Source organism: Bos indicus x Bos taurus, chromosome 4, assembly GCF_003369695.1.
Source record: "Bos indicus x Bos taurus breed Angus x Brahman F1 hybrid chromosome 4, Bos_hybrid_MaternalHap_v2.0, whole genome shotgun sequence".
NCBI classification, from domain to species: Eukaryota; Metazoa; Chordata; class Mammalia; order Artiodactyla; family Bovidae; genus Bos; species Bos indicus x Bos taurus.
Window position 1 is genome coordinate 57,407,992 of NC_040079.1, and position 209,976 is coordinate 57,617,967.

Consider the following 209,976-nt stretch of genomic DNA (forward strand, 5'->3'; position numbering starts at 1 on the left):
GACTTTGGGTGATTATGTAATGTAAGTTCATCAGTGGTAACAAATGCACCACTCTGGTGAAAGAGGCTGATAATGGGAGAGTCTATGTATATTTGAGGGCAGGGAGTACATGGGAAATCTCTGCCTTCCCTTAATTTTGCTGTGAACCTAAAACAACTCCTAAAAAACAGCAAAATTTTAAAATATAGAATAAAGTGGAAAATTTGATATTTTAATACTTTTTATTTTTATGTTTTACAAACAAATTTTTAAAATTTGTTTCCATTTTTGAGTATGTGATACTCTTATATGTTTCAAAAATTAAACTAAATAAGCAAAAAATTAAACATATATTTACCATACAACTCAAAACTTCCACTACTAGTAATCTATTCAGGAGAGATAAAAACATTTGTTTGCAAAGACAAACACAAGGTTTATCTATGAATGTTTATAGCAGCATTATTCAAACTCACCAGAAGTGGAAATGACCCCAAAGTCAATCCTCTGGTGAATGGATAAGTAAAATTGGGAATATCCGTACAATAAAACACTTTCAGCATTAAAACAAAGAAACAGTGATGTACGCTACAATATGTATGTGCTTCAAAAGTATTATGCAGCGTGAAAAAAGCCAGACACAAAAGTCAACATATTTTATGATCCCTTTACATAAAATGTCCAGAAAAGACAAACATATATAGAGAGAAAGTTAATTAGTGGTTTCTGGGGCTGAGGTGAATAAGAGGAACAACTGCAAATTGATGTAAGAGGTTCTTTTTGGATCATGAAAATGTTCTAAAATTGGATTGTGGCGATGATGGTTCTACAACTTCATAAATTTACTCAATTGAATTATATACTTCAAGTTGGCAAATTGTACAGTGTGTAAATTATGTAATATATCATAATAAAACTATTTAGAAAGACAGAATATGGAATTAGTTTCAAAGTTCTGAGAAATGAAAGGTGAAAAAACATAACATGCATAAAGAAAGATTATTACTTAAAAAATTACTTTAAGAAATATCAAATTTAGTCATTTTTAAGAAATTTTTAAAACCCTTGGGTTATATATTTAACATTTGCTATACATCAGCTATTGTTCTATTAATAAGTGTGTTATATCATTATACCACATAAATGATCTTATGAGGTTGATATTATATCCCTTTTTTTTTTCTAATTTTATTTTATTTTTAAACTTTACATAATTGTATTAGTTTTGCCAAATATCAAAATGAATCCGCCACAGGTATACATGTGTTCCCCATCCTGAACCCTCCTCCCTCCTCCCTCCCCATACCATCCCTCCGGGCCGTCCCAGTGCACCAGCCCCAAGCATCCAGCATCGTGCATCGAATCTGGACTGGCAACTCGTTTCCTACATGATATTTTACATGTTTCATTGCCATTCTCCCAAATCTTCCCACCCTCTCCCTCTCCCACAGAGTCCATAAGACTGTTCCATACATCAGTGTCTCTTTTGCTGTCTCGTACACCGGGTTATTGTTACCATCTTTCTAAATTCCACATATATGCGTTAGTATACTGTATTTATGTTTTTCCTTCTGGCTTACTTCACTCTGCATAATAGGCTCCAGTTTCATCCACCTCATTAGAACTGATTCAAATGAATTCTTTTTAATGGCTGAGTAATACTCCATTGTGTATATGTACCACAGCTTTCTTATCCATTCATCTGCTGATGGACATCTAGTTTGCTTCCATGTCTTGGCTATTATAAACAGTGCTGCGATGAACATTGGGGTACACGTGTCTCTTTCCCTTCTGGTTTCCTCAGTGTGTATGCCCAGCAGTGGGGTTGCTGGATCATAAGGCAGTTCTATTTCCAGTTTTTTAAGGAATCTCCACACTGTTCTCCATAGCGGCTGCACTAGTTTGCATTCCCACCAACAGTGTAAGAGGGTTCCCTTTTCTCCACACCCTCTCCAGCATTTATTATTTGTAGACTTTTGGATCGCAGCCATTCTGACTGGTGTGAAATGGTACCTCATAGTGGTTTTGATTTGCATTTCTCTGATAATGAGTGATGTTGAGCATCTTTTCATGTGTTTGTTAGCCATCTGTATGTCTTCTTTGGAGAAATGTCTATTTAGTTCTTTGGCCCATTTTTTGATTGGGTCGTTTATTTTTCTGGAGTTGAGCTGTAGGAGTTGCTTGTATATTTTTGAGATTAGTTGTTTGTCGGTTGCTTCATTTGCTATTATTTTCTCCCATTCTGAAGGCTGTCTTTTCACCTTGCTAATAGTTTCCTTTGATGTGCAGAAGCTTTTAAGGTTAATTAGGTCCCATTTGTTTATTTTTGCTTTTATTTCCAATATTCTGGGAGGTGGGTCATAGAGGATCCTGCTGTGATGTATGTCGGAGAGTGTTTTGCCTATGTTCTCCTCTAGGAGTTTTATGGTTTCTGGTCTTAACGTTTAGATCTTTAATCCATTTTATATCCCTTTTCTCAGCTATCAAAACTGAGCTTAACTGGAAACAAAATATGAGATGATAGTATAAAAAGACAGAATCATATTTAAAAAGTCTGGTAGTGCTAAAGAGACAATTCAAGAAGTTCGTTAATAATGCCATCATTATAATAATTACAAGTGGTGTTCAAACAAATAAAAAAAAGAATACAGACTCAAAACTAGTTTACTCCTGATCAAAATGGGATTGAAGAAATCACAATGCAGAGGAAAAGGAGAAAGAGGTGAATGTGACCAGAAGTAGATATGGATGACACAAACTGAGAACCAAAGAAAGCGCAATAGTGTTCTGGGGACTTCAGGAGAGAATAGACATTAAAACCTTAAAGAGGACTTCCCTGGTGGTCCAGTGGTTGAGAAGCAACCTTGCAATGCAGGGAACATGGGTTCAATCCCTGGTCAGGGAACTAAGATCCCACGTACCCGCAGATCCACTGAGCCCGTGCACTGCAACTCCTGAAGCCTGTGCACCGCAACTAGAGAGTCCGTTCTCCACAACAAACGATCCCACATGATACAGCAAAGACCCTGTGTGCCACAGCTAAGACCCAATGCAGCCAAATAATTTTGTTTTAAATTAAAGATATTAGTTAAAATTTTCTTTTAATTGAAGACAGTTCTAAATATAAATTAAACTACCATTAACAAGAATAACAACACACTAGCCACTGCACTGAACCCTTCACAAACAGCAACTTGTTTGACCATTACAACAACCCTAGGAAGCACAGACTATAACTATGTGCACTTTACAGAGGGTCCTTAGAGCAAAATGATATAGTCCAACATAAGTACATGTTGTAAATTTTTCTATAACAATAATACAACACTAAACAGTACAGGTAAAAACCTACAAGAAATGCAGATGGCATTTACAGAATTTTGTTTACAATAGAAAACATAACCAAACTTTTCTGGGTCTTTGAAAAACCATTAGACAAAAATCAAAAGGTAAGGAAATAGAGGTTCTAAAGAATACAATAAAACTAATATGGGTGTCCTGACAGATATGCATACAAAAGTTTTCGTGTGTGTAATTGTCTTGTAAATAGAATTCCATGGATTATTTTTCAAAATTGACCATATGAAAATTTTTAAACATTTCAAAATGTAGATTTTTGGCTTTTTAAAACAAAATTCAAAAAATAAAAATAAGAATTTACATTGGACTGAACAAAGATAGCAACATTTAGAAGTCACTCAAGTAACTTTTTGCTATAAGAAGACATCAAAGCATCTATTACATAGATTGTAGGAAATAATAAAAATAAGACTAGGACATATCAGAATCTACACGACCTAGCTAAAAGCATAATCAGAGGAAAATTCATTGCCTTAAGCATGAATGAATGAAAATAAATGTTCATTATTTAATCCAAGGGTTCAGATTTAAAAAACAGCAAAATGGAGACAGAATAAGGAATAAAAAAAAATCAGCAATTATACTTCAAGAAAATATTTTGAGAAATTTATCAGACAAGTACTCAAAGACTTGTGTTCAGTGTACAATTTCTGAAAGTTCAAACAACTTAAACTCTCAGTTATTGTTAAGATGACTGAATAGATCATGGGAACATAACATTTGCATTACAGAGAGACACTAAAAATAACCATCATATTTATTGATTTAAAAGCCTACAATGTGTAAAGTTAAAAAGTAGAACACAAAGCCAAGTATATGGCAGGATCTCACCTGGGGACTGAGGAATACATTAGCAGTTAATATAACTTGCATTTTTGCGTGTTCAGGTATTTATTTAAAGTAGGCAAGTTTTACTATTTCATATTTCTCCCAGTGTCCTCTTTAAAGAAGAACATTGTATTCCATTTCTTTATGAGAGTGTATGTCTTAAACACTGTAACATGAGTAACTTCTTTGCCTATTACAGCAAGCAATTACCAGATGTAATACTCTGCATTTATCTTTTGTCCAGGATCCCAAGGATTTATCTCCGCCTTCAAAGCAATTTTCTCTCAGAGGACACTATTATTTCATACTAATGATTCAGCGCCCTCACAACCACATCAGAATACAATGGAAAAATTGAGGGACTAGGAAAAGTTAACCAACACGGAGTCAGTGATTGTTTCTAATTCTTTTTTACTACTTAAAAAGATCTCCTTTACCCAAATCTCTCTGTACTTTACTAGGGAACTTGTACACACTGTAAAGTAATATTCTGAGAATTAAATATGACAAAGGTAAGCCCTCAGCACAGTGATTAGGTGGAATTTCCTATTTCTTCCCCCCAAATCCTTTCCTACTCTTAGCACATAATTAAAACTCCTCTAACCAACACGTATTTACATAGATTCTACAATAGGCACTTAAAGATTAAAAGTTCCAGCGCAACAGCTGTAATGTATCTAACTTAGATCATGTATGCAACATCATGGCTACCGCCAGTATCAGCTATCAGCTCTTCCCTTTGAGAGAAAAGTCACAGATGATGCAGTGTCTATTAGCACTGTAAGCATGAGAAATTTGGCCTCTGCAGGCAGTAGAGCATTTTGGCTTCAGAGAATCAAAATCCCACCAAGAGGAAGCTAATTTCCTTTGTCTTAAACCCACCCTTATTCAACCAGTCTCCACACTGGTAAGAAAAAAAAAAAAAGTTATTTGCTTCATCCAAAGTAATTAAAAACAGCAAAACCCAAATTTAAACCTCAAAACTATGATCATAGCTTCCTTGGATGTCAAAATAATTCATTCTCTTTACTATTCACTTGGAGATGAAGCACACACTGCCTGTGTCATTTCCTGCTTTGATGTTATTTCACACTCCTTCTGTGATGTAACCTGGAGGGTCATATCTGTTCTCTCCAACAGAACCATGAACTTTCCCACATCATCTGAATTATGTATCCCTCACATAACAATTGCTTAAACATATTTATGACCAATAACAAATTCAATTCAGTACAACACGCATTTTTGAGCAGTTTGGAGCTGTCAAAGAACAATTTGGGACTTTGGTAAGAAGTGGTTTTACTTGAAAGGATTGTGGTAAGATGGGGAAAGGACCACTCGCAAATAAGAGAGTGTCCCCCTGCCCCCAGGAGATCTGCAGGTGTGTCTAGGGTTAGACAAAAAGGAGTTATTAGTCTGGAAAGAAGCGAGCATGAATAAGGGGGATGGACAGATGGGCACAATTTGATAAGAGCACCATCATCCTATTCCAGTGAAAAGCTCTTAAGGAGGGGTTGTAAGCCAACTTGGGCTGAGGGCCACCCAAGTTTAGCCTGCGAGAAGGACAGATTCTTAACAAAGTTTGTTTTCACCAGCATTTTATTCCAATTGACCAGTGGGGACTAAACAGCTTAGCTAACCATTTAGGAGACAAAGAAAGAGAATTGGAGTGTCTGTGTCTCACCTTGTTGTAGAAGTCAAGGAGGCATCTGTGAATATAATGTCAGTCACATGGGGAATGATGGTTACTTGCAATAAGCCATTTCGGGACCACAGTGAAATGAAGATCACAGGGTTCAGATGAAGGTCAGTGTTGTCAGAAGACACAAAAAGAAAAGGGGCAGCGACTGCCCTTTAGGAATTTGAACACTAAGTGGAGAGCCCCCCAAAACTTACACATGTAAAAAATAATAGTCATGATTAAGAACGTGAAGGAACAATGGAAGACAATTAACATTAAGGGATAAGCATTTTCCCATTGAATTCTGCAACACCCTCATGATGCAGGTGCTATTGTCATCCCAGTTAGCAGACAAGGAAAGAGAGCCTTGCCGGTGTGCATGGACAAAGAAAGCAGAAGAGCCAACTTAGGATCCAGATGGTGCTGACAACCCAGGTCACAGTTAATACACGAAAATGCCAAGATTTCAAATAACAAATGAGTGCTGGGAATTTCAGGAGATACGTTGGAGGCCCAGAACTCTCCGTCTCATTTACATATGACTAATTAGAAACCTTGGGCTTTCAGACTGCAATGAGGCAGAATGGCAATTCCTATTGAGTTGGACCCTAATAATCATTAAAAATACATGTATAAGAAACAAGTTTAAATATTTTGCCCATAATTTTTATTACAAAGCCTATGAACTCTTTCCATCTAGCATTTCAGGAAAACAATATATGTGTTCAAGGATAAATACTGTACCCAAGGCTCCCATAAATAAATGTATGAAACAGGAAGCTGGGGGGGATTTGTGGAACGCCGAGCATCTCTCTTCCAAACCTCTCCATTATTCTATTTGCTGAAATTGAAATTCTTGTCCTAGGGTAGAGCTTTTCATCCTGAGAAGGTTAAGACTTAAGTGCTGCTACAAGAAAACTCCAAGGGGTATGTATCTGATATGAGACTGATTTTGAGCAAAGCGGATTATAGTAGAGATGAAGAAGGAAGCCAGTAACGGGGGAAAGGTAATCTTCATCTAGAAGGGGAAGAGGCTGAGAACAGGGAGTAAAGAACACAGAAAGGCTTCAGGGAAAAAAAAAAGAAAATCTTGTCTCTTCATAATGATCAAAATATGTCAATACTATTTCAAAATAAAACTCATGTATTCCTTTTCTTCAGTCCTTGTAAAATCCCATTACTTTTAGCTCAAGGGCATCTGCCTGTCAAGCCTAAAGAGATTGCGTGACACCAGTCACTGCTTCGGAGGAAAAGGGTTACTGCAGGGGAAGTCATTTGTGAGCCAGTGGCAGAGGACTTTATGGGAACCAAGTTAGCGCCCAGCTGTCCTTTTACTGACATCTAGTAATAGTTCATAGTCAACAGTGGTGGACATGTCCCCCTAGACTGCCCATTCAGTGTCATGCTTATTGGTGCCCTGGGATTTGGGAAAACTCTCTGGTGACTCAGATGGTAAAGAATCCACCTGCAATGCAGGAGACCTGGGTTCGATCCCTGGGTTGGGAAGATCTTCTGGAGAAGTGAATGGAATACACACTCCAGTATTTTTGCCTGGAGAATCCTGTGGACAGCAGAGCCTGCCATGTTACAGTCCATGGGGTCACAAAGAGTCAGACCCGACTGAACCACTTTCAGTGACCAGGCCCAATTTCAAACCACTCTGGCAAGGGAGACCAGCTGGGAACAGAGTCAGCCTGATTTCATGTGGTCCCTGACATTGGTTACCAAGGTCATTTTTGTTTCAGCTGATATTTTTAGGTTCTCCATCAGGGCAAGAACACTGCCCGTATCTCAAGGGCTACCAGAGATTGAAGAGTAACCAAGACAGTGAGGGACAAGGAGCAGTCTCACTGCCTGCCTGGGCCACATAAAGTGCCTTCCTCCAAACTAAATATTTGACTGATAAATTGGGAAAGGGTAGGGAAGTCTGAGGAGAGGATAACAGGGCATGTACCTGGGACAAAAGTGGACAAAAAATAAAAGATGAAACTCCCCAGCTCCCCAGACACCACCTTTTCCCCAAAGTCCCACAGCCTAAATGTGGCCCAAAAGCAGGAAGAGTAAAAAAGTGTGCCCCAGAAGCACCTGGTAAAGCAGTTCCTGGTAAAGCAGTTTCTCCCTGTCCCCAACCAAGCCTTGGTGATGTCTTATTGACATGCCCTAGTCCAGGATCTGTTACATTCTTAGATATGAGAACTAACCTGAGAGACCCACTACCCTGAGAAAGGCAGAATGAATTACTGAACCACACCAAAGACAGAGAAAATCTAAGGGACAGACAACTGAGAGTGTTAGAAACTATACTCTCCCCCTGACCTGAAACATCTTCTTTCAGATTCTTGCTATTGTTGTTCACTTGCCAAGTCATGTCCAACTCTTTTCCACTCCATGGACTGCAGCAAACCAGGCTTTGCTATCCCTCACCATATCCCAGAGTTTGCCCAAGTTCATGTCCACTGAATCAGTGATGCCATCCAACCATCTCATCTTCTGTCACCCTCTTCTTCTTCTGCCTTCAATCTTTTCCAGCATCAGGGTCTTTTCCAATGAGTTGGCTCTTTGCATCAGGAACATATCTCTTTCAGGCTCTAGTTGGATATTTTTTAAGAAAGGTAATACTTAGTTCTAGAAACGTGACACAAATTATTTATCTGAGGGTCTCCAAAATGGAAGTTAACCATGACTTCTGGTGTTGAAAAAGTATAAAATTGGTGGTCCAAAGATAAAGAAAATTCCCCTCCCTCCTGTGCTCCTCTGAGATGACAGGTGTTCAGTGGCTCAAACTAGATCTTGAGAAAGCAGAGCCCAGAAATGAGATCAGGCTCACTATGGGTTCTATGAGCCCCAGGAACAGCCCACAGGGCTAAAGACCAGACAAGACCAGACAACCAGCACAGCACCCCCAGAATGAACTCTGTGGGCAGGCACCAAAAATCACAGAAATGCTACCCAGGTGGCTTGCTGTCCTTCTAGGACAGGGTTTCACATTCCTGGAAGCACATTAGACTCACCTGGGGAGACTTTAAATATCCTAATGCCCAGGTGACACCCTAGAAAATCTAATCAGAAACTTTGGGGAGGCTACCCAAGCATTAAGAGTTTCTAAAGCACTCCCAGTTATTCCAATGTGCAGCCGGGACTGAGAACTCTGCCCTGGGAAGCAGTGAGCATGTAAAATACAGGGGCTCCCAGTTTCTACAGGGAACATAGAGTTCTGAGGCTTACTTCATTGTAATCTGTCAGCACACCATTAACTATGTCTTGTGTTAGGGAGGTGGCATGATGGGGAAGGATGGGCTGTCTCTAGTGATACATTTAGTTGAGACCAGTGCTTTCAAACGGAGAAGGCAATGGCAACCCACTTCAGTACTCTTGCCTGGAAAATCCCATGGACGGAGGAGCCTGGTAGGCTATAGTCCATGGGGTCGCTAAGAGTCAGACATGACTGAGCGACTTCACTTTCACTTTTCACTTTCATGCATTGGAGAAGGAAATGGCAACCCACTCCAGTGTTCTTGCCTGGAGAATCCCAGGGACGGTAGAGCCTGGTGGGCTGCTGTCTATGGGGTCGCACAGAGTCCGACACGACTGAAGTGACTTAGGAGCAGCAGCAGTGCTCTCAAAACAGAGTTCCTGTGAGCATACCTGTCGCACTCTGCCATGAGCCAGCCCCCAGAACTACTGGATATTCAACGCAAAGATTCTCTACTGCACCATCACAATATGCTGGGTTTGTGGGTATTGTTATTAATGAATTATTAATAATAAAGTCAAAGTACTGACAGTTCCCAGTGATTTACATTTTTTTGTTAAATTAGAAAAGTTTCAAGATCATCCTTGTAACAGTACCACACTCACATGGAACCACTTGCATTCTGATGGGTTCATTCATTCAGCAAAACTATTTAATGCCTATCATACGTGTGCCAAGCGCTGTGCTAGACCCTAAAGACACAGCAGTCAATACAATAGCTATGGTACCCTCCCTGGTGGAGCTTATCATCAGAGAACAGAGATATTTAAACAAAATATTCCATTATAAGAATATATCCTACTTTGTTTACCCATTCTTTCATTGATGGACACCTGGAATCTTTGTGGTTTTTGGCTATTCTTATGTGGGTAGTTTCCAATTAGGGTCAATTTCAAACAGAGTTGTTCTATTCATCTTTACTTGTTTTGATTAAGTATTCATTTGTGTCAGGTATTTTCCTAAGTGAGGAAACTATTGGGTCAGAGAATATGTTGAACTTTAGATAACACTGCCAAGAATTTATTGAAAATGTTTGTATCAATTTAAATCACTCCAGTAGTGTATGATGGTTCTTCATCCTGCAAATCCTTACAAACACATGGTTCCCATCTTTATCATTTAAGCCTTTCTAACAGGTATCACAACTGGAGAAGGAAATGGCAACCCACTCCAGTGTTCTTGCCTTGAGAATCCCAGGGACGGAGGAGCGTGGTGGGCTGCCGTCTATGGGGTCGCACAGAGTCAGACACAACTGAAGCGACTTAGCAGCAGCAGCAGCAGGTATCACATGGTTTTACTCTAAGTTCTATAATTCATTAATTCTCTTCTTATTTTTGTGAAATCTGTAGGAATGAATGGAGAAGGAAATGGCAACCCACTCCAGTATTCTTGCCTAGAGAATCCCGTGGACAGAGGAGCCTGGTGGGCTGCTGTCCATAGGGTCGCACAGAGTCGGACGCGACTGAGGCGACTTAGCATGCATGCATGCATTGGAGAAGGAAATGGCAACTCACTCCAGTATTCTTGCCTGGAGAATCTCAGGGACAGAGGAGCCTGGTGGGCTGCTGTCTATGGGGTCGCACAGAGTGGGACACAACTGAAGCGACTTAGCAGCAGCAGCAGTAGGAATGAATTCAAATGAAGAGCCAGAGGCCTTGTCTAATACTGGGGTTGCTCCAAAGAAAACAGAAACAATGAGAGATATATCGAGGGAGAAACTGATTTACTCTAGGGAATTGGCTCCTGTGATCATAAAGGCCTTGTAGTCCTACGACCGGTAGTCAGCTAGCCAGGGGAGCTAATGCGTGTTTTCAGTCTAAAAGCTTGCAGCCTTGAGACCCATGAAGAGCTAAGGCTTCTGTTCAAATCTAAAGCCTTGAAAGAAACCAATGCCCCAGCTCAAAGCAGTCTGGCGGGAGGAGTTCCCTCTTGTTCCAGACAGGATCGGCATTGTTGTTCTATTCAGATTTTCAATAGATTGAATGAAAGCCACCAACATCAGGTAGGGCATCTGCTTTACTCAGTCTAATGAGTCAAAAGTTAATGTTATCCCAAAACATCTTCACAGACACACTGAGAATGTTTCACCAAATATCTGGGCACCAACCTCCCCAGTTGACATATAAAATTAACCATCACACCATGCTAGTTTGCCATCTTATCTGCAACCATTCCTTTCAAATGTTGTGCAGTATTCTATTGTAAAATACGTACACATGTATGTATTTGTATATTATATATATGTACACACATATATTGTCATGGTGGTGGTGGTTTAGTCACCATGTTTTTTCCAACTCTTGCAACCCCATGGACTGCAGTCTGCCAGGCTCCTCTGTCCATGGAATTTCTCACATAAGAATACTGGAGTAGGTTGCCATTTCCTTCTCCAGGGAATCTTCCCAACCCAGGGGTTGAACCTGTGTGTCGAACCCATATCTCCTGCATTGCAGGTGGATTCTTTACTGCTGAGCCATCAGGGAAGCTCATATGTAGTCATACTTCATATAAATTTAAAAATATATTATTTTGTTTAGCTTTATGTTTGTATATTTCATCTATAATTTTACATTTGCTATAGATTACTCATTCTTATTGATATAAAGTATTTCATTATATGATTACATAGAAATTTATTTATCCAGTCTACTGTTGATAGGCATGTGGGTAATTTCTGGTTTGGAGCTTCTCATTGATTTTGTCACTGTAAATATTTAGGTTACTTCTAATTTGTTTCTAAGGAGTATTGCATAGGCGTCTCTTGCATGTTTCCTTGTACACAGACATAAATATTCTCTTGGGTAGCCATAGGTCAAAAACTAATCCAGCTGGACCATGAGTGGAGAGAAAACAGCACAAACAGAAGCTTTCTCTCCACCTGTTCATGGCATCTACCATTTTCTCTCTCTTTATCCTCACCACACTACGACTTAACTGGCTTCTGTTCTTTCCTAGAAGTTTCTCACGGATATTGCTTTATAAATTCTCATTGAAGTAAAACAGACCTATGAAAAGATGCATGCATTTTATGTGTGGAGTGCACTGGATTTCCCTAAATTAAATACATGCGAGTAACCCAGATAAAGAGATGGAAAATTATAGACTGCTGAATCTTGGCTTTACTGGATACTGCCAAATAGCTCTTCAAGATGAGCATATCTGCTAATTCTCACACCGCTTCTTCTCATCGTTGTCAATACTTGGGGTAGCCAGACCCTAGTTTTGCTATGCCAACAAATAAAAATTCTGCCTTGTTTTAAGTTGCTTTTGTTTCACCAGTGGTTGAGCACTTTGTTCACGTTTATGTGCCAGTTAGAACACTCTTCGCTCATTTTACTATTTGGTTGTCATCTTGTTTTGACCTTTTCCCTAAGAGTCTACAGCTCACCCTGGGGCTTCCTTCGTGGCTCAGCTGGTATTTTCTGACAGCTTCCTCCTATTTGCTGTCCCTTCAGCATAGACAATATCTCCTCATCTCTAGCATACTGCACTCCTCTTAGGCTGGATGGATTACGCTACAACTTTCCCAGGAAATATCATGGGGGCTATAGTCTTTTAAGACATTGCTTGCAAGTTTGGCTCACTGAGCATCTTCAGTGTAAGTTATCAGGTATCACGCTTTGTTGCAATACAAGCAGCTTAGTACTGTTGTTTTATACCTGGCCTGCTCTCCTTACTCCTTTAGCTTCATATCTCAACAGGCTCCTGAGATTTGATGCAAATTATAGTATGTTACAGTAAAAGCACCACTGTCTAGGAATTTCTGAAGAACTGAGTTATCATCTCATTTCCATCACCAGCTGTGGGATCTTGGGCAAGTCGTTTCACCACCAAGCAGCAGCCTCTTCTAGTGTCAAATGAGAATATAAAGATACGTTCCCTGCCTACCTCTCAGAGTTGTTTTGGACATCAAATAAAAGAACATCAAGGAGATAAGAGTATCTACCAAACACCAGTCCCAGTCACATCATGAGAGGTGGTGGTTGACTGACAGGCACAGACCCCAGGCTTTTCTGAAGCACTGCCCTCTGAAAACCTAGAGTAGAATCAGGGGTGTGAGACTCAAACGTGCTCTTTGCTCACACTTACTGAAATAACGTGCAGGCTACTAAGTAAATGCTTGAGTGAGGATCATAAGTCAGAAGGTACCCTCAGTTGAAAAAAATGCATCATTATGATTTGATTTCAGAAAGGCAAACATGACCTGAATTAATCAAGTGGCTGTGGAATCCAAATTCCTGTCTTGTTGAAGCTGGAGCAGATGTGGGAGGCAGGGGGGTCTGTTCCAGAAGTGAGGAGAAGTGCAGCTGAGCACGAAGGACTGCCTGGGGAGCCATGTGGATTGCTGTGAGGGGCTCCTGCCAGCTTTTCAGGGCAAGCCCCCCCCCTCACCTCTGGGCAGGTACATGGGGTGTTGAGGCTGCGCCGGCTACTGGATCATAACTGCCGAGGAGTAAGCAGCACGTGGCTTGAGCAGGCAGGCAGAGCTCTTTAGTGAGGTGGGTTCCGGGAGGGCTCTGAGCCTGTGCTCAGCTGAGCTCCAGAAGAAGCTCAGGGAGGCAGAGGAGGGCAGAGCCGCAGCTGCTGCCTGGCTCTCAAGAAGAGGGCGGGACTCTCTCCATCAGCTGCAGGCTCAAGGACGGCGGGACTCCACTCCACCTGAGCCATGCCGGCCAACCTCACAGAGGGCAGCGCCAAGTCCAATGGGACTGGGCAGGCACTGAATTCTCCTGTCCTTTGTACTGAAACAGTGACTTTCACTGCAGAGGTGGAAGGAGAGGAATGGGGCTCCTTCTACTACTCCTTCAAGGTAAGTTTCCTGCCTTCCACTCTGAACACTGATTTTAAATAATAAGACAAAGTAGAATTTTAAGTTCAAAGATCACAGCCAATATCATTCAGAGTGTAGCTTATTTTATTTACTAAAAAGAGTTTAAAAAAAAACCGATGAGCTATAAAAGTAAGTTTTTCATATTGTGCTAGGATCTATTTCATCATTTCTTAAGAATATTTGTTTTGTTTTTTTTTCCCCTGCTGCTGCTACAAATGTAAGAGTCATGAGTAACATTTGTAAGTGGATGACTTTTTAATTTTCCCCTTTCCTTAGGTGAAAGTGCTTTTAGTTAATCCTATAGTAGTGCTTGAAATGTCTGTTCCTCGTAAGGGTTATTGTTGTGAGTTTTTTGTTAGGAGCATCAGAGGTTTGTAAAGCCCGCATCGCCCAGGACGCTACCTGTTGCAATGAGGGACATAGCACTGAGTAAGGAAAGAAGGACCACACTTTCTGTGTTGATCCTTTGCAGTGAACATCGGAGGGAAATAAGGTCCTTAACTGTAGTCGGTGATGTTACGGTTCACAAGTTCCCTCCTAAAAGAAATGAGGAAATCAGAGTTTAGTAAGTTTCACTTTCAAAGTATCCAAGGGCCATATTGAGGAAGAGGCCATTGTTAGGCTGATACTGTTTCCTCTTCCACAAGATTGTGGTCAGGAATAAACCGGGCTTCCAGAAAATAGTTTCCTGCTTCTTGCATGGGAATGCAGGGATGTCAAGTTATTTCACAGAATGCCTGATGGTGCATTCAGCTGTTACACTAATTCCCAGGACTCAAACTGGTTTTTCATTCTTCAAGAAAAATTCTAGCAGTTTTTTTTTTTTTAATCCTCTGGGTGTTCTTGAAATGATTTGGTTTTTACTGACGAGGTAGAATTTGCTATAATATCTACCTTGGAGCTTTGCTTCTTTTTCAACACTCAGAATAAAACTTTCAGCCAGGAGCTGCGCTGGAAGCCAGCCTCACTGGTGCTTGAGAGCCCTAGAGAAAATGTAGCAAAGCAGAGTGGAACAAGTCACTTAGGTGGATTGCATGGGACCCATCCCTAGGCACCACTTCCTAATGCATTCATGCACACACACAGCCCAGCTGCCCAGGTCTACAACAGAAAATAGAAACTGAAATTGGAGTGGGGTGCCATTTACCATTGCCTGAATAATCCCCTCTGAAATCAGCCTTCAGATCCAGAGATTCTGTCTTGGAGAGGCAGGCTTTCTGCACCCAGGAAGCCTACTGCTCCTCTCAGAGATGCTGCCTCTGCAGCCTTTTTGATATTTATAGAACATGACAGCAAACAGAATGAAGAGAGACTGGCCACTGCAGAAAGGATAATAATCAGCAATAAGACAGTTGTTCTGAGAGTCAGGCAATAATCAGCTGAAATCTCATTTGCCAATTTTTTTTTTTTTAATACAGCTCCGAAGGGGAAGTTTTGAGTGTTTGGACAAACAAACCCCTACTCACTCTCTTCTAGTGTTCGAACTCTGTCCTAGCAACATCATCTCTAGGCACTATGGAAAATCACATCATTTTCATCTCATTTCTATTAATAAGTTTGCCCTCCAGCAGTTGAACCACTAGACAAGGAGAGAAACAGAAAGAAAGAAAATATGTCTGATCAGGAACTTAGAATGTTCTGTTTCATTTTTTTAAAAATATAATCATTCATTAAAGCAGTGATTTTTAGTTACACAACAATCAGTAGTAGTGTTGGTGAGAACTAGCTTAAGTGTCTTAAGCTAGTGTGTAACTTTTTCCACCATCCCCTTTGAGCACAAGCAGTTTTGATGCAAACTCTTATTTCTTGTGATCCTTTTATCCCACACGTGTCTCAAGAGGAAAGTCAGAACTGTGTTTGTAGATTTCCTCCCAACCATGTCCTTTTAATCTCCATCACCTTTTCCAAAAGCAGTAGAAATGTCATCAAAAATGAAGTGGTAACAGCAGTAAAAGTAGAAGAAATAATAGCAATAGCAAAAGCCATACATTGCATTGGCTGTGAGCTTTCTTGGTGACATGAATCTTTCTGAAAGACTTTTGTGAAGTGTCTCATTTGATATGGTGTACCTTTCATTTCGAATGCCTTTCATCTTCATCTGAGTTTATCTAAGTTCAACCCGGTCTTTAAGGCTCCTCTTGGGTTGCTTCCTCCCTGAAGCACCCCAAACCCATCCCTCCTCTGAGTTCCGGTAGTGTCTGGAGTATACCTCCTCTCTTTGCCACTTAATCTAACTCTGTGCTCAACTATGTCAATAATGTGTCAGGTCAATGTGCAACAGTCATTAAGCTCCTCAAGTGAAAGTAATGACTAATGTTTGTTTCATGTTTTCTCCAAAACCCTGCACCATGCGTGTCCTACTCAATAAACATTTACTGCATAAATGAACTGTGGTTCTGTGTTCTGTTTCTGTCTGCCACCTACATGTTGTCAGACTGGGCATCAGAAAGTTTGCTTTCTCAGTGACAGAGGTGAGGGTCTTATTCACTGCTACTCCACAGGTCAGCCCCTGCCCTGCCAGGTCTTTATCAAATGTATTCACTGAGGTCCTCCTCTCTAGGCACATTTAGTTCATCCTTATTCCATTTCTAAGCCAATGTGATGAAGGTAAGTAATAGTTTCCTGTGGGTGGAATATAAAAGTAAGTGTATCATCATACACTGTAGCTCATATTGGTTTAGCCCTAGCGAACCCACACCCACCCATTGCTGTCTGCCCTAGTCTTAGCTGCTTTACTCAGTCTACATGCCTGGGCTTCTAACCTACTTCCTTATGTAGCCCTCATGTTCTTCTCCGAACCCAAAGCTCTCTTGGCAGAAGATAAGATATCCATGTCTAAATCTTACCAGCCCTTTCTTCACAAGCTTGGAGGCTTTTCTTTCTTCCCATCTCTATCTCCAAATTCTTGCCCCTGCCCCCCACTGTTCTAACCCACTCTGCCATCCTCTGTATATTCTTGGATACCAGCAGGAAGGGCAGAAGTGAGTTCACCACTTTCTTCTTCCATCGTGGGTTTCACATGACTAAAGCTCTGTGGTCCTGGGTTCAAGGTTCTCAGCTCAGGCCCTGGTTTTTTCCACAGTTTTCAATGTCTCATATGTTCAAGGTTCCATCTAGTTCACCTCATCCATTTCTAGTCCTCAGCATCAAGCACTTCCATGGGCTTCAAGAATCTACCATACATCTTTAAGGAAGATGGGACCTCGCTCATAAGAAAGTGAATGGAGGACCTGAAAATAAGACTGTTCAGTGGAAGACAAAGATGAAACTCTTCTTAATAGCCTTAATTTTGCTGGTAAATTCACTTGCAAAATTTCCTGAATCCCTGATTCCTAAAAATTAATTCAAAGTACTGGGAGGGAAACCTACTTGAATTAGTAAATTGCTGAAATTATAAAATAATGCAAAAGAACTCAGTTTTATTACTCTCAGGTGAGGGGAGAAACATGAACCAAGACTGCAAAACTATTACTTGACAATGATCTTTTTTTGAATCTCCTTTAGCGGGTCATTACAAATGACATGCAATTAGTCTAACCATTGTTTATATGTAAATGGTTGCTTCTAAGTGCTTGAGGGTGATTGGACACAGTTTGTTCCCTTTTTATATGTAAATGGTTGCTTCTTAGTGCTTGAGGGTGATTGGACACAGTTTGTTCCCTGTGTTTTGCTCCCTCTGCCTCCTGTCTCTTAATTTTCTTAACACATTCCTCCTCCATTAATATAACAAAAGCAAATTCCAGTTCAACCCAAGTTTCAATTATCTCACACTAGGCTTAAAGAAACGTTTAATGATATAAAGAATCTGAAGTATACCGTTCTTATTTTTACTATATTTAGACTGTCAATTCCTTTGTAAGAACACACTGTACCCACTGTGAACCAGCACTTTCACTTCCAGTGGCTGTCACTTCAGCTCTCTCTGTGCCCACTTACCTGCTTCTCTGCACACTCCTTTAGTCCCACTTAGACCCTACAAGACTTGACTGTCTCCTTTCCTGCCTTGGGCCTCAGAACAATGTCAGGGATGCCCTTCCTGGAGTCCAGGAGCCCTTGGTTCCTGTCCTTTCAAGGTGCTTCCTGAAACTTGTAACAATGGTTCTTGCATTTTATCAGCATCTTTTTGTCCTCTTCTAATCAGTTTCACTCAGTGTTCATATTGAGTTTCTAGAGCTGAATACTGTGACTGTTCATAGGGAATTGCCACTAGTTTTGCCCAGTTAAATAATTATTAAAGGTCTGGTGTCACTGCCTGTTCCTGTTGGGCACACCTAGCATGCTACTCTCCAATCCCCTGCCCTGGACCAGCGCTATACCACATCCAACTTCACCCTACGCCCCTGAGAAAGGCACACATTTCATTGGTTGGCTTTATTTACAAGACTGTCGTGCAGTTCCCAAGCTGTGTACTCTCGTGTGTGAAAAGGGAAAACTCTCTCAACCAACTTTCTCTTTGTATCACTGATCTCTTTGTATCACATCATCTGATGGCAGGTAACAATCATAGTTGATTCAGAGTAAATGCAGAGTTGCAGTTTTTCAGCCTGTGAAGGGGTTTCCCACTTTCTGACTCAGGAAAGGCATCTAAGCTCCAGGAATGATGCTTCCAGAGTGTGTGTGTCCAGATACGTGTGGCTGGAGTGAGGGAGCAAGTCTGACCTGGGGAGGAGCCTGGGCCATTTGGCACTGGCTGGGATGAAGAGTCCTGTCTGGCTTTCAGAAGACTTGGTGCTTGTTGCAGATCCTTGTCAGATCTACATCAGCCTCGGGTCAGGCTGTGCTGTCTTCTGCGGGAGCATCCGTTTGTCCCATTTCCCTTCAGGTGCACAGGTGTTCACACCTCCCTCCTCCCCTCTCTCAACCCTCTGAATTTCTGCATCCTTCCTGGGAAAGAAAAGGTTGACTGCTTGCCTCCCAGCTCTGGTCTGGTCCTCTGTCTCCCCACGAGGCCATTAACTATCCAACTGCCACCTCACTAGAGCTGGGTGAATCCCCGGGGCCTGCCATCCCCTGGTGTCTGTACAGTAAGTGGAGCTCGCCACTCTCTAATCCTGTGTTCCCAACCTTGTTCTCTTCTTCTCTTTTCCTGTGGTAGCCTTGGCGCGGGGGCGGGGGGCGGGGCTGTACAAATCCTCTCATCAGTGTCTGATCTCCTCACACTCTGCACCACCACTGTACCATCTGACACTCCTGTCTCCCACGGCCTGCTTTCACTCCTGTCTCCCACTGCCTGCTTTCTCTGTGGTGGAGAGCCTGACTAGACTGTTTGCCGCCAAATGAATTATTCCAGACTCTTTTGAGCTGAAGGCTCAAAAGACACATCCTCTTGCAAAGGAAAAAGACATGTCTATTGAAGCTGTTTATGATATCCTTCAAGAGGTATTTTGAGAGCCAGGAGCTGACTTATTTCTCTTTGTCTGCGTTGCTGGAGTAAAGACTGTACCCAGAGGGCAGACGGTGTAGAGCTCTCTGGCTGCCAAAGCTCCGAGAGGTTTTCTCAAGAAGGTGGAAAAGAGCATATCCATTAGTGCTTCAAAAAGAAAAAAAAATAAATAATATATATATATTACCCTGTCATCCTTGAAGTAATTTCCTGTTGATAGTGGGTAAGAACATTTCGAGCTATGCACTGAAGTAGACGAGAAATGTAATTTTATTTTCTGTAACTGAACTTGGCTTCTCCTGGACCTCTCAGCTCAGCTGATGGAAGAAGTAGCCTAGTCATTCCCAGGTATACTCAGGCTCTTGAATCTTCCCCGTCACTGTAGTGAGGCACAGGCTGTAAAATAGGACTGCTGACGTCAGCTCCCAGTGCTTCCACCATCTGGCTGAGAACTTGAAGAAGTTCACTCCTACCTATCCATTGGTTTATTCATCTGACAAATGGTGCTAAAACTGAATGTCCTTCAGAGGATTGTTGTGACAAGTTAAGTGATTAAATGTTGGTGGGGCCGTTAAGGACAGTGATGGCCTTAAGTACAGTGTTTGAGGACTGTTAGCCCCAGGGGTGGGTTGTTATACTCCTTTCTGAAGCTCCGGGGAGATGAGGCGCCACCATTACCTACACAGAAGAATCTTCTGAAGATTCTAAGAGAGATGTGTGTACTGGAAGATCTCCAAGACCGCTTCAGTATGCTTTAGGCCCCCAAACAGTGGTGCTGAATTGTTTCATTTCTCTCAATTAGACCATGGAAAATGTAGATGCTTGGGGCTAGTGCACTGGGACGACCCAGAGGGATGGTATGGGGAGGGAGGAGGGAGGAGGGTTCAGGATGGGGAACACATGTATACCTGTGGCGGATTCATTTTGATATTTGGCAAAACTAATACAATTATGTAAAGTTTAAAAATAAAATTAAATTAAAAAAAATAAAAAAAATAATAAGTTTTGATACAGGCTGTAAATTGGAGTTGGACTAAAATATTCAACTTCCTACTCTAAAAAAAAAAAAAAAAAAGATATCTAGAGATGATTCCACTTCCTTCTTTATCATCCAGATGCCACATCTAATTTTTACCTATGCAAGCTTAATGGCTTACTACAAGAGGGCTTTTTACAGAGATGGGAAGTTATACCCCATCCAGAAGGGGTGAGTTTCTACCATGGTAGAAAGATTTTCTGGGCCACAAGATGACAAAACCACAAAGGTCATGATGAAGTCATTAAGGGATAACCAGGGTTCTTATCTTTTTCCTTAGGCAATATTGACATCTGCCTAAAAATGGTGGGTCTCTTATACTTGGCAGCACCTTCCAGTTAACAACTTGACATCATATGATTTCATCAGACTCACCATCAGCTCTAGGAGGATTTAAAAATAGCATTCCTTTTTTCAGCCTGATGTGAACACAAGGCCTGATAGAAGTTAAGGGTGTGAACTTTCTAAAAAATAAATGAAAGAAAGCAAGAAACAAACAAAGAAAGGAAGAAAAAAAGGAAAAATAAACATGGTTCTACTGTCGATTTTAGTTGGATAGGATAGGTCTCTGTAATAGCAAAAAATTAAACCCCAGGGTTTCCCTAGAGGACTGGTGATTGGGAATCTGCACTTCCATTTTGGTAGAGGGCAGTGGGGTGTGGGGAGAGGGTTAGATTCCTGGTCAAAGAAGTAAAATCCCACAAGCTTCACACAGCTTGGCAATAATAATAATAATAATAACAAAGTCCCATTAATTTAAAAAACAAAACCGAAAAAGTCTACACCCTGAATCTCGGTGATTTAACACATTAAAAGTTTATTTTTCTCTCCCATCCCAGGTGCAAGCAGGTCAACTTGTATCTCTGCCTTCTAAAATAAGCAGTTTCCAAGGGAGATGGCAAAACTTACCCTATCTGCTTTGGCCTGAAATGATGCATGACTGACTCCAGTTCCGCTGGCAATAATTAGTTAGTTGTTGGGCATGGGAAATGTAGCTTAATTGAACGCCCCCACTGCGGGGAACATAGCATCAAGCATGGTTTGACCTTCACCTTCTGCACGATAAAACCCAAACTCTCCAAACTAGCCTTCTAGCTTTTCACAATCTGACTGCCCCTCCTCCCCCATTTCTCTCCTCTCCTGCACCATGGCTCACTGGATACTGTATTCCAGGAAACTATTATCTTTTGGCAGACGTGCCTTTCTCATAGCTTTTTCTTCTGATATCACATCTCGGCTCAGTTGCCCCGTCGTCTGTGAAGAATTCAGATTTGTTTAGTAGATCAGCACTGCCACTATTCTTATGTTTCCAAAGCACTTCAAGTCTTTGTGTGACAAGATTCTTCTCTTGACATGCATGTCCGCCTACACACACACACACACACACACACATGTGTGCACATAAACATAGACTGACACACATACAGAAACATACACACATACCTGATGTCAGTCATTTTAAGGCAGCTCGAGATCCCACTACCCCTGGGGCAGTGCCTGACAACATGGTAGACAAATCATCAAAACATGTTTTATTGAATGAAAGAGCATATTGAGAAACAATCTGTTTAACAAGTTTATTCCTAAGGTCTCAGCAAATTCACATGAAAACATTAAAGTAGATGGAGTCTTAATCCTTATTCTCCAAGCCATTGGGTTAAACTTAAAGGCACCATGATTTGGGGAAACTCCTGACACAGACGGAGAAGCGCACTAGGCTACCGTCCATGGGGTCACAAAGAGTTGGACACGACTGAATGACTTCACTTTTTTTCACTGACACGATAGCAAGCCCTATTGGTGGGGGGTGTGTGTGTATGTGTGTGTGTGTGTTTTAGTCTCTTGGTCGTGTCCAACTCTTTGTGACCCCAGGGATTTTAGCCTGCCAGGCTCTTCTGACCCTGGGATTCTCCAGGCAAGAACACTGGAGAGGGTTGCCAGTTCCTTCTCCAGGGAATCTTTCCATTCCAGGGATCAAACCCACGTCTCCCGCATTGCAGGCAGATTCTTTACCATGTGAGTCACCAGGGAAGTCCAGATCATTAGACCTAAAGCAAACAACATCCAGGTTCTGTCTGCTCCCCTTCCCTTGCTGCCAGCTCAGCTTCCATATCTGAGGCTGGAAAGCCATCCACTTCTGAGCCCTAAAACACCAGCTGGGTATTGAGAGAGTATGTTAGCGTTCACATCCCTGCTCTCTGTTTATGTGTTCTGATGCCTGATTATAGAAGTTCAGTCACAGAGATCTTCTGCAAAGTGCAGAGGGCAGAGAGTATCACCTGTGGACAACAGGAAGAATCTGCTCCAGTGGAGTGAATGGATCAGCCTTGTCTACTAGAATGTCAATCAGGTGGTCACACATGGTTCCTGTCTGCTGCCTGTGGACACTTCAAGCAGAAAAGGTATTTATCCTGTGAACACTGAGACTACAGCTGCTTTCACTGTGTAGGGCCCTATACTACACAGTGGGAGTGTCGGGTGTAGGGAGTCAAAGAGGATTTATCATTGTCCTAAGGGGCTGGGAAACTAATATTTTCATTCAACAGATATTACTAAGATTATTTAACCTTTAAAATTTTTAACACCTATAGATAAACATAAATAGTTTTTCTCAATTTAATTTAAATTTGAAAATAAATTAAATATCATACCTAAAAATAAGTCATGCATGCATACTAAATTGCTTCAATTGTGTCCAACTCTTTGTGACCCTATGGACTGTAGCCCACCAGGCTCCTTTGTCCATGGTGGTTCTCCAGGCAAGAATACTGGAGTGGGTTTTCATGCCCTCTTCCAAGGGACCTTCCTGACTCAGGGATCAAACCCATGTATCTTATGTTTCCTGCATTGGCAGATGAGTTCTTTATCACTAGGGCCACCTGGGAAACCCCCAAATCAAAATATAATTCAGAATATAATCTTTTAAACTATATTCTTTTCCTTCCCATGTCATGTACTCATTTATGAAGTTGAGAATCACAGATGGGCTTGACTGAGTATTACTTTAGGTACTGGGGTTCCAAAGATGCACAAAACAGGTACCATACTGTCAGACAATTCTGTCTAACAGGGGAAAGGTATACTCAGCCAATAGCTATGATGCAAGGGAAGAGAAGGCAGTCACTTAGAAGAAAAGACAGTGGGGGGATGACAGAAGGAGGTATAAACAAATTAAAAAGAAGGATTTCTGCATAGAAAATCAAGTTGATCTTCATTGAAGATAGGTAAATGGAAGCTTTCAGTTTAGATAAAAGAGTTAAAGAGATAAAAAAGACCCAGGTGGACCTTCAGACTAAACAATATGGATTTTTTTTTGTCCTTATAGGCCATAAGAAATCTTTAGAGTTTTATTAGTAAAAATGCTAACAGTGAAAACTGTGATGAGAGAGATTAATCAGGCTGCAGAGTACTGGGTGGGAATGTAGGGAGGGAACATTGAGGAAAGAGAGTCAATTATGATGACCCAATGAGAGGTGTCAGTGCTCAGTAAGATAAGGATTGCCTGAGAGTGGACAGGAAGAAGCAGGGGGACTTTCTGTCAGATCATATGCAGGGCTCGGGGAATCAGAGAAGATTGGCAGAGGCAAGGAATGACGATGACATAGGGGCTCAAATTGATAAGCTGATTCTAAAATGTATGTGGGAAGGCAAAGGAAATTGACTAGCCACAATAACTCTCAAAAACAATAAAGTTAGGGAACTCACACTGGCTGGTTATGACCTTCTCTAAAGCAGTAGTGTGGTACTGAGAAAAGCATACACATTCAGAAATGGAACAGGATAAACAGTCCAGAAATACACCCAGTCATATCTGGTCAATTAATTTTTGACAAAGAGATAAAGGCAACTCAATAGAGAAAATCAAAATTATTGCTGGAACAAATAGATAATTACGTGTAAAAAAGGAACTCCTGCCCAAACCTCACACCCCATAAAAATTAACATCAAATGGATCATATATCTAAGTGTAAAACCTAAAATAAAAGAAAAAGAAAACATAGAAGGCAAACTTCGTGACCTTCGATTAGGCAATGATTTCTTACATACGACACTAGTGGCACAGTCCATAAAGGAAAAATTTGATAAATTGGACTTCATTAGGAACTTCTATAATTTAAAAGATGCTATGAAGAGAATAAAACCACATGCTAGGAGAAAATATCTATAAATCACAAATAATTTTCATCCAGAAGATACAGATAATTCTTAAAGCTCAATACAAAGAAAAAGACCCCAACTTAAAACCATAGCAAAGTTTCAAACAGACATATCACCAAATGGTGACTAAACATATGAAAAAATTCTTAACCTCATTTGTCTCTGGTGAAATGCAAATTAAAACCTCAAAGAAATACCACCACACACTCATTAGAATGACTAAAATAAAAATATACTGAAGATATCAAGAACTGGCAAAGATAGGAAGCAACCAACTAGAACCATCATACATTACTGACAGCAAAGAAAATGGTAAAGACAGTTGGGAAAACTTTTTGCCATTTTCTTATAAAATTAAACATACATTTATTACTCAAGTCCAAAATCCTACTCCTGAGTATTTGTCCAAGACAAATAATGTAAAAGCCTCTATGTCAATACTTACAGTGGCTTTATCTTAAATTGCTAAAAATTGGAAGCAACTCAAATGTCCAGTGGCTAGAAAATGGATAGTTCAGTTCAGTCACTCAGTCGTGTCCGACTCTTTGCGACCCCATGAATCGCAGCACGCCAGGCCTCTCTGTCCATCATCAACTCCCGGAGTTCACTCAGACTCATGTCCATCGAGTCAGTGATGCCATCCAGCCAGCCATCTCATCCTCTGTCGTCCCCTTCTCCTCCTGCCCCCAATCCCTCCCAGCATCAGAGTCTTTTCCAATGAGTCAACTCTTTCCATGGGGTGGCCAAAGTATTGGAGTTTCAGCTTTAGCATCATTCCTTCCAAAGAAATTCCAGGGCTGATCTCTTTCAGAATGGACTGGTTGGATCTCCCTGCAGTCCAAGGGACTCTCAAGAGTCTTCTCCAACACCACAGTTCAAAATCATCAATTCTTCGGCACTCAGCTTTCTTCACAGTCCAACTCTCACATCCATACACGACCACTGGAAAAACCGTAGCCTTGACTAGATGGACCTTTGTTGGCAAAGTAATGTCTCTGCTTTTGAATACGCTATCTAGGCTGGTCATAACTTTCCTTCCAAGGATTAAGTGTCTTTTAATTTCATGGCTGCAGTCACCATCTGCAGTGATTTTGGAGCCCCAAAAAATAAAGTCTGACACTGTTTCCACTGTTTCCCCATCTATTTGCCATGAAGTGATGGGACCAGATGCCATGATCTTCGTTTTCTGAATGTTGAGCTTTAAGCCAACATTTTGACTCTCCACTTTCACTTTCATCAAGAGGCTTTTTAGTTCCTCTTCACTTTCTGCCATAAGGGTGGTGTCACCTGCATATCTGAGGTTGTTGATATTTCTCCCGGAAATCTTGATTCCAGCTTGTGCTTCTTCCAGCCCAGCGTTTCTCATGATGTACTCTGCATATAAGTTAAATAAGCAGGGTGACAATATACAGCCTTGACGTACTCCTTTTCCTATTTGAGACCAGTCTTTGTCTGTGCAATGGAGTATTACTTGGCAATAAAAAGGAATAAGCTTATAGATATACAGAACAAAATGGATGAATTTCAAATGCATTATGCTAAGTGAAAGGAGCCAGATTCAAAATGCTGTAATGATTTCATTTACATGATGTTGAGAAACCAAAACTCTAAGGACAGAAAGCAAATCAGTGGTTGCTGTGAAGAGGCTGACTACAAAATGGCACTGGAGACCCCCTTTAGATGACAGAAATACCTATATCTTGATTGCAACAATGGTTAAGTTTGTCAAAACTACAAAACTAACATTCAAAGGATGACTTTTCCTCTGTATTAAGTACTACTTAATAAAAAATTATTCTATAGAGGGTTTCTCCAATGTCAACAGCCATGCCACCTCAAAAAGACACTCAGAGAGTCTCAAAGAGTGAATGAACCCTATCACAGACTTAGCACTTTCCTTGGCATAAATATAGGCAAATAATCCAGGATATGGCTCTATGAATGTTTTCCAAGGGTCCTCCTTATTTCTGCTTTACAAGTAGACATTAACCATTAGCCATTTAGTATGAGTCTTTACTATGCAAGCTTCCCTGGTAGCTTAGTGGTTTAAAAAATCATCTGCCAATGCAGGAGATGCAGATTTGATCCCTGGTCCAGGAAGATCCCCTGGAGAAGGAAACAGCAACCCACTCCAGTATTCTTGCCTAGGAAATCCCATGGAAGAGAGAAGCCTAGCAGGCTAAGTCCACTGGATCGCAAAGAGTCAGACATGACTTAATGACCAAAAAACAACAACTTTACTATATAATATTTACTACTAGGGAGAAATATTGATGATGCTACAAAATTTTGGACCAATCAACAGCAGAGGTGAAAGGAGGAGGTCCTAAATAGGCTCCTGAAGATAGCAATGTTACTTGGTTGACCCCAAAGTTATTCTCAACCCTCTTCTCATTTTCCCAGCCACATACTCACTAGCCTAGTCTCCCTTGCAGTAAACACTAGCACAGTTTGAGAAACTTAATTGGAAGTCTATGAGATTTCTGATAAAGATTCCACTTTTCTTTGATAGAAGGAGAAAGACAGGGCTTGAATTTTCCTTCCTCCCTTGAATTCAGACACAATGCATGGCGCTTCAGCAGCCACTTTGCAACCACAAAAGAAAAGCTAAGGCAATTTCAAAGAGTTCAGGACAGCAGCTATGTATCTTCAGATTTCTTATTGTATGAAAAATATATTTGTTTAAGCCACTGTAATGTAGGCTTTCTTTTATTTTTGAGTCGTAGACTTGACCAAGTGATACAAATTCCAAGTACAAAACTATATATCCAGGTTGCTGAAGCCAAGCCCTTGGAAGTGGACCACAGAGAATCAAATAGACATTTCATTTATTCTACATTTGGGCGGGGCAGGGGCTGGCTCTGCTCACGTTTTTCATCCTACTATTATCTATTGTCTAGATTACTGTTATCTAGATTTACTGTTATCTAGATTACAAAAGGATTGAATAGAGTTTTATAAACATTGAATCAAACAGAACTGTATGTTTCCCGGTAACCAAGAAAGAGATAGTTTCTCCTCCTTCCCAAAGAAAAGAGCCCTAAATTTTTCCAAATGATTCTTCACATTTCAGATAATGACAGTGCTATTCACTTAGGTAATTTTATGGGGAAAAAAGAAATCTGAAGGCACTTTTAAAAACATTAGTTCAAAAAACTACCTAAAACATTAGCTCATTTTTTTCATGACAGCTCAATAAGAGGATTTTTATTCTCTTCCCTGATGCACAAGGAATCACATCCTTTCCTTACAGTTTAAACAAGCAAGGAAAGTGTGAGAAATGGGCTTTGGGCCTCAAATCAATTCTATATTGTGCTACCCTGAGCACATCACACGGCTTCTCTGGATCCAGGCAGCTCAGCCGTGAGAGCAAAACAATAACGATGTCCCTTCAGGATGGTGAAGAAGGGAAGGAGCCAAGTCTTAGGTGAGAAGTGACGTTTTGGGTGGGAGCCGGAGGAGGGTAATCATGGAATTCTACTCAATAATCTCCTGGGAGGGTCCTACCAACCCAGAGGGTTTCAGGGGTGAGGGTGGGCTAATGCCCTTCTCCTCAAAGACCAGCCTCACAGACCTTTTATCTCAGATTTATCCTCCCAAACTCCCCACCCACTGAGATTCTCCATCCTCCCACACTCTCCCCCCACCCAAACTATTCTCCCTTCTTAAAGATAAATAAAATAAAAACTCCCCGGGACATCTCTCCTTTTTAGTTCCATTGATAGTTCTTCTACGGAAAGAAATAGGTGGCTGTAGAGAAATAACAAGCAAGCATAACTTGGACATGATTCACAAGAACCCAGACTAAGCTTTCGCATTCTCTCACACACCATATTTCTCCCTCCCCAGCCTCCTCTGCCTGCCCTCATCCTCACCACGGCATTTAGTGTGGACTTGGCATGCATGCAGTGTGTGCTAAGTGGCTTTAGTCATGTCAGACTCTGCAGTGCTACGGGCTGTAGCCCACCAGGCTCCTCTGTCCATGGAATACTCCAGGCAAGAATACCAGAGATGGTTGCCATTCCCTTCTGCAGGGGATCTTCCCGACCCAGGGATCAAACCTGTGTCTCTTACGTTTCCATGTTGGCAGGCAGGTTCTTTATCACTACATAGAATTTGCATGCTCTGCTTTTAAAAAAATTCTTTTTCTCCGTCTTTTGCTTAGTCCGCCTGTTGTCCCCCCAATTTTTTTCCCTCAATAAATCGATTCCAAGTATTTGCATGAAAGCTGTTCTGAGTAAACAAATTCCTTCCCTCAGGTGTCTCTCCCACAGCCTTTGATCTTCCAAGGTTATTTGCATTTTTTAAAAGAACTTGCTTCTTTTAAATAAACCCCTACTCTCCTGAGCATACTGGACATGAGATAGCAAAGGTTACTTAGGATCTAGAGGATTGTTGGAACTTCTTGAAAAAGCAGCAGCAGCAGGGAATAGGATTCCCCTTGATTCCTCTTCTTCCAGCTCTTGAAGTCTCCTTGCCTTGCTCTTCTGCTGGGCAGGAGCTGTGATTCACCCCGGCCAGCGGTGTTCCAGGCTCTGCACTGGACGAACGATTTCCCCACAGCACTCAGAATTCCATTTGCATGCAGGTATTGAACCCAAGTGTTTGCTTATGAACAATTATTCACAGCTCTTAATTTAATAAAAAATGAAAGAGAACACTGTTAGTACCCAAGTGGAAGTTTCCTTTCTTTCATCTAGTATTGTGCACCACTGCCCTTGGCAATCCATACCTATAGAAGATATTCTTTTGATTAAGAATAAATTTGATTACCTTTCCAATGTGTTCAGTCCCTTTTGAGATTTTTTTTTCTTTTTTTTTTTTTGGCGCAGGTTGGGATAAAAATGCAAAAGGTATTCAAGCATACAGAAACTATTAGAAGACTTTATAAACTGGAAAGCACTAGTCAAATTTAGGACAGCAATAATTCACAGTGCTAAGCATTAGAACTTCTTGTACCACACTGCACTGTGTGTGCGTGCTCAGTCGTGTCTGACTCTTTGAGACCCCATGGCCTGTAGCCCACCAGGCTCCTCTGTCCATGGGATTTTCCAGGCAAGAGTGGGATTAAACCCTGGTCTCTTGTGTCTCCTGCATTAGCAGGTGGATTCTTGACCGCTGCACCACCAGGAAAGCCCATGCTAATCATTAGTGAGATGTAAAAAACAAAATTTGAATAAATGAAAAGGCATGTGGTGCTCCAGGACAGGAAAACTAAATTTTGTGAAGATGTTGGTTCTCCCCAATTTCTTTATAGTGTTAAAAAACTTTAATCAAATCTTTAATGTGATTGTTTGAATTTGACAAAATAACTTAAAAGCTCAATTTTAAAAAGGTAAGTAAAGCTAAGAGATTTGAACATAAATGTTAATGAGGAAGGGGGATTTTTCTCCATCAGTTACTAAAAAATATAAACCTGCATTAAGCAAAACATTTTAGAATTAGCACAGTAATGGACAGGTTCATAATAACAAATAGTTTGCTTTAAAAATAAAACCTTAGTCATATATGAACTTTAACACTACAAAGAAACTACAAAAAATAGTAAGAAGGAATGAATATTTTGGCAGTTAGAGCATTGGGTGAATGGGTGGTGAGTCTTATCTCATGTAAAGTTGTAAGATCAATTTCAATTGGATTTTGTAACTAAGTTTTTACAAAATAGACAGAAAAAAGGCATACTTATTAGACTGATTTCAGATGAGCAAGAACTTTCTAAGCCTAACAAAACATTTAAACAGAAACAAAAAACTAAGGAAAGTATTTTCAACAAAATAAATATATAACATTTATATAAATATAAATATTTATAATATTACATATTATATATTATTTAATAATTATACTAAAAATATAACATGATTAAAGGTCTTAATATATGAAAAGCTCTTAGGAAAAAGTGGTATTTATAATAGAAAAAAACAGGCAAAGAAAATAAAAAGCATTTTAGATTAAATGTAGAGTTAAAAGAATGCAAAAAAGCTTTATTTGCTAGTGGCTTGAATAATACAAAGTTAACCATGAAACATAATATGGAATATATCAAACTGGTAAAATTAAAGACAAATGTTACAAAAGCACATGACAGTCTTGTAGACTGGTGGGACAGTAAATACGAACAACTAAATAAATGCACACAACTTGCTGTGTATTTGGTAATACATAGCAAGCCTAAACACTATATTTACATATTGACTTGGTAGATTTGCTTGCAGGATTAAACCTTAAGAATAGTAAAGAAATATTCAAGAAAAGTTTTGACATGGTCTTACGTGTTAAACTATTTCATGTAGTACACATCTGACAATAGAAATTTAAAATTGTAATGCAACCATAAGATGGAATATTAAGGAATATTATGCACCTATAATAATCATTGTTCCTCATTCAATGCTAAAGATTTTTAAGCACAATAAACTGCATATATAAAATATTCCAGTTCAGTTCAGTTCAGTCGCTCAGTCGTGTCCGACTCTTTGCGACCCCATGAACCGCAGCACGCCAGGCCTCCCTGTCTATCACCAATTCCCGGAGTCCACCCAAACTCATGTCCATCGAGTCGGTGATGCCATCCAGCCATCTTATCCTCTGTCGTCCCCTTTTCTTCCTGCCCTCAATCTTTCCCAGCATCAGGTTCTTTTCCAATGAGTCGGCTCTTTGCATCAGGTGGCCAAAGTATTGGAGTTTCAGCTTCAACATCAGTCCTTCCAATGAACACCCAGGTTGTACAGATATTTCAATATTACATAACCAGAAAATATGGAAAGGAATATACCAAAAGTGGGAAAGTGAATGAGAAATTCTCTCTGGAAGGTGGGCATTTGTCTTTGTCTTTGTACTTTTAAAATATGTTACTAAGTTTTGACAGCACATATTACTTTTATTATCAGAAAAGACAAAATAATCATGTATAATACACCATGCAATGTCTCAAATATATTTTGCACATTGTATTTCCATGAAAGCAAGTGAAAGAATCAGTTTCCTCTGCAGACAAATGACAAGGGAGGCTGAAAAAGGCATCTGAAAGCAGACACCTTTGTGGTAGAGAAGCTGGCCAAAATGGGGGGAGGGGAGGTACCAGGTAATGAATTGGCTCCCAAGGATCACACATTGAAGGGACTGAGGACCTGCCAGTGTCTCCCTAGTAATGAACTGTGTGGATGCAAGTGCGATTTGCTCTTTTAATAATGAAGGTTATACACTTTCAAAGCTAAAGCAGAATTCAGGAACTTAGTGTATACATAATCACTGTATGCAGTGATTCTCCTATTTCATTTCTTTCTTCCCTCTCTCATATTGCTCCTCTTAGAATATTTTCCCACTCTGATCCCAATAGGTAGTTTAATAGTGATTTCTGGATTAAGCGTGCAACCTGTGAATTATCTATTTCTTTAAAACTCCATTTTCCAATTGTGTTGTTTTTCTACTATCATTGGGAAGGTCTGACCCATAAAGTGCACTTGGTTTCCATGTTGAGAACTGCAGGAAGGTGGATTAGACAGAAGCAGACATCAGGGTTGGAGGACCAAGCCCGCCCAGGGCACTGGCCACTGCTGGGAACTAGGGCTTCTGAGCATAGGCCCAAGGTGATGTGGCCAACTCCATCGAAATCCAAGAGGCTCAGGCGGAGTGGGAGCGATGCTTGGAGTCAGGCAGGTGCCTGCATCTGTCGACCTTGGATAGGTTCCCAGGGAGCCTATAAAGTGACTGATGAGAGGTGGCGGGACTAGTGTTCAATCCTGGGCTGGGGAGGCTTGCATGTAGGGGGCCAGATAGAACACAGGAGGCCAAAGGGCAAGGGAATGCAAGGACAACGGAAACCAAGGAGGATGACCAGCTGTCGGGGGTGTACACTAACTCATTAGCTTTTTAAACTCTGTTGACCAACCACCCAATTTAGGTGCACAGAAAATAAAAGTAGTATAGGACAATCTCCCTGGAATCGTCATTCAGAGCCCTTCTCAGGCCTCCTTCTCACTTACCATGATGTTCAGCTCCATGCATTATCCTCATATCTGCCTGTGCTCTTTCACTTGCTCACTTCCCCAGATTTCTTCTTGCTGCTTGAGTTTGAGCCTCCTGGATGGACTGGAAACTATGGAAACAACAGATTAAATGTATCACAGATTGAAGGTCTGAGCTCAGATAAACTCTCGGGGGGAAGGTTCCTCAGACACTTTTCCCTACTTAGTAGCACCTCCAAGACAGAAAATAAATTCCCACAGGCTTATTTTTTAATCTGTGAATCATGCAAAAGAATAGTTTCTTGGTATTTTTATCACACAGTAATCCTTTGGTTTCTACTACATTGTAGAGATTTGGACCTAATGTACCCAAATGTTAGTTTTCTATATTTCAAGGGTCTGGAGCTCAAATAGCAATTTAAATGTTAATCTCAGTTCTTGGTACATAGCAGACACTTCATTCGTTTGTTCAACAAATATTAATTTCTACCTGGACTTGGAGCCCAGTGGATTTTAAGATGATTTCTAGCATGTGCTGTCTGATATACTGTGAGAATTCGGATGGAATATCAGAATCTAAATGCCTCGAAGCTTCCAATACACCCTATTTGTGATTAATCTGGAGGTTCTTTTGTGATCCAAGAATGACTCACAAGAAGGAACTCACACTGAAATGAATGCGGGACATGGGCATTTCTGCTTCTGATGAAATCCAAGAATTCACTAGTAACCAGGAAACTGCATCACTCAGTCATGCAAAGGCAGTCCTGATCTGCACCAAAGCCTGATAGAAATGAGAACAATTAGGCAGTGAGCAGCTCACAGTGCTAACTAAACACAAAATATGACCCATGGCAGTAATGATCAAATACTCTAGACCAATATCTAACCCTTTCTGGTCAGAGTAGAAAGAGCTTATACAATGTGTCCTGGAAGCTAAACTAAGAAATAAATGTCAGGCAGAGAATTGCTTTTCTGTTCAGCCCAGTTTGAAGAAGCTAAAGTTGAATTCTCTCACCCATGATAGTGGTATTAAGAGATAGGGCAATGAACATAAGTGGAGAAGAGTCCAGATAGAGAGGAATCTTTTCTTTTGGTAGCGATTCTTTTAACGCAGGACAAAGACCCAGAGTGGACCTTTCTCCAATTTTGAAATAGTTTCTAGGACACAAGTCTACTATCTCCTTATAAGCCTTTCTCTGCTCTATGACCACACCTAATGTTTGTGGATGGGCCCTGTCTGTCTTCACTAACCTAAAATTTTTCAGTCTGCCTTTCCTCATACTGTTCCCAGGCAACCTACGTGTTTGCTTGATTACATCTACTCACTTTTCAGACCCAGCTCACACCTTAATTTCTCCAGGCTACACCTTTTGATCAACCATCCCAGTCCCTCCTCAGTTTCTTCCAAGATGTCCTTTACTGGGGATTGTAAAGACTTCCATTATAGTAGCTCACATTGAACATTTTTATTTACATATATGCCTCTACCATCAGACTAGGAGCTCCTTGTCCTGGCCTTCCCTCTATGGTACTACAGAACTTCTGTGGACCTGTGGTAAAGATCCCAAATTATGTTGAACTTTGCTGCTAGATTCTCAATAAATGTTTGTTGAGCTTGATTATGCAGAGTGAGAACCAATATAACCATAATCACGACAACATGATTTCAAGGACAGTTCCCCGATTCCGGCCTGAGTATCATTTGTACACCAACCGATAGGTATATCAAGGCTTTCCTCTCAGGCTAAATGCCTTGCCCCTTTATATACCACATGAGAGATCACAGGACGATTCAGAGCACCCAATTATTTGGGACCCTTTTGGCTGACAGCCCTACTGTCAACCTCAACAGACTTGGGCTGTGAAAATACCTCCCAACCCATTCACATTCTCTATTCGTCAGGCAGGAGGCCCCCTGCCAGCAGGTCCCACGAGGTGTTAGTAAGAGGATGCAATGTACATTTCTATTCGAGACCCCTGATAAAATGATATGAAAAGGCTTATAAGAACATAAGACTGGAATTAACATCCACATGTACATGTAGCTTTTTGTAAATTTTCTGATTTTTTGTAATACCAACTAGTTAAAAACTCTTGTAGCTATTTTTTTCATAATTGAGTATTACCAATGAAAGTTATCCTGGAAGTAATCCAAGACAGAATCCCCAGTGGTCTAGGTAAAACAGCTAGAAAAGGTGAGTGTAGATAGGTGGTTGTGATGACAATAATTCCACAGAGGGTGTCTCCAAGCTGGGTTACTGGCAGGATGGTGAAAATGCAGATTTTCAAAAGGGGCATCAGCAGCAAGTGGTTATGGGGAAGAAGCCAAGGTGAGCACTTGTGAGCAAGCTGGGTCCTACCCTGCGCCTCCTGGTTGACTGCCTTACTGCTTGTTGACCACTTGGCAGTACTTCCTTAGCAGCAGGTGGGGCGAGGCTTGGGGAAAAATTGGGACAAGCTCCTGAGTGACAGGTTTCCAACTGTTCAGAAATGGTCACTACCCAAGGGTCTACAGATCCTCTTAATGCGTCTCATTCCCCAAGTCTAATGAAGCAGCTTTGGGAACCAAAGCTTTGTAGTCGGGTCCTGCCTGTCTCACTTTAAACTGTGTGCTCCCTGTGTTACACAGTGATTCAGCCTCAATGCAACAGGATATTTTCAGAGCTCTGCTTTTGGTATTTCCAAGCCACCTACGCAAAATTACTGAGGCTTGGAGTAGGCTTCAGAACCTGGGTGCTATGAATGACAGGGGCACACGGGTGTCAGTGACGGGACTGTAGAGCTTATTGGTTTGCTGATTGAGAACTGAGTCTGAATCATAACCTTTCTGAGACTTCATTTCCTCTCTTGGGAAGTATGATGTATTTGCTACTTCCTGCGTTTGAGATATTCATCTTCAACATCATAGAAATAAAAAGAAGCAAAAAATGAACCATGAAAATGTAAAGGGTAGAGAAAGCCCTGTACTCCCTGGGGCAGACGATGCAGCTGCATCTTGTGAGATATTTACAGTTTCCATTGTACGGAAGCCACACGTCAGTCCAGGGTTCATCCATACAAACACATATTGAGCACTGACCTTACTCTCAGTCCTCGGGGAGGCAGTTGCAAAGCTGATTCAGCTTCAGAAACCTAGCTTCAGACAAGTTTGGGTCAGAAGGAAAATGAAGATCTGCTTCCCACCTGAAAATTGAAAATAAATGAGGCAACTTTACCGTCTCTGGCCCAAAACTCAAGCAGAAAATCACTACCAGTAAACATGGTATGGACTTTTCCGTCAAGCAAAGCCATGTTCAAGTTCCGGCTGCATTGCTTAGGAGCCAGGTACTCTAGGTAGCAACTTCTCTGAGCCCTTACTTCCTTACCTATAAGACTGAGTCATCTCATCAGTCAGGCTGTGACAATTGCACATGGCAATCACCAACAAGCATTTACTGAGTACCTATCATACATTACAAACTAAGTCAGTCATCTGCTAGATTAATGACGGGATTCACTCAAATAGTGTTAGTTCCCACTCACCCTGTGATTGTTAAAGATACCTTAGGGATGTTTTGTTGGCTTTCAGCTTCCAGGACTTCACTGGAAAAGAAGATTATCATTCTTTGGGTTTGGATAACTCATGTCTTCCTTTTCAGACAAATCTGACATATCTAGTTTCAACTAGAGTCATTTAGCTAAATGACCTGTATTTCCTGGGATAATGTTCATTCTTGTGATATTTATAAGTACCTTTGGCCTTGTCATCAACTGTATTATTAAGTTCTTTCTATAGGGAAGATAAAATGCCAGTCTGGAATGGTGACCCAGACTTAATGCCTGATCTCATGGAAATCCTTTTGACTCTGGAAGCATATCCCATGGGGTCAAATCCCAAGTATCAGCCCTGTGCCAGCACCAGCATCATCAAAAGAAGATTGCAATTCATCCCTCTTAAACCAACGTTGTAATTTTCTAATCTGCTGGGAGCTGGCATCACTTCATGGTGTCGTTAACTTTAGGTTAAAAGCAAATTAATTAATCATAAGCCCACAACTATGTAACTGAGTTGAAAACACACTATAGTCATTGAAAAATTCCAAATTCACTTACTATCTCCGTTCTGTATTAAGCATCTGGCTTGAATTTTTGCCTCACATGACCACTAGGGGGCATTTAATCCCCAACTATATTCTGAAATAGTTCACAAACTCTACGTGTGGAGGAAGGAGTGCAGATTAGGCTCGGGTGAAATTTCAGACTGGAATGGAAAGTGGGATCAAGAGGGTAAATTCAAGCATCATTCTTAAAAAGTAGTCAATTATTTATAAATCACTGCCCAAACCTAAATATAGTCCATAGGCGGGGAGAAACATCAACCCCAGATATGCAGATGACACCACCCTAATGGCAGAAAGCAAAGAAGAACTAAAAAGCCTCTTAATGGAAGTGAAAGAGGAGAGTGAAAAAGTTGGCTTAAAGCTCAACATTCAGAAAACGAAGATCATGGCATCTGGTCCCATCACTTCATGGCAAATAGATGGGGAAACAGTGGAAACAGTGTCAGACTTTGTTTTGGGGGGGCTCCAAAATCACTGTAGATGGTGATTGCAGCCATGAAATTAAAAGACACTTAATCCTTGGAGGAAAGTTATGACCAACCTAGATAGCATATTATAAAGCAGAAACATTACTTTGCCAACAAAGGTCCGTCTAGTCAAGGCTATGGTTTTTCCTGTGGTCATGTATGGATGTGAGAGTTGGACTGTGAAGAAAGCTGAGCACAGAAGGATTGATACTTTGAACTGTGGAGTTGGAGAAGACTCTTGAGAGTCCCTTGGACTGTAAGGAGATCCAACCAGTCCATCCTAAAGGAGATCGGTCCTGGGTGTTCACTGGAAGGAATGATGCTAAAGCTGAAACTCCAGTACTTTGGCCACCTCATGTGAAGAGTTGACTCATTGGAAAAGACTCTGATGCTGGGAGGGATTGGGGGCAGGAGGAGAAGGGGACGACAGAGGATGAGATGGCTGGATGGCACCACTGACTCGATGGACGTGAGTCTGAGTGAACTCCGGGAGTTGGTGATGGACAGGGAGGCCTGGCATGCTGCAATTCATGGAGTCGCAAAGAGTCGGACACGACTGAGTGACTGAACTGACCCGAACTGAACTGAACCTAAAAAGGAGATAAACCAATTTTTATGTTGTGTGTACTATGCATCAGACACTGAGCTAGAAATCTTCATTTGCATCATCATCTCTATCCATCACAAGTACCCTGAGACAGATTTCATTTATGTCCTCCTTTTATAAATGAGAAAACAGACTCAAAGAGGTTATCACTTACTGATGTGTCACACATCTAGCAATCAGTAAAGAATCTGACCCCAGATCAGGCAGGTTTGAAAACCTACTCACTTTTCTACTAAACGGCTCACTGGACTGTGATGCTCAAATGCCTCTAAAGTTGTTTCCCCAATTCCCATTGTCGTAGTTTCCCAAATCTTCATATTACCTTGGGAGGTGTGTGTATGTTTAGGTGTGTGTGCATGCATGGGTTAAGAATGCTATGAATAAAATGATCCTACAACTGTGTAATTGTTTTATACTTAATGACCTTTGGACAATTGATGACACACACAGGATTTAATTTTAACAGTATAATTTATACACTCTACGTGTTTTAGTCTGCTTTGTAGTGTCAACACTTTGTACTATACACAATTCATTGATATTGAATGAATTAATAAATAAATACACACAGCTCTTAGAAAATTACAGTAGGGAGCTTCTTCCATCTAGAAATTTCCTGAAGCCAATGAATTAAGGTGAGACTGTCTTTCAATAGAAAACTGCAAAGCAGAAGGAGTGGACTTGATTTCACAGAATTTGCTCAACCCACCCCACAGATGTCATCTAATCCCAAGGAGAGTATTATAGACTCTGGCCTGTTCACAGAGCACCCTGGGCCAGCCAACCCAAAGCATGGTTACTGCAGATTCTTCAGAAGAGGCTCAGCTGCAGAGCCAGCACTCACTGTTCCAAGCCCTCCTGAGACCTGACCTCCAGTTCACTGGTACGTCAAAATGGGATAATCTGATTTGCAGTATTTGTCACTCTCTGCTCCCAGCAGGGCAGTTCTGAGCCCCAAGCCTACTTTGAAGAGATTGGCTGCCTGGGGCAGGATCCTGAAGTACAAAGATGAAAAAAGCAGCCCTCCCATGTCCGCTGGGAGTCCGGTGGCTACTCTACTAGAGAAAAGTGATTTCTGGAAATCCGAATCTTGGCATCAGCAGCATAATCCCCAGCACGCTTGGTGAAAAGCAAATCATTTGCCCACTTCAGTGTTATTTTTCTGGAGATGTGGCACAACTGTACTTCCCATAGGCACTTAGTTATGTCAGGAAGAGGGAGTGTGAAGAGAGGTGGATTCTGGGAAAAACCTTGACTTCTAGTTCAAAATTACCCTGGGTTCACTTAATTCTCCTCTTTCTAATTCTCATCCAAAAGTTCTTCAGAGTGTAATTTTAGTTGGGAAAAATTCTGTGTCAGAAGTAGAAAATGGGGAAGGTTGATGCCTACTTGCTGGAAAGTTGGAAGTTGTCTCTGTAAGATGTGGAAGCACTAAGATGCCCGAGCAGAGGGCCACAGGCTCATTCACTCTCCCGTGAAGTAAGAGTCATCCTGTTGAATCAGGGAGGGAGGCCAGCCCCGCAGGGAATCCCACCCAGGAAGGCTCAGTCCAGAGGCCGAGGCTAGGGTGGATTTCTGTGGGGAGTTCACTGATTGCCTCAGACTCCAGGGAGGAGAATAATGGCCAGCTGCCTTCTCCTAGCTAAAGGGAGGCTGGAGCTGGGTAGGGGCTGATGAAGACAAGGGACTTGGTGAGAAAACAGCCTGTATTCACTGCCTCCTGCCACTCTGGTGTCCCCTGCAGAGTGCCGGGCCTCCTTCTTTGTCCGCTTCCAGATGTACTCTCTCCCCATTCACTGTGGAGAGCTGGATTTCTGATCTGATGAAAAAGAATCACAAGCATTCTAACATTCCTTTTCTTCTTCATCTGAGGCTGAAAGAGTTCAACAGAGACTGACTTAGTACTGGACAAGTATGGAAATAAACTACCCTCCACCTCCACCTAAATGGAGAAAATTTTCTGGATATGGTACAGTGTTTTATAATTCAAAGCAAGGAACTTTTTTAAGGCATCAAAACATTTCTCCAGGTGAAAAAGATCTCCTAAGAGAAATAGGAGAAATTCTTTGAAAAGCTCTCATTTGTGTTCTCAGCAGGGCTGGAAAGGATTTTGCAGGCCCTGCCTGCCACACCACCTGTTCTAAGGGCTCCTTGATCTTTCCTGAACCATGTACATTACCAGGATGCCATCATCTCCCCAGAGAGCAAATGACATTAGGACCATACTGGGGACATAGATGCCTAATGCATCTCCTATGTCATCTGCCAACATCATAGTGTCCACAAGATCTGCTCAGACTTCCAAGCCACCTATTTTCTTGCATTGGTCCCCAGGTTGCTCTACAGTTTTAAAAAGCAGGTCTTTTTAAAGCAAGTCCAAAAGGGACTCTGTGGGAGAGGGAGAGGAGGGGATGATTTGGGAGAATGACATTGAAACATGTATAATATCATATAAGAAACAAATCGCCAGTCCAGGTTCGATGCAGGATACAGGATGCTTGGGGCTGGTGCACTGCGATGACCCAGAGGGATGGTATGGGGAGGGAAGTGGGAAGGGGGTTCAGGATGGGGAGCACGTGTACACACGTGGCAGATTCATGTTGATGTATGGCAAAACCAATACAATATTGTAAAGTAATTAGCCTCCAATTAAAATAAATAAATTTAAATTTTAAAAAAATAAATAAAAAGCAGGTCTTCCAAGTTCAAACCACATATTTATGTTCACTACCTACACACGAGGTGCTGACTGGGGAAGGTCAGCCCGGCCCATCAAGGCTTCCCCTGCTGTATCTGTTCCTGACAGCACAGTTGTCCATGGATCTCAAAGAAGAGAACTCTCTTACAAAGACTCAGAATAACCCTTTTCATAACAATTAGTTTCCATTCCTAATGCTTTATCTGTGCCAACCAGTTTTAGGCTGGTAGAGAAATGAGTCATACAGAAAAACGTATCCCTTCTGGTCAGAAAAGGACCAGAGAAAAATCAGGAAGCCTGGTGCTGAGCAAAGACACTGTCTTCCAAATGAGAGACGATGTAAGCATGTTGGAGTGAGGGATTGTCACCTGTGCCCCTGAAAGCAGCAGAGATCGTCCACCCTCTGGTCCTCACACTCCACTTGTGCGGCCACCCTTCCCCTAGCACCACCATGAGGAACATTCCCTAACTTCTACCGTTCTGTGGCCCAGACCTCTACCAGGGCCTAGAACTCATCTGTACATGTGAGATGGAGAACGTTAATATCAGTTTGATACTTAGCATGGATGTGTGTGTGTGTGTGCACTTATGACGTATTTTTCAAAGGATAAGAAGAATATACAGTGTAATTGAAAGGATATTTACCTTCTGAGAGAGGGGACTTGATCATGATTGAAAGTGGTGGACAAATGGGATCTGAGCTTTGTCTGGTTCATTATAGTTTTTAAAGAATTGATTTGTCTGTTATTGTGTAATTTAAAATTAATATAGTATAAGAGAAAGTGCTGCTGTGATACCTCAGATTTTCAGGGAGTGTTTCAATCAGAGTTCTCCACAGAAAATAGAACCAATAGAAAGATAGATAGATTAAACAGTAGCTAGAGAGAGAGATATGTTGTTTAGTTGCTAAGTCGTGTCCGATTCTTTTGCGATCCCATGGACAGTAGCATGCCAGGCTCCTCTGTCCGTGGGATTTCCCAGGCAAGAATACTGGAGTGGGTTGCCATTTCCTCCTCCAGGGGATCTTCCTGACTCAGGGAACACACTAACATCTCCTGCAGTGCCAGGTGGATTCTTTACCACTGAACCACCAGGAAAGCCCAGATAAATATTTAATATATTATATTGAGAGAAAGAGAGAAAGGAGGAGACTTACTTTAAGAACTTTGCTCACATGATTGTGGGGACTCCAAGTCTGAAATTCTTAAAGGAGGTAACCGGCTGGAAACTCAGGGTTGATACTTATGTTCTACAAGGAATTCTTCAGGGAATCTTCCTTCTTCTCTGGGAAACCTCAGTTTTTTCTCTTAGAGCTTTCAACTTATTGGATGAAGTCCACATCCACCCATATTAGGTAGGGTGATCTGCTTTACTTAAAGTCGAGTGACTGTAGACGTTGACCTTCACAACAACCACCTTACACTAGAGTTTGACCAAACAGCTGGGTCCTCTCGCCTGGCCAGGATACAATTTTATCACATACAGTTGTATCATTATAAGGGATTTCTTCAGGCTCTTCTTTTTTTATAAGATTTTTTTTTATGTAGATCATTTTTAAAAATTTTATGGAATTTATTACAATATCGCTTCTGTTTCATGTTTTGTTTTTTTGGCCTCGAGGCATATAGGATCTTAGCCCCACTAACAGGGATCAAACCTGCACCCCACACACAGGAAGGCAAAGTCTCAACAACTCTACTGCCAGGGAAGTCCCTTCTTCAGGCTCTTCTTACTGTCTTCTCCAAATAGGAGGAACACTTTGCATCCTGGTCTTAGACATGCACATTCTTATCAGGATTCCGCCCAGACATGTAGGGCTGAAGTCTCTTCGCTTCTGATCTCTGACTTGCCTCTGGGTCCCCTTGGCTCCCTGTTCTCACCCACAGCCCAGCCCTCCCCAGTCCCTGTGTCCAGCCCATCCTGTTGCCTCTGTTTTTCTGGGCTTTGGACTTAAGATAGCTGGAAAGTTCCATTAAAGAGAGAATGGAAAGCTTTTTATAAAGAACTTGACATTTTGAATGAGTAGCATTCCTACTTTTTTTTCACTTTTACTAATTATACATTTTCTCAGTGGAATTTTAATATTCCTATATTATACAATTCGGTCAAAGGAAAAAGAGTAAGAAAACCCATAATCACACTACCCTAAAATAACCACTCTTAACATTTTAGTACACTTCAGTTCTTTTCCTACATGTATAATTTTGCAGAGTTGTAATCATACCCAATATATAATTTTATTATGTTTTCCACTTACCATTATATTATAAGCATTTTTAATGTTGCCACATAATCTTCAGGTCTGTCACTGTTAATAGCTACATAATAGTTCACTGAATTGAAGTGCTTTATTTACTTAACTATACTGTTATCTTTAAACAATTTCAAATTTCTTCTTACAATAAATAGATACATCTTTGTGATTGTAGTGCTCTTTTTAACACCTAGAATTCTCTCACATGGGCTTAAAATTGCTTAGCCAAAGAATATTGTGCCTATGTTTTTGTCTGCTGACATATATTTCTAAATAGATCCTTTTAATGGTTGCGTCAATCTACACCGCTGCCAGTGTAAATAAGGACCATTGTGTTTTTGTTCTCTTGAGAGCAGAGCTTTGACAGCCGGGGGACAGGAGACCAGGAGGAAAACATTTCAACAACAAAGCCTGAGCCTTGCTTTCTGGAAAGTCCTAGGGTTCTCACACTGGTTTTGTGTTGCTTTGTTTTTCACAGACTGAGCAGTTGATAACTCTGTGGGTCCTCTTTGTTTTCACCATTGTTGGAAACGCCATTGTGCTGTTCTCTACATGGAGGAGGAAGAGGAAGTCGAGAATGACCTTTTTTGTGACTCAGCTGGCCATCACAGGTAAGCAACTTCAGGAGAGGAATGAGCTGAGAATTCCCATGGCTCCTCACTGTCAAGTAATTTACCAACAGAACTGGTGTATTACCAGTCCAAAACGCAGCTGCAGATTTGGGAATCATTTCTGTAGGGATATAAAACTCAAATTTGAATTTTTCTTCCAACAAATTTAACATATTTAAATATTTATAAGATTCCATTATAAAAATAACTCTCTAAACAACAAAGTTGAGTATACCATTGTCAGTGCTACCAAAAGGTTCTACTTTCCCTGTACACAGCAGCCTCCATGGCTCACTAAGGTAATATTATCATATCATACCATATGATGGGCTTAAAGAATATACCCCAGAAAATGGACCAGAATTATCTTTACTCAGTAATAAATGTTAAGTCTCAAGGACTTGGCAAATTTAAATCTGTGGGCATTGCTTTTGAAATGTAAGTGACATGTAACACCACTGTTGGGCATAGTACAAGGATCATATGCTAGATTTAGATGCGTAAGGGTGGATTTAAAATGGCAACCCACTCCAGTATTCTTGCCTGGAAAATTCCATGGACGGAGGAGCCTGGTGGGCTACAGTCCATGGGGTCGCAAAGAGTCGGACACGACTGAGCGACTTCACCAGTACTGGTGAAAAGTGAATGCATCACACCTAGAAAGAGAATGATGGAATATTCTCACGTTTAAAAATGATCTATGAAAGAAAGACCCCCACATAGATGAGTAGAGTCCAAATTGGTAGGGCTCATGTTCAAAAGGAAAACATAACCGAGGGAGTTTTATGCCACAGGCCAGAGAAGAGAGTGGGCAGATGGGATTCCTGGATGGTCCAGCCTAAGACAGCTGTAGCTGTCATATGCTTTTAATTTGAATCTTACTGAGGGCAAATGCAAAAAAAAAAAAAAAAAATTTTGTAAGTGTTAAGTGCCAACAAGAAGCAATGGTAGATGACTGTTAGGAAGGGCTGTTAGGTACATTTCAACCTGTTCTGTGCTCTCAGTTGCAATAATGGCCATGAGAGTTCCTGGGAATTTGGTCTTAAACTCCAATATATGAAACATATGACACTGTAACTTACAAGAAAACCTTAGCCATACCTTGTTGATATCCTGAAATTCCCCTCTTTCTCTTTAACAAAGTATAGGAGGCCCATCTGTTTAGGTCAGGCTACAGTGACCAGGGTGAAAAACAAGGGTACTACTGAGAAATATGGAGATGGAAGAGGAGCCCCCCAAGTAACAAAAGTGGGACTTGTGATGAAAGAAACTCCTTCAATCTTTCCTATAAAGACAAGCCCCGTTTTTCACTAGGAGTAGAGTGTAGGAGGTGGCTTCCCAGGGAGCACTAGTGGTAAAGAAACTGCCTGCCAGGAGACATAAGAGATGCAGTTTCAACCCCTGGGTCAGGATTCTTGCCTGGAGAATCCCAAGGACAGAGAAGCCGGGCAGGCTACAGTCCACAGGGTTGCAAAAAGTCAGACATGACTGGAGTGACATAGCATGCATGTAAAGGATAGGTAAAGGGTAATTAGAATCATCTGTTGATAGTAAATGTAAAATTCTTAGATGAGGTTATAATAACTTACTTTCACCATATTTTTTTCAGTTACAGTGCTGTAACCAAGATTCTATGAAACCATATATTCTTTTAGAGTGTAAGAATTTAGGAGGTGTTAAGGATATCAGCTTAGAATTTAAAGTATTGTCAAAAATAATAATAAACGAACAACTAAAATCTCACTATCTATTTTCAAAAAGAAGAGCTGTGTGTTCTACTGAAATCCATCGTCTGCTGCATTAACCCGGGCTTAATTTCTCATGAGTGTTCTAGATAGTCTGTTTTTTATTTGTTAATTCCCTATGGAAAAAGTCAAGGAATCAGATCAGGAGCATTTCAAGTGAAGAATTCTTGGAGACAGCAACTTTGCCTAGGGCCTGAGAATGGGCTAACTTCTTATGTAAGATGTTAAAATTTTCTTCACTCACATTTCACCGTGATCTCAGATCCTGTAGTAAGGGATTTGAGAATACACATCAGAGTCTTCAGTAGCACATATGAGAAGGTTGCTCCAGTATCAGCTGAAGGATCTTACACTTTGTGATTCATGTAAATTTGATTTGAGTCTCCTATCCTATGTTATGTTAATGGCCTCCCCAAGATTTCTTCAAATTTCCTGGACTTTATATTTTTACTTGTCACTTCTGGTTCTCACTTGCTATCTCTGCTGAACTCTTGCTCTCTTTTATAAACATCTCACCTTCCCTAGTTAGTCTTTCTTTTTTAAAAAGCCAGACTGACCCTAACAAGGCACTCAGCTCTCTTTTCTTTTATTTTCTTTAAAAATTATCCACAGAAACTTAACTTTCTATGTTTAAAAGACTTTGCCAAATGTTTCTGGCAACAGAGAGAGACTGCATTATAACAAAGCAAATATATTAAAGCTGAATATATTTTTAAAACTTTCAGCTACTACCAGGTGTCTTTGACTCTCCAATGTTGTTCATAGGATGACCAAATTTTTTCACATAAACATATTCTTAAATCATCAGATTCAACTGACATCATCAGTGACAGACATATTTGGAAAACAAAATTCAGAGACATTTTTATACCTGGCTCTTCTAATTGAGAAAAGTAAATGCTAACAATTATTATTGGGTAAGGCAATATTATTAAATATTCAAAATTCTTAAAGAGATGGGAATACCAGACCACCTGACCTGTCTCCTGAGAAATCTGTGTGCAGGTTAAGAAGTCATAGTTAGAACTGAACATGGAACAACAGACTGGTTGCATATCAGGAAAGGAGTACATCAAGGCTGTATTTTGTCACTCTGCTTATTTAACTTACATGCAGAGTACATCATGAGAAATGCTGGGCTGGAGGAAGCACAAGCTGGAATCAAGATTGCCAGGAAAAATATCAATAACCTCAGATATGCAGATGACACCACCCTTATGGCAGAAAGAGAAGAACTAAAGAACCTCTTGATGAAAGTGAAAGGGGAGGATGGAAAAGTCAGCTTAAAACTCAACATTCAGAAAATGAAGATCATGGCATCTGGTCCCATCACTTCATGGCAAATAGATGGGGAAACAATGGAAACAGTGACAGACTTTATTTTGGGGGGCTCCAAAATCACTGCAGATGATGACTGCAGCCATGAAATTAAAAGACACTTGCTCCTTGGAAGAAAAGCTATGACCAACCTAGACAGCATATTATAAAGCAGGGACATTACTTTGCCAACAAAGGTCTGTCTAGTCAAAGCTATGGTTTTTCCTGTAGTCATGTATGGATGTGAAAGTTGGATTTTAAAGAAAGCTGAGCACCGAAGAAGTGATGCTTTTGAACTGTGGTGTTGGAGAAGACTCTTGAAGGTCCCTTGGACTGCAAGGAGATCCAACCAGTCCATCCTAAGGGAAATCAATCCTGAATATTCACTGGGGGTACTGATGCTGAAGTTGAAACTCCGATACTTTGGCCACCTGATGTGAAGAACTGACTCATTAGAAAAGACCCTGATTCTGGGAAAGATTGAAGGCAGGAGGAGAAGGGGATGACAGAGGAGGAGAAGGTTGGATGGCATCACCAACTCAATGGACATGAGTTTGAGTAGGCTCTGGGTGTTGGTGATGATCAGGGAAGCCTGGCATGCTGCAGTCCATGGTGTCACAAAGAATCGGACATGACTGAGCGACTGAACTGAAAGCAATATTAATACTCTTCATTAAATAATATTGTCCATCATGACTCTCCTGACAAAAGCCTCCTATTTACAGTGATTCTCTGAGGAACCTTTTGATTTCCACTTGGTCTCTGATTTACTTAGTTGGTGAATCAGTTGGAATTAGATTCAGCTGAATATCTATAAAATCCAGATAAAGGTGGCTTAAGTCTACAAGGATTTATTTTCATCTTATGTAAAGAATTCTGGAGGTAGGCAGTCCAGGGCTCATATTGTATTTCCTTATCACTGGAAACTCAGGCTTCTCTATATTTCTACTCTATTAAAGAATGTTCAACCTCAAGGTCAGCTCATGGTATATGGCTCATGGTCAGTTGTTGGTTCAAGATGGCTGCTAGGACTCCTGCCATCATTCCCAGATTCCAGTCAACAGAAAAGCAGAGAGCGGAAAGGACAAGAGGGGCTCATGCCCCACCACCTGTCCTCTTAGCTGGCATTCCTAGGATTCCCACCCATTAATTTATGCTTGCATTTTATTTGCCATCTCTAACTAAAGAGAAGCTAAAATATAAAGAAGTAAATGTTTTTGTTTTTTTGTTTGTTTTTAACCCATTGGCCAGAATAAAATCGTTTCTGTTCCTAAGAGAGAACAGAAGTAAGTAGCAGTCTCAGGCACAGCTTGTCTTCTGTACTTTAGTTTCCTTCAAGAAAGAGAAGTTTAGACAGTGCACCTCTGTTCGACCATCCATTTCCCTGCTTTGAAGATACTTCTACCAGATGCTATGCTTTCTTCTTCAGACCTCATATCTTGGCAGGTAGCACTTTTCATGTCCAAAAACTGCAGTGATCCACTGAATGACTGTACATTAAGTAGATACATTCCTATTGTTGTCTATTTACATGAAAGAAGTGAAAGTGTTAGTCACTCAGTCATGTCTGACACTTTGCAAACCACGGACTGTATAACCCACCAGGCTCCTTTGTCCATGAAATTCTCCAGGTAAGAATACTGGAGTGGGTTGCCATTTCTTTCTCCAGGGGATCTTCCTGATCCAGGGATCGAACCCGGGTCTCTGTAAAGAATCTTGTAGGCAGATTCTTTACCAGTGGAGTTATAAGAGATCCCTGTCCTCAATTTTTGGCTACTATCATCAATTCTGCAATGAATATTCTCACAATTAAATCTGACAAGCATTATTATTCACTTAAGAAAATTTCTAGACATGAACTTAGTGCATCAAAGGAAGACACTTTTGTCACTTTCAAATTGGCCAATGTCCTTTTAGGTCACCCAGGCTAAAAGACGATGAAAAATGGCATGTGACAAGCCTTCCAGAAGCCACCAACACCGATCCACACTGAGTCTTATTTTTAAAAGATCCTGAAAACAGAAGCCTTCAGTTCAGTTGAGTTCAGTTCAGTCACTCAGTCGTGTCTGACTCTTTGTGACCCCATGGACTGCAGCATGCCAAGCTTCCCTGCCCATCACCAACTCCCAGAACTTACTCAAACTCATGTCCATTGCGTCAGTGATGCTATGCAACGATCACATGCTCTGTCGTCCCCTTCTCCTCTGCTTACAATCTCTCCCAGCATCAGGGTCTTTTCTAATGAGTCAGTTCTTCACATCAGGTGGCCAAAGTATTGGCGTTTCAGCTTCAGCATCAATCCTTCCAGTGAATATTCAGGACTGATTTCCTTTAGGATGGACTGGTTGGATCTCCTTGCAGTCCAAGGGATTCTCAAGAGTCTTTTCTAACACCACAGTTCAAAAGCATCAATTCTTCGGTGCTCAGCTTTCTTTATAGTGCAACTCTCACATCCATACATGACTACAGGAAAATCCATAGCTTTGACTAGACAGACCTTTGTTGGCAAAGTAATGTCTCTGCTTTATAATATGCTGTCTAGGTTGGTCATAGCTTTTCTTCCAAGGAGCAAGTGTCTTTTAATTTCATGGCTGCAGTCATCATCTGCAGTGATTTTGGAGCCCCCCAAAATAAAGTCTGTCACTGTTTCCATTGTTTCCCCATCTATTTGCCTTGAAATGATGGGACCGGATGCCATGATCTTCATTTTCTGAATGTTGAGTTTTAAGCCAACTTCTTCACTCTCCTCTTTTACTTTCATCAGGAGGCTCTTTAGTTCTTCTTCTCTTTCTGCCATAAGGGTGGTGTCATCTGCATATCTGAGGTTATTGATATTTTTCCTGGCAATCTTGATTCCAGCTTGTGCTTCTTCCAGCCCGGAATTTCCCATGATGTACTCTGCATATAAGCTAAATAAGCAGGGTGACAAAATACAGCCTTGATATACTCCTTTCCCAATTTGGAACCAATCCATTGTTCCATGTCCTGTTCTAACTGTTGCTTCTTGACTTGCATACAGATTTGTCAGGAGGCAGGTCAGGTGGTCTGGTATTCCCATGTCTTTAAGAATTTTCCACAGTTTGTTGTGGTTCACACAGTCAAAGGCTTTGGCATAGTCAATAAAGCAGAAATAGATCCTTTTCTGGAACTCTCTTGCTTTTTCTATGATCCAACAGCTACTGGCAATTTGATCTCTGGCAATTTTAGGTCACCCAGGCTAAAAGCTGATGATGTCATGAGACAAACCTTCTAGAAGCCACCAGCACAGATCCACACTGAGTCTTATTTTTCAAAGATCCTGCAAACGGAAGTCTTATTTATTTGCAATAACATCAGGGCATGTTCCTTGAGGGCATGGATTCTCTCTCTGTTCATCTGTTAGCATTCAGTCCACACCTACTCAAATCTAATTTGCTTATTGTAAAAAGGAGCAGGGCTTCCCTGGTAGCTCAGTAGTGAAGAATCTGCCTGCCAATGCAGAAGACACAGGTTTGATCCCTGGTCCAGGAAGATCCCACATGCTATGGAGCAACTAAGCTCACGGCTATTGAGCCTGCGCTCTAAGGCCAGGAGCCACAACTCCTGAGCTCATGTGCCTCCACTACTCCTGAAGTCCACGTGACCCAGAGAGAACCCGTGCACTGAAGCAAGAGAAGCCACAGCAATGACAAGCCCACCGCAACTAGATAAGTCGCCCCAACTCTCCACAACTAAAGAAAAGCCCAAGTAGCAGTGAAGATCCAGCACAGCCAAAAATAAATAAATTTTAAAAATCATTTCAAAAATAAAAAGGAATATTTTCTTCCCTCCTAGCTAGCATATCAAAGAAGAAGCCACATCTACTTGTCTTTCTTTTTCCCCACAGTCCCTATAGCAGCACTCACGTATTTGTGAAAACAAAGAACACATCATTTACATTTGAATGGAAGAATTCTTTTAGTTTTACACGCATATATTTCAATTCACTTCCTTCTTCTCCACATTTCTGATCCCTTCAAAAAACACTTAATTCTCTATATCTTCCATTAGAAATTTTGATTGTAGGATTTAGCCTTGAGAATATAAGAAAACCAGAAGATCTTAAAGCTGCTATTTTGGCATATTCTGCAATTTTTAGCACATCCATTTTAACAATTTTCTGGATGAATTTAATGACTGTTTGTATTTTATAAGCCAAAGTGCCAATTAAAATTTATTATTCATTTATCATCTTTTTTATTGACGTCTGTTTTATTCAAAGGCCATAAAGAACGGGAGCTAATGAGAGTAACTCCCATTGAGTGTTCAACCAAGGAAAGATAGAAAACATATTTTTTGGCATATATTCAAATAACTTTCTTCTGATAAGACCAAATCTTCTCACATTGGTGGAAATTAGCTTTGCCTCAAAGCACTTTCTGGAGAGCAACTTACTAATAAACTAAGGAATGTACCACCCTCAAAGGCTCCCTGTTAATTATCTGACAGCAGAGAAAACCGAGAGGTTTAGCAAGGGAGGTGAGACCAGGAAAAGTGAGGTGTTCAAGGTCATACATAGAGTTCACGACCACTTACAAAGCTGATTTCACTGAGCTGCGTACTCAGTTCATTTCATTCATACTCAGTTCATGATTTGAATTCTGCTCATTCATTTACTTTTTTATACTGTTTTCAATAAGCTTAACACGTTCAAAGTAATGATATGTGATATGTATATATAACAATAAGTTCAGTTAACAACCATCACCTCACATAGTTACAATTTTGGGGGAAGAATGTCAAGAAATTTTAAAATCTACTCTCTAAGCAACTTTCAAATATACAATACAGTATTGTTAACGACAGTCACCATGTTGTATATTACATCCCCAGAACTACTTCTTCTTATAAGTAGAAGTTGGTTCCCTTTGACCATCTTCACCCATTTCCCCCAGTCCTCACCCCTGACAACCACCTATCTGTCCTCTGTTTCTTTGAGTTTATGTTTTTTTTTTCTCTTGGTTTCCACATACAGCGTTTGTCTTTCTCTGCCCTTTCACTTAGCATAATGCCTTCAAGATTTATTTGTGCATTGTCATAATGGAGGATCTCCTCTTTAGGTTTGAATAATATTTCATTGTATATATATACCATGTATTCTTCTTTATAATATTTATTTATTTTTGGCTGAGGTCTTTTGTGGTTTGATGTGAATTGTAGGAATTTTTTTCTATTTCTATGAAAAAATACCCTTGAAATATTGATACAGATTGCATTAAACCTACTGATTATTTGGGGTAGTATGGACATTTTAATAATATTAAATCTTCCAATCCATGAAAGAGGTTATCTTTCCATTCATTTGTGTCTTATTGAACTTCTTTAATCAATATCTTACAGCTTTCTGTGTGCAGATCTTTCACCTCCTTCATTAAATTTACCTATAAGCATTTTATTGTTTTGAATGCTATTGAAATGGGGTTGTTTCCTTTACATCTTTTTCAGATAATTGTTAGTGCATAGAAAAGGAATTGGCTTCTGTATGTTGATTTTATATCCTGCAACCCAAATCAGGCAAAAATAATGACTAAGCTCCCTAGCCAAATGGGGTCACCATCTGTGATCTTTGCTCTCATGCATGTGAGAAGAGAAATGTGGTCTGCCAAGACCTGAGCACTGGTTGCTCTGGGTCCACCCTCCTTTTGTTTGTTTCTGATCTACAGGAGTCAAACCCTACAGAGTTCCCCAGTGATCCTTGAGGAGTGAGACCATAGCGGGCATCCTGGGAAGCATCCTGCAACACTGGGGGGGTTGGATGCTCACTTTGGTATATTTCCTCCCCACTGGAGAAACTGTAGGCCCAGTAGGGCCCTCTCAGGTGTGGCCTTGTGCTTGCCTGTGGAGGAGCAATGCAGTCAGAGTGTAGTTCTTCCCATTACCCTTATAATAGGGTCCTTCTTGATCTCTGTGGTTCAAGGTGCTATTTCACCTCACCTCTGTGTTCAGCCATTTTCATAATCATGTCCTGTCTATGGACAGCGGCTAGTTGGTCTTCTTGTGAGGGGGACTGTAGTCAGGAATGATCCATGTTGCCATCTTGATGACATTATTTGTAATCCTTCCCTTCTGTAATGGAAATGCTTGAGACTGTGGATAATTTTTCCCAAAATTTGTACATTTCATGAATTAATTCTTACTGTTTTATTTTCCAAATATTTAGTGCTTTTTTATTTCCTCTTTCACTATGAAATAAGCATTTCATAGGTTTCAATTATTTTTATCTTCAAGTTTCAGATGAGTATTTTTCTATAACATTTTGTAATTCACAATTAATTGTATTGCCTTGCAGTCAGAGAGTATTTTTAGAAGAATTCCTGCTCTTTTGAAAAATATTTGATACATACTAAAAATTAGGACATGTCAACTTAAAAAAAGGAGTCACAACCTAAAAGTTCAGAGTTATGTTTGATTTGGTGGGAGTTTTTAGGACTTCAAGCCCAGAAACAGGATCTCAAGTAATCCTGAGAGAACTGCTCTGAGGAGGTGAAGGGGAGAGCCAGGTTATATAGAAATTTTACAACAAAGAGCAGGTAGTCTTAACATCAAAAGATTATTGTTAATTAAAGAAAATCAGATATCCCAGGTTAAGGAATTTAGCACTTTTCTATGTAGGGCAAGATGCAAGAGTCTGAGCTTGTTGAAATCATTCCTTTCATATGCATCTCAGTTATCCTGGGGTCAGTATCCTGTGTTTTTCACATTCTGAGCTCCCTTGGGGCTCACCATAGGGACTGGCTGCAATCTGATGGCTATTAGATAGCAGGCTGGAGAAGGAAATGGCAACCCATTCCAGTGTTCTTGCCTGGAAAATCCCATGGACAGAGGAGCTGTAGCCTGGCAGGCTACAGTCCATGGGTTCACAAAGAGTTGGACACAACTTAATCTGAGATACACAGATAGCAGGTATTCTTCTTCTTGAATGCCCTTAGGACTCAACAGTTCACACTGGAGCTGGAATTGCTGATGATTGTGACATCCTTGTTTATTGATATGGCAGGAAATATTTCATTTCTCAGACTTAAATTTTTCATTTCATTTCATTTAATAATAATTAAAGTTGTGGAAATTTTAAAAAATCATCTAAATGAGAAAAAGCAATGGTTGTGTATTGAGAGCTTACAATAGCAAAGGAGTCAATCATTGTCATTTATGTTGGCAGACACTCAAAGTAAGCAAAAGAGTGGGAGTGCTTTGTAATGGAAAAAAAAAAAAAGACCAGGTATGCCTTGATTGGAGGCTGTTGGCACAGGAAGTGGTAGGCAGGCTAACTAGAAGCATTACATCTATGTGATTGGTTAACATTGCATATTTGGCTTTGTTCAATTGGTTCTAAGTTGGAAGCAGAAATGGTTATTAATTAGGGAACCTGTCGGTTTTTAATCATGAGCTGGCTGTTTGGGGCAAATCACTATAGCAGTTATTGCTTGGTTTTCCAGACAGGCTGCTATAGATAGTAGGTTGGCTTCCTGAGTTGATCACTGCAGGTTGTGGGCCAAAGGTCCATTTTTATATAGTCTGGTCATTGTCCATATGTATATTTAGTTTTTCAATATATTCTTCGTACTTATCTTTCTGAATTTCCTCTGATTATCATATTCAAATTTTCTGTATCTCCCTATATGTACTTCTTGCCTATTCACTATGTCATGAGTAACTAAAAGCACTGTCAAAAACTTTCACACTTTCTCTCATTTTCTCCCAGTATCTTCTAATCAATATTTATTTTATAAATTTTAGCATTCTGTCACTTGGTTCTTAAAGTCTCTTAATATATCTTTAATACAGGTTTGAGTGCTTAATATTACATGGACAAACACAATCTTTCTACTTTCATTTATTAACTTGCTTAAATTTTATCTATGTGATACTAATATTAAATGCATCTATTTAATTTTTATTGCATTCATTTTTCACACACTGGACTAAGCATTTTAATAAAACCTCATTTAAAAATATATTTATCATAAATTCCTTTGCTTTATGACTATACTTGCAATAATTATCAACAAGTATTTCTATATTTGAATATTTCAAAGATTATCAATAGTTGGCTTCCCCATTCTTGGTTCCTTTATTTTGATAGAGCTCCCAACTTTCTGGCGTACTTTGAGCGCTTATTTTTTTCCCACTTCAGGATAGGATTCTCAAGAACCTGGCATTAGTGAAAAAGACTTTCTCTTGCCTCCCAAAAATAAAAACATAGGTGAGGAAATGTTGAATTCACAACTCATATCACCAAAGACGTTGCTCTATTGACTCCTGGCGTTTCATGTTACAGAGAAGTATGAAGGCAGTCTGGAATTTCTTCCTTTATAGCTTATCAGATGTTTTTTCTTTTGAGTATTCATACTTTTACCTGGTTATATCTATTTATTGATCTGTTGTATCACTTCTGCTTTTTGCCAAGTAAGCTCTTTTGATCTGCAGATTAAAGAGATTTCTAAGTTCATTTTATTTTTGTCTGAATATTGATTACCTTCCATTAGTTCTGATCTTATGTTCAGGAACACTATCCATATGTTAGGAACTATGGTCCTTTTCTCTCACCAATTATATATATTGGTCCTATTCTTCCATATTTGGAAGAACTAAGAAAACTTTTTCTAATGATTGATTTGATTTTGATTAGCAGTGTAAAACTCTACTTTTTAACGTTTCTAAAGTCTCTTAAAAATTGCTTCTCCTTTGAGCTGTTTCAAAACATTCATTCTTTATATTATCTAGTGCCTTTTTATTGCTGTCAACTTCTCAGTATTTTTCTTTTTACAACTTACTTAATGACTTACTACTTTCCAGGTGGCTGGTTCTAGTGGTAAAGAACCCACCTCCCAATGCAGAAAACATGAGAGACTCGGGTTTGATCTCTGGGGTGAGAAGATCCCCTGGAGGAAGGCATGGCAACCCACTCCAGTATTCTTGCCTAGTGAATCCCATGGACAGAGGAGCCTGACAGGCTACAGTCCATGGGATGGCAAAGAGTTGGACACGACTGCAGCAATTTGGCACGCAATGTCTTCTTAGGTGGCGCTAGTAGTAAAGAAGCTGCCTGCCAATGCAGGAGATGTAAAAGACACAGGTCGTAAAAGACATGGGTTCAATCCCTGGGTTGGGGAGATCCCCTGGAGGAGGAAATGGCACCCCACTCCAGCATTTTGCCTGGAGAAATCCATGGACAGAGGAGCCTGGGGGGCTACAGTCTATGGGGTCGAAAGAGTTGGACACAACTGAGCATCAGAGCACGTCTTACTACCTCATCTTTCATCTTGCCAAAATGTCAGAGTTTTTCTAAAATGTAATAAGAACACAAAACACTGCTTAAGATTTAAGCATGTTTCCTGAACTAAAGGGTTGTGTTTAAGGATTTTTTTCTGACATTTGTGTGTTCTTTTCTACTTAATGTTATAAAATTTCACTACTTTATGACTCAGTCATTCCACTAAAAGTTGTTTGATTGGCTAACATCTGAACAAGTGCGTGTCTTTCATTTAGATTATTCCTACAGTGGCTACACAATGCCATCATTGTTCCCTACTCTGAGAAGAGGTGGTCTATGTTTGTAAAGAAAACCAGTTTCTCTTGAGCAGGAAAAGAAGGTATTGCCTTATCACTCTGGGAATAATCTAACTAAAAGGAATGAACACTTATCCCAGAAAATCTTCTTCTTCTTCAGAGAAATTGGGTTTCTTTTTATTCTCTCCCTTTGCTCCTTGATCATCACACTATGTAACCTGGAAAAGGCACTTCACCTCACTAAGCCTTCTGTTTTATCAACTCTAAAATGAAGAAGCTATCCGGAGATAGCTTAAGAGATCAGAAGTGATCTGGTTCTAGCAGTCTTGTGCTTCTAATTAGAAATTTGCAGTTGTAGAAATTGAGGGGATTGTTTTACACCTTCAGATGTCTGCTGACTAAACAACTTTTGTCATAATGAGTACACGTTGCCTTTATCAATTAGCTCTGTTTCGCTTAATAATGGTACTATCTGGGTCCTCATCCATATGGAAGGAGAATTGCCAATGGAATGTAATAATACTAGTGATAATAAGATTGATTCACTCCTCTGTTGCTTGCTGCCTCACCGGGCTTCCCTGATCAACACACTACAGTTCCGTTTGTGGCTTATTCTTTCATTCCTTCCTTTAGTGTTTCAACAAATATATTAAGCACTAATTATGTCATTACAGTTAGTTGCAGATACCAAGGACACAGTGATGTATTTGGTTCAACTGTTTAAGTTACATTTGAAACAATAAAGCAAAAAAGGGGACAATTTTGCTTTCCTCATGCAAATTTCAGCAGCAGAATAAGCCTTGGGCTTGATTTTGCTTTAGCAATTCAGGAATGCCACTAAGGATGCTGTCTCTGACATTATAGAAGTCACTTCCTTCAGCCTTGTTCTTCATATTAGTTATAGGATGCTGTATTCATTTGCTTGGGCTGCCATAACAATTACCACAGACTGGGTGGCTTAACAGAATTTTTTTTCTCACAGTTCTAAATGCTACACAGGTCCTGGATGAAGATATTGGCAAGTTTAGATTCTTTTGAGGCCTCTCTCCTTGAATTGGTGGCCATCTTCTTCTTTTGTCTTTTGTTGACCTAAATCAAATGGACTACTAGTTATTTCTCCAGAAAAAAAGTGGATTTATTCAGAATCAGCAAAGAACTTCCATTCAAGATGCGCAAGTATGGCAAGCCACGTGCAAGTCCTCTCACAGGAAGGAGAGGAAAACTCTTTTAAACAGGGGAAAGAGGGACTTCCCTGAAGGTCCAGTGGTTAACACTTCATTTTCCAATGCAGGGAATGTGGGTTCAATTCCTGATCGGGGAGCTAAGAAATGTAGGAAGCCATCCTTCCCAGCAGTGCTTAGGAAACCCCTACATGCCCTTCACCAACCTAACAGTCTATATGCTCACACATGAACTAATCAGTGTGAACAAGATACGCAATTACTGATGAGCTCAGACTGAAGTCAAACACCTCACTCCTAGGGATTCAGTTTTCCCCAAAGCACGCTGCCTGGGATGTGATATTGGAACTAAAAGCTGAGTTCTTACTAAAAGAAGCAGATGTTGGAAAGATAACCTCACAACAAATGGTAGGGGGCAAAGACAGAGTCTCTAATCCTCAGGGACTTCTATTTGGAGTGGGAGATTTTTTTCTCAGGACTAGGACATTGGGTGGTTAATGCCTGGAATCACCGTAGGCAGAATATATCTCTGTCCTAGAGTTGGGAGCCTTCTGAATATCTTTGAAGATTAAAAACATTAAAACACTGCCTGGAAAAAGTAAAATGTTTGAAGTCATAAGTTAGCCTATTCCATTCAACTTAGGGGAACTTAGATCAAATGAACTGCCATTGTATTTGTTTCCCTGATATTCAAATAGAAGGGTGAGTGTGAGCATATACTTTCAGGATGTTTAAAAATATTTCTTTCAACCTTATACCAGCCTTGTGAGATAAATATTCCCATTTTCCAGATGAGGATAACAAAGCTCAGAGAGGGTAAGTGTCCTGGGAAAGTCTTTGAATGCCCTCCCCCATAGTAAATCCACAGTGTAAGGACTCAAGAACAAGAAACCTGGAGTTGCAGGTAGTCATCTTCTCCTAAAGGGGCTTGAGAGTCACCAAGCATCTGTTGAAGGGGTCATGCATTGAGGATCCCCAGAGCAGAGTGACTTAGTATACAGACAGGCACTGCAACTTTGCCCTATGCAAGCCTGTCTTTGGCTCAGATATTATTGGCTCCACTCTACGTGAACTCAGCCAAAGATTTTAACATTAAGAATTGTTGCCTGTCTCTAATTTTAATAATTGATGGAAGTTTTACAACTTTCAGTGACTTTTAACTCAACTTTCTTTGGCTCATTGTTTCTTGAGCAGTAACAGTGTGGTCACTGTTACACAAAGGCTGGACATGATCTACGATTAACTTTTTCCTCCATAATAATGTCATTGCATGCTTCTGAATTCCTTAGCTTTAGGTACAATTGGGTCATTGTCTCAAAGTTCAAGCAATCAATACTTGGATTTAAAATGTGTCCTTGTAGCATACTTTTTGGGCCAATCCAGTTCCCAGTGCTCTGACTTGTATTGCCAACCACTTACCTGACATGTCTAAAAATGCTCGTCTCCATGCACTGCTTTCCACGCCTCAATTGATGCCAGCACATCTTTGCAGTTGCTTAGAACAAATAAGAAGTCATCCTAGATGTCTTTTTCTTACACCACACATCCGATTCATCAGAAAATCATCTGCTGTGGTATATAAATGTGTGTGTGTGTGTGTGTGTGTGTGTGTACTCAGACATATCTGACTCTTTGCAACCACATGGACTGTAACCCTCCAGGCTCCTCTGTCCATGAGATTTTCCAGGCAAGAATATTGGAATGGGGTGCCATTTCCTCCTCCAGGGGATATTCCTGACCCAGGGATCAAAACAGTGTCTACTTTGTCTCCTGCATTGGCATATTCTTTACCACTGAGCCACCTGGGAAACCCTTATAATTCAACCACTTCTTGCCATCTCTATTGCTTCCACTCTGTTCTGAGCTTTCATCATCTCCTGCAGAGATTACTTCAATAGCCTCCCGACAGGTCTTCCTGTTTCTATAGCTGTCTCCACGCCAAGGGTGGCAAACTACACTTCATAAGTCAAACTCTGTCAACCATTTGTTTTTGTAAACAAAGTTTTATTACAACACAGTCCATTGGTCTACATATTGTCTATGGCTACTTATGTGGTAAAATGGTACAGAAATGAACAGATTTGACAGATTGTATGGCCCACAAAGCCTGAAGTATTTACTATCTGACCCTTTAAAGAGAAAGTTTCCTGGTCTCTGGAGTACTCTTGACTTTGCAATCTTGAAAGGTCCTTTTGAAATAAAAATCAGATCAGGCAATGCTTTTGTTCACATCCCTCCTACGACTTCCATTTTTACCAGGAGTAAAATCCAAAAGGAGAAGGCTATGGCACCCCACTCCAGTACTCTTGTCTGGAAAATCCCATGGATGGAGGAGCCTGGTGGGCTGCAGTCCATGGGGTTGCTACGAGTCGGACACGACTGAATGACTTCCCTTTCACTTTCATGCATTGGAGGAGGAAATGGCAACCCACTCCGGTATTCTTGCCTGGAGAATCCCAGGGACGGGGGAGCCTGGTGGGCTGCCGTCTATGGGGTCGCACAGAGTCGGACATGACAAGCAACTTAGCAGCAGCAACAAAATCCAAAAAGCTTTACAAAGGCCTTTAAGGTAACATTACCTCTCTGGCTTCTTCTACTGCTATCTCCCGCATTCACTCTGCCCCAGCACAAATGACCCCTTGTTATTCTTGAAAAATGCCCCACACAATCCTACCTCAGGGCCCTTGCATATGCTATATCTTCAGCTTACAAAGCTCTTTCCCCAGATGTCTGCATGGCTCACTCCCTCAAGTTCTTCAAATCTTTGCTCAAATACCAGTTTCTTGTGGGCTTCTAATTAATACAACCCATCAACCCTAGGTTGAAGGCAGAAGAAGGGAGTAACAGAGAACAAGATGGTTGGATGGCATCACCAATTCAATGACATGAACTTGGGCAAACTCTGGGAGATGGTGAGGGAAGCCTGGCATGCTGCAGTCCATGGGGTCACAAAGAGTCAGACACGACTTGGCAACTGAACAACAGCAACAAATCAGCTCTAAACACCAGAATTCCTGAGACTTCCTTTATGCTGTTCTATTTTTCCTTCTTTTGCACAGCAATTGTTATATTCTACTATACTATACTTTACTTATGTATTGAGTTTATTATTTATTGTTTATTGTATACTCCCTGAAATATAGGGCAAAGATTTATGTTTTATAAGAACTTCAGAAAAGGAACTGGACACAGAGTAGTCATCTGATCAATTTCAATTCAGTTCAATCACTCAGTCATGTCTGATTCTTTGTGACCCCATGGACTGCAGCATACCAGGCTTCCTTGTCCATCACCAACTCTCAGAGCTTGCTCAAACTCATGTCCATCGAGTCAGTGATACCATCCAACCATCTCATCTTCTGTCATCCACTTCTCCTCCTGACTTCAATCTTTCCCAACATCAGGGTCTTTTCCAATGAGTCAGTTCTTCCCATCAGGTGGCCAAAGTATTGGAGCTTCAGCTTCAGTATCAGTCATTTGATACATATTTGTTCAAGGATGAACAATGAATAAATAAAAACTGAATATAAAATATTTATAGGTCCTAACACTCTGCTAAGTACTGTGGAGAAATGCATACTCACACTCCCCAACATATGACATATTCCTTTATCTCAAGAATTTATCACATACAAAGTTGAAGGAATTCAGGAAAAGTAAATGGAATACATCAATTATTAGTACTAAAATGACTGACTAGTATAGCCAAATGTACATAGTATATTAGAATAAGAGAAAAAAGTAGGACAGAGTTGTTTAAGAAGGCTTCTTGGAACATCATGAACCTCTCCAAGAAAAGTAGAGAAAATTAAACTGAATTAAGCAGTGAGTAGCAGGAGGAACTCACAGAATTCCATACAAAGAGCACAGCATAAGCAAAGCCAGGGAAGTGGGAAAGAATACTCTTCACCATACCTGCTCCTCAGAAAATTATTAGTCAGCCTAGCTTAACAATCTAGAGTTGAAGTTTTGATCTTCTTCCATCAATCATCAACCCATGAATTAATCAATGGGATATTGAGGAGCTTGGTCTCAACTGCCTGCAGGTCAGTGCAGGGAAAGCAAGTTACAGAAGGATGGAACATGGAACTTTCTGGAAGACACCTGCCCAGGTTGTGCTGGAAGAGCGCAGGTGAGGAGCATGCCTTTAGTACAGCATCTCGGCATCTGCATGTAAGAAATCCTGATGGGCATTCACAAAGCCCCAAGCCCCAGACATGAAAGAGAGGGAAAGAAGCTTTCCTTTTAACAGTTAAATTTATGTAACCAGTCCACAATGGGAAAAGGCAGAGTCTTCTAGACCCACTGAAATAGTCACTTTGCTTTAGTTTATTCAGTGGTATGCAATCCCCTAAATATATAATATGATAATATAATATGTAATAATACATGCATATATATTATATATACATTATATTATATATTTATGTAAATATATATAATATATACATAAATTATATAATATAATTTGCATAGTAATTGTTATATTCTACTATACACAGAAATATAGTTTATAATGCATGAAGATACATTATACTATATGTTATATATACATACATATATTATACCTATTTGTCTATATATCACATATCATATCACATATATTCATATAGATATATAGATTTAAAGAGACTGACGATCTGAAATATTTTAATACAAAGACAGAAACTATGGAACTAGGAATGTACTACCGGTCAAAACAGAGACGTGCTAAATCAGGTCACTAGCATGGTGTTCTGTTCTTTGAATCAAGGATATGTCCTCAGGTGTCACCACAATTATACATCCATTCAATCGATCAAAGTTTATGGAACAGCTACCATGCACCATGCTTATGTTAAGAGCCAGAGATTGAGTGGTGAGCAAAAGAGTGCCCCAGGCACTGTGGAACAGAAGTCTAGTGTGGGTGCAGACATTAAACACACACTTGTCTAGGAGGGTTTGAAGTAGTCTCCAAGACCAGCCACTAATTCTTATTCTGATTGTATGATCATGAAACTACCTTCTAATGACTACTTAAGTCTCTCAGAGAGACTGTTATCAGAGAACTGTGAGGTCTGGGGGAGATGGGTGCAGATTGGAAGCCTAATTTGTAGACCTGCTATGCTGAGGACTAAACCATAGACCCTGGCAAATTCGCCACAACAAAGTCATTCTGTGAGCCTTGCGGGGCCAAGCACACAGAGGCACTTTCCTGCTGGCTACATACCTCTGCTTTCAAGAGAAATGTTTTCTTGATATTTCTTTTTTATCTATTTGCATTGTTTTCCCTCTAAGTCTTCCCCCAAATAAGCTTGTTTTGACATACCTTGAGTTCATTTTGCCAGATTGTCTGTTGTTAATTCCATGTCATCTCTCCCTCTCTCCAGATTTTGCTTTGCATCACAGGGGAGAAGCCTTCATTTCCCAGAATTGTTTTTCCCATTTGCTTCCAGGTCACATTCTGCCACTGAGGGGTACAGACATGAGATCTGAAAGAGAATTGAGAAAGAGAAACCGCTTTCTCCAGCAGCAGTTCTGCAAAAACATAAGACGTCAAACAGGAGATTATCAGCAGTAGCTTCTAAGCAAGTTCTTAGAAAGCACCCGATTTCCTGGTGTTTCCAAAGATTCTTGAAGTTTGCCGAATCCTGGTGAGCTCCTGCAAACTGCCTGCTTTGGTGCCAAGGGAAAGTAAAATCATCTGTACTAGCTTTGTAGCTACTCAGGTGCTTTTTGGCTTAATGAACTCAAGCCAAAACTTCCCTGAGCCCTCTTAAGTCTCATTCCCTGTATCTAAAACCTTTCCTACTTGAAATACCTTTCTAGGCTATTTTCTGACCAAACCTGAAAATTTTAGTGAGTTTGTGTAGAAAGAACTATTCCTAGTTATTTTGGCCCTCTCCTCAAGATCCTTAAACAAAATATACAATGGCCTGCCTTTAGAGAGAGCAGAGAAAACCATCGTGAATTACCTATTTCTCGATTCCACTATTAGTGACTAATGTGCCCTCTGTACTTCCTAGATTGGAGCCTCAGAGACTAACTGAAAGCTTGAAAGTAAGTCCTCTAGCCAATAAGAGAAAGATCTTTATATCTGGCCTGATGCTGGATAATTGAGAAGCTCTCCTTGGCCTGTGGGTCTCCTTAGTTGTGTTTCCAGGGTATGGCAAACAGGCTTGCTTGGCTAGGGAATAGGAGGAACTCCATAGAAGTGTGAGTAGGTTTAAAACTATATGCACTAGAATCACCTCATGGACTCCAAAACTAGTGGTTCTCAACATCCTGCAGATAATCAGCTGCAAAAGCATTTACCAAAAAAAAAAAATCATGTCCTGACTCATACCAAAGTTTTGATTTAATTGATCTGGCTTCAAACCAAGGCATTAGTAATTTTTCAAAGTTCTCAGATGATTTTAATTTGCAGTCAGGGTTGAGAAACACTGAGAAGATGTCCGTGAAATGCCCAACACAGATCCTGCTCAAGAAATGTTAGCTTTTTTCCTCTGCTGTCATTACCAGGAAATCTGAAACTTGAGCCCAGGCTTCTTGGCAGTGTTGCTTCCATTGCCCCACAGCAGCCCAGAAGTGTGGATATGACTATACAGCACAGTCTTTGTCACTGGCTGAGCATTCCAGTTAATGGGGACTTTGCAAAAGCATCGATGCCTGGTTCTATCCTGACCAGTTAAATCAGCACCTCTGGGGTGGGACCCGCACCTCAGTATTATTAATTTTTCCATAAACATTTGCCACATGATCTGATCTCTATTTCCCCATTATAATTTTTGTGTAGTTCTTTATGCCACTTCAGTTACAACTGCTTGTTTATAGTATCTAACCCACTGTACTGTGTACCCAAGGTCAAGGTGGATGATTTGTTTCATAGTTTTTATACATCCTTTTTCTCCTTTCACTCAGAACCACCGGAGTTCTAACATATTGTATAAATTTAAGTAACACTAATTTAATTAATTGACTGAGGCCAAGAATACCCATCTGAAACCCTCCAACTTCTCCAATCTACTTTTTCACTTACATTCCTTGACGTGTTTTCTTCTGTCGTCATACAATGTCTTGTTTCGCCCTGTAGCTAAAATGATCTCTTCAAAATTCAACTCCATCAGTGAAGTTGGTTGATGGGTATGATAGTACATAGATAATGATATAATTAGCATGCATGTTCATTATAATGTTGTGTATGTGAGAAGGCACCCACAATTTATAAATCTCTCCAGTGATTCAAAAATGCACCCAAGGTTAAGAATCACTGTTCTAAGAGTAGGTTGAGACCAGATTGCAGAAGCATCTGAGGCCCAAGACCAGCTCTAGACGTTGGAGTGAAATAAATTAAGGCACTGGGTCATCACTGAAGTCTTTGAGCAGAGGTACAACTGAACCGGAGATGTTTTTAAGTGTATAAGCCTGAAGACAGCATATGGATATAAGAAGGAAAATTAATTACTTCTGATTGGGTCTTTATTCATTTCTCAAAGGACTTATGTAATCATCTAAGTTCTGTTTCCATGCTTTTGAACTGTGGTATTGGAGAAGACCCTTGAGAGTCCCTTGGACTGCAAGGAGATCCAACCAGTCCATTGTAAAGGAGATCAGTCTTGGGTGTTCATTGGAAGGACTGATGCTAAAGCTGAAACTCCAATACTTTGGCCACCTCATGCAAAGAGTTGACTCATTGGAAAAGGCCCTGATGCTGGGAGGGATTGGGGGCAGGAGGAGAAGGGGACAACAGAGGATGAGATGGCTGGATGGCATCAACAACTCGATGGACACAAGTTTGAGTAAACTCTGGGAGTTGGTAATGGACAGGGAGGCCTGGCATGCTGCGATTCATGGGGTCGCAAAGAGTCAGACACAACTGAGCGACTGAACTGACTGATTGATAATTATTTTTTCTTCCTGATAGCCTTATACTCATTTGAGTATCTGTCAAAGAGCCACATTTCAGTATATTAATTATTTTACTGAATGTTACAGCTTGAAGTCCTATCTGCTAGTTTTATTAAAATATAAATGAGGGGGGAAAAAAAAACCTCTGCATTATCTAGGAGCATATCCATATGAGCAGCCTGACTCCATTAGCTGTTATCTGCAGCGGAGACGGATTATGCGTGGTCATTATCTTAAGGACACAGCTCTTCAGTGGCTGTTCAAAAGAAGACCAGACTGGGCAAGAAAGGTACCTCCCTGATCAGTAACTACCATCACTGGTCCCCACAGGAAACCGAATTTCAATTGTCAGAACCATCCTAGTGGATCAATAGAATACAACTATGAATTTAATCATCTAGAAACCAAGGATATAGTTTCACTTTTCTGAATGAATTTACATCTTTTAAAAGAGCTAGCACATTCACAGTTTTGCTAACACAGTCCTGTGATGTAGGGAGCAAATGCCCAAAAATATTCTAGAGAGAAGATAAGGAAGTGAGATTAAAACATCAGATGGAGCAACCTCTGGAATTCCTCCTTTGTAACCCACCTTTACCCCCACTCCAAATTAAAACTTATGGAAGAAAAACATGTATTTTAAAAAATTACTAACTTATCTTAGAGGCAGAAGGTGAAACTCTGAGGTGCCAGAAATAAAGGGAAAATCCTTAGACTGGAAGGCTATGGGAGCCGAAGTCCTGTAGAATGTCTGTTATTATTGTTGTTTTATAGTCGCTCAGTCATGTCTGATTCTTTTCAATGGCATGGACTATAGCCCACCATGCTCCTCTGTCCATGGGATTTCCCAGGCAAGAATACTAGAGTGGGTTGTCGTTTCCTTCTTCAGGAGATCTTCCTAACCCAGGGATCAAACCCAGATCTCCCGCATTGGCAGGGGGATTCTTTACCACTGAGCCACCTGGGAAGCACTGCAGAATACAGGGAGAACAAAGATGCAAAAGTTTAGGTGCTATGTTTTCACATCTCTGAGGAGGTCAAGGCTTCAGGACTAGAGCACAGAACTGGGCTCCCTGAATGACTCTGGGAACTGGGGAGACTGCAGCATCTGTGACTGGGAAATGAAAAGTTTCCCCACTGGCTGGGAAGCCAACCCTCTCTCCCAGGCCTTCTTCAATGTCCCTCCAGATAAGAGAGCCTCGGGAAATGGGATCTCAAACCCACTGTGCACCACACAGCAGGCACCAAACCCACTGGACACTCCAAAGGACATTACTCACATAAACAAGGGTCCTCTGTTCTGTCATTGATTCCTAGGTGGCAAATAATACCACATGATAGTGACTGAAAACATCCCTCATGTTTCTGACAGTCAAAAACTCAAGCATGACAAAACAATGTCCACAGTGTGGACTCCATAAAGTCTGGGACTCAGCTAGGAATGTCTTGATTGGCGTGACTGACATGTTGATGCAGACAGACCACTGGGAGCTTATCAAGGACTGTAAGACAGTGTCTTCACCTCCTCTTCACAAGGGTGTTTTCAGAGCTTCCTTGGAGGGTGGCAGCTGGGTTCCATGAGCACCAGGTAGAAGCTGGAAGGACTCCTATGTCCCAGGCTTTGATGTTTCACTTCTGCCACATTTCATTGCTCAGGTACGGGCCACAGAACCAGCCAGGATTCAAGACACAACCACACAAGAGCGAGAATAACATGAAACATGGTTCTTAGCAGGAGTGGATTCTTGGAGACTAGTGATGATGCTGGAATTGGACTATGTGTCAGTGCTTGGCTGCAGTTGTGGAAATCTTGGTGTAAACGCCTAATAGAAATGGATTCAATCCAATGGTGCCCTTCAGAAGTGGTCACAAAACTCCTCCCATAGAAGGACTTCTGCATATTACAGCATCCACACGACTGCCTCAGAATTCCCACAGGTGATAGATTCCCTGGAAGATGAACTCCAAGAGAAGTAGGTGATTCTTAGCTGGCACGTGAGCTCCAAAGCTGACTAAGTGAGGCTCCTCAGGGTTGTACCCCATCCAAGATCCAGTCAGCTGTTCTGACCAGCCTCAGGAGTAAAGCAGAGCTGGGGTAGGGACTAGATGGGAGGTAGGCTACCCAGTCGGAGAAGACAATGGCACCCTGCTCCAGTACTCTAGCCTGGAAAATCCCATGGACAGAGGAGCCTGGTGGGCTGCAGTCCATGGGGTCGTGAAGAGTCGGACACGACTGAGTGACTTCACTTTCACTTTTCACTTTCATGCATTGGAGAAGGAAATGGCAACCCACTCCAGTGTTCTTGCCTGGAGAATCTCAGGGAAGGGGGAACCTGGTGGGCTGCCGTCTATGGGGTCGCACAGAGTCGGACACGACTGAAGTGACTTACCAGCAGCAGGCTATCCAGTGACTGTAACCATGCATCAAGAAGTGCCACAGAGACCAGGAGCCAAATGAACGAGGACGTACCATTATTTGAAGGATGTAAGACCACTTGCGTGTTCATAGAAATTGTACAGTGCAATTCACAGCAGAGATGTGTGTGCAGATGAACACAAATGACAAGTCTTGTTGTGCTTCCTCTGTCTAGAGGAAGATTAATTGAGGAAAACTGATGGGGGAAATGAGTGAGAGGAGCCTGGTTGTCATGGTTGTGGCAAGTTCCTCTCTGCCTGGCTGATGCTTCAGAATAGAGCAGAGGTATATGTTGGCCTCATAATTCAGACTGCTTGAAAGACAGCAAAGAAAGAATACCTACTTTAGTAAAATCAAGATGCACAAGCATGTAAAGGCAATGCTGTGCCAAACCAACATTTCTCATGGGATAAGCACATGGGAATGTGAGTCCAAAAAGTCCTTCTCCCAAGAAAATCCCTCTTTTGACAGCCAATGCAGCACAAGTGGGTTATAAAGTAGCTCATACCATGAAGCATTTAAAAGAGTCAGAAAATTATTGGAGACTCTACCAAGGAGTTGTCAGTCAACCTTATAGAATATTCTGTGTGACCTTATCTTAAATGTGTAGCAGAAATAATTCTTCCCTCAGGATGGGGTCATGTATTATAATTTGCTCAATTCAATGAAATGTGAGCAGAAGTGATTGTGTCACCTCCAAGCTGAAGTCCTGAAAATGTCCCCTTAAGATTACCCTGTCTGTTTCTCCACTTTCAGTAATGAGTGTGGAGGCTGTGTTGACACGGCAGGGTCTTTAAAGCAAAGCTGCCTGAATGACTGTGTTTGGAGGTCGTCTGCTACTGCAGGTAGCCTCATTTATGCTGTTACTCCAGAGCCTTGGTGGGCTCATCTTTGTAGCCCCAGCGGTGCCCTGATGCTGGAGCAGCCATGTGGGAAGACCACTGGTAGGGACAGCACTGGGATGGGGAAGCTTGTTATTCAGCTTGGAGTGGCATTAGTGGAAGCAATCCTAGAATATACCTCCAGAGAAGAAAGTTGAGTGAAGCCACAGTCAGAATGAGGGAGAAAACCTGGAGAAGGAGGGATGGTGTGGGTGGCCTCTAGAGTTGAGGTGCTAGATGTGGGTAAATTGCATTCAGGATTGAGCTGTTCAGGTGTTAGTTTACAAATGGGTAGCACATGCTTCTGGTTTCCCTGGTAGCTCCACAATGCAGGAGATCCCAGTTCAATTCCTGGGTTGCAAAGATACCCCGGAGGAGGGCATGGCAACCCATTCCAGTGTTCTTGCCTGGAGAATCGCCATGGACAGAGGAACCTGGCAGTCTACAGTCCATGGGGTCGCAAAGAGTCGGATATGACTGAGCAACTAAGCAGAGCACAACACAACACGTGCTTCAGGCCTCATTCAGCAGAGAACGTACTTGAGATTGAAGACTATGCTCTAAATTCTATCAGTGGAGAGTGTTGTTACTTGAACCATGAGATGATTATAACAAAAGCATTGCCATTTATCCACCAGAGAGGAAACAAGTGATGGTATGGTATTTACCAACATATAAAATGATGGCAAACAGCACACCCTGTAGTGCTGGAGTCTGGCTCCAGCAGCCAGGGAATCAACCTGAAGAGATGGACGGTGTCGGCGAGAAAAATGAGGCAGCCTCTCAGTTTTCCTGGACTGCCTATTTATTTCAAGTTTAAGATTTTCTTTTATACTTTTACAAAAGCATTAGGTCAGAGCATTAGGTCAGTTCCCCCTCACCCAGATTTATTATTTCCATAAATCATTGTTGCTCTTCAAACAGAGTTCCTGCTTCAGTGATTCTCTTGGAATCAGCCTTACCATCTATTATCTACTTCCTCTAATGTGCCCTATAGTTAACTTGTGATTACATTGTAACTCATGCTACATTCCTCAGTTTACTACTTATCTTCCTAAATCCTGTTTGTCCCTAACATCCTGAGCTCACTATCTCTTAAAAAGGCTCCTAGCTATAGTGTCTCTAAAACTTCGTAACTTCTATAAGCTATAGTAAAATATGCTAACTTTACAACATTCCTTAAATCTTTTACTTTTAACTATTTTAATTATTTCTAAGCCCTAAATTCAGTAAACTCCTTTGCCATAAACATTTTCCTCACAAATAGGCTTTAGATAGAAATCCCTCCCATGGCCTCAAGCTGCGGCCTATGTGCTCATCCTGGAACACTCTTTTGTAAAAGTCCTTAAACAAATGTCAATGATTAACTTTATGAATTATTCTCTGAGCACAGCTGCAGAAGGCTTTGTGCCTTCTCATGCTCCTCTCAAGAACAATAAGCACCTTAATATTCCTTTTCAGTCAACTCAGCCTAGGAGAGGAAAAAACGAGTCAGAATTACAAGGCCTAACTCCTTCATCCCAGGTCCATGCCTGCGGAATGAGGAGAGGGGACTGGGGCCATGCCTCCATTTTGTCAGTAATGCCTAATGCGGCTCCCGACACTGTAGGCGTCTTACCTGATTATTGGAAAAGTTGATCATTGCCACAAAAACACTATCTCCCTACATTAACCCTTATCTGAGACGAGCAAATGAGCATATCTATTGACAGCAGGTTGCAGAGACAGGGTTTCTGGTTCAAATCTTGGCTCACCTGTTTTCTGTTGGGATATCTTACAAGGTGGTTACTTGACTTCTTTCTGCTCCAATATCCTCAACTGTTAAATGAAGATGAAACAAACTCCTCTGTACTGAGGTCGGCACATGAATTATACTGGATCAGGAAGAAAAGTGCTAAGTACTGTGTCTCATAGATGAGTCCTAAACAAATGTTAGATGTCATGATTTAACCAGGATCCTTTAAAAGTACTGCACAGGTATCCTTACCCACCCCCTTTCCTCCCTTTCCCACTGAAATGCTTAAGACAGTTCACTTCTCCCCTCTCCACACTTGCCACACAATTCCTGGGGACACAGAGCAGCACTGGGGTGTCTTGCTCTAGGAGGAGGGCATCACAGCTTAAGGGTCCTAATTCCCCTCTCTCCCTCTGTGTGTGTGTGCTTAGTCGCTCAGTCATGTCCAACTCTTTGCGACCCCAAGGACTCTAGCCCTCCAGACTTCTCTGTCCATGGCGATTCTCCAGGCAAGAATACGGGAATGGTTAGCCACTCCCTCTTCCAGGGGATCTTCCTAACCCAGGAATTGAACCAGGGTCTCCCACATTTCAGGCAGATTCTTTACCATCTGAGCCACCATGGAAGCCCAAGAATACTGGACTGGGTAGCCTATCCCCTCTCTAGGGGATCTTCACAACCCAGGAATTGAACCAGGGTCTCCTGCATTGCAGGCGATTCTTTATCAGCTGAGCTGCCAGGGAAGCCCTCTCTCCCTCTAACTTGACACTATTCTTGTCTGCTTCCTGCCTAGACTGGGGTGTTCAGGAGCCTGCAGCTGCTTCTCTTAGAGGGAGAGTGACCAGACAATGCCCTTCTTGGTGTGCTTTACTAGATATCAGAAAATCCCCACCACCAAGAACATTTTATCACATTCTAATGTCTAAAATCCTATAAGTCAGGGCACATTCATTTAGTTAAAATATAAAAATTCCAGGGAGAAGATATATAGCAAGACTTATCAGTCACATGGGATTCTCAGGTAGCTCAGTGGTAAAGAATCTTCCTGCCAATGCAGGAGATGCAGGAGACTAGAGTTCAGTCTCTGGGTTGGGAAGATCCCCTGGAGAAGGGAATGGCAACCCACTCCAGTATTATTGCCTGGAGAATCCCGCAGACAGACTGTAGCCTGGTAGGCTACAGGCTACAGTCCACGGGGTCACAAATGACTAACACTTTCATTTTTCATATACTTCGGTATAAATGAATTTCTCAGATTTTTTTTCTGAAAGCAGGTTAGACAACGGGGAGATATAAGAGAGTATGAAAAGCCTGAGGATTTGAGAAGCAGCTGAGGAGAAAAAGAATCCAAATAAGAGTCCTGGAAACCTCAGAGACAGTCATTGTATAGGTACCATTTGGACCAAGGCTGCTCTGAATGAGTCGTGTCCCCAAATGAGATGTATCCCCAGAGGCCCCATAGGGTTCTCAGGGTCTCATCTTAAGAAGAAATTACTTTCAAATCCTGGGATTGCAGAGTCTATAATGGTTATCTGAGCTGTTATTCATCAGGGAACAGAGAGTAATCAGAGTGCTCATCCAGAAAGTGTGGGCTTTGGAACCAAAGACATTTTTATCAGGACACATGCTGCATGGAGAGCTTGGACTTCCCATCAAACATGTCAAATGCCTGCCCTCCCACTTGGTTAAAGGATCTGGAATCCCCTGGCCTTCTAAATGTGTCACTGTGGCCTTTTAGGGGAGTATAAGCATAGGAATAAACACAATGGATGAGCAGATCTAGCTGGGAATTATTCAGGCATCACATTTTAGAGCAGAAGTTTTAAATTTTTTAGTTTTAAGCCTCCCAAAAAACTTGTGTTTACGTGAGTTAATTTATCTCTAGAAGTATTTACCATTTTAGAAAATAAAATTGAGGAATTAAAAAATATTTTTATCCATTTATTTTAAATAACAATAATAAAATATAAACAGAAATTACATGCATTATGGAAAGTAACTATTTTTTGCAAAACAAAAAAAGATTGCTTGGTTTCTTATCAGTCAGCTATACATGTGTAGTATAGTAGGAAATAGATATATTGACCTTTGTTCCACCTTGGCTCAGAGTTCCTAAACTTCCTGAAATTTCCTGAATGATAGAGGTAAGAGAAGCACTTTTTGTTATTCCTAAGAAGCCCCTTCCAACTGTACCTGTGTTTATACTAATGAGGTGACTCTTGGAGGGCCCCAGATAGCTTCAGAATGGGAGCTGGTTGCCAGAGGAACCAACCTGTGATTAGAGGGTGGGAACTTTCAGCTCCACCCCTGAGTTCTAGAGGGACTGGAGATTGAGTTCAATCAACAACAGTGATTTAATGTAATGTAATGAATGTAATGAAACATCCATCGAATCTTCTAAATGGGGTTTGAGAAGCTCCCTGGTTGGTGAACATATCAAAGTGGTGAAGGGTGTGTTCCTAAAGAGGGCATGGACGCCGTGTGTGCACACTGCACACCCCCTGTGCATCTCTTCTGTTTCCTGAGTTGTAGGCTCTGTAATAAACTGGTGGATGTAAGTAAAGGGTTATCCTGTGTTTTCTGAGTTGTTCTAATGAATTGTCAAAAGGGGCAGGGAAGGTTGTAGGAACTCCCAAATCTGTAGCCAGCCGAGCAGAAGTGTGGGTCACCCGGCACCCCATTTGTGGTATGCGTCTGAAATGGGCAGTCTTGTGGGACTGAATTCTTAATCTGTGATGTCCATACCAACTGTGGCAGTCAGTGTCAGAACTGAGTTCAATCACTGGATACCTGATTGGTGTCAGAGAATCAGAGGCAGGTATCATGTGACTTTGGAAAACACCACATGAAAGAAGAAGAGTGAGAAAGCAAATAACATTTCAGTACTGTTGTAAAAATAGTTTTGGCTTTGCAGGACCCCCCTCCCGAAAATGTTTCAAGGGACCTCAGGTGTCCCTAGACCCCACCTGAAGACCTCTGTGTTAAAGGATTGTTTTCTGGGATTGGGCTGATCTGAAATTATCCATTCCTTAGTCCCTGAATACCTCATGCAAGTCTCAGAGGTTCAGAAAAAGTTAGAAATAGCTTTTCCATAATTAAGGACACTCCTAGATCTAAGATGAAGACTTCAGGGAGTTCTGGAGTTTGTAGAATGACTATGGACTGGGATAGAATAGTGTTTGTAGGTCTCTTTGCTGAACCTCTGTGTTTGTGAATCTGGGAACCAGAGGGGAAGTAGCTGTAGCCTAATGAATACAGAGTGCAAAGTACCCAACTCTGCCACTTCACGGCCTTACAACCTTGGGAAAAGTCACTGCATCCTTCTGAGATTTCCTCTTTTGCAAAATGGAGATAATATCCAGGCACATTGCAGATGTGACCTTATTTTACTCACATGCACATTCTACACATTCTACACACATTCTCTCTATAATGCCATGAGACATGCAAAGTCAAGGGGACACAGTTACCTCTCTTTTAGCAATGGGAAGTCATGTGCTCAATGAAGTGCTCAGTAGACGCAAGGTGCTTAATTGGAATCCAGGTTTGTTTGACCTTGAATCCCATGCTTTTCCTCATCCTACTGGCTTAGAGAGAACGGGTCCAGGGTCAGCACAGAGCAGAGAATGGTGGGGGATGGGGTTTGTTCTGTAAGTTTAACCAGAGCTCATGGCATGTGGTGACAATGCCAGGAGTGAATGAGTGCTCAACACCCAATAACTGAGGAGGATGTTTGTACAATGAGTGGAAAATGGGAAAGTAATTTCGTTGGTTGTCAGAGGGCTAGAGTGAGGAGAAAGGCTCTCAGAGCAGATGTGCTGGGTAAGCAAACATCATCCCCACCCCTGCATCTCTCAGGGGAGGGGCAGGAGAGGGGATTCTCCATTTTATTTAGATGCTGATGCCTGGCAAAATTTGCTGCAAATCCATTTTCTCTCTCATGACTTAGGAGAATGGAGTCAGATGGTTAGCGTGCTAGACTGTTCATAGCTATGTTAAGCAGCAGCTGACCTAGAAAAGATTTGCCCTAAGAAAAAAGTGATAACACGTTATCCCTGGATAATGATATTTTGTCTGTATGCACTGTTAAGAAGTTTCAGAAATATTATGGGAAACAAGAAAAGGTTCTTTCATACAGCTGGCACCTTGCTAATAAATGTATATTCCATACCTGATTCTTTAATGAGGATTCTAAATGTATTCTCGTACTGCTGCCAGACAGATTTTGTCTATCTTTTCTTATGCAAAAAATCTAGATGGACTTTCAACTTGAGATTGTGCCTGGACAACAGTCTTCAATACAACCTGTCCCATTTCGCACTTTAAAAATGTGGGGAAAAAATTAAAACTCTCATTATTATTGAAAACAATCACTGACAGACAATCTAATATCAGAATCAAAGAGGAAAAGACACTACTTATGAAGCAGATGGGGCTGCATTGAGACACACCAAGCCAAAGAGCTCTCTGCTCCACATAAAACACAGACTGTCAACAAATGTGAGACAGAGGCATTGCCTGTGGCCTGAACTAAGCTCATCCTTAGATGCTGCTGGGCTGTGAGACAAACGGGGCATGGACTCTTTACCCCATTAACTACTCTCTAGAAAGAATACAAGTCCCAGGGGAAAATAAGGCAGGAGGTAGGAGAAGACTCAAGGTATAATGTCACGTGCAGTCCCATGAGTGAGGAGCTGGTTGTATGAGCAGAGAGAAGTCCCCTCATAATGGACCATGTTGGGAGTGGGTGGGAGTTGTGTGGTGTGTGTGTGTGTGTGTGTGTGTGGCATGTGAGGTGTACAGTGTATGTGTGCAGCATGTGTGAGAATGTAGTATGTCTAATGAGTGACATGTGTAATGTGTTGTATGGTATGTGTTTGATATAATGAGTGAATATGTATGTGTGATATGCAGTGTGTGTATGTGGTATATATTTGTGTGTGTGTGTGTGGTATGTATTTGGCATATGCATGTATGTGGATGTGGTATGTGTAGGGGGTGTATGTGCAGGGTGTACATACCTAACTACCATAATTGAGGCTCCTAAAGAATCAGGCAATTGAAAGAGAGGGATGACTTCCCTTGGATAAAGACCCATCAGAAATTTGGAGTTGGCCTGGAGCTATTTGTGCATGTTGACCTGGCCTGCAAATGAAATAAAGGGTGTTGATTATTGGTCTGGGCTTCCCAGGTGATGCTAGTGGTAAAGAATCTGCCTGCCAATGTAGGAGACATAAGAGATGTGGGGTCAATCCCTGGGCTGGGAAGATCCCCTGGAGGAGGGCATGGCAACTCACTCCAGTATTGTTGCCTGGAGAATCCCATGAACAGAGAAGCCTGGCAGGCTATAGTCTATAGAGTAACAAAGAGTCAGACACAACTGAAGTGACTCAGCACACATGCATTATTGGTTCATCATATGCTGAGCAGAGAGCAGGAATGAGAGTCATTCATTTACTGTATCTGCTTCTGAGCATTAAATCTGAAAAGAAATCTGGCTATTTTTTTGAGAAAAAGAAGAAATCCATCAAGCAATTTGGAACTGCAGAAGCATAATTTATACCAAGAAAAAAAACATCTGGAAGGCTCAGAAGAAAAAGATGTCTCTGAAAAAAATACTCCTCAATGAATAGAAAAAAGATATTTCAAGGAAATGTTTTAGTGTCATGCAAAGATGTAAGAAGGCATAAGCAGCATCATAAACAAAAAGGCAGGGAGAGGGAAGGAAGAAGATGTCATGAAAGGAGCCATTGTGGGGAATGGAGCTGTTAAGACAACACTTGCAGCAATGACAACCAAAAAAAGACCAATTCATGGTGCAGAAAAATCCCATCAATTACTGGAAGGGCAGGTTTGAGAAGCCGATAGAATGCCAAAAGAAAGGATAAGAAGTTAAAACAAAGTAAGAGGAAATAGGAATGAAAGACATCCAAGGGTGTTCCTGGAAGAGAAACAAGGGGGAAACAATGAGAGAAAAGCAGAATCAAACTTATAAGAAATCTTTCCTGCGCTTGCAAAGGAGGGCAAGAAAGTCTTGTGGAAGCAGGTTTCAAGAGCTTATCATTTTTAGATACAATAATTTAAAGCATACCTGGAGCATCGCCACCTCCACCATCATCTACTCAACATCCTAGCAAAGCATTTTTATTCATTCACTCAACAAATATTTATTTTATGCACCAGGCACTAAAATTGTAAAGGTCAAAGGAAAAGCCCTCAAAGATTCAGGCAGGACAAAATTGTTTACTTATAATACGCACAGTAAACCAAATATCAGATCATTAGAAGACATCCATCATCTTAAGGGGTTGTTTGGGGGCTCAGGGATTTCATAGGCTGCCAAGTTACCTTTTTTGTATGAATGACAAGTGCAGATATATAGTTATTACCAACTGAACTTGGATCCACTTGCCTACCTCACAGCCAAGCCAATTTACTGACACCACATTGGGGTGAAGCAAAGTACAGTGTTTATGGCAGGCACCAAGCAAGGAGAAAAAGCAGCTCATGCTCAAAAGACCCAAACTCTCCATAACTTTCAGCAAGGGTTTTTAAAGACATTATTAGGGGAGGGGATTATAGGTGATCAGCTCATGGACCTTCTGATTTGTTGCTGGTGAGGTAACAGGGTGGTGTTTCAGGAATCCTAACCAGCAACCTTCTGGTTCCAACCAGTCGGGGATATACCACCATCCTCCTTCTGGGTAAGAAAGTCTTTGTTCCTGCAGAACAACTTGGAGATACATATCAGATTATTATGTATATCCTTCAGGAGGAACTAGGACTCTTTCATCATTGAACTGTTGTTTCTTGACTGCTTTTCCTTCCTTTCTCTGTTTCCTCTCTTCTCTTATTAAGTAACTAGTTGACTCTGCTCTTTGGAACTCAGAGAAGGCCTAGGAGACGAAATCTTTTTTTTTTTCTACAAACAAGAAATGGGGGACATGGGGGCTTTGTACCTGGGAGAGTCCCATAGGATTCTGCTTGGTTTCACAGTGGTGTGAAGCCATATTAGTATTGAATGTTTAAAAATATATATAAAGACATTTGACAACTAATGGAGAGTTGGAGCAGAATCAAAGACCTAAAATTGAAGAAGTCATGTATGGAAGTCCTAAAATTATTAAAATATACACTTTCATAAATAATTTGTACATGTGGTTGTAAACTGAAAATATACATCACATACTATACAAGAAAAAGAATATATATAAACATACATATCCTTACCTCAACAATTCTATGAATAGAAATATTTCTGCCAAAGAATTATTTAAGGATGTGTAATGGTTTCTAAATAAGGATATAATTTACAATGTTAGTTACAAAGTGAAAAAAATAGAATAAGAATAAAACAATGGTGGCATTGGTTATATATACAATAATTTATATTTATGATGAAACAAAATAGAACAATGTAGATCAACTCCATTTATAGGGTAATAAGCTGTGGCAGAGACATTACGTTGCCAACAAAGGTCTGTCTAGTCAAGGCTATGGTTTTTCCAGTGGTCATGTATGGATGTGAGAGTTGGACTGTGAAGAAAGCTGAGCACCGAAGAATTGATGCTTTTGAACTGTGGTATTGGAGAAGACTCTTGAGAGTCCCTTGGACTGCAAAGAGATCCAACCCTGGGATTGGAGATCAGCCCTGGGATTTCTTTGGAGGGAATGATGCTGAAGCTGAAACTCCAGTACTTTGGCCACCTCATGTGAAGAGTTGACTCATTGGAAAAGACTCTGATGCTGGGAGGGATTGGGGGCAGGAGGAGAAGAGGATGACAGAGGATGAGATGGCTGGATGGCATCACCGACTGGATGGATGTGAGTTTGAGTGAACTCCGGGAGTTGGTGATGGACAGGGAGGCCTGGCGTGCTGCAATTCATGGGGTCGCAAAGAGTCGGACACGACTGAGCGACTGAACTGAACTGAACTGAACTGAAGCTGTGGCATTTTTACCCAAAAAATGGATTTGCCTGTTGGTAGGTGTCAAACCCAAAGACACAACTAAGATCAGGAGAAGGAAGGATTTATTATTACTTGCAGCAAGTAAAGAGGACACCAGGGCTATTTCCCAAAGCAGTGTCTCTTCAACAGCAAAATAGGGGAAGTTTTAAGCTAAGCATACATGCATATTCATGAAGGGGCTTAGGTGGTCCACTGAGTTCAAACTTTAGTGGATTGAGGTCACTAGGGTCAGAAAATGTTGACATCACCATCCATTAGGTTTTAGTTGATCTGGTGGTTGAGTACTTCAGGCTAATCTTTACTGCTAATCAGAACTGGGAGTCTTTAACAAATGATCAGATACTCGGGTTCAATCCCTGGGTTGAGAAAATCCTCTGGAGAAAGGAATGGCAATCCACTCCAGTATTCTTGCCTGGAGAATTCCATGGACTTCTCCTGGTGGGCTACAAACCATGGGGTATCACAGAGTCAGACACCACTGAGCAACTGAGCAGGACTAAGAGATTATTTTTGCTATTGGAAATTCTTTTGCCCAACAGTAGTTGTTTGTTCCCATAAAATGCTTAATCTTGAGAACTGTTCAAAGGCAAGCCTTGTGGCTAGGCTTAGATTGGAAAATGGTTTAAGCCAAAAATGGTTTCTCTTATGTCAAGAAAGCCATGCTTGGTTCTCTTCCTCCTGTCCTATTTGTTTACAATATGTTGCCATCTTGAAAAAAAAAAAAGCATGTATTTACAGTCTAATTCTACTTTAGAAAAAATTATATGTGTGTAAATAGAAAATAAATTCTAGTAATTTCTGCAATTAAATGTTAATAGTTGTTATATCTGTTGCAGGAAGGAGGACCCCTTCCAGGGCCCAAAACTGGGCTCTTGTCTAACACTGGGAAATGAATTGTCCGAGGAGACACATGTGCTGACAAAGCAAGAGATTTTATTGGGAAAGGGCACCCGGGTGGAGAGCAGTAGGGTAAGGGAACCCAGGAGGACTGCTCTGCCGCGTGGCTTGCAGTCTCAGGTTTTATTGCAATGGGATTAGTTTCTGGGTAGTCTTTGGCCAATCATTCTAATTCAGTCTTTCTTGGTGGCGCACGCATCACTCAGCCAAGATGGATGCTAGTGAGAGGGATTCTGGGAAGTGGACGGACATGCGGTGTCTCCTTTAGACCTTTCCCAAACTCTTCCGGTTGGTGGTGGCTTATTAGTTCCATGGTCCTTATCAGGATCTCCTGTCATAAAACAACTCATGCAAATGGTTACTATGGTGCCTGGCCAGGGTGGGCAGTTTCAATCAGTGTGCTTCCCCTAACATATCTAGATGGCAAGATTTTGCATGCTTGTAATTTTCTGTTTTATCTTAGTTTGTTGGGTTCATCTGGATGTTCCAGTTGTTTTGCAAGTTGCATGTTTGCGTGTGTGTTCCATCATGTCCAATTCTTTACAACCCCATGGACTGTAGCCTGCCGGGCTCCTCTGTCCATGGAATTTTCCAGGCAAGAATACTGGAGTGTATGCCCTTTTCTACTCCAGGGGATCTTCTGATTCAGGGATCGAAGCTGTGTCTCTTGTGTCTTCTACATTGGCCAGCAGATTCTTTACCACCGTGCCTCCTCAGAAGCCAAAGCTGTATGTAAGAGACTTAAATAAGGTTGTGATATAATTAGATTTTCAAGGGTAGAGACGGGATTGCAGGACAAGTATAAGAGACAAGGTAATTGAAACAAATCAGATGAGAGATAATGGCAGTTAGAAGCCAGACAGTGGGAATGGGCAAAAGTGGGTAGAATTGAGTGATTCCAAAGACAAGAACTGATGGGGCTGGAGATTGGTTAGATACAGGAGTGGTGCTGCAGATAATTACAGTGCAGTAAGAAATCATGCTTCCTTGGCGTCTAAAGTAAGGAAGAGTCAGCCAGATGGAAAGGAAAGGAAGGGCATTTCAGCCAGAAGTGTTTATTCCATTATTTGACCTGTCTTACAGTGGCCTTTCCCAGCCAAACTGCAAACACACCCACCAAAGTTGAATTAACATTTTCAAAGGGAGCGGAAAGCACAGTTCCCTCTGGAAACTCAGAGCACATTATGTCAAAGTGAATCCATCTGTCCTCGCTATAGCAATCTCCGGACAGGCTGCCCTAGGCTGCTTTGCAGAAAAGGGTTATTCTCTGCTGAGCGCCTCATTTACACCTGAATGGAGAACTCAAGGGAATTCTGGACAAGCCACGCACAGCACAGTTACTATTTCTAGGAAATTTTTATTTGACTCCAATGACTTACAAAAACAGAATGATGTCCCACTGCCCAGTAATAATCACTGTGACCTTCACTGGGAATGAAGGGTCGTTTCCCCAAGGACCTGATCCAAAATACCATCTAGCAGATAGGAGCTCCTGTCAGAACAGGAAGCTCCATCACACTGACAGGCTCTCCCTGAAGACTCCAAGTGCCCCAGGATTTGAACAAAGCATCCTTTTATATGCAGGGTGAAGGAGGTGCAAATTTCTAAATGGCACAAAATAAAGTGGCTTGTAATTATCTATCTTTAGCAGACATTTGAAGTAGGAATAGGTCACTGGGATTTCCATTCCAAATCTGCACTGCAGTTTCCTCAAAAAAAAAAAAAAAAAGACTTGTTTTTCACTTATTCTATTCAACATTTCTTATTAGTTATAATTTATAACAATAATAATGATAACCATAGGAAATAACATGAATAGCTCATAGTTTGCCAGATCCTAAACCTATCTTGTTTTATCTTTAGAACCACTGATGAACTAACAACTGTACAACAACATGATGAAGGTAACTTAATTTCTACAGATGTCAGAGAGAAAACTTATCTGTCTTGTCTGGTTGAACCAAAACCCATCTACCTCCCACGCTGAGGAGTTAGGCTTTTATTTTAAAGAATATGCTGTTATCAAGAAAGACCTATTGAACATTCACTTTGACCTTTGCCCTCAGAGTCATCAACACCTGAGTTACTGGCTGGTTTCTCAAAAAGAATAGTTAATGTTGACTTTCTTTTCACCCCCTTCTATAACTAGATCTGGGAAAGTGGCATAACTAGCATAAAGGAAAACCTCTAAAAAGTATAGCCATATTGCCACAGAAACAGATTCAGAAAAAACAAACCAGAGAACTCTGGGGAAAGAAAACATATTATGTAAGTTTTCCCTTAGAGTTTGGCAGCCTTTGTTCATAGTTGGATATAAACTCATTTAGTTCTACCAATAAGCCCACACAACTTTACTTCCTGACATCTGTTCTCCCCTCCCAGGATCTGGAAGGTTTCTTTCCTCTGATAAGTGTAAAACATTTGTGGGTATACGATAAGTTCAGTAAGGGGCAGAAAGTTGACTGCCGGATTCAGTAGGTCTGGGGTGGGGTGGGGCACCCAGAAAGCTGGATTTCTTTAAACCACCCCCCAAAGTTTTTCTCAGGCTTCCCTGATAGTTCAGTTGGTAAAGAATTGCCTGCAATGCAGGAGACCCCTGTTCAATTCCTGGGTTGGGAAGATCTGCTGGAGAAAGGGTAGGCTACCCACTCCAGTGTTCTTGGACTTCTTTGTGGCTCCACTGGTAAAGAATCCGCCTGCAATGCAGGAGACCTGGGTTCGATTCCTGGGTTGGGAAGATCCTCTAGAGAAGGGAAAGGCTGCTCACTCCAGTATTCTGGCCTAGAGAATTCCATGGACTGTAGTCCGTGGAGTCACAAAGAGTCAGACATGACGGAGTGACTTTCACTTTCCCTTTCTGAAGTTTTCCTTACCCAACTGGTTTTGGAGCAATGATTTGAAATCTCAACTCGGTATCTGGTGGTGGTATGCACAAAGTGGCATCACAGTGAAGTAGCTCAGGTCGTGTCCGACTCTTTGTGACCCCGTGGACTGTAGCCCACTAGGCTCCTCCATCCATGAAATTTTCTAGGCAAGAGTACTGGAGTGGGTTGCCATTTCCTTCTCCAGGGGATCTTCCCAACCCCGGGATCAAACCCGAGTATCCGCATTGCAGGCAGACGCTTTACCGTCTGAGCCACATCATAGCTGCTGCTGCTGCTGCTAAGTCGCTTCAGTCGTGTCCGACTCCGTGCAACCCCATAGACGGCAGCCCACCAGGCTCCCCCGTCCCTGGGATTCTCCAGGCAAGAACACTGGAGTGGGTTGCCATTTCCTTCTCCAATGCATGAAAGTGAAAAGTGAAAGTGAAGTCGCTCAGTTGTGTCTGACTCTTAGCAACCCCATGGACTGCAGCCTACCAGGCTCCTCCGTCCATGGGATTTTCCAGGCAAGAGTACTGGAGTGGGGTGCCATTGCCTTCTCCGGTGATACCAATATACATACATTAATGAGATAATGTACATATGCAAAGTGCTTAGCACAGTGTCAGCATTTCAGTAAGTAATCAATAAATGGAAGTAATTATTATCATTATATGAAAAGTTAGATAGTAATATAATATGCAGTGAAGTCCTTATTTTATTGGGCAGAACTAATTAAGCACAAATCACCGTATGTGTTGCCCATGGGGTTAGGTGAGAGAAATGTCTAGTGGTAACAAAGAACGTGTGTTATCAAGCTGCCCAAATTAATAATCCATTTAAATTTCACTTTAGCTCAGTTAGTCAGGCGTGTCTGACTCTTTTCGACCCTATAGACCATAGCTTGCCAGGCTCCTCTGTCCATGGAATTTTCCAGGCAAGAATACTGGAGTGGGTTACCATTCCCTTCTCCAGGGGACCTTCCTGACACAGGGATGGAACCCAAGTCTCCTGCACTGCAGGCAGATTTTTACCACCTGAGCCATAAGGGAAGCCCCTTTAAATTTCACTTTAAAAAGGAACAAAAAAAAAGAAGGGACCTCCAAAACCTTTGAACAGAGCTCTCAGAACAGTAGAATGCTGACTGCCACCAAGGTGACTGACCATTCCTGAAATCACTCATATTTTAAAAAGAAAACATATTTCTAAGAGTAAAACTTAGTAATTAAGACACTAAAGGCAAAAAAAAAGACATCACAATACATAACACCCATAATAACACTTTTGGAAAATTTTCTATGTCCCATCAACTGTGCCAAATTCCCAACTGGAATTGGCTCATTCTATCCTGACAGCCTGGAAAAATCCCATGGACAGAGGAGCCTGGCGGACTACAGTCCATGGGGTCACACAGTCCATGGGGACACAACTGAGCACAGCAAAACACGTCCCACCCTAGGACGAGTGTTGGTTTGATCTCCATTTGCTACGGAGAACAGCGAGATTAATTTATCGAGGTAGCACACCTCATGCATGAACTGTTGTTCAGTTGTATCTGACTCTTTGCGACCCCATGGACTGAGTCAGACACGACTGTAGAACCAAGTTAAACTCAGGATGCCTGTGTTAATGCTAAGTTGCTTCAGTCGTATTCAACTCTTTGCGAACCTACGGACTGTAGCCCTCCATGGGATTCTCCAGGCAAGAATACTGGAATGGGTTGCCATGCCCTCCTCCAGGGGATCTTCCCGACCCAGGGATCAAACGCGTGTCTCTTATGTTTCCTGCATTGGCAGGCAGGTTCTTTACTACTAGTGGCCACCTGGGAAGCCCAATAACACATCCCCAAACCTGTACTTGTAATCAGAACCCTCATACAGAACTGTTTATGCAGTCAAGAGAACAGTTGTCCCCGGAATGTAGGCAAAACCCAGTGAAGAGATTGTTCAGTGCGCTATGCTAGCTAATTGTTGGCACCAGCTTGTTAATAAAAAGGAAGTCAGTCAAGAGAATGGGAAGACAAGCCACAGACAGGCCACAAGATCTTATAAAAGACTGCTAACCAAAATACAAAGAACTCATAAAACTTAACAGTAAGAAAACAAACAACCTAATTTAAAAAATGGACAGAAGACCTGAATAGACACTTCACTCAGGAAGATATACAGATGGGAAAAAAAGCATGTTCCCCATTTGTCATTATGGAATTGTAAATTAAAACAACAATGAGATACTGCTACACACTTATTAGGATGGTCAAAATCCAGAACACAGACAATATCAAACGTTAGTGAGGATGCGGAATAACAGGAACTCTCATTCATTGCTGGTGGGAATGCAAAATGGTACAGCCACTTTGATGACCCTAGAGTAGTTTTTTACAAAACTAAACACACTCTTCCCACACAGTCCAGCAACTGAACTCCTTGGTATTTACCCAAGAGAGCTGAAAATTTATGTCCATACCAAAAAATAGCACCTGTATTTTTATAACAGCTTGATTCATAATTGCCAAAACTTGAAAGCAAGCAAGATGTCCCTTAGTAGGTGAATGAATAAGCAAACTGTGGAACACCTTATACAATGGCATACCACCCGGTGCTAAAAGAAATGAGCTATCAAGCTATAAAAAGACATGGAAGAAACTTAAATGTATATTACTAAGTGAAAGAAGACAATCTGAAAAGTTGCATGAATTCAACTATATGACATGTTGGAAAAGATAAAACCATTCTAAAACTATTCTATTTTAAAATTCTATTCTAAAATTAAACTAGAAAGAGTAAAAAGATCAGTGGTTGCCAGGGGTTAGGAGAGAGGGAGGGATGAACAGGCAGAGGGTAGGGGTTTTAAGGCAGTGGAACTACTCTGTATGATACTGCAATGGTAGACATCATTATATACATTCATCAAAACCCATAGAATGTACATCAAGAATGATCCTTAATGTAAACGGACTTTGGATGAGAATGGTGTGTCAATGTAGGTTCATTGATTGTAACAAATACCAAGTAAGGCAGGTGTCTTAACCCCTACCCTTTGCAAGAACCATTACCTATTTCTTCCCATTGGAGGCTCAGGTCTGAGTAAAACCCTCCGAGCACATCATCCTCTCCCCAAGAGGCTTGTCAGCCCCAGGGTTCAGACTATTCAAGTGTCTCACCTGCCCAGGAGTTGCGGCAGTGCAGGGGTTTCTGGAGACTCCCGGAAGTTGAGAGGGCTGCTGCTGCTGCTGCTAAGCCGCTTCAGTAGTGTCCGACTCTGTGTGACCCCATAGACGGCAGCCCACCAGGCTTCACCATCCCTGGGATTCTCCAGGCAAGAACACTGGAGTGGGTTGCCATTTCCTTCTCCAATGCATGAAAGTGAAAAGTGAAAGTGAAGTCGCTCAGTCACGTCCGACTCCTAGCGACCCCATGGACTGCAGCCTACCAGGCCCCTCCGTCCATGGGATTTGTCAAGCAAGAGTACTGGAGTGGGGTGCCATCGCCTTCTCCAAATTGAGAGGGCATAGAGGAGCAAAACCCATTGACTGAACTCTGTTTGCCTCTGTATGTCCTAAAATTTCCATCTCCTCGTGAATAAAAGAAACAAACTATATTGTATCCCACTGAAAAGGTATATCCCTGAACTTTACAAAATCTAAACATCTTAAAAAATATATACCAACCTTTGATAGAAAAATCAGTGAATACATACAAAGACTCTGTAATTTAAAAGGAAACCCTCTAAGGAATTTAGCTAATGCAACCCAATAAGAAGACAACAGACAACAGAATAAATGGTATAAGTGAAAAAATGCGTGAAATTATCAATTTGCAAATGATATGACTATTTTATAAGGAAACACAAGAAAATCATTGGTTTTAGTAAGAGATTTAATTAAAGTGGCTGATTATAAAATCAACAAATATAAAAAGCAATTAGCTTTTCTATATACTAGCAATAACCTATTAAAAATATAATAAAAACCTAACATTTGAATTTTCAATAGCAGTTGTAACATAAAATGCATATGAATACACTTTAAGATAAATGTAGTGACTCACATGAAGAAAATAACAGAATTTTACTTAGTGACATTTTTAAAATTTAAAATCCATTCAATGTTTCTGTGGGGTCAGAAACCCCACAATGTAAAGATTGCAATTAAAATTGCAGTTCCATGCAATTCAGATCAAGACTCCAATTGAATTTCTAATTTTAAAACTAGCAGATACTATTTTAAAGCACATCTGGAAACACACATTCTTGATATTTTCCAAGACATTCATCAGAAGGAAAACAATAAGTAACATGTAACTGCTCATCTTGGAATGAGGCTGCATTGGCTTAAGACTCAGAAGTGAAGGAACAGAAGGTGAACGTGAAGTTGCTCAGTCGTGTCCAACTCTGCGACCCCATGGACTGTAGCCTACCAGGCTCCTCTGTCCATGGGATTTTCCAGGCTATTGCCACTCCTATTGTACTGGAGTGGATTGCCGTTTCCTTCTCCAAGGGATCTCCCCAACCCAGAGATTGAACCCGGGTCTCCCGCATCGTAGACAGACGCTTTACCGTCTGAGCCACCAGGGAAGTGAAGGAATAGAATGAAAGGCCAAATCAAAGATACTTAGGACTTTAGGAAATAATAAAAATGCTTTTGAAATGAACAGGAGGAAAGAAACCTGGCTGAATAAACAGAACAGGATGTGTGTTCCAGCATATTGTCACTTACTCTGTGCTGCCTGCTGCGCTCTTGACTTACTCTGCCCTCTAACCTGAAACCTTCCCCCAAAGCTATTCCTGGTCTCTGTTTAATGCTCCCTCCGTGGTGAGCTCTTCCTTGGTCTTCCTAACTATTAATAAAATAGCACTCTGCAGAGCGTTTGAGGGATTTGAGGGCCAATCAATGAAAAAGATGTGAGCACAAGGGGCCAATGACACACAAAAGCCTTATTTAATAGATACCCCTTTGACAAGAGTGCCTCATGAGGAAGTCTTTCACAGTCATAAACTGTCCAGTGGCTATGGCACAGGGATCACTGCTCAGAAGGGGAGGAAAGTAGGGGAGAGTGGGATCAGATCGGGGTTTATGAGTCTAGACGATGTCATTCTGCAGCATAGGCAGGAGTCTGGGTCAGGGAGTTGTGAAGCTGACATCTGCTTGAGGTCTTTATAGCCTATGCCTATAGCTATGGCTGTAAAGCTAACAGATGTTGGGCACAGTCTGTCAATGGCTGTCAGTGGCTAAAAATCTGTTTCTTTGGGCTATATTTAAAATAATTGAGTGTAATAAAAACTTGAGTTTGGTGCCAGTGGGCTTTTGAGCTAATAGAGCTCATCCTGCAATGAAGAAACAAGCAACCTAAGAGCTAATATACAGTGACTCTCTTTGGCTTATTTATACGACACACCCCACTCCATTCAATATCAACACCCCTCCTAATATTTTTTATAGAACTTATCCCTCTGTGACATTGTAATCTATATTATTTGAATTTTGCATTTAGTATCTATTTTTCTTATTAGAATGTTAACTCCATGAAGATAGATAGGAACTATTTCATCTTTGTATATTGCTATTTCCTTAGCACCAAGAAATTGACTGCCTGAACAGAATGGGTGCCTGAAAGACATCTGCTAGAGGAATTAAGAGAGGAAAGGAAGAAAGGAGGAAACCATACTAAAATAAAGATTAAAATAAGTTTAAAATTCCAGTATAAACATGAAATTATTTTTAGAAAGAAGTGTCAAAAATTGGGATGGAGAAAGATTTTTCTTAAGTATGATATCAAGGTAGAAATTATTAAGAAATTAAAAAATTTAAATTTTTAAATTTAAAAATATAAAACATAAAATTTAAATTATAAATTTAAAATTAAAAAAATTATAAACCAATTTAAATATTTACAATTTAAGTAGTATTTACATAGCTGATAAAGAGTTGATATACTCACTAAATAAGGACTTCCTATAAATTATTAATAAAGAGAAATGTACTTCTTAGAAAAATAAACATAAATATGTGAATAGGAAAGGCACAAAAAGAAAATGAGGTTCACCACTACATCTACTTTAAATGTTTAATGTCATAAATTAAGTAAATGCAAAAAATAATAACAATGAGCTACTATCAGTTCAGTTCAGTTCAGTCACTCAGTCATGTCCGATTCTTGCAACCCATTGAATCGCAGCACGCCAGGCCTCCCTGTCCATCACCAACTCCCAGAGTTGACACAAACCCAAGTCCATTGAGTCGGTAATGCCATCCAACCATCTCATCTTCTGTTGTCCCCTTCTCCTCCTACCCGCACTCTTTCCCAGCATCAGGGTCTTTTCCAATGAGTTAGCTCTTTGCATCAGGTGGCCAAAGTATTGGATTTTCAGCTTTAGCATCAGTCCTTCCAAAGAATATTCAGGACTGATCTCCTTTAGGATGGACTGGTTGGATCTCCTTGCAGTCCAAGGGACTCTCAAGAGTCTTCTCCAACACCACAGTTCAAAAGCATCAATTCTCCTGCACTCAATTTCTTTATAGTCCAACTCTCACATCTATACACGACCACTGGAAAAACCATAGCCTTGACTAGACAGACCTTTGTTGACATTGTAATGTCTCTGCTTTTGAATATGCTAAGTTGATCATAACTTTCCTTCCAAGGAGTAAGCGTCTTTTAATATCATGGCTACAGTCACCATCTGCAGTGATTTTGGAGCCCAGAACTGTTTCCCCATCTATTTGCCATGAAGTGATGGGACCAGATGCCATGATCTTAGCTTTCTGAATGTTGAGCTTTAAGCCAACTTTTTCACTCTCTTCTTTCACTTTCATCAAGAGGCTCTTCAGTTCTTCTTCACTTTCTGCCATAAGGGTGGTGTCATCTGCATATCTGAGGTTATTGATATTTCTCCCGGCAATCTTGATTCTAGCTTGTGCTTCCTCCAGCCCAGCGTTTCTCATGATGTACTCTGTATATAAGTTAAATAAGCAGGGTGACAATATACAGCCTTGATGTACTTCCTTTTCCTATTTGGAAACAGTCTGTTATTCCATGTCCAGTTCTAACTGTTGCTTCCTGACCTGCATACAGGTTTCTCAAGAGGCAGATCAGGTGGTCTGGTATTCCCGTCTCTTTCAAAATTTTTCACAGTTTATTGTGATCCACACAGTCAAAGGCTTTGGCATAGTCAACAAAGCAGAAATAGATGTTTTTCTGGAACTCTCTTGCTTTTTTGATGATCCAGCAGACGTTGGCAATTTGATCTCTGGTTCCTCTGCCTTTTCTAAAACCAGCTTGAACATCTGGAAGTTCACGGTTCACGTATTGCTGAAGCCTGGCTTAGAGAATTTTGAGCATCACTTTACTAGCGTGTGAGATGAGTGCAATTGTGCGGTAGTTTGAGCATTCTTTTGCATTGCCTTTCTTGGGATTGGAATGAAAACTGACCTTTTCCAGTCCTGTGCCACTGCTGAGTTTTCCAAATTTTCTGGCATATTGAGTGTAGCACTTTCACAGCATCATCTTTTAGGATTTGAAATAGCTCAACTGGAATTCCATCACCTCCACTAGCTTTGTTCATAGTGATGCTTCCTAAGGCCCACTTGACTTCACATTCCAGAATGTCCGGCTCTAGGTGAGTGATCACACCATTGTGATTATTTGGGTCATGAAGATCTTTTTTGTACAGTTCTTCTGTGTATTCTTGCCACCTCTTCTTAATATCTTCTGCTTCTGTTAGGTCCTTACCATTTCTGTCCTTATTGAGCCCATCTTTGCATGAAATGTTCCCTTGGTATCTCTAACTTCCTTGAAGAGATCTCTAGTCTTTCCCATTCTATTGTTTTCCTCTATTTCTTTGCATTGATCACTGAGGAAAGCTTTCTTATCTCTCCTTGCTATTCTTTGGAACTCTGCATTCAAATGGGTATATCTTTCCTTTTCTCCTTTGCTTTTTGCTTCTCTTCTTTTCACAGCTATTTGTAAGGACTCCTCAGACAGCCATTTTGCTTTTTTGCATTTCTTTTTCTTGGGGATGGTCTTGATTCCTGTCTACCATGTCTGCCTATTAATAAAGTAGGTTTCAAGAAACTGATACTACATCAGGCCATCTCTATTAAAATCTGAAAAAGTACCAACAAAATGTTAGAAAGTGTTTGTCTGTGGGTCATATTTTCCTTTTTGACACTTTCAAATTTTTTAACATTGTATATTACTTATGTAATAAAAAAAAAAGTAACTGTACATAGAAACTAAATATCTGTAAATCTCTGGCTCCCAGGGTGGGTCAGTCCAATGCCCCAGTACTGAGAACTGCCTAGGTCTGTTGCTATTTTGATTACACAGAGGAATGGGTGATGATTCTCTCTACTTTATATGTAGGCCAGGGGACAAGAGTAAGTTCCACACAGACAGATCTTGAAGTCCCAGCAGAAGTTTTCCCGGTGGCCAGTGGAGGCAGGGATTGTAAGGGGAATAGAATGTGCAAGGAGTGGGTATAGGATAACATGGGGGCACCGTAGTGTCATAATAAAAACATGTAACACTTGGATTCTCAGTTTCCAGAATTCACAGTTGACACTGAAAGCCTATCACGTTATTGGGCTCAGGACAGAGTTCACCTCACTGGTTATGGGTAAAATAAAGAGTTTTTAATGTAACTTGCATAGCAAGGGTAGGAAAAAGAGCACATTTCTCTAATGTCTTACCCTAGGGAGTGCTGGGACTGGCCACAGGGTACATTCCAGGGGAGGGATCCAGCTTCCCCAGTTGCTCACCTTTCTTATTTATCAGTGGCTGACTTTATTTTTCTGGGCTCCAAAATCACTGCAGATGGTGATTGCAGCCATGAAATTAAAAGACGCTTACTCCTTGGAAGGAAAGTTATGACCAACCTAGATAGCATATTCAAAAGCAGAGACATTACTTTGCCAACAAAGGTCCGTTTAGTCAAGGCTATGGTTTTTTCAGTGGTCATGTATGGATGTGAGAATTGGACTATAAAGAAAGCTGAGCACCAAAGAACTGATGCTTTTGAACTGTGGTATTGGAGAAGATTCTTGAGAGTCCCTTGGACTGCAAGGAGATCCAACCAGTCCATCCTAAAGGAGATCAGTCCTGGGTGTTCATTGGAAGGACTGATGTTGAAGCTGAAACTCCAATACTTTGGCCACCTGATGCAAAGAGCTGACACATGTGAAAAGACCCTGATGCTGGGAAAGATTGAGGGCAGGAGGAGAAGGAGATGACAGAGGATGAGATAGTTGGATGGCATCACCAACTCAATGGACATGAGTTTGGGTGAACTCCGGCAGTTGGTGATGGACAGGGAGGCCTGGTGTGCTGGTTCATGGGGTTGCAGAGTCGGATACAACTGAGCGACTGAACTGAACTGAACTTATTTATGAAGAGATAGGCAAGTTTATCAGTTGGAGGAAGGGCATGGTCAGTGGCAGGAAAAGGACCACCTGAGTACGGGCCAGTATGGTGTAGAGGTCTGATGCTTAGGAAAGCCAGTTGCCAGGTGTAGCCCCGCCTCTTGACCTGAGGAAACGCACTGTCATCACACTGGTGCATCTCATCCAGGCAACTCAGTGAGAATTCCCAGGTGAAGCTATTCAGTTTATCCGTAACAGAATCTGAGGGTCACTTCTGGGCTATTCTGGTGTCCATACCAGAGATCCATGACATTTCATGGATTTTAATTTCACTGAGGCTGGACTGGGCTCACCCCTCCTTTAAGAGTAGTGTACAGAAACATCACTAAACCAGCGGCCTGAGGTTAGCTACAAGCCCTGCAGTCACATCTCTGTTAGATGTCTTTTTGTGTATCTGTCAGTACATACACATGCACACTTATAATACGGGGCTGTTATTTTGTGAAAAGTAGCCACAAACTACTTTTTTGTACTAACTGCCAATAAAGGTGACAATAAAGAGTGAGGAATTAACAGTTCTTGGGCAGAAAAGAGAAGTCGTAGATAAATGACAAAGAAGAGAAATATTAGCTCATGTATTTGTTAAAGTATGAATGATAATAAGTACAACATTTAGAAAGAGGTAAGATGATTCATAATACTTTTAATGATCACCCAATTTAAAAACTGCTCATCCGGTTAGAGATAAAATAAATGGAAGATATATTGCGGTTAACTTAACAGGGTTAGTAGGTGTTTGACTATACAGGAACCCACGCACAGCAAAAGTATTCTTAAGGCTTTAAACAGTATATGCTGAAAAATAGAAGTTGGTTGGAAGTTTTTAAAATATATTTTTTTATTTGAAGAATGTGAATAATAGGCCTTTGTGAGGAGAGGGCTCCTTAATCACACACCTCTGTAAAAATGTGGTTTCTATGGGAATAATTAACATCATTCATCATTCTTGGTTAGTGTTACTGTAGAGATGTAATACAATATTGTGTGGAGATTATTTTCATGACAAAATATACTATATAATTGCTATTTAAATTACCTTAGTCTTACATTTATAGAGTCATGGAAGTCACAAATTTTTCAGTTATAGAACGAAATCATCTGACATTCAAGAAAATGGAGTTTCACAACTGAGTTGAGATATTTCTCCTTTGGAGTATCAAATAGCAGTACTTTGGTACTGCTATAGAGCAAACTGGGAGGGCAAAGTCACAGGAGATGATGTTGAGGAGATGGGAGATGGGAAGCTGACCATGAGGTTGAGTTTCAAGCCATGCCTGGGGGTTAGAGACAGAAGGCTCACAACCATAGGAGCGATGAAATCTGATTGGTTCTCCTGACAACAATTTCACTGAATGATCCCTATGGAAATGGAAAGACAGATTGGTGGAGGACAGATGGAAAAGAAACCAGACTGGAAGAGTCAAAGTGACAGCTTAGGAGACTATTTTCATAGTCCTAAAACGATGATAAGGACCCCCAACCCAGTGGTCCTCAACTCTAGTTGAATCATAGTCAGCTGGAGAGCTTTGGAAACTACAGATTCCTGTTTTAATGATTGCCCCATTCAAAAACTGCTCATCTTGTTAAAGTTAAAATAAATAGATGATAAAATGCTGGTTAACTTAAGAGTGTTAGTAGGTATTTGTACAGGAACACATGCACAACAAATGTACCATTACAGCTTTAAATAGTAGATGCTGAAAATATGTTGAGAATATCTGCAGGTGGTTTCTGGGCATTATATGTTTTTAAGTTCCCCAGGTGATTCTGATGTAAGATGAGAACTGAGAATGCTGCTCTGAACTACACAGTGGCAACTGACATGGATATACTAAAAACACATTTAGGAGATAGACCTCCATGATGGCTGACAGATGAAAATGGAAGAATAGGAAATGTCTCATGGTTAGACATGGACAGCTTGGAGGATTGGGTGGCACTTGTTAAGACAGAAAATATAGAGAACTTCTTGAACACATTTCAAACTTTGAATACATTGCAACATGTAGTCTCTTCAAAACCTAACATGTCCTACAAATCCACAAACTTGGGGTGGCAATTAGCAAAAAAAGCTTATATAATTTGAAAAATAATTCTTTGGTAGTTTCAGGGAAATTATATTCTTTCCAAAAGTTACAAGAAAACCTGACTATAGGTGCCTGTTCTCAAGGGGAATCTAGGTATTGAAATAGCAACATCTCATTATGAAAATTTTGCTCCTACCTGAGATTAGATTTATCATTTCCTTTTTTTTAAGACTGAGATGGAATAGTTCACCAGAGGACACTGTTTCTCAGCAAACTGGTCTATATGGCTATGAAGTTCTTAGATTTCAGTCTTGAAAACTCAAGTCCACCTGCAAATGTCTTATCTGTCATTTCCTTTTGGTCTTATCTGTTTTTCTCTTGCTTGTTCTCTCATTTAATGGTTGTATTTTTCTCTGAGAAGGTGCTTCTCTGTATTTTTCTCTGAGATGTTTCTCCCAGCCAAGATCTCTCCACAAGGAACCCCAGAAGCATTAGGCTTGCATTATCCTCAACACTGGGCTTCCCAAGACTAAGAAACAATCACTGTGACCACCCTCTCAAGTCTCCACTCATAGTCATGTCTGGAGGCAGAGATGGCCGTGCTTCCTGGGGAGGCCCTGGAGGTTTCAGAAAAAAGATTACTCTGGAGATCAAAGCTAAAATCAACCCCAACTTGTTGCACCATTCACGGCAGGTCATCCCTCTTGTTTCTTACCCCACGACCCTGTCCCTTTCTTCTTTTTCATTGTTTTGGTAAATAAATGAATGTATATTTGGATCCCACACCTATGATCCCTATAAAACCCATGCCAACCTTCTTTCTTTCTTTTGAAAAATAAACTGAGCAACTATTAGAATTTAATAGCAGGAAATGGTAAAAAAAAAAAAAAAAAGTTGGCTTAAAACTCAATATTCAGAAAACTAAGATCATGGCATCTGGTCCCATCACTTCATGGCAAATAGATGGGGAAACAATGGAAACAGTGACAGACTTTATTTTCTTGGGCTCCAAATCTTCAGCCATAAAATTAAAAGACACTTGCTCCTTGGAAGAAAAGCTATGACCAACCTAGACAGTATATTAAAAAGCAGAGACATTACTTTGCCAACAAAGGTCATCTAGTCAAGGCTCTGGTTTTTCCCATAGTCATGTATGGATGTGAGAGTTGGACTATAAAGAAAACTAAGCACAGAAGAATTGATGCTTTTGAACTGTGGTGTTGGAGAAGACTCTTGAGAGTCCCTTGGACTGCATGGAGATCCAACCAGTCCATCCTAAAGGAGATCAGTCCTGAATATTCTTTGGAAGGACTGATGCTGAAGCTGAAGATCCAATACTTTGGCTACCTGATGTGAAGAATTGACTCATTTGAAAAGACCCTGGTGCTGGGAAAGATTGAAGGCAGGAGGAGAAAGGGACGACAGAGGATGAGATGGTTGGATGGCATCACCGACTCAATGGACATAAGTTTGTGCAAGCTCTGGGAGCTGGTGATGGACAGGGAAGCCTGGCCTTCTGCAATCCATGGGGTTGCAAAGAATCAGACATGACTGAGTGACTGAACTGAACTGAATAGCAGGAAAAGGGAAAGCTCTCAACTCCAGATCCAGAGAAAAGGGCTTGGGTCCTGTGAAAAGTAATGCTTAATGAGTTAATTTCCAAAAGCCCAAAACAGAGCTCTAAAAATATTCATTTATTTGAAATAGTGGCTAAGGTTTTCATAATCTAGCCTGAGGAAGTCATATAAAATTGCTGATAAAGCTTTTTGCAAAGAAATTTTGCAGAGCTATTTATAAAATAGAAAATTGTAAACAAATTAAATGCCCAACACTGAAAGAACAGTTAAATAACATATGTTACATTTCCTCAAAGAATATAATGTACATTAAAATACTTTTAGTAATAAATTTGTAATAACAATGAAAAATCTTCCAAGTAAATGAAAAGCAATATAGAAAATTATATAGCTACATAAATTCCAGCTATATAAAAAATTAAAGACTTACATAGAAAAATGAACATAAATAACTTGATTTTGGTGATGACTGGAAGTATGATCCTCCTTCTCTCCCAACTTTATACTTTTCTTATTTTCCATGTTTTTAGTAAGCATAACCGATGTTCATCTCTCGTTCATCTCGATTGACCTGTCAGCAGAATTTGACATAGTTAATTGCTCCCTCCTCCCAAAAAATACTTTCCAAACTTGCCTTCTAAAACACCATACTCTCCTGGTTTATCACCCACCCTTTGGTCTATCTTTCCTTGTCTCCTTTCCTCGTTCCTCATCTTTGACCTGATCTTTTAGTGTTGGGTGTCTCAGAAGTTGGTCCACAGAACTTTACTCTTCTCTGTCCACACTGACTTCCTAATGACTTCACACAGAGGCATAACTGTATATATTATCCATGTGCCAACAACTCTCCCATTTATATCTCCACATTAGACCTTGCTCCTGACCTCTAAATAAGAATATGCAACTCTACTATACATCACTGCAAAAAGATATCTCAAACAATTCATGTCCAAACTAAATCTTGATCTTCACTCCCCAAATCTATTCCATTTGGATTCTTTCCCATCTGTATCAATCAGGATTTGGTCTGGAAATCAGAGTTACTCTAATTATTATATGAATCAAGGGACTGAAGGGGCTTTCCCTGTGGCTTAGCAGTAAAGAATCTGCCTGCCAAACAGGAGATGCAGGAGACGCTGGTTTGATCCCTGGGTTGGGAAGATGCCTTGGAGGAGGAAATGGCAACCCACTCCAGCATTCTTGCCTGGAAAATCCCATGGACAGAGGATCTCTGTGGACTACAAGCCATGGGGTCGCAAAAGAGTCAGACACAAGTGAGTGACTAAACAACAACAGGGGACTGAGTAGATAAACTGGTGCTTTCCTAAGTGTGAGCAGAGTTTGAAAAGGAAAGATCAAGAAGACTGAAGCCAGAAGATCAAAGAAACATCCCCAACATTTGTGGTTCTTAAATGTTCTTTGGGGAACTGCAGCTTTTCTCAAGATCTGCGGCAAAGCTCTCAATTGCCTCAACTGCAGCAGCAAAGCAGGCTCTTTCAGAATTCTGAGAAGCTGTAAGCCTTGCGGTCGCTCATAAACCTGCCTTCTATGGCTGCTGACAGTAACGGCCTCGCTTCACTTTTCCTTTAAAATTTCTCATTGAAAAACTCTAACCTGGAACCCCATGGGGAAGGAGAATCTAGAAAATGTGGTTCCTAGATTCTTCTCTTCCATGGAGAGGAGTCCACTAGAAGTAGACAGACAGGTGAAAACACACAATCGCAGCACGTTGAGAGTAAGGCTTGTGTTACTCCCTGTGGCACTAGCAACCTGCCCCAGACGTGCGGTATCTTTGTGCCCCCTGTTGACCTGGGGGTGGAGGACGGCAAGTGAGCAAATTAAAATTTCGTAGCACTCTCTTACCACAGGGCACTGACTTTCTTCACTAGGCTTTTTCCTGGTTGTTGTAAGTTGTTGACTGAATCCCAGAGTTCTGTGCAAGTTGATCCTGACAGTTTTCTCTAGTGCATTAGCTGCTAGAATGATGGAGCACTGGAGTTCCCCACTCGGTCATTTTCAACAACGTCACCCCTAGCTTTTTTAAGTTCTTAAGATAGATTCTTAGATCATTTGTCTTCATATTTTTTTCTTTTCTATTATAGGCATTTAGGAACTATAAGTATTTGTAAAAAGTGCTTTAATCTCATCTCACAAGTTCTGATAGATATTATTTTCATTTCTATCTCATTATGATTAATTAATCTTTAATTTCTATTATGATTTCTTTCTCAACAATTTTAACAAATTGTTATTTAGAACTTTAATTTTCAAAAGTACTAGACTTGTCTTTGTATTTCCTAGCTTAATATCTTATTTTAGACTTTTTGATATTAAATGAAACCTGACATATGGTGTAATGCACAATATTTTTATAATGTGCCATGTGCCTTTAAAAACAGTGTTCTCCAGATTTGAGAAGTATTATTAATTATTTACATCAGGTCAAGGTTGTTTCCTGTGTGATTCAAATTTCCTCTATCCTTGGTGATTTTTTAAATCTACTTGATGTATAAATAATTAAAATAAGTTGCTAAAATCTGCAGTTATGGCGGGGAATTTGTCTGTCTCTCCCTGTAGTTTTATTAAATTTTTACCTTATTTATTTTAACAGGTTTAGAATTGATACATCTTACTGGTGAATTGAACTTTTTCAACCATTATTCAGTGACTCTCATTGTTTCTAGTAATGTTTTTAAGGATTTTATCTTATATTGGTTTAGCTATAGCTTCTTTCTTTTAGTTAGCATTTGTCTATATCATTTTTTATTTTAACAGTGTGTGGTTTTTATGTTTTAGATGCTTCCTTCTTCTGCCTTCCTGAGAACAAGTACTCCTATGTCTAGTGCTGTGTCCAGTTTGACCTTCTGCTCCCAAGGGGTGGGAGGGACACCTCAGGGTAAGAGGAACAAGGAAATCAGAGGATATGGGAAGAAGCTCTGATCTTTCATCTGGCATCAAAGTGAATTAAATTGCCAGGCCTTCTTCCTAGTGTTGGCCTTAGACTCAGATAAATTATCCCTATGAGTTCTTTGTGTTTGAAACTCTAGGTGTACCTGATCCACAGGGGTTGTGTTCATGATAAACATTCCATTTGGTTTGTCCATTGAAAACAACAGTCATTATCTCTGTGAAACCATTTCCTCTTCCAAAAGCTGTGACTTTGTCTGAAAACAGTATAAGATATTTAAAACTGGGACTTTCTCAGGTTTGCTGTACCTGAGACTGACATGCTTCATTAATTATATAAAGCTCCTAGGCACTATCTTTTTGAATAATGCCTCTTTTCCATTTTCTTTATCATCTCCTGGAACTCCAATGAGATTTTTATTAGACATTCTCATTCTATTCACTGTATCTCTTAAATTTGATTTCCTTCTTTGTCTCTATCTATTGCCTTCAATGTGATTTCTTCAGATCTCTATTTAAGCTTACTGATTCTCTTTTCATCTGTTTCCAAACTTCTACTTATCATGCTTATTAAGATACTAATTTTAATTCTTACAAAACTTTTTGTCATGTCTAAAAGTTTTATTTTGTTCTTCTTTTAATATACCTGGTCAATTGGAGAGTCACTTTTTTAATATCATCAAATTTATAATCCCCTGCTTTATTTCTTTTAATATATTTTTCGGTGCTACATAATATTGTTTTTCTGATGCTTTCAGTATATGAATCTCTGAACACTTGGTTTCTGTGTTTACACAGTTGTTCACGTTTGCACAGTGGAGCTTTTCAAAGGTCATAGTGCACTCATGAGAGATGAAAGGAAAAAAGGCAAAGTCTTAGTATTATTAAGAAAATAGTTTTGACCTGATAGATCGAGGGTCTCAGGAACACTTAGGCGTCCTCAGATCACTTGAAAATCACCTCCCCGTGGCATCCATTAATTTAAATGAATTCCTTCTCTCCTATGCATGGAGAATACCCTTGGGAATTGCCTTGGGCACTTTTAGGAAGGTGTCAACACTGGGAACATTGAGAAAATGAAAGCACCAGTCATTTTCTCTGGAACTTGGTCGAGAAAGACTGCAAGTTGTTGAAACTTGTATCTAATGTAACTGAATAATGTTTTTGCTTCTTAATCATTGTGTTCTTTCCACTTCCTCTTCAGAGTTTCTAGCACTCCTCCACTTAGAAGTTTTTACTGCTACAATGAAGGTTTATTAAAGGAACATGAAAACAAAATAGTCTACTTCTTGACTTTGAGTTTCAAATGATTTGGGAAAAAAAATGAAATGCCTGGTTATGTGGATCTAACAATGGCAAAGGATGAGAAGAGCATGTGTAGGAGACAGGAGCTTCAACATCAGGGCCTTGCTGGGAAGCAGACCCTGAGCCCTGAGCCACCAAAGGACAAATGTTGAGGAGGATATGGGAGGGGAGATAACAAGTTGGAGAAATTCAAGAGCAAGAAGATATGTAACTCACTCTACCCACTTTCTCAAGAGACAGTCCAGGGAATGAGTGAGGCGCTGGGTTCCTCCTCCCATGCAGCACTGACAGTGAGAAGAAATGGGTATGTGGGTACCCAGGCAGAGAGCCTGAAACAACTTTATATGGTCTCTGCACCTGAATTCTGTTGTGGGGACAGAGAACGCATTCTGAGGAACCCAGAGCAGAGAGAGTCTGTGTCTTAAAGAGGTCCTGCAGTTGGAAAAAAGGGACGGATCACTTTAATCTACTGACAACGAAATGCAAGATGGGGTTGGGGACATCATTTCAGTAGATGTCAGTGAGGATAAGGAATGATGCCGAGGACCAGACACAACACACATACATGACTTGATACTGAATAAGCTTTCTAGAACTTTAAAAGGACTACAGAGACAAGAGAAGGGTAAACACTTAATTGACTGCAATTAAATTTTGACATCCAGCAGAGTAAGAGTTCAGAGATGAAATTAATTTCAGTTTCAGAAGATGAAGAATGTTATCTTTCTTGTACAACTACAATCAGAAGTGTAACGAATGCTCAAATTCCAGAATCCCTTAGCTGGGTGACAGCTGGGAGGAGATGAAGAGGCGATAGAGGGTAGGGATCTGGGCACCCCTGCCTCGCAGTTTGCTTTCTATGGGAACTGCATCACAAATGAGGCTCATCATGGCTCCAGGAACGCTTACTGCCTGGTTCTGCTCAGCAAGGCTCTCAGTCAGAAAATATAATTGATGTACACAGAACTCTTGCCAGCTCATAGAGAAAGGGCCTCTAATTCAGAGAAAAAGGAGTTGGGCCTCTGCCAGTCATATACGTTTTATGCTTCATACGGGCATCAGTCAGACCCTGATTTCAGGCTGACAAACCAGGAAAAATAAAACTGTCAGAATGCAGGCAGGCTCTTGACGGGGACTGTTAGCTTGGTAATGGAAGGGAATGTTATTGCTCTAGGCATTTGCATAATATCTATTGATCAAGCCTCCTCAACGCTACTATTCTTCCTGTGAGGTCTGGCAGTGCGGTGGATGGTTTAGGCTCACATCACAGCCTCTGCACACTCAGGGTGGACCACAGTACCCGATATAGCTCAAGAATGGGGCAGAGAGTCCCCAGTGTCCAAACCAGAGGCAGCCTCCATCAGTATGAGACAGGAAGTCGACATAGTCGGGTTTTATTCATAGCTCTGCTGACCACCTAGTTGTGTGACCTTGGGCAAGCTGCCAGTCCATTCTGTTCCTCTCTGCATTCCACACTGCCTGGAATCCCTCCATTAGAGATCCCTCCTGGGCCAAGGTTTGACGCCCCTATTAAAATGAAAATGCTATTGAAAGAATTAAATGCCTTTAACCATTCAGTTCAGTTCAGTTCCTTCGTTCAGTGATGTCCGTCTCTCTGATACCCATGGCCTGCAGCACACCAGGCTTCCCTGTCCATCACACCAGGCTTCCCTGTCCATCACCCACTCCCAGAGCTTGCTCAAACTCATGTCCATTGAGTCGGTGATGCCATCTAACCATCTCATCCTCTGTCGTCCCCTTCTCCTCCTGCCTTCAATCTTTCCCAGCATCAGGATCTTTTCAAATGAGTCAGTTCTTTGCATCAGGTGGCCAAAGTATTGGATCTTCAGCTTCAGCATCAGTCCTTCCAATGAATATTCAGGACTGATTTCCTTTAGGATGGACTGGATCTCCTTGCAGTCCAAGGGACTCTCCAGAATCTTGTCCAGCACCCCAGTTCAAAAGCACCAATTCCTCGGCACTCACTTTTCTTTATGGTCCAACTCTCACATCCATACATGAGTACTGGAAAACCATAGCTTTGACTAGATGGACTTTTGTCAGCAAAGTTATGTCTCTGCTTTTTGATATGCTGTCTAGGATGGTCATAGCTTTTCTTCCAAGGAGTAAGCGTCTTTTAATTTTATGGCTGCAGTGACCATCTGCAGTGATTTTGCAGCTCAGGAAAACAGTTTCAGTTTCTTTAGCCACTTCAGCCATTAGCTCCCAAGAATTAGTTTGTCAGATTCATTTGTTTACAGCTGAGAGCTTTAAGTTTTGGTGGACTGACATGAGGCAGGAGCAGGTAGGAGAAGGCTAAGTGGAGTGTTGGGAATCTCTGCCTGGGAGTCAGGTGGGTGACATAGGGAAGGATCCTGGTGAGTCATTATAGGCTCAGAGATGCAAGTGCATCCATCTCCTCACAGTGCCCAAATCCCTGACTAGGAGACTGAGGATCTGGAGTAATCCCCTCCTCCTAAGCAAGCTACTTGGAAGCTCCAAGGTAATACTGAGAAAAGACCCTGAGCCCAGCCTTATACAAGCCTGAGGCCTAATGCTCCTCCCAGGTGGCAATCCTTAAGAGAAGGTGTAACAGGCACACACTGAAGTCAAGCATGTGACCCTGAATCTCCTCTTCTTCCAGATAAATAATACCCTATTCCCTCTCTGCAATCTGTACAACCCCAGCAAAACTGAGCCCCCTTGAAGCCACTCTCAGCTTGATGTTTCTGAAGAAATCTCCAACTTCGGTCTAAAAGAAACCTCTCAGAGGCAATGGTATTTATCTTTGGGTAAATCACATGAAACATGGCAAAGTATCTTAAATTTCCTCTGGGTCCATTCATTTACCTCCAAAGTCTCCAACAGCTGCTCAGAATCGCTTCTTTCTCTGCCTCCTAGGTGCTGTGCTGTCTTCTCCAAGATTTCTTCCTAAACATTCCAAGGAAAAGGGGAAGAGGGTAGAAAGGGGAAAGAGGAGGAAGGAAGGAAAATTCACATTATTGAGAGCCTACTAGTTCCAAACACTTTGACATTTAATCTTGACAAAGTAAGTATACTTACTTCAATTTTGTAAGATGTCTAAGTAAGTTGCCCAAGGTCACAGAGCAATTAAATGGCAAACGATGGATTCAGATAATGCCTGTGTCAAAGGCCAGGCCCAATTATACTCAAAATAATTCCTATCCTCCTGAGAACCTGAGAGCCAAGCCCCAGGGATCCCAGGGTGGGCACTGAACAGGGCAGAAAGTGAGGAGGATATCAGCTGCTCATCACAGTTTCAGTTGACTTCAGTCGCTCAGTCATGTCCGACTCTTTGTCACCCCATGAACTACAGCACGCCAGGCCTCCTGTCCATCACCAACTCCCAGAGTCCACCCAAACCCATGTCCATTGAGTTGGTGATGCCATCCAACCATCTCATCCTCTGTCATCCCTTTCTCCTCCTGCCCTCAATCTTTCCCGCATCAGGGTCTTTTCAAATGAGTCAGCTCTTCGCATCAGGTGGCCAAAGTATTGGAGTTTCAGCTTCAACATCAGTCCTTCCAATGAATACCCAGGACTGATCTCCTTTAGGATGGACTAGATGGATCTCCTTGCAGTCTAAGGGACTCTCAAGAGTCTTCTCAAACATCACAGTTCAAAAGCATCAATTCTTCAGTGCTCAGCTTTCTTCACAGCCCAACTCTCACATCCATACATGACCACTGAAAAAACCATAGCCTTGACTAGATGGACCTTGATGTTGACAAAGTAATGTCTCTGCTTTTGAATATGCTGTCTAGATTGGTCATAACTTTCCTTCCAAGGAGTAAGCGTCTTTTAATTTCATGGCTGCAATCACCATCTGCAGTGATTTTGGAGCCCCCCAAAATAAAGTCAGGCACTGTTTCCACTGTTTCCCCATCTATTTCCCATTTAGTGATGGGACCAGATGCCATAATCTTCGTTTTCTGAATATTGAGCTTTAAGCCAACTTTTTCACTCTGCTCTTTCACTTTCATCAAGAGGCTCTTTAGTTCCTCTTCACTTTCTGCCATAAGGGTGGTGTCATCTGCATATCTGACATTATTGATATTTCTCCCAGAATATCAAAACTGGAGAAGGGAATGGCAAACCACTTCAGTATTCTTGCCTTGAGAACCCCATGAACAGTATGAAAAGCCATCACAGTTTGGCCATGATTATAACAAGTGCTCCAATTAAAGTTCAATTTTATTACTTTAGATTTCTTTTATATTTCAAATCTGATGAGAAGTTCACATTCTAAAAATGCATATCTGTTGAATATTTAAAATTCAGGTGTTCAGTTAAATCTTTTAAGAAGACTCTTCCTGTGTTTGGCCTTCCTCTTGTGTCTATCTAATTTTAGTATCCAGAATTTTCCTAGGTATTTGAGAGAGTCGGGGATAGAGAAGCCTAAGTTATGAGTCTTATCCAGGAGTCTCTCATAGTCTGGGGGGAAAGCCTAGTAAATTAAATGACATAAACTTATTAAATGGTGAGTGACAGTATGTGCTTCATAGTTCCACACCTTCACAGGTGCTGCTCTTGCTACCTGAGTGCCCTTCTCTCACTTGGGCCTGTCTAGCAAAGCCTGGCTCATTCTTCAACGTTCAAAACTCAAGGGATACCTCTGTGAAGAATGCCTTGTCCTCCTGGTTCCTACTTTACCAGATTTGATCAATTACCACATCTTTTATACAGATACCATGCAATACTGTCTGATATTTCACATGTCTCCCTTTGACACTGGAATGTGAGGAAGTTGAGGACAGAAATAGTGTTTTCTTTCTTGAATTCCCAGCATATGGCATGGTATCTGAAGCCTAGTAAACAGAAACAGCAATTATAGACTGATGATCATTTAAATAAGTGCTAAATGAAGTTATACAAATTGAGGACCTCCAGGGAAACATGGTGGGAACATGATGGATGGGGGTTGAGTTTGCACTGTGTCTTAGATGATGAGTAATATCTGGAGTTGTTGATGCTGCAAATAGTGTAGGAGAAAGTTATCAGCTAGAAGGATAAGAGAGAATAAAAGAATATCTTCCCAGATGTTTCACAGTAGTTCTGCTTTCACGTATCCCACCCTATTGTTACATGTTGTCAGCTTCAGAATGAGGAATATTTTTCCACAGAGAAGAATGGGTGTTATTGTAAACCACATATCAAGTTGAATGTTCATCATGAACAGAAGACCTGAGGAGCAGAACTGCCCAACAGGACTCCTAGAGTTTTAAACACAAAGACATAGGATGACCTTATATGGGGCCCAATCCAACACCAAGAAGAAGGTCCAGCCATCTTGAAGCCCCTAAAGTCTCTTTGACTGTTGTCAACAAACATTTGCAGAAACCTTGCCAGCTCCTAGAGGATCACCCAGCATCAGGACCCTTTCTCATCTCCTCTTTTCTACCTGACCTCCTGAGATCTACTCTCCTCTTTGCAGCAGATGGTTGACTCATCAAAAGGCCAGCTACATCAAAACTTGCTCTCAGACAGAGGGTTTTCAGGGCAGCGAAGGATGCTATAATGATAGATACATGTTATTATACTTTTGTCCACCCTCCGGGATGTACAGCACCAGGAATGAACCCTAATGTAAACTACAAACTTTGGATGATTATAATGTATCACTGTAGTTCATACATGCGTGAATTCTTGCTCAGTTGCTTTAGTCGTGTCTGACTCTTGGCAACCCTATGGACTGTAGCATGCCAGGCTCCTTTGTCCATGGGAATTCTCCAGGAATACTGAAGTGGGTTGTCATGCTCTCCTTCAGGGTACCTTCCCAAACCAGTGATCAAACCAATGTCTCATGGATTCTTTACCCAGTGAGCCACTGGGAAATCTCACAGTAGTTCATCTCTCATAACAAATGCAACCCTCCTGTGCAGGGTGGGTAGTGAGGAAGGCTGTGGGGGCAGGGAGTATATGAGAGCTCTGTACTTTTCCTTGATTTTTCTGTAACCCTAAAACTGCCCTAAAAAATAAAGTCCTCATAAAATAGGTAAAAATTTGCTTTCAAGAAAGAATAATAATAATAATGCACACCTTATATACAGGTAGACATGTTATTATATACTCAATGACTGTATATTCTCTTTGATGGTAACAGTGGCTGCTTCTGAGGAGGCGACTAAGTGACTAGGAGTCAAAAATAGGAGAAATTGTGTTTTTATTTTTAGATTTTATTACTTTTATTGAAATATGAAATCAAATCCCATAAAGTATTTGTAAGCATCTGTTGATGTGTTTCCACAAACTGAACACACCCGAGTAACCAGCACCCAAATCAAGAAACTCAGCATTATTAGCAGCCTGCTAAGCCGCCTCCCTCGTTTCCCATCACCACCTCCACTCAGGGTGAGTCCCTGAGGCAAAGGTGAGATTTCACCTGATTCTGTACCTTATCTAGATGGAATCTAGATGTGTGCTTTTCTGTCTGGCTTCTTTTGCTTAGCATTTGTTCAAGAGATTCATCATCATTGTAGCCTGGAGTTACAGACCATTCACGCTATTGAATGGCATTTCATTGTATAAATATACCACAATCGATTTCTCTGTTTTACTGGTGATGGGCATTTAGGCAATTTCCAGTTTAGAGCTATTATGACTATTACTGCCTTGAACATTTCAGACACATTGTTTTGTGAGACAGTTATTTTTTATTATTTGTACTACTTGAATTTTGTATTATATGCTCGCATTACTTATAAAGAACACAGAAACCATATTTAAAAGCACCTTCTAGGGCATTTTAATTTGGATCAGAGATTTCTCTCCTTCCCTGCCGATAAGTAAGCAGAAAAATTAATAACAATAGCTAATATTTAATGGGACTTTCCTGATAGCTCAGTTGGTAAAGAATCTGCCTGGAGTGCAGGAGACCCTGGTTCGATTCCTGGGTCAGGAATATCTACAGGAGAAGGGGTAGGCTACCCACTCCAGTATTCTTGGGCTTCCCTTGTGGCTCAGCTGGTTAAAAATCTACCTTCAATGTGGGAGACCTGGGTTCAATCCCTGGGTTGATCCCCTGGAGAAGGGAAAGGCTACCCACTCCAGTATTATGGCCTGACGCTTACTGAATCTGTTTGCAAAACAAACAGAAAACCTTTTCATGCTCTCATTTATTCCTCCACATTACCTGAGCTATACTCTTGTTACTCTCATGTTTGACTTCCGGAAACTGAAACTGGGGAGTTTAAATAATTTGCCCAGAGTCATAGTTACCAAATGGAGTTCAAACACAGGTCCCTGACTCTAAAGCTTGTGCTTTGACCTCTGATGCACAGTTTCCATTAGACAGGGCTGGGCATCCAGGGAGCCAGTCAGAATGGAGAAGGAGGAGCTCAAATACAGCAGATCCAAATGCCTGCTCAGCCTAGCCCTACAGCATGGTTTGCTCTTTGCCCCCTTTATGTCCTAATGAATCAAATCATTTTGAACATGAAAGAGAGTGAGATTGGATTTTTGCTAAGATGAAAGAAAGGAATCTGGCCCCACCTGGTATCTTCAAAGCTCTCCAGTGTAAGCTAGCAGAAAGTACTTCAGTGCAATGAAGTGGCAATTTAATAATTCCCCAAGAATACAAAAAGATTTGGCAAAGTCACAAACAATCTGGATCCACCAGCACTTGGGCATAATGGAAAGAGCAGGTGTCTTAAGCTCTAGAGCAGAAGTCAGCCAGCTTTTTCTATTAAGAGCCAGATAATAAACATTTTAGGTTTTGAAGGCCATCCTGTCCCTGTCACAACCACCCAACTCTGCCGTTGTGGCACGAAAGCAGGCATGGAAAGTATGTAACTGAATGGGAGTGGTTGTGTTCCAACAGACTTTATCAGTAGATGCTCAAATTTGAATTTCACATTATTTTCATGTGCCACAAAAATATTTTTCTTCTCTTGATTTTTTCAAAAGTTAAAACATGTTTTTAAATATTCTTAGTCTGAGATAGGTCTCTTTATTTTTATTAGAGAATCCTTGTATGAAATTACTGAGTAGAGAAAAATGTTTTCAAAATTCTTGAACATAAAAAAGATTCTTAGTTTGACAACTGTACAAAATTAAGTAGTGGGGTCTGGAGATCTGGGTTGAATCCTGGCTCAATCATTTATTATTTACATGGCTTTAGAAACATTACTTGAATTCTCCCAGCTTCCTTTCTCTCTTGGAGAAATGAGCAGAGGAGGCTCCATGCATGCAGGTCCTCTTTTGTGACTGGCACTAAGTCTGTGCTTTACTGAAGTTAACCCTCATAATGACCACAAGGAGCAGAAAGTATACTACTGCCTCTTTTTGAACAGGTATAGTGTTGGGAAGAGATTATGCACATAATTTTGCCTGGCTTGGCCTTCCTTGTTTATTGAGGTCAATCCTTATTATATGCAGAAGTTTCTATATTGGTTCAATGGTAGTTTTCTTGCTTCTTCTAAGATTCTGTGATTTTTTTTTAGTATCTTTTGTTGTACTGCACGTTAGAGTGAATCGTTTCATCTAATTATTCTATTCAGTTAGGAGTATATAAAAGTCCAATTTATACTCCAAATATCACTGAAGCAAAGTTGAATGCACATTCTGAATGAATGGTCACTATTTCTATTTATGTGCACAGAGTCTGGTTCAGATACATTCATATAAAACACTGCATTAAACAAGAGAATATCTGCGAATTGCCTAGTACAATGCCTGGCACAAGGGTCGTCTGACGATAGTTGTCCCCATCCTGCTTAAAGACAAGGATCAGACTCAGAGAACTTTTTCTTGGAAAAATTGTCACCTGGAAAGATGAAGCCAAGATGAGACTTCCATACTCACCGTGTACTCTTCCCAGCCCCAGGCCTGGAAACAACCATCTTCAAGGAGCCACGGAGACCAGGATATATTTGAGTGAAAGGGTTATAGGAACTGCACACCAGTTTATTTTCTCAGTCTAAGCCTCAATATCCTTTCATATTTCAGTGATTCTCAAATGGAAGCAGTTTAGGGGCATTTGGAAATGGTGGGGCATTTGGAGTCATCTGAGAGTCCAGGGATGTGAAATTTCCTATAATGCACAGAGCAGACTAGACTGATAAAGAATAGCCCCACAAACAGCATCCCTGCTAACAAATAGCTATCCAATCCCTGAATCAGTCATCACAGCTTGTCTTTCTTGAGTTCTGTTTCCTCGAGTATTGGCTCGGTTGTCAGGCACTCAGTTAACTTAATCACCACCCTTTCCTTAGTAGGTGCCAAATGTATTGAATTAACTACCATGCCTTATAGTCGATAAAACAGCCAGCCTTGACTGTTGATCTGATTTAAACAGAGCCTCAACCTCTTACTTATCAGTTCTTTTCAGAAAACTATCTTCCAGAAAATTGGTTATGAACTCAGAATTTACGGGGAAGTCCCATTCATTTCTAGTCTATGCAAGTGCTCCATCTAGTCATTCAGCCCTGTCTGTTGTACCAACACCAATTAGAGGTACCCAGGGCTTACACCATGCATTTTACCAGGCACTTTACAAGCTATTTAACCTTCACAATATCCCTATAAATCATGTACTCTTATTATCATTTTTTACAAAGAATCTGATACTCAGCATGGTTAGTAACATACCCAAGATGGTGCAGCTATTATGTGGCAGAAGCAACATTCCAAACCCCTGCAGTCAGGCCCCAGGACCCATGCTGAATGCACTGCCTGTAACACGTAAGACATACCCAATAAAGTAGAAAATACAAAATAAAATACAAGAGCATGGAAAATGTTAAACTACAGGGACAACAAAATCAAGAACAAATTTAAGTTTTGAGGTACTACAAAGTTATTGTGGCTGACTATATTTCATTCTGTGTTTCTTAGCAGCCAAAACTAAGGGCAAAACTCCTCAGATATGATTCCTTCCAGCCTTGAGGGAAATGCATCTCAAGAAGTTTCTGGATCATGAACATTGATCCTGTGGAGCCTTGTATGCAGGACTTTGATAAGACTTCAGTAAAACATTCCCTACAATGTCCTTGTGTTCGTGTGTGCATGCACAGTTGCTTCAGTCGTGTCTGACTCTTCATAACCCTATGGACTGTAACCTGCCAGGTTACAGGTAACCTGTAACCAGATAGGCTCCTCTGTCCATGAGATTCTCCAGGCCAAAATACTGGAGTGAGTTGCCATGCCCTCCTTCAAGGGATCTTCCTGACCCAGGGATCAAACCCACATCTCCTGAGTTCCCTGAATTGCAAGCAGATTCTTTATTGCTGAGCCACTGGGGAAGCCCAAAAACATCCTTACAGTACGTGATTCTCATAGGTCTTCAATAGGAGACAAGAGCATGAAGACTGTTCCAGGACAGAGGGAATGAAAAGTGTCCATTGAATTGAAAAGGCATCTTAAGACCAAAAAACAAGGCAGGTAGCTTCATATACTCGATGAGTCAGTTTATCACAGGGTCACTTACTTACAGGATTGGATTAGGTTGGGGGCAGACAATGATCTGGAAGCATTCACCGCTGCACCCCACACTGGCAAGGGGCCACTGGGACAATTTTACAGTTAACCTAGGGTATGGGAGTAGGTACTAGAAAACAGGATGTATGCTCCTAACTTAAGATTTATGAATGGGTAACTTATCTCATGGGGGTCAGGAATATATCAGTGAAGGTTTTCATTGTTTGGGGATTAATAGAGCATAGAGGCTACCACGGAGAAGGCAATGGCAACCCACTCCAGTACTCTTGCCTGGAAAATCCCATGGATGGAGGAGCCTGGTAGGCTGCAGTCCATGGGGTTGCGAAGAGTCGGACACTGAGTGACTTCACTTTTACTTTTTACTTTTATGCATTGGAGAAGGAAATGGCAACACACTCCACTATTCTTGCCTGGAGAATCCCAGGGATGGCGGAGCCTGGTGGGCTGCCGTCTGTGGGGTCGCACAGAGTCGGACACGACTGAAGAGACTTAGCAGCAGCAGCAGCAGAGGCTACCTAGTCCTCTATGATTATTTGTTGTTGTTGTTGTTGTTTGGTAGCTCATATCTGACTCTTTGTGACCCCATGGACTACAGCATGCCAGGCTTCCCTGTCCTTCACCATCTCCTGGAACTTGCTCAAACTCATGTCCGTTGAGTAAGTGATGCCATCCAACCATCCCACCCTCTGCTATCCACTTTTCCTCCTGCCTTCAATCTTTCCCAGCATCAAGGTCTTTTCTAATGAGTCAGCTCTTCACATCAGATGGCCAAAGTGTTGGATATTCAGCTCCAGCATCAGTCCTTCCAATGAATATTCAGGACTGATTTCCTTTAGGATGGACTGGTTGAATCTCCTCGCAGTCCAAGGGACTCTCAAGGGTCTTCTCCAACACCACAGTTTAAAAGCATCAATTCTTTGGTGCTTAACCTTTTTGATAGTCCACTCTCACATCTGTACATGACTACTAGAAAACCTATAGCTTTGACTATTCGGTCCTTTGTTGACCAAGTAATGTTTCTGCTTTTTTTAATATGCTGTCCAGGTTTGTCATAGCTTTTCATCTAAGGACCATCTTTTAATTTCATGGCTGCAGTCACTGTCCACAGTGATTTTGGATCCCAAGAAGATAAAGTTTGTCACTGTTTACATTGTTTCCACATCTATTTGCCATGAAGTGATGAGACCGGCAAGAATACACAGAAGAACTGTACAAAAAGGATTTTCATGACCCAGTTAATCATGATGGTGTGATCACTCATCTTGAGCCGGACATTCTGGAATGTGAAGTCAAGTGGGCCTTAGGAAGCATCACTACAAACAAAGCTAGTGGAGGTGATGGAATTACAGTGGAGCTATTTCAAATGCTAAAAGATGATGCTGTGAAAGTGTTGTACTCAATGTGTCAGCAAATTTGGAAAACTCAGCAGTGGCCACAGGACTGGAAAAGGTCAGTTTTCATTCCAATCCCAAAGAAAGGCAATGCCAAAGAATGCTCAAACTACCACACAATTGCACTCATCTCACACGCTAGTAAAGTAATGCTCAAAATTCTCCAAGCCAGGCTTCAGCAATATGTGAACCATGAACTTCCAGATGTCCAAGCTGGTTTTAGAAAAGGCAGAGGAACCAGAGATCAAATTGCTAACATCCGCTGGATCATCAAAAAAGCAAGAGAGTTCCAGAAAAACATCTATTTCTACTTTATTGACTATGCCAAAGCCTTTGACTGTGTAGATCAAAATAAACTGTGGAAAATTCTGAAAGAGATGGGAATACCAGACCACCTGACCTGCCTCTTGAGAAACTTGTATGCAGGTCAGGAAGCAACAGTTAGAACTGGACATGGAACAACAGACTGGTTCTAAATAGGAAAAGGAGTACGTCAAGGCTGTATATTGTCACCCTGCTTATTTCACTTATATGCAGAGTACATCGTGAGAAACGCTGGGCTGGAGGAAGCACAAGCTGGAATCAAGATTGCCGGGAGAAATATCAATACCCTCAGATATGCAGATGATACCACCCTTATGGCAGAAAGTGAAGAAGAAATAAAGAGCCTCTTGATGAAAGTAAAAGAGCAGAGTGAAAAAGTTGGCTTAAAGCTCAACGTTCAGAAAATGAAGATCATGGCATCCGGTCCTATCACTTCATGGGAAATAGATGGGGAAACAGTGGAAACAATGTCAGACTTTATTTTTTTGGGCTCCAAAATCACTGCAAATGGTGACTGTAGCCATGATATTAAAAGACGCTTACTCCTTGGAAGGAAAGTTATGACCAACCTAGATAGCATATTCAAAAGCAGAGACATTACTTTGCCAACAAAGGTCCATCTAGTCAAGGCTATGGTTTTCCCAGTGGTCATGTATGGATGTGAGAGTTTGACTATAAAGAAAGCTGAGCACTGAAGAATTGATGCTTTTGAACTGTGTTGTTTGAGAAGACTCTTGAGAGTCCCTTGGACTGCAAGGAGATCCAACCAGTCCATCCTAAAGGAGATCAGTCCTGGGTGTTCACTGGAAGGAAGGACTGACGTTGAAGCTGAAACTCCAATACTTTGTCCACCTGATACAAAGAGCTGACTCATTTGAAAAGACCCTGATTCCTGGAAAGATTGAGGGCAGGAGGAGAAGGGGATGACAGAGGATGAGAGGGTTGGATGGCATCACCAACTAAATGGCCATGAGCTTGTATAAACTCCAGGAGTTTGTGATGGACAGGGAGGCCTGGCATGCTCTGGTTCATGGGGTCACAAAGAATTGGACACAGCTGAGCGACTGAACTGAATTGAACTGATGAGACCAGATAGGCCTGGCATTTTGCATGATGTACTCTGTATTCAAGTTAAATAAGCAGGATGAAAATATATAGCCTTGATGTACTCTTTTCCCGATTTGGAACCAGTCTATTTTTCCATGTCCAGTTCTAATCGTTGCTTCTTGACTTGCATACAGGTGTTTCAGGAGGTAGGTAAGGTAGTCTTGTAGTCCCATCTCTTTAAGAATTTTCCACAGTTTGTTATGATCCACACAGTCAAAGGCTTTAGCATAGTCAATGAAGCAGAAGTAAATGTTTTTCTGAAATTCTCTTGCCTTTTCTATGATCCAATGGATGTTGGTAATTTGATCTCTATGATTATTAAACAACATATATTAACTACAAAACCATTGATGACAAAGAGGTGCACAGTACAGTCCTGGGCAGCATCAGTGAAATAAGATAGTTATTGAGATCTTAAATTATACAAAAGGGCAGCCATAAAGACCATCCAAGACAATGATGGTCCAAATATTTCTTGATAACAATCTACCACATCCATCCCAACCTGCTACAACTCATTTGTCCTTTGGCATGAGGACAAAGGGAAAAAAAGATATTCAAAGAACTTGTCTCTTGGATAACTACAAATGATTTTCCCTACCCCTACACTTAGAGTTCTAAACATCCTATAATAAATTGACTCACTGATGTCAGTTCTTTTTAAAAGGAAAACACACTCTCATTAAAAGAGGAAATGAGTTTCCATTTCTGACCTTTATACTGAGTCAGCTTGAGTCCCATGTGGTGCGGTGACGATTGTGCATGACCCTGCCTCAAGACAGTTCCACGTAAAATGGAGGAGAAGTAGTGGCTCCGTGCCTTATTTTCCCTTATCTTAAGGAAACGTTTGCTTTGCTGAACCTGATGTTTGTATATATGAGTGTAAGAATTCTTCACCACTCAGCAATGACCAATGACCCAGGCTGACCAGTTGGCCTCATTAAATGAGATTCTTGGCTTTTGGGTACATAGAAGCAAAGGGAATACATTTTAGGAGGACATGGGTTTCTTTAATTGGACATATGATTTTTACTTGTTTGGTGGACCAATGGAGAAAGAGAGACATTAGTGGCATTTTGTGACTGTTAAGACTAATTGAAAAATCTCAGGAATGAAGCTTTCTGTGAAGAGAGTGCTCTAATGGGAATGGATGTGATGATTATTTACCTAATTGAGCAATAATGACTGAGGTGCAGGCCACTTTTTCCGGGATTAATAAAGAACCCGGGAGTTGACAGTTTAGGCCATTAAGCTCAGCTAGTACTCAATCTTGGTGAAGGGCATGGTGCCAGAATTATATTAGTATTGTAAAATGAGCCCAAAACTTAGAGACACGAGAACTTACTTTTCTGAGAAATAATTTTACTTGGCAGTTAATCATCTGACATCAGTTTGGGCAACCCAAGTTCTCTCATTAAACTAACTTTCACTTAAGGTCTTGAAATCTTATTCCATTTAGAGTGTTCTCAAGCATATGGTTGTTATAAAAGCAAAGTGGGAGAGAGTGGGATCCTTAGTAATATCAAAAATAGTTTCCTGCGCAACTGCAAGCAAACAAGCCATTATCACCTCCCTCGCTTTTAAAACAAAACAAACAACACAATGACACTGAGTTGAACTAGAGGCATCACAGACCCTGGAGATTCATGGTTGAAATTGTTACCCAGAGTGTCCCTACAGTAAAACCAAGCAACACTACTCCATAATCTCTAATTGGCACTACAAGTATCTTGCTGCTGCTGCTGCTAAGTCGCTTCAGTCGTGCCCGATTCTGTGCGACCCCATAGACGGCAGCCCACCAGGCTCCCCCGTCCCTGGGATTCTCCAGGCAAGAACACTGGAGTGGGTTGCCATTTCCTTCTCCAATGCATGAAAGTGAAAATTGAAAGTGAAGACACTCAGTCATGTCCGACTCTTAGCGACCCCATGGACTTCAGCCTAGCAGGCTCCTCCATCCATGGGATTTTCCAGGCAAGAGTACTGGAGTGGGTTGCTGTTGCCTTCTCCGAAAGGTATCTTACATTATCAGAAATCTCAATCTTATAGAAATTGTGTTTGTATTCAATAGCCCCCTATCCAGTGCAACAAATGTTCATGTACTACTCACTTGCCAAGAAAAAGAGTTACTCAGCTTTCTAGGTGTTAACTATTCCTATAGTTCTGCTCTGCATGGGAAAGTCCAAACATCAACTTAGAGCAAGTAGAAATGGTGCTTCAACTTTCTCTCTCTGCAGAGTGAATCCTACACTGGTGGCCTTGTATTTTCAAGGTATTTGCAAATCTGTTTTATAAGCCAACATTTCCTTCTTTTGCTAGCACTGAATATTTTGCAAGACAGTATAAAAAGGGATGAGAGTATAAACATGAATAAGGCACAGCCACTGTGGTACTGCAACCTAGAAGAGACCTTAGAATCAAGAGAGCTCTTTAAAAAAAAAAATTGGGGTATAGTTGCTTTACAATATTGTGTTAGTTTCTGCTGTACAACGAAGTGAATCAGCTATACATATACATATATCCCCTCTGTCTTGGACCTCCCTCCCACTACCACCCCCAACCACCCCCCCCCCAACCCAGCAATCAACATCATCACAGAGGACCAAGCTGAGTTCCCTATGCTATATAGCAGGTTCCCACTAGCTATCTATTTTACATATACACATGGAATATTACTCGGCCATTTAAAGGAGTGAAATTGGGTCATTTGTAGAGAGAGCTCTTTTGGAAACCTGTTGAGGGAGCAAAACTTCCAATCATATTCCTCCTTCCAGCATCTGGATTTCTAATCATTATCTTAATCTACACTGAAGAAGATGGTTAATGTGGCTCCATCTGCTCTGAGGCATCACCTCTCTAGCAACCTCTGCAGGAGCCTGCAGCCAGCCAATCAAGCAACAGCAGTAATAATGAAGTCATTTATTTAGTAGGAAGTTACCAAGCTTTTACCACATAATAAAATGATGTCAGGGTCCAGAGACATAAAGGTGAATTTTTAAAAAATCTCTATCTTCCCAAACTATAGTGTAATTGAAAAGAAATATTAAAAATGTTAATGTGTTACAGGTACTTCAATAGTAGTGTAGGGAGAAACCCAGAAGAGGGAATCAGCCAATCTCAGTAGTCTTCAGGAGAAACATGCATCATAAAGGAGGTAATCTTGAGCTAAACTTTAAAAAGTTAAGAGATATCCTTCAGGTAGAGGTACATAAAGAACTTGCCAAGTCAAGGGACCGACATAAAGAAAGGGGCTGGCAGAGGAAAACGCTGGGGATGGTCAAGGAACAGTAAGGTCTTCTCTCTTAACTACATCTTAAGTGCCTCACTTGATTAAGCAGCACTTCCACTCTTTCTGCAAACTAGCAGAAAATACCCTACCAGCATCTGTGGCAAGTCGGATGGACACTAATGAGCCTGTCCCCTTTCTCCTTCCACTTCTTCTATTATGTGAGTCACAGGAGTTTGTTCCCAATCAGTTTGTGCCAAATGTACTCATGACTGAAATTATATAATTAACATAAACAACACTGTGGAGTTGTTGTTTCTGTGAAAATTAAGTTGGATATTTTGAAAAAACTTGACTTTTATTTTTACTGAGTCACTAAGAGAAGTTACAATAGAAGCAAGCCCAGGAAATGGAACTATAAAAGAATAAAGGAGGATTATAAAATTCCCTACAATGAGATTCTGCCTCAAATTGCTTTGCTGATATCTCAAGTTCTCACTCTAAAGAAACCAGGACTGGAAATCATGAAAGATGCATTATGGAGGCATTTTATGCACTTAAAAAGATGATTCATAAAATCAAAGTCTTGCCCCTATGTTAAAGATAAGACAAATGTACACTCAAGTTTTATGTTAAGATATTTTAAGGTGGTTTTGTGGGTGTGCTTTCTTTCTTTAACCAATGTTTTGACCATCAAACTGGTGTCACTGTTAATGTACTGGTTGAAAGGATTTCTCTTACAGCACGAATTTAGGAGAGGATGAGAAAAGATCAAACTGAAGAAAGAGGCAGGAAGGCTCCAAAAGTCACAATAGGGCATTTGGACTTTATTCTATAGATCAGGGAGTGGCAAACTATAGCCCACAGGTCAATCTCAGCCCCAAACCCATTTTTATAAATAAAGTTTTATTGGTACATAGCCATGTCCAATCAGTTAGAGGAGTACCTATGGCTGCGTTCACCCTACAATGGCAGAGCTGAAGAGTTGTTATAGAGATGGTGTGCATGTATACAAGAAGGTTTAGGCTATGCCTACAGGAAAAGCATGAAATACTTCTTTCCTGCCAGTCACTTCTTTCAACAAAAGCCCTAGGCCACTGCAGGACCAAATGCCCTAGAGAACAAGGAAAGGCACAGAAATAAAAATCCCTCAATTCTTGGGGATGGAGCTATAAAATGGCTGGGCCAGGATATCAAACTAATACTAATTAGAAGTCTCCTACCACTAGGGAAAGACATTGAAAATCTTTCCCACACAAGACCCACCACTTTGATTTCCAGGGAGGAACTGGAACACTGAGAATGTCCCACCCTCAGGGCCCAGGTGTACAGGTCTATGTGAGACTGAGGCTTGGCCAGGAAAAAATAGAGCATTACAACTACCAGCTTAGGAAGCATTGAGCAGCAAACAGTAACAATGCTACAGGACTATAAATGCATCTGAAAGCCAAGAGTGGAGTATTAAAACCCTCCAGCACCCCAACTCCCATGCTAATAGAGCATCCAAAAGCAATCTGAAGCCTCTAGGGACTGAGGATGTCCACAGCAACAACATCATTAACCGTTAGGGAAATGCACACTGAAGTCATAATGAAAGGCCACAGTCTGGGCTTCCCCAATGGCTCAGAGGGTAAAGAATCTTCCTGCAATGCAGGAGACACAGGAGATGCAGGTTCGATCTCTGGAGGAGAAATGGCAGCCCATTCCACTATTCTTACCTGGAAAATCCCATAGACAGAGGAACCTGGTGGGCTACAGTCCAAATCGTTGCAAAGAGTTGGACATGACTGAGCAACTGAGCACAGCACCATACATTCATGGTTGAATAAATAAAACACATTGAGAATATCAAGTGGTACCAAGGATGCAGAAGTATTTCTTATACTTTATTGGTAAGGAGCACACTGGTGCAGCAACTCTGGAAAGCAGTTGAGCAGTTTCTTATGACAAGCTATACTTACCCTAGGGCCCAACAGTCTACTCCTGGGTATTTACCCTAAGAAAATGAAAACTTATGTTCACATAAAATCTTATATAGGAATGTTCATAGCAGTTTTATTTGGGACAGCTGAAACCTGGAAGCAACCCAAATAGAATGAGCTTATCCTCCTATATTTGCAGGAAGCACCATCATCTACCCATTCCAGGACCCTAATATATTGTTGACTCCTCTCTCTACCTCACTTTTAAAACACCAAAGTCCTCCTTATTGTACCTTCAAAATATATGTCACATCTGCATTTTCTTCTCTATTTTTGATATTTGACACACGCTAGGTACCAATGATCTCTTTCTTGAACTTCTGCACAGTTCCCTAACAAATATAAATGGCAATTCCAGTATTGTGTGTTAGTCACTCAGTCGTGTCTGAGTCTTTGCAATCCCATGGACTGTAGCCTTCCAGGCTTCTCTGTCCATGGAATTCTCTAGGCAAGAATACTGGAGTGGGTACCAATTCCCTCCTCCAGGAGATCTTCCTGACCCAGGGATTGAAATCTGCTGGCTCTCATTGCAGGCCAATTCTTTACCATCTGAGCTACCAGGGAAGCCCAATTTCAGTATTAGACCTACCAAATGGATCTACCCCTCCCCCAACCCATGTAAAACACATGTTTGGATACATAAACATTTAATTTTTCCCCCAGTATATGGGGGAAAAAAAAGAAAGCTCCTTTAATTGGCACATAAGACCTTAAAAATCCTTGGTTCTTGACTCTCTAGGCCCATTTCTTGCCACTTTCAAGCACCTATTTCAGGCTTCAGCAACAACAAATAAATGTTGTTTCATATGCAAAAGCAATTTAGTTTCTCGTCTCACTCTGTCTCACCTCCGTAACTTCATTCATGCTGTCACCTGTGCCAGAGTTAACATCCTTCCCTCCCTCTTCCACTGACCTGTCCAAACCTTTAGGGTTCAGTTCAGGGGTCACCTCATTTTGACTTCTCCCTACAATACCCATTCTCCTGCTCCGAGTGGGAACCCACTTCATGTTTGTAAGAATCTGTCAAAGGAGCACTAAAGACTGCTGTGAGCCTGTTTTGGCTTTTCTGAGTGTAACAGTTTCCTAGAATTGTTCACAGAAGAGATTTTAAAAAGCAAGAGTAATACATAGAAGTGATGAAGCCTTTCAAGTGTGCCCTTTGTTCCCAAGGTTCTATTAATTGCCATTTAGGGAAGGCTTATTTGCAATGTCCCCAATTACTTAGGCAACTAAATAGCATTTACAGATCAGATAGAGCAGCATTTGCTTAATAGCAAATAACAAATGCAGTGGCACAGCCCACTGATAGTCTCCTTCCAGAGATGAGCTTATTTAAGTTTGAGCTCCAGAGGGAAATTGCTTTTTTTTTTTTTACTGGAGTACATTATAATTGTTCACATAACCACTTAGATCTAGACATTGGGTTTTTTCCCCTTAATTTTTAACAAATTAAGTAATAAATAAACCAAAAGAGCATATCCAAGTAACTCCAGTGTCCATTCCACTCATTCGAGTCTATTCCTGCCAGTAAAAGCTTCATGAAATTCCTATCTGATCAAATCACAACCCCACAACTCTGAAGGCCCTGCTTTCATCTGCTCTTCTCAGCTGGAACATCTCTGACTACCCAGAATTGCTGTGAGATTTCTCTTCTCCAACTTTTTAGACAGTTTTGTGGTAGTTTCTATGTGCTTGCCAATGCTTCTAATTGTTCTTACCTATAGGGAAACAAAAAGGAAGAAACAGGCAGAACACTGATGTTCAATATAAAAATGCCAGTTGGGGACTTGGCAAGGGGCAGGCAAGACCGCACTGTGGAAGGCTTTGATGCTAAATTCAGGGCTCAGACTTTATTAATGGTGAAGATTCAGATAAAGAAGGTTTTTAGGTCCTTGACAGAATGTTATATCCCATGTCTCAAGAAAGTGGCCCTAAGTCAATGAATCTGTCTTAAGTTCTAGTCCTATCCATTGATCAGCAGAAAATCCCTGAAGCACTGATTTGAGAATGATTCTGGATCACATAATTAATGAGAAATATCTGCATAGAGGTACGGGGAGAAGGAACTTCTAGACACACAGCATATTTTGCCATAGCTCTGGACATCCATACAACTTATATAGTCTGCAATTATAGAACTGAGCAGAAAGTCTCTAACATTGGTCTCAGATTTTGGCCTCAATTCCTCAGTAGTTTAAAAAACTAAGTCATTGATCATGCACTTGACTTTGTCCAAAGAAGAAAGAAGAAAGTAGAGGAAGATGACCACAACTCACATAGGGTGGTAACAAGAAGTCCAAGTTGTAAAATGATGGGTGCAGAAAGGAAAATTTTGAAAGGCTTCATGGGAATAAATATTTGCCTTTTCTCAGTTTTGCCTTATATCGCTCCTCACACTGTCCTTGGGCAATAGCAACCCACTCCAGTACTCTTGCCTGGAAAATCCCATGGATGGAGGAGCCTGGTAGGCTGCAGTCCATGGGGTCTCTAAGAGTCAGCACAACTGAGCAGCTTCACTTTCACTTTTTCACTTTCATGCATTGGAGAAGGAAATGGCAACTCACTCCAGTGTTCTTGCCTGGAGAATTGCAGGGACAGAGGAGCCTAGTGGGCTGCCATCTATGGGGTCGCACAGAGTTGGACACAACTGAAGCAACTTAGCAGCAGCAGCAGCAAACATCTTTAAAACTCCTCTTCTGTGACTTAGAAGGTCAACTCTCTGATAATATTTCTTATCAGTCATTACAAAAATCCTTCCTAAGTGGCTGCATCTGAGTGGCAACAGACTCTAACAATAAACTGTAACTCCTACCTTGCCTTACATTTTCCTCTATTGAAAGTGAAAGTGAAAGTCACTCAGTCGTGTCTGACTCTTTGGGACACCATGGACTACAGTCTGTGGAATTCTCCAGGCCAGAATACTAGAGTGGGTAGCCTTTCCCTTCTCCAGGGTACCTTCCTGACCCAGGGATCGAACCCAGGTCTTCCCCATTACAGGCAGATTCTTTACCAACTGAGCTATCAGGGAAGCCATTTGCCACCTAATAAATCAGGAAAAACAAAAAAAAGGCTCCAGGAATTCATTTCTACTGTAGCATAGTTGCAAATTTGAAAGAGACTGAAATCAACCACTTTTATGTGTTTTTGTTAGATTCTTTCACAGGACTGGTTAACATCTTGACAGATATCATTTGGAGATTCACTGGAGACTTCATGGCACCTGACCTGGTCTGCCGCGTGGTCCGCTATTTGCAGGTATGTAGCACCTTCCAAATATGATAAGACAAACCGACACCAAAATTACCTCTTGGATTCTTCATAAGGAAAATACTGTAAAACGCTGTACTCTGATGCAACAAATTGCTCACTTCTTCATAGTTGAAAGGACAAGCAAAATTTATATTTTTCATGTTTTTTGTTTGTTAAAAACAATACATATATAAAGAAAACCCAAGTAAGCAATAATAAGAACATAAGCATTCCTAGTTCAAGCATTAGGTAAAATTTCTGGGTTATTATTCTTTTTGACATATTCTGGCTGTCTTAGTCCAAGGATGCTGATATATATAAAAATACCGTTCTGACCTGGAGAATTCCATGGACTATATAGTCAATGGGGTCACAAAGAGTCAGACACGACTGAGCAACTTTCACAGAATAGGTGGCTTTTAAACAACAATTTATTTCTCACAGTTCTGGAGGCTGGAAGTCGAAAATTAGTGTACCAGCCTGGTCAGGTTACAGCCTTTCTCCAGACTGCAGACATCTCATTATTTCCTCACACACCATGACAAAATGGGATTTATTCTGGGTATGCAAGGCTGGTTCAACATTCAAAACTCAATTGATGTAATTCATAACATAAAAAGGTAAGAAAAGATTATATGATCCTATCAGTAGATACAGAAAAAGCATTTAAGAAAATCTTATACTCACTCATGATAAAAACTCTCAGCAAACTATGTATAGAGAGAAACTTCCTCAACTTGATAACAAAAATCTACAAAAAACCTACAACTAACCTCAGACTTAATGGTGAGAAGCTAGAAGCTTTCCTCTTGAGACTGGAAATAACACAAAGATGTCTCCTCTCACTCGTATTCAGCATCATGCTGGAAGTTCCAACTAATTCAAAATGACAAGAAAAAAAATAAAAGGTTACACAGATTGGTACAGAAAGATGAAATTAAAAACACCTGTGTTTACAAATAACTTTGTCTCTATAGACAATAAAGTGAAAACCAGTAAGGTCACAGAATACAAGGTTAGGGGACGACAGAGGATGAGCTGGCTGGATGGCATCATCAACTCAATAGATATGACTTTGAGTAAGCTCCAGGAGTTGGTGATGGACAGGGAAGCCTGGCGTGCTACAGTCCATGGGGTTGCAAAGAGTAGGACATGACTAAGTGACTGAACTGAACATCCAAAAGTTCAGATGTTTTTTCATATACCAGCAATCAACAATTTGAAGTTAAAATTTACAACACAGTACCATTTATGTTAGCACCCAAAATATGAAATCTTTAGGTATAAATCTAACAAAATATGTGCAAGATCAATATGAATAAAACTGGGAAAACTCTGAAAAAAAATCAAACAATATCTTGAAATGTATAGATATTCCATGTTCATAGATAGGAAGACTCACTATTGTCAAGATGATAATTCTGCCAGTACAACTTATAAATCCAATGTAATTCCAATCAAAATCCCACCAGGTTATTCTATAGATATGGACAAGCTCTAAAGTTTAAGTAAAAAACACAGAACAGTCAATACAATATGGAAAAAGAAGAATATGGCTGGAAGATTGACCCTATCTGATTTCAAGAATTACAAAATGCTCCAAAAATCAAAACAGCATGATACTGGAAAAGAATCAACACATAGATCAATGGAGCAGAATAGACAGTGCAGAAAGAGATACACACAAAAAGTCTAATGGATCTTTAACAAAGGATCAAAGAGTTCAATGGAGAAAGGATAGTCTACTCAAGAAATGCTGCTGGAGTCACTGGATATCCATCTGCAAAAATAAATAAGTAAGAATCCAACCACAGACTTCACCCCTTTCACAGGAACTAACTCAATATGGATCACAGATTGGAATGAAATATGGAGTACTATAAAACTACTAGAAAATAACACAGGAGAAAATCAGGGGACTTTGGGTCTTTCTGTGATTTTTTTAGATATAACATCAAAAACACAATCCATGAAAGAAACAATTGAAAGTTGTGGTTTTATGAAAATTTAAAATTGATTCTCTGCAAAAGACACTGTCAAGAAACTGGAAAAATAGGGCACAGAATTGGGAAAAATATAAAAAACATATATTTGATAAAGAAACAAAAGTGAAAGAAAGAAAGTGAAGTTGCTCAGTCGTGTCCAACTCTTGGCAACCCCATGGACTGTAGCCTACCAGGTTCCTCTGTCCATGGGATTTTCCAGGCAAGAATATTGGAGTAGGTTGACATTTCCTTCTCCAGGAGATCTTCCTGACCCAGGGATTGAACCCAGGTGTCCCACATTGTAGGCAGACACTTTACCATCTGAGCCACCAGGGAAGTCAAAGAAACAAAGAAATCCTCAAATAACAATAAGAAAATAAACAACCCTCATCAAAGTGGTCAAAAGACCTGAACAGATACTTCACCAAAGAAGATCTACAGATGACAAGCAAGCATATAGAAAGAATTTCAACCTTCATTACTTAGGCATTAGGAAATTCCTAATTAAAACAATGAGATACCACTACATACTTATTAGAATGGCTAAAACAATATTTTTTAAACTGACGATATGAAACAGGACTGAGAATATGTAGCTATAGGAAGTCTCGTTCATCTTTTGTGGAAATGCAAAATGGTACACTTTAGAAGACAGTTCAGCAATTTCTTATAAACTTGAACATACTCTTACCATACCATCTAGCAATTGTGCTCCTAAGCATTTACTCAGTTGAGTTGACAACTTATATCCACATGAAAGTCTGCACAAGAATGTTTATAGCAGTTTTATTCACAATTGCAAGAAATTGAAAGCAAGATACTCCTCAGAAGCTGAATGGATAAATAAACCAAATGAGCTATCAAGCCATGAAAAGTCATGGAGGAATCTTAAAAGCACATTGCTAACTGAAAGAAGCAAGTCTAAAAAGACTATGTGTGTGTGACTATAACTACATGACATTGGAAAAGGCAAAACCATGCAGACAGTAAAAAGATCAGTGGTTGCCAGGGATTTGGAGGGATTAAATAGATAAGGCACAAGGGATTTTTAGGACAGTAATCTCTTCTGTATAACATTGTAATAAAGGATACATGGCATTATGCATTTATCAAAACCCATGGAACTGTGCAACACAAATAGTGAATCTCAATACAAGCCATGGACTTCAGTTAATCATAATGTATCAATATCAGTCTGTTAATTTTAAAAAATTGTTCACACTAATGTAAGGTTTAATAAGAAGAGAAAGTGTGTGTGGTGGGGGGGGGGGTGTGGCTAATAAGGGTACTCTTTGTCTTATCTGCTCAATTTTTTCTGTAAAACTAAAATTGTTCTAAAAGATAAAGTATATTGATTTTTTTAAAGTCAGTCCAGAGATTCTACTTTAAATGAATCCAATCTGGCATTTTTCTAAACAAAAAAATTTAAGTTTTCTGCATTTAAGTCTCACTTTTCTACAAGATTTTTTTTTTTTTTTGGTTTCATATTTCCTAGGTCATTTTTGTCAGAATTGAGGGTGGGATAGTGAGAATTTAGACATATGTCCTCAAGCTTCCATCTGTTCTCCAAATGGTATCCCATATGTTGTTGACGTGTAGAATTTTCATTGTTGACATTTATGAATTGACTATAATTGTACTTTAATTTCCTTCTTGACTCAAGTTAATTATAAGGGTGTTTAAATTTCCAAGTGGTATTTAAAAAAAAATTCATGATACTAATTTCAGCTTTCATTGCTTGTTGTTTTAAATTTGTGAATTATATAAATTCCACTTTTTGGAATATATTCAGGGTTTTTTTTTTCCTTGATAGCTTAGTTTATGATTAATTTTTGAAATACTGCTTAGATATATTATAATAATTGTATCATTCTTAGAGTTTGTTTAATTATTTCTACCTATGTATTACTGTACTTGTTCCCTCTGTAGAACTACAAACATTTTAGTTATATATATTTCAGTTCAGTTCAGTTCAGTTGCTCAGTCATGTCCGACTCTTTGCAACCCCATGAACTGCAGCACGCCAGGCCTCCCTGTCCATCACCAACTCCCAGAGTTCACTCAGACTCACGTCCATCGAGTCGGTGATGCCATCCAGCCATCTCATCCTCTGTCATCCCCTTCTCCTCCTGCCCCCAATCCCTCCCAGCATCAGCGTCTTTTCCAATGAGTCAACTCTTCGCATGAGGTGGCCAAAGTACTGGAGTTTCAGCTTTAGCATCATTCCTTCCAAAGAAATCCCAGGGCTGATCTCCTTCAGAATGGACTGGTTGGATCTCCTTGCAGTCCAAGGGACTCTCAAGAGTCTTCTCCAACACCACAGTTCAAAAGCATCAATTCTTCAGTGCTCAGCTTTCTTCACAGCCCAACTCTCACATTCATACATGACTTCTGGAAAAACCATAGCCTTGACTAGATGGACCTTTGTTGGCAAAGTAATGTCTCTGCTTTTGAATATGCTATCTAGGTTAGTCATAACTTTCCTTCCAAGGAGTAAGCGTCTTTTAATTTCATGGCTGCAATCACCATCTGCAGTGATTTTGGAGCCCCCCAAAATAGAGTCTGACACTGTTTCCACTGTTTCCCCATCTATTTCCCATGAAGTGATGGGACCAGATGCCATGATCTTCGTTTTCTGAATGTTGAGCTTTAAGCCAACTTTTTCACTCTCCTCTTTCACTTTCATCAGGAGGCTTTTTAGTTCCTTTTCACTTTCTTCCATAAGGGTGGTGTCATCTGCATATCTGAGGTTATTGATATTTCTCTCGGCAATCTTGATTCCAGCCTGTGCTTCCTCCAGCCCAGAGTTTCTCTATATTTAGTGTTATGCTATTGTTACATTTGGGCTTCCCTGGTGGCTTAGACCATAAAGACTCTGCCTACAATGTGGGAGACCTGGGTTCAATGTTACTTTTAGGTTTATTGATATTTTGTTGCCATTGTGGTATTGTATCTATTATAATATAAACGATCCCTTCAATCCATGTAGCACTAATTGCTTTGAATTTAATTTGTCTAATAATACTATTGCAATGAATGCTTTCTTTTAGCTTTCAGTTGCTCAATATACCATTGGCCATGACTCTATTTTTATTTTTTTATTTTATTTTATTTTTTTTACAGCTAACCTTATTTTTTTTTATTTTATTTTTAAACTTTACAATATTGTATTGGTTCTGCCATACATCGAAATGAATCTGCCACAGGTATACATGTGTTCCCCATCCTGAACCCTCCTCCCTCCTCCCTCCCCATACCATCCCTCTGGGTCGTCCCAGTGTACCAGCCCCAAGCATCCAGTATCGTGCATCGAACCTGGACTGGCGACTCCTTTCATATATGATATTATACATATTTCAATGCCATTCTCCCAGCTCATCCCACCCTCTCCCTCTCCCACAGAGTCCAAAAGACTGTTCTATACATCAGTGTCTCTTTTGCTATCTCGTATACAGGGTTATTGTTACCATCTTTCTAAATTCCATATATATGCGTTAGTATACTGTATTGGTGTTTTTCTTTCTGGCTTACTTCACTCTGTATAATAGGCTCCAGTTTCATCCACCTCATTAGAACTGATTCAAATGTATTCTTTTTAATAGCTGAGTAATACTCCATCGTGTATATGTACCATAGCTTTCTTATCCATTCATCTGCTGATGGACATCTAGGTTGCTTCCATGTCCTGGCTATTATAAACAGTGCTGCAATGGGGTACATGTGTCTCTTTCAATTCTGGTTTCCTCAGTGCATCACTCTATTTTTAAACTTTGATAATCTTTTGGTTTTAGAAGTTTCTCTTCTAAATAGTGTACAATTAGATTTGGGAAAGAGTTGTGTAAACAATCTTTGTTTTAGTGGAGGAGCTCAAGCCATTCATTTTTATTTTGACAAATAGTGTTTGGTACTATTTCAATCATATCATTTTAATCTTTCTGTGTTAATTTTTTATTCACTCATTTTTTTCCCTTTCTATATATTTGGTTATAATTGTGGTAGGCTGAAAAATGGCCCCCCAAACATTTCTAAATCCTAATACATGAAACCTATGTATGTTACCTTATATGGTAAAAAAGACTTTGCAGGTGTGATTAAGTTAATGATTTTGAAATGAGAAGACTATTCTGAATTATCTCAATCATTATTACTATTGAGTCCAAAGGCAAAAATACAGATCCTTGTAAGAGGGAGGCAGAGGAAGATTTGACACACAGACAGAAGAGGCCCTGTAACCATGGGCTCAAAGATGGTATTGGTGTGACCACAATTCAAAGAACTCTGGCAGCCACCTAAAGCTGGAAAAGACCAGGAAAGAATTCTCCCCAGAGCCTTGAGAGGGAGAGTGGCCCTACCAACACCTTGATTTTGACTCAGTACAACTGATTCTGACTTCTGGTCTCCAAAAATATTAAAGAATAAATTTATGTTGGTTTAAGCCACAGTGTCTGTGGCAATTTGTTATGGTGGTTATAGGACTCTAATAAATCTTTTTTCTCTATTTCTATTTTACTCTATCACAGCTCATCTTTAAAGTGCAATACATCTCTATCAAAATAAAAACAACAAAATAGATGTCTAAAATATCTAAATAGAAATTTGATGCAATTGCTTTCCTTCTACTTTCTGCCCTCATCCAACTCATCAAATTTTCTCTGAAATATTATGTAATTATATTCATAGCTATTTTAAACATTTTGTGTTTTTCTGACTCATTGCTTACTATGGCTTTCATATTCTATCCCCTTCTTCTTCTTGAGTACTCAATTTCAAAACAATTCTCAGTCAGCAGAAATGTTTCTTCAAGAAAGATTTTTTCCAAAAGTAGGTGATGTTTTCCTTCTACTTATATGTAAGAAAATTATCCTGTTCCTTGGTACAAAAATATTTACCAAATTTTTGAATCACAATTTTTCTTTCAACACTCATTAATCTTTTTGTTCCGTTTTCTGGCATTTATTTTTTTTTCCTTCTGTTTTTTTTTTTTTAACTTTACATAATTGTATTAGTTTTGCCAAATATCAAAATGAATCTGCCACAGGTATACATGTGTTCTCCATCCTCCCTCCTCTCTCCTCCCTCCCCATACCATCCCTCTGGGTCGTCCCAGTGGCATTTATTTTTGTGGAGAGGAGGCATGACAATTTGAGGTATATTTCTTTCAAATGATCTTTAACATTTTATTTTTTATTTATTGTTTTTAATTTTTTTTAAATTTTATTTTATTTTTAAACTTTACAGTATTGTGTTAGTTTTGCCAAATATTGAAATGAATCCACCACAGGTATACATGTGCTCCCCATCCTGAACCCTCCTCCCTCCTCCCTCCCCATACCATCCCTCTGGGTCGTCCCAGTGCACCAGCCCCAAGCATCCAGTATCGTGCATCGAACCTGGACTGGCGACTCGTTTCATACATGATATTATACATGCTTCAATGCCATTCTCCCAAATCTTCCCACCCTCTCCCTCTCCCACAGAGTCCACAAGACTGTTCTATACATCAGTGTCTCTTTTGCTGTCTCGTACACAGGTACAGATAATCTTTAACATTAAAAAACAAAAACAAAACAAAAACCCTGTCTAGATGTTTGAAGACTCCTGAAGTTAAATATTCTTTTTGACCATGTCTCAAAAGTAGATATCTTTTTCTTAACTCTTCCTGCTTCTCTGGCCAGTCTGTTGTGACCTGTTCTCTTGCCCTAGGTCCTGAATTTGTATGAGCCAGTCATCTCACTCAGCACAGTTGCAGATGCCACGATTCTCATGACTGTCTCATCACAACATTCTAACCCATGCAGTTCTCCCATTGAGAGTTCTCTTTCCCATCCTTCTCCTCAACTCAGTGTGGCCAGCATTAACAACTCTGAATCCATGGATCCCACAAAGAAATCCCAGTTTTCTCTAAGGATACAATCTTATTTTTGTTGCTGTTGTAAAAACTGTATGCCATTTTTCTTTCTGATCATTCATCAGCTTCTTAGCAAGATGAGAATTTCTTCTTGCATCCCTCAGGGGAGGCTTCAGTCTCTGGTCAGTTTTCAGAACACCCTCTCCATGGCACCTTCTGCAACACAGATGCTGGGATTTATATGTGGCAGTGTTACAGAAATAAAAATAATAAAGAATATCAGTGTAGCTGATTATTTTTCTGAGGCAGGGAATTAACAAAATGGTACAAATTCAGACAAAGGTTATTAACAAAGTCATGTTACCCCTATTTCATCTTAGAAGAAATTCAGACACTCACCCCTAGACTTTAGTCTTCCAGTTACTTTCTACTTACTATGAATTTGACCAAAAGTTTACAAAGTAGTGATATGGCTAGACTCCTGGTAGAAATGAGGCTCAAAGTTACTGGAAATTTTTCCATCTTGATAATCCTTTCAGATATATTTATTACCTTTTGCGTATGCTCTTCACAGAAGAGATATTAACCTCCTAAATCAAAATGTTCTCTGCAAAGTAAGCAAATACCACTGAACATAGAATAATTAAAGGACATGGATAAGCTTAATAAAAGAGGGTGGGAAGGCAGAAGAGGGGACCCAAAGGCCGACCCTAGTGGGCAGCTCTGCTGCAGAAGTGGATGAAGAAGCGAAGCTCTAAGAATGTCAGCCCAGATGGTGATAAATGATTCAAAACAGCACCCAGGCTCCTTGAAGCCAGATCCCTCCTATCATCTTTCAACAACTCACGTTGATAAAAGGCAAGTGAATGTTTGTTTCTAATTATTCTGGAATGTCAACTGTAGCAGAGAAAATTAGTTTAGCTTTAAAAGTCAATTACAAACAAATGTACCGCACGAATGTCAAGGGGGACTGATCCTTGGAGAAATGTGGAGTTTCCAAGAAGCCAAGCGAAAGAGTGAGCAAGTGAGAACTGGAGGCACTCTCACCTGTCACCGCCAGCAGTGCAAAGTCCAGCACCGAGAAGAGCCATCTTCTGCCTGCACGGGAGCCGGGCATTTCTGTCCATACTCCAAACCTCATCCAACCCTTGGTTTGGTGCCTAGGTTTCTAAATAGCACAAAATGTTCTTCTCTCCATCACGTGCATTTCCTTACCTTTATGAAACCACTCACCTCCTCTCATTTCTGTCTTCAGGTTGTGCTGCTCTATGCCTCTACCTATGTCCTGGTGTCCCTCAGCATAGACAGATACCATGCCATCGTCTACCCCATGAAGTTCCTGCAAGGAGGTGAGCAGGCTCCACCAAGTACTATCCTTGGGTGAGGGTTTTTGCTAATATTATCCTCTTAGTAATGGCTCTTTTCCTCCCCTTTTCTCCTCTTCCCCTTCCTTCCCCACTTCTTGAGTCTGATTGTCGAAAAAGACATAGAAAAGAAACTTGGCTGCCTGGGAAAATGCTGATAGCTGGCCTGGATGGCCAAGAACTGTGAGGAAGGATGCTTTGCTGAGCCCACTCTGTGACCATTTTCCTTGACACTGATGCTTCCAGCTTTTTTTTTTTTAGAGTACTGTTGAAACACATAACTATCCAAACTAAGGAACACTCCCACTTCAACTTGCTTATTTTCCAGAAAGAAGCATTTTGCCTTCCTTACCCCAAAACCATGGAAATAATTGGAAAAATGTTTCAAATTGATTTTTTTTTCAATTTTAATTAAAAAAAATTATACATGTGTTCCCCATCCTGAACCCTCCTCCCTCCTCCCTCCCCATACCATCCCTCTGGGTCGTCCCAGTGCACCAGCCCCAAGCATCCAGCATCGTGCATTGAACCTGGACTGGCATCTCGTTTCATACATGACATTTCACATGTTTCAATGCCATTCTCCCAAATCTTCCCACCCTCTCCCTCTCCCACAGAGTCCATAAGCCTGGTCTATACATCAGTGTCTCTTTTGCTGTCTCGTATACAGGGTTATCGTTACCATCTTTCTAAATTCCATATATATGCGTTAGTATACTGTATTGGTGTTTGTCCTTCTGGCTTACTTCACTCTGTATAATAGGCTCCAGTTTCATCCACCTCATTAGAACTGACTCAAATGTATTCTTTTTAATGGCTGAGTAATACTCCATTGTGTATATGTACCACAGCTTTCTTATCCATTCATCTGCTGATGGACATCTAGGTTGTTTCCATGTCCTGGCTATTATAAACAGTGCTGCGATGAACATTGGGGTACACGTGTCTCTTTCCCTTCTGGTTTCCTCAGTGTGTATGCCCAGCAGTGGAATTGCTGGATCATAAGGCAGTTCTATTTCCAGTTTTTTAAGGAATCTCCACACTGTTCTCCATAGTGGAGATAATTATAATTATAATTATACTTATAAATTATAAATTGATAATTATAATGGAAACAAGGAAAACCCTCATTGATCCAGAGATAGTGAAGAATCCCTGAAAGAAGGAAGCAGACGGGTTAGCAGGAAGGCTCAAGGCACACAACCCACAGTACACACAGATGATGCTACAGCAATGGGGCAGAGGTCTTCCTAAATAGATTGTGGAAATGCCTAGAGCAAGAGAGACTCAGGGAAATTGGCAGGGTGATTCTTAGAGTACAATGAGGACCTTTTATCACAGCACATCTCCCATCCTGCTGTCCTTCCCCTTCCCAGATGTGCAGCAAGGATGAACATCTCTGCTTCCAAGTAGTGGGGACACTAGATTTCAAGAGACAGGGTGGGGCCCTGGGGAGCAATGACACCTTGGAGGGATGGTGGATACCTAGTCACAGGGCTAATTGTCCATTGCTCTGCCCACAGGCAGAGACCACTTACATCTCTGACCTCCAAAAGCAAATAAGAGTCCAAAGTACTTCACGTTTCCAAGCAGGCTGTGAAACTGATAAAGTGAAGAACCTAACATGAAATCTTGTCTACAAAAATGAGGTGCAATCAAATATCATGAAAAAGTGTGACAAAAGCCAAACTGTACAAGATAGATAATATGTTTAAAATACCATTCTGCAGAATTTACACCTGAGGAAACAAAATTAATAGAGCAAGCAGAATTTTAGAATAAGTAGCAATAATGTCATCAGATACTATTAAATACATCAGGCAGTACTGACACAGATACTTTGGATGGCAACATATAGCAATACCTAATTAAAATGTAAAATGTGCAGCCCTTTGATATTGAAGTTCTACGTCTTGGTATCTTCTCTGGACAAATGCTGACATGTGTGCATAGATACACATGTGTTGTGTATTGTAGCATTACTCAGAATATCAGGAATTCAATGCTCACCTTGGTGTCCCTCAATGGAGGAATGGCTAGCACCCTATGCAGAAGTTTTAATAGCTTAGGTTCACTGATTGTGTACTATGTACTAGTCATGATTCTAAGTTCTTTATATATGTTAATACTTTAATCCTCACAATAGCTCTGTGATATAGGTTCTATTATTATTTGCATCTTAGTCTGGGCAATTGCAATTCAAAGAGTTAAAGAAGTTTGCCCAAATCGCAGTTAGTAGTTGCAGGGGCAGGATTTGAACCCAGATGGTCTGGGTTCAGCTCAGGTGCACTCAAGTACTATATATCCTGTCTCTCAATGAAGAGGTAGGGCAGACATGGAGAGAGATATGCATCACCATGAAAATGTCTGCATCGTATTTTGAGTAATAAAAACAATATACATGCAGTATGTATATAGTATAACATTAATACAAAGAAAAACTCAAAACAACACTAGAGAGAGAGAGAAGAGCGGGAAAGAATGCAAGAAATAGGGAGGTATCAGAATAATAAACAACTGCCCACAAAAATGCACACCAATTAGTACTTACCTTTGGGGATGGGAGTTGGAATCTCCATAGTGACCACAGGGACTTACATGCCATTAGGTAATTTTTATACCAGCAACACATGAGTGTGATGTGAAACTAATTTTAAGATAAAATTGATATCTATTTCTAAGGCTTTTTGTAGGTTGCATGTAAGTGAGTGTGTGTGAGGGGTGCAATCTGCACCAAGCTTTCTGGACACTGTTACGGTCTCATGATGATGGCAGAGAAGGAAGTAGGGGAGGAAATGGGGTAAAGGGGAGAGACATTTTATGATATGTGTATGCAGAAGTATGATACATGTACTCATCCATCTACTTATTAACACCCAGCAAGCTCTGGGGAGGATTGCAGACAAGGTACAAAAAGACATCTATACCAGAGTATTTCAAGGTGAAGAAATTGGATTAAAGAAAACATAAGTATAAGAAAATCTGTGAGGCGGTGTCCCAGGACATTTGCTAGAGGGAGAGGCTTTGGGATCCATTCCCAAGGGGGAAACATGGTGAGTTACATGTCTAACCATATTCATTAGCTAAAAAACAAATCAACTATTAGGTTATGGAAAATATGACTGGTTCTGGGACATACTGCCCAATATTATGGATTGGTCCCTAAATTACAGGAAAGACAGCAATGAATATTATAGTGTTCTTTAAAATATGGAAAGCAATTTATTTCCTCACTATAAAATTAATAGAGGCTTCATGTAGGGCACTTGGAAAATAATCATCTCTAATAACTCCAGGGAAAGATGCAAGCTTGGAAATGAAATTAGCCAATTTCCCTTCCTCCGCCCAATTCCAACTGAAGTCATGGAAGAAGCACACAGATAGGAGGACACCTGCAGCCGGGAAGGGAGCTGAGGAAAGACGCCATCCAAAGACACGAAACTTCAAGGAATTCCCAGCACGTGGGCATCAGATTAAACATAACATGGATGCCAAGCCCCCTAGGAAAGCTGCATGGCCTGGCAGGAAGAGGAAAAGATTCTCAAGGTTATAGGATGAGGCAGTCGATGGCACAGGGTGGAGGGAACTGCGTGCTAGAGCCTTCTTGGTGCTCCAGCTCGTTGGAATATAAGGGGTGAGAGGCAGGATTGAGAAGGCAGGCAGGAGACTCCCCACAGAGCAGCACAGAGAATGGGGCCAGTGGAGGCCGGCAGGGACTCTCCTGTGCCTGAGTAAGCACATGGCAATGGCAACACAACCAAAGGAAGGGCAGCAGCGATGGGGGAGTGAACACATTTTACTGATGCTTTACTGCGTTTTACTTAAGTGGTAGTTTTCCTTAGCCAGCAACTCCAGAGGAGTCATCAATTTTAAAGCTCTTTAGTAAAATTAAATGTGAGAATATTTAGGAAAGCATCAACCAGTAATGAAGAGAGATATATAGAGCCAGATATTAAAATATAAAACTCTGTTAATTATAACTGTTTACTACTTAAAGTCACTGATATCAAAGGGCTTTCCTGAGTTTTCAAGCAGGTGGGGCAGAGTCCCCACCCCTACGGGGTCTCTGGATACATGTACCTTCTTTGTAGGTGAAGATGGAGAAGCTGTGTACAGTTAGTAAAAGCAAGACCTGGAGCTGACTATGGCTCAGATCATCAGCTCCTGATAGCAAAATTCAGGCTTTAAACTAAAGAAAGTGGGGAAAACCACTAGGCAAGTCAAGTATGACTTAAATCAAACCCCCTATGAATATACAGTGGAGTTGACAAATAGATTCAAGGGATTAGATCTAGTAAACAGAGTGCCTGAAGAACTATGGTCAGAGGTTCGTAATATTGTACAGGAGGCAGCGAACAAAACCACCCCAAAGAAAAAGAAATGCAAGAGGCAAAGGGGTTATCTGAGGAGGCTTTACAAATAGCTGAGGAAAGAATAAAAGTGAAAAGCAAGGGAGAACGGAATGATGGGAAGACCTAAAAAGACTGTATTATAATTCTACCCCAAGGTTCCTGTTTGTTCACTGTGCCAGTTATATCTGTTTTCTAAATCTTTCCAATAGCTCTTTTCAGAGTGACAGTTCAACAAGAACAGAATCCCAGATATTATTTCCCAAATATTTGGGATTCAAGATTCTAATAGAGCCCCTAGTTTCTTCTAGAATTGTTCTCACTTCTTATAGTCTTCCTGATCACATACTACTCACCTCTCTACAATACCTCCTGATTCTACATTTCCCTCTCTCACCCTGAGACATGAACTGGCTTTCCAATTTGAAAGTTGGGAGGTGGAGGGAGGTGTCCTGTCCCTGGATGAAGGGGCCCACCAGGGTCAGTCAACACAGACAGCACAGCTAGAGTGGGGATGAAGATGAAGAGCTTCAACACCAGCTTAACAGAAAGCATCATAAAAACTGTTTCAAAAGAACACTCTCATGTGTATTAATTGTCTCCATCTGACCCCATCATGGTTAGATGAGCAGAAGGTATATATATTTTTTTAATTCCACTTTCAAGAACTCAATTTGAGACTGAGTGGTTTGCCCAAGGTCAAAACATCACATCCGAAAGAGCCCAAATCTAGAGTGTGGGGTAAGAGCTACCAGACTTCAGGGCTTGGTTGAAAGAACTCTGCTCTCCAGAACCAAGCCCACTGCTCTTTCTCTGCCTTACCACTCCTCCCTTGTTCCTTCAAACAAAAGAAGGCTATCGAACGTTTGCCAAACAGCTTTCAAACACTGTCACAGTGCTTCATATTGCTAGGTATGTGAGAAGAATAACAACCAGATCAAAGGCCCCATCTCTGCCTTTCAGGATGAGCAAGGCACCAAAGACAAGCATTTGCACAGCAACCTATCAAATGTACATGATACAAACTGAGCTCCATAGTACTGTAGGAATGTGTCAGCATCTCAAGTCAAACAGGTAAATCAGGGAAGAAAAAGAGAAGGAGAGATTGGGCCAAGCAATGCTCTAGCTTCTGTGATTAAATTCTCCCTTTAATCCTTGCATCAGCTCTAGATGCAGGTCCTATTACTCCCATTTTAAGCATAAGGAAACTGAGGCTCTGAGAGTTCTAGAATTCCTCTCCCACCACGATCTTTTTCCACACCAGATACCAAGTGTGCTCCCAAAGGCTGTTTCCAGATGCTCAGGCATCCCTCTCTTTTCTTTGAGCAGAAAAGCAGGCCAAGGTCCTCATCATGATTGCCTGGAGCCTCTCTTTCCTGTTCTCCATTCCTACCCTTATCATATTTGGGAAAAGGAAACTCTCCAATGGCGAAGTGCAGTGCTGGGCCCTGTGGCCCGACGACTCCTACTGGACCCCGTACATGACCATCGTGGCCTTCCTGGTGTACTTCATCCCCCTGACAATCATCAGGTGAGAGGCCAGCAGGCCAGACACACACGGGGGCTTTCCCAGTTCATCAACTGTGTTCTCTTTCCTTCTAGGGCACTCATTGCTCCTAGTGTCCTTTGGGGAACTGGCTAGGAGCCAAGATCTTATGTAAAGCTACCATATGCTAAGCTCAACTCCTCCAAAGTGGAATAAGGAGGACGGAACTAACATTTTCTGATTATGTGCTATGGGGCAGGCCTTGTGAAAAGTGGCTAACAATTATCCCATCCAACACAACTCTATGAAATAACTACTCTTATCCCCATTTTATAAATGACAAAACTCAAGCACAAATAAGTCAAGTAACTTATTCAACATAACATGGTATTTAACCCCAGGTTTGTCTGATTTCATATCCTGTTCTCTCTCCTATATCATGCAACTTTTTAAATATAAGACCTAGTACCAGTTTCAGAAACCTTATAATTGAAAAGACAGACAAACTTGAAACAAAACTGGAAAAAATGAAAACACAGTACACACAAAAATATGCTAGCATGTGTATTCAATGAAGTCAAACAATGGCAGGGAGCACTTCTTGGAAGCATCCTTTAAATGAGGGAAGTCTTCAGATAGGAGAAGGGGAAGGTAAGAACAGGTTACCTGGTGACTGGGGATAAGAGTGTATATGGTGACTGGAAAGGACAGGCAGGCAGTGCCAATGGAAGAGAAGCTGGCAATAAGCTCTTTCTGGATGGGGTGAGGCTCATTGTGAAGGGCCTTAGGAAACAAGCCATAGGATGTTCCCTTTGCCCTGCAGCCAATGGTGGACCAAAGATGGTCTTTCAGTAGAGAAGATCACAACCTCCTGGACGAGGCAGGGTCTCCCTTAGTCACACCACAGGATCCTCTCTGAAAGGCTGGCTCAGCACAGGTTGGTGGGATTGGAAACAGCAGGGAGATAACTGGCTTGTTAAGTACGAACATGGAGCTTGCTGATTCTGCACCTCTTGAGTGTTCCCAAGTCTACTATCGAGTACCACATAAGTTGTCCTGGGCAAATGAAGATCAGCCTTTGTGTTTCAATATTAATAGTATAAATAATGCTGTGATAAAAATCTTGGTACTTAAAATTATTCATGAGTCCCTGATTATTTCCTCAGAACTCATTCTAATGGAATTGCTAGATCATAGATGATGTTCATTTAAGACTTTTGATGCATATTCATAACCTGCCCTATAAAAAAAAGTGTATTCCTGCCAACAGCAAACAAGAGCTCTGATTTTTCTTCCCCTCACCCAGAGAAAGGTGATATCGTTTCTTTATTAAATCTTTGCTGATCACAAAGGTTTAAAAAAGTATCTCATTGTTTCCATATGCATTTCTTGGATTAAGTGATTGGATATTTTGAAGTGTTTTCTGATGTTATAGGAATTACTTGTTCTTGCTCTTTGTTCATCTTTGTCTCATAAGATGCTAAAGCTGGAAAAATGTTACCCATCACATAGTTCAGCCCCTAAACTTTTCACAAGTAGACCTAGAGCTAAAAGAAGTGAAATGATTTGCTTTCCATCAAAGGTATACAGGAGCAGAGTGATTCCCACGGTCAGCCGCTCAGCCTTTCTGAGATTGGATATTATCCAGTCATCTCTGCTGAATCCACAAGTTAACATCTATACTATATTTCAACTTACTGCTCTCCTCTTCACCAAGCTGAATCTGGGAGGAAGCTGGAAGGGATGATTAAAGTTATTTAGATAGTTGATCAAAACTAGGTAACAGCCAGTTAAAAGAAGCACAGAAAGAAGCCAGCTGCAATGGTAAGAAAGTATTTGGAAGGAAGCGAATCATGTCATCACAGGCAACTGACACATTGATTTCAGCAGCAGCGAATATCCCTGCTTCTCTCCTGATTGATTTCCCATCAGCTCCTGAAATCAGTTCAAACCCCTGTTCCACAGAGTGGATGCAACCCTGAAGCACAGGCTCACAACACGCTGTCTGGCCAGATCTCTCACTCAGGGCTTTCACGGTCTGAAATCTCCCCCATTCATTCAAGCTGCCTCTTCTCCAACTTGCCTACAGTTCAGCTTGTGCATTTTTGTAGTGTCCTTGGAAAATGCAAAGTCTAACTTAATGATTAAAGGGGGTGATTTCAAAAGTCCTTTTCACTCAGCCCTTGTCAGACTAAGGCATCAGTAAATCCTGCTCCTTGATGCTTGCTTCCAGCCAGGGCAGAACGATGAAAATGCAGTGACCTTGTTCTGTACTTTAGCTCCCCTGAAGCGTTTCTTACCTACTCAGTCATTACCTTCCCTCCTGCCTCCTGTGGTCAGCCTTCTGCGGGAGAGAGCTTCTCTCTGGGGGGATGCACCAGAGCAAATCATCTGTTCTTGAATGAGGACCAGGTATGAACGAAGTTTTCTGAGGCATTTGTTTTCCAACGAGTTTGAGGGATAAGTTGCTATAATTTCACCTATCTCAGAGATAAAAGCAACTCTTTTTTATTGTTTTCTTTTTTTCTTAACCATACTTTGGCACCCTGAGCTTGATTCTGTTGCTAGTGACTTTCAGATAAGTTTAAAGTCTTAATTCCAAGACTGAGTAGAAGAAAGAAACAACTCAAGTGTTCACTAGTTTTATTAACCATGTCTCATGCTTTATTGCCCCTCATGCATGATACATTTATATACAGATATATATATACACATAAACATAAATGTATATTCTTACCAAAATGATTGGCAAAAAAAATATATATATATATGTTGTTGTTTTAATTTGCATTTCTTTCATCACGAACGAGGCTGAACATATTGAATACCACTTCATTGAGTTATGCAAGCCCCTTCGCCATGACAAGGCTGTGACACATGAAGGGGAACACATTTTATATGTTCAATATTATTTTTGGTTTATTTTGCTTTTTCTTTATTCATTTATTTTTGGCTGTGTTGGGTCTTCGTTGCTGAGTGCAGGCTTTCTCTAGTTGCCATACAGCAGAAGCTACTCTAGTTGCGGTTTGTGGGCTTCTCGTTGCAGTGGCTTCTCTTGCTGTGGAGCGTGGCCTCTAGGCAAAGGACCCTAGTGCGGTTGTCGCGTGTGGGCTCAGGAGTTGTGGCTCCCGGGCCCTGGAGCACAGGCTCCTTAGTTGCAGCACATGGGCTTAGTTGCTCAGCAGCATGTGGGATCTTCCCAGGTCAGGATTGAACCCACGTCTCCTGCATTGGCAGGCAGATTCTTTACCACTGAGCTACCAGGGAAGACCTATTTCTGTTTTTTAAGTAACTTACCTATTCATATTCTTTTTCTCCATTTATCTTATTCTCTCTCTTTAGAGATATTTTTATATAAAAACTTTCCCTGTTTTCATATGATTAGGATATTTCCCTAGTTTGTCCCTAGTTTGCCTTTTCATTTTGAATATGATTTTATTTTGCTTTCAGTTAATAAGACTGACATAATCAAGAGGAGAGAAATTATTAATAACTAAAATTAGAAAGTCAAATGAATCAGTTTGAAAAAAGAATCATAGGAAAGTACTTGGCAAAAGTTTATATAAATGCATATAAAAAAATGAATGAAATGTAAATGGCTTTCTGTAATATATAAACATTTTATATTTTAGTGTATTCACATCCACACACACTTTACATTTTTTATTTCTATTCTCTCTTAGGAATGGATAAGTTCATTTCACAAACTTACCTATATGTTAACTTTTAAATGATTTATTATTTTACTTATTTGAAAATAATTTTAGTTTTGGGAGCATGTTAAGAATATCACTTTAAAATTGTATTATTTTATTGTGATGTCTAATTTTGAGATTTTACTTGATTTTTATGTAATATAAATTAAAAATCTAAGTTAAATTTATGTTTTTTTAATGCTGGGTCATTCACTCCAACATTACTTACTGAATAATTTACCTTTTCTCTATGGTATGAAATGGTAATTCTATCATATGCATATTTATATTATAAATGTTCTTAGTGTTTAGGAGCTTTCTAATCTCTTCACTTTTTTTTGGTTTTCTCTATTCTTTATCTTTAGAGAAACCATTATACAATAATTTTTTTCTTCTTTAATATGTTGTAAATATTTCCCCAGTTTTTCATTTGTTTCTTCATTTTCAATATGTTTCCTTTTTCTCATATGAAAATACACTTAATAGCATTTTTCTCATATCAAACTGGCAACATTTTTAAAAAGACTTGGGAGTGAGGGACACAGTGGGAGGCAGAGAGTGAAATTTTTTACAAACTTTATTAAAAAACAATTTAATAAAATACAATGAGAATCCTTCAAAAGTTTATACAGCAAAAGAAATCAATGGAGAGTTTCAGATTAGCAGATGCAAATTATTACACATATGGATAAACAACAAGGTCCTACTGTACAGCACAGGGAACTATAATCAATATCCTGTAATAAACTGTAATGGAAAATAATATGAAAAAGAGTATATATGTATAACTGAATTACTTTTCTGTACAGCAGAAATCAACATAACACTATTACACATTATATTTTACACTTCAACAAAGTTTTTAAAAAGTAAAAATTTTTTAAATAGAAAAGAAATCAATCAAAAATGTCCAAGCAGAAGAGGAAATTACATGGTCCTGATGAAAAAGTACTACCTTCTGAAGGTACCCCCTTCTCATCAAAAAATCTCTGGGAATATGAAATAGAATGCATGCATAATATTCCACAGCGTGGTTGAATATGCTTTCATTTTGTTTCCAGTTAGTAGAGATTGACACAATTAAGAAAAGGACAGACCACACAAATAATTAAGTTAGTGGTTTTTCTTCTACTAATATTACATTGTTTTAATGACTGTAGCTTTATATACATTTAATATCTGCTCCAGTGTTCTTGCCTGGAGAATCCCAGGGACGGCAGAGTCTGATGGGCTGCCGTCTATGAGGTCGCACAGAGTCGGACATGACTGAAGCGACTTAGCAGCAGCAGCAGCAGCAAGACAAGATCTATGCCTTTTTTAGATTCTAAGGCTATTCCTGGGGAAGCTGCTCACACACTCTCCTTGCACCCACTACTCCAGCCAGAACAAGCCATCTGAACACCCCACACTCCTCTCATCCCTGGGCCTTTGTGCACATCATTCCTTATGTCTGGGCACTCCTCCAGACTCACTCTGCCTCACTTCTGGCAAAATGATTCACATTCTTTCTGTCTTATTCCAAAGACTGACGGAGTTGTCTCTGCCAATCCTAGGCCACATCCGACCTCAACTTGTCCAAGCTGCCATTAAGGCTTCATGGGAGTGTCACTGCCTGCTTCTGCAACTGTATCTCTTGAGCATGTGACTCTTGTCTCAATCTCTAGACTCCAAACTCAGCACATAATGAACACTTTGTAAATGTTAGATTAAATAAACAATGCAGACCTGACTGCTGAACTTCGTCAATTAGACAGAAGTATTATGTCACTCCATCTCTCTCTCTCTCACTCACACACACACACACACACACACACACATCTAGTATGAAAATTTCTGGTTATTTAATGCCTAGATCAGTTTCTGGCATATGGCAGATACTCCATAAACATATGTGAAAGGAAAGAAGAGAGAGAGAGGAAGAAATGCAGAGAGGAAGGGAAAGAGGAAGGAAGGAGTCATATTGTCAGTGGCAAACTCTCCTGAGAGCTGTGTGTGGATAAAGATTTAGCTGTTCCATCACTAATTAAATCAGGCTCCCAGGACCTGAAACCACAGTGACTGACAATAAAGGCAATGCATTGTTTTTCTGGGTCACCAGAACTCCCGTTGCTTCAAAATTTATTTGACTTGTCTGACTGTTGCTGGGAAAGGTTTTTAGCCCTACTGTAATTGATTTACTCTAGCTATGGTTATCTTCTTGCTACCTAATTGATTTCTCATTCTCCTATCATTTTTACTTTAGGAGATGAAGGTAGAGGCATAAAAGATCCATAGCTGGCAACTGCAAAACAATAAGTGGAAAAATGCACATTGGTCATGGAGCACTGATTTATATTATGCAGAAAAAAATCCATTTATTTTGTTTGGGGAAAGGGGGCATGCTGTGGGGAAAGCCCCATGCAGAGGTCAGAACAGGTCTGTGGACCACAAGATCATGGTAGATATAAGGGCCCAAGGTCCTAGCCAGCGCTGTCCATGGTACGAGATGTCCAAGGCCAAAGTATATTGTCTGAGAGATGGCAAGAGGTAGGTCTTTTGAAAAAGCTGTCATTACTAGCCTGCTAGGTTATGGTAGATGCTTATATTTGAGTTCCCCATATCCATTCCACTCTAAGCTGCTCACGGCAACCCCTCCCCTTAGCATGTGAATGCTTCAGATCTACTTCTAGGCAATGAAATGTGAGGCAGTGTCTTTTGAAGAGCTTTTGGAAAGATTTCCCCATTTTAAGCAATGAAATGAAAAATAAAAATCTTTCTTCCCCTGTTTCCCTCCTCAGAAGCATCTGTGTTAAGATCTTGTTATACACCCTTCCAGGATTGTTCAGTTCACATACCAGCATATACATATGTACAGAAACAAATTAAACATACTGAAGGACATCTGATCTTTGAAAAAAAAGAAAAAGTTGATCAATCGCTTCACTTTCCTGTTTAGGGCTATTCAGTGGATTTCTATTGTTTCAGACAAAAAGTCCAAGACCTCAAACCCTGTACTCAAGGCCATGTGTGACCTGGTCCATGCCTCACTCTCCATCCTTTTCTTAGGCCACACAAGCTGCCTTACTCACCATGCTTCAACCACACTGGCCTTCTCTAAGTTCTTCAAATGGGCCTGATCCCTCCTGTCTCAGAGATTTTGCAAGTGCTAGTCCCTCTGCTTGAATGACCACCTTATTTTTTGCATTTAAAAAAACCATTTTATTCTTCAGATCTTAGCTGAAACTATACCTCTTCTGAAAGGGCTTTCCTGAAGCCTTTCAAGCCAAGTCTCTATTACATACTCTTACATCCCCTATATCTTATCTTCATGGCATTAGTGTTAGTGAAACTAATTAATGAGAAGAGAGACACTTTTGATCAGGGAGCATCCTTAAGCCACTAGTAGGAGAAGAGTGAAAAGGACCACGTGAAGCATGCCAAGTGAAGCACCAGCTCCCCCTACTCCCGCTTCTACTCCCACTCATGCTTAGCTTCTAGTTAGATCTACAGAGCACAACTGAACCTCATACTCAGGCCCCAGAATGAGGCAAAGGTGGAGACAGAGATGGAACCTGTGGCTCTAAGACTGTGATGGGCATCCATCAAGTCCCTGACCTGTGCTGAGTAGGAGTCATGAAAGGGGCACTTTTGGTCTGAGTGGAACGTTCTCCCTGTATCTTGAGGACAGAGGGAACTTTTGATTCCATTTCCTGACACTCATACACAATCTAGAAGCAAGACTCAGGATGTAGCCTCAGGCATCCTCTTCAGTACTTAATGCCACTTGAAAAGTCTTCCTACGGTTTGCACTCTCATACTCTTCCATGGCCAGGACCTGCCTTCAGAAGGCAACAGAAGAAAATGGGTCTGTGTTTGGATCGCCTTCGATAAAATCAAGAAATAAACCAGCCAGGAAAGGGATACTTTACTCAATCTTGGTGCCCCTTAGGTTTTCAGGTTTCTAAGAAGCTTGAAATAAAGCTATGCCTGCTGAGAGAATGGAGATAAATAAAAGGCATGGAAGAAGTTAACCCGAAAGGATGGAGATGCTGTTCCTCAGCTGTTTCTGAGAATGGGCCATTTCTGGATCTGCTTGATCTTTAAGATATGACTGCCATAGACAAGGGACTTCCCACGTGGCTCAGTGGTAAAGAAACACCTACCAAATATAGAGGATATAGGAGACATGGGTTCAATCTCTGGGTCAGGAAGATCCGCTGTAGCAGGAAATGGCAACCTACTCCAGTATTCTTGCCTGTAAAGTCCTATGGACAGAGGAACCTGGTGGGATACAGTCCACAGGGTCACAAAAAGTTGGACGAGAGTGACTGAGCACCCATGCACGGCATGGACAAGACTCAACATACCAAGTGTTATACCAGCCCAGAGGCCCCAAGGAAGAGGTAGCCAACTGTCACCGAGGAAGAGAAAGGTTTCATATCAACATGATACATGGAGAATGGGCTAAAAAAATGTATTTTTAAGAAGCAAAGGAGACACAGAGAAATGGAAGACATCAGACCTTATGTTCACCCAAAGCCAACTACATATTAAGCATGGGATTGGGGTTAGTTTAGTTGGCTCCTCCTGTTGCTGACATGGAAGAAGGTGTATTGAGAGACACTGGAGTAGAGGGAGGCAGGATGGTGACGATAGAGGTGAAGAAGGCAGAGATAGATTGTGGGAGGCTTTGGATGCCCTGCTCAAGAGACTAGATAGCATTGTGTAGGAAAGTGGAGGCACTGGAGGGTTTTTAAGCCAAGGAATGATTCTCTTTCCCAAAGCTCCAGTTCTGATGGCAAGTGGTATAGACATTCCAGATGGTAGCAAAGTGGAGATGTTTATAGACTATGGCAATAAATCAGGCAAGAGATGATAAGGAGTGTTTGTTCTGGCAGCACATATATTAAAATTAGAAGGATATAAAGAAAATTTGCATGGCCCCTGCATAAGGATGACACATTAATTTGTGTGTTCATGCATATTTCTGTGTTTAATGGATACAAAGTTTCAGCTGGGAAAGATGAGAAAGTTTTGGAGATGGATGATAGTGAGACGTGCACAGCAATGTCAGTGTACTTAATGCCGCCAAACTGTACACTTAAAAATGGATAAAATGGTAAATTTTATGTTATATTTATTTCATCACAATAAAGAAGGTTCTAGATATTAAACAAGAAGATACTGTAAGGGTCTGAAGTGATGCTGAAGAGCAGAAGTGGAGAGGAAGGTACAGATGATGGAGACATTTTGAAGGGACAATTCATAGAAATTGCTGATTAATTAGATGAAAAGAATCAGCAAGAAGGAAATAGATGTATTCACAGTTCTCTCTGATGTATGACTGTTACATCCTGAGAAGTGGCCACATTTGGGAAATAAAGGGGCATCCTACTTATTAGTTTTCCTGGCTAACAGTAAAGCTGCTCCTGGCTTTCTACTTGCCTGACTGATCCTAGCGGGACAAGGTGGGGGTGACTAAGGCCCAAACCCCTAACACATAAAACCTTTCTTAATTTTCCACTGTGTATACAGTTGATAATCAACAAATACTTGAATTATTATTCAATTAAGCAGCAGGGTTGCAACTGTGGTACTCAATTATACTTGATGATATTATAACCTTTCCTTGTATTTCATTTATCTGGGAAAAAGTTTTCCTGATCTCACAAATATTCAACTTAGGGAAAAGAATAGATTCACTAGCAATTTGCTTTCTCATTTTTTCTTTCATGTAGACAAACAATTTCCAGAAAAGTCCCTGGGCAGGTATAGGAGGGTCGAGGATGCTCCTCAAAGACCCTGAGCTTTCCTGGCAGACTCAGAGGAGGTTCTCTGAGCAGAGAAAAGCAATAAGGAGGGTTTTACCACAGTCATTAATTGAGTTATATTACAGAGACCATTAAAAGCAATTAGTGCTTTGTCAGCTACTGTGAACTAGAACTCTGATTTTTTTTTTACCCAAGTGATTCTCAAGAGGGATGTTAGTGCAGTTTTAAAATGAAGCAGTGCTTTGTCTCAAAGTTTTTAGTCAAGGTTCTTAGTATATTAGAAATGTCAAATAACTAATTAAAGAAGGGTATGTTTATATTTATCAAAGGGGATAAAGGATACAAACTTTGCTAATGCTTTTGAGTCATTAGTCCTTTTTTCCTGTTCGGTGCAGATTTTGCTGCTATTGTTGTTGTTTAGTCGCTCAGTCGTGTCCGACTCTTTACAAACCCATGGACTGTAGCCCACCAGGCTCCTCTGTCCATGGGATTTCCCAGGCAAGAATACCAGAGTGGGTTGCCATTTCCTCCTCCAGGGGATCTTCCTAACCCAGGGATCAAACCCACGTCTCCTTTATTGCAGGCGGATTCTTTACCACTGGGTCACCAGGGAAGCCCCTGGGTGCAGATTACATCATGCAATATTAGGTGTGATATCATGTGAAAAATGAAGAAGGAAGGGAAAGAAAATGACATTCATTGAGCCTCTGATAATTTTAAAACACTGTGTATAGCACTTTAAAGGTTGTCACATTTGATCCCTAAAAAACTCTTAAGTTTGCATTATTAACTTGATTTGATGGTCTAAACTAAGACCCAGTCTTTTAGTGGGTTCTGGCTGCTATGATAGACCACCACAACACAGAGCAGGTGACTTGCAAACAACAGAAATATATTTCTCACAGTACTGGGGCCTAGAAGTCTGAAATCAGGTTGCCAGTTCAGTTGGGTGGGGCCTCCCTGGTGGCTCAGTGGTAAAGAATCTGCTTGCGATGCAGGAGATGTGGGTTTGACCCCTAAGTTGGAAAGATCCCCTGGAGGAGGAAATGACAATCCACTCCAGTATTCTTGCCTGGGAAAGAATACTGAGGAACTTGGCGGGCTACGGTCCATGGGGTCGCAAAGGAGTAGGACATGAATTAGCAACGAGCACGAGCAGGAGCACGGTTGGGTGAGGGCTCTCTTCCAGGTTGCAGACTCCTTGTAGCCTCACACGACAAAAATGTCACGAGAATTCTGTGGGAATATCCTCTTACAAGGGCATTAATCCCACTCATGAAGATGCAACCCTCCATATGACCTAAGCACCTCCCCAAAGTCCCATATCCTTATAACACCATATTGGACAGTAGGATTTCAACATATAAATTTGGGGAGGAGGGACACAATTCTTCCTGTTTCACTCAGTGTATTAGTTATCTATTTCTGGGTAACATATTATTATTTTAAGTCACCAGGTTCATGATAATTTATCTCTTAATGGGTTCGGGTTGCTTTAACTTATTATCTCACAGCTTCTGTGGGTCAGAGTCTGGACATGGTTTAACTGGGTCCTCTGCTTAGGTGTCTGCCAGGGCTGAGGTGTTATCAGAGGCTCAAGTAAGGAAGGATTTTCCTCCAAGTTTCCCTGGACTTCTGGCAGAATTGATTTCTTGGGGCTAAAGGACTCATAAAAGCTTGCTTCTTCAAAGCTAGCAATGCACTAGAGACACTAGCAAGACAGATCCTGCACACTTATGTAATCATAGACATCCCATCACTTTCACCCCAAAGCACTGATAAGCAAGTCACAGGTCTGGCCATATCTGACATGTTCACATCTGACAGTGATGTGAACACCGGAGGCAGGAATTATGGAGTCAAGGAAAGCCTGTCAAGGCCATACAACCAGCAAATAATAGAGCTAGTTACAAATCTAAATTTTTCTGACCCCAGACCCTGTGTTTGGATTCCAGTCTCAGCTGTACCTCTGACCATCTGAATTATCTTGGAGAAATCACTTGATTTCACCCAGTCCAAGGCTCCTGACTTAAAAAAAAGCAGCGGCTGCCATCTACTGTGACTCTGTAATCAGGAAGGATAGGGGGGCAGACCATGGTTGAAAGACCCTTGCCTCCACATCTCACACCTGGGGGACTGGAGTGTCCTCAGAGTGAGGACCCACCAGCCACTTTAATACTGTCTTTGGTCCTTTCCACAGTGTCATCTATGCCATTGTGATCAGAACTATTTGGGTCAAAAGCAAAGCCTATGAGACAGTGATTTCCAACTGCTCAGGTAAGTCTTTCATCTGCATTACCAAATCTTTAGCTAATTTTGCTTCTGCAGAGGTTTTTCTCTAGCAAACATGAGCTGGGGTTTTACAGTTATAACAAGCCTGTTGTTATATCAGAGACCAGCTGGCACATCAGACCCCCCAAAAGCTGTTTCAGGCAGGCTTTGCCTTCTCCACATGGCTCTCCCAAAATGTGAGGAAGGAGGACTTTGGGTCTGGCTAAGCTGTGCCAGCAGAGCCCCTTGAAACAGCTCTAAGCCAGGGTCTGAGGGTAACCCTATCCTGGTGGGTTTGCAGAGAGGCACCCAAGAGGACTCTGGTATGAAAAGAGAGGACCGTGTAGGGAGGAGGCCACACATTCAGCAAAACATGAGGACAGACATTTCTGCTTGGCTTAAATTTACAGAAAAACTGTCATCTAACCACAAAACAGTCCTGGGCCCTAGGACAGTCAAGGCAGAATACATGCCCTCCCCATGGTTTGAGCATACCCCACACAGCAGAACAAGCCCAAGACTGCCTGCTACAGCCCTTCCCCAAATCCCATTTCAGCAACCTTACTGCTGAGCACCACCTGCACAATAGGTGCTGAGACTTGGAGGCCCATCTGCTTCCCAGGCAGACACCGCTGGGCCTCTGACAACAACCTGAAGAGAACACAGCACACAAACATGCCCGAGAGAGAAGAGAACGTCTCCTGGGTGTCTAGTTACTATAAAATGGCTAGTTCTGAAAAAGGAGACCATGGAGTTTCCATGGACCAAGACCACACATATATATTCATTTTGCAAAAATTATCATCCATCTTTTACAAATGGAAATCATATTAATTTTAAATTATACATACCTATATAGATATATCATTGCATTGTCTGGGTAGGTTTTTGATTGAGTTGTCACTTAACAGAGTTCATGATCCTAGTTTGACAGCTCAAGTGAGGTAGGACCAGAGGGTTTTGGAAAGCCCAGAGCTCTAGGTTGGAGGGGAAACACAGGGAAAAGGAGGGTATTTTAGTGTGCTCAAGCTGCCATAACAATATACCACAGCAAGTGGCTTAAACAATAAATTTATTTTATCACAGTTCTAGAGACTGGAAACCCAAGATCGAGGTACCAGTCAATTCTGTTCCCGGTAAGAGCTCTCTTCTTGGATTGCAGATGGGCTTGCTGGCTTCTTGCTATCTACTCACAAAGCAGAGAGGAGAGACAGAAATCTTTCTACTGTCTCTTCTTATAAGGGCACTAATTCCATCATAAGATTCCTGTTCTCATCTAACTCTATTTCCCAAAGGCCCCATCTGCAAAAATTAATACCATCACATTGGGGGGTTAAGTCTTCAACTTATGAATTTTGTGATGACACAAATACACAGGGCTTAACAGGGGAAGAGTCAGGGGAAAAAGTGAGAAGAGAGAGAGACACTGGAAATAAACACACACCAACCAAATGAGAATAGACAAAGGCTATTTAGTCAAAGCTTGCTATAGCAAGGGAATCAGCCACCATCACTTGTCTTTTGACAGAAACACAAAAGCAGTCAGAGGAGTGGTAAAGCCTCAGATGTGCCCTGATTGGGGGCTGTTGTCATGGGGAAGCTGTAAGTGTGCTGATCAAAAGCACAGCATCCTGTGTGATGGGTTAGGCATGCATATTTGGCTTTCTCTGGTTGATTTTAAGTTGACAATAGGGGCAAAAATTGAAGAGCTATCAGTCAGTAGTCAAGTCTTGGGTATTTGTGGTAGACTGTTCCAGGAGGTATTATTCAGTTTATGGACTCTGAGTTAGAAACAGTGGTCTGACTTTCTATGAGTCTGACTTGCATAGAGTAGGTTGGTTTCCTTGACTGGTTACTGTAGATAATGGGTTGGTTTCCTGGGTTGGTTGCTGCAGAGTGTGGGTCAAAGTTCCATCTTAAATATGATCTGGCTACTGTCCATTTGTTTGCTTAGTCTGTCAACACAGACTGACAAGACAGACAGTGCATCTACCGTCAGTTGTCAGTAATGCCTAACGCGGCTCCTGACCCCTCTCCTCATTCCGCAGGCACGGTCCCGGGATGAAGGAGTTAGGCCTTGTAATTCTGACTTGTCTTTTCCTCTCCTCAGCCAAGTTGACTGAAAAGGAATATTAAGGTGGTTATTGTTCTTGAGAGGCGCATGAGAAGGCACAAAGCCTTCTGCAGCTGTGCTCAGTCAGCCACTTCTGGGTCCTTTCCATACTTTACCTCCCTGAATCCTTACACAGCTCTGTAAGGTGGTATCATCATCTCTCTCTTACAAATGGAAGACAGGCTCAAAGGTTAAGCAATTTGCTTGTTTTCATAGGTAGCTCATGATATATCAGCCTATGTTTTCTCTTCCACATCAGGCTGCCTCTCAGAAGAAAGAACATTATAGAAAGGAAGGTGGTGAATGACTGAAAAAAGCTCAATTTAAAAATTTTTTTTTAATTATAAAACTCAAACTCAGGATTGTTGGCATGGCTGTCACCCGCCAGCCTCTCTGCTGAGCTCTGCCTTCAGAGCACTCTTCCAGAATCATCTCCCGAAGTGTTTTGATGTATTTAAAAATCTAAAAGGTGACCTAATTTTGCTTAAGTAGGCTGAGGTCTTCCTGTACTTTCAGATTTAAATCAGATTGGTTTAAACCCTTGTCTGTGATTTCTGCCAGTTCCAGGAGACTGGTGTGTCCTCTTTCACTGTCCCTCTGAGCTCTCACCCCACGGTCTCACCTCCAACAGCTCATCTGTTCCCTCTGCTCTTGATCCAATGAATCATGGAATCCATCTCGTTTCCTTAGGCTTGAAGTGATGAAGAGTTTCCACATTCTGTCAGCTACCCACCACTTGCGGGATCTCCCACTTTTATCTCAGCAGGCCTTTCACATCTGTGATTACCCTGTCTCTCTCCAGAGTCCCCCAAATCTCCCTGCTACTCAATTTTCTAGTTCCTGCACTCTTAGATTCCCCCATCCTCCAGTCCCTGAGATTTTATAAAGCTGCCAAGAGATCCATTTTCCACTGAAATACAGTATGCCTCTCCTCTCCAAAGGTGGAAATGGCTACAATCAGTTTTTATTCTCTAGTACAAGTTTATATGTCCATGATATCAATTTTTTATTTGTCTATATCTTTGTATCAGCATCACTGACCCTTTTCTGGAATGAGGAGCAGAGAGTAGTTCCAAAAATCCTGTGTACTTTCTGTATCTTATTCATAAGCAGCTCGATTGTCAATCTCATTAGAGCCAAGTAACTCCAGAGTTGGCTAGGAAAAAGGTTTCCACTGGTTTTAGTATTCCAGGATTACTGCCCATCAACAAGGGGAAATAAGCAATGATTAGTGTGAACAGAAGCTAACTTTGTAAACAAGGCTGCACAATTCAAGTTTCAGAATCATTCTTCTTCCTGGCAAGTATGTCTATTTTCTCTCCCTCAAGTCTGACAGAAAGGAAAAGAAATAACTATTTAATAAATGATCTACAGACTTTCCCCAAAACAAGTGCTTGGCAGGCGAGAGGTAGAGGTTTCCAATCCTGTAGGTTATCCTTTATAAATGAGCTTGCTTTGGATGCCCAGGGATGTTTACTCTTATAAAACAGAACATTTACTGCCTGTGGGCAGGAGATGGAAGAGGTGCACCCATGAAATGGACAAAGTGTAACATATCTGGATATAACTGCATCTGGCCAATATGACTTGGAAGATATGATGTGACCCATGCTATAGCCAAAGTACATGTTTCCAGTTAAATGGGGCAGAACAAGCTGAAGAAAAAAGTTTCTGATTAGGAGCAATTGGGTTAAAGTCCTGATCACTTCCAGCTAAATAAACTTAAAATAAGCGCTTTAAGTACTTTTCTTTATCAGTACGTGAGAGTGAAATGGCTTTTCTGCAAACAACTACCTTCAACAAAAGGCAAAAAAAAAAAAGTTGTTTAGCCACTAAGTCAGGTCTGACTCTTGCAACTCCTATGTATATACTAGAGCCTGCAAGGCTCCTCTGTCCATGGGATTTCCCAAGCAAGAATAATGGAGTGGGTTGCCATTTCCTTTTCCATGTGGAAAAAAAAAAAAAAAATATATATATATATATATATAATAAATGAAACATATATATATAGCATGTTTGTGGATAGCAAGATTCAGTTCTATAAAGATGTCTATTCTCCTCAAATGATTCACAGATTGATATAGTCAAAATCAAAATTCAAATGGGATGTTTTCTTAAGCTTGATAAGCCAATTTAAAAACATACATGGAAATTTCAAGAGTCAAGAAAAGCCAGGAAGACAGTTCAGGAGAATTACAACAAGGTAGTAAAAGTGTTAGTAGCTCAGTCGTGCCTGACTCTTTGCGACTCTCAGCCCACCAAGCTCCTCTGTCCATTAGATTTTCCAGGCAAGGACACTGCAGTGGGGTTGCCATTTCCTTCTCCAGGGGATCTTCCCAACCCAAGGATCAAACCCAGGTCTCCTGCACTGCAGGCAGATTCTTTACTGACTGAGCTACAAGGGAAGCCCAAGGTAGTAAAGGTTTAATGTATAAACACTGATTTATCATAAAGTTAGAGTGACTAATAGAGTATGGTATAGACACAATTCAATAGGAAAAAAAAAAAAAAGCTCCCAAAGAGACCCACACATATAATATAAGCACTTGATACACGACAGAAGATCATAGGGTAATCAATTAATTGGATCTTCACCTCAATTCATCAATTCAGTTCAGTTCAGTTCAGTCGCTCAGTTGTGTCCGACTCTTTGTGACCCCATGAATCGCAGCACGCCAGGCCTCCCTGTCCATCACCAACTCCCGGAGTTCACCCAGACTCACGTCCATCGAGTCAGTGATGCCATCCAGCCATCTCATCCTCTGTCGTCCCCTTCTCCTCCTGCCCCCAATCCCTCCCAGCATCAGAGTCTTTTCCAATGAGTCAACTCTTCACAGGAGGTGGCCAAAGTACTGGAGTTTCAGCTTTAGCATCATTCCCTCCAAAGAAATCCAGGGCTGATCTCCTTCAGAATGGACTGGTTGGATCTCCTTGTAGTCCAAGGGACTCTCAAGAGTCTTCTCCAACACCACAGTTTAAAAGCATCAATTCTTCGGTGCTCAGCCTTCTTCACAGTCCAACTCTCACATCCATACATGACCACAGGAAAAACCATAGCCTTGATTAGACGAACCTGTGTTGGCAAAGTAATGTCTCTGCTTTTGAATATGCTATCTAGGTTGGTCATAACTTTCATTCCAAGGAGTAAGCGTCTTTTAATTTCATGGCTGCAGTCACCATCTGCAGTGATTTTGGAGCCCCCCAAAAATAAAGTCTGACACTGTTTCCACTGTTTCCCCATCTATTTCCCATGAAGTGATGGGACCGGATGCCATGATCTTCATTTTCTGAATGTTGAGCTTTAAGCCACATTTTTCACTCTCCACTTTCACTTTCATCAAGAGGCTCTTTAGTTCCTCTTCACTTTATGCCATAAGGGTGGTGTCATCTGCATATCTGAGGTTATTGATATTTCTCCCAGCAATCTTGATTCCAGCTTGTGTTTCTTCCAGTCCAGCATTTCTCATGATGTATTCTGCATATAAGTTAAATAAGCAGGGTGACAATATACAGCCTTGACATACTCCTTTTCCTATTTGGAACCAATCTGTTGTTCCATGTCCAGTTCTAACTATTGCTTCCTGACCTGCATACAAATTTCTTAAGAGGCAGATCAGGTGGTCTGGTATTCCCATCTGTTTCAGAATTTTCCACAGTTTATTGTGATCCACACAGTCAAGGGCTTTGGCATAGTCAATAAAGCAGAAATAGATCTTTTTCTGGAACTCTCTTGCTTTTTTGATGATCCAGTGGATGTTGGCAATTTGATCTCTGGTTCCTCTGCCCTTTCTAAAACCAGCTTGAACATCAGGAAGTTCACGGTTCACATATTGCTGAAGCCTGGCTTGGAGAATTTTGAGCATTACTTTACTAGGGTGTGAGATGAGTGCAATTGTGTGGTAGTTTGAGCATTCTTTGGCATTGCCTTTCTTTGGGATTGGAATGAAAACTGACCTTTTCCAGTCCTGTGGCCACTGCTGAGTTTTCCAAATTTGCTGGCATATTGAGGGCAGCACTTTCACAGCATCATCTTTCAGGATTTGGAATAGCTCAACTGGAATTCCATCACCTCCACTAGCTTTGTTCGTAGTGATGCTTTCTAAGGCCCACTTGACTTCACATTCCAGGATGTCTGGCTCTAGGTCAGTGATCACACCATCATGATTATCTGGGTCATGAAGATCTTTTTTGTACAGTTCTTCTGTGTATTCTTGCCACCTCTTCTTAATATCTTCTGCTTCTGTTAGGTCCATACCATTTCTGTCCTTTATCAAGCCCATCTTTGCATGAAATGTTCCCTTGGTATCTCTAATTTTCTTGAAGAGATCTCTAGTCTTTCCCATTCTGTTGTTTTCCTCTATTTCTTTGCATTGATTGCTGAGGAAGGCTTTCTTATCTCTACTTGCTATTCTTTGGAACTCTGCATTCAGATGCTTATATCTTTCCTTTTCTCCTTTGCTTTTTGCTTCTCTTCTTTTCACAGCTATTTGTAAGGGCTTCCCAGACAGCCATTTTGCTTTTTTGCATTTCTTTTCCATGGGGATGGTCTTGATCCCTGTCTCCTGTACAGTGTCACGAACCTCAGTCCACAGTTCATCAGGCACTCTACTTATCAGATCTAGGCCCTTAAATCTATTTCTCACTTCCACTGTATAATCATAAGGGATTTGATTTAGGTCATACCTGAATGGTCTAGTGGTTTTCCCTACTTTCTTCAATTTAAGTCTGAATTTGGCAATAAGGAGTTCATGGTCTGAGCCACAGTCAGCTCCTGGTCTTGTTTTTGCTGAATGTATAGAGCTTCTCCATCTTTGGCTGCAAAGAATATAATTAAATACCAGGGAAATTTGAAACTTAGATGTGAAATGTAAGACTTTAAAATTTCTTTAAAGACAATGAAGGATGTTATCTTTATGACACTGGAATAAGAAAGGATTTCTTAAACAAGAGACAAGATGCATTAAACCAAAAAAGTGATAAATAAATTTGACTCTATTTATATTTAAAAGTCAAGCCAAAAAGTAGGAGAAGCTATTTGCAATACATTATCTAGGAAAAGATTAGTATCTAGAATGTATGAATAATTCTTAAGATTCAATAAAAATATTTTTTAAAATGATAAATAGAAGAAAAATGAGGAAGACACAAATACATTTCGTAAGAGGGAAAAGAGAAATAGCCAAAAACAAGGTTCTCAACCTCACTGATACATGAGGAAAGTATACATTTAAACTTCAACTAGGTATAATTTGTCAGTCACAGGACTGGTAAAGTTTTAAAATCTGGTATTTCTAAGTATTAACAAAGATATAAACCTCATGGTTTATCTAGCAATATCATTCCTAAAAATCTTAGTAGACTTCTGACTTATTTGCTTCCAGTCAGCTTCACCAGCAACCATATCCACACAATCTTTCTGAAAATAATTCTCAGGTCTGACTAGTTTCTTTGCTTCCTCATTCAGTCCCCTAGAATAGAAGCTAGCTTGAGGTCATCTGAAACAGTAGGTGGGAGGCCACATCCTCAGTCTGCCTTTCCTCTCAGGAATGATCCTGAATGGGTCGTTGCTGGTGTAAACTTCTCTTACAACTGAATTTGGATACTGGCTTCATTGGCATAAGATGTGCACAGTCAAAAGGTATACACGTTTGCTTTAGCAGTCCGTTTGCATTTTCAATTTGCATTGGGCCATACAAAGTATGTACTTGGTGCTATGAAGACAAGAAACAATCAGATTCCAAATTTTAAGGGGCTTCCTGTGGTAAAGAATCCATGAAATGGGTTTGATCTCTGGTCCAGGAAGATCCTACATGCCATGTGGCAGCTAACCCTGTGTGCCACAACTATTGAGCCCATGCTCTAAAGTGCAGAGGTCACAACTATTGAGCCCACGTGCTGCAACTACTGAAGCCCAGTGCCCTAGAGACCATGCTCTGCTATTAGAGAAGCGACTGCAATGCGAAGCCCAGGCACCACAACCACAGAGTATCCTCTACTCCCCGCCACTAGAAAAAGCCCAAGTCCAGCAGTGAAGACCCAGCATAGCGAAAAAATAAATAAAATTTTTTTTAAAGTTTCCAAATTTTAGGACTTTCCCTAACTTCCTTCATTTTTGTTCATACTCCAACCAACTCTTGTCTGAGTTCATCTCTTTTTTCCTAATACTTTGCTAAACACAGCCGGTGGCAATCAACACACACTATTAACATTCTGTTTACCAACTGAGATAGTTAATTTTCTGTGTCAACTTGATTGTGCTAGCAAGATAGCTGGTAAAACGTTATTTCTAAGTGTGTCTAGAGGGCATTCCTGGAAGCATGTGAATCTGCACACTAAGTAAAGAAGGCAGGCCTCACCAATGACAGTGAGAATCATCCAACCCACTGAGGGCCAGAATAGAACTAAAAGCAAAGGAAGGGCAAATTTGCTCGAACTGGGACATCCATCTTGTCCTACTCTCTTCCTGGGACCTAAGACTAGGACAAAGATTTAAACTGTTGGGTGCCTGATTCTCCAGCATTTTGACTTAGATGTACATCATCGTCTCTCCTGGTTTTCATGTTCTTGGATTTGGGCTGAATTAGACCATCAGACCTCTTGGTTCTGCAGACAGCAGATTATGGAATTTAGCCTTCATAACTGCATGAGTCAATTTCTATAATAAATTTCCACATATACATGGATATAGCTACCGATAGAGACATACATGGTCTCTTTCTCTGGAAAATCCTAACTCTATACCACCTTTGTACTCTCCCTGGGGGTCCAGTCTCAGTAAGCACACAACCTGCCTTCCCTTTATAACACTTCTAGCCAGTGCATCTCTACCGTCCCAGCTTTCCCTATCGGTCTCCTCACTACCTGCTCCCTGCCTAGAGGCCAATGCTGCATGCTGTAGGTTTGCATTATGACAGCACTGCATGTGAAGCTTCAATCTCTGCTTTAGTTAAGGAAGCACTAGCAGCTATATTAGAGAAAGCCTCAAATATAGTAACCTTAACAAAAGAGAAATTTGTTTCTTCTTCAGTTAAAGTCAGTTAAAGTCGAATTGACAGTAAAGGTCAACGGGAAAGACACACAGTCATTCAGAAACTCAAAATGACAATACTGCTACTCTCTAACAAATGGCTACTAAGGTATGGCTTAGCATCAGCATCCAGCAGATTGGGGATGAGGGAAGACAGCATGAAGGATTACTCAGGGAGTTTATCGGAGCCAGGCCTGAGTTCTCTCCATGTTCCTTATAGGCAGAACTTAATCATGTGACTACCCCCAGCTGAAAGGAAAACTAAGATCATGGCATCTGGTCCCATCACTTCATGGCAAATAGATGGGGAAACAATGGAAACAGTAATAGATTTTATTTTCTTGGGCTCCAAAATCACTGTGGATGGCGACTGCAGCCATGATATTAAAAGACGCTTGCTCCTTGGAAGAAAAGCTATGACCAACCTAGACAGCCTATTAAAAAGCAGAGACATTACTTTGCCAACAAAGGTCCATCTAGTCAAAACCATAGTTTTTCCAGTGGTCATGTATGGATGTGAGAGTTGGATCATAAATAAAACTGAGCACCAAGGAATTGATGCTTTTGAACTGTGGTGTTGGAGAAGACTCTTGAGAGTCCCTTGGACTGCAAGGAGATCAAACCAGTTAATCCTAAAGGAAATCAGTCCTGAAGATTCATTGGAAAGACTGATGCTGAGCTGAAGCTCCAATACTTGGGCCACCTGATGCGAAGAGCTGACTCATTAGAAAAGACCCTGATGCTGGGAAAGACTGAAGGCAGGAGGAGAAGGGGACCACAGAGGATGAGATGGTTGGATGGCATCACCGACTTGATGGACATGAGTTTGATGAACATGCAGTCCATGCGGTTACAAAGAGTCAGACACGACTGAGTGAGTGAACTGAAATGAACAACCCCTGCTGAAAAGGAGGCTGGGAAATGTCATCTCTCTGTAGGCCTTGGGGGCAAAGGAAAGAATTTGATGGATAGCTAACCTGTCTGCCACAATTATTTTGGGTCTGCCAGGGTTCCTGGTTCCACCTGAACTGAGGCTGAGGAATAGACAAGGCTGTGAGTTAGGTGAGTTAGGTCATACTTCCTTGTATCTATGACCTTCTGTTTTAAAAAAAGAAAACACACACAAGGAAAGGAAGTGGAGGTGGCCAAAGTTCTGAGCTAAGTAGATGAGACATAATGTGCTAAAAATAGTTCACATTAAGTTTATGTTCATAAGGAGGTCATCAATGATCAGAAATTAAAAATAAATTATAAGTTCAAAATTTTTGGAAATCAGACATAATTGTTAAAATGTTCAATTTTTAAATTAATCTGAAATACATGAAGTTACCAACATATGAAAAAATAATGACTTTAAAATATTATCAGGTAGACTTTCTTATTAACAAACAAATCACCTGGACTCTTGCAGGTCTACTTATGCCTACCCTCAGCCCCAACCAGACAGGAATAAATTCTGCTTCATTTAAAATCTCAGAAAAATAAAATAAAAAATAAAATCTCAGGACATCAGTGTCCCCCCTTCAGAGGCTCAGCCCACAAAAAAAAAAGGGGGAGGGGGGTTCCCAGGGGCTCTGCAAGTGGCATGAAGCATGGGAAAGGAAAGGAACAGCGACAGGCCACTTCGGATTCATCCTTAAACTAAGACAGCCCAAGGCAGCATCCTGCTTCCAGTCCAAAATCTAATCCACCCACTGCCTCTAGGCTACCCCCTATTAATGCACAGTGACAGCTGAATTTAACTGCTTTTCACTCCTGCTCAGCCCCAAGGCCTGAGGGGAAATAATCCTTTTATCTCCCAATAAAGGAGAATTACTGGGATTTTGCAGCTCATCTCACTTTGAAGAGCCATCTCCAGGAGCTATAGGTTTTGCATTTCCTAGAGTGGTCAGATTAAAGACGCTTTTCACTGATCTCATTGGGAGATGGAATGGTAGGAGTTGATTATATTGTCACCCAGTTGCCCTGTGGAAAGTACTGCAAGTTTCCATTTTAAACAGATTTCAGAGCACAAATGTCATTCTCAAAAAGTTTTCTGAAAAACTAAGTTTTCAGAGCCATGCTGTTTAGGAGCCAGCTGTTACACCAGCAAATGGAGATACTTTGAATAGATATGATTTGATCTGCTGTCTTTTTTACTTGCCCCCATGGCTATAATCCCATCCTGATAATTATCTGATGTATATAAATTCTATATACAGATAATATTCAATAGTAGCCTATCTAAATATAGTAATGAGTATTCCCAGGTGATTCAGAGGTAAAGAATCCGCCTATCAAGCAGGAGGCTTGGGAAAATCCCCCCGGAGAAGAAGTTGGCAACCCTCTCCAGTATTCTTGCCTGGAGAATCCCATGGACAGAGGAGACTGGTGGGCTACAATCCATGGGGTCACAGAAGAGTTGGATATAACAGAGTGACTAGACAACAACAACAAATGTAGTAATATTTTCTGTTCACTTCCATAAAGGCAGCTCATTCCTCCTGAAATACTGTTAAAATCTCATTCATCCCAACTAATAAGGAAATTGACATTCTCGCTATGGGGCTTGGCACCTTGAATACATTATTTTATTTTAATCTTCAAGACAACTCTGTGAATTAGGTGTTTTATGCTTCATTTTTGAAAGTGGGAAACTGACGCTGGGAACAGTAGGCAATTTGCATGACACCACTAGTAAGCTGTGCAGCTGGAGTGTGTATTCAGGTTTGATCTTGAAGTCTGTATCCTTCCCAAGATACTACTTTGGAAATCAGGGCTTCAACCTTGGCACTGTCAGTATTTTGAACTAGATAATTCTTCTTTTGTGGGGGACTGTCCTGTGCATTGAAGGATACTTAGCAGCATTCCTGGTCTCTGCCCACTAGATGCCTGGAACACCCACCCCAACCATTGTGACAATCAAAAATGTGTCCAATCATAACCCCAGAGGTAATATTTCCCCACCTAAAAACCACTGCTATAAACACTCCTGAAGTATTTTCTCCCTTATACCACTGAAATTTTGTGCTTCTGTGAAATGCACGGAACAATCTGAAGGCCCTAATAGTGCCTAAGAGTGGCCTCCCAGGGTAGACATCAAGAAATAAAAATCAGTTATATAATTAAATATAGCATTTCAGTTCACTGCACAGAAAAACCCCTTATTCCTATTATTCCTGCTAACAGCTTGTCTTCTCCAATGAGTAAGCGTTCAAACTGTGAAAACAGACAGAAGCTTCGATGACTTGCAGCTGCCTCAGAAACTCAGCCCAAACTCCTCAGGGAGACATTCAAGGTCTTCCTACTTTGGCCTCAGTCCTTCTCCCCACCCTCAAACCAGCGTCCTTTCAGGCTCCAGCCAAGAGAGATGACTCACCAAGATTCTAACACTTCCTACATGTTCTCATTTCCCCGTCTTGGCTGAGGACTTCCCCTCTGCTTCAGGCATCTTTCCCAATCCTACGCCCCCACCCCCAGCTTGGCCTTGGGGATTTCCGCCTCTGCCTTGTGGCCACCTCTGCATTACAGTGGGGGAATGGCTTCTTTCTTCGTTCATACTTGGTTTTTGGTTTTAGTCTCTCTCATCTCACCCAGCCTCATGCTGAGTGATCTTTCCTGCTGGATTGAAAGTTCCCAGAGAAGAGGAACTCTATTTTAGCCTGTTTTGTTCAGTTCTTATCGCTTGGTGGGTTGGGCTGGATTGGATTGCAGACAGGGTAGAATAAATAGTGCAAAGGTAAATTTCACACCAGTTTCCATGAGGATTTAAATACATTTCAAACGTGATATCTGAAGGTGTAGTGAGGACCAGTGAGCATGGTAGCCGGGCTCTAGGGTAGTCCTATCTCGTATGACTTAGGTGTGCCTGGGTGGGCCTCTGATCTCGGCCACCACTAGGCTTGTGTCCCTTGAGCCTTAATCAGTGGCACTCACCTGAGGGTGTGTGGGGCTGGCCTTCTGTCCATGCCTGTCCCTCACTGAGGGTCTGCTTATGTCCAGAGGGAGGGCATCTTTTCCCAACTTTCACAAAGGTACCAAGAGGGCTGGTAGAAGCCATGATAGTAAAAAACTCTCTCACAGCTTCAAGGTACCCTGCGTCAAGTGCCACCATTCCCAAATGTGCCATTTAACGACTCCTTCTACTAAGAACTACTGCACTGAATTCTGCCCGTCCTAATCAGTCATTTGTTTTACCACCACTCCTTGACTAGAGACAAGTTTATATTAATTCATTCAATAAATATTAATTAATCATTCACTAGTTTAGAGGATACAGGAGTGAGGAAAACAAAGTCTCTGTCTCCATCAAGCTTACATTCTAGTGGATTCCTAAATTTAATCCTTACATGTTTAGTATCAAACAACCCACATAAGATTAAAGTTATAACGAGGCTCTTATTTGGAACAGGTTTTATTATATCTCTGGCTTGAGCTTTTGTTGAGAGTGGGATTTCTGAGTTACATGAGTAAGTTCATCTGGGGTAAGATTTCTAGGAAAACTGCTTTGTCCTAGGTTGCTGAGGGGACAAGACCAATGTCTCAGCGTCGCCCCCTGTGGTCACCTGGCTCATTCCAGATTCAGTTGATTCAGGGCATCCAGCCAAGTCTCTTGAGAGTCTGGATGTCCCAACGCATTTGCATTTTACATTAAGCTGCTAACTGAGCAGTTTCTAGCATCCAGCCCATTTACTCTGAATATGTCAAAGGGCAGGGCGGGGGATGGGGGGTTCCTCCTGGGCATAGGTGAGGAGGATCTAGGTGGTCCCATGACAACTGTGGGTCTAACCTACAGTGTTTCTATTGGCAGAAGCAGGACTTCACTTAATGGTTCGCTTTTTGCATCTGCAGATGGAAAGCTGTGCACCAGTTACAACCGAGGGCTCATCTCAAAGGCAAAGATCAAGGCCATCAAGTATAGTATTGTCATCATTCTTGGTAAGCAGCATCCCTCCTCGTGTTGTAAAACTGCAGACATTTCAATAACAAATTTGTACCTGGGACCTGGTGACACAAAGTACACACAAGGAAAAAATCTGTCTATGGGGACTTCTGCCTTTTCCCAATTAGAAAGGAATATGTGTGTGGAGCTTATCAGTGTCACTGCAGCTCCCTCACGGGCCAATATTTGGTTTCCTATATCTATCTTTATGAATATTGTTGTCCAACACAGCCAGGGGATGCATAATGTGGAGGAAAAACCTAATTAAGACATTACTAGCTGAAGCTGATGCTCACCATCATCTAGTTGACCCAGTTGCTTTTCTGAAGGCATACACTCCCCAGAGCTGAAGTTCAACAACCAAGGAAGACAGAAGCAGCATTCCATTTCTTCGGATATTTAATTTCAAGGTCACCATAAATTCTTCCCTAATGGATGCCTTATCTTCCCTGCTCGCTCCTGTCATTTTCCCTTTCTTTTTGTTTTTTTCGTCTCTCTACTCTTAAGACCCATAAAGTCACCTCGTCCAAGAAAAAAAGGTATTTCTAGAGCACCTAATATATGTCAGATTGGTGTTATATTCTTTGTCATTCCCAAACCTTCAAAACTTCCTCCCCCTTTCGTCCCCTCAGTTAATGGCCCTGATTCTTATTTCACAAGGAAAACACTCTTCCCAGAACAGAACTTCCTCATTCACCTGTCTTGATATGCATGGACCTACCTGCATCTCTGCCTTTTCTCCTATTACTATGGATAAACTATCTCTGCTCCTTAATCCAAAATGCACTTGAGCTATCCCATTCCTCCCTGCGCCTGCGAACTCAAGAATTCTCTTCCTGCAATCATCTCCTCTCCCCCACAGATATCCCCCTTGACTGGATCATATGCACATACACACACTGTAACAGCTCCCTCTATAAACTCCCCAGTAACAGACCCTCTTTAACACTCTCCTTTCTAGCAGACCTCCTCCCCTTTTCATCTCTCATTCTCTGGAGCCTATTTCTATTAGCTTTCTTTCCTATTACTCTAGTACAGGCATACTTATCAAGGTAACCACAGCCAACAAAATGCCAGATGTCAATACTCAGTCTTGAGTTGATTTCCAAACAACATTTGCTCAGTTCTTCTTTGGAACACGTCCTTTGCTTAGAAATTATATCTATGATTTCTACTTGAAATTTTTTTATAATTCTACTTGAAATTTTTATTTATGATAAGCTTAGCATACTCAACATGAAAAACCAGAAGCCTCAGCATGCTTTCTTATCTCCTCCAAGTTTACTCATCCTCCTGTGTTCCCAAGTTTAGTAAATGACTTCATCTTTCATCCACACCAAAAACCTAAGGGTCATCTGTCTGTCATTATTCTACTTCTCTTCCACGCCACATATCTAGTCTATCAGTAAGGCACAGAAACTTTACCTACAAAAGAAATCTCAAAATCAACCATTTTTCAGCATCTATACAATTATTTCCTTGATCTAAGCTCCTACCAACTTCTGCCTGGAACACTGGAACTGCAACTGATCTTCTCTTAATCCTTCTCTGTAAAGCAGATAATGTGATCTTTTTAAAAATGTTAATCAAACACTATCACTACCCTGCAAACTCACCTATGGATTCCCATTACACTGGAATAAAATCTTACTTTTTCCCATGTCTTACACAGTGTGTGTGATCTGTCCTCCAGCCAAGTATCCAGCCCCATGCCCCTGTTCTCTTCCTTGCCCATTCTATGTATAACAGGCACACTGGTTTTCTTGCTCTTTCTTCAAATGTCAACTTGTTCATACCTTGCAATATTTCCCACCTGAAATGCCCCACCTTCAGATGGTGGCATGGCTTATCCATGCCATGGCTTAACATCATCTTGCTTTCCAACAATACACCACCTCTTCAGAAAGGCCTCCTTGGCAAGTCTTAAATGTCTCTCCTATAGTCTTTACCCTACTTTATTTTTTCTTCATATTTCTACTTCCACTTGACAGTATAGGGTATATATTGATCTGCTTATTGTCTATCTCCCCTGCTGGCAAAATCCCCACAAGCAATGACTTTCACTTTTGTTTTCCTTACATTATCTCCAAGGGCTTATAGGGTCCATGCACACTGTGCTTAATTAATATCTGTTGAAAGAACAAATGGGGATATGCATGAAGGAAAAGATTTGTGCCATTCCCTTTTTTACTTAGCTCAAAATACTACCCCTCCCTACCCATCTTGTGGTTCTTAAGAGCTCTGGGAGCATAGCTCTCATGTTAGGTCTGCTAGTACATTAAGTCACCAGAACTGTCCATCTCACCTCTCTAAAATGCATCTGCAAAATACCAAACAGACCACATGCCGTGTGACTTAGCCAGGAGAATACACTCACAAAACAACATTGCAGGCAGACCTGGGGATAGAGCACATACCACCCACTGGGGCTCAGAATCCTTTCCCAGAAGCTTCTGAAGTAGATCAGAGATTATCTGCTTTCCCAGACAATCAGGAGCATGATACACATTCCCTGGATGTTGAGTCAGGAAGCATATCTTATATATGTGTTTCAGAGCCAGTACAGCCTTTTATAATCAGGAGCCATATACATAAGCACTGGATTCCCTTTAGTCAGAGAGCAAGAAAGTCCACAAGGAGGTCAGCCATGTCAGTGATCCAATCAGACCAAAATGCCCCTTCCTATAACAAATATTTTGTAATGCCCCTCTACCACTCTGAAATGAAATGTATACAAAAACCTATGAACCTAACATAATTCTTAACAGAGCAATGTATAACATAAAGAGAGACTAGGAAGAAAATAATTGATAACAAAATAATATGTATTTCAATATATAAATACTTGGATACAGTCCTTAGTAGAATAAAGAAGTAATAATAATTACAAATGCAAACCAATGCAGGTGTGTTTTCATGGAGACATAAAAAATAAAGCAGTATTGCTGTCAGTGACTTTATTTTCCCAGTAGGTGAACAAATCCTGCTAAAGTTCCAAATTAAACAAAGTAATCTTTCCTCTATTTGCAAGGGAATTGGACTTCTGGAAAACTCAGTATTTATTTAAAATATTGTGGTCATATATAAAATAGAATCAGGTTTTTAGACTGGGGTCATTATAAACAGATTCTCTGCTCCATAAATGTCCAAATGGGCATTTGAAGGATGTATGAGATGTGGGTGGGGCTGGCTGCATGATGCAGGGGGACAGGTATCCCTAGGAAAACCAGAACCAACACACAACACACACAAATATATGCACACGTGTTTTCAAAATTCCCCAAACAGAAGCTCTGCCCCTCCATGCCCCAGAACTACTATCTGCGCCAATGCCAGGCTTTACCACCAGAGCCCAGAATGTTCAGTGGTCTTTGTGTTACAACTGTTCCCTTTTAACAGATTGTCAAGGTCAAGGAGGGAAAAAAAACATGTGTCAGTCAAAGAGTTATGGCGACAAGCTGATTCCTGCAGTCAGATGGCAAAGGAAGCCTGACTTCCCTGAGGAAAAAGCCTATGACTGAGAAAGCGAAGAAAGAGAGTGGAGAGGATGGGGCAAGAAAGTAAGAGAGAGCACATGTGGGTTCCAGTCAACCCCAAGAAGGTTTATCTCTATGGTATTAATCTGTGTTCTCCAGAGAAATTATATATATATATACATACACACATACATACATATATATATATATTAAGATATTTATTGTAAACAACTGGCTCATTTGACTGTGAAGCTGAAAAGTCCCCAGATCTCCAGATCCAGGAGAGCTAATGGTGTCGTCTCAGTCTGAGTCAAAGTATGAAGGCCAAAGAGGATCAAAGTCTTAGCCAGAAGACAGTCAAGCAAACAGAATGACTCCTCTCTCACTCACCCTTTTTATTGTATTCAAACCTATGGACAGATCACTGCCCACCCACACTGGGGAGGACAACTTACTTTTCATAATCTACAAATTCAAATGTTAATCTCATTCAGAAATACTCTGAGAACACAGAAATAATCAGAAGTAATGATTAACAAAAAAATTTGGCATCCTATGACCTAGTCAAGGTGGCACATAAAATTGGCCATCGCACTCTGGGTCTCCATTTCTCATCTCCTTCCTCTGAGGATTTGGATGCAAGCAGAATCAGGGTCTCACGCATACTAATGCACTTGGTAAGGGGTATATAATGTGGGTATTGCCTGGAAAGGCTGACTTGGAAATGGAAAATAAAATTGAGAATCTTGTGACTTAGCCAGGCTGTGTTTTGAAACACTAGATATCACCCCTTCCCCTCGCCTACCCCAAAACAGGAGTCACTATAAAGTGCTCCTTGTTCTGTCTTTTACCATAGAGTCTCCAAAGGGATTTGCTGAATTTTTTTTCGCACTGTGTAGAATGAGAGGCTGAGGCCATGCTGAACAGCTCCCAGCCTTTCAAGGATCACTGCAGTAGTTAAATCAGACCCTCCCTTTACAAATAGAGAAGCTCCAGCAAATTTACTCAACTTTAGAAATGCGTCTGTGGGATGTAATGTATGTATGTGTGAGTGTGTGTGTGTGTGTGTGTTTAAGTAAACATGACATTAATATGAACACACACAACTGTTCTAAATATTTCTGAGATCCCAGGTGGTAAGGAGTCTCCTCATTGAAGCTCCACTCAGGGCCAACACGGAGGGCCCCCTGGGCTGTGGGCTGCTACAGGGCTAATGGTTCTCTTCTCCCCAGCCTTCATCTGCTGTTGGAGTCCCTACTTCCTCTTCGACATTTTGGACAATTTCAGCCTCCTTCCAAACACTAAGGAGCGTTTCTACGCCTCTGTGATCATTCAGAACCTGCCTGCCTTGAACAGTGCCATCAACCCCCTCATCTACTGTGTTTTCAGCAACTCCATATGCTTCCCCTGCAGGTAAGGGGCATTCATACACGGGGAAGCCCTCTGCACTCACCTCCAACCTGTGTCTTCCTCATGCTAGAGCTCCCGGGCGGGTTATAGATGAGAAACTGAGAGTCAAAAAGTTCCCGCTAGTGTGACAGATTCAAATTCAGGCCCCCCAGCCATGGCTCATGCTTTCTCCTATACCACATCACCTCCTATAGCAATCATCCTAATCAAGTCACATATAGACGATCCTTATTTTTGTTTAAAGCTTCTCCCCATGAGTTGCCTTAATACAATGCCATGGAGATAGCAGGACACAAAGAATTATCATTTTACAGATAAACAAATTAAGGCTCACACGTTAAGTAACATTATTGAGATTATATGAATAATTAGTTACAGATCTGAAATTAGATCCTTCCCACAATGACTCAGTCTGCTGTTTTTCAGCTGTTTTACTGCACAATCTACAGGGGGTAGGTGGAAAAATCCTTAGGGGATGGAATCGTACTAGAATTGTTTCAGGCTTGGGTTTGATGCCCTCTGTTGAATCTGTCTTCCATCAGTTGACAAGATCTTTCAAGTCCTTCTAGAATTATGGATGTATGGTAGCATTTCTCAGTGATCCTAAACGTCACTGATACGTTAGAATGGCTACCATCCCTCACCTGCCTTGCCTCTGGCCTCTCACCCATCAGCCCCTCCCTGCCCTCCCCTTTCCTCTTGTCTCCATGATGGAATTGCAGAATGGTTACAGGCTTGGGTTTGATGCTGCCATTGTTGATTCATAGCTACATGCGACCTAGGGAAAATTATTTAACTTCCATAAACCTCCATTTCCTCACAAGTAAAAGGCAGGTAATAGCAATAGCAGTGCCTACATCTTAGCCAGTGATGTCTCTGTCACTGGGCTCTGGTGCTGATCTGTAGGAAGGAGGGCTGTGAGTGGTGGGGAAGTATGGTGAGGGCTATTACATTAAAAGTGCTTAGCACAATGCCTGATCCTTAATAAGTTCTCCACAAGTGTTAGCTCCTGAACAGTTAAATTATTCAGGACAAATGATTTTTCCTCTTTGTTCTTTCTTTAGGGAGCAAAGATCACGGGATTCCAGAATGACATGTCGGGAGAGAACTGAGAAGCATGAGATGCAGGTTCTGTCCAAGCCAGAATTCATGTAGATCATGGGGCAGTGGTAGCACTGGGCTGAGCCCCATCAACTCTCCTGGGTTCCCATTAGCACCTTGGGCCTCTGCCCTGTACCTTTATCACTTGGGGGATGCACAAGGCAAACACTAAAAAGTGTGTGTCACCTGCCTCAGCAAGTATTGGCCAATAGGAAGTTACAAACTATTCACACCAGCCAGGAAAGATACCCCTTCTTTCCCTACCACTCCTAGCTGCCCTTCTCGCTGTCAGCACCAGAATCAATGGACAGAGACGTTGCTGGCCTGGGGCCCAGGCTTGGGCAAACAGAGGGAATTGACTAACAAAGCATGTTTGTACATGTTCTTATAATTACAATTTAAGAAGTAAATAAAAGGCTTACCTGGGCCTAGATTTTCCTCCCATTTTTGGAATCAAGTTTCAGTAGCTGTGGCCAAAGAGATGTTTGTCCTCGAAATGTCAACAAATAATAAATTCATCTCCAGGCATTGAGGCTTTGTGTCTCTTCTGCAGATGGCCATGGTTGGCAGATGGATGTGTTGGCAGCAGCCAGCCTCACGGTCCCATTGTATCAACAGATGATTTGCAGAAAGAACATAAGTGCTGGCCCTCCAGAGCAAAATCGAAATTGAGGGGTACTTTATCTGGTAGGAAAAGAAACAGCGCAAAAAGTCATGGGGCTCTGACCTCCAGGCTCTGAGAGGTGGCACCTGGGTCTCACACATGTCTTTCTGGCTCTCTGAAGGCTCCTCCCTTTGCATTCCACATTTAGGCCACTCTGGGTTCCATGTCTCATACCTCAGGGACACTTCTCTGTCTATAGTTGGGAGCTGAACGCCTGTGGCTTTTCCAGGCATGATGTTTCTGTAATATCTTTATCATTTTTGCACATTTTAGCTATTGTCTATCTAACACCTTGGCTGGGAAGCACTCGTGGGCCTTATTTTGACAAGCCTGGAGTTTGATATATATAAGCATAATCCAAGTGAAATATGACTAAATGTTTTCTAATCAATTTTTGCCATCAGATTTTTCCATAAGTGGAAGTGGAATAATTTAATTTGATTATATATACATCCCCACCCACAGTTCTAGGATGCGCGTGAGCTCCTTATTTTTAGCCTCACATACATTCTTGACATTAAAATCTCCTTGGCAAAATCCTCCTTCCCAAAATTATCCTGAGCTTAAGTCTTTTTTCGTCTACTGCTAGTGGAGTTATTATTTTAATAGCACTCCATTCCTCATTATGGTGTCAACCCAAAGACTTCATGCTTAAGGTCACAGTGGCAATTTTCCCATAAACTCTCTTTTCAATTCCATCTGACCTTAAGAAACGTATCTCTTAGGTAGAAAGCAGACTCCTCAGTTACCATCTATCTTAGAATTACTTTCTGAATTTGAGGAGCCTGAAAAATCTAGTTGTACATCTACAGAACAGTATTGAAGGCTGCCTTCCTTTCTGTCCAACCAGCTAAATGTGAGCAAACCTGGAAGCTTTGAGTGGTTGAGAAGTGCTTTTTGACATTTCACTTTAAATCAAGATGTGCTACAGAAGACCCACATAATCATTGCTAAGATAACTGTCTGCATGGGAGCCAATTAACAGTGCAAAATCTGGTGGCTGCCCTTCCTACATGGCAAAATGGGAGGCCTGGGTTCTTTTGACAGATGCTTTCAACCTCTGTCAAGCTCTGGTCTGAGAAAGGCATTACATGCCTACCTCATCCATCAATAGACCCAGAAAGTTAAGGAGAGAGTCAAGTGAGGGGCTTTGTGGGCTTTAAAACCTGTGAATGTGATTTTGTAGTTATTGTAGCGCTGAGACTCCTATTCCCAGTGAAGACTGGAGATCAGTAAGATAATGGTACAGGCTGCTGCAAGACAAGCTGCCAGTACAATGAAACTTGCTTCATATTGGTGAGGACTTTGGGGTCCTCCTTTTCATGTATTTTCTGAGCTTGAGGAAACATGATTTAAATACTAAGGAATGCTGGTAATAGTTTCATAGTCTTATGACCTTGGAACAAATTATTTAATGTTTCTGAGCATCACTGTCTCATCTGTAAAATAGGAACAAAATAAGGCTGGAGCAGAGAGTCTTGTGGGTTCTTTACAGATGTAGGTGCTGAGATTATAATGGCTTAAATTAAATCCATAGAGTCATAGCTTCTGGAATTTCTTCCCCAGGGAGGCAATGATTGTATGACTCATGGCCACGTTGTTTGCTCTTTAGAAGGTGTAATTTCTCCATCTATCACCATGAAGTCAGAGAAACATCATTTCCCAATTGGGAAATACAGTTTGAACTCTTGGAGAAAATGAGCAGCTTAGTGTTGTGATGTCATTTTTATAGCCTTGGACACCGAAGTGGGGCCAGAGAAGCCAGCAGAGTGATATATAAAATTAAGATGCTTACTTCCTACACCAAGATGTCACAGACACTTATGATTGCATTATCACTTAGCTTCAGGCATAGGCAAAAATTTAGGATAATAAGGATAGATGTGTTTAATATATTTAGCCATGCTAGAGAAAATAAGTGTCTCCACTTTACTGAACTAAATTAAATATGAATGGTAAAAACTTTGCTTCCAGGGATTGTATTGAGCATAATTTAACGGAAGTTTAATTTTGCCAAGCAACATTTCCCATACCTTTTAAATGGCTTTAATTTGTGATTAATGATGAGAAAAAAGTATCCCTTCTCAACCAAACACACAGCTTAAACTTGCTTCCCCACATCATTATGACAACTCTAGACATCCATATACAGAAAGGACTTTGCCTCTTCCTTTTGCATCCACAGTGTCGGAAGGGACCACAAGCCTGCATCTGGTGGGGAAACAGGAAGACAAAATTATATTTAGCAGGAAATAGAGCAGCTCTACTCTTCTAGAGTCATCTTAAGTGAGCTACAGGCCTTATGGCAACTATACTTTTTTTACGGTCATATGACTATACCTCACTACAGCCAGCAAATTTGGGAAACTCAGTAGTGGCCACAGGACTGGAAAGGTCAGTTTTCATTCCAATCCCAAAGAAAGGCAATGCCAAAGAATGCTCACCCTACCACACAATTGCCCTCATCTCACACACTAGCAAAGTAATGCTCAAAATTCTCCAAGCTAGGCTTCAACAATTCATGAACCATGAATTTCCAGATGTTCAAGCTGGATTAATAAAAGACAGAGGAACCAGAAATAAAATTGCCAACATCTGCTGGATCATCAAAAAAGCATGAGAGTTCCAGAAAAACATCTACTTCTGCTTTATTGACTATGCCAAAGCCTTTGACTGTGTGGATCACAACAAACTGTGGAAAATTCTTCAAGAGATGGGAATACCAGACCACCTGATCTGCCTCCTGAGAAATCTGTATGCAGGTCAGGAAGCAACAGTTAGAACTGGACATGAAACAACAGACTGGTTCCAAATAGGAAAAGGAGTATGTCAAGGCTGTATATTGTCACCCTGCTTATTTAACTTATATGCAGAGTGCATCATCAGAAATGCTGGGCTGGAAGAAGCACAAGCTGGAATCAAGATTGCCGGGAGACATATCAATAGCCTCAGATATGCAGATGACACCACCCTTATGGCAGAAAGTGAAGAGGAACTAAAAAGCTTCTTGATGAAAGTGAAAGAGGAGAGTGAAAAAATTGGCTTAAAGCTCAACATTCAGAAAACAAAGATTATGGCATCCGGTCCCATCACTTCATGGGAAATAGATGAGGAAACAGTGGAAACAGTGTCAGACTTTATTTTTGGGGGGCTCCAAAATCACTGCAGACAGTGACTGCAGCCATGAAATTAAAACACTTACTCCTTGGAAGGAAAGTTATGACCAATCTACATAGCATATTCAAAAGCAGAGACATTACTTTGCCAACAAAGGTCCATCTAGTCAAGGCTATGGTTTTTCCTGTGGTCATGTATGGATATGAGAGTTGGACTATGAAGAAAGTTGAGCACTAAAGAATTGATGCTTTTGAACTGTGTTGTTGGAGAAGACTCTTGAGAGTCCCTTGGACTGCAAGGAGATCCAACCAGTCCATCCTAAAGGAGATCAGTCCTGGATGTTCATTGGAAGGACTGATGCTAAAGGTGAAAGTCTAGGCTATGGTTTTTCCTGTGGTCATGTTTGGATGTGAGAGTTGGACTATGAAGAAAGCTGAGCGCCGAAGAATTGATGCTTTTGAACTGTGTTGTTGGAGAAGACTCTTGAGAGTCCCTTGGACTGCAAGGAGATCCAACCAGTCTCATCCTCAAGGAGATCAGTCCTGGGTGTTCACTGGAAGGACTGATGCTAAAGGTGAAACTCCAATACTTTAGCCACCTCATGTGAAGAGTTGAGTCACTGGAAAAGACCCTGATGCTGGGAGGGATTGGGGGTGGGAAGAGAAGGGGACGACAGAGGATGAGATGGCTGGATGGCATCCCTGACTCGATGCATGTGAGTCTGAGTGAACTCCGGGAATTGGTGATGGACAGGGAGGCCTGGCATGCTGCGATTCATGGGGTCGCAAAGAGTTGGACACGACTGAGTGACTGAACTGAAATGAACAGTGTTTCTTGCAGTTTTTCAATTGCATTTGACTGAAAGTAGATAGTCCTGTTCAGGGGCCAATCTCCTCACTTTTGGAAACCTGAAAAACACAAGCCTCATTTCTCTGCAGCTGCATTTTAAGACTGCATTATCCTCAACAGGGCTGGTTTGATTAACATTTTAAAAGTGCAATTCCATGCATACAGAATGTTAAGATGGACAGAGGCTTGTGTCATGTAGTCTCATGGTTTTCTGACTATCTGGGGACTCCCTAAGAAGTCCCAAAGAAGTGACTCAGTATTCATACTCACATATACAACAATAGTATACATAGAAAGTCTAGACAAAATTAAGATAGTTAAATTGCTTAAAGTCCTTGCATTACCTGGAATGTGGGTAGAATATAGATTAGACATTGATACACCAAGAATGCATGTTTTCATTTCAAGAATGTAGGTTGTAATCACTAAAATAATAGAAATAAAGAACTATATAACTTTGAAACTAAAAGAGAAGAAAAACATGATAAAAGGACTCAAGCAGTCTAAAAGAAGGCAAGAAAAGAGAGAAGCAGAAATATGAATAGCTGGGACAAATAGAAAGCACATAGGAAAATGGTGGATTTTTTTATCCAAATATATCAGTAACTGTAATAATGTAAGCAGATTATATACTCCACTTTTTGTTTGATTAGACTTTTAAAGAAACAACTATATGTTATTTGCAAGAGACATGCCTAAAACACAAGGATGCCGAAAGTTTGGAAATAAAAGAATGGACAAAGGTATTCCATGGAAACAGTACTAAAAGCTGGTGAGACTGTATTAATAAAGACTAAATACATTTTAAGGGGGAAAAAAGCATTAGTGGCAATAAACAGGGACATTTCAAGTGATAAATGTTTTAGTTCAGTGAGATGATATAACTCTAAATTTCTAAGCATTTACAAGATGGCCTCAAAATATGTATTTTCAAAAGCTGTCAGAACTATCAAACAAATAGACAAGTCCACAGCCATAGTGGGGAATTTTGTCACACTTAATTTCAGTAATTGAAGGAGACAGAAACTAGGAATGATCTGCATAATTGGAACAACATGAATAACACAGGTAGCGCACATTATCCTACCACTCCAAAATAAATGGTCTTTTCAAGCACATGTGAAGCAGTTACAAAACTTGACCATATGTCAGCCATAAATAAAATAAGCTTCAAAACATTCAAAAGATTGAGCTCAAACAGATTGGTTTCTCTGATCACAATACAATTATGCTAGAACTCAAGAGCAGGAGCTTAACTAGAAGATTACCAGGTTTAGAAATCAGAAAATATATTTCTTTGTACTTATAATCAAAGAAAAAAGTACATGTAAAGTAGAAAACAATCATATTGAATGATAATGAAATTATATCAAAAGTGTGGGATACAAACAAAGGACTAAAAAGAATTTTTCTTCTTTTCTTTTTTTTTCTTCTTCTTTTTCTTCTTTTCCTTTAAGTTAATGAATAAATCATCTAGTTCATGAAGTTAGGGAAATTCACCAAAACAAAGCCACAGGAAATACAAGCAAGAAAATAATGTGCAGGAGTAAATTTAATAAAATAGAAAACAAACATGTAATTTTAGAAGCTCAAGACAAAATTCTGTTATTTGTAAAAATAATAAAAGCAATAAACCTCTTATGAGACTGGTCAAAGGGAAAAAAGAGAGAAGGCACAAGTAAGCAGTATTATTTATTTTAAGGATATCTCTGCAGGTCTTGAAGTCAATAAAGAGATAATAAAAGGATATTATGATCAAGTACTAAAGCAAACTGAAAATATAGCTGAACAGCCACCTTACTATAACTGACATAAGAAGAAACAGAAAAGTTGAGTAGTAAATATCATAACTACTAAAGAAAAAATATACCTTCATTGGAGAGTTCTACCACAATTTAAATAAAAAACAACTCCAATGCTATATACTTATACTGTTCAGGAGACTTGAAACTATTTATTAGACTAAAAATGCCATAATGTCAAAACCCTACAAAGATATTACCAAACGGAAAATTACAAGTGAAATTTTGTCATGAAAATAAAAACAAAAGTTCCAAATTAAATTTTAGCAAACCAAATCCAGCAAAATATAAAAAGACTAAAACACATGACCAAGTTGTATTCATTTCAGGAATGCAAAGTTGGCTTAATATTAGAGAATTACTCAAATAACTCATTATACTAATAGATTACAAGAGTTTAAAAAACACATTATCAGTGTAACAGATACAGGGGAAATGTTCAATAAAATTATTGGGCATTAAGGCACAATAAAAGATTTTCACAAATTTGAGTTAAAAAGAAATCCCTAACTCTAAAGATTATGTACCAAAAATCCTAATGATAAAACTTTGAGGTAGTCCCTTTGAAATAAAGAATGAATGAGTAAAGAATACTATTATCATCACTTTATTCAACACTGTACTAAGATCCTAGCCAATATAGTAAAGCAACAAAAACAAAAAGATAAAAGGCATAAGGATTGGCAATGCATAATAAAAATCAATTTATTATTGATATAAATGTATAGAATATCAAAATAAGATACAATATTAGAATTGATAATTATAATTGTAAATAATTAAAAGTAATCATAAAGTTTAGTATGGTTGCAGGATACAAAATCAATATACAAAAGTCAATATCATTTCCACACAAGAGCAACAAATAGAAAATTATTTTTCAATTGCAATTTACAATAGCCTTAAAAGATCAAGTTCCTAAGAATAAATTCATAAATGGTGTGTAAATCTCTATGGAGGAATCATAGTACTATTGAAAGGTATTAAAAAGGAACTAATTCAATGTAGAAACAAGTACACCATGATTTATCATAAAATCATCCATTCTTCTCCAATCAATTAGTAAGATTAATATAGTAACAATCTAAGCTCCAGCAGGAATTCTGTAGAACTTTACAAGTTGCCTCTAAAAATTTATAGAGAAATGCAGAAGGCCAAAATTAGCCAAGACCAAGAAAAAAAAAGTGGGAATATTTGATCAGCTAGATACTTGATCTTATCACAAAGCCATAATAATGAAAATTATAGTATTGTGTCAGAGTAGACAAATTAACAAATATAACAGTAAAAAAGTTCAGAAAAAGATGTCCACATATTGGAAAACTTGTTTATTTCAGAGACAGCATTGCAGAGGAATGGAAAAAGGGTGCTCTTTCAATACATGATGTAAGGAAAATTGGGCAGTTACATGGAAAAAAATGAAAATGAAAGCCTGGTGGATTATATGCAAAAGTGCTTCCAGATGGATTATGGATCTAACTGCATGAAATAAAACAACTTGAAGAAATAATGTAAGAGAATATCTTTAAGATCTCTGAATAGGGCAAGAGCTCTTTAAACAAAACACAAAAACTGCTGCTTTGAAAGGAAAAGATTAATAAATTTGATTACCAAAAAATTAGAAAATCAAAACACATCATAAAAAAGGGTGAAAAAGCAAGTGATAGAATGGGAAATGATATTTGCAAATGACCAAGATCTAGTATTTAGAATATGCAAAATTCACGTAAATCACTAAGAAAAGACAATTGAAAACAGATAGAAATTGATCAGGACTTGATTTCAGAAAAGAAATTTTCTAAAAGGCCAATAAAACACCAAATGAAAAGATGTTAAATCTCACTGAAGTCAGGGAAAAGTAAATTAAATCACAGTGAGATATTAATATGCACCCACTAAATTGGCAGAAATTTAAAACTTTGACAATATCAAGTGTTGGTGAGGATGTGAAGCATCAGAAATTTTCATTGTTTTCTGGTGGTAAATATTTAGTACAACCTAAGGATCAAACCCCAGAGAAGGCAATGGCACCCCACTCCAGTACTTTTGCCTGGAAAATCCCATGGATGGAGGAGCCTAGTAGGCTGCAGTCCATGGGGTCACTGGGAGTTGGACACGACTGAGTGACTTCACTTTCACTTTTCACTGTCATGCATTGGAGAAGGAAGTGGCAACCCACTCCAGTGTTCTTGCCTGGAGAATCCCAGGGACAGGGGAGCCTGGTGGGCTGCCGTCTATGGGGTTGCACAGAGTCGGACACGACTGAAGTGACTTAGCAGCAGCAGCAGCAGCAAGGATCAAACCAGAGTCTCTCACATTGTAGGCAGATTCTTTACCAACTCAGCCATCAGGAAAGCTCCTACAATCATTCTAGCCTTTAACTAATAAAATTAAGGATGTATATACTCTATGACTTTGCATTTCCATTCCTGAGTAAAGATACTACAGAAGAGTATAATTATGTGAGCCTTAATATATGTGAAAGAATATTCATAATAATTAGCGAAGGGAATGGCAACCCACTCCAGTATTCTTCCCTGGAAAATCTCAAGGACAAGAGGAGACAGGTGGGCTACAGTTCATGCGGTCGCAAAAGAGTCAGACACAACTTAGCAACTTAACAACAATCATAATAATACTGATTTATAAGAACCATAAGTGGAAGTGAAACAAATGCCCACCAGAACAATAGATTAAAAAAATATGGTATATTTCATACAATAAAGTACTTTATAGCACCAAAAATGACCAAAAGAAAACCCACCCCAGCTGCTTGTCACAACGTAAAAAAAAATCTTTAAAAACATAATATAAAAGTAAAGAAGATAAATACTAAAAGATACTATATGATTTCAATTATGTAAAATTCACAAGCAGCCACATTTTACTATTGTATATAGGGATGCATACACAGGTGATAAAATTCTAAAACAATGCAAGGAAATTACTTTTATGAAGTAATTTATAAAAGCCAAGAGTGAGGCTCCTTTGTGAGATGGGAAAGAGCTGTGTTTGGGAGGGAGCCTGCAGAAGAGGGGCTGGTAAGGTTCTGTTTCTTCGGTGTTCACTATCTAATTACTCATTAAGCTATATATTTACATTTGGTGTGCGTTTATGCAGAGAAGGCAATGGCACCACTCTAGTACTCTTGTCTGGAAAATCCCATGGACGGAGGAGCCTGGAAGGCTGCAGTCCATGGGGTCGCTGAGGGTCGGACTCGACTGAGCGACTTCACTTTCACTTTTCACTTTCATGCATTGGAGAAGGAAATGGCAACCCACTCCAGTGTTCTTGCCTGGAGAGTCCCAGGGACAGGGGAGCCTGGTGGGCTGCCGTCTATGGGGCCGCAGAGTTGGACACGACTGAAGTGACTTAGCAGCACCAATAGCAGCACTTTTATGAATGTGTGTTATATTTTACAATTAGAAGCTTCTAAAACTGTAGCTTTTCAAAGTCTTTTAGGACTATTATTCTGGTAGTAGTGCAGAGAAGGCAGCCAGATTGGAAACAGGAAGGTGATCAATCAGGTCCGGATTACACACAAGAAACGGCAGAGATGAGATGGCCCAAAGATGCTTCTGGGTTCCTTCTCTGCATTCTGAGCCAGCAATGTATCATTCACATCCAGTAACAGGAATATTGATGCCAACATTTTTCAAAATCTGCAGAAATATCTTGGCTCCTCCATAGAGTCTTGAGTGTCAGTCCAGTGGAAATCAATATCTAGCTTCTGTTCTCTTGTTGCCTATTGAGGGGTCCTGGAGTCCTGAAGTTCTTACTCATAACTCCAACCCCCATGTCCTTCCAAAGAGTCTCATCCTCCTTTCTGCCCTTTCTCATCCCTCATGTATAGCAGGTACATACACCTGCTGTGTTACTCCCCAAGTACAGCCACATCAGCATTCCTCCAGAGAGGCTTTCAAGTAAAGAGGGAACATTTGAGGCATTGCTGCCCTATTGCCAAAGAACTAACTTCCAAAAAAAGTAGATACTTTGAGCCTGCAGGAGGTGGCCAGGACAAATATTTGGTGTCAAAAGCATGTTGACTCATCTCCATGATGATTTGACAGGGTTTAAGAAGGCTGATCAAAGGGTCCCAAATCTTGCTGCGTCACAGAATCACTCACGGGCTTAGGAAAGAAGTACAGATCTTGAGATCTCCAACCGCATTCTGATTCATTGGTCTCTGAGTACAGCCTAGAAGTCTGTACGTACAGCAAGCAACTCAGGTGATTCTTGTGCAGGGGTTTCTGCAGCTCTTTGAGGCACCAGTACTTAGGAACCAGTGCTTAACAGCATGCCAGGTCTTTAAAGCCCAAGTTTCTCATGGCCAGGAAGGGTGTGGGCCACCTTGGCTTACCTCTGTCCAGTTGCCCTGAGTCCAACCTGAGGACAAATGTTCTTCTAAGAGTCCAACTTCATCACCTTGCATCTCTCCAGATAATGGTTAGGTAAACCCAGGACTAAATTTTGTTTCTTCTATCCACTCTAGACTAAATGCTCTTTCCCCACAAGAAGACAGACCTTAGTATAGAGTGCTTTACATGCAGGTAGATACGCAAATGAAATCAAGTGGGGAAGCATTGCCCTGAGTTTATGTGATGTCTGAGAACAAGGAAGGATGCCTCTGAAGGGATGTCTGGGGGCTGTAAAAACATGCAGATAGGGTTTTACACTGAAGCCCTTGAGTGTAACCTCTTCAGACTCAGACCCCTTTATGCTTGTTTATGGACTTCCCTGGATGCTTGTTTATGGACTTCCCTGGAGGCTTAGATAGTAAAGAATCCACCTGCAAAGAAGGAGACTTGGGTTCATTCTCTGGGTTGAGAAGATTCCCCTGGAGTAGGAAATGGCAACCCACTCCAGTATTCTTGCCTGGAGAATTCCATGGACAGAGGAGCCTAGCGGGTTACAGTCCATGGGGTCACAAAGAGTTAGACACAACTGACTGACTTTCACATGCTTGTTTATGTGGATTATACTCATAGATATTTACTGCATTAAAAATTAAATGTGAGAAACTGTTTAATATTTACCTATTAATTCCTTTATAAATAACAATAATAAACTCAATACATAGTAACATAAATATCTTCTATACGGAAAGTAACTATTTCCCTCTTCAAAAAAATATTTAGCAGGAAGATCAACTTGTTTTAACTTTTTGTAAATCTCTTTAAGTTTGGCTTAATAGAAGACAGCTGGATTTTCAGATCTTCTGCATTCAATCTGTGGCAATATGTTGTTTTGATAGAAATATGTAAAGAAAATCAGGCTTCACACAAATATGTAGTTAGGGGAAAAAAGGAGTATTTTAATCTGCTTCTGCACTCAATCTGTTGTGCTAGTCCATGCCATGTGACCTCTGGAAAATTCCACTGTAAACAAGAGAGAAAGAAAATGAAAAAGGCCCAAAAAACATTCTAGTACTACTATGAAAATAGTTTTGATCTCACAGACCCTCCCTGAAAGGTCCTCTCCATTCACCAGGATCTGGACCACACTTTAAGGATTGCTGCCTTAAAGAAAAACTGTGTGCACATTTGTTTGCCAACAGCAATAGCTATTGCTTTAATACTGCTGTCCTGGCTGCAAAGTGGAGGCAGGATGAGGTGGGTAGGCTAACTGACCATGTGTATCTGTTTGCAAAGCGGGGTAAAGCACTAATTATAGGCAATTATGATTTGGACTTTGTTCCAAGATGACACCTCAAAAGGTAAACCTAGTGATTAAACCTACCTGTGCTGTGGGCCACAGCCCATAGTCCTACTCAAACTAGATACTCAGGGCATGTCCAGGACTGGGGGCAAGTGGTGGCTGGACTGAGAAAGAGAGTGAGCAATGCATGTATGTATGCTCAGTCACTCAGTCAAGTCTGACTCTTTGCAACCCCATGGACTGCAGCCTACCAGGCCCCTCTGTCCATGGAATTCTCCAGGCAAGAATACTGGAGTGGGTTGCCATTTCCTTCTCCAAGAATGGTCAATATTCTCCTCTAAAACTATGGCGTTTACAGGGTTCTGAATGTAAGCAGACAAATGACTCTCTACATATCCTCAAATGGACTTGCTAAGTCAGCCTACCCAGACCACTTTCTTTCACACTGCGGCTGCCAATCCAGCAATCCTGATCTCCTGCACTGTTTTGTGATTTGTTTTTTTGCACCAGCATCTATCATCTTCCAATGCACTGTATAATGTGATTATGATTATGTTTACTGCTTATTGCCAACATCTCCCATGAGACAAGGATCTTTGCCTATTTTGTTCATTGCTATATCCCCTGGACCAGAACACTGCCTGGGATAGAGTATGTACTGATAAATGTTAGTGAACTAATAAGATTTATGGATAAAGGGGAAGAGGAGAACACTAGCATCCTGCAAGCAGTTTGCACCCAGGAGAGGAGGAAGGCTGAGCTGAGCATGCCCAGTTTATTCTCTCCAAATTCATGACACAGATAAGGCTATTCCTTCCTCTTCCAACAACTGAAGAGCAAATAAAAGTTGAAAATGTGACATCTCTCCATGAAAGGACACATTAGAAATGAAGAAGCATCATCCACCGCTGACTTTCCACAATTATTTGTTCTTAACTCTCTGTGATTAAATATTAAGCCTATGGTCAGCCAGGGGTGTGGTGATCCTCTGATGAGGAGATCATAAGTTCTATCAAGACCTTTCTATTCCTCTTTCATCAGGTACCCCCCCAATGCCACCCACTTCATTTGGACCCTTTATGCCCCTACTGTTTCTTTGCTCCAAGCCCATCCTCCACTCCATTTGATGCTGAAGCTGAGGCTGGGACTCTGCAAACCACATTTCCCAATTCCTTTGTTAGTTGTTTTTTGTTAGGTAAGGTCTGCCAAAGGGAAATGGGTAGGATATGGAAAAAAGAACACAATTTGGGGAATATAGAGGGCTTCCTTTCTGTATTTCAATCATCAGCTTTCCCATCATCTCCTCAGGGTTACTAGCAGGATTCAGACCACACCTCTCCTCAGGTGCATGGAGCTTGCCCCAGAGACCTCAACATCTGTCCTGGGGGCCCTTCTCTAAACTCCTAGGGTAATGCCTCCTTCCTTTTGTTCTCCAGTCTTAGGGGTGGTAGCTGCTGTCTGCAGTTATTAATCCCTAGGCTACCATTCTTCTTTGCTATTTCAGCTCCCTAGCACCTGTGCACCCAATTCTGCATAAGTCCCTTCTTTCTGAAATATCTACCATGGCTCCTCTTTCCCTTGTATGGCTCCTGACTGGTACAGTTCCCCTGTGGACCCTCCTGGGACCACTGATGGACAAGTTAGAATTGATCCCCACAGGGCTCTTATGTGAGTCAGAAAAATCTCAATTAAATCTCTATATTGCTGTTAATTAACTCCTTATTCAATTTCTCTTTCTTAACGTCCTTCCACACTATCCGATATAGCTAGAGTGATCATACGGTCCAGCTCAACCCAAACAGTATAGGTTTATGACTGTTGTCCAAGCATAATTATTCATAGAGCCTCCTTTTTCTCTCAGAACTATCCTAGTTTGGGTGATAAATTATATTGTCACTCTAATCATTATATGCTCTACAAAGAAATTAAATCATGTTAAGATATTCCAGCAATAAAATACCAATTACAAGATGTTCCAAGTTTGAATATCAACCCTTTCTCATCATGAATTTTCTGGGAAGAAATTAAATTTCAATGATTGAAGTCAATGATTTAGTTAGAGTTCAAATATATTAAAGTCCAAAGGATTTAAGGTCCAAAATTATATTCTTTACCCATCTGATTTAAGGTTTGAAGAAAATTAGAGTCCAATTCCCTCCAATTTGTTATTCCACTCCTGTGTTTTATTTCTCAACGTTCCAAGGACCTGCACCAAATGTTGGAGTTGAAGGGTCCAAAAATAGCCTCTGTTCCCCACAAGAGCTTTGAATAGATTATAAAATCAAATAAAGGATGACAGGAGAGAGATTAGAACAACACCATTATTACTAACAAATGTGGCTTGTACCTGCAGTCAAGCTGCTGCTGCTGCTGCTGCTAAGTCGCTTCAGTTGTGTCCAACTCTGTGCAACCCCATAGACGGCAGCCCACCAGGCTCCACCGTCCCTGGGATTCTCCAAGCAAGAACACTGGAGTGGGTTGCCATTCCCTTCTCCAAAGCATGAAAGTGAAAAGTGAAAGTCAAGTCACTCAGTTGTGTTCGACTCTGCAACCCCATGGACTGCAGCCTACCAGGCTCCTCTATCCATGGGATTTTTCAGGCAAGAGTACTGGAGTGGGGTGCCATTGCCTTCTCCACCTGCAGTCAAGAGAGTTTGCTAACAATGAACTCACTGTGGTAAATAGGCTTCCCTGGTAGCTCAGCTGGTAAAGAACCCACCTGTAATGCAGGAGACCCCATTTCAATTCCTGGGTCGGGAAGATCCCCTGGAGAAGGGATAGGCTACTTACTCCAGTATTTTTGGACTTACCTGGTGGCTCAGATGGTAAAAAGTCCGCCTGCAATGCGGGAGAACCTGGGTTCAATCCCTGGGTTGGAAAGATCCCCTGGAGGAGGGCATGGCAACCCATTCCAGTAACCTTGCTGGAGAATCCCAATGGACAGAGGAGCCTGGCAGGTTGCAGTCCATGGGGTTGCAAAGAGTCAGACATGACTGAGCGACTAAGCATGCATGCACGCACTGTGGCACATAGAGCTACTGCTCACTAATATCTGTGTTTACCCTTTCTCTTGGGCACAGCTGCATTATGCATTTCTCAGCCTCTCTTACAGGTAACTTTGGCCCTATTAATTTTAGGCAATGGATCATAAGAAAAGTCATGTGTTCTCTTTTATAGCATAATCCATAAAAACTTCCCTTGAGTATTTCTCATGCTACCCCCAACCTCATCTGCAAGCTGAATGGGAAAAACTCTGAGGACTTAGAAAAGGGTGAAGCTAAAGAATTTCTGGAAGTTGTTTCTTGAAGCCCTCAGGCCACCCTGCCTTCTCTACCCTCCAATTTCCTGAAACTGACCCAGGACAGGTTCTCCTACAGCAGTGAGTTAGCAGCTCAGGGGCGACATAAAGAAGCAGAAGAAAACTTCTATACCCCATGGACAGCTCAAGCCCAAGAGAAAGTGAGTAGAGCTGAGCTGCGCATGCTCAGTATCATCCTCCTGCCTTCAAATCACTCAGATTAAACCTCACCAGGTAGGACTGAGGGAGCCGCTTTCTAGAGAAAGATGACCACACCTCCCCAGGGAAAATTTCTCCCCATCAAAAGAGTGTTTTCATGTTGATATATGGCAAAACCAATACAATATTGTAAAGTTGAAAATAAAAAAAAATAATAAAAAAATAAAATAAATTTTAAAAAAGAAAAAAAAAGTGTTTTCTTTTTTGTGCACCCCCTGTTTTGACTTCTAACAATCTTTCCTTTGTTTCCCATCCAGATTGTATTAGCTCTTTCCCAAGACATACCCATTGCTAATTTCCTTGGTATAAAACAGAGGAGAATTACCTTTGCTTCTCCAGACAAATAGGCTTCCCTGGACAAAGTGAATGTCGCTCAGTCATGTCCAACTCTTAAGTCCACGGAATTCTCCAAGCCAGAATACTGGAGCGGATAACTGTTCCCTTCTCCAGGGGATTTTCCCAACCCGGGGATCGAATTCATGCCTCCCACATTGCAGGCAGATTCTTTACCAGCTGAGCCACCAGGGAAGCCCGTGGATAAAGTTGAGTGACCTCCCTCTCCACCTACTCCTGACTGCAGAGTCCAGAAAAGATAATTCTTAGTAGACATAACAGGGGATCCTTAGCACATTCTTTTATTCTTTGAGGATTAGCAGTATTTACTTACAAATCAGCAAGCTCTTTCTGTAGGAAGTTTATACCCTCAGCAACTCCCTGCCTCAGAGTTCACCTGCCATGGAGACCACCTTCCTTTTCTTGAAATAGAGAGATGAGTTCAGATTCTCACCACGGCAGGAATAATGCTGGCATGGGCTCCCTTTAGTGTGTTTTCCACACCCACAGTCTTTTCTGAAGGACACTGTCCTGCCTTTAATATTCAGGCCAGTGCTCGGTCCGATGTGGCCTAGTACCTTCTGGCTAAAGCAGATTAGACCAAGGTAGACCACCAACCCATGGGGGCTCATTCACAGACTCGTCAACAGACTGTGGCCAAGAGAATGAGTCATTTAGTGGGAACTGAAACCCAAATTTTATACGATAAAATGGGAGAGGTCACAATGGACCATTTCAAGCTTGTAAGACAGTAGGACCCATGAGTAAGCAGAGAAAATTGACTGATAAAGGACAATGGTGCAGCTGTACAGAGAAACACAAGTGGAGAGAGGAGAGGGGAGAGACCAGAGAGAGACAGACAGTTCAGAGGAACTCATCCACGGTGGTATCTTGGACCCTGCTGCTGCTGCTAAGTCACTTCAGTCGTGTTGTTCAATTCCTTCTAGCCCCGTGTTTCACTGTGCCTTGTGTGACCAGAACAACTCATTTCCATAACTGTTATCAGAATGTGATTCCCTAGAAAACCACGAACATGTGAGCTTCTTCTTGCCTACCTGTCAGATGGCTTGAGCAACTAAGATTGGGAATAAGGTGTGAATAAATAAGAGAGAGTTCGGCAAGATTGGCAGTTTGGGAAGAAAGGAGAGTAAGAGAGTGAATCTTTGCTTTATTCTTTAGGTTAGTATGAGGTTCAGAGGTTAAGGTGAAGGAGAAGATATCCACAGCAAAACTCATGCCAAATTGAGGAATTCTCCAGGCCATAGGAGGAAATAAGGGCAGTTTCTTCAAGGACATTGTGGTGCTGGACATTGTGTGTGTGCATAGCCTCGCATTCAGTAGGAGCTCAGTTATGAAAAGGAGGTGTTCTGAAATTTGCAGAATGAATAAACTAGGCACATCTACCCTAGATAGAGAAAGCCTATCAGTTTTATTAAAATTTTCCAACCCTTAAAATTTATAACATGAGAAGCTGTAATATATTGAATTATCTCAATCCTCTGCCCCAAACAAAGAAGTTAATAAGGAAATCAAGTGAGATGAATCTAAGACTGACAGTTCAAATAGGCCAAATAGCCAAGGTATCTGGGGTATGTTAGAATACTACTAAGCCTGGTGAATTGCCTTTATTAAAGAGCAAGGAGTCCTCAGAAAGGAAGTTTTTCAACCTGCCAGAAGTAAAAGTGAGGAGGAGTCTAGAACCCCTTATCATCCTGCAGCACCCTTTAGTGCTCCCCGGCCAGCACCCCCAGCATGCCCTTATGCCTGTCCAGCCTACCCATCTCCAAGTAGCTCTGATCCAGCTGGGGAGAACATGGAGACTGGGAATTGTCAGCATCCTGACCAATGAGAGTTGAAGGTCCCTTCGCAGAGAGTAATCCCCCAAGTCAAAGGAAGGGAATGAGATATGAACACACAGCTGCACTCGACATCCAGTGTAAAGCCCAGCAGAACCCACCTTGGCTACACAGCAGCACTTGTGCTTGTCCAGAGGATGGGTGGGGCTGAGCCTGCTCTCGGCCTGAGAGAGAGGGAACTTGCACTAAAGGGAAGAGCTGGGTGCCCAGCACAGCCCAGGAAGACAGGCCTTGTTCTTCACAGGAGAGAGGCAACTTGGTGTCCTGTGGTATCCATCACTGCGTTGGCCACCTTCGCAACTCCAGTTTAGACCCATCGGAGCTGCTTTGTCCCCCTCTGTTAAAGTAGAATACACATGGGGAGAGAGGCACTGCCAGCCCTCAGCCTGCCAAAGGGCTGGGTAAGGTGGCCAGGATGAGGAGGGCCCTGGCTGCACACCAAGCCCGCTTGAAAGAAGCAGTGGCACCAGGGGGAGTGGAGGCCAACCTCTCCTGAGGAATTGGGATGACTTCACAGGGAAGCTCACTTGACGTAGCATTAGGGCCAGGTTCTGAGGAAGGGAATCCCATAAAGGCCACAGAAAGAAGACCGGCCTCCAAGACCGGGCTGACACAGCATGGTAGCGGGCAGGACTGTTCCTAAGCAGCAGCCTCTGGAAACTGAGAGCACGGAGTGGTCCTTCTTTACCAGGTGAGGGCAAGAATGAGTGGAGCAGGGATTGGACAATAGGACAGTTCATGTGAAACAGTCAAATAATTCAAAGGGCAAAAACACAGGCCGGCTCACTCAGAGCGCCTGAAAGTGACGATTCTATGCAAATTTGATGACATCAGATCCTGTTTAAAATTGCTGCCTTTTCTCCATTCCCATACACCCCGCCTTAGCTCAGACCATAATGAATGACCACCAGGACACGTGTCATAGTTCTCACTGCCACTAGACTTGCCCTGTCCCCTCCGCCAACACTGCTTTTGGGGATCAGGCCTTGACTCTTTCTTAGGGTGTGGAACTGGCAGGGCTAGGGGCAGTGGTCTGTATTAGGTGACAGACAACAGAAAGCGATGTTTTCTGAACTAGAACTTACAATTTTTGTGCCAAGTAGGCTAGCTACTTTTTCGTGCTCCATTTCATTTCATTGTCGCATCCCCTCATGAGGCAAATATCAGTACCTGCACTTCGCAGATGAGGAAAATGAGACTCGGAAAGGACACGCAAAATGCCCAAGCCACGTAGCCCTAAGTGGGGTATGGGACTTGAACTTGGGCTTCCTGACATTATGTCTCACAGTGTGAACCACCGGTAAGATTTCTCTGTCCTCATCTTTCTTCTCCTCAGAGCCCAGTACAACATTTATTGATCTGCCTACCAACACCTCTTCCTTGATCCGCGGTGGTCTGACTTAACCAAGCCTCGCTGTCACCTGTCCACCTGCCCTTTACCCCTGCATCTCCCCCTCCCCACTCACCCTCGGAAGACTCCATCAGAATTTGCTGTAGCTTCACTCTCATTTTCCTGAGAAGAGCTGAACAGACCTGAGCATGTCCAAGGTCTACAGTATTTCTGAGGAAGGTGGAGGGGCCCAGGCAGGGGCTGCGTGAACAAAGGCTGTTACAATAGTGCTTTCAGGGTGACGTGCACACAATGCCTTGCATTTTGTCTCTTAATCATCCCCTGGTCTATCTGGCTGGTGTCTGACATTGAAATCCTGCAACATCCAGTGAATAAAGAGCCATTGTGTTTTTTCCCAAACAGAACTGGGCCTGTCACTCCAGACACAGAAAGCACCCTGGTCTCTTTAGTCAGTTTTTGCAGCGATACTGTCCCTGCTGGTCCTTATTCTCCCCGAACAATAGCAGCCAGGTGTCACCAGGATCACCAACCAGCACAGCTGCAGGCCTCCATAAAGTGCCAGGGCTTGAAACCCTCTTGGAGAATGGCTTGAACCCTCACCTTAAACTTGGGGAGCTTCTGGCCAATCCAGTGACGAAGCTGCAGGGCCAAGTTCCTTCCTGAGCCTCTTGGTGGCTTGCCTGAACGTGCAGCCTCTGATGTCACCCTTGAACCAGGTCCTTGAGGGTAGGACACTGGAAGCAGTTGTGCTCTTTGGAAGATGTTACCCGTTAGAACAGGGCTTCCATGTGTATGGGAATCCCCTGGGATTTGGAGGAAATGCAGGTTTGGATTCAGCCTGAGATTCTGTGTTTCTAACAAGCTTCCAGGTGAGATTACTGTTGCTGCTCTGGGACCATGTTTTCACTCACAAGGGCTTAGAGCCTCTCTCAGCCCCAGGGTGGGACTAGAGCTGAGATCTGAGGGGTGTCTGTGAGGATGTGAGGAAGCTGCCCAGCTGGAGTCAGCTGTGATGCCATGGTCCCCTGAGCAGACACCCAGACACAGCAGCAGGGACCAGCCCTCAGGGAAGAGTTGAAGAGGATGAAAGTAATGATCAGAGACGCTCACAGGAAAAAAAAAAAAGTGGGGGATAGATATCTGTGGTGGTCTTATTGGAAGACGAGATACAGGGTCGGGGGTAGACGATATGTCATGTGAGGAATTTCCAAAATGAGGTCACACACAGGAAGACCCCAGTCCTTCTTCATTTCGATCAGCCTTTCCTCTTTCCCGGAGTCCTCTCTTCCATGTCAGCCTCAGGACGCTGACTATGATGCTCTCAAGGAGAAAGCCAGAAACCCTGCAGTGGGCCCTTCCTGGCTCCTCTGCTCTCACCGTGTGCTGCGGGTGGTGCCGGGCCCTCTGCCACTTCTGACTGCTCACGACGGCATGCGGACACCAGTGGTTCTGAAAATGAGTCGCAGTAGGCTGGGCTGTGTCAGAGCCTCCAGAGGGGGCTTGCAAAAAATGCAGTGTTCAAACCTAGAAATTCTGACACAGTAACATGTGGGAAAGAGCCCTGGGATTTACAAAAAGGTTTAAGCTCCCCAGGTTATTATGAAGCACAACCAAACTTGAAAAGTGCCAATTTACGCAAAATACTACTAAGATCCAACTACACAGAATGCTGCTAACAAAAGGTAGCTAAATGCCAATATTATAGTGTAACTCCATTTGCTTGTATATGTATATGCTTTATAGTAAATAATAAACAGTATACCTCCAATTTTTTAAAAATACACACATGTTGATATATAGATACATAGATACCTGGGAGGTAGGATGATAGGATTATAGCGTTTCTCTTTTATTCCTTTCTCTTCTTTACTCCTGCTCTCCACCCCCACTGTCCAAAGGACAGGGGTGACCCCAGGCTCCCTTGTCCCTGTGACACCGACAAGACTGTGATAGAAGGAATTTATAGTCACAGATCCCTAGAAACAAGAGGCACACCATGCTATGCCATGTAAGGCCACAAGGTGGGTAAGGAGGCAGAAGAGGAGAGAGAGGAGAGCAGCGCCCAGAGCTTTTTGGGGGTTTTCCCCAGAAAGGATGGGCCAGGCAAGATAGATATAATCATAAGCTTAGGGTGGGAAAGTTTGAAGGAGTTCAACAGGCTCTGGGCTGTGTGGGTGGTCTCTGGGTGTTTGAGACCTGGCTCTGGGCTAATTGAGGGCAGGAGGAATACTGACTTGTTCTGTGTGAGTTTAATAAAGGAGATGATGTAGGTGTGGGCTCTGGGTTGGCTGGTTTGTATATCACAGGTGCACTCTTGGAAAAGTCATTTGCTACCTTTAGAAATTAGCTGGCCCTGTGAGGGGCAGTCTCTCCAAGATCAAGGCTCCAAATGTCAGAGTATCAATAATACAAAAATGTTTAAAAATATAGTCAATTTTGCTTTGCATAATCAACCTTCAAAAATGCCACTGAGGTCTTTAAATGACACATAGCTAAATCAATTGCAGGGTAAGAAGTTTTGTATACTTTTTAGAAGCTTGTGAGCTGGACACAGACTTCAGGGCTCTTCCACTCTCCTGTTTAAATGACGATCCTCGTAATTGTAGCATGAATTTTTACAAAGCACTTTCTTTCACACATTTTACTTCATTTAATTTCCATAACCATTCTAAGAGATGAGCATTTTGTTCCTATGTGATTCATAAGAAGCAGTCTGGTGGGGTTTGCCGTCGGGGAGTGAAAAACAAGGTACACATTACCATGTGTTAAGTTCTCCTAAAGGGACACACTAACACATACTAAGGTCTCCTAAAGGATTCCCTGGTGGCTCAGATGGGAAAGAGTCTACCTGCAGTGTGGAAGACCTGAGTTTGTTCCCTGGGTTGGGAATATTCCCTGGAGAAGGGAATGGCTACCCATTTCAGTATTCTTGTCTGGAGAATTCCATGCACAGAGGAGTCTAGTGAGCTACAGTCCATGGAGTCCCAAGGAGTCGGACATGACTGAAAGGTAGTGTTCTCCTTAGATTCAGAGAAGTTAAGTGACCCTAGATGAAAGCCAAAAGCTGAAATGTCCCCCTGGGTTAGGCAATGAATCCACATTGGTTTGTTCTCAAAAACAACACCTTTCCACTATATTCACTGATTCAAGCAGTAGTGGCAAACCCCCATATGTCCCAGATGCTATTCTGGATGCTGTACAAAGCTGGATATACAAAGCTAAGCAAAATAGATGGCATGCTCCCTAGTCTTGAGGAGTTTACAGAAGAGAAGGGAGAAAGATATTAATAAGTTTATCATCAAAATATAAAATGAGAATGGTGCTTAAAAATTTGAAGGAACACTTGTGAGGCACTGAGCCCACCTCCAAAATCCTGGGCCAGGAGCCAGGTCTAGGACCTGTTTTACCAACCCTGCAGCCCTGCTCAGGCCATTGTAGCTGTTTCCTGGTCTATGATAACTGCCAAGGCATCTCCTTCCTAACAGGTACTGCCTGACCCTTCACTGCCCATTTTTTCCTCTAGCAGGTCAGGAGAGTGATGGCCAGTCAAACCAGATTCCAACAGTATCGGAAGACAAGGCAGAGAAGAACCAACAAATACGTTTTTAAGGGTGGTTAGGAAAAATCCCAGGCTTCCCTGATAGCTCAGCTGGTAAAGAATCTGCCTGCAATGCAGGAGACCCCGGTTCAATTCCTAGGTCAGGAAGTTCCCCTGGAGAAGGGAAAGGCTACCCACTCCGGTATTCTTGGGCTTCAACACACTGGTTCCAAATAGGAAAAGGAGTACGTCAAGGCTGTATATTGTCACCCTGCTTATTTAACTTATATGCAGAGTACATCATGAGAAATGCTGGACTGGAAGAAACACAAGCTGGAATCAAGATTGCTGGGAGAAATATCAATAACCTCAGATATGCAGATGACACCACCCTTATGGCAGAAAGTGAAGAGGAACTAAAAAGCCTCTTGATGAAAGTGAAAGAGGAGAGTGAAAAAGTTGGCTTAAAGCTCAACATTCAGAAAACTAAGATCATGACATCCGGTCCCATCACTTTATGGGAAATAGATGGGGAAACAGTGGAAATAGTGTCAGACTTTAGTTTTCTGGGCTCCAAAATCACTGCAGATGGTGACTGCAGCCATGAAATTAAAAGACGCTTACTCCTTGGAAGGAAAGTTATGACCAACCTAGATAGCATATTCAAAAGCAGAGACATTACTTTGCCAACAAAGGTCTGTCTAGTCAAGGCTATGGTTTTTCCCGTGGTCATGTATGGATGTGAGACTTGGACTGTGAAGAAGGCTGAACACCAAAGAATTGATGCTTTTGAACTGTGGTGTTGGAGAAGACTCTTGAGAGTCCCTTGGACTGCAAGGAGATCCAACCAGTCCATTCTGAAGGAGATCAGCCCTGGGATTTCTTTGGAAGGAAAGATGCTAAAGCTGAAACTCCAGTACCTTGGCCACCTCATGCGAAGAGTTGACCCATTGGAAAAGACTCTGATGCTGGGAGGGATTGGGGGCAAGAGGAGAAGGGGATGACAGAGGATGAGATGGCTGGATAGCATCACTGACTTGATGGACGTGAGTCTGAGTGAACTCCGGGAGTTGGTGATGGACAGGGAGGCCTGGCGTGCTGCGGTTCATGGGGTTGCAAAGAGTCAGACACGACTGAGCGACTGATCTGATCTGATCTGAGGAAAAATCCCAGAAATGTGAGTCTGCCTGAAAGAGCTTTCTTCTTCAGAAGGAAACTCTGGATAGCATTTGTTACCTACATAAAGATACCAAGACTCCTCCCTTTTCTTTTAAAATTCTGACTCAGGGTGTGTTGAAGGGAAGATTTTTGTGAGAGGGGGAAGCTGTTGGGAAGGTTCCCGTGCTCTTTAGGGGGAGCCACAGGAAGAGATGCTCTGAGTACTGAGAGGTCTGACAGTGATGCTTCAGTGTGGCTGCTGACACCGAGGACACAGTCAGTGCCCAGGGGGCCTGAGCAGACCATCAGACCTTGGTCCTCGGTGCCATCACTGGGCCACCAAAGCAGATGTCCCTGAAGTCCTCCTACCTCAAAACTTCCTAAAACCCAAGATAATAAAATCCTTGTTTAAACCAATTTGAGATGGGGTTTCTTCAAGACAAATACATTTTAACTGATGCATAAAAACTGTTTTATTTTTAGTATTATGAAGTTTACTTTCAACCTCATGGGAGCAAAGTCATTGATGTCTTCTACCTAGATCAAACGTATCTTTTTAAGTAAATGTTTTATTGAAAATATAGCTACCTGATACAAAGAGCTGACTCGCTGGAAAAGACCCTGATGTTGGGAAAGATTGAGGGCAGGAGGAGAAGGGGACGACAGAGGATGAGATGGTTGGATGGCATCATCAACTCTATGGACATGAGTTTGAACAAACTCTGGGAAGGACAGGGAAGCTTGGTGTGCTGCAGTCCATGGGGTCGCAAAGAGTTGGACAGGACTGGGCAACTGAACAACAAGCATACATTTGAAAATTTGTATAAATCCTAGATACACAATTTGATGAATTATGATCATGGAAACACATGCATGCAATCATCCAGGTTGGACCTAGAAAAAATTGGAGAAATTTGGATAAGTAGAAGTTAAAGGGCCAGCCAGGCATGGTATGTAAAAGGAAATGAGTCTAAGTCCCAGGGTAAGACCTTATGAAGTACAGAAGGGAGACTATGAGGATACAGCTTGACAAATATGTATCATTAGGATAAAGTCCATTCAGACTCATTCGTTATGTGAATTTTAATAGACTTGTCCTGCTGATGGACCTTGTTGTTGGGACCCAACAATCCTATTGCTATTAGGAATATAAAGGGGAAGAATCCAAGAAATACCCAATCTAAGGTGAACAGCCACTTAGAAAAACACAGGTTAGTAAACACACATATTTTCTTGCTCTTTCAGCTAAAAGGGACTAAAACCAGTGACACTGCAGTAGCAATGAGCACTTAGTGACTCTATTACCATTCTCTAAAGCAAGACGTCATGGTTTATCTAGAGCTGATTCTACCGCTGGGGCAGGAAATACAAGTTGAGCCTGGAGCATCTTGTAGATGCACTTTTCTCTAAGAATGTCAGGCCCATCATCACTGGCATTCACCGTGTGACTGATTTTCCAAAGGTCAGAGCTATGACGAGAGACCGGAAATGTCACTGTGGTCACTCATCTCCCTTCTTCATCCATGGCCATTGACAAGGCTGGTGTAAAGATGGTGTCATGGGTTGAAAATCGGTCACTCAAATATAACAGGTTTTAACTACTGAAACTTGTAAATGTTATAAAGAAGAAGAACCATTGTAGGTGTGACTAAATCAAGGATCTTGACATGCAGAGATTATCCTGGAATACCAGGATGGGCTATAATGTGATTACAAGCGTCCTTATAAAAGAGCACAGTGACAATTCACACAGGGAAGAAAGGCAATGTGACTGCAGAAGCAGAGACTGAAGTAGCCACAAGTCAAGGAAAGCCAGCTGCCATCAGAAGCTGAAAGAGGCAAGGAACAGATTTTCCCCAGAGCGCCCAAAAGGAGTACCATCCTACACCTTGCTTTCAGCCCACTGATACTGATTTCAGATCTCCAGAACAGTGGGAGAATAAATTTCTTCTATTTTAAGATACCAAATTTTGGGGAATTTGTTATAGTAGCTGCTGGGCCAAAGCGGAAATGACGCTCAGTTGTGGGTGTGTCTGGTGGTGAAAATAAAGTCCAATGTTGTAAAGAACAATATTGCATAAGAACTTGGAATGTTAGGTCCATGAATCAAGGTAAATTGGATGTGGTCAAGCAAGAGATGGCAAGAGTGAATGTCAACATCTTGAGGAATCAGTGAACTAAAATGGACATGAATGGGCAAATTTAATTCAGATGACCATTATATCTACTACTGTGGGCAAGAATCCCTTAGAAGAAATGGCATAGACCTCATAGTCAACAAAAGAGTCTGAAATGCAGGAAACTAATACCTATGGAAAAATATGCATTCCACTAATAAGTGAGAAAACACACCCCCTGAGGTTCCTGATCTTCTCTTGTTGCTCCAGGTCTTGTCTTGGGTTCTTAGTCTGTCTTCTTGAGAACAACTGCCCCAGCCCCTGCCACAGCTACCCTAGGCAGTGACTGTATCCTCTGTTTCAAGCAGGTCTCCTCATGAGGCACCCTCACCTATGACAAATCTCTCTGCTTCCTGCCCCTAAGTTGTCCCACTGGTTCTACTTCTCTGCCCCTGCTCATCATGCCTGATGTTCTGCTCACAAGAGACAAGGAAGCACTGAGACCTCATCCCTGTTCCCATATGCTACCCTCAGACTCTTCTCTTTGGTGTCAAGAGATGGCATACCTCTGCATTTCTGCTGTAACATGAATGTGCCCAGACTTCACAGGACGTGTTAGGCCATGGCAAGCTTTCTGGGGAAAATGGTCAATTGAGTAGGGTCACAAGGTGCAGAAGCAGGACATGAGTAAGAGAATCAAATCGACATCTTGAGGAATCAGTGAACCAAAATGGACATGAATGGGCAAATTTAATTCAGATGACCATTATATCTACTACTGTGGGCAAGAATCCCTGAGAAGAAATGGAATAGCCCTCATAGTCAACAAAAGAGTCTGAAATGCAGGAAACTAATACCTATGGAAAAATATGCATTCCACTAATAAGTGAGAAAACACACCCTCTGAGGTTCCTGGATAGAATCCAAGGATAGAACAAGGGAAATGGCACAACCCAATTGCTCTAGTGATGAAGAAAAAGTGAGCAAGGAGGGAAGGAGCTGCAAGGTCACTTGCAGGTGGTGGGAGATGAGTAGCATCAGGAGAGAGGTTATGGGCAGTGTCTGGGATACGCCTATCCTAGCAGGTGGAGTCCAGAGCTGCCCTTTGACCTGGGGTCTGGTGCCACCACACTGAAGGAGGCAGTGCCAGGCTGGATGGGGCAAAGGTTGGATGTGGTCTCCCCATCCCACACCAACTGTGGTGCTCCTATACTAGTAGGTTGAGAAACAGCCAGCCCCCCTCCCAAAAGACGTTCGGCTCTCAGTCTCAGAATCTTTTACCTGACAGTGGAGGGAACTTTGCAGATATGATTAAGTTAAGGATCTCAGGATGGGGAGATTATGCCTGATGTAATCACAAGGTTCTGACAAGAGAGATGCAGGAGACTCAGAGTCTGTAGCAGGAGATGTGATGACAAAAGTTGGAATGGAGTGGAGTACAGGTGGCTTCTAGATTTTGAAAAAGGGAAGGTAATAGTCTCTTCCTGAAGCCTCTAGAAGGAACACAGCCCTGCTGACATCTTGGTTTTGGATTTCTGACTTCTAAAACTGTGTGTAGTTTTCAGTCACTAGGTTTGTAGTAATTTGTCACAGTGGCTGAAAGAGATGAATATACTCCCATATAGTCCAGGGAGGGCTGATGGGCGCACATGAGGCTTTGGATTTTTGCTGAGGCTTTAAGGAGCAAGATATGCTGCAAATGGCAATATCAGCACTTTCTGAGGTCCCCAGTTGAGTCAGGAAAGAAGAACAGAACCCAGCATCCCCACAGTGCCAGAGTGAAGCAAGTCACACTTCCAGTGACAGATGGAATGGCTGTGCCCCACTGGCACTAACAAATACAATGCCATCATCTCTGGGTCATTCACTCACTTGAAAGAATGCTTTTTATGTTGCCCAAAAGGTCATCCATCTAGGTTGTGAGGCCAGTGTCCACCCAGAGCCCCTGGATCCTTCTCCAGGTTGATGGCATGTATGTGCTAGTGCCAGCGGGGCACAGCCATTCCATCTGTCACCAGAACAGTGACCTGCTTCACCCTGGCACTGTGGGGACACTGGGTTCTGTTCTTTCCTGATTCTCACCCAAAGAGAGGAAAGGGAGCCAGCAAAAGCGAGTTTGGGAAGACTGTGGGATGCAAGGAAGGCACTTCTCCAGCCCAGCCAGCCTTCCAGGCCAACACCAGCGTCACCACTCTGCCAACTGCAGCTGGCATCCCAGACGCTTTCAAATTGAAGATGAAGAAATAGGGGACCTCTGGCTGCCTGCAGGCTCCCTTTCTCCACTCTGTGTTCCATTCCCTTCATACAAGCAATTTCAAGCTACCTCCCTGCAGAGCATTAGCCTAACAGGCTGAGTCCTGGCAGTACCATTCTGATTCTTTCATTTGAAGCACGTGTTCATTACAGACTTTCAAATAAATCATATTGGTGGCTCCAAAACAGAATGTTCCCCTGGGCTCATGTGCAACTCAGGAAACAACAGGACCACAGTCTCTGTGACATGCCAGGCATTCAGGTCTGACTATCAAAAGCTAGAGAGTGCCTGAAATTAGAGCTATGTTCCTACTGTGTTCTTAAAGTAATGACCACCGATCTACTGGTGCATTTTCTGTAGAGAAAGTAACAGTAATAATAGAATAGTAATGATTTGCATGCACCTGCCCTGCTTGAAGGGGGCTGGAACACCAGGCTGTAGGACAGTGGCAGGCAGTGGCTTAAGCCCTGGAAGGCTATGCAAGGCAGACTTTCCAGGCAGAGTTGAGCCAGCACCAGCACACTGAAATTTCTGATTCCAATACCTGTACTCTCTCCACTGCCCATTCTGTTCACTATTGGTAACCCCAATCTTTTTGCTAAAGCCCCCCGGATTCCAATATACCTCCTAAGGGTAGTGCAACTGTCCAGTAGTCCACCTAAACTCATGTTAGCTTTTTCTTTAACCTCATTTTTCAGGTTGACTTGTGGGAGCAGACAATGATTGGTCCTCATGCACACTACCTTGCTCCCTTCAACAGGACCTCTACCTCTGGGCAGGCCCACCTCGGGTTCTTTCTCATCCACCTGCACTCTGCCTATAACTGGGTAGGAGATTTAGGCTGATATCTTACATTTTCAGGGAAGATGAGTGAAGTTGCTTGGATTCCTCTTTTTATACTAGGAGTTGTTGCCTCTGGCACTCAATGAAAAGGCATATTGATTTCCATTTGGCTATTGATCCTCGTGTATAAACCTCTTATCAGGTAAGGACACTGGGAGGCCAGTGTGGTTGAGTCCAGAGCCCATAACAAGTCCTATAGTTCAGGAAACAAAGCCATAGGAGGTCATTTTGCAGGCCTTGGTCAGTAAGTAACCACAATTGAAGGGGAATGAGATCAATTATATATCTTGATCAGTCAACACTTGATTATTTTAAAATCATATCATCGTATTTGGGCATTACTTAAATGACTTGCAAACTAGTTTTGATAAAGCCAGTAAATGCATTTGATTTAGGATTGTGTTGTACCAGCACTTGTAGGACAAGGGCAGACCTCTGCGGTAGGCAGAATAATGGCCCCTAAAATGCCCACATCCCAATCTCCAAATTTAGGAGTATGTTAGATTATAGAGCAAAAGGGAATTAAGGTCAAAGGTGCAATTAGGGTTGCTAATCACATGACCTGAAAACAGGGAAATTATCCCGGCTTATATGGATAGACCCAGCATAATCAGGGGTCTTAGGTGAAACAGGTCCTTAAGTGAAAGTGGAAAAAGGTCAAGGCACGGCCCCAAAGAACTTGGCCTGACATTGTTGGCTTTGAAGAAGCGCAGGAGGAACAAGTCAACAAATCTGAGTGGCCTCTAGAAGCTGGAAAAAGCATGGACATGTATTCTCCCTTAGAAACTCCAGAAGGAACACGGTCCTGCTGACACCATGATTTTTAGCCCAGTGAAATCCATTCAGACTTCTGACCTCCAGAACTGTAATAAATTTGTGCTGTTTTAAGCCACTGTGTTCAGGAAAATTTGTTACAGCTGCAATAGGAAACCCTCTCAATCTGAATTTTTCATCTTTAGTACTATTGACATATAGGGCTGGAAAATTCTTTGTTCTGGGGGCTGTCTTGTGAACTGTAGGATCCCTCACTTCTACCCATTAGATGCCAGTAGAGCATCCCTCCCCAGATTAAGACAACCAAGAATGTCTCCAGACATTTCTTTGAGTGGGGAGAAGAAGGGGAAAATCATCCTTGGTTCAGAACCTCTGCTCCAAACCTACCATCCTGTCCATTTCAATATGTACTTGCCCTCATACACATGGGATTTTGGTCACCGACCTTTTCCTTGTGGATGCTTCTGGACAAAGTCTTTGATGCCAATTGAAAACGAACTACCACACAAAATTGGTATTAATCTCTGATGCCTCAGAGTGAGTTTCATCATTTCGACCAAGCTGGTTTGGAGTAGCTAATGAGTTTGTTGTTTAATCAATAAGTCGTGTCCGACTCTTTTGCAGCTCCATGGACTGTAGCCTGCCAGGCTCCTCTGCTCATGGGATTTCCCAGGCAAGAATACTGGAGTGGGTTGCCATTTCCTTCTCCAAACAAGCTGGTTTGATAAGGAGAGAGAAAAAGGAATCTGAACACGCTATTAAGTGAAAAAGACATAAAAACTGACATCTAGATGGATACAAGGTAAACTCTTCTCATTCCATGCAATGCTCTTTATCAATTAAGCCAGACTGGAGCATGCATATGAGTAAGATGTGATTTCTACCCTTAGGATCTCACTGTCTCATAAGGGAGACTCACAGGCAATTAAAAAAATATATATGGCAAAACCAATACAATATTGTAAAGTTAAATTAAATAAAATTAAATAAATAAATAAATAAAAATTTCAGTAGAGATTAGAAGGACTGTATACACACCATGGTCATATATTTTGAATTAAGATTCTATGGCCTGGACACAAGCTCTGAGAAAGTATAACAATAGAAACAAATATTTGAAATCAAGACTGCCTCAGAAAGTATGTCCATGCCACACATAAGAGGTATATTCAGCAACATGTATGGACCTAGAAACTATCATACTAAGTGAAATAAGTTAGAAAGAAAAAGACAAATATCATACAATATTGCTCATATGTGGAATCTAGAAAAATGATACAAATGACTTACATGCAGAACAGAAATAGACCCAGACATAGAAAATAAACTTTTGGTTACCGAAGGGGAAAGAAAAGGAGAGGGATAAATTAGGAGACTGGGATTAATATATATACACTACTAAAGTGATTCATGTGGTCGCAAAGAGTCAGACATGACTGAGCGACTGAACTGAATTGAAAACAGATAACCAGTAAGGACCTGCTGCTGCTGCTGCTAAGTCGCTTCAGTCGTGTCTGACTCTGTTCGACCCCAGAGACGGCAGCCCACCAGGCTCCCCCGTCCCTGGAATTCTCCAGGCAAGAACACTGGAGTGGGTTGCCATAGCAAACAATACACAGAAGAACTGTACAAAAAAGATCTTAACGACCCAGATAATCACGATGGTGTGATCACTGACCTAGAACCAGACATCCTGGAATGTGAAGTCAAGTGGGCCTTAGGAAGCATCACTACAGACAAAGCTAGTGGAGGTGATGGAATTCCAGTGCTGCACTCAATATGCCAGCAAATTTGGAAAACTCAGCAGTGGCCACAGGACTGGAAAAGGTCAGTTTTCATTCCAATCCCAAAGTAAGGCAATGCAAAAGAATGCTCAAACTACCACACAATTGCACTCATCTCACATGCTAGTAAAGTAATGCTCAAAATTCTCCAAGCCAGGCTTCAGCAATACATGAACCGTGAACTTCCAGATATTCAAGCTGGTTTTAGAAAAGGCAGAGGAACCAGAGATCAAATTGCCAACATCCACTGGATCATCAAAAAAGCAAGAGAGTTCCAGAAAAACATCTATTTCTGCTTTATTGACTATGCCAAAGCCTTTGACTGTGTAGATCACAATAAACTGTGGAAAATTCTGAAAGAGATGGGAATACCAGACCACCTGACCTGCCTCTTGAGAAACCTATATGCAGGTCAGGAAGCAACAGTTAGAAGTGGACATGGAACAACAGACTGGTTCCAAATAGGAAAAGGAGTACGTCAAGGCTGTATATTGTCACCCTGCTTATTTAACTTATATGCAGAGTACATCATGAGAAACACTGGGCTGGAAGAAGCACAAGCTGGAATCAAGATTTCCAGGAGAAATATCAATAACCTCAGATATGCAGATGACACCACCCTTATGGCAGAAAGTGAAGAGGAACTAAAGAGCCTCTTGATGAGAGTGAAAGAGGAGAGTGAAAAAGTTGGCTTAAAGCTCAACATTCAGAAAACTAAGATTATGGCATCTGGTCCCATCACTTCATGGCAAATAGATGGGGAAACAGTGGAAACAGTGTCAGACTTTATATTTGGGGCTCCAAAATCACTGCAGATGGTGACTGCAGCCGTGAAATTAAAAGACACTTACTCCTTGGGAGGAAAGTTATGACCAACCTAGATAGCATATTCAAAAGCAGAGACATTACTTTGCCAACAAAGGTCCATCTAGTCAAGGCTATGATTTTTCCAGTGGTCATGTATGGATGTGAGAGTTGGACTATAAAGAAAGCTGAGCACCAAAAAATTGATGCTTTTGAACTGTGGTATTGGAGAAGACTTTTGAGAGTCCCTTGGACTGCAAGGATATCCAACCAGTCATCCTAAAGGAGATCAGTCCTGGGTGTTCATTGGAAGGACTGATGCTAAAGCTGAAACTCCAATACTTTGGCCACTTCATGAGAAGAGTTGACTCATTTGGAAAAACCCTGATGCTGGGAGGGATTGGGAGCAGGAGGAGATGGGGATGACAGAAGGTGAGATGGCTGGATGGCATCACTGACTCTATGGACATGAGTTTGGGTAAACTTCGGGAGTTGGTGATGGACAGGGAGGCCTGGCATGCTGCGATTCATATGGGCGCAAAGAGTCGGACAGGACTGAGTGACTGAATTGAACTGAACTGATATAGCAAAGGGAACAATACTCAATATTTTATAATAACCTACAAAGGAAAATAATGTGAAAAGAACATATATGTGTAGACATATACATATATGTGTATCCCCTTCATGGATCACTGCCTTGTCATGGCAAAGGGGCTTGCATAACTCAATGAAACTATGAGCCATGCCATGCAAGGCCACCCCAGACAGACAGGTCATAGTGGAGAATTCTGACAAAATATGGACTTGGGCAAACTCTGGGAGATGATGAGGGACGTTGAGGCCTGGTGTGCTGCAGTCCATGTGGGTCACAGAGTCAGACATGACTTGGTGACAGAACAATATATAGGTATAAATATATATCTGAATCACTTTGCTTTAGACCTGAAAGTAACACAACATTCTAAGTCAACTATACTTCAATTTAAAAAATTAAATTAAAAAATATTTAAAAGAGGTATATGCAGATTACAACTGGAAGCTTCCAGAGCATGGATTCACATTGGCAAAAAGAAGGAGGAGTGACCCACAACCCACACAGGAGAAATCCATGCACGAAGAGGCAGGACAGGAAAGCATATGGCGCATATCTAGAGTCAATCAGCAACTCCAAATAGATATGGCTGCTTCAAGGTAATTCCAAATATGCATCATACTCAAGTTTTAAAAAAATAGATGCCATAGGAATGATTTTTATTTAAAAATGTATTATCAGTCAAGAAATTCTTCAAGAGTAGATGCTAAGGATTTAACCTAGATTCTTCTCTCTTCCTAATCACCCAACCTTGTGCAAGGTGCTTCTCTGTACCTCTGTTTCCACATCTGTAACATGGCAATAATAATGTCTACCCTGAGGGTCCCTGAAGGAGTTGTATATCCAGACTAAGTGCTTTATAATTATTCCTACGAAAATCACTAAAAGTGTTATTGCCAACAGAGCCTAAATAATGGATGGACTACAGTTCACCTGTAGGACTCCTTGCTACAGGGCGGAGTGTTGGGTTTGACCCCATGAAGGCACTGGCACACACTTTGGGGGAGAGACCTAGGAGTGGGGAAAGCAGCCATGGCATGGGACACTCCAGGGCCAGCAGAGGAGCAGAGAAGGGGCAGTGGGGAGAAAGTCCACGCTTCCTAGAACAGAGAAGGACGACTGTGTTTACAACCTCACCCACGTGCCCCGGGGTCTCAGACTGAGAAGTCCCTGCACATACCGCACAAGAGACCATGTGCAGAGCAGTCACTCAGAACTTTCCAACTTTCCAGATGGACATTAGGGAGTGGTGAGGCCCTTGGTGAACTGGAGTCTTTGGAAGGAGAGGGTCATCCCTCTTCCAGTCAATAGTTGTCATGAAAATGTTAGCAGATCTCATTTTTAAATAAGAAAAGCTGGAAATCAGAAATGTCATGGGGAACTTCTCATGTTTTAAGAAGATAGCTCATTGGTCTGTAAGCAGATTCAGCCTACAGACCACCCTTGTGAGACGCCAGGTTAGAGGCTTATAAAATAACCTTTCCTGCCGTGTCTTTTGATGTGAGAACACCATCGGCAAGAAGTCTGGGTACTTTTCTTGTAAGATTCTGATGAGCCCCAGAGGAAGAAATTATTTCCAAGTTTCTCTGGAAGAATCTATATATTGATTAAAGTAGTGTTATTACCTTAACACCGCTTTACTGCTACTTTTACTGCCTCAGCTGGCAGCTTATCAAGCTCTTCAAGGTCAGGAGGCTAGGAATCATTTGCTATCTCTGTCTCCTGGCCCCCACAGCCAGGTCCTATAAAATGGATCTCTTCAGTATCTCATACTGTTCATGGGGTTCTCAAGGCAAGAATACTGAAGTGGTTTGCCACTCCCTTCTCCAGTAGACCACATTTTGTCAGAACTCTCCACCATGACCCGTCCATCTTGGGTGGCCCTACATGGCAGGGCTCATAGTTCCATTGAGTTAGACAAGGCTGTGGTCCATGTGTCTAGATTGGTTAGTGACTGTGGTTTTCAGTCTGTCTTCCCTCTGATGGAGAAGGATAAGAGGCTTATGGAAGCTTCCTAATGGGAGAGACTGACTGAGGGGGAAACTGGGTCTTGTTCTGATGGGAGGGGCCATGCTCAGTAAATCTTTAATTCAATTTTCTGTTGATGGGTGGAGCTGTGTTCTGTCCCTGCTATTTACCTGGGGCAAACTATGGTGGAGGTAATGAAGATAATGGTGACCTCCTTCAAAAGATCCCATGCACACACTGCTACACTCAGTGCCCCCAACCCTGCAGCAGGCCACTGCCGACCCACGCCTCCACTGGAGACTCCTGGACACTCACAGGCAAGTCTGGGTCAGTCTCCTGTGGGGATGAGGATGAGATGGTTGGATGGCATCACTGACTCCATGGATATGAGTTTGGGTAAACTCCGGGAGTTGGTGATGGACAGGGAGGCCTGGCGAGCTGCAGTCCATGGGGTCACAGAGTCGGACACGACTGAGCGACTGAACTGAACTCAGTATTTCGTAGATCTGCTTATACCCACTGACACTTCAAGTGATGCTATCCTATTGTGAAACCCTGCTGATGCTTCCTAACAGATCCTCATGCATCCACCTGACCAGGTCCTCCTGCACACTTCACTCTGAAAAGTAGCCATCCAAAGCATACATCTTATGAGCTTGTGTCACTACTTCACTTTGGAACCACTCAATGATTCTGTATCACTATTGGAAAGTCAAAACCTGAGCTCCTTGGCATTACATACATGTCCAGACAGCACTGAATATTTGCATGTGTCTGAGTGCTGGGCACAATGGGAAGCTGGGACTATCAGGTAGGGGCCATATTATAAAGAACCTCGAATGCCATGCTGAGGAGTTGGCTCCATCACATAAGCAGTGCACAGCTATGGATGGTTTGAAGCAGAGATGAAACTCGTCTGGTCTAAATTTTCTACTTTTTAACACTGTTTGCTTCCTTCACAGCACATATTATAGTTTGTAATTATTTCACTGACTTGTTTACTTTTTCCAAATTTCCCATTTAACTCAAGACTATGAAAGGAAAGAAACCATATATGTTTTGTTCACATTTATTTCTCTACTACCCTGTAAGTGTCTGGCATATCATAGGAATTCAATTAAAAGTTGTTGAATGAATGAATAAATGAATGATGCATGCAGGAATGAATGAGTAGAATGAACACAAAAATAACCATGGGTTCCATTCAACCCACACCCACCTCACCATTCTCGTTTATATAAAGACCTTTCAGAACTATGTCAGGACAAGCTGTGCATTTTGATGAAGTTTTGTAATGCAGGATAGAGCAGCAGTGACTGGATGTTAATGACATGCATTTTTATTGACTAAAGCACAATGCAGAGCAGCCAGTAGTAAGTGATTAGAGGAATAAGACCTTCAAAAGTGCATACAGGCCATAATTAACTGAAAAGTCTGCTCACTGTTACTAGGAGCATAAATGCCAAGATTTGGTATTCAACTTGGTCTATAAACATGAAAGACCAAGAGAATTTGCAACAGACTTTAGTCAGGTTTGCCTTCTTTTAATTCAAATCGATCAAATTCTTTAACAATTTGGATATTCACTGAAACATTATCAGAGGTCTTCTTTGGGCAGTTAGATTTTCTCGGTTTTCTAAATTTTCAGTAATAAATATGTATTACTTTAAAAATTTAAAAAACAGGATAAACAACAAGGTCCTACTGTATAGCAGAGCAATACTCAATATCCTGTGATAAACCATAATGGAAAAGAATATGAAAGAGAATGCATAAATATGTATAACTGAATCACTTTGCTATACAGCAGAAATCAACATGAAATTGTAAATCAACTATATTTCGATAAAAAAATTTCAGAAAGGCAATAAAACCTTAAGAAATGCTTCCTAAGAAGGGAATCAATTTATTGTGTGTTGTCTGAAGCCCTATTATTGATATTTTTCAAATCCTTTCTATACCTGTTTTGATCCTCACAATCATGAATTTTTAGAGTAGGTGGAAATCTTATAAGATCGTCTCATATAACTTTCTCATATTTCACAGGTAAAATTTTGACTACCTGGTATCCTTTCTCCACTGCATGTAATTCTAATAAAACTATCAATCATGAGGATGAGTAGGGTGGGGGGAATGTGGAGAGGCTAAGAAACAAGATCCAAACTAAACAATCAGAGAGTAATTTAAATAATTTCTCTAGAAACAATAAATAATCCGGCAGTGTTCACATGACTCAAATGGCCATCCTGATTATTTCTGCTGGGAAGAGGTTTATTCTTTTTGTGGTTGGCCCTCAAGTTAAGGAAAGATGTGGGCCTGGAATGGCATTCAAACTTTGAATGACACGTGCTTGGCCCAACTCCTTGGATTTCCCGGAAAAGTATTAAGCCAATAAATTACCTTTTATTTTGCTGAAGGTTGGACTTTATTTTCTATCACAGACATCAGAGAGAAATCTTAATAAATAACCACCCATTACTAATGCCATTTATCCCTTTTATTTAGTTTTTAAAAGAAAGGCAGACTGCCATACGCAGCACCTCATCTGGGTGTGTCTGCAATTTTGTAAGCCTGACTACCCTATACTGTCCTGCAAATGGACCTGAAGAGATTGACTGAAGATCATGGCAGGGAAGTGCAGCTACCCATGTAGGTTTGACTGAAGGCTGGTTCTACTCTACAAGTGAAAGTTGTCCTCTTCAACTAAGTGGGCAGCTTTGGGAGGGATGCGCATAGGAGCAGTGAGGAAGGAAAGGGACACTTGCCTAGCCAGCTAGATCAGCCAAATCATCCCTAGTGATCAATGGGGCGACAGATGTCACAGTCAGATCACCCTCATTGCGGTCAGATAGCCCTCACATCTCGTCTTCTTTATTAAGGTCTCAAAGATGAGGACTCCAAGATATCCCTGAGTCTCCTATCTCTATGATTTTTTTCTAGTAGTAATAGAAAAAGATAATTATTTATGTTCAACTTAAACTTTCTGCTATAATTTTCAGTTAGAGACTTTTGCTTCTACCTGAGATAGAGTAACAGAACTGAATTTACTTTCCTATTGAAACAACAGCAACAACAACAACAAAAAACCCGTGAAAAAAGATTTTCAAGTCACTGGATATTAGGCAATGAAGGATAGCGATCCTGGAGATAGCTAACTAATGAGGTGACCCCTAGCACTGCCTCTGATTATTGCCTTGAGAGCATTTATAGTCTGCAGTCTATGAAGGGGGAGCCAGATAGACCCTGATGGACTCCCTGAATTGAGAGTCTAGGGAGATGAAAGGAGCTTGAGTTTGCAAGGCTGAGTACCAAAAAGGAGACAACTTCTCAGAGGGTGATCTGAAGAGGTTCCTTGGGTACTCAGCACAGTACTGATCAGCGTATGCACTTAAGGAAACTACCCAAATCTGGGTGCAAACTACCTTGAAGGATTAGAGAACAGTGTCCAGTGCTCACACGGAATAGTGAACTGTGCCTGTTTCTGCCAGTCAGAGAGAAAAACACATGGTTCATACACATTGGGTAGTGCCCAGTAAAATTATATAGTAGAGAATAAGTGGTCTTAGCCGAGCACAGTTCTGAACTCACCTAAAAAATATCATAAAAGCAGACATATAAGATCTGTTTCAAAGTAACTTAATTCCATCCCAGAACAAAGTTCAAGGATATTTATAGGAATATAAAAATACTCAACCCAAAAGGATAAAATTCACATTTGGCATAATCAAAGACTATCAGATATGCAAAGAAGAAAGAAATCATGACCCATAATGAGATGAATCTATTAATAGAAACTGATCCCAAACTAACACAGATAGTAGAATAAGCAGAGAGGACATTAAATCATTTGTTAGAACTGTTTTTTATCCAGTATGTCCAAAAATTATGGAGAGACACGGAAATTTTTAAGACCCACTTAGAACTTCAGGGCATGAAAACTATCATGTCTAAGATATAAAATACATTGGATGGCATTCAGAGGAGATTAGACATTTCAGGGGGTAAAATCAGTGAACTTAAAGGCACAGCAACAGAAATGATCCAAAATCCCATGTGGCACTAAGTGGTAAAGAATCCACCTGCCAGTGCAGGAGACACAGGAGATGCGGGTTTGATCCTTCAGTCAGGAAGGTCCCCTGGAGGAGGGCATGGCAACCCACTCCAGTATTCTTGTCTGGAGAATCAATCACATGGACTGAGGAGCCTGGAGGGCTACAGTCCATAGGGTCACAAACAGTCAGACATGACTGAAGTGACTTAGCACACACACACACAAAATGAAAACCAGAGAGTAAAAAGAATCGCTTTCTCTTGCCCCACCTACACCAAAAACAGTGAGTTACAGGTCAATTACAGGGAGCCTAAAATGTATGTATTTGGGGTCTCTAAAAGAGACAATAGATAAAGGGATATGGACAGAAAATATATTTGAAGAAATAATGGCTTAAAATTTTCCAAATTTGACAACTACTATAAACTCATGGTTTATTATATACATATATATATATACATACATACATATATATATATATATATATTTTCAGTTCAGTTCTGTTCAGTTGCTTAGTCGTGTCTGACTCTGCGACTCCATGAATTGCACCATGCCAGGCCTCCCTGTCCATCACCAACTCCCGGAGTTCACTCAAATTCATGTCCATCGAGTTGGTGATGCCATCCAGCCATCTCATCCTCTGTCGTCCCCTTCTCCTCCTGCCCCCAATCCCTCCCAGCGTCAGGGTCTTTTCCAATGAGTCAACTTTTCATATGAGATGGCCAAAGTATTGGAATTTCAGCTGTAGCATCAGTCCCTCCAAAGAACACCCAGGACTGATTTCCTTCAGAATGGACTGGTTGGATCTCCTTGCAGTCCAAGGAACCCTCAAGAGTCTTCTCCAACATCACAGTTCAAAAGCATCAATTCTTTGGTGCTCAGTTTTCTTTATAGTCCAACTCTCACATCCATACATGACTACTGGAAAAACCATAGCCTTGACTAGATAGACCTTTGTTGGCAAAGTAATGTCTCTGCTTTTGAATATGCTATCTAGGTTGGTCATAACTTTCCTTCCAAGGAGTAAGCATCTTTTAATTTCATGGCTGCAGTCACCATCTGCAGTGATTTTGGAGCCCCCCAAAATAAAGTCATCCACTGTTTCCCCATGTATTTGCCATAAAGAGATAGGACCAGATGCCATGATCTTAGTTTTCTAAATGTTGAGCTTTAAGCCAACTTTTTCACTCTCCTCTTTCACTCTCATCAAGAGGCTTTTTAGTTCCTCTTCACTTTCTGCCATAAGGGTGGTCTCATCTGCATATCTGACATTATTGATATTTCTCCCAGCAATCTTGATTTCAGCTTGTGCTTCTTCCAGCCCAGTGTTTCTCATGATGTACTCTGCATAGCAGTTAAATAAGCAGGGTGACAATGTACAGCCTTGACGTATTCCTTTTCCTATTTGAAACCAGTCTGTTGTTCCATGTCCAGTTCTAACTGTTGCTTCCTGACCTGCATATAAGCTCATGGTAAAGAAAGCTGAGCACCAAAGAACTGATGCTTTTGAACTGTAGTGTTGGAGAAGACTCTTGAGAGTCCTTTGGACTGCAAGGAGATCCAACCAGTCCATCCTAAAGGAGATCAGTCCTGGGTGTTCATTGGAGGGACTGACGTTGAAGCTGAAACTCCAATACTTTGGCCACCTGATGGGAAGAGCTGACTCATTTAAAAAGACCCTGATGCTAGGAAAGATTGAGGGCAGAAGGAGAAGGGGACGACAGAGGATGAGATGATTGGATTGTATTACAGACACAATGGACATGGGTTTGGGTGGACTCTGCGAGTTGGTGATGGACAGGAGGCCTGGCATGCTGCAGTTCATGGGGTTGCAAGAGTCAGACATGACTGAGCAACTGAACTGAACTGAATACACTCATGGATCAAAAAAAGCTCAAGGAAGCCCGAGGCTAAGAAGCATGAAGAAAACTATACCACAACCCATCCCAATCAAACTGCTAAACTTATTGACCATAGAGTCCTAGGAACATCATTTAAAAATTACTGTTCCCATTCAATGTTCTCATTTTTAAATTTTTATTTATTTATTTGGCTGCATGCAGAATCTTCTTTTTTTAAATTTTATTTTATTTTTAAACTTTACAATATTGTAATGTCCTCATTTTTAGATAAGGAAACTAAATTTCAGAGAAGTAATTTGCTCAGTAACATACAGAATGTTAGTGTCAAAGTCCAGTGTTTTTTCCTCAACTTTCAGCCGGAAACCTTGTCATTCTTGAAACCTCCTTGGGAATGTGCTATCTTTCTGTAACTGAGCAGGATCTTATGGGGCCTTTTAGGGACAGACCTCTCCCCCCATATCCTCTGATTTAGTTCTCCTCTGAACTACCTAGATAACAGTATCTGATGCACATTTTCTGAGTTATTTTACAGATGCTATAACCTCTACCAAATGGAGGAAAGTAACCACTTGATGATCATGGAATACCCAATCCCCAGACCTGCTGGTGCCTGAAGACTGATAATGTAACCCCCTGGGACACCACCCTGTTACCTCACCATCAACCCATCAGACAACTGTGCATGAGTTGATCACATACCCTGCAATTCCCCTCCCTTACCTTGCCTTTAAAAATGCTTGCCTGAAACCCATCAGGGAGTTCGGGTGTTTTAAGCATTAGCTGTCCTGGACTCCTTGTCTGACACCTTTCAATAAATGCCACACTTTGCTTCACCACAACCGGATGTCAGTAGATTGGCTGTACTGCAAGGGCAAGCAGACCCAGGTTTGGTTTGGTAACACTTCCAAAACCAATTTCACAGCCTATAACATTGCCTTTCACACTCAAGGTTTTCTTTCAGCACAAACTCTACAACTCTAAGAGTCAGTGAATGCCTGGGCATTTGGACGGGAATGAGACTAAACAACAAAAACAGAAATCTTCAGATCATAAGCCTCTGCAGGGAGTGCAAGCTCGCTGTGAAATGTCAGGTGAAAGACAGTGCTGTGTATTCTGAGGTGGCAAATCTACTTGGAATTGGCAGCCATTTTTCTGTCATCACTTAAGTCATTTTCCTGTTCAGCTCAGAAGGCAGCCCTGGCTCTGCTAGGAGTGACAGATGCTATGCTGAGCAGAGCCCCCAGCCCAGCCCATCTCAACAGCCAGGCCCACTTCAGCAACGGCTGAGTGAAAGGGGCAGATGTGGAGCCAGACTATTTTGACAGGAGATTGATTTTCTCCTCTCTGCCCTGCTCCCACCCCCACCCCAAGCTTTTTCTCTTTCCTTATGGATTATTCCTACTTTCAACTAAAAGCAAAGAGGAACAGCAAGAAAATTATTCTGGAAGGGTTGGGGAGACACCTGGGAGGAAAAGCACAAAAGGAAAACCCCAGAGATTTTCAGTATTAAGAATGGTTAGGGATCAGTCCACCCTGATTTGCTTGTCTGTGCCTGGTGGTATGATTAAGGGCAGAAAAAGGGAGGGAGACGTTATTATTATTATTTTTTTAAAGATATCTTGATACAGAATTCATTTCAAAGAGATTCCTGATCCTCTGGATGGGAAAAATAACCTAACAGAAA

General features: G+C 41.2%; 1 protein-coding gene and 1 non-coding gene across 2 annotated transcripts; both read left to right on the plus strand.

The window, feature by feature from the left end:
- The first annotated feature begins 13,604 nt into the window (after nt 1-13,604).
- Nucleotides 13,605-168,077, plus strand: NPSR1 (neuropeptide S receptor 1). The gene is made up of 9 exons (XM_027539510.1): nt 13,605-13,911; nt 43,084-43,216; nt 120,504-120,607; nt 129,690-129,783; nt 135,477-135,678; nt 147,279-147,355; nt 161,320-161,406; nt 166,119-166,299; nt 167,361-168,077. Exons 1-9 carry the CDS (start codon nt 13,768-13,770, stop codon nt 167,449-167,451), a joined length of 1,113 nt encoding a protein of 370 aa, XP_027395311.1. The 5' UTR covers nt 13,605-13,767; the 3' UTR covers nt 167,452-168,077.
- LOC113891971 lies at nt 144,190-144,296 on the plus strand. The gene has a single exon (XR_003510943.1). It is a non-coding gene; the product is annotated as a U6 spliceosomal RNA (small nuclear RNA).
- Nucleotides 168,078-209,976: the final 41,899 nt, after the last annotated feature.

What these genes read in the sequence shown, in the direction of transcription:
- NPSR1 (XM_027539510.1), top strand. Translation starts at nt 13,768, where the DNA reads ATGCCGGCCAACCTCACAGAGGGCAGCGCCAAGTCCAATGGGACTGGG. An exon ending in CATGAAGTTCCTGCAAGGAG is followed by an intron (nt 129,784 to 135,476) that starts GTGAGCAGGCTC and finishes TTCTTTGAGCAG; the next exon opens with AAAAGCAGGCCAAGGTCCTC. An exon ending in TCCATATGCTTCCCCTGCAG is followed by an intron (nt 166,300 to 167,360) that starts GTAAGGGGCATT and finishes TTCTTTCTTTAG; the next exon opens with GGAGCAAAGATCACGGGATT.